The sequence below is a fragment of the Pieris brassicae genome, chromosome 6, assembly GCF_905147105.1.
Source record: "Pieris brassicae chromosome 6, ilPieBrab1.1, whole genome shotgun sequence".
Classification (NCBI taxonomy): Eukaryota; Metazoa; Arthropoda; class Insecta; order Lepidoptera; family Pieridae; genus Pieris; species Pieris brassicae.
Genome location: NC_059670.1, coordinates 9,364,064 through 9,607,353, shown reverse-complemented (window position 1 = coordinate 9,607,353; position 243,290 = coordinate 9,364,064). Strand labels below are relative to the sequence as shown.

At 33.7% G+C, this 243,290-nt stretch overlaps 21 protein-coding genes across 45 annotated transcripts; 9 read left to right on the top strand and 12 right to left on the bottom strand.

The window, feature by feature from the left end:
- Nucleotides 1-924: 924 nt before the first annotated feature.
- On the bottom strand, nucleotides 925-27,711 carry LOC123710585 (receptor-type guanylate cyclase Gyc76C-like). Of its 3 annotated transcripts, none has more exons than XM_045662596.1 (24): nucleotides 27,223-27,711; nucleotides 21,619-21,829; nucleotides 20,630-20,827; nucleotides 19,388-19,453; nucleotides 18,598-18,838; nucleotides 16,989-17,135; nucleotides 16,155-16,363; nucleotides 14,809-14,992; nucleotides 13,817-13,977; nucleotides 12,643-12,933; nucleotides 12,228-12,347; nucleotides 11,229-11,369; nucleotides 10,106-10,177; nucleotides 9,468-9,557; nucleotides 8,944-9,019; nucleotides 8,318-8,476; nucleotides 7,827-8,022; nucleotides 7,243-7,383; nucleotides 4,962-5,184; nucleotides 4,518-4,662; nucleotides 4,055-4,257; nucleotides 2,763-2,898; nucleotides 2,249-2,357; nucleotides 925-1,980 (listed from the first exon to the last, which is right to left on the bottom strand). In XM_045662596.1, exons 2-24 carry the CDS (start codon nucleotides 21,799-21,801, stop codon nucleotides 1,494-1,496), a joined length of 3,978 nt encoding a protein of 1,325 aa, XP_045518552.1. In that variant the 5' UTR covers nucleotides 21,802-21,829; nucleotides 27,223-27,711; the 3' UTR covers nucleotides 925-1,493. The 3 variants fall into 3 exon arrangements, with proteins under 3 accessions (XP_045518552.1, XP_045518553.1, XP_045518554.1); XM_045662597.1 differs by lacking the exon at nucleotides 27,223-27,711 and adding an exon at nucleotides 23,761-23,822; XM_045662598.1 differs by lacking the exon at nucleotides 2,249-2,357 and having other exon boundaries at nucleotides 1,839-1,980.
- A 1,450-nt stretch (nucleotides 27,712-29,161) lies between these two features.
- LOC123710981 (T-cell immunomodulatory protein) lies at nucleotides 29,162-31,454 on the top strand. The gene is made up of 2 exons (XM_045663335.1): nucleotides 29,162-30,875; nucleotides 30,950-31,454. Exons 1-2 carry the CDS (start codon nucleotides 29,528-29,530, stop codon nucleotides 31,378-31,380), a joined length of 1,779 nt encoding a protein of 592 aa, XP_045519291.1. The 5' UTR covers nucleotides 29,162-29,527; the 3' UTR covers nucleotides 31,381-31,454.
- A 128-nt stretch (nucleotides 31,455-31,582) lies between these two features.
- LOC123710982 (corepressor interacting with RBPJ 1) lies at nucleotides 31,583-33,249 on the bottom strand. The gene is made up of 5 exons (XM_045663336.1): nucleotides 33,019-33,249; nucleotides 32,747-32,841; nucleotides 32,369-32,619; nucleotides 31,971-32,226; nucleotides 31,583-31,699 (listed from the first exon to the last, which is right to left on the bottom strand). The coding sequence occupies exons 1-5, from the start codon at nucleotides 33,088-33,090 to the stop codon at nucleotides 31,630-31,632; spliced, it is 744 nt and encodes a 247-aa protein (XP_045519292.1). The 5' UTR covers nucleotides 33,091-33,249; the 3' UTR covers nucleotides 31,583-31,629.
- Nucleotides 33,250-34,101: 852 nt separating this feature from the next.
- On the top strand, nucleotides 34,102-36,435 carry LOC123711156 (MOB kinase activator-like 4). The gene is made up of 4 exons (XM_045663595.1): nucleotides 34,102-34,297; nucleotides 34,564-34,727; nucleotides 35,668-35,877; nucleotides 35,961-36,435. The coding sequence occupies exons 1-4, from the start codon at nucleotides 34,244-34,246 to the stop codon at nucleotides 36,205-36,207; spliced, it is 675 nt and encodes a 224-aa protein (XP_045519551.1). The 5' UTR covers nucleotides 34,102-34,243; the 3' UTR covers nucleotides 36,208-36,435.
- On the bottom strand, nucleotides 36,425-37,662 carry LOC123711157 (ribonuclease P protein subunit p25-like protein). 2 transcript variants are annotated; one of them, XM_045663597.1, is made up of 5 exons: nucleotides 37,462-37,662; nucleotides 37,257-37,357; nucleotides 36,986-37,170; nucleotides 36,801-36,920; nucleotides 36,425-36,563 (listed from the first exon to the last, which is right to left on the bottom strand). In XM_045663597.1, the coding sequence occupies exons 1-5, from the start codon at nucleotides 37,559-37,561 to the stop codon at nucleotides 36,431-36,433; spliced, it is 639 nt and encodes a 212-aa protein (XP_045519553.1). In that variant the 5' UTR covers nucleotides 37,562-37,662; the 3' UTR covers nucleotides 36,425-36,430. The 2 variants fall into 2 exon arrangements, with proteins under 2 accessions (XP_045519553.1, XP_045519554.1); XM_045663598.1 differs by having other exon boundaries at nucleotides 37,593-37,627.
- A 3,980-nt stretch (nucleotides 37,663-41,642) lies between these two features.
- LOC123710959 (integrin beta-1-A-like) lies at nucleotides 41,643-43,433 on the top strand. The gene is made up of 3 exons (XM_045663303.1): nucleotides 41,643-41,929; nucleotides 42,503-42,666; nucleotides 43,203-43,433. The coding sequence occupies exons 1-3, from the start codon at nucleotides 41,698-41,700 to the stop codon at nucleotides 43,347-43,349; spliced, it is 543 nt and encodes a 180-aa protein (XP_045519259.1). The 5' UTR covers nucleotides 41,643-41,697; the 3' UTR covers nucleotides 43,350-43,433.
- Nucleotides 43,434-48,887: 5,454 nt separating this feature from the next.
- Nucleotides 48,888-57,012, top strand: LOC123710866 (tyrosine decarboxylase). Its single transcript, XM_045663136.1, has 10 exons — nucleotides 48,888-49,256; nucleotides 50,381-50,432; nucleotides 50,634-50,704; nucleotides 51,135-51,371; nucleotides 54,615-55,154; nucleotides 55,224-55,413; nucleotides 55,745-55,809; nucleotides 55,920-56,134; nucleotides 56,442-56,522; nucleotides 56,854-57,012. The coding sequence occupies exons 1-10, from the start codon at nucleotides 48,942-48,944 to the stop codon at nucleotides 56,957-56,959; spliced, it is 1,872 nt and encodes a 623-aa protein (XP_045519092.1). The 5' UTR covers nucleotides 48,888-48,941; the 3' UTR covers nucleotides 56,960-57,012.
- Nucleotides 57,013-58,484: 1,472 nt separating this feature from the next.
- Nucleotides 58,485-61,082, bottom strand: LOC123710621 (methylosome protein 50-like). The gene is made up of 6 exons (XM_045662645.1): nucleotides 60,804-61,082; nucleotides 60,545-60,714; nucleotides 60,128-60,301; nucleotides 59,655-59,823; nucleotides 59,035-59,206; nucleotides 58,485-58,889 (listed from the first exon to the last, which is right to left on the bottom strand). The coding sequence occupies exons 1-6, from the start codon at nucleotides 60,913-60,915 to the stop codon at nucleotides 58,694-58,696; spliced, it is 993 nt and encodes a 330-aa protein (XP_045518601.1). The 5' UTR covers nucleotides 60,916-61,082; the 3' UTR covers nucleotides 58,485-58,693.
- On the top strand, nucleotides 61,064-65,056 carry LOC123710620 (probable cytosolic iron-sulfur protein assembly protein Ciao1). Of its 4 annotated transcripts, none has more exons than XM_045662643.1 (6): nucleotides 61,064-61,142; nucleotides 63,003-63,207; nucleotides 63,700-63,831; nucleotides 64,060-64,236; nucleotides 64,378-64,574; nucleotides 64,855-65,056. In XM_045662643.1, exons 2-6 carry the CDS (start codon nucleotides 63,014-63,016, stop codon nucleotides 65,037-65,039), a joined length of 885 nt encoding a protein of 294 aa, XP_045518599.1. In that variant the 5' UTR covers nucleotides 61,064-61,142; nucleotides 63,003-63,013; the 3' UTR covers nucleotides 65,040-65,056. The 4 variants fall into 4 exon arrangements, with proteins under 4 accessions (XP_045518599.1, XP_045518600.1, XP_045518598.1 ...); XM_045662642.1 differs by lacking the exon at nucleotides 61,064-61,142 and adding an exon at nucleotides 61,294-61,448; XM_045662644.1 differs by lacking the exons at nucleotides 61,064-61,142; nucleotides 64,060-64,236 and adding an exon at nucleotides 61,289-61,448.
- On the bottom strand, nucleotides 65,052-73,968 carry LOC123710619 (serine-rich adhesin for platelets-like). Of its 3 annotated transcripts, none has more exons than XM_045662639.1 (6): nucleotides 73,688-73,968; nucleotides 68,432-68,590; nucleotides 67,046-68,363; nucleotides 66,162-66,732; nucleotides 65,329-66,071; nucleotides 65,052-65,253 (listed from the first exon to the last, which is right to left on the bottom strand). In XM_045662639.1, the coding sequence occupies exons 2-6, from the start codon at nucleotides 68,549-68,551 to the stop codon at nucleotides 65,177-65,179; spliced, it is 2,829 nt and encodes a 942-aa protein (XP_045518595.1). In that variant the 5' UTR covers nucleotides 68,552-68,590; nucleotides 73,688-73,968; the 3' UTR covers nucleotides 65,052-65,176. The 3 variants fall into 3 exon arrangements, with proteins under 3 accessions (XP_045518595.1, XP_045518594.1, XP_045518593.1); XM_045662638.1 differs by having other exon boundaries at nucleotides 73,760-73,968; XM_045662637.1 differs by having other exon boundaries at nucleotides 73,782-73,968.
- A 1,959-nt stretch (nucleotides 73,969-75,927) lies between these two features.
- On the top strand, nucleotides 75,928-76,365 carry LOC123711395 (small integral membrane protein 4). Its single transcript, XM_045663966.1, has one exon. It carries the CDS (start codon nucleotides 76,147-76,149, stop codon nucleotides 76,363-76,365), a length of 219 nt encoding a protein of 72 aa, XP_045519922.1. The 5' UTR covers nucleotides 75,928-76,146.
- A 1-nt stretch (nucleotide 76,366) lies between these two features.
- Nucleotides 76,367-76,650, top strand: LOC123711396. The gene has a single exon (XM_045663967.1). The coding sequence runs from the start codon at nucleotides 76,367-76,369 to the stop codon at nucleotides 76,580-76,582; it is 216 nt and encodes a 71-aa protein (XP_045519923.1). The 3' UTR covers nucleotides 76,583-76,650.
- A 630-nt stretch (nucleotides 76,651-77,280) lies between these two features.
- LOC123711290 (atrial natriuretic peptide-converting enzyme) lies at nucleotides 77,281-96,045 on the bottom strand. The gene is made up of 12 exons (XM_045663801.1): nucleotides 95,635-96,045; nucleotides 87,473-87,659; nucleotides 85,942-86,149; nucleotides 81,711-81,864; nucleotides 81,272-81,529; nucleotides 80,643-80,826; nucleotides 79,887-80,102; nucleotides 79,521-79,716; nucleotides 78,893-79,068; nucleotides 78,641-78,819; nucleotides 78,066-78,431; nucleotides 77,281-77,780 (listed from the first exon to the last, which is right to left on the bottom strand). Exons 1-12 carry the CDS (start codon nucleotides 95,692-95,694, stop codon nucleotides 77,595-77,597), a joined length of 2,370 nt encoding a protein of 789 aa, XP_045519757.1. The 5' UTR covers nucleotides 95,695-96,045; the 3' UTR covers nucleotides 77,281-77,594.
- A 174-nt stretch (nucleotides 96,046-96,219) lies between these two features.
- LOC123711291 (phosphatase and actin regulator 4) lies at nucleotides 96,220-135,790 on the bottom strand. Of its 4 annotated transcripts, XM_045663804.1 has the most exons (14): nucleotides 135,493-135,790; nucleotides 132,989-133,081; nucleotides 125,525-125,692; nucleotides 124,465-124,563; nucleotides 121,976-122,152; nucleotides 107,797-107,904; nucleotides 106,253-106,441; nucleotides 104,922-105,132; nucleotides 104,689-104,721; nucleotides 102,949-103,140; nucleotides 100,386-100,513; nucleotides 99,997-100,136; nucleotides 99,634-99,770; nucleotides 96,220-98,177 (listed from the first exon to the last, which is right to left on the bottom strand). In XM_045663804.1, exons 1-14 carry the CDS (start codon nucleotides 135,584-135,586, stop codon nucleotides 98,162-98,164), a joined length of 1,785 nt encoding a protein of 594 aa, XP_045519760.1. In that variant the 5' UTR covers nucleotides 135,587-135,790; the 3' UTR covers nucleotides 96,220-98,161. The 4 variants fall into 4 exon arrangements, with proteins under 4 accessions (XP_045519760.1, XP_045519761.1, XP_045519758.1 ...); XM_045663805.1 differs by lacking the exons at nucleotides 132,989-133,081; nucleotides 135,493-135,790 and adding an exon at nucleotides 131,364-131,526 and having other exon boundaries at nucleotides 96,221-98,177; XM_045663802.1 differs by lacking the exons at nucleotides 132,989-133,081; nucleotides 135,493-135,790 and adding an exon at nucleotides 130,205-130,491 and having other exon boundaries at nucleotides 96,221-98,177.
- On the bottom strand, nucleotides 133,522-134,490 carry LOC123711292 (F-box only protein 7-like). The gene has a single exon (XM_045663806.1). It carries the CDS (start codon nucleotides 134,362-134,364, stop codon nucleotides 133,531-133,533), a length of 834 nt encoding a protein of 277 aa, XP_045519762.1. The 5' UTR covers nucleotides 134,365-134,490; the 3' UTR covers nucleotides 133,522-133,530.
- Nucleotides 135,791-136,235: 445 nt separating the features above from the next.
- On the top strand, nucleotides 136,236-140,988 carry LOC123710672 (ribosomal protein S6 kinase beta-2). Its single transcript, XM_045662734.1, has 10 exons — nucleotides 136,236-136,532; nucleotides 136,649-136,689; nucleotides 136,763-137,024; nucleotides 137,096-137,229; nucleotides 137,687-137,878; nucleotides 138,524-138,614; nucleotides 138,809-139,051; nucleotides 139,346-139,453; nucleotides 139,982-140,157; nucleotides 140,713-140,988. Coding segments are annotated over exons 1-10 (1,347 nt in total). The 5' UTR covers nucleotides 136,236-136,433; the 3' UTR covers nucleotides 140,714-140,988.
- A 28-nt stretch (nucleotides 140,989-141,016) lies between these two features.
- LOC123710673 lies at nucleotides 141,017-142,178 on the bottom strand. Its single transcript, XM_045662735.1, has 3 exons — nucleotides 141,892-142,178; nucleotides 141,542-141,744; nucleotides 141,017-141,430 (listed from the first exon to the last, which is right to left on the bottom strand). Exons 1-3 carry the CDS (start codon nucleotides 141,994-141,996, stop codon nucleotides 141,115-141,117), a joined length of 624 nt encoding a protein of 207 aa, XP_045518691.1. The 5' UTR covers nucleotides 141,997-142,178; the 3' UTR covers nucleotides 141,017-141,114.
- A 517-nt stretch (nucleotides 142,179-142,695) lies between these two features.
- LOC123710670 (MLX-interacting protein) lies at nucleotides 142,696-161,474 on the top strand. 8 transcript variants are annotated; one of them, XM_045662733.1, is made up of 17 exons: nucleotides 142,696-143,168; nucleotides 144,319-144,425; nucleotides 145,239-145,312; nucleotides 145,380-145,505; nucleotides 145,666-145,816; nucleotides 145,892-145,987; nucleotides 146,541-146,711; nucleotides 147,162-147,419; nucleotides 147,569-147,912; nucleotides 150,078-150,239; nucleotides 151,125-151,308; nucleotides 152,297-152,418; nucleotides 155,896-156,060; nucleotides 157,079-157,206; nucleotides 158,386-158,509; nucleotides 159,075-159,204; nucleotides 159,478-161,474. In XM_045662733.1, the coding sequence occupies exons 1-17, from the start codon at nucleotides 142,876-142,878 to the stop codon at nucleotides 159,591-159,593; spliced, it is 2,751 nt and encodes a 916-aa protein (XP_045518689.1). In that variant the 5' UTR covers nucleotides 142,696-142,875; the 3' UTR covers nucleotides 159,594-161,474. The 8 variants fall into 8 exon arrangements, with proteins under 8 accessions (XP_045518689.1, XP_045518682.1, XP_045518683.1 ...); XM_045662726.1 differs by having other exon boundaries at nucleotides 145,642-145,816; nucleotides 150,084-150,239; nucleotides 155,884-156,060; XM_045662727.1 differs by having other exon boundaries at nucleotides 145,642-145,816.
- Nucleotides 159,792-176,545, bottom strand: LOC123710669 (ATP-binding cassette sub-family C member Sur-like). 2 transcript variants are annotated; one of them, XM_045662723.1, is made up of 26 exons: nucleotides 176,266-176,545; nucleotides 173,301-173,437; nucleotides 172,720-173,095; nucleotides 171,896-172,123; nucleotides 171,328-171,657; nucleotides 170,927-171,127; nucleotides 170,261-170,561; nucleotides 169,797-169,978; nucleotides 169,426-169,702; nucleotides 169,056-169,161; nucleotides 168,603-168,754; nucleotides 168,276-168,520; nucleotides 167,823-168,038; nucleotides 167,454-167,599; nucleotides 167,037-167,153; nucleotides 166,834-166,904; nucleotides 166,160-166,269; nucleotides 165,280-165,435; nucleotides 164,817-165,038; nucleotides 164,529-164,686; nucleotides 164,261-164,456; nucleotides 163,954-164,173; nucleotides 163,719-163,843; nucleotides 163,301-163,592; nucleotides 162,099-162,304; nucleotides 159,792-161,850 (listed from the first exon to the last, which is right to left on the bottom strand). In XM_045662723.1, the coding sequence occupies exons 2-26, from the start codon at nucleotides 173,435-173,437 to the stop codon at nucleotides 161,704-161,706; spliced, it is 4,917 nt and encodes a 1,638-aa protein (XP_045518679.1). In that variant the 5' UTR covers nucleotides 176,266-176,545; the 3' UTR covers nucleotides 159,792-161,703. The 2 variants fall into 2 exon arrangements, with proteins under 2 accessions (XP_045518679.1, XP_045518680.1); XM_045662724.1 differs by lacking the exon at nucleotides 176,266-176,545 and having other exon boundaries at nucleotides 172,720-173,036; nucleotides 173,301-173,418.
- Nucleotides 176,546-177,954: 1,409 nt separating this feature from the next.
- On the bottom strand, nucleotides 177,955-191,642 carry LOC123711265 (cGMP-dependent protein kinase, isozyme 1-like). The gene is made up of 11 exons (XM_045663764.1): nucleotides 191,343-191,642; nucleotides 187,547-187,875; nucleotides 186,670-186,953; nucleotides 186,077-186,246; nucleotides 185,253-185,491; nucleotides 184,400-184,500; nucleotides 183,246-183,462; nucleotides 182,527-182,758; nucleotides 180,978-181,076; nucleotides 179,619-179,875; nucleotides 177,955-178,270 (listed from the first exon to the last, which is right to left on the bottom strand). The coding sequence occupies exons 1-11, from the start codon at nucleotides 191,442-191,444 to the stop codon at nucleotides 178,111-178,113; spliced, it is 2,190 nt and encodes a 729-aa protein (XP_045519720.1). The 5' UTR covers nucleotides 191,445-191,642; the 3' UTR covers nucleotides 177,955-178,110.
- Nucleotides 191,643-191,789: 147 nt separating this feature from the next.
- Nucleotides 191,790-241,800, bottom strand: LOC123711490 (RNA binding protein fox-1 homolog 3). Of its 6 annotated transcripts, none has more exons than XM_045664103.1 (14): nucleotides 241,516-241,800; nucleotides 228,440-228,484; nucleotides 203,306-203,545; nucleotides 202,519-202,788; nucleotides 202,389-202,442; nucleotides 200,030-200,122; nucleotides 199,370-199,424; nucleotides 198,639-198,659; nucleotides 197,878-197,980; nucleotides 196,959-197,019; nucleotides 196,527-196,547; nucleotides 195,499-195,671; nucleotides 195,065-195,128; nucleotides 191,790-194,957 (listed from the first exon to the last, which is right to left on the bottom strand). In XM_045664103.1, exons 1-14 carry the CDS (start codon nucleotides 241,525-241,527, stop codon nucleotides 194,913-194,915), a joined length of 1,257 nt encoding a protein of 418 aa, XP_045520059.1. In that variant the 5' UTR covers nucleotides 241,528-241,800; the 3' UTR covers nucleotides 191,790-194,912. The 6 variants fall into 6 exon arrangements, with proteins under 6 accessions (XP_045520059.1, XP_045520056.1, XP_045520060.1 ...); XM_045664100.1 differs by lacking the exon at nucleotides 197,878-197,980 and adding an exon at nucleotides 197,619-197,748; XM_045664104.1 differs by lacking the exon at nucleotides 196,527-196,547.
- Between the last annotated feature and the right edge of the window lie 1,490 nt (nucleotides 241,801-243,290).

Here is a 243,290-nt window from a genome sequence, read left to right as displayed (position 1 = left end):
ACTATGTATACAGTTCTAATAGACATTTAGCCCATTTGTAATAACGGTTAATATTAAATAATACTAGCAAGAAATACTTTCTTATTAACAATGAAATTTATTATATTATTCAAATATATTCTGAAAACTTGGCTACTAGTTCTAACGTGTAGACATAGATAATAAAGTGGTCATAGTAAAAGTAATCGTTACTAAAATCGATGATGCATTTATTGCCGTAATCTGTGGCCTGTGTCCATCTCATTATCTTTTTAATAAATGTTACCTTTTATGTTTGTGTATTTTTCAATTTAATTGAACAGTAATTAAGAATGAGTTATGATAAATGAGACAGCTTAGTTTTATTATAGTTTAAATAATTGTATTTTTTAAATACGGTCAACTACACAAACGTCAACATGTATATTAATTTCTTAAATAAATAGATAATTCAAACCTTTTTTTATACATGTGTCTTCACTACGATATCATGGAACATTACGATCTAGCCTAACTTAAGACTAATAAGTTACGATACGATAAGCTAATTCACTCCTGTGTGAATTATTATTTTACACAAGTGTATCATCTCACATTTCAGTTATATGGCAAACGGCGTAGATCAACATTGTTGACAATTTACTTTATACCTGAACCTTTTTTTTAATTTTGTTAATCATCAAATATATTTTGGATGAAAAACACCCGATTCAAATTCAGAACCACAAACATCTATCACGTAACTGTCATGAATTGTCATTGTCAAACAGTATTAAGTTACGGAGCCAATAAAAATGAATTAATGTGACTGACGTTTCTGTAATTGGCCATAGATTACGTATTCCCTAGTCAATATCTAGGCACAAATTTGTATGTACTTATATAATTTCAATCTGTTCAAAATGTTTCTTAGAAGATTGTGATGGCGTCAGTATTAAAACAATGTTCAATAGAAATTATTTAATAACATTAAACTCTTATTTCACAATTCACGGTAACATCGTTTTACTTACACATATTATTTACAACAGCATTTAATATACATATATTCCTAATATACATGGATATGTAAAAACCCAAGATCCACATTCGAAATATTACATACTCAAAAACCGATTCTACGTAACCTTTTTAATTAGTATAATATAGATATTAAATTATAAATAAATAAATTCGTTTAATAAATCACTATTTAAATTTGCATGTAGCATATAGCAAAACTTTGGTTTCATTTTGTATCTTGTGCATCTTGGGTTAACTTTATAGTAATGAGTGCTTCCAAATCCCAATAGCAGATTCCAATGTATTTTTTATGATCTTAAATTGGAAACGAAAGTACCTTTTATATCATAGATGTCTTTTTTATGAAAAATCGCATTCTAAAACGTGGTTAGAACAGTATTTGTTACCACAGTTGACATTTTTTTATATGGAAATAACATCGTAAACATGGCAACAAACACGGCACATAAATACACGTATAGGCCGTGAGTCTGGAAACACTATAAAGGAAATCAGACGGCCGACTCGCGATCAAGAAGCGGAGGAGCCCGACGCAGAGAAGAATTAGTACTGCGAGTGCCTCCGCTAAAGATCCCTAACAACCACGATCGAATCGCGAAACGCGGCATCTTCCCGCGTTCGCCTTTAACATCGACATTTTCGAGCGACCGCCATTTCTTATAGAACTCAATGTAATCCGAGTCCGGTACTTTACGACGCGGTCGTTCGCGGTTCGTGAGACTCGCTTTACGTAAGAGCGGGCTGTCTTCGGTCGTTCTAGCTTCATCTGTGATCGCGTTGCCGTTGAAAATCGGTCCGCAAATGGTAGCTATGGCAACGTCAGCGTCGAGCGAACGCGTCGTATTGTGTCTGCGCAAACAGGGCTTTTCGCGTTTCGCGAGCGCGTCGAGTGAACGTGCCGTACGTAGGGCGGTTTCGCATGCGCCTGAGCAGACATCGCCCTCGCACGCCGAGGACGCGATCGAACTCAGAGCATTTCTGAAATTAAAAAAATGCTATAAATAACATTGCTTTTTAATCATTTGTAATCCTGTATAAGTATTGGATTTCGTCCCTTTCTGTCAAATTGTATTTACGCTGTGATGAAAAGAGACATAAGTACTTTAGGACGGGACTGCTTTAATTTGTATTAATAACGTGGGACTTATTTAATAATCTTTATTTTAGTAAAATAAGCAGAATTTATGTAGGCACAAACTATAGAAATGTCATTAAAGCATTTGAAAAGTGATTGTTGTTTCTTTACCTGTGTCGTAGCGACGAATCCCTGTCGAAACGTGGCTTAGTCGTGTGCGCCGGCAAAGAGGCGCCACTGTGCAGTCTCTGCCTTACCCCGCGAGATTCGTTACGCAACTCTGTCACACCACACCACGCTATTAGCTCACACACACACACATCGTAGGTGGCCGTTTAATTAGTTTTGAAAATATAGAAAAGCTAAATAAGAAAATAATACGTCGTTCTCAATATTGACACTCGAGACTTAACGTTAAGTATGAATCTTGTCAAATACCTTTTTGACTTATAAGTTTAGGAATCGAAAATGTCAATCGAAGTTTTTAAAACCGACTTGAGGTACGACTTGGAATATGGCATACTTTCGTGTCTGAAACGAAGTCACTTTTGACATCTGCATAACTATGGAATCAGGTCAATAAAGGAACAATGTACAAAATAAACCCTGATAACAATAATCTAAAATAAAGAAGTTTCGAGAAAACATAAAAATACACAAAAAATAAAAAGGAAAAACACAATACCTGATATTGACGGGTGCCTGGAATCAGTGAGCCGTGGACTGCGACGTGGCCGACAAAACAGAGGCCGTTCCTCTCCCTCCACGGGCCGCTTTTGTATTGCCTTCTCTGACGCTCCTACTAGCCAGTAGGTTTGCAACTGAGAAAAACCACCATTAATAAAAATCTTATATTTTAATTTATTCATATGTTAAACATGCAAACAAAATAATTTTTCATAAATAATATGATATGACTGTATTATTTGTATTATATATATATATATATATATATATTATCTTATGGGACTATAGTCGACGCATTTTAAACTGAGTCGTCGGGAAATAAATGTCACTGACAGTAGGAATATGCACGCAATGCATCCCGTTATCATCAGACACATCACATTACGATCTATACAGTTTCTATATGATCACATCGATAGTATTGTCTTTTGTTAACATAACTTTTACACGTTAAAAGAAAACACTTTTTAACCGGATTGAAGCTATGTTTTATCATTATAAATTTATAATTATTTACATAATTTTAAACCTTTGAAATTGTCACCGTGACCACGCACACTGTAAAGCACACGAAACGTCGGAAAATTAAACAAAAAATTTAAAAATTATGTAAATAATTATAAGTTTATAATAATAATACATAGCTTCAATCCGGTTAAAAAGTGTTTTCTTTCAATGATTGCGTCAAATTAAAAACTTTTATTTTCAGATTGCGAAAAGTTATTCCTAATTATACTCAACATAATGTAGCATATCGATCGTACCTATCACCTTATCGATATGCACCTCTTCAATTATTACGCACATCACTAACCTCTCCATAAGACCTGTAAGTGCGAGCGAGACAGATAGATAAATATGATTTATGACCCGAAACCTCAGTTCATAATGCGTCAACTATACTAAACAATACAATAAATAGTAAACTTACCTAAGCGAGTTTTCGAACTCTCTATTGTCTTAGGTTAACGGAAGTACTAAGTGTTATAATGAAAACTACTTTGACGGATATAAACGTGAATTTATGTGCGTACTATTAATGACACGTACATAAAAAATTATCTCGATCAGAACTCGTTGCTATGGAAACGGTAATTTAATATTGCTTCAAAAAGATGCTCTTTAATCTTTGCAAAAATTCTGACTCGAGACCGTAGCTTCATTTTGGACGTATTATAATTAGTCTATAAGTTTTTGTTATTTAAACTAATAAAAAAATTATTAATACAAAATCATTAAAAAATATTTAAAAAAGGTTTATATACGTTTTTTAAGACAAATACCACTTACCACTCCTTTGCCCTTTATAGGAATAGATCCCCGTGGTTCAACGATGTATCCCCCAATCTTGTCAAGAGCCTGCTTGCACGAGGGCGATATGTGTATGCGCAGAGGCTCCCCGTTCGATTCCATGCGAGAAGCCGTGTTCACTGTATCCCCGAATAGGCAATATCGTGGCATGGTCAGACCTACTACTCCAGCCACTACTGCGCCTGTAATTAATTTTATATTCAGTATTTTTGTGTGAGTGAGCAAGTGATAAGGGAGTGTGCGAGTCAGTGAGTGAGTGAGTGAGTGAGTGAGTGAGTAAGTGAGTGAGTCAGTGAGAATAGTTTTTCTAACTTTTATGATAATGGTTATGAATTGTTTTAAGTAACATAGTGGGTTAGCAAGTTTTAAATTTTAAAATCTGAAGTTAATTGCCGTCCGTAAATGACATATAAACCCATTCACGTGCATCAAACCTGTTTACCTGTATGTATTCCTATTCGCAATTTAAGTATTTCGTTGGGCCGATGCGATATCTTGTGACTCTTGACGGCGTTAAGAAGCTCCAACGCCATAGAGGCGATCTCCCCGACGTGTCTATCGTCGTTCCTAATCGGCAGACCGGATACCTGAAAAAGTCAAAGTAACTTTTTAAAACTACCAAAAAATACGGCAATGATAGATGTCCTAAGGAAACCCTTTTCATTATATAATGAAAAGGGTTTCGCGCTATTTTTCACGAATCTTTTGTACCTATATGTAAATTGTATTTATTATTTTTCAACAGACTGCGACCCTCTTTTAAAACCAACTCGACTAACTAATCCTTGAAAAATATTGAAGTATATTTATATGTTTTTTTTTTAATTTGTCTATTACCAACTACCAGGATCAGAAATAATAATATTAGCAGAAAGACAATACTTACCACCATGTAGGCATCACCGATTGTCTCCACTTTGTAGACATCGTAGCCTCTGATAATCCTATCGAATACGGTGTACAAATCGTTTAGGAAATTGACGACTTGTAACGGAGTGCTCTCGGCAGACATAGACGTGAAGCCAACGATATCGCTGAAGTAAATCGTGACTGCGTCGAACGACTCGGGCTCCACCCCCTCACCCGTCGTGAGACGACGTGCGACTGACCTACGACAATTTACTTTATTATTCCAGAAAGTTTTGATATCTCCTTTTACTTCAATATGTCTAAAAACTATATAAATCAAAACTAGAAATACCACTAAAGATGAAAATGAAAAATCTTCAAGTACAAAAAAAATGCATCACATGCATCTTTACGGCAATAACACAAATGACCATATCGGGTTGTTATTAGAAAATCGCATTGGAAAACTAAGCTTATCCATGCTAAGGAAAAACAACCGTACTATAACCTAAACTCACCACATCCACGTACGCTACACTAGAATCAAAAGCATGCTGTCAAAATGTCTATAAAAACTAAAAACCAATACCGAAGCGGCAACCCCAAGCAACTGACAACATGTTAACTCCTACAGCACAAAACTAAATCACCAGTAGAGAGTTAATTACCTCAAGACATTTCACGACATTTCAAAATGGATTCAACCCCATCTGTAAAGAACACAAGTACAACAATGTGAATATTATGTTTCACAACACCGCTTTACATAAAGTCCGTTCCTATGGATCTAGAAAGATTAGTCTACAAGGCAAATAAGCTATGGTTATAGTATTGTCTTTTATTAACATAACTTTTACACGTTTAAAGAAAACACTTTTTTAACGGATTGAAGCTATGTATTATTTGTAATTATTTTACATAATTTTGAATTTACCCGATGTTTAGCGTGCTTTACAGCGTGCGTGGTCACGGTGACTGAAGACAAAAGGTGTTGAATGTCAAAAGTATCACAGCTGTAGAAAAAGTTGTGTTATCTGTATTTATTTCCCCGGAGTTGAAATCGACTAAAAGATGACGGGTTTTTGCAGAAATGACTAACGGTGTCCTCTATTTTCACGGGATTTTTAATTTAGGCCTAGACATAACACTTATTTCTAACAAAACACAGACACAGAAACACATAAAATAACAATAATAAAAAATAATAATAATACAGATAACAATTTTTTTTAAGAAAAAGGTTAAATTGTGTAATGCGTGTGTGCTGTGGTTGTAATTGGCCCTGGCTCAGGATTATGCGAAGGAGCAAAGTTGTTCCACAGCGCTTGTAATTTGGATATTATCTTTTGGATTCATCTTTTAGTCGATATCACCTCCGGGGAAATAAATACAGATAATACAACTTTCTCTACAGCTGTGATACTTTTTGACATTCAACACCTTTTGTCTTCAGTCACCGTGACCACGCACGCTGTAAAGCACTCGAAACGTCGGGAAAAATTCAAAATTATGTAAAATAATTACAAATTATTATGTTATTAATACATAGCTTGAATCCGTTATAAAAGTGTTTTCTTTAAACTGTGGTTATTTCGAAAGCCTGTGGACCAAATGTAAACCAGTACACGCGACCACGTGTGCGGCTTGTTGTATTTGCGTCTTCTGTACATCGTTCTTATTAGCTGTTACGGTGGACATGCATTGCAGTTGATTCGCTGGTTGTGGATATAACATTCATTTGTTACGGATGGCTTTGAATTGGCTAAATTTGCGCATTCGTAAAACTGTTTATTCAGCGATCTTTAGATTCAAAGACACGTACGTACGTACACACGTACTTGCCAAAATAGCGTGCACTTAAAACTGATCTCTGAGCCGTGAGCGATTATAGCAAACATTTTGTTCTGTAAAAAGCGCTTTGGCAAGCTGTCTTCTAGCTGTTACAATAACACTCTGTATAAATGTCCAATAATGAACCTACCTCCAAAACGTATAAAATTTCGCCTTCAGGTTTTAACCCACTTCATAAAAGGAGGTTATGAATTTGACAAATACCTGATATAGTATTTAAGAAATGAGAGAATAGATAGTGTTGGAGCAGATGTGCTAAATTTCGTTAATAATTTTAAAATTATCAGTATTTTACTTAGGTAAAAATCTTACTTTCATCAAAATCAGTTCAGTAATTTTTGAGATATGTATATAAAAACCGAAATGCAATATCGCCACCATATTCAAAGCCATATACATATTAAGCACTAAACATGTTATATATTAACATAATATACAAATACGTATGTACATAGCTTATGCCTTACTTTGGTAGCATTCTGTGAAGTAAATCTTCCGTCTTCTGCTTCTCTTCTATCAATAGCCTCGTTCTCTCATTGACTAGTTCTTCTAAATTATTCGCGTATTTCTCCATCATATCCATCATTTGGTCCATGATGTTTCTTGACCTGTAACGTTCGAGTAATTCATTAATACCATTAAGTTGGTGATCATAGAGTTGTACATGAAGTCCAGTCCTTCATATAAAAAAAAACAATCTACTAATTACATTATTCTGTCTCATTTTATCACTGCGAAAACAATTTGACAGAAAGAGACGAAAAAGCATTAAATGTATAATAAAGTTTAGGGAAAATCGGGAAGGAGACTCATCTGACGTCAAGTGATACCACCGCCCATGGACACTTACACTGCCTAGAAAGCTCGTAAGTGCGATGCCAGGTCTTTTTTGAATTACTCTTTCTTAAAGTTCGATAAGTCGAATTATTTGTCAAGTTCAAAAAAAAAATTGTTAAATAAGACATTACTGTTACAAAAACGTATACGTCGACTACGTATACGTGTTCCCATATTGTCAATATGATGGAAGCGCAGAGGCATTTGAACTTACTTGCCCGACTTGAGTTTCTTGAGCCTCGATCTAATAGTGGGGAAGTCAGGTCGTAAGGCTGGTTCTTCAGTCCAACAGTCCCGCATAACGCCCAACACAAAGTCCTCCACATCACCCTGTAATGTCCGCCAGTCGGGACGAAAAGGCTCCGACCCGTCTAAATTTTCTGGACCACGCTTTACTCGTTCCACGATCTCTATAAAACCAATACCCAGGTAACATTCCCATGTACTCCAAGACGATAAAACAAAACACAGTCGACAGTTATTGAAGATAGCCCATATCGGAAAAAATTCCAATTTCTACACATTAATTTCATATGAAACACGAAAAAGTACAGATTTGAAACTGCGTAAGATCGTAGTAGGATCTCTTCTTAATATCTTGAAACAATTATTATTTCGCTTGGAAACAAACCAACTTTTCAAATAAAGAAGCACATGCTATTACAAAAAAATCACTTTAAAATACTCGAATCGTATTGATAATACCTTTCGGTTCCAAAGAAGTAAATCCGAAAGGACCCCGACGTGCGATAATCTCGTACAAAATTATTCCAAACGCGTACACGTCTCCCTTCTGCGTCCCGCCCACATTACCGTTGGGATAATCCAACTGTCGCAACAATTCCGGAGACTTCCAGAGTAAACCTGTCGAAGAAGCCTTCTAAAGATGGTACCCGCGAATTTTTGCTAGTTCTATCCCTTATAACTTTTATAGTTTATCTACCGAGAGTGAGTTCTTTACACTTCATGGAGCTGTCACTATGTAACATATAATTAAGTAAAATATAATTTCAAAACTTCATAATAAACAATAGTATATTTCATTACAAGTGCGGAAAGCCTGTCATTGCAAAGAGGTCCGACAAACCGACAAAGGTTGACAGTCGGTACAAGTTGCAATGACGTTTCCGCACGTGTACTGAACAACTATTTTTAATACAATTGCAAAAAAATGAAGCAACTTTTTTTTTCTTAGGCAAAGGCAACTACATATACAGCCATTCAGTAGAATGAAACATAAACACTTCTATGATTATTTTAATGATTTGGGCCGCTTAATTCCGGAATACTAAGATTATAGAATCTTATCAAAGAGGAAAAATATGAAATACCTCTATAATATTGATGTTCTCCAATAAAATCGTTTTCAGCACTATTCCTTATCTCATGAAGTCCGAAATCAGTTACCTAGAAACAAAAGCGGAATTGGTTCTATACCAATTGCAACATTTCTATTAAAACATTATTAAAGTCATAACACTTTCTATGGCTTTGAAATTATCCCAATTCAAATATCAATAAATAAAATTCGGCCATTGTAAAATACACCTTAACCCAATTACATAAAGACGTTATTGCAATTTACAAGAATTTAGGATTTTCCCTTCAAGCCGCAATCTTTATATACACATTCTAAAGCAGGTTTTTTTTAAACTTACGAAACTGTGTCTCAAAGGTCATGCGAAATGGTTAAAATCTAAAGTGCAAAGCATAGTCATGAACTACTTTAACGTGATTCAAACTACCAATTTCCAAAAATATTATTTATAATATTTTTGTATCTTAGATAATATTTTGTAAAATATATTAATAAATATTGTTTATAATATTTTCAAAATAAAAGTATCAAAAATACCTGCAGCATCCATCTTGAGGTGACAACACAATTTGAAGATTTGAGATTTCCATGAAACATCAATGGCGACGTGTGGATAAAAATCATACCCTGAAAAAAACATATGCTTATCCAATATATACACAAACGTGCTTCACTACCTATTACCTGGAGTACCTGGAGAACAAATAAAAGCTACCATCCAAGGCATAAACCCTGATCTTCAACTTGACTATTTAAAATATGATCGTCTATACTGGCCTTAAACTTGACGGTCAAAACAAAACTATCCAAAGACTTTATTACATTACGCTATTATTCTTCGCATATTCGAACAAATATACAAGGGACCCCACCCATTAAAATATTCAAAAATATACAATAAAGGCCAAAAAATCCTTTTTAGAAAATTCCTTAAAACTTCCGAGCCTTCTGCCAATGTCCATGGGCGGCAGTATCACTTAACATCAGCTGAGCCTCCTGCCCGTGTGCGTCCTATTACTAAAAAACTTACATCTTTGAAACAGTTTTTCGTAATTATATAAAATACAATATTACGCCGTCTTTTATGTATATTTATTACCTAAGCAATGCATATAAATAGCGAGTTACTCAAACCGTGACTCAAGAACTTTAGAACAAAGAGAACATTTCCAAACCTTAATGAGATCATGCACCAATGACGATATGAACATCTTATCTAATTTGATATCCTCATTTTCTATTATATCCTGGAAAAAAGAAAAAAATATTTATATTCTACTAGTTATGTAACCTAAGAGAGCAAGCCTATTGGCTTCAGCGTGCGACTCTCATCTCTGAAATCGTAGGTTCAATCCTAGGCTGTACACCCGGGTTTTCTTCCTATGTGCGCATTTAACATTAGCTCGAACGGTGAAGCAAAACATCGTGAGGAAACCGGCTTGCCTTAGACCCAAAAAGTCGACGGCGTGAGTCAGGCACAGAAAACTGATCACCTACTTGCCTATTAGATTAACAAATCTTGAAACAGATACAGAAATATGAGGTCCAGACCTAAAAAAGTTGCAGCGCCATAGATTTATTATTTATGTAACCTTACATTAGTTATATATTTTAGTTATTGGAAGCGTAAACAAAATGCATCTGACAATTAAAGCCAAAATGAGCTCTTTAGTTTTTACCAAACTCATAAATTGTAATTTAACATTCTCGTTTCCGATAATGTCCAATAAGGTGTCACTAGATTTACGAACTCTGCAATAAGTCAAGTTAGTTTTTTGTTAATTCAGAGACAAAACTCCTAATGTTATCTTAGTTATAAGCTCATGTTTTAAACAATTAAAAAAAAGTGTTTTGTTTGAACATATCCATACAACAACCGCCACCGAAATTAATTCGCGGCAAACATTTTAAAATCAAATCTCATTTTGAACTGACCTAATAATTTATGAACTATATTAAAATAAACCGACCTATGTGTACTTAATCTTTGTGCCACTTATGATATGGAATCATTTTAAAAAGGAAGTTTTGCGTAATATAAAATAAGCCTAAAAAAAACACGACAGGAACAACGGGAATTAGCGACTTCGCACAGCGGTTATTACTTGATATGTATGAATATGTGTTTATATACTTCGTATGTTCACAAATTTCTCAGAAACTAAATTAAATTTGAACCATTTTACTTAAACATTTACAGTTCAAATGTCATCAGTTTTTGAGATTTATATCAGAATTTGATAATGATAGCATGATTTAATTAGTTTATTTGTTTTTAATTTGAATAATTTCACTTACATATAAGCTGCCCTTAGCGCAATAGTCCGTGAGCAGTAAGATGCGTAAGGGCTCAACGACCGCACCAATAAACGAATTAAGGTTGTCGTGTCTCAAATCGCGCAATAGGCGCATTTCTTTCATCACTTCGCGAGATATGTCCTGAAATAAAAAATGTGTGCGTGTACTAGTGTACACACGTAAGAAGTGAAACTTCTTTATGACCTTATTTTTCCAACAATGATCTACTATATGCAACTATACAGAAATTGGTTAAATAAAGTTAAATTAGTAAAGTTTAACGAAAGGCTTTTATCATCATAGACTTGAATACAAATAATACAATCATTTCATTTTAACTTTAACTAAGATTATTAGAGAATTTCATTAATTGTAATGGAATTATTACTATCATTGTTATCGTTATTATATATTTTTGTTATTAATGGGTTCGAATCTATTCGTATCAACCGTGTTTGGGACAAGATAAAAATGGCGTGTAACGGAAAAATGTGACGCGTAACGGAATAATGTGACGGTATATTTTTTTACAACGCCGATAAAGAAGTTTCACTTCAAAAGACGGCAGAGAGATGTGGTATATAATCTTTCTATCTTTGTCCATATGTGTATTAACTATGCATTTATACTGTATGATTTTGCATTAGCTGTCAAAATTTGTTGAAATGCAAAACTTTGCACCTGTTGTAAATAGTAAATCTGGGGCTTAAGTTACTCCTCCTACGTCCTCTAACGCCTAACGATTTGTATGAATATGGCCACGTGTCACGTGTGCGTGAGCCAGTGTCATTCTCAAACAAATTCGTTTGGCATTAATCGGTCACGCCTGTCGAAAAGTGATTACGTCTCAAGCCCCTTTAATAAATAGGTAAGCTCATACGTATAGGAAACTCCTGTCCGTTAAAGATTTCCTTTTAAAAAGAGATAGCTATATGTCAGAATTATATATATATATATTAATATTTTATTTTTATTCTGTATGTAAAAAAAAATATATACCTTTTTCTTTGAGAACTTAAGCTCTTTAATCCGAACAACGTTTCCCTTGTACTGGGCCGTGGGCGTGAATATTTGGGTACAGCATTTACTCTCTCCGGATATACCACTTGCCAAACTTAACTGAAATGAAAAAGTCAAAATTAAAAAAAAAAACAAAGTGCCATTGGACGCACTTTATAAAGCTAGGTTATCACTCTTCTGCGAGATTAAAGCGTTTGTTAATTAGCCAAGTATTTATAAAGAAGCCTTACTTCTAGAAGAAAAATAACTTAAAAATTAATCGTGTTGTCGTTAAAACTAGAACTAACTATTTGGATTATTATTTACTAAATTAAAATTAGGTTTAAGTTTTTACTAAAATGGATCTGCATTATGCAAATGGAATAAATTATTATTATTAACTACAACAACCTACCTTACTAGGCGACCAAACGAAGCCACTCCCTAAATATCCCCCAATCTCATGCGGATCTATCTTCCACAGGAGCCCCTCGATCTCCTGCTCGATCTTCCACTTGCGGTAAATGCTTATTGTCACCACGAGGGTACAAAATAGAGCCACCGCTAACGTCCCGGCGACGACTAGGGACGTGATTTGTGAATCGTCCTTAGGACATTTCTCGTTCAAGAACCCACAGGACGGCTCGTCCTCCGGTTTAACACTGTCCGGCCAGTCGATTGGGAATTTCGGATTTAGCTTGTATTCCTGTGAAATTAAGATTAATATTAACTTCTGGTATTCGAATACTGAAATTAATGAGTTTTGTTGTAATATTGATTTTTGGTCTGAGCCCGCATCGCGTGGAAGAGATCGCTTATTTATTTATTTATTAATTTAGGAAACAAAACAGACACATCTCTTAAAGTAAAAAACAAAAAATAAGACAAAAATAGTTAAGTAGACAATATAATATAAAATGTATAAATCAGGAGAACGACAAACATACTAGTAGCCATAGTAAAGAAGAAAGATACAAGGCTTAGGTCATTAATAGTTGTTTTAACGTATTCTTAAATAAAGCAGTAGAGGAGTGCGAAAAAAGATCCATATTAGTAGCAGAATCCAAAGTAGAACACATCCTGTGAAGAGGCTCGCAGTACCCAATGTTGGCTCTGGGAGTCGGCCGGCTTATAAGCAAAGAGGCCGCTTGATGCAATAAATTAGAATGTATCATTAGAATATAACAGTATTGTTAAGTGATACCGTCCATGGACACTCAATGCCAGAGGGCACGCGAATGCGTTGCCGGCTTTTTAAGAATTGGTACGCCCTCAAAGTCAAAGTCAAAACTTATATAGGTAACACAATGTGCACTTATGAACGTCAAAAAAAAAAGAAAAATACATAAATGCTTCTAATTTTTCATTTACTGCCAGTTCTCAAATTAAGGGCGTAGAACGAAAGAGAAGAACTGGCAATAAACTCTCCGCCACTCTTTTTAATCGCCAAGATTTTTTTTTGACCCTAAGTCGAATTAGTTCGGAAATACTTTACTTGGTACCTGGTTCCACAGAGTGATGATACACAGCATAGCTACTAGCTAGTTTTCATTAAAATCTAAATAAAAAAATGTACTTAAAATGCTTACAGGAAATTCCCTCGTACACTGTTGGAAGTGTCCCACTGGTATCATACTATGAGTGCAGTTGACCAAATTGTCGCTGGAGTTGATTGGCTTGAAGGCCAGAACTGAGAAGTTACCCTCGGAGTCGGCTCGTTCGTCCAGACGTATCGACATTCCAGATACACCTGTAAATCAAATTACTTAATTTATTGGATACCGTAATATAATAGAAATTCAAAATTAGATTTTTCTATGAAAACAAATATTAGACAGATATAATCAGCATTTCACGAAAAAAAGTACCGTCACTTTAACTAAAAACCTACCCTATAATAAATGTAAATAATAGAAATGGTCTCTTTCTGTCAAATGGACTGTTTATATAAGTGTTTCGTTTTAAAAGAAACTGTGTAGCGTTCTTTGAAATTCACATCACAATATTCAATCATTTATAAGACGCCTGGACAAATTAAGATTTTTTAGTGTTAAATAATTTTCGTTTATATATTCCAAGGTGTGTGGAGGTAGTCAAGAGAAGAAATCAGGTGAAAGTATGAATCTCAAATCGAAATAATATTTGCTCAGTAGAGAGCGTACGCAATACGTACGCGTACATAGCTGCAATTCGTTTTATTAACCGATCCTAAAAAGGTTATCAGTTTAACCTGTGTATGCCTGTATGATATTGGTATTTGATAATATTTGAGTATTTATTTAGATTCCTAAAACGTATGCTAAATTTCCTACGTTTGTCCACAAATATCTGGAGTCAAATTGACATGATCTCAATTCGATTTAAATCACCTATATTCGCCTAAGACCAAATTCATCAAAATATATAAATAATATTTACAATTGGATTCAGGATGATTTAGTTAAATGTATATGTCGCAGCAAAGTTGTTAAATGAGAGAGTTTAACTATTTAAAGGCATTTAACTACTTTACTGCGACATATACATTTCTAAGTAATTTTTTAAAATTAATTAAAACATCAGAAGAAATTCCAAAACTTACTTTTAAACGGCGTAATATCGATCATTTTCGAAACAATACGTGTCCCATTAGTGGCGATACTCATTAATCTCTTATGTGTGAGTGTTTCGTTCTTCTTAAACGTTTCCTCTTCAATCAAATTGTGCAACGCCGTCGCATACAACTTCACCGAGTCGTATAGATACGCCGCGTATATTGACACATACTGAAAAAAAATGCATCAAAAACGACTTCAGGTAGGTTATCCCTAAAAGGCAAGTAGGTGATCAGCCTGACACGCCCTCGGCTTTTATGTCTAAGGCATTCCTGACGCCTGTCTTAGACAGAAATATTTTAAAAAAACTTCTCGCTCGTACGCTGAAGGTAACGTATACGTATTATATATATTGCTTATATACAAACAAACAACTTTAACCAAAACTCAGTTGCAACTAACAACTCTTCAATGGATCCAGTACTTCTATATAAGAGTCTGTACATAGAGAAACGTCATAATGTACATTATAGTAGACTGCTTGTGAAATGCTTAATGAACTGATACGAATAAGAATTGCATTAGGGAGCGTTCAAGTATTACGTAACGAATTTTGGGTGTCCTCTTGTAAAACGTTACGATGCGGGTCGGGGATTAAATTACGCATTATTGTTAATATTATTTTACACTTTCCAGTACTTTACACCGCGTTATGGCAAGTTTTAGGTATAAAGAGTCAATGGGGGTAGTCACGAAACGTTTTACTATTGGATACAGAAATGTTACGGCACGTTTCATAGTTTCGTTTCAATCTCCAAAAATTGCGTGACGTCATACTTGAACGCTCCCTTAGTTAGTATAATTATCGCGGCCCTTTTTTGTGAGCCTCCTGTCCGTTTGACAAATCAAAGGCTCACCAGATATTAAGTGACACCGCCGTCAAAGAAACACAATGCTAGAAGGCTCGTTAGTGCGTTGCCTTTTTAGATTTAAAACGAAGGTCTCGAAGTCAAATTGGTTCGGAAATAGTAAAAAAATTACGCTCTCCAAAAAATGACTTAAAAAACGTCAAACTACGGGCTTTAACACCGGTCGAAACAATTGTTTCCGGCAGTATTGGAAAAATATATTTATATCAGTGGCGCCACAACCTTTTTAGGTCTGGGCCTCAGATTTCTGTTTATGTTACGTGATCATTTGTCAATCTAATAGGCCTTCGACATTTGGGTCTAAGATAAGCCGGTTTCCTCTCAATGTTATTCTTTACCGTTTGAGCGTTAAATGTACACATAGAAAGAAAGTCCATTGGTGCACAGCCGGGGATCGAACCTACGACCTCAGGGACGAGAGTCGCACGCTGGGAGGCAACACTCCTCTCGTACTAATAAAGTACCTTTATAAACTTTTTTTCAAAAACTGCCGGCAGAGGGAACTGAAAAGGCGCCTCCGTGTTATACACTTGAACTTTGCTCGTAAAGTTCTCATAACTCCGTTCGGGCTCAGACGAAACTACGACCAGAAGCGACTGTGCCCTCTTTCTAAATTCTGGGGTATTTTGACAAAAAGCCTCTGGGCCATGCCCGTGTCCGTGGTCTCCAGCCTCTGGAAAAGAAATATTTATGACAAAGAATCGAAAAGCGTTTGAAACGAATTCATTTTTTTATTATTTATTATAGTGCTTACGAGACCTACTTAAATGATGAATTTTCCTTAATTAGGAGATCACTTACTAAGGCTGTTAATATAAAATATAATATAAAAAAGCAAAATTTTAATATATATAAATTTAAATATACATATTCCATCACAAGTATTTAATTTATTAAACACCGAGACAGATTATATACCAAGCGTTAGTTCATACGAGTGGTAAATGTCTATATAGAAACAGACGTTTATTTATAAGTTCATAAAAAGTTTTTAAAATTTATATTGAAAAGAAAAACATTCGAACAGCGCTTGAAACTTGATTTAAATTTGTAATACGTTACATAATTAGTATTCCTTAACTATTTTAGATATTTGTTACTCATAAAATATAATACAAGTTATATGCATAATTAATAAAAATTACTACATTAATAATCCTTATATTATTATCAATTTCGTAATCCTACAACTAACAAATTATATATAACCAAAAAAGATTATACAAAACATATAGTCAAAGATGGACTACAAATACAAAAAAAGTTCAAATATTTACAAAAGAAAAGTTACAACTTACTCATTAAATATTTCAAAGAATCCTTTGCCGTGTACGTCATCATGTCAACAAATATAACCATGTACTCCCCCTTCACAAACAGTTGCAATGACTCCATAGCCGTCATCATGTCATTCAACCCACCCGGCGATCCGAGGAACACGTATACTGAAAATATACAGCAAAAAATATATTATTATTTAAAATAATTAACCGCTTCAAACCTGTGTTCCAGGCTCATTATGTTGGAATAACTGTATTTCAGGGACCTGGGGCTTCCCTCTAACAATTACTGTACGAAAATAAATTAATAACAGAGGTCGTGTTGGATGTAGTCGTGTTGGATGTACATTTAAAATTATTATAATACCCCTAAACAGATACATTTATCATGCCAAAACGAAGGATTCCAGTGGTTTATTAATACAATCTATTTAAAAATATCTAAAATCGCATGCATATTTTAAATATTAATTTTATTTCACTATGTGTTACAAATAGTTCTTAAGATCTAGAAAGGAAAAAAAAACTATTATACGTAATAAACAAAGTGCGTGCGTACAAAGTACACATGTCAGAAGTGAAACTTTTTTGTCAATAAATTATTACTAAGGTAAAAAGCCCCAATAGATGATCCTGTACCAGAATATGATCACTCCAGGTATTTGTATATCTATATTCACAGTGTTTACAAACTGTATGCGACAAAATTGCCATCTAAAGTTCTCAAATGCAGTCTCTTTCAATCTATCTCTCTCTCTCTCTCTTCTTCGACAAAAACGCTGCAGATCTTCGTGACGCTAACATCTCATGCACCTTAAGAAGTTTCAACTCAAAAAAGACATTCACGTATTCCTTGTGTCGTGGGCAGCTAGTCTTTTCCATTTTACATATTAACGGTACTTGACATAATTATTTAAACACTTACATTTTATAATTAAAACAAAGTTACACAATAAGAATATTTTCTGTTTCGCTCGAGAGAGGTTGAGATGTTGTTAGTGAATTTATAAAGTTTTAAATCATTAGTGAGTTTTTTAAGAAAGTGTTTATGTTTTTCGTTAGTACGTGTTTTTTTATAAAAAATAGTCACACTCGGTACAAACTTCAAAGATTTTTTTTAGTTTTAGCCAGACTAACACACAAATATATATTTTTTTTTTTATATAAAATAGGGGGCAAACGGGCAGGAGGCTCACCTGATGTTAAGTGATACCGCCGCCCATGACATGTGAGTAGTATGTGCACATCTATCTTAGGCCAATAAAAGACATAACTACTACCACCTCGTACTTTTAACGTGTCCCTTCTCTATTACCTTCTGGATTTGGTTCAGGTATGTACGACAAGGCCTACCCAACCCGACGTCACCATAAAACTTGATAGTTGTTAAGTGTTTGGTATATTTGAAATCCAGATTAAAAAACCTAATCTAGAATATTTGAGCGATTGAAATTATAATTTATAAAAGTAACTTAATATTAACGCCATTAAAAAGAACATTTCCAGTTCTCAAATCAGGGACGTAGAAAAAACAAGAAGTAGATATATAGAATCTGCGGAAAGCATTTTTTTACATATTTTTTTATGAAGGTCCAGAAAGCTAAATCCGACTAAGAATCTCGCTTACTTCTAGTCCTATTCTTGGTCTCCTGTATAAACTGGTACCAGAAACCTGGTGCACAACAGCTCATCTTCTCTTCACAGCATTTAAAGCCATCAATCACCGGTCTTTGATGGTTGACGGTCATATTATTCTTCTTGGCGTGGTTCTCCAGCGTCAGAGCCACAGTCACCCACGACTCCTCGTATAATATTGAGAACTTATTCCATCTGTAGTATCGTAACAGTGAAATAACCGATTTCGTTGCCTGTAATGTTTACGATGTTTTTTAACAAGTCCAGCAGTTACCTTACCAAAGACCAGAAACAAATTGCGCGTTAATACAGCAGATAATAACATCTTCAATATTTAAATAACAGTTATAAAAAGTATAACTCAAAACAATTTTAGCAAAAAGACAGTCTTATTGCACTCTAATTAAAATACTCTTTCGTCTCCTTCTATCACATTGTATTTATGCTGTAATGAAAAAAGACAGATGAGGTCTTCAATGGAATTCGAGAAGACTAATATAACTAAGCAACAAAACTACAGTAACAACAGTTTTGTATTCGATGTTATCGACATTTTTTTTTTCGATTTTTCAAAACGTTATTTAAAAAAAAAAGCAGCGTCTTGTTTTTAATCTCCCCGAAATTTGTGATGCGGGACCTTATTGTGTTCACATATTTGATTAATTATGTGTTTATATAACATTAAATATTTCTAATATTCATAGGCCAGCCATCTCGCGAGTTTTGTCTCTACGCTTTTGTTTCCAAAAGATCTGTTAACAATTATTAATTTTTTTACATACCTGTGCATCGGGGGGCTCCAACCTCGCGAAATTAGGCAATTTAGACGTTTGATAATCAGAACATTTCTGCAACAAATAATATATATTTAGACCAAAGACAGACTTGAATGTAAATAAATCAATAATTCTTGAAAATCTAAATCTTTATAAAATATGAAATATGTATACAGTGAAAGAAAACACATTTTTACCGGATTGAAGCTATGTATTATTATAAACTTATGATTATTTTACATAATTTAAAAAAAATCCGACGTATCGCGTGCTTTACAGCGTGCGTGGTCACCGTGAGTTAATATTAAAACAGCTTCAATCCGGTAAAAATGTGTTTTCTTTCAATGTGTAAAAGCTATGTTAATAAAAGACAATACTATATATATGCAAGTTACCATTAAAACACACTAAAAGAAAATTATTGCACCACATTAATATGCGTTCAATTACTACAATTTATAATGATTACAAATAAATTGCAATTATTACGCGAGCTTTCTTAAGGTTACAGCGCATAATTTTTTTATTATTTTTTTAAAATCCGGCTAAGTCTGTCCATGCAATGCATTCAAACCCTGGCTTTGCACCAATGGATTTTCTATGTGCACAATAAATAGTTGGTCATACAAAACATTGTAAAGAAACCGCCATGTCTTACACATTCACGTGTTGTTGCACAGCGTATGACCTACAGCGTCTAGGTCAAGAAAAATTAAGACTTCTAAGTCGTAAAAAATATTTCAGAAACAAACTGTTTATTGCTTTATGATATACAACATTCTTTGTTTGTTTTTCTGGTCGCATTCTGTCAAACGCCATAAGGTTAGATCAAAAAACTTAGCAAAAGCAAAAGCGCTATGCACTGAAAAAAAATTCAGGCTATTGTAACAAACGTCAGGATTACTTAATATGGTGGTTACGTAATAAAAAAACAATGGCGCAACAACCTTTTTAGGTCTGGGCCTCAGATTCTGTAACTGTTTCATGATCATATATTAATCGAATAGGCAAGTAGGTGATCAGCCTTCTGTGCCTGACACACGCCGTCGACTTTATGGGTCTAAGACAAGCAAAAATGATGGTTAAGTATTCTTAAATTTACAAATTTTCCGCGCTATTTTCTTAATTTTCTAACCCTTTATTGACAATAACAAACGCAACAAAAAGAGAATTAGCGAAATCGGTCCAGCCGTTCACGCGTGATGCCGTGACCAAGGGAAATAGGGTTTCATGTTTATATATACTAACATATGAGATCATCGGCAAGTTTTGGGACTGTGCAATAATAGCCTCTGTGTGACACCGGCCCTCTGGTCCAAAGAACGCGACAACCCCCGAACAGCTCATATCGGTCAGGAGCTTCGTCGCCGTCACCGTATCGCACTTGGTGTCGTTCCACACCAACGAGAGGTGCACGTCGGGTAACAGATCGGTACCGTTGTTAATCTGGAATTAAATTTGAAAATATATTGCCACCGTAAAGATACTCCACTTCTAACACAGACTTTTTGATTATATTGAAGACATCATCGTCAGAGTCCGGAAACTAATATAATTCGTGTCATTTTTATTCAGTATGGTTATTGGACCTATAATGGCGTAAGAGTGTTAGCAACATAACAAAAATAGTAATTTAGCACTGCAGCGACCTTAGACCCCTTACTTTGTAGCTTCCAATATCGATACCAATTCCAATAATGAGTTTTTGTCAAAGTTGCGGCATCAGCGCGGATATTGAGAGAACACTATCGTAATTGCATACAATAATGTCGAAATCGGTATCGCTATTGGAAGATTAAGGTCGTGCTTGTCTTAAAAACCCCAAAACGATACACCGATTTACACCAATCTATCCTCAGCTTGTCTCACTGAATTGCTGAGACCCATAATTGTTTTTACCCGGTGAGACTAAAGTCAGTTAAAAAGTAATGGTGCAGGTTACAATGTATTCTTTCCGCGCAGACTCAAATAGAAAAGCGGAATTTTGGTGTTTCGTCTTTAAATTAATGTGTAATTCTAAAAAAACTGATTCAATTCATAGAGTTTGTTATGTATAAAGTAATTATAAATGAAATAAAAACTATGTAGGATTTGTAAATTTGTTTTAATTAATTATATCGTGTGTGTGACAAAACAAAGTATTATTTTGCATTTCTATTTAGACTGTCCGAGTCTCTTTGTTTCTTAGAACAATTATAAATAAGCCAAGTCCGAATGGAATTTATTAAATTTACTACCTCTTCGAGAGCCATAGATAGGGCTCCAGAGATGGCGAGACCCTGTCTCGACCTGAGCTCGCCCTTAATCGAGGGCAGGTAACCAATGGTAATGTTGAACTTCTTGGGGATCTGTGCATCGACCGAAGACGCGGCCAGCAGGCCCAGCGCCGCGAGTACAAGGACCCGCGCGCCGCGCCACATGCCGCCGCCTTCACCTTGCCGCTATCACCTGAAAAGCAACATACATATATGTGACTAAACTATCACCAACTAAAAATTATAAATAAGATACATTTTATATTACAGCTGTCTTTTAAGGCGGGATATATCAATTACGTGCCAGTTTAAACGGGACATTAAGTCCATCCAATCAGATTTTAAAAAGCGCACCAAAACATCGATCCTGACCAACTCTGCATACGGACTCGCATGTCTACCATTTGACTACATTATATCACGTTTCGCAGATGCGATGAAAACTTTGAGCAGCTGATCGTGGTAACACAGAAGGAAAGATCACGTGGCTGTTCACCAACCAGATGGACCGATCAAGTGAAAGACACATTGGCCTCAAAACTATACACTGTCATACGAGAGGCGCTGGACAGAAATCCTATCCTAAGAAAATATTTCACCATTATAATCTCAACACATCCTTAGATTACTTTATTTAATTATATTTGTACATAAGTAGTGGTTTAAAATTTCATTTATTTACAATTACATTACAGGTTACCTTATTTTGTGAGGCACAGTTTCACCGTATAATTTTTAAAAGTTATAAAGAAACTGACATATTAACGAGTTTTCGCATCGAAATGTTAACGCCCCATCGGCGATCAAGATGGCTAAAATCTAAAAAACTTGATCGTTTCTTAAGGAATTCTAAACACGTTAGTAGTGAACAATTAACAAAAACATCATACGATGTGTATAATATAAGTTCTATTTTCGTAGATTAATAAAAGGGAAGTCTTCCTGCAGCTCGCTTTCCGCCCTCAAATGTAGGAATTACTTCCCTGCTGTCAAGTAAGTAATTGGCTCACAGCCGGAGACCGATTAAACCAATTGACATGACGTTATTTCGGCAAGAAAACGCTACTTCTAAGCTCATAATATGAAACGTATTTTCATCTTTATATATTTTGTTTCGTTACTGGTAAAATGGATAAAATATTTCTGTCATAGGTGAATAATGTTTCAACTACTATTTGCATTATTTTTTCCTTAAGTTATGAAAATTATTTGTGAATGTTATTCACGTAGGATTGGTTAATATTCACTCACAATATTACATCTAATACGTTCGTTCTTTAGACAGACCAAAGACACGAACGAGATTATATGAATCAGTAACACTAGAAAAGACTTCTCACGAAAATTGATGCTGTAACAAATATACATAAATAATTAGTGGAAATACGCGATTCATACAAAATGACTTTGTCGGGAGTTGCGTCAAACTGGATTTAAAAGAGCACAGCTGACGTCGCGACACATTGACGTCACAAAGAACGATGTCACGTGAGCAAAGAAGAAAGAATAGGTCCCAAAAGTTGTTTGTAGTCTGGTAGTCAAAACGTAGACTTATAACCATAGTATCCGACAGTTACACCCATCTCGCCTTGAGATAACGTGAGCGATAACGCTCAAGTTATTTTTAGACATTAATAAAAATGCAAAGATTAGGTAGGTACACAGGGCTACAAAAAAAAACATAATCTTTCAAATGTAATTTGTTACGTGTTGTTTTAGTTTCAATATGCATAATAATTTATAAAATATCGACCTAGAAAACAGAGTGCACAATGGAAGTTCAGGGTTCTGATTAATTACTTATAAAAAATTTCTTCCCATAGAGGTCTGACAATCTGAAAGACGAAGAAACTCTGGACAATACTACTATGATATATGACATCCTAAATTTAAAATTCCTTTGTCCTTCACGATTAAGGTTTAGGGGTGGATACCGGAAAAACATATTAAGATTATTATGCCTCATTGAGAATTTTTGACAATGCTCAATACGTTGTGGATTGAAACAGACAGTCCGGTGATACATGTTGCGCATGCCACGGCTAAAAAGGGGACTCGAGGGACAGTCATAAATAAAAAAAAACATCTGGCAATACGATAAAAAGCTATGAATTGTTAACGCACTTTGTATAAAGGTGAGATTGAAAAACTGCGAAATATAGATTTTCACTTTTGTTGGTGAATCGAGCACACACACATGCCAGCTTATCAAGGCAGAATGACGAAAAACATTGCGTACATATCTTCATATATAAACATTATGCTATAGTGTTAATCGGTGTAAAAACACTAACGACGAGGTAATATATCCAGAATACAGCCCTTATCAATACAATAGAATCTTTAGAAAGCTTATTTAATTTCAAGTTTTGAAAAGATTTTATGTAAACGATTTTGTAATCTACTTTCTCAATTCAGAGACAAGCTGAACTAAGACTATCTATTAGGTCAAAGAAATCTCTCAAATGGAAAGGACAAATTATCATAGATTTAGTTTCGTATTATTTACCAGACAAGCTAAAACATCTAACTCATGAAACCATCTCTTCTACAATTCTTTACTCGCATTAAATATTTGTAACCTCGACTTTGGGTACATATTTACTGAGCTATTAATAACACCAAATACATAAGCTAGCTGATTCAACGGTCACACTACTTAGTGAGCATACATTCCATGTTAGATATTCATGAATTAAATTTACATGTAAATCTTTAAAACCACTTACAAACGGGTGTTTTTGCAGATTGAAGATGCAACTGAATTGCCACATGACCGATTAGCACATGTATATAATTTTAACTTAAATTGGTTCTAGCAAAATCTAAATAAACCCGAATAAACATTTAGTAACAAGGAATATTCTGGTTATTTATTGTCCCTGGATTTATTTTTTTGTCCTTGGAACAAACAATCTGACTGGAGAATCAGATATTTTCGATCTTGTATTTAGAGTTGGTTTAGACAACTTTGTGAGTATTGTTCGATATTAAATTCCAACTACGTAAAGTGGATATAATCTCTAAGATGATAGAGAATGGGATTAGCGTATAATTGTGTAAAAAATTAAAAACAAACAATTAAAAAAAATAACAAACTTCGAAAAAGTGGTGATTCGAGAATGTGTCGCAGCAAAACATAATATATTGTATGTACCAAGAGAAATATAATATATTTTCTTTATTTATTAACACTTCGTTGCATCACAATATAAAAATTTAACATAATTAAATGAAAAGGACGGTAACCGGCGGCTTTATCGCTTTCGAGCGATCTCTTCCAGGCAACTACTGTGAGAAGAGAAAAAGGTATTAAATTAGATGTGGAAGGCCAGAAGTTCAAAAATATATATAATATAAAAGTACATAATATACCTGACTTAAACCCAAGGCCTCCAACCAAATACTGAATAAACAAAAAGTGTAAGGCACACATTCGTGGTAACACTACTGTGAACTGATTTTAAGCGACGAAAACAAATTTGTAATTCGATGTGAATATATTGTTTTTTATGTATGACGCATAACGCCGAGTGATCCGATTCTGGCAATACATTATTTATGAAAGCAGTAATAAAAAAGAATATTCTGTAAATTTCCTTTACTATTCTTATTTCTTAGGTTAAAAATTGTTTCTTCAAAGTAAATGTTAGTTCACGTAAGTTTCTTATTACACATATTTTCACAAATAAACTTTATTAATAGATTTAATTTAAGGTATGACCATTGGAACATCGGTTAGTCGGTCACGAGAAGCAACGTATACATTAGATAAGGTAATGATCATATCATTGCACATCTTAAATTTTAGTAGGGGAATGTTGATGTTGTAAGCGGAATAGTCCGTTATAATATCGATCACGGCGGGGCGATGTTTGTCCAGCCACTCCCCAACACACCCACCATACAAGATAATAAAAATCGACCACGCAGCTAACATACTACCACATGATTATGTAGACATCACTCAATGTAGATATATCTAAATTAGATTAAATTTTTGACAACTACTTTCTAAAATAGCATTAAAGCAAATAAAAATTTAAGGCATGAAATGGTACTATGTGAATTGTGTGGCTTGGCAATTAAAAAAAATGCTGGTGTAGATTTTAACAGTGCCCAACCCAAGAATATATAATCATAAAAGTAGATATATGCAATATAATATGTGCTTTCCAAATTTAGAATAAAATAATTGTCACATTTATTTCAGACCCTGCTATGTAGATAAGAAGTTAATAACAATTTTAGCATAAAAGATTTAAACTATCATTTTCAAATAAGTTTAAATAAACAAAATAATAGTTTAAATTTAAACATATTAAACTCATAAGAAGAGGTAGTTTCTCTGCGCCTCTATAAGTGTGTTTAATATTACTTTGATTTTTTAAAGACAGTTCTCAGTCTCAAATATCAAAGATGGTTGGCCAATATTAAGCTGTTGCATGAAATATCATCAGCCTAAATTTTCCACTGGATGACCATAAGTCTTATCAATTGAGAGTGGCAAAACACAATTATTATTTTTTTGAAATCTCGACAGTAGTGCATTGACAATTCATCTCATGCTGTTAGTTGAAGACTATGAGCTAAGATTGAACCGTCGTATATAGGAAATAACAATAATATTATGTATAATATGTATGCTATTTAAAGTACTAGTTAAACAGGATGTATTTTGATTTAGAATTATAATACTTAATGGAAGAGTTGTTACAGTAATTATTTAAGAAATATTCATTGATACAATTAAACATGAAATAACTGACCCTTCAGATTAACACAAACAATATTATATTAATAAGAACATATCTAATAATATTTCTATATGTTTGAAAATCATTATTTGCCTTTAAAATATGAACTTGCTTAAAATAATAGGTATGATTCTGCTACAGACATCACACTATCATGTTAATGAAACAAATTTATTATATACTTAAGTTAGTGTAATATTGGGATAATTCAGTATATGTATATAACTTAAATTATCAATATATAGAATTTACATTAAACAACAAGGACAAATAGAAAAAAGACCTTATGACTAATACTTTAATTCAAATATAAATTATGAAACCTTTTTAATTTGTTATAATTCATTCAGTCTTATTATTTATAATATATCAGTGATTGGTTTTGCACTGATTTAAAAGAAATTGTTTGTTTTATAAAGAAACTTCGTATGTTTCCTAAAGTTTTACCTAAAAGATATTACATAAAATAATATATTTTCAACTATGCATGGTGTGGTAAGTATACATAAAACATGTTTTTGCAGGTGACAGAAGACAAAGATTTGAAAGATTATAATAACTAACTACAGTAGAAAGTAAAAAACAGGTAAATGTTGATTTTTGACAATATTTTAAAAGAATATTGAACAAAATATACAAATTTGTACATTTTCAACTACTGTAATTTCTACATTACAAGCAAGCAATACTATTTGTAAGTATGTGTAATACATATTGTTTTTATTTTTTATTTAACAATATAAAATTTTTCTTATCTTCAACAAAGACTTTAAATCGTAATAAATTTAAGAAAAATCATAAAAATGTTAATTACAAGTAATTTACTTACCATAAAATAAATTAAGCTTCTTTGTATACTTTTATCTTTAGACAAACACTCAACTTTCATCACATCGTTGTTGAAACTTAAGAAAACACCAAGCTATAATCCAAAAGTTCATATAAAAACGGCGCAAATATTCGCAAGCATAATAATATGTTTACAAAGACATGGAGCTTCAATACTGCAGGCGATTCTAAAAATACTCCCAACACGATAAAACTGTATGAATGTGTTAAAACGTAAAGCAACACAACGACAAGAAGTTAATGTGAATCCGGATTATGGGCTCAACTCACTCGTTTCTTTGATACTTTTAAATAATATACTTTACAATCACTAGTAATAAATCAACCAAATGTTTTTAATACTCTCTACATCCACAAAGAAATCACAATTATCTCCATAAATCAAATTAAAAGATTTAATTTTACAATTTTCATGGACTACTCGCCACAACAATTTAGCACACAATTTCCTACACTATGTATCCATAGCCCATAGGTACACAATTCACAAATACAAAACCATTCTTTTATCTTTAATAGTACTCTTGACGTTTTATTTGACACTAGAAACAATGACTTCTGACTAAAGTGACAATGTCAAAGTGAACTAAAACCTAAGAACAAGACTTAAGTATAGAACTTGTAAAACAATAAGAGCGCACATCTCGTCTCTAAACGTTTATGCGAAATTGTAGGCGAACGAGACACCTAATTCACACACTGCTTTTTGCTTGGTGGTCGCACCTCTGACCTCAGACATCAAGTAAAAGAAAACTCATTTATGAAATTCAGATGCTTGTTGCTTTTAACCCATTTTAATACTAGCTAGTAAATTATATGGATATACATACAAGTCTGTTAACTCTGACATTATAAGGATAAGATGTATTTCACGAAACTTTGTTATTGTTTGCCAAAGTAAGTTAAGTAATGGAAATTTACGCAATAACCTTAAAATAATCATAGTTTGTTGTTATACTATGGAACTTAAGACTTCATGTGGTGCCTATGGTTCCTATGCCATACAAATGGAAAATAAAAAATAAAGAAACGATGATCTTTGTAAAAAATTACTTTAAGTAACATTTTTGTCGATAAAAAAACAAAAATTAATACTTTGATTTGACGGAATTAAATATTCATATTAAGATAGAGATCAATTGAAAATCGATTTAAACCGTACATGTCACTTAAAATTCCTTTTTGTAAACAATAGTGGAATATTGTACATATTGATAGTATAGAAAACATAAAAACAGTCAACTGCAAAATTTTGTAATGTAACAAATCAAGTTGTAAATGATATTACTTACTCTTTTAAGAAAATAATCTTAACTAAGGCATACATTATAATTATAATAAAACCTGAGAGAAAATTAAAATAAAATATCTTGTTTGTTTTATTTCCTTTATTCTATTTATATAGTCCGACTAACACATACCTACCCTTTTAATTAAATTAATTCAACACCCAAATGTTTGATAGCCATACAGCTTCTTTTTTACATTTGACAATGTTTTTCTGTCTTTAAGTATCAAAAAATAAAAAAGCACTTAACGCTATGCAAACGTATAAAAAACTGTTTTAATTTTTTATAACCGCTCGATATTTAATTTTTATCTATAAAAAATATCAAAAAATACAATACCAGCTCGAAAGTAAATTTGTGTAAAATTTGCCGACACGAACTGTCATACAAATTTGGTTTTCGACTTTCTTGCATACTGTTAAGGGTTAAGGCAACTTGACTAAGCCCCCAAAACTGCCTACGTAAAAAATAAAATAAAACGTGTCCAACATGATTTTATCTCATTTTTACGCACTAGGATGGCGTTAGAAAATAGAGAATCAACATAAACATATTTTTTCGTAACTTACTTTTTCAATGTGGTATCTATATTAAAAAAAGTTCTTATATATTATTATAATTACTTTGGTCTGTGTTAATGCTTAAAAATATGTACTGACATTTACATTTACTTTTTGGAGTATTTGTTACTAAAAACAAAGGTTTGCGATTGAACAGAATCATTTCGAATTTACAATTCACATATTTCGCCTAACGTTAACAATAAATAAGTATATAACCAAATGATCTGTGTGTCAAACCTATGTAAATGTTAATTAAAACACGGTCAAGTTTCTCTCTTTGTTCGAGAAGTGTCACTTAGATGTATATTAATTAAATTAAGACCAAACAATGCGATCGTAATATGTACAAAGTACCTAGTACATTTTCCTAAAATCCTGGTCCTTGAGGTAGGAGGAGGAATCCTGTAAGACGCGATTTAAGACAATAGCTTTTATGTCAAGCTTCAAATCGCATATTATAATGTATTTTGTATTATTAGCTTTTATATTTTATAAAGAAGTCGTTTCTATTAGTGACATGACGGAAAATTCATTTGGTAAAAGCAATGAAGGACTTATTGCTGCATTTGGTGACTTTAATTCAGATGAATTGACAGATGCATTTATTATAAATGGATCAAGTATTGAGGTGCTTCTAGCTCATGACAAGGAACCTTTTCTAAGACCATCTCTTAGTTGTGATTTTAGAAATGACACTATCACTAGTATAGTTCCAGGTGACTTTGATGGAGATGCATACATGGATATTTTATTTACTAAAGCAGTTCAAAATGAAACATCTTTACATGAAGTGCATATATTATGGGGTGGAATGCCAGACCTTAACTGTAGTAATGCTAATTTAATAAAAGCTGTAACTTTTGGCCAACCACTAGTACTTGATTATAATCGTGATATGATATTAGATCTTTTTGGTATGAATGCTCAAAAAGAAAGAGTTTTTTGGGTATTTGATAACTCAAGGTCTACACCTATGGAAATAATTATGGGCAATGATAAGTATAAGGAAATCAAATTGCCTCATTCACATTCATTTTTAGATGTAAATGATGATAATGCAGCTGATCTTTTAGTAACAACAAAATTGGATGTTGAAGTATGGTTAAATGAAGAACCAAGCGGTTTTAAATATAATAACAGTATTGAACTTCTTGTTGGTTTTGCAACAATCTATGGTCAAGCATTGTTTATTGATGTAGCTTTATCAGGTGAATTCTTTCTAGTTTTACCAGTGTGTTATGATCTTGGATGTATTAACAGCACAATCCTGATATATGATAATAAACAGTGGCATGATTTACAAGTTGACTTTAATGATGGGAAAGGAACTCTATGGCATTTTATACCACCAAGAGATGAGCCTTATTTAGATACAATAACCATGAGAAGTGGTGATTACAATATGGATGGATATCCTGACATTCTTATGACACTTAGTCCTACAAGTAACAATAATGAGACTAAAGTGTTTTTAATGCACAATGTAGCATGCAATTTACCAGGATGTAAATTTCATAGAACTTTTGAAGTTCAATGGGAAAAATTTGATTCTTTTGGAAATAATATTGTTATGGGAACTTTTTATGACTTCTACATGGATGGAGTGCTCGATGTAATTTATGTCCAAAAAAATATAACCACAGGAAAATACTTAATGAAAGCTTTTCGAAATGAATTGGAGTATGACACCAATTTTGTTAAAGTAATTGTAGTTACTGGCCTTAGTAATAAAAAAGTACCAACCATAAATGGCACTCTATACACCAGAAAGGTTACATTTGGTAATAACAATTTATTTTTTCTAATAGTAGTACTATTTATTTTTGTAAATGCTAAAAAAAATTTTTTCCTTCAGGAACTAATTTGCCCGGACCAAAAATTGGTTACAACACATGGTCTCAGGAAGGTACATATAGGACTGGAGTTTGTGCACAATTACCACAATCAGCATATTATGCACTGCAATTACCATATTCTATATTTGGCCTAGATCGTACTCCAAATTTTGTTGATACTTTAACTGTGGGACTCTCTGGTTACTCTAAAAGCTGGACTCAGATTATACCAAATTCCCAAATAGTTTTAATACCTGCTCCACCCAATGATCCCTCACAATGGAGAGCTCAGTTATTTGTTACACCAAGCAAAGTTATTCTTAAGAGTGTATTTGTTTTAACTGCTATAATTGTAGTAATTATTGGGTGTGTTTTATATTTGCATTGGAAGGAAAGAAATGATAGACAGGATATCATTGAAATTGATGATAAAACTTATGTTAAGTTATAAAGCTACCCTAATATAGTAAAATGTTTAAAAAAATATTGTGATATTCATACAAATATATTAATATAATATTATGAATTAGGACTGATTATAGTTTTATTGATTATTGTAGTATTTTAATTGAGGAAACAAAACTCATTCTAATATATAAATAACATACATATTATTATTTAAATCATATCTACATACATTAAAATACAACTGATATTAACAAGATATTTATGGGAGTAATGATCAATTTCTCATCTTGAATTAATGTTTAGACTTTTTCTTTTTGTCTTTATTCTTATCATCCTTGTTTCTTTCAAGTTTTTCCAATTTCCTGTGAAAAAAAATTAAAAATAAGCAAAGAAGCATCAACATTTGACCTAAGTGTGACTTTTCATATATTTTTAATGATGCTGTGCAAGAAGAAACCACAAGTAGTTTTGCTATGTGATTTCACTTTGTCCCCTTTTCTATTGTATAAGTGCTAAAACTTAGGTGGGGAAAAGAAAGATAATTAACTCTGGTGGTACCAATTCAGAAGCATAATACAAACTTAACCATTAATCTATGATATTGAAAGCTATTTATAGAATGTAATTACTTACTTTAACAATTTTTTCTTTTGCTTCTTAGTCAGTTGACTTATGAGATCGGTTTCAGTGAGGGTGGAAGATTCACCTTCCTCTACTTTGGTAGCAGCAAGTGGCAAGGCTCCAGGTTTCATGACCAATCCATTATCTCTCATTTGCTGCATTAATGTTGGGACATCTGGTTTTTCCTCTTCCTCTTGAGGAGTTGATGCCGAAGCTTGCAATGCTCTTGCTTCACTCATAGACAATGAATACATAGTACACTCTTTATCTAAAACAAAAGTATGGCACATAATACAAAAACACGCTCTATAACAAAGTATATAATATAATATTTTTCTGGCAAGCATTTCTAACAAAAAAACATTTTGATTGAGCTCAAAGAAACAGTCAAATTTAGTCAGAATCCAAACCTGTGTTAATATGTCCCCATTTATGGCACTTGATGCAGCGCACATTTCTGACAAGGATACCAAATGGTTGGTCTCGAATTTCATTATCGCCTTTGCAGTAGCTTTCTCTAGGAGCATTATATTTTCGTTGCCACTCAAACTTATATTCTGGTTCATTGTCTTCACGTTCCCGCTCTTTTTTCACCCCTGGAGGAGGCTCATACATAAAATTTAAGCTCAGTTTGTCTTTACTGTCCTTGCTCAGTAAGGCCCTGAAACAAAATTTCCGTACTTTATCTATTTATATTTTTTTATTAATATAAAGAAAATATGTATATATATATATTAATATATGGAACTTGTTAATTATTTTAAGCCAAAACTGTAAATGTATATTACTTATTTTCATGTAATTCTTGCTCTTTTTCATATTGAACCCGTAACTCCTCTTGTTTTTTCTTGTATGCATCAGTTTTTTGTTCAGCCATCCATACCTACAAAAATAATTTGGAAATTGTAAAACTGTGTTTATTCACTGCTCAATATTAATAATATATATTCATTACTCAAAATATTAATTCCTATATCATTCAACTATTTTAATTTTTTACACAATTATTCGTGATAGTTATTATTCAAATGTATAATATCTTGTATAACGCAAAACTCACTCTCTTTAAGTTGTCACGAGAGGCTGGATGGAAAAACTTTTTACACATATAGTTGTTGAATCCTTTCCCCATTTTGGAATTCTCAAGAACTTAACCAGATAGAAATATTTTTACGAACTTCTGTTCTATTTAAAACACTAATACAAACACTTCAAATGTATGAATTTGTATTTGGAAGTTAAAAATGTTTATATGACAATACAAACAAAATTAAGAACAAAATACAGATGAATACATTATGAGGATTGAGGTATTCAAATCATGTTTTAACACAGATTATCAGATTAACACAGAACACTGGGCAAAACGGCCAGTCAACTGCGAACTTTTAAATACCGTCATCCCTAATAAGCTACAGGCAGAGCATTCCACGATCGAATTACAGAGATAGTAGAGGAGGAATTGAAAGAATTGGATCTATTTGAAGGGAACAGAAGTGAGCACTTATGAGAGGAACAAAGTTATCCTTTAAATATATGTTTTGAGTTCGAAAAGTATGGAATACGGGAGAAATATCACAATTACGACACCAACGGATAGGCAGCCAGTTCAGTTTCTTACGGCATTCTAAAATGTGATCACAAATTCTGAAGACGTTTAAGGCAGAAAGTAGATTTAATTAATATCGCAATAGCATAGGTATATCGACGAAGTCTAAGATAGGATGCAAGATAGTATGTGCCGGCATAATTTTAGTAGGAAAATTGATTTTTATGATTTTGGCTTATGTGTTGATAGCCAAAATCATAAATTAGATTTAGTAACGGCCAACAGTTGTTGCTTGCGTCTAACTATAAATTGAAGCCGTCCCTCTAGAAGAAAATCTTGAACAAAACAATGGAAATCATCTATAGTGTGTGCGTTACGACACAGAAGAATTTTAATTTTATATTAGTTGATTATTAATATTTTGTAGTGTACATGCAAAATGTTATCAAATAAATAATTTTATTTATTACATCGTTTTCGTTCAGGGGCTGGTCTTAACAGGGCCTAACATTTTTTAAATTTAAGACTAGTGTCACCGTTTATTTTATATTTACATTGCTCTGCACTCATAAGTCATAGTAATCTGTGGTACGCTTTCCGCACCCTAGAATATTTGGTTCCGCATTTGTGAATATATGATCTTAAATAATTCTTATTGTTATATATATGTTTTGTACTTTAACAAAAACATTTCTTAATATTTTTAAATAACAATTATTAGTTCATTATCCAAACAATGGCGGATGGAACGCAAATACTGAGACGCAATCGTCCTGGCTCAAAAGCAAAGGTAGGTATTGCAAGTTATGTACAAAAAGTAGATGCACTACCAATATAAATATATAGATTGTAGGGTACAATTAAAAAGAAAATATTATAATGTCCAATTAATTACCTAATGTTTTTAGACATAATTGTAATGATAAATAAAAATAAAATGCCCTTTTTATTTCTTGCAAAAGAACAAAGTAAACTTAATACTGTTTACTACATATATATTTTTAAGAAAATAAATTACACAATTTCAATTGTAATGATAAATTGTTACTATTATAGGATTTCTGTCGGTGGCCAGACCAACCTTTTGAAGAAATGGATAACACACTAGCGGTTCAACAATTGATACAACAAACCATAAGACGAGATCCTTCAAATCTGGAAGCAATATTAAAAATGCCCGAGGCTCAGGAAGAGGGTGTTTGGAAGTATGAACATTTGAGGTAAGATATAACATCTAAAGTATACCATATTAGTATTGCTATCTTAACTATAGGATAAACATTTCCATATAAATTCAGTGATAATAAGTCAAATCAAATTAATTGTGGCTTCAAAAACTAATGCATAACACATCTAGCCAACATTGTCAAGGATAACAAATTAATAGCAATTATATGTATAGTTGTATCTTATTAAGAAAGCTTTTTATTCCTATCTTGAAAAAGGCTTGACATAAAATAAAACTATTTTATTATAATTATTGCAGTGATGTTTGAAAAAGAATGTATTCTTTAAAAAAATGTGTGTTAGCCTAAGCTTAATAACTTACTCACTAGTAAGGATAACAATTTAGTTATAAAATGCTATATTTTCATTAGTTTAATTTTATTGGCTTTTGCTATAACTGCTTAGAATTCACTGAACTGTAAGTTGTGTTTGTAGTTTATACTAAACTGCTGAGAAAAAGAAAAATTCTGATATATCTTATGTTGTCCAAAAGTCATCATTAGCCTACCAACTGAATATTCCAAACTCAAAATTTATCTGAAGTTTCTAGATTCTAGAGAAACAAGACAACAATCAGAATTATTCCTTTCTTATAAGCTTGTAATCTTCACAGTAAACAACATAATTATTCATACTAATTCTCATTTTTTTTAATATCACACCAACTGCAACAGGACTGGCATTTTTATTAAAAACTTTTTAAAATCCATAAAAGCTTAAGTAGTTGTGTAGTAAATAGAAAGTCTATTGTATTAACTGCCTCATACAATAATGTTTATGAACATTGTAGTGTATATTCATTGGAATATACTGCCTAGTAGTAATACTCTTCATGTTTACCCTATAAAACAATGTTTAAATCTCTAACATATGAATATGTGCAGTTGTAATAGAGACTTATTATCAATATTCTGTATGAGATTTTACTTTCAGACAATTCTGTATGGAGTTGAATGGTTTAACTGTCAGATTGCAAAGCGAGTGTAAGCCCAACACATGCACGCAGATGACAGCTACTGAGCAATGGATATTTCTTTGTGCTGCTCATAAAACACCAAAAGAGTGTCCTGCTATAGATTACACAAGGCACACACTTGATGGTGCAGCTTGTTTATTAAATAGCAATAAGTATTTTCCAAGCAGGTAAAATGTCTTTCAATAATAAATATCTTAAGAATCATATAATATAAAATTATCTTCATAATAATTAATTATTTTATTTGCAGAGTTAGCATTAGAGACTCGTCAGTTGGAAAACTAGGTTCAGTTTGCCGCAGGGTATACAGAATATTCTCACATGCTTATTTCCATCATCGTGCCATATTTGATGCTTTTGAAAAAGAAACACATCTCTGCAAAAGGTTTACATACTTTGTGACAAAATATTCTATTATCTCTAAGGAAATATTGATTTTGCCAAAACTTGATGATGAAGTACCAATTAATCAGCCAGTTGGGGAATCCGAAGCATAAGTTGATAGTTGGCTCCAATTTTCTTTATATAACTCTTATATACCTTAGTGAAATTCAACTTTTGTAAAAGTTATGAACAAGGTTCTTTAATCAATTAGAGTATTACTACTAGTATGAAATGTAACCATAGTCAAAGTAATGCAACAAAAGGCATTCTTAAGAAATAGATGGCTAAGAAAGATTAGAAAATGTTCATCTTTTTGGAAAAATAAAATTATTTCAATTAATTATCTGTAATTTTTGTTTTACTAATATTTGTCTTATGTTTAAAAGGTTTCTTAGGTTTTTGTGCCTGAGTCTGCTTGATAAAAGACTTGTTTGTTTCCCAAAATGTTTTTCCATGTAATGTCTGGTATCTAAAAAGTTTAAAATACATTTTGTTAAAAAAATATATAATATTAACAGATAAAAATAAGCTTTTTATTATAAAACTGGACTGGGTTAGTTGCATGCATTTTTATGGAAAATATGTATTTACTTATAACAATAGAATACATTTCGAATGTTATAAGTAAATATAATATTCATTCTTATTAAGCTGATGATGAATGTGTCACACAGGGTACTTTCTATCTTTAAAAAAGTCTGCTAACCCTAGTTGCTGGGTGTCTTCTATTTCTTGTGATGACAATAAAATATGGATTACAGGAATTTGCCTCTTCACAACAATTGTTTCTAAACCATCAAGTTTAGGCTCCCAATATTCCTCTACACTGAAAAGAAAAAATATAATAGTAAAGATTATTTTATTTATTTTGGATGTTATTTCAATTGGTACCTCTTAAATGTCAGCTTTGTTACTTGATATTTCAATGAAAATTTTCGTTTTAAGATTTCAGCACATGATATCACTTTAGAAATGGCTACCCCAGCCCCACTCCAAACAACAGTGGTAGTTGTTTTATCCTCTAAAATACCTGAGGCATGTGATAGTAAATTTGTCATTTTACTGCCTCCTTTTACCTAAAAAGTTCAGAATAAATTCAAAATATACTTAACATTAATTTAGTTATATGGTGCTTATTATTATAAAAATTAATTTAGTCTACCTGCATCCATAGGAAATCAACAGGAAGGTTTGTTATTGGTATTTTGTCCCTCTCCATTTGTTCTTCTACATTCTTCCCTTTGGAATAATTTTCCATTTTGGCTGAAATAGTAATAGTATAAGAAAACCTATGTGCTCTAACAAACTAACGAATATACTGTTATCTATAAGAGCCCGTGAATAAGTTATTTGTCATATATATTTACATTGAAATAAACTTAAAGCCAGTTGTGACTGATATATATGCCTAGAATTGCACCCGGAAATCTTTTTATGAAACTTTTGGCTGTTAGTAAAGTACAGCATTCACGAATGGAAATTGGAATGAAATAAGAACCTTAATCACAACGTAAATTATAAATCAAAGAAATGGTTTTATTTATTAAACGAACTGTCAGTTGAAAGAATTTTTAACAATGCACTTATAATTTTGATTATTCTAACACAAAGTGACAATCACAACCACATACGGTGTAGGAGCACTTGTATCATCTGTAATCATCAGAATCTGTGCTCCACCATAACCACCGAAGAGTCCGTTGACAATAATAATTATATTACCTCTTAACTAGAGAGCTGGCGAGCATTTAACTATTTACATATGATTTGCTCGTATTTTACAAAATTTTCTTAAAAAGTATATACTAAAAAAATTGCTTGTGCTGCGTCTGGGGTTAATAATCAATACCATTTAGCTATGACGTAGAAAATCTATAAATTCAGGTCTCTGCATTACCACAGGAAGTAGATGTAAGAATGAAAAAAAAATAGCTCTATTAAATCATTTGCTCGTAGCTGTAATTGACATTCATTTTATTAGAACCCCATGAATACAAAAAAAAAATATTGGCACACATTTTACTTACTGACATTTACAGACTGATTAACACTTACAGTTCGTTGGAATCCGCGAATCTGAGGAAAAGTGTTACTATGACTACTTAATGCTATTATTTATGTAAAGTATTTTTGTTTTAAATTTTTTCACGTAATTAAATTTGAATCAGTAGACATATCTATTCATCGGCAAAGAAGACAGAGGGTGTAGGCCGAGAGAAAAACCCGGCGTAAAAAACTCGGTTCTCTTTAAAAAAAGAAAATCATCAAACAACACTTATTTTAAAACAAATATCGCAAATTAAATCGCTTTGTGACGAAGTGGACTAACGAAAAATCTTTATATTCATTATTTTGCGTTTAATTTACGTTAAATTGATAATATAAATATTGTTAAATGTACTGTTACGTTTTTTAGTAAATTAAATCAAGATATCGGACAATAATCAAGTATTAGTGCACTATATTCAAGAAGCTGTAATTCTAAAAGTATGTGGTTATTACTATATAATACAGACTGGGCCACGGAGGCGTATGAATTTAAAAACGCTATAGCGTTGAAACGGCGAATGGGAGCGGATCGCGGCAGGGCGGGGATCTGTTGCTCGGTTCTTGGACATTTAGTATATAGTATTTCGGGTGAACAGCGTGCGTTCTGTGTAGAAAATTATTACAAAAATGGCGATTCGTGGGTTAGGATTCGACGTTTATTTCCTTCTTACTATGGATTGCATGACTTAAAACGGTGTCCGAGTGAAAGTTTGATTAGGGCGTGGTTCAGAAAGTTCGAGGCTACCGGTTCGACCCTTATTCAGAAAACTAAGGGACCCCAAAGTACAAAACGGTTAGAAGAAACCATAAACGAAGTTGGAGCTTCCGTTTCCCGCAGCTGTCAGAATTTCACGGGTACAATTGCGCGATCTGGTTTAAAAAAATGGCGCCACATGCCATACATTAAACGAGAGTTTGTCAGCCGTAAAGGAGATGTTTGCTGGAAAACTCATTTCGCGCCGAGGTGACACCCACCTAGGAGTCCGGATTTAACCCGACTAATCTTTTTTATGTGGGGATACATGAAAAGTAGAGTACAGCAATAATCCGACCACAATTTCTTAGCTGAAGGCAGGCCACGGAGAAATGGCCGTTATTCCGCGTGCCGTGTGCGAAGGAGTTTTCGGCAATTTGAAGTCAAGATACGAAGAGTGTTTGCAGTGCGATGGTGCACATCTAGATGATGTTATTTTTAAAAAGTAAATTTCCCAAATGTTAACTTTAATTTAAAAATAATATTTTTAGGTATTACTTTTGGTTCTTCTTTTATAAATTTGTCAAAATCGCAAAACTCCGAGGCCCACCTTGTATAACCTAAATCAAATAGTAGAAGCAATACACATCAAATCATTTTTATTTCAATGCAATTTGCCTAATTAAGTCCATTACGTCGCTTTCATGTCTTTTGTTATCTTTATTTTTCTTTAATCAGTGAAAAATATAGATATTTTCACCCTTTTACAGATTTAAAGTATAAAGTAAGTTGGTTATATGTTGAACATAGCATGTTTTTATATATTTTAAATAGATATCAAATAAAATATAATTTTCGTCTTCAAAATAATGTGACAGTTACGTAACAGGAATTCTAATATGACGTAATGGAAATGAAATGTAAAGGCATGTCTAAATGGCTAGAAGAAACGGTAGAAAAACATTTCTTGGCGTGCTTTAAATTTATTGTTTTACTTACAGAAGGTAAGCGCTAACACTTGTGCGTGGTGGCTTTTGGTTCTTTATATTTTTTTTTCTTGGAGAACCAAAATCTATCTATCGTTTCTTTATTTTTCTCAAAGTATTTTCATATATAATTATTTGATTTTCTTTAGTTTTGTTTTATAAATGAGAAACTTACCTAAATTCTGAGGCGTAGCGTTAGGTGTTGTCCCAGATAAGAGACTACGATATCGTCTTGTTTTTTTTACTACTTTGTTTATGGTCTCTCCAAAGTTGCCTTTTTTTGGTAAAAACGGCTCTGAGACACCCTTTACATACAGATATTTCTTCAATATTACCATAGATGTTCTTCACGACTAAAAACTGTCTAAAGATGAACCTGGTGTCTACAACGGCACTGACGAACTATGGAAAATTCCAACCGCAAACTTATACCTAAGTAACACTGAAAATGTTTAGAAAATGACGGCTTAAAAACGACTTAATGTAGAAAGATGCCAATACTTTTATTGTTTTTCGAAGTTATCTCTGTTTCTCTCTACGCATCGTCTCTTTCGATGGAACCACTGAGAAAAACAGTGGGCGCATTCTTACTTTAGGGTTTCTTCTATGGCATTTTAGTACGCTTTCACCGCATCTTCAGGGCTCGTAAAGCAAATACCTCGAATTTTATCATTAGTTCTTGGGAATAAATGAAAGTCGCAGGGCGCCAGGTCAGGACTGTATGGCGGATGACTCATTATCTCGAAACCTGCCATAGTCAAATATTCCACAGTCTATTTTGCGGAGTGCGCTGAAGCGTTGTCGTGGTGAAGGGGGATCCTGCTTCGAGGGCGCTGATGTCGATTTTTTTACAAGACAACAGGCAAACAGCGATTAACCTATCAGTTTGCAGTAACTGTCCTTCCATCTTCTAGCATAACTGTCGCGAAATTACCTTTCCGACCAAAGAATGGGGCAACAATCTCTTTTCTTGACTTCTTCCTTTCTTACCTACCTTAGTTGGCCGATCCTCGAAAGGAAACATCCACTGAGTCTTTTTTGGTTTCGGGTTCGTAGCAATATATCCAGCTTTCATCACCTGTGACGATGTCAAATACAGCATTTGAGTCACCGCCGTTGAACTTATATAACATTTGGCGAAACAATTCCATGCGAAGGTATTTCTGGTCGTCGGTTAAAGTACGGGGAATCCATCTGGTACAGAGCTTCCTGACGCCTAAATGTTCGTATAATATTTTTTTACTTAACTCATACCAATACCTAGGCTTGCCTGTATCTTCTGATAGGTCACTCTCTTCTCTTCCAATATCATGCGTCGCACAGCACTGATGTTATCTTCAGTAGTCGCCGTTACCTTACTCACACGGATCATCATTGAGATTGCTAAGTCCACGCTTAAGCTCGTTAAACCAATTGTAAATAGTGGCACAAGATGGGGCTTCATTAAGAAATGCTAATCGCAGCCTATGATAGGTTTGTTGTTGAGTAAGCCCACAATGAAATTCATAATAAATCATCGAGGGAAAATGTTCTCGCGTTAGGTTAATTTTCACGTGTAATAAGAGTTTTAGATTTGCCGCCAATGCACAAAAACAAATGACAAATGAATGCAATATACTACATTAGATTACCAGAGTTCTTAAAATTGAAATTCAAAAAATGTTTTCATTAGCAATGTTTCTAAACATTTTCAGTGTTACCCACGTAAAACAGCTAAGTAGGTACTTACTATCAATTATATATTTTTATAACTAGGCCCAATGTACATATGATCTAAATATTTACGTAAAGTTCAGTACAAAGGTTATCAGAGTAAATTACGCTATATGACATACTAAGTTATCTTGCGGAACCAGTGTTTTAGCAACTTCAAAATGAACATGCACTTTAGTTTGGTGTTTATGACTTTGTTAATTGTGTCAATAAATGCGTATAAAATAGCAAGCTTAGACGAGTCTTGGATATGTAGAATTAAAAAGACATGCGTGGACTGCTTACAGCTGGGACATTGTTCTTGGTGCCGCATAAAGAGCGTTTGTTTCTCTGAAAGAACAAACCCTGCGGAACAATTTTGTAATGAAACAGTGAGAACACATAATTATGAAAGTAAGTAATCCGTCGCAAAGAAGTTAAAGAACATAATTATGGAGTAGTATATAACAGCAGTATTGATAGATAGCTGAAAATGATTATATCACGCTTAGGCTGATTGGGTCGCATCTGGTGCAGCTAGTACATTAAAAACATTATATGTATTCAGATTAAAAACAAAGACAATGTAATAATAAAGCAATACTGTAGGCAATGTGTATTCAAGGAAACAACTATGTCGTGCGATTCGTGATTATTTGCCGTAAATAATCGAAAAAAAAATCTTGCATACCTTTATTAATAGGTTAAATTTGGAAATCGCACTCGAGGGCTGTCTGGTGTGGTAACGGTATTAAAATTTACTGTAAAACAGATTAATTTAGTTCCTTTGAATAAACGTTAAATGAAAATAAAAAAAATAAAAATGTTTATTGTGTCTCAAATTTTACATAAAATACATGAGTTGAGCCCCCTTAACTAGTCAGAGTCACTTGTGTTGGGGTAGATCAATGGAATTTATATAACTTGTCAATATTATAATATTTAACGATATTGCGTGTGTTTATAAAAGTATTCGCTATTTGACAGTGAGTTTATACGAAAATACAAGATGTGCTTGCGAAGATACAGAAATGGAAAATAACTGTCGTCCAGAAGGCATGACAGAGGGACCTGAATGCCATGCCAGAGGGAAATGCGTGTGCGGAAAATGTTTTTGCAATGCGAATCCCGATCCTGAGAATCCAAGCAAGGTAACTCTTTTCAAATAAAATAAAAATCTCGCACGTCAATTAAAAACAAAATGATTGATGGCATGCTGTAATTGTTGTCTTCACTTACATTATAGCAAGAGCAACACACAAACATAGTTGTACGGATCCTAAGTCAACAGGATGCTTTAATGCATGATACTATTTACCACTAACGCATAACAAAATAATAAATTATTAATGGTTAATTGCTTAAAATGCTCTGAATATAAATTCTTAAGAGAGTGCTCGCGTTGGGCTATACTTTCGGGCCGTAACTCCGAAGATTTACGTAATCGCCACGCTTATAAAACTAAGAAAGCCTGCGTACAATAGTAGATCATTGTAACACGTAGAGATGTTGATGACATAGAAAATTGATTTTATTTAATAATTAAGAAAATAGACGCAGAAATGTGTCTGCCATGTCTGGAGTGGCTACAGGTTGTGATACAATGTGTGAATACGTAGTTAGAACTTTAAACTTTCTAGATTTTTATAATATCACTGTAGAACTAATCGTTAATAATCAACTGCAGGTAATAATTGGTGATCATTGCGAATACGATAACTTCTCCTGTGATGGGCCAAAATGTAATGAGGGACCCTATTCCATAAATGAACTGCACATTTACGCGGAGGAAAACGCTGATGTCTCTGAAGTAGAGCAACCTCTAGAAGAGTAAAAATTATCATGATAATATACATATAGAATAGAAATAATATTGTGTATAATTTGTAGTTTAATAATTCATAAATAAATATAAATAATAGCATTTCTTTTTCTAAATTTATATTATTTTCAGCACAGCGGTCTTCCATAGTATAGACCAATTTACGCATCAATGTTGATACGTATTCGGAAAAATATTCTTATAAAGTAGGAATTAAAATTATGTCATTTAATTAACCTTATTAAAAAATGTACCTGCATAGTATTGTTATGGTTATGGTTTGTGGACTCAGTTTCCGCACTTAGACTCTCAATAGGTCCGTTGTGCGTAAAGTCCTGGCATACTAAGCCAGCCTAACTCCTTAGAAAAGCATAGAAGCTTCCTGGATACTCCGCAGGTTCACGGAGTGACCTCACTGTTCCAAGGAATTCTGCACGTTGTTTAGCCACAGCCTCGCATTCCAGGACTCCGTGGGTGACTGGTACCTCTCCGCTGAAACAGCCACTGTACAGGGGGCTTTCTGTCGCGCCTAGGACAAAAAGATGTTTGTTAAGGAGATACATGTATAGTAATAGATAAGTAATTGTAAAAAATCTTGGCAGACTTCGGTGGACAATCAGCAATTCAACTTTTCATTATTTATATTCTAACAGTTTTAATGCATGCTATATATGTTATATATTGCCCTCTCTAACTTAGTAAGAGCTAATAGTAGACTAATATAAATCGTGGAGTACTGAGTACGACTCCTGACGATACCTCAATTGTTCTATAAAACCGAATCTGATCACCTACTTTCTTTTCAATAAGAAAAAAATGTCTAACTATCTTATAAAAAAATATATATTTAAATCATATAAAAAGGTTATGAATGCGGCAAACAAGCCGCATCTCAATTAAGAAATTGATATGAGTCGGGCGTCTGTCGGAGATAGCTCATCGGTTTCGAGTACCGCCCGTTATGGTTCCGAGAAATTAGATTTCAACAAGCCCATTTTCTTTTCCAGAAGGTATTCATGTCATTATAAAGAGGGCGAACGGTTTATGAAAAATATTTCGAAATTAGAATATTATCAGGCAATATTTTGACTTTTAACCTTGAATTAGAGAAAGGAATAAATTTTTTGTTCGGTTTTGTTTATAGAGGAAGATCGAAAAGAAACAAAACAATAAAATGAACTGCATTGATCATGCATCGAATCAAACAGATATACTATAGAATATATAAAATAGCAAAAAAGATAGACAATAGTCGAATGGCTTTCGCACTTCCAAATCCAATCTGAATTTTACTCCTAAGTGAAATCGTATCTAAAAAATCTGTTGCATTCCGAAATAACCCTAAATATTGATATTGATACTTTCTACATCCGTAGCCCTGTCGTCGCAAGGAATTATGCAGTACAACAGTCAGAATTGTAGTTATGTTTTTAGCTTTTGTAAGCTTTGCGATTGTAGATTAATATTGAAAACCACTAAGCCTGTAAAGGACGTTTGTAAAGGTAATCTGTGTCAAGAATATTATATTAAGAACAAGAAATTCGTCTTTATAATCCTTGTGAAGGTAAGGCTTGAACGGGATTTTAGAGACCTTAAGTTTTCGCGGTGAAATTCACGTAGGGTATTTAAGCTTATTTAACAGACAACTTATAGTATTAGGAATAAAGGACAGAAATATTCGAACCTCAAGAGCTAGGAGACTATGCCCTCGTGATGAATATAAAATATACGAGTATTATTTACTCTAAAGGCTATTTATCGAGACATTAATCAGCATTGGCTATCATCATAAAGAGGAAATATTTATTTTTTAATGTATAATTTCATCGTAAATTGTTATTAAATTGATATTTCATGAAAAGTCTGTAAAATCACATCAGAATTTAAAAAAAAATGTTGTTAATTTATTCCTAATCTTAATATCTAGTCATTTCATACGTTTAAATATTTCTTATCGCATTATAAAAACTGACGCGCGAAAAAATACTAGAGACTTTTCCAGTAGAGGGCGCTGTTTGTTTAGCTTCCCCGTTACAAACATTTGGCGCCCTGTGTCCTGACAAGGACTTGGTTTGTGATTTTGAAGAATTTGACAGAAATCTTTCCAATTGAATTGCGTTAGGCTTGCTGGATGAATTTTATTGTCACACATAATTTTATTATATTATGAATAAAAATGAGATCTATATTTTTTTTATTTTTACGTAATGATATTGTCAAATACTTATTGTTTTTTGTTAATTTATTAAGTTTCATAGAGAACTTTATTTTCCTAAACAAGTTTCCTCAATATGGGTGGTAATGATAACGAATGTATTAAATTGTATTGCTATTATAAATAAAGGTGCGTGCCAAATTTCAGATGAATCTTGACTTGAATCAGTCCAATTGCACCATTTTCACGAAATTACACATCTGTCTCTTTCACCACATCAGAAAGAGACGAAGGGTCCGAGTTGGACCATTTGGATTTATCTGGCTAATAGATAGTTTTATATACCTTTTTAGTACATACCAATATGGAACATTTCGCTATGCTATACCTGAGGCTGTTCGGTTTTTCGGAATGAAAACTTTTTTATGTTTTTCTGTGAATTTTTCTCTATATAAACCTCAGAGTTCCAGTAATCAGTTTTTAATTAACAAATAAAACATAGGGGTCGATCGCAAAGGGCTGTATGTATTTTAATATGATGTATCAAAAAAAAATCTAATTAGGAAGAGGTTAATTACAAACACCGCGCCGTGACATGAGAATTTTATATATTAGATTGTAAAGGCAACGTTGTAAAGGGTAATCTCTGCATCTACTGAACCGATTTTCACAGAGATTTATAAATGAGTTCTATTAAGAAGTCATGGAGCTTGATAAGGGCTACAAACTTTTATATTATGTAAAAACAAGTCAATCGGTTTGTCAGTTTGCGATAAAACCAGAAACTTCACGGAATATATTGCAGTTCTCACTAATGATTTATAAGCAAGGTTTAGGTATGTATATTTTTTTTATAATTCAAGGTTTCGGTCACGGTTGCCCTCCGCTAGTGTTTAATATTATTCAGACAAGTTATACAGGAGTTAAGATATCTCAACTCGTGAGATATTACAGAAAACTTTATTAATAGATTAAACTTTTTAACTTAGGACGAAATTTAACTAGAGCTTAGTGCTATGAGTGATGTGAATGATTACTTGTTGGTGTTGTTATTCTTTAATGGAAACTCGCTTGGCCTTAAGGGTCTTTATAACTCAGCCCGGGCTGTTTTGGCGTAGCTCGGACCTGGGCTTGGACCGTCGAGGGGTGGTCAATCGGCTGAAGGGCAGGACGGGAGCTCACTTGAGTGAGCGAAGTCCGAAGTGATGATTATGATTACGTGAAGACGGTCACGGTCTTCTGTTTATATAGTAAAGGTGCGTCTACGGGGAGGGATGCCGGAGGTCGCTGGTGTCATTGTAACAATGCTCCATTAACGAAACACTATTATTCGTAAAGGCTTACCATCAAGTTGTTTACCTTTATGGGAGGTATCGGGATTCACATAAGATCATTGTTCGTTTTAAAAAGAACTGTCGTGACTTGGGTGGCTTCACTCACGCGTGAAATGTAGGCATAACAAATGTAACAGTAATGTGATCAACAGTAAGTTGAATTATTGGATAATTCGAAACGAAAGCGTGATACGACTTTCAAGCGAATGAGATGTCAATGAAGCCGGTCCCTTGATGTATATTGCACAATAGAGAGATCTCACATAATAATATGGCATTGGTATTCAGAGGCGGGGAAGAATGTGCGTTCCAGCGGGGCGACTACTTGGCGTTCTTCATCGACACCCCGAACACCCCGCACAATGCCACCCCTGTCTATATATGTTATTACTCAGTTTGTTTTATAAATTTTCCTTTATCACTGCCGGGGTAAATTAACAAGGAATTAACAATAAATTGTAGATATTGGGACAATATTATAATTTTGCTTACTTTATTTTGGTGATTGTAGATCTTATTTATTGTTGTAAATGTTATATGGGAGAAAATAAATAAATATTTTTTTTTAGAAAATCTCTAAAAAAATTCTTACATGTTGCAGCCTATGTAGGTCTTTTATTATGTTATGATTAACATTTTAATTTACGTTTGAGTATTCAGAAAATGTAATCTTAAAATAATTGCAAAATTTACTTACATTTCGCATCGTGACTGTTGATCTACAATTGTATTGCTTACGGATGTAAAAAAAAGTATAGAATTTTAAAATTAATTTTCTGAACCACGGAGGTGTAATTAACGATGAAACATAGTTGCATAGTCATTTAACCGACTCCAGAAAAGGAGTATCGGAGTATATAGTAGTATATAGTAAATTTAATATGTAATAAGTAATGTGTTTCGGATTTTTAGTTCAAAACTAAATTATATCCATATTCCAATTGAGGAAAGAGTGTTTTATCAAATGTATTTATAAGTATTTATTAGGAATTAATAATAATTTAAAATCTTACAGATACACATAATATATCCACATATTATATTTAAACGAAAAGACTTAGACAATTTTATTTATTATTTATTAATTTCTTTATACTTTGTTACCATAATATACATATTTATACAAACAAAAAACAAAAAGTAAGTAGGTTACTTAAGTTATTAGGCAACAGGCGGCCTTATCGCTAACAAGCGATTTCTTCCAGGCAACCCTGGGCGAATAAAAAAAGAAACACCTACAGAGGGTAAAGTACAAGAAGTGCATAAATAAATAACAAAAAAAAAATTCATTAGCCAAATACAAAGGCAAAACAGATTACATTGTTAAACAAAATACAAAAACAGAAAAATCTCAATTATCTACTTAAATAGATAAAAAAACAAAACTTAATCTGAAATTAAATAAATTTAAAACAGACAAACATACATACCTACAACATATAAACCAATTTCAAAAATATCACGTTCATACAGGAAACTAATACACATACCTTTTTCGAAGTAGATTAAAAAATTACAATTAGATAGATGTCTATGAAAAGGTACGACATTAGTAGGAAGAGTCGAGACTTGCATTTGTTTCTCATACTTAATATGTATTTTGTTTTTGTAAAATCTTTCAGCTTCACCGCTGTTGCAAGCTTTTTAATTTAAATAAAATTAAACCCCTAAAGGGTGAATGTAATTAAGAAATTAGGAATATTCATTAACGTTAGTGGTTTTCTATAATTGATTTTAAATGATAGCAAATAAAGTAGCAATAAATGTAGCCAATTCAGGAATCAGCTGCTTTAGTAGAACGTATGAATTAATTAGGAATCAATGTAAATATTTTAATTAAAAAAAAACTAAATAAATGAATACACATTTCCGCATTCATATAAAACGTTTAATAAATTCATTTGTTTATTTTAAACATCCCGCATGAATTTTAAATTTCAGCTATATTTTATTCTCTAGAATCGTCAGTGGTTGACCGCGCATTGTCGCCCCCGCGTCATATACTATAAGCTATATTAGATCCTTGAGAGCCGCGTAAAGTCTTCGAGTCAGTCACTAGACGCCGCGTCGGTTACACCACTACCTCTTCCGATATAACTGAAAGTACATAGAAAGATGGACACCGAAGAGTTCCGTGTTAGGGGCAAAGAGATGGTGGATTACATTTGCACGTACATGAGTACTTTAAGCTCGAGGCGAGTGTCTCCATCCGTCGAACCTGGCTACCTTCGCGCTGCGTTGCCCTCCGAGGCACCAGAGCATCCGGAGGACTGGGATGACGTTATGAAGGATGTAGAGAATAAGATAATGCCCGGTGTGACACATTGGCAGCATCCACAGTTTCACGCTTATTTTCCGGCGGGCAACGCTTATCCTTCTATTCTTGGTGATATGCTTTCTGCTGGTATAGGGTGTATCGGATTTTCATGGGTAAGTAATATCGATACCTTATGGCATGTATAATGTAAAATGCACAGACATAGTAGAATATATATATCGAATTAGGGGTTTTTGTGTGCTAGAATGATACTTCCATTCTATGGTATTATAATTATGAGACTTAACAAACTCCTTATTTAAAACAACACATTGTAGATGTCCTAGTTTCGAGTCCCAAATGTAATTAGTTACAGTTATATAGACTTTCGGAAGGAAGTTATCAGTTAGAAATTTGTACGAGAAGATTTGTGAATAGATTTTGAAACTAAATAATTGTAAAGAAATTTTAATGAAGTAAATTCAAAGGACGATAGTAAATGTATTTTACATATTAAATAAAAGTTTAAATTAAATAGATAACTTTCAGAACGTCAATTGAAATGTGTGCGAATATGCACAACTTATTGATTAGAATGTAATTATTTACAAGAAGGGCTGGGTATATTGATTATTGTTTATTTAGGTCATGTACAATTGAAATGTATATTTTTTATCAAGTAACAAAAGTATAGTCTAATAGTTACTGACTGCGACTTCGAGCTTATAAAATTTCTTTAAAAGCCTTTTCAGAAAACATTTTTTTTTGTTTCGATATTCACACGATAAAGGACATCAGCCGATTCGACTTAGGGTCCTAAAAGAAAAGAGTGTAACAATAACGGGCAACGCACTAACAAGCCAAGGTACCACTTAACATCAGGTCGAACCTCCTGGTCGTTTGCCCCCTGTTCTAAAAAAAACATCATTCAAGAATCTTGCTCTATGTTGATGAATCATTCAGGACAGATAAAACTACTGAACAGATGTATGTAGTATGATCTAGTATGATATGCGAGGTTTAAATGAAAATTGACTTGACTAAAAGTAATTTTGCTATACACGAAAACTGCGGTCGAAGTCTGGTTAGTTGTTGCAGTTTTTATTTTACGAAAAAATATATGAAATTTGAATCAATTTTATTCGGGGTTTGCTAGAAAACATCACATCCGATTTCTATATTCAATATACAGAATAAGAAATATTGTTGGCAGCGCTATAGATATACGTCTCGTAATAATTACGAATGGCTATAGACTCGATGTACCTAACAAAAGTGAATTTCAACGTTTTTTTAGGCTGCAAGTCCTGCTTGTACTGAATTGGAAATCATCATGTTGGATTGGATGGGTGAGTATTACGATTTAAAGACTTTTACTATTAATAAATAAAGGACATTAGTATTTCATAAAGGTTTATGATATTTATAATTCTCAGCACTAAGTCTAGAATATCTATTCGTAATGGAAGTTGAACTTTATTTCACTACCATAGTATTCTTCATTATAAATTCTAGGTTTATAACATAAAGTATAATTTTCTGTTCATTAGGAAAAGCTATTGGCTTGCCTCCGGCATTCTTAGCTCTTGAGGAGGGCAGCAAAGGTGGTGGTGTAATAGAGGCAAGTTAATTTCCTTTTACATTTTCATAAAAATTATTCGGTGTTTGTAATATTAAATATGAGATTGTTTTAATACACTCATTTGATTTTGTTTAATGATGTTTACGATGTTGTAAAACAACTTTATCGGTAAAATGATATATATACTCACGTACATTTAATAGTCTATAGTATGTTGTAGTATGTAGTGTACGCCTATGGAGTGTCTCCTAAAATATTAGAAAAATAATTTTATTCAACATCTCTAGTTACTTATTACTAAAATTACATTCGATAAAGGTCGCTACCTACAAATTTTGAAACAAAAGTTAACATGAATAATCAATATATTTCAATAAAATAACTAGTTTCGTTGCATTAATCCAACTCTAACGTCGCCCTGTCTTATAACTTGGAGTTTAAAATTGATTAATGAATTTAACCTCAACAGGGTTCAGCGAGTGAGAGTGTTCTAGTGTCAATGCTTGCCGCCCGCGCTGCGGCTATCAAGCGACTCAAGCACCAATTCCCAACGGTCGACGAGGGACTTCTGCTGTCCAAGCTAATAGCCTATTGTTCTAAAGAGGCCCATTCATGTGTCGAAAAGGCAGCTATGATTTGCTTTGTCAAGTTGCGGATTTTACAGCCCGACGATCATGGATCTTTGAGAGGCGAGACTTTGAAGGAGGTATTATTTTTCCATTAATATGCTGGTTCTAGTATTATAAGCTTAATGATTAATATGGCATATAACTCTGGCGAAACAGAATCTATAAAATATAATTAAATTAAAATGTTTGACCGACGCTGACGATTGAGGTTACGCCGTTTTCAAATCAAAAGATTTATTAACAAGTTCGGTTGTAAGATTGAAAATAATTTATAGATGTAGTTTACATATTTTTAAATTTTACATGTTGTCTGTGGTCTTTCAAGTGTTACCTATTGTCGATACAACTGTCAAACCACAATATAAAAATCAAATTAATCAGTCGATTTAGAACAAAATATATGAAGTGATGGAAAGTTGTGCAGGGGCAGTAAAGTATAATTATCTCGTACTATAATTTATCATTAAACTGCGATAATTAATTTATTAATTAATTAAAATTAAAATCTAGCCTTAGTACTTAGTAAGTGTTTATGTTTCGTTTGCAGTTAACTATTTAACATTCAGGTTAATGTCCCCAAACTTTTATCAACATTTAAATTTCGTGATCTAGATAACCCAGGCATCTCATGATTCCATTTGTCTCTCCGTTCCGAAGAACGCGTTTTGGTCAAAGCTCACCGATATCCAGATTAAGCATTCTGATAAACGAGCTAGCTCTGGACATCCATAGTTGCTCCCCTCACACTTTAAAATCGATTTTCGTTTAGTTTTGTCATTATTTTTATTATTCATTTATTACTTCGTTGCATTCCAATATAAAAATTGAACAAAATTAAAATAAAAGGAGGGCAACTGGCGGCCTTATCCTGTGAGAAAAGAAAACGTATTAAATTAGATAAAAATGAAAAAAGAAATGCATATACATATTACATATAGTTATTAAGACGAAACTAAACAGGAAAAAAAACAAACTACACAAAAAAAGGATACATGAAAATTAAAAATCCACATGAATTACGGTAATTTAAGATCAGTCTACGTCAGTTAGTTAAGAAAGTTACGGATACGATGTGGACAGGTAATGTTTGTACAGAAGAAATTCAAATAATAATTGTTTTGTTTAATATTTGTATTGTTCTTGCATAACATTATCTGCTCGTGTATGTCATGTTTGTCTATAAGTGCTTGACACATTAAAAAATTGATATTGTGGTTCTTTTAACAATGTCTTAGTGTGCCGAGCGTGAGCAAGCTTTTATCATTAGAAGACAAAAAGATGTTGCCTTCACCATAAATTACAATCTATTTAAATTACTTTAATTGTGTTTAGTTCTGCACAAGTACCTATCCTGTAGTTATTGGAGCTAGTGAGCTATTTGTTTACAATTGTATATTTTAACTTATTACAGTAAAAAAGCCTACGTTAATCACAGAATTTTTAATTGAAATAGATAGCGATTTACCAAGGAAGTCAGTAGGTCATAGCGAGCCGAATAATTGGTGGTAATTGAAAAGTTCCCGGCGTTTTCGCCGAGACATGGCCGCGCACTTAATGGCTGGTTTCAAATTCCTGAAATACTGAGGGTTAAGCCGACTTATTAATAAACACATTATCACAAAGACTATGTGTTTAGCCAATAGTATATATTAGATTATCTTGCCTTCTTGAAGTGTTTTGTTTTTTATCTTGTCATTAACTTTTTTGTTCTCGCAATTTAGGAATGAATACTAACTTTATTTTGCACTGATGACGAAGCGTATTTTAAGGCTAAAGTCAAATCGTATTATAAAAATGGTGTCATTATATAACGTTATGTTGTATTGTTCTCGAAGGCGAATAATAAAATAATAATTGAATTATATATTAATCGTATAATAGGATTAATTACATTAATAATAATAACCTTACCTAGTCCAGCCATAAGTTATAACAAATAAAAATGATTTTTTTTATTGAAATAAAAATATAATTTTATTAAAATTTATATATTCATATTTATTAAATAAAGTCTCAGAAAAAATGTCTATTCGAAATGGCCACGCTTGGCTTTTATACAGGCCTTTAACGTGTTAGACCACGTATCTATGGATTTACGCAGTTTACGGGAAATTTCAATAATGTTACGCACTGACAGAAGTTTTTACTTCTTTTTCACAAAAATTTAGTTTTGTGACTCCTTGATAGGACCCGCCCCAGCAAACCTTCTTTAGAACTGTGAGCGTACACTTTATCACTTACTTATATTAGTATTCTTTGATCGTGAAATTTTTTTCAACGGTAAAGAGGATATTTCTGTATTTCATCTGCGTATCGTGACAGAAGGCGATCTGATCGATCCACTTTCTTTAATTGTAAATATTGATTTAGGGCATGTCGTGTATATCGACGATAAGCACCGAGCTTGAGGTCTTGTTCTATAATACGCCACGGATTCCTAGCGGGAATTTTCATTTCTCGCGATAAGATTTTTGGCTTCCTAATGACGTTTCGACGAATTCTAGCTTGAACAGCATCAACAGACTTTGTAGTTCTAACAGCACGCGGCTGCCCCGATAATTCTGGTCTTCGACAGACGAAGTTGTTGTTTCTCTGTTCGTACTATACGATATACGAACTTACGGCTGATACCAAGCTTTTAAAGTGTCTAGAATGACCTACGGCTCCATACCCAAGGCGATCACTGCAATCCTATTTTCATTATCATCCCATTCCATTTATAAATAGAAAATTACAACAAATTTAAAAAGTTTGGTCCATGTGGCTCAAAACTTAGCGATTAAAAAGAGTGGCGGAAAGTTTTTTGCCAGTTCTACTTGCCCACTCGACAACCTTGACTTGCGAACTGGTAGTAAATGTAAATTTACAATTAATTTAACTTCTTTTCTGAAGATCACAAGTTTACTGGTTTACTTATATGAATAAAATTATGTTGAGTTTCAGTTTGAGTTACCAACATTTAACACTGGCGCATTCGCTGTATTGCGATACTTATTCGTTCAGCCAGGGAAGCATTAGCTCTGGGGTCACCGGTACTATCTACCAGGCGCCAACTTAAATATTTAGGAAACAAAATTGAAGTTCACGCTCAAAAAACGCGTATCACTTATAAAGTGTTTTGAGGTATAAAACGCGTTGAATAATCACAATTCAACTTACACTTACTAGTAATTAAATAATCATATCAATATTCTATAAGAAAAAAAGATGTTTGCTATCTTAGCCTACGAACTTTTCAGCCCACCTAATTTGAACGATTTTAATTGCAATGCTGTGTAAAAATGATTAATTAATAAATAATGTTTTTAATTTGACCTCAGTCAATGGAAGAAGACGAACAAGCCGGCTTAGTTCCATTCTTCGTCAGCACAACGTTGGGTACAACATCCGGCTGCTCATTTGACAAGCTTCCTGAAATCGGGCTCGTTGTTCGGAAATACCCATCGGTTTGGCTGCATGTTGATGCAGCGTACGCTGGAGGTGCCTTCCTCTGCCCTGAACATAAATATCACCTTGCGGGAGTGGAATACGCTGATTCATTTAATACGAACCCAAACAAATTTATGTTAACGAGCTTTGATTGCTCACTTCTGTGGGTCACCAACAGATACCTTTTAACATCGGCTCTGGTAGTAGATCCGCTATACCTGCAACATTGCTACGACCACACGGCTATCGATTACCGCCACTGGGGTGTTGCCCTTAGTAGGAGATTTAGATCCCTCAAATTGTGGTTTATGCTTAGAAGCTATGGTATCAGCGGCCTACAAAAGTACGTACGACGCCATTGCGAACTCGCAAAATACTTTGAAAATCTTGTCAAGAAAGACGAAAGATTTGAAGTCTGCAATGATGTGAAGGTAAACTAATAATTTCATACAAGATTAGGTTATAAAATTTCATATATTACATTTATTCGTGTATTACAGTTAGGTTTAGTCTGCTTCCGACTTATTTGTGGCCCGGATGAGACTCCGAAACAAAAAGATGACTTGAACAAGAAATTATTGACTAATATAAATGCATCTGGAAAAATCCATATGGTCCCTGCGTATGTTCAAGATAAATATGTGATCAGATTTTGTGTAGTCAGTCAACATGCCACTCGCGAGGATATAGGTATGTATTGTGAATTACGTGCCGTTATACTTATACTAAAGTAATTGATCGATATATTAGCAGAAGAACAATGTAAACCATTCTGCCCATCATATCTATATTTGAGAAATCAAACTCGACACTCATTGATTTTTGTCTTTTGCGTTATGGGAATCAATAAATCCATACTTACTTCATCCATAAATACTGCACCAGTACCTATCGGTCATCTGTTGTTACGCATCAATGTCATGCCAATGTCAAGAACGTAAAACGTTCCTGCCGTTTTACATCTTAAATCAAAAACAATTAATTAATCAGTCTTGTTTTGTTTCCTTATGTATTTCCTCAGAAACCGCATGGGATGTCATAACTGACTTTGCTACTGAACTACTGGAAGGACCGGACAAAGAAAGGGTAACCATATTTTTTTCTATAATACGGATTTATGCAAAATAATCTGTGTAGAATTTAATACAAAAATATCCGTAGTTATATAGTAGGTTAATATGTTTGATGTTTTATAGGATTTAAACGTCGAGCGCGCACGTCGCAATCGCGCTGCATTAGCACACAAGCGTTCCTTTTTCGTACGGATGGTTAGCGATCCGAAGATCTATAATCCTGCGATTAACAAAACACCACCTCCGGTGCCAACTACACCTTTAACTCCGCCCCCGATGGTTCCGATTACACCAGACACGCCATCTGAAGCAGAATCGGAGCTCGTGCCATCTACACCGTAAATATTATTACGTATTTCTTTAACACATTATAAGAAATTCATTGCTCACTTGTGTGGGTCAGTCAAGTACATAAATTATTCAGAAATATGTGTTTATATATATATTGAAATGCGTATTACATATTATAATAAATATTTTTTTAGAGGAATAAAACGCGTTAAATAATCGCAATTTAAAAAATATATAAGTACTTATTTAATTCTATCATGTATTTTTAAATTTATCGTTCCTATAAAACTGTATGTTGCCGAAGTTGTATTGATTCAAAACCCTAACTTGTATTGATTGAACTGATATTTATAGGAAGCAGTCATCCTGGATTAGTTGGCCTTTGGCATTCTTCTTCCAAAGCGTTGATCATGATGCTAACGACTTGCCCCTCAGGTGAGAACAATTATCAATTGTCAGTTAATTGTCCATTTGAATTCCATTTCCTTAAAACGACAGTCGGGTAAGTTCCGAAAACAAATGAATGAAAAATAATGCGATATGACTAATATAGGTACTCGTATTTCCTTAAATGTAAGTATAATCTTAATTCTATAAACAAAAGTGTTAACTATTTAAGTCATATTAAATTAACGCAGTAACAGTTACGGGTTTGACGGGTATTCAATTCCACATCTTCAAATTATATTTATTCAATCCTTATTTATTTAGACGAGGTCAAAAGTTTAATTTAACCTTAGCTAGTAAAATATATTTCCTTTATTAGATTCCGGCACTTGGACACGATGGTGCGTTTGAAGAGCCCTAACCACGGCCGTCGCGGATCCTCCCCCGGAGCTTCACCTGAACGCCGCGCCCACTCACCCCATTAACCCTACCGAAATTATGCATTCCCCACTTAACTAATACAATACTTCGAGCATTATTACTGTGTTTTAATTTAAAAAATATCTTTTACCTTTTTCATAAATTTGTTATCACTTAAATTATATATATGTATATAGTATTCAATTAATAATTATTAAACTGAGCTGGTGTTTCGCGGGCTTTGCAGCTTGAAAACACTCTTCATATGCAATTAAGCTTTTAGTGATAGTCAAAAACTATTAAAGCGAAAAATCGTATCAAAATCAAATTGACACTATCTTGTAGCGGCATTAGTGCCCACACATTGTTACCATCTATATATTCTTGAAGTGAATAACGATTTTTTATTGAAGTGAAACTTCTATATCCGCGTTGGGAAAACAATTACCGTTACATTTTTCGGTTACGCGACACATTATTCCGTTACGCGCCTACCACGGTTGATTCGAATGATAGTAATAATTCTATTATAATTAATGAAATTCTGTAATAATCTTAGTAATTAAGGAAAAATGAAATATGTAATTATATTATTTGTATTCAAGTCTATGATAATAAAAGCCTTTTGTTAAACTTTATTTAACTAATTTCTGTAAAGTTGCATATATTAGATCATTTTTTGAAATATAAGGTCACAAAGAAGTTTCACTTCTTACGTGTGTATACTAGTACACGCACACATTTTTAAGGGGTTACCTTGATGTAAGGTATACATTTCCCCATAAATGAGTGAGCAGTTTTATAAAGTCTGAAAGCTGGAAAATCAAGTCTATTACTTCTTTTGTTTAAATTGTGACAGTCACTGAGGTTTAAAATGTATTTATGTTTTTATAAACGTGCATAATATTTTGATACACAGGCAACTGTTAAAATACTAATTTCTTTAAATAATTCTCTTAGCGAGACACGCGGTTTATTTATATATAGCGCGTATTGCTCTTTTTTGTAATACAATAATATCTTGAATATCGGCCGCTGAGCCTCACAACAACATACCATAATTATGTCATAACACTATGGAAGTAACTGAAATATACAAGCCTCGCCGAATCAATATCAGTCAATAAGCTTATTTTATTTATCGCAAAAGCAGCGGAACTGGTCTTCGCGATAGGGATTACCCTCGCATATTAATGAAGCTTCCATTGCAAACGTCAATCTAGACTGATCCCTAAATATACAGTTACAGGAAATAATTCAATGTGTTGATTAAACACATCGATTCCTCATCAATGTTAATATTTCAAGTGACCTGTTTTACAAGTAATTATACGTAAACCAACACAACCCGGGAAAAGGCATTATTCACATCGTCAAAATTTACTATGTTTCGCAGAAGACAGCCAAAGCATCCTGGTTTTTTCCCCAGGCACCAAATATTTTCATAGACAGTCTAATCTAGAATAAATATTATAATTCCCTACACATATTTCGAAAAATAATTAAAATGTCGATTAATAGTGAACTATAACAGTAAAGGTGCAAATTACACAATTTTGAACGTAAAAATAAAACAAAATGTTTGGTGGGAAAATATTTTTCTTAAAGCTAATGCAAAAACAGAATTTTATTGAATAACACGTAGAAAACTTATTACTAAGAAAATTCGGATATACACCTATGTTTGCAATTGAATCAGGTGTTATTAGGAATTCAATACAGGAAAACATTGAAATTTTCTTTTATGCAGTTAAATCAACATAGTCAAATTTGTTTGAAAAAATCAAATGAAAATTTCATTAATTAACAATATGTTTTTTAAGTTCACCATCCCACCCTACAGTATGTAATGCATTAGGCTCTGATTCATCCCAAGCCAGACCCCTTATACAATCTTGATGCGCTTTACGTTCATACACAAGATTGAGTTTATCATCATCAGTATGAAACACTGAAAGTATTTGGTTATCACAGCAAACTGCGATGTTACTTGATCTGAAAAAGAGGAAGAGCATTTTCAACTTAATACATACAGCATAATACTTTAATAATTTAAATGAATTGACATACAGCAAAAAAAATAGTTACTTTAATTTTTAAACTTATAATTTTGTTTAAATATTTAATTATAGTTATTCACCTCGGATTAAAAGCAATTCTATGAATAGGTGCAGGAAATTCATGTAACTTTATTGCATGTTTAGAATCCCTTAGATCAATTAGAGAGAGTTGACCAGATTCATCTCCAAATATTAATTTATTTTCTTCGATCCATAGGAGACATCGAATGCCACAGTTGTTTTCGACAACATCTGAAATAATAGTTACAGGCTTAATATGGAAGAGATATATTATGTGGTGGCACTTTTTCACATTTCCTTATGTTTTAGTGTATTACCGATCGCTGTTGGCCTAGTAGGTTAAGCGTAAGACTCTCATACCTGAAGTCGGAGATTCGAACCCCAATAAACTGGTGATCTGCTTGTATATGGTCACGTGGTGAAGGAAAACATCGAAAAGACAAAAGTTCGGCATATCAGACACAAAAGCTTGATCACTTAGTTGGCTATTAGAGAAAACCAAATGATCTCGTAACCAAAACAGCAATCTGAGGTCCAAATTTAAAAGGTTGTAAAGCCATTTTCTTTATCATTGTATTTAAACTATTATTATACTAATTCATTTATTCGGTTTTTCTAGACTGTTAGAAGTTAAACATATGTTTACAATAGTCACACATACAAAGGGATATTTCCTTACCATAAACAGGCTTGTTTGTGTGTTCATCCCACAGTGAAATAAAGCCGTCTAGAGAACCAGTTACAAAATGTTTTTGAGACATTGGCTTCACTCCAATAGTATTAACTTGCATACTATGTGCTGAATTGTAGTTACGTAAACATATCATATTGTCCCGAATGTCCCATACCTATAATAATTAGTCATTAGTTTGAGTGTTTGTATTTTTGTACTTTTTCTATGCAATTCATATTGACTAAAAAAAATATGTAAAGAGGTTTGATATACACACTATATGAGAAGAATTATTTGTACCCTGATTTACATTTGATAGATATATAAATTTAATGTTTTTTTTTTAATACATTGATAAGCACTTTACTTAAAGCATAATACTCTCACAATGAATGGTCATACCACAAAAAAAAATACACAAAAACATACTTAGATCATGGTGTATTATTAAGTGGTTAAATAGGACAATAAATGATTACCTTCACATTACCGTCTCCACCAGCTGACACATACAGCCTGTCGGAATCAAGACATTCTATAACAAGTGCTGGGCCATCATGTTCTGCTACTGATAAGTCCTCTTTCCAAGTTGACCATGCATCTTCACTCTTCGACCAAATACTTATAGCACCTGTATCTTCACATAATATAACCTAAATATTAACATACTTTAAGTGAAATAAAACAAATAATAAATACAAACATATTAAATGATAGACTATTGTTAAGAATATGCACAAGGTAAATTTATATTAATATTGAAAAAAAAATGTTCCAAGATTGGATGCAAGGCTTAGGATTATTCCAACCAAATATCTTTAATTTAAACACTGCTCAATTGTGAAAATTTTAGCTATGAAAACTTGTTTGTTGTGTGGTATTGTTAAGACAATTACCTTGTCTGAACTTCCTGAAAAGCACCCATCAGCAGTTGTACTAGCCAAGTTTATATCACGCTTGAAATTCGTCTTTTGAAAATCACTTTCTTTGTCATTTGGTAAAATACAAGCACCTCCATTCCAATATCGACCCGTCAGTTCTGAACAACCTACTAATATATGTCCATCTGAAAATATAAGGAATATTAGACGTGATAAAGTATCACAATATCGTCTACAATTGTTACAACAATAGTTATAGTATTTTTAGCTTTACCTTTATGAACACGGACAAAATCCAAGTAAGCATGTGTGTATGTTCCAGAGGTTTCCATTCTATAAGTCTCGGCATTTAGATGAGGAGGAATAAGTCTATTACTTGGTTCCATCTTATAGTCGTTGCTAGGCTGTGTACAATAACTTGGCAAAATAAATTCCAAACACCGATACCTTGGAGGTTATTTTTCTTATCTTATTAAATATTTACAATATTATCTATTTATAGAGTACTCATCTAGTACCTGGACTACAAATAATCTGTAATATTTGTTGGAATAATATTCAGTTTGTTAGAAGTTTTCTGAAAGCGCAAATATTTGAAATATATATTTCAAAGGTAAGTTTGATTGGAATTTTCTAAACTCAAAATTTACGTTAATAATTTGTTGAAAGAATAGTAAGGAAGTTTACAGTTGTCAGATGTCAGTAAACGTCCATCTATAATTATATCAATCAGTCGGTATTTAATTAATTACTTGACCATGAAGTTTGAAGTTTAAAATAATATCTTTAAATACGAAATAAATATAATTTGACTTGTCACTTGACCATTGACTTATCAAGTTTTTGCAATTACAGCAATAGTTATTTAAGTTTATTAGTGAGCAATTAAATCGGTTCATCAATAAAATTATTACATTCGGTACGTATAGGAACAACGAGAATATATAATATTATATTCTAAATACATCCATTATGACTGATTATGGTTATAACCTCTTATTACCTTTTTATTTCTTTGGGTTAATATCATAGGGAATTATTATTGACTCATATAATTGTAAATTTTATTAGGACTAATATGGCTAAGTTAGAGTTACTACAATCTATAAATGCCCACAAGGGCATTGTGTGGAATGTCTCATGGCATCCAAATGGAAATATATTTGCCTCATGTGGAGAGGATAAAGTTATTAACTTATGGAGCAAGGAAAATCAAGGGTGGGCTGTGAAGACTATGTTAGTGGATGGTCACCAAAGGACTATAAGAGAAGTTGCGTGGTCTCCTTGTGGAAATTTTTTAGCATCTGCTAGTTTTGATGGCACTACAGCTATATGGGATAAAAAGAGTGGTGTGTATACCCAAAATATAAACTACTAATGTTGAAATGATTACAAGAGAATACTTTTGATAATAACATTGTTATCAGGTCAATTTGAATGCAATGCTACATTGGAGGGACATGAAAATGAAGTAAAAAGTGTAGCATGGTCACCTTCTGGGCAGTTGCTGGCTACCTGCGGTAGAGATAAATCAGTATGGGTCTGGGAAGTGGCTGGTGATGATGAGTATGTTTGTGAAGCAGTACTTAATGCTCACAATCAAGATGTGAAAAAAGTGTGTAGTTTATTCCGCTTCATACTCCATTATAGAGTATATATTACTAATGAAGGTCTTGTTATAGGTTGTATGGCACCCATCTCTTGAAGTATTGGCATCTGCTTCTTATGACAATACAGTCAAAATATATAAAGAGGATCAATTGGACAGTGACTGGAATTGTGTAGCAACTCTAGAGTCGCATGAGACTACTGTATGGAGTTTAACTTTTGATAAAACAGGAGAGAGATTAGCCACATGCAGTGCTGATAACACTGTCAAAATATGGAAGGAATATAAACCTAATAATGAGCTAGGTGTTAGTGTTTCTAAAGAGTCATCTTGGAAATGTATTTGTACATTATCTGGTTACCACACACGAACAATATATGATATAGCTTGGTGTCATCATTCTGGTCTAATAGCTACTGCAAGTGGTGATGATATTATCAGAATATTTAAAGAGGCTGAAGATTCCGATCAAGATGCACCAACATTTGATTTAATTTGTAAGAAATATGATGCACATTCCCAAGATGTTAACTGTGTCAAGTGGAATCCAACAGCTAACAATGAACTAGTGTCCTGCAGTGATGATGGACAAATTAAAATTTGGAAGTTTCTGGATGAATAACTAAAGTGATAGCATATATAATTAGTAAATAAGCATAATTAAACATATATATTTAATGCTGTATATTTTATTTGACTTTTTTTGTACAGAATAAAGTACTTATAGTTGTGGTATGGTTGTTTGTTGTCATTATGAGTTTTGTTTATATCTTGGGTATTATTCATTTAAGAACTACATTTGGTGCATTGTATAACAAAAATATTTAAAATTTAACCCCAAATTAAATATGTACATTGTTTCAGGGTAATATCTAATGTTTAAAATATCAAGATTTTCTTATAAAACACTGCAGTTACAAAAATATTGCACAATCGCAAAACTGACAAGTGGAAATATGTCCAACATAACTATACATCAAGTGTTAGCTACATTAGAAGAATTTGCACCAAAATCTCTTTCTGAAAGCTGGGACAATACTGGAGTACTAGTTGAACCATACACGCCACGGTTGGTAATTTTATTTGCCCACATTATGTGTATGTAACTGTATTCTAACAGTTCCTGTTTTTTACTGATTATGTTTTCTAAATGCAGATAATTTTAATACTTGAAGTTATGTTAAAAAGCTGCTAAAACCATAACAGCCATATATTACTTTTGTGGCAGCTGCAAATCCTGGTATTTCTGAACTGTTACATCTTAAGGATCTCCCTTTAAGCCGGGCAAGACAATTGTAAGCCTCCTAGTGTTCCAGGTATTGTCCATGGACACTTAACTTGAAGTAGCTTGCCTGATAGCCTCCTCACCCCCTTTTTTAAATATAACATCTAACAGGGACTATACATTTCGGGCTATTCTATAATCATTTTTATTTATAGGCAATTGTGTGTGGCTATAAATAAGGAGCAATTATTATTGTGTCACTAAAATCAGAACTAGTGATCATAAATGTTTTTAAATACTCTTGTAACATTGCGTAAGAAAGACTTATATTTTTAGAAATATTAAAAAGATCTTGTTAACAAATGATCTAACAGAAGATGTTGCTTTAGAAGCAGACAATCAAGACTGTGAAATGATTATATCATACCATCCTCCTATCTTTGCACCTATGAAATCTGTAAAGCAAAGGTAATACTATTTTCTTTATTTTGTGTATGTGTGTACTTTTATGATTTTTATTAACGAGTATATAGAAATGAAATTATAAAATATATAGTTTTGATACATGTTGTTGCAATGGAGCAACTGATAAAATTTGATAATCATGGTAAACGTAGTGCATGATCTCCATATCTCATCATTATGTATTTAATTGCAATTTAAAAAAACTTTATTAAAAATTATAGAATATTTCAGTGCTTGGAAAGAGCGTATAGTGTCGTTTTTACTAGAAAAACGAATTTTTCTATATTCACCACATACAAGTTGGGATGCCGTTCAGGGTGGAGTGAATGATTGGCTGGCCTCAGCATTTCCCGTTGGAAAGTCTGCACCTATTATACCGGGGGTAGACCCTAAAACAGGATCTGGAAGGTTTGATCCTTTGTGGTTTATTGACGAGCATCCCCGGAAAAAACCTGCGCTAAATATACCTGTCTAATACAAAGTTGTTGCTTTATCTGGGTTCTTCATTATTCATTTACATTTCGTATTGACTGGATGTATATTTTTCAGATTTTTGCGCTTAGAGAAAAGCATCTCTGTGTCAAATGCTGTAACGAGAGTAAAAGAACTCACCGGTCTTCAATATGTCAGGCTAGCTTTAGCCAGAAGTAAAGCGATGAATGAAGAAACCCTGCAAACAATTGCACTATGTGCTGGATCAGGAGCCTCAGTATTGAAAAATGTGTCAGCAGATTTATTCCTAACGGGTACTGAATAATTAATTTTAAATATAAAATTGACTGTATTAGAATTCTATAGTCTTGTCTATATTTACTTAATAATGATTTAGTGATATAGAAATATAATTATAAAATATGAAAATTAGTCAAAAGTTCTTCATAAAAAATCATCATTTTCTATAACTCTGATGTTGATTTAAAGCATCCATAGATGGCACCACCTTTATTTACGCACTATTTTTACTTTTACAGTCAATGGTAAATAATGTTATTTTAAAAACTTTATTAATTAAATAAATTATTTCAGGTGAAATGTTACACCATGATGTACTGGATGCCACCCAAAAGGGTATATCGGTTATATTAACCAACCACTCTGATTCTGAAAGGGGATTCTTAAAGGACTTTTCAACCTGCCTCCAAAATGAACTATCCAATAATGTCGAAGTTATTGTAAGTAAATGTGATAAAGATCCTTTAACAACAGTGTAAATAAAAGGACAGTACAGCATTATAATTTTATTTCCATTAGTATAGGCAAATAAGCTGGTTGTATTCTATGTTATGAGATCATTAATATTTTACATTAAATACAGTTAATTAATTCTTGATTCCATAATTCACCGTCATTATAATAACTGGCAAGTCTTTCGTGCATGCGTTTTCGTGTTAACCCCGGATAGCCAATGGTGATCAGGTGTTTGAACTGAAAGATACTTTTTAAATTAAATTTTGGTTTTCGTCGAAAAAGGCATGCACGTTACTTACATCGATTACTTACGGAAGCCAGATTTCCTAGATTTGACATTTTTATCAGTTGTAGGAAGATTTTGTATTGGTTCCTTTCTAAGGGAATCTGGACTCGGTTTGATTTTGCAAATGGAGGATACAGTTCCGTTTTTATCGTCATAGTTAATGACATATTTACTTTTTCTAGACTTAGATGAATTTCGTTCGGTGGCAGCAGGTTCCTTGGATTTTAATTTATCTGGGCTAGAATTGGTTTTAGCAGCTAACCTGGAAATATGGTCGCTTGGTCGCTTAGATTTGTCCTTTGTGAAAGCCTTTTCGGAATTGTGAATATGTCCATTTCTATGCACCTCCTCGTTTGTAACTCCAATGTAATTTTTTGTTTTTTGTTTAGTCTCAGTTGACCGATTATGAAACTTTGCACTTTGTGAGGTTTTGGATCTTTCCGCTTTGATGTCTTCATTGCGTGAAGTCGAAAGGTCAGGCGTGGTTAGTTTTTCTGTTCGTTTTGGTTTGCGATCATCGCTCTTCGTTTGTTTGTTTTTCGTGACCTCGTAATTTCGTGTAGTCGTGACATCAACATTATCAGAATTCAATTTCAATTTTGTTGGACTCTTTCTGCCTACCAAATAATGTTTTGATATATCTTTCTTAGCATTTATATTAACATACACAGTTTCTTCAGGCGTTTTATTAGCTGATTTATGTTTAGTATTTTGGTCTCCTTTATATTTATCCACACTTCCGCTTTGCTTCCGGTTCATACTGGTTGACCTATACATATATAAACATGATTTATGCTTAAAATTGAAATACCAACAGCAACAATAATTTAAGTTCATTTAAAATGTAAAGAATACTCACCGTTTTGGCGATGTTTCGCATATTTTGTTTCGTATTAAATGTGAATCTTTTCTCGGTGACTCTGACAAACTTCTACTCGATGAAGATGCGTTTACGTGTGAAGTCTTTAAACGTGCAGATCGAGTCGTTTTGGGAAAATCGCTATCTGCTTCTGATATGGGTTTTAGCAATTTATTTCGATTGTCCTCTGATACTTCTATGTATTTTGTTCTTGGCTTTGGTGTAGGAACTGGGCGATATTTAATATTAGAAATATTTTGATACTCAGGAGTATCATCTGACTCCGCTTCGCTATTGCAAACGCTGTTTGATATTTTTTGTACTAATTTGACTGAATGAAGAATTTCTTCTTGTAGGTTATCGAGTGTTTGTATTTCTTCGTTGTTTCTATTGCTTTGAATGCCGAAGAAGGTGAGATCGCTGTCCCGAAGTTGACGAGTTTTAAATTTACCATCAGTGGGAGCTAGTGAGGTAGGTTTGTATACATGTTCTTGATGGTTACTTGTACTCATTGATTTTATGGTTTCAGCAGTGTTTTTGCCACTTAATGACTGAACAAGTTTTTGAGGACCTGTTAAAGATCAACATGATATATTATATTACAAAGTAGCTGCGTTTGTTTCACTATTGTTGTTGATGAGTGTTATTGTTTAATTTAAGTAAAACCAAAGATTATTAACATAAAATTCACGAACATAAATCTTTTAGATTGGAATTTTATTTGCAGTAATTTGAAAGTCTCTACCAAGAAGAGCGGGGAAAAAATCGGCAGTAGCTCTTTCCTCCTAAAATGCCTTCCTTTGAATCCTTATTAATAGTTTATCAATTTATTCTATTCTATTTTTGTATTAAAGTAACAAAATATATTAACGAAAATTTCTTACCTATTCTTGGTGTCCTGAAATGATTATTGCTATACGTGTCTTCATCCGTAGCTCTATTATTATAAAACTTAGTCTGCTTCTGTTCCATTTCCAACTGCCTATTTATCAAAGTTACACCTGTCGGAAAAGGACTATTCTCTGTATACTTGTCTTCCGTTGAAGCCCCAAGTGCCATATTTTCTCCTAAAAGATATGGTCTGGGTTTCGGAATTCTGTTCTTAAGAATGCTTTTTGTAGCTGCTATATTCTCATCTAGATCATTACATTCCTGTTTATCTATACTAATGGGCACATCTCGAAAACTAGACTTTTCTCCAAAAAGTGTTATTGATTTGTCAACTTTACTTGTATATGGCGCAAAAACACTTTTCTTTCTCCGAAAGTCATTAGAAGGCGGTGGTTTCTCGTCAGTAGAAATTATGTTGACAGTTCCAGATTCCGCTGCAAAATGTAATTCCGTTTTACAAAAACCAACCTTTTTTGTCCTTTTATCATTATCGTCTGTAGTATACATTGAAGAAGAATCATCATTTTCAACTGTAACTGGCAATGTTATGGTAACCTTTCCTTTAGATTGTAGTGAAATTATATTGTTATCATCTGTTAAATATTGTTCGTGATGCTCTTTTAATGGACTTATTCGTGTTGGTTTAAATGTTTTTGTTGGTCTATTTTTCCACAGCCAGTCTTGAAATGATTCTTCAGGCAAATCAGATAGTCTCTCTTTACTAAGTAGCTTCGACGTATTTTCAAAGTGATGTGTATTGTTATCACTAACAATTTCTGTTGACTTACAAATCCCACTATCAGTAGAAGAATCCATAATATTTAATGTATCACTACTTTTGTTATTTAACGTTGTAGTGTCTTCGAAACTATAACTTTTACGTCTGTTATTCCATTCTTCACTGCCGTTTAGAAGAGATGTATATTTTAAAGTACTAAGACTTACAGGAGCGTCTAATAAAGGTGATACGCGATTATTTCTGACATGTATATTTTTGATACTATCTTCATTGCTTTCACTGTTACGAAAGCTTCTAGTGGTGTTTCTACTGCTATTTCTCGAGTCTAAATCAATTATACTGGCGTTATCGGTTGACGAAGATTCCTCACTGGGCATTCTAATTGAAGTTTTCCCAGTTGTGATTCTCCACTTGGACGGTTCAGATATTTCAATGTCATCAGGTTCAGTAACTTTATAATTTAATTTCTCATTGTCAACTTCAGGAGATGATTCTAACGGTAGTGACGATATTTCTAATGGTTTTGAGGGTAATGCCGGAGATTGTTCTGGAAGATATCCTGATGATATTACCTAAAACATATTGTTACTTATATAACATATTAGACATGTCAATGAATACATATAAATCAAATATTTACTCGTCTTGAAGAGTGCATCAAATAGGAAGAACTTGGTGCGCCAGGACCAGAGGAGGAATGGTACGCCGCTCTCATTACACGAACTTTAGCACCTGGGGCGCTAGCGTGCAACACTTCCATTGCGCGTGCGACTCGACGTGTCACACCGCCTTCAGTAACCTGCAAACACCACAGTATATTAAAAAAGCATAACAAATATATAAATAATAATAATCCAGTGGCGCTACACCCTTATATGGCCTATATGAGTGTAAGCCTCAGAATGTATCGATTTTCTTTGATCGTTTTTATTTGATAGAGGTGAACAGTCCTCTGTGTCTGACACATGTCAACGATTTTTGGCGTTGAGACATGCCCCTTTTTTCGAGATGTTTGCCTTTACCATAGGAGCAAGTGCTCATTTCTTGATGAGGGTCGAACACTAAAACTGCTATATAAATCCATAGTATATATATATATATATATATATGCCACTGGAAGATAACAAAGTCCGCAAGTTTATAAATTTCCTAAGAAATTACTTAGTCATATATACAAATAAACATATTATAGTATTCTTTTTTTTTATAAATTAGGCAGTGAAAAAACCCGATATGATTCAAAACGTTTTTCACCAAGTGACATTCTGATACCAACATTTAGTGCAAATTGCAAACATCTGTTTAAGTTTAACCATTAAAAGCTAATTATGACGTAAGCTAGTCTATGTCTAGTTAACTTTCTAGATTTGACCTTGTGGAGGTGATGTAAGGTATTAGTTATCTAAGTCGTGGGGACTTTAAATTCCAATTGAACTTTAGGAATTATATAAAAAAATATTTTGCGGAAGAGTGACTCACATTCAAAATAAAGTGTATTGTAGTCTTAATTCAGTAAATTTTAAAGAAAAGGCTCTCAGGACGTACCGCTTAGGCTATTTTAATGAATAAATTGCAAATACATTACTTTTTCTTTAAAAGGAAATACACGTAGCGACTTTATTATGTGAACAAGTTTGCAATATATAAGTAGAGATAATTCCAGAGAATTTGGTGAACACGTACACAGGATTCGTTATGTTCAATATGTCTAGAGAAATTAGTCTCCATCTCGCGTCGTATACATACGTCGTATATATTACGTACGTATCTTAGTAATGACACATTTTAAGGGTTATTAAGATAAGATTTTTTTTTTATAATGAACTTAAACTTATATTCCTGACTCCTGTTTCCATATCATACAATTACTTAAAAATTTATATTTCTAAGTCGAGAGAAACATTCTTCCGTTATAAAATTTCAGAAATAATTTCCAATTTATATGAAATTAGATCTTCGAAGTTGCTCTTTAGTACTTAAAAAATATAGCTTGTGTACTTTATAGGCAGAGTCAGTTAACGCATTGATTTCTAAAAAAGGGATTTATCTTACAAGATACAAGTTTCTTATCAGCAACTTTCGTTTACACGAAACCAATCAATCAACATCAAAAGTTTTATTTCAAATAGGCCTTTGCAGGCTCTTATGAAACGTCTAGTTGCACGGTTCCAAAAAGTGGGTCTCATGGAGAAGAACCGGCAAGAAACTCCATGGACACTCTTTTCAACAATGGTTTAGCTTACAAAGACTCGGTTACAATAGTAATAATGCAAGGTATACAGAGATAAACAGGTAAACAGGATAGAAACCAGTTTTATTAAGAAAGTAATACAATATTTATTATATAGTGAAAACTTTTGACATTTACGTGATCTTGTTATATTTACGAATGGCTTCAATATGAATCAAGGTGAGGTTGATATAGAATAACGTCACATGGTAATCGGTAAAGTTGATTTATCAACTGTCACAATTAGCAGGCATAGACAAAATCGGTAACGGTATAATCATGCGTTCAAATAAGTTTTCTTAACAAGGTGTGAAATAAATTATGGTAATATTGTGGGTGTGCGAGAAGTGGGGAGACATTACGAAAATAGTCGTTTAATGTCAGTGACACTGGCGCTAAATCTTTTATGTACATCAATCAAAATTATAATATAACTTAAGAGTTCCGTAAACTAATGATTTATTAATTAATAGATTTGACTATTTCTTTCCTTAGGCCAGCTTAGATATTATTTGGGTAAATAACAGTATTGACGAGGCACTGATGGAACATATATTCTCACCTGACTGTCAAAAGATTTTTTTTAAATTTTAATCATATTTACACTATAAAGCATTATATACAACAAAAGGTTATAATCAAAGTATGACACTAGTCTCTGAACAGGCAACAATGTGCTTGCCGTCTCACATCTACCCTAAGTAGAGTCATTTGGAATAACCAAGATAGAAAAAAAACCTTTGACGATTTTATTATAATTTTATATGTCACCGTCTCAAATCTACGAGGAGAATGTTTGATAAAATCTGAGAAACCCACGATTGTTTAATTTAAATAATCGAATCGGTTGAGGAATCGCCGGTTATTATAACTTTTTTTTTATGGAATCTTAAGGGCCTTTACAGCTCATCTCGGGTTGTTTTGGCTAGCGATTAATCGGATTCATGTGTATTTAGGAAAAGCTATTTAGTCGTACTATTTATACTGGGCAGTATTTAATTCGAATCATTATGGTAATGGAATGGAAATTCAACTCAATACATATTCTTAACTCAATAGTTGAAGTTTATGACGTATAACTAAAGTGTCTTGCTTCCGATTTCCAGCAAAACAATTTTTTCGAGTTTACATGGAAATCCTGAAGTTAATAATAGTAAAGAAAATCTTTATAATTTGCAGCCTATATTATTAAATTAAGTCTTATGTATTTCTTAGATGTGAAATTAGGAATACTTTAAAGTTGTCTTTATCTTCGCTCCACATGAGCTGCTTTAACCTCGCAGCGGCCTTAGCGCAGGATTTCCGGAGAGGCATCACAGAATAAACAATAGTAATATATAGTTAAGCACCTCAATTACGTACCAACTCGATAATAATTTTTCGATTCCTAATCAACAATTTTAAAAACTAACAAAAAATTATATTTGTGAGGCCACCAAAAAATTTTAACACAAATATATATAACATTTAATCACCAAGCTAGCCGCATTATTTAGTAATCATTTTAGAAACGAACATTTGTTTTGATATTAGTAATGTCAGTGGGTGCTTCACCGCGTTGAATTAACAAAAAACAGCCTACGCTTACTATACTTATCTAGACTTGTCCAATAAAATATATCTCGTATATTAATTATATCTAAAGAACGATACAACTTAACAACAAAATTGTATACCCAATTTTATAGCTGATCTTGTAAAAATATCTATTCTTAATGTAAGACACTGACGGCTGTTAACAATTAAATCAGAACAACAATTAGGAGGCTTTTGTTTGACAAACCGGTTAAAGAAAAGGCAGTAAATCCATTCCCCGTTGGCCTTAAAAAGTGTAAGAGAAACGCCGGCAACGCGTGCAAAAACTAAGGATATTCAGTTTTTGAGATTTATCAATATCAATGAGTGAATTACGAACGTGGGAAAATGTTTCTATATAGGAAATCAGTGGAACATCGTAATATGCTCAAGATGCTTTCTCTATATTATTACTTACCTAACTGTTAATCTAAGGTATATGATGTTTACAGTCCCGTAAGACACTATGTGTTACAAAGTCTGTATAGAAAGTAAACTAATATTAAACGATCTGAATATTTGGCACTGTTAAAGTATAGTTTGAAAAATATACGAACACTTGGTAATACCGTTATATTCTTGTCCTCCTGGCGAGAGGACCGAATGCTTGGAAAAATAAATTGGATAATTTCTTATCTATAATTTAGATTTTAAATTGTTTATGGCATTATGTTATTGCACAAAAATATAATTTAATATCAAAATCTTCGAACACCAGACTTTGATTCGTGAGGGCAAAACCTTGTATATTTAATATGAGAAAACGAAACCTTAAAATAACTTCTGCACATCTACTGACACTGGCATATACTTCTCCTGTAAGAAATATTTCGTATTTTGATTCGTATATGAAATTGTTAATAGGGATTTAGGAAGTGTACCAAAATATATTTATAGGATTAGACTCTGAAGTTCCAAGGTTATTTCAAACTGAACTGTGGTTTGCATGCGGTTGATTAAAACCAACACGGATTAAAATTACAATAAGGTTCAACAGAGTTAGGTTACATAGAGGTAAAATCAAATACTGTATCAGGTATTGTTTGAATTCTCCTAGCCAATGGGAGATTTTAATAATTTCTAACGGTAACATTTTGTGTTCATTAACCTGAAAAAAAATTCGTTTTCGATTGTTCCGCCTCAAATCAAAGGCTTCTTTAGAATTATAACCAACAATGTTAATGTAGTATTTTAAAGTTCAACATTATTTTTTCTATCGTTTAAGCTATATAAATATATATTAACTAGGTAATAAAACAATGAAATATACAAGTAGGTGGAGTTCCTAAAAGATAGCGACAGCCGACAAGGTTGTACCTACCTACTTAGTTTGCCCAGTTATTTGACCTTAGGCTTTGTACTTTTTAGTTTAAATTTTAATTTATAAAAGAGATACTCCTGCATTTAAGTTTTCACCTTTGACAAGATTTCACCTCACATTTTCAATAGATTATACGAAATTCGAACCATTAATATTTGGTATTAATCAATAGCCTCTGGATATGCTTAGGATCTACTCTTAGGCACTGAAGCAGACGTAATGGACAATAAAACAGGCAAACTTTTTAGATTACTCTACTGACTATTTTTATTTGACCTTTAGGTTCATTTATATGCAGACACCGCAGGCTTCAGCTAATATAATGTAAGTCAACAAGTTGTCGTTACACTGTTAGAATTTTTTAGGTCTTGTAAACACGTAGCTAATTGTAAATAGAATTACTAACATCTCAATGAACACAAAGAAATAACCGGTTAAATAAATACTGTAAGCATTGAACTTTATATTAACACAATGATTCATTTTTGTGTAATAAAAAATCGAACTTGCTCGGACGGTCACGTCATTCAGGTTTTGCACTTTATATGGAAAAGCAACTTTACGCTTTCGGCGATGACGATTGTATATATGTTAGGTTAGTTTACTAATTTTATCTATTTTAAGATTATATCTATAATACATAAATTAGAATAAACGATGCTATGAAAGAAATATTATACTAAGCGAGAAATCTTATACAAAAGTTTATTATAGATGTAAAATTGATTCAAATACATTCATACGTTATTCAAGCTTAATGTAGTACATACACTCCCACTATGGTATCCTGTCGTGTTATCCTAGTCGTCTTTTCAATGTTGTTGTAAAAGCTAGTAACTTACTAGTGTCGGTTGATGCCCTCACCTTCCCAAATTCAGCAGTCCCAGCCCACTGCCTTCGCCATTGATCTGCGACTTCCATTTCGAGTTTCGTATTTCGATCGTTGCAGCTACACAATATTACAGCATACGAATAAAACGTGCTTGCACGTTCACGTATGTTCTTTCCGCTCGCGCGAAGGAGACTAATGACCGTGTCGGCTACGCACACCGACAGCTTAAAAGCCACTAAGGTATCTTTATTTCCTTTCTTCAGTATAATATTGTTTTGGTAGTCATTCGATGTCAACGCCCACAAGCGTTTATACTACCTAGAAACAACATCCTACACACATCGCACCATGTTGCAACAAACCAAATGGTGGTGAATTTTACGATATTCTTTGTACACCTCGCGTCCTTCATTAAGTTATTAAACGCGTTTGAATCGGGTAAAAGACTATTTTCTTAGAAATAATAATATTTGCAAAAAGCTAAGGACTTAACAGGTAATAATTAATAACTCTGTGACATTAAATCTATTAAGCATGATAGTCATGATATCGAATGCTTTGAAATATTACACGTTGTCGCTTTAGGAAGCAATAAATGAAAATTAAGAACTGAAGTAGTCACATTGGAGCGAGTTTACAGTAGCAAAATTATGTATCCATATTCTTAATATGGAATTTAAAAAATATTTATTTATATATATGTAGTATTTTTTTTATTTTAACTTATTTAAATTGTATGTACAACACTTCATTGACTTAGGTCTGTAAGGATAAAGAGTATCGTTTTTTTAATAAATACATATATGTTTAGTTTAACTTATAGGTAGGTAGGACTTATTTGATGGTACACAAAACTTAGTTATTATACATAAGGTGCTTAACTTCAAAATAATAACATGGTGTGAATAACAAATATTTATTAAACATTAACTTTTATTAATTCCTTTAAGTTTTCGTGATTAATTGTGAACTTTTTACATACTAAGAAGTAATTCAAAATATTATAAGGTCTTAAGTACAAGCAGCTCATTGGTAACTATTCACATTCCATTTTCTCTAAGATAATTAATATACAAATTTATTATATGATTATTACAATTATTTTGTATATGCTTAATATTCAGAAATGTATCAGTGTTGTCTATTTTTCTCATATTTACTCCTTTTTCATAAATAACCAAAAATACATCTTGTTTTTTGTTAACATGGCAGAAGTTATAAAAGTGCCTTTGTTCTGAACCAAAATTTTTGCTAAGTCCATCTTTAAAATCTTTATAAAAAAGCTGCTGATTGTAATCACATAAACTTTCTATCTCAGACCATTCCTCTTCATCAACACCAAATAGGAGACCTACACTCTTTCCCTTAATCACACATACAGTATGTCCAAACTCATCTGATATCTTTAAGACAGCTGTTGTTGAACGCTTGTCTGGCTTGTAACAATTAATTTTTACTGACTCTATTGTATAGTCTAAAATGATTCCCCAAGCTTTAACTCCTATTTTTAAATGACCACTCTCTGTTATTCTTGTCGGGGAAAGGTTCTTCAAGAGCGAGATAAAGTTCTTTTTACAAGAAGCACTATTCATTTGATTTTTGTATTTTGCATTTAAATTATTCTTACATAAATAATAAGCGATATAAGACCTTAGTTTATATAATGAGGCCGACACTTGAATAGGAATAATAAACAAGCAGAAATACAAATTACAAACGTGAAACGATTTCAAAATTCAAATTACATTCAAAAACTTTTTAGTGTTTACACTTTACACCGACAAGAACTTTATCACAGTCCACAGATTAAGTAAATTTAAAGACCATAGTAATAGTATAGTAAACACTATACTGTTAATTTTTTTGGTAGGATGAGTACCTTTTATCTACCAAACAATTCGAATATACCTCCTCTGTAGGCCAAATCTTGCATCTAGGCATCCAATTTGGTATAAGTTATCTAATTGTATAATCTTGTATGAAGAATAAAGGTTGAAGTTTCCTGTTAATTTATACTAAGTATAAACTTGGGCCCTGTACCTGGACCCATTATTCAAATCCCACGTTACGGTAAATTAAATTATGTTATTTATAGTCTATAGAGTCTGGCTGTCTCTCACAGTCCACACTCCACAGACTAACTGGAGGAAATAAATAAATAATGATCACAGAGAAGCTACGTATATATGAGAACCTAACTAAAGTCTAAACTTCGAGAACGTAACTACCTAAAGAATAACAAAATAAAATAAATGTATATTAATTATATAGCTACCTACAAAACCAATTACTTAAAGTAACCTAAAAAATAATATTGACTGTCACTGAATTTACAATTTACTGCTGGTTTAAAGCAGCAACTATTGAGATTTGGGTGTGATGTAATGTAAAGCTAAAATGCGAATAGGTTGGATTTATAAACTCGTAAATCATTTCCCTGGAAAGAAAACTTTAGGCTTATACAGGTTCCTGCCAATATTTTTTGTGTTTGGAGGTGCTTTGGAATTTTCTATGATTAACTGGAAAGTTGGAGACATAAATTTCTATAATACATTTAAAAGGCGACAGGCTAAAACTATTGTTGAGGAGAAAATCGAAAAATATTCGGTGCAATAAGATGCCTGCGGGTGTCACTTGGGGTCAGTATATTTCTTTTACATTAGCAGCAATGCTATCCATGCTAGCAGGATCACAAGTAGTTCATAACCACTATAAACCTTTGGTGGATTTACATATTTACATAAACAAAGAATTAGAAAATCTTCCAGCAAATGTTCAAGAAAAAATTAGGTCTGAGTTGAAGGAAGAAGGTGTATTAAAAGGAAAGAAATGAAGATATTATAGTACAGTATAATAGCAATATTGTAGATATGCTATTGTAAATAAATATTTATATGATTATTTATGTATTTTTATTTAATAAACATTTTATATTGAATTAGAATATTTTCATTGGAATCTTGAGAATTAGGATAATCAGTTATACATATATCATTTTAATAATAGGTCTGTCTTAAAGCCTTTGACCTAAAAATTAAATTAAACTAAAAATTAACTGAGTTTGTTTGACACACAGCTATGATCATGTTTCATCTATCAAGAATAATGATTAATGAAGCAACTACCAAAATGTGAGGCCAGAACTATTAAGTATATTACCCATTACATTATATATCACAAATAAAATTAATTAGATTTTTTGGGAGATATTCTACTGTACACTTTTATTAAATGATACCATTTCAATATATGGCAATGGTAGGTAATTTATAATTATTAAGATATACAACACAAATAAACAAGTAAACAAGTTTTTATTTTTTAAATTTGGTAAAAAATATTTACACTTTTAATTAAATTGCTATGATACACCTTATCAATTGAGGTGAATTTTTCAATTGTTTTGTATCTCTAAATATGTAATTTTAAGATATAAAATTCCAAACTATGGAAAAATTCACCTTTTTTAAACAAGTCAATACTTAATATTCTAACAAAAGATAATTTTAAATTTAATATTTATATCATGGCTTCATGGTTTTAATACTCAATTTTATCAATATTACAAATTATAACAACCTTATACATAATTTAATGGATATTGCAAAAACTAATCTAAGACTTCTATGTCAGTATTATAAAGATTATTAAATAACAACTAGAAAAATGTATAATTTACAATTATTTAAGTTAATTTATTCTTTTTCACTCATTGTACATATGTATTTTTGATTTGATATGATTTAAAAACTATTTTAATTTATATTATTATCATAAATTATGATTTTGAAATTTCTTTATCTTTCCTAAAGCAGTCTTAATCACAAGTAAATTCGGGTAATTGGTCACCTGGAAGAGTTTAATATAGTCTTCTGAATCCAATCAACATGTGATGTAACAGCATCATAAATCCTGGGTCTTCCTAAACCAATTTTCGAGCAGGCAATTCGCCAACTACTCACACCTAACAGCGACCAATGTTTAGATTTCTCATCAAAACACATCATTGAACTTCCGGCATACTCCTCTTCCTGTAATTAAAGTATTGTAAATATTTTGGCACGAGTATACATACGTATTGATACAATAGAAAATACAGTTTTCTGTGTCAAAACATTTAATACGCTTATTCATCTATTAAGTGATCAGTTGTTAAAAAAAATTTGACGTTTCGCGTACTTTACAGTTTTTATGGCAGTCCAAGTAATTGTATAATATTGCTAATTAAACGCCTTTATTAACGGTATATCGTTATTATCTTCTAGTATATTCGGTATTCGTTACTATATATCTTTTTTTATATAAAAATTACTCACATCGCAATCATCTTGATCATACAGCGGCTCGGCACAAATTCCATTTCCAGTAGTTATGCTAACATTTTCGCAATAATTCATAGAAGTTGTTACAACATGCACTCTTTGTAATTGGTCTCTATTTCTTGTCCAACCGAGAGTGTTACAAACACTTTGATTGTGGGCATGGAAACCGTTTTCGGGTAAACAAGCTGGTCTGACGAAGTCAGTCATTTCGACAGGTTCTTCTAGTCGAACCAACGCCAGCATACTGCCTTCGACTGGTGAACGAATCATTCCAACAATTCGTCGTTCTTGTTGCCATGGTGTCGTGCTCTGAATGCGAACAGTTCCTAATCTTGCTGTCCACTCGGCCTTTGGTTGTCCCTGAAATTATCTTTTATTATTTCAAATGTAAAGGTTAGCGTCAAGACAAGTAGCTGATAATTGTATTTTTTTAGCAATGGAAATTAAAAAGAATCAGCGGAAACACATATTGTTTTCCGCCAAATATCTCAGTGACATTTCTGTTCTAATAAACATTTTCGTTCGTAAAAAAGTAGATGTCGGTTCTCTTACTTGAATTTAAAACTGACCTGAAAACAAGATGCAGTAGTAATAAGCCATGATGAATGTACAAGAACAGCATCACAGGCGTGAACGTGGGACCGGAGTAGTGCGGCATGCCACGGCCAGTCGCCAGGACGCGCTGATCTTGATAAACCCTCAACTCCTTTAATTGCATTTAATCCCCGCGCTGATGGTACACCACATTCTAAAAAACACGCGTATGAATTATATTTTGTTCAAAATGTACTTTGTTTAAATACAATTTTGTTTTTACTCACCTAATTGGTCACAGACAATTTTTATGACTTTTCTCTCTGGACACTCAGATTTGATAAATGAAATTTCAGCGGCAGCAGGGTTGACAATTTCCACGTATTCCGGTTTGTAATTATTTTTCTGATCGTCTTCAGAATCCCCTTCGGCATCAGGGACAGCTTCTGCAGCAATTGCTGATCTGATGAAAATAAGTTGGTGATTATTTACCCTTCCACTGTATTCGTATATATATGTATATATCGACCTGTTAAAGGTCGACAACGCACTCGCGAGCCCTCTGGCATAGAGTGTGTCCATGGGCCATGGTATTACTTTACATCAGATGAGCCACCCTTCCTCCCTCCCTCCCTGTTTGCCCCCTGTTCTATAAAAAAATATATATTTTTCGTCGTTTAAGGTTATTTCGTAACTAAGTACTGTGAGTAGTTTAGATGGTTAAGTATTTAGCATTTTCAATACTTTAGGATGTATATGGGTTTAGTTTTTAAGACAAAAGTTTATAATGTTTTTTTTAAATTACTGGCTGAACTAATACAGCCATTGTCAGCCTTCGCAGAGCTTCTAAAGTAAAGTGTAGTTAATTTTGTTGTCAGTGCTTGACCTACAGGCTCATCTAATTATGTTACTTACTTGTAAGTAAGGGCAGTGCATAGTGATGTTGCGACGCTCATTAGGGCTTTTTTGTCATTCTCATACGGCGTAGCACAGATCTTTCCGAAACGTCCCCTTTCTGCCCACACGGCGTATCCAACCCGAGTTCTTACCGCTCCCATTGTTGTCTCGCCGTTCTCCCTTTTCCAAGACGCTAATGATCGAGATACCCACACTACAAAAATCGAGGCGATTAGGATTTGAAAATTTAATGATTGGTAAAAAATGTCACGTAAAACTAGCTGGGCTGGGAATTTGGGTGCGAAATGTGTTGTATGTATCGCTGGGGTACAAACGTATTCATAAACACAAAGTTCTATTTTAATATTAGTAAAAGGTCCTTACAACATCCAGTTTCATCGCTTCCGTCAGCGCAATCGGGTGTACCATCGCAGCGCAAATGTGGCGGTAGGCATCTAGCGTTGAGCGCACATCGAATGCTGTCGGTAGCGGCGGCTGCGCAGTGAGAACAACTGCGTTCGTCGGCAGCATCCGTGCAATCTGGTATTCCGTCGCACGCACGTCTTGATAAAGCAAGCCGCTGCAGACCGCCGCGACAATCTAATTATAAACAAAAACGTACAATACTTGTATATATTGTTGATAAAGCATTACTTTATCAAAATATCATATTTCTGTAAAAAGGTACATGGACTAAAATTTGTCTAGTCTAGCCAGAAGGCTCTAACGAAGACATTTCTTTTACATTAAATCGAAAGAAGACGCTATTAATAAATAAGTATTACGTCATGTAATCATTTATAATCGCCATTAACTCTATTTCAGATTTAGACCGGTTAGATAAAGCTTTGATGATTCCGATCACGCTAAGTAAAATTGAGAAATTCACTTTGAAAAACATATGACCCGACTAATTATAGGCCGGTAAGTCTGTCATGTAATTCTTTACATATACGTATTTATATTAAGAATTGATTACATACATAAATTAAGGCCAACAACGCATTTGCGAACCTTCTGAAATTGTGAGTGTCATTGGGCGGGAAATCAGATATCACTTAACATCTGGTGAGCCTCCTGCCCGTTTGCCGGTTTATATAACAATAAAAAAATATCAATATGAATTCGGCAACAACATACCTGGTTCTGGCGCGCACGAACCCGGCCCGTGGTAATCAGGAAAGCGAGAACAGTCAAAATGTGGTCGCAAACGGTCGGGAAGTCGTTCTCCGCATCCCGCGTGGAAAGCTCGACAATATGCGCGACACGGGTAGACTAAGTGTCTCTCCTCACATCGAGGCTGTAGCATTTGGCACACAAAGTCCTGATAACATTTCATAAACTTTATATATACACGTAGAAAATTAAATAAAAATTTGGTGAGTATTGCAGTATTTACAACATATTCAAGTTAACTGTCTATGGGCGCAGTTGTGAGTTACCTTTTATGACCGAATCGAAAGCTAGTTTCCTCTCCTATTTTATCACAAAAATTGTATATCCTATTGTAATTGTTAGCCTATTGCCCTATTTTAGCATGAATACGTAATAAAGATTTTCATTATATTTATTTCGTTTATTAGAGATTTTCATTATATTTAACGTTTCTTGTTATAACAAGAAACGTTTCCCTTCATTACTTCGCTATTGAATACATTACATATTCCCATTTTCAAATAATAAAGTGCATTTGAAGCAGAAGTATAGTTGGAGTATTTAAAATACGAAATAGTTTTGTATATAAATGTAAATAAGTATTTTTATCTAACCTGCGCAAGATACGAACACTCCGCATCTAATAGTTCCCTGAATGCAACGAGGTCACGCAACAAGACGTCCTTGGACGCGTGACCGACTAGATTTGGATAGGTTGTTATGTTGTATGGTAAATGCGAGCAAAGTGATAACGCCAATTGTGAACACTCTCGCAACTCCTCTTCCACTACTAATAAGATCTCAGTTGTTGCCGCCTCGGTTGTTGTGGTTTCACTTTCTTTGAGCGCTTCGGATGATATCACCGAGCTTTCCTAGAAATAATAGAAATTTTAGATTATAATTTATGGTTCTGTGTCAATACCTAATTTTACTCCGTCAACTTTAGTAAAAGTAACACACTCATTAATGCCAACGTTCTCACTAATGTTATTTTGATTGATGTCTTGCATATTATATACACAACAATTTATAGAAAATAGTCAAGTTACCTACTTCAATATGTAATGTATCAGGTACAGCACCCAGGCCAGTGAAGTAAGGTGTAAGTAGAGCTTGTGCCATAACGTCGATGACCGCAGGTGTACTAACCGCTGTAAAAATCGGCTCAAATGACACCTCAAAGTGGACTCGAGTTCCTTCATCTGCACTAAAGTTAAAAACAAATTTATTTTAATTAGTTGCACTATATCACACATAATAAATATCTAGTAACAAAAAAAGTGAAAATGTAACTATTGTAAGGAGTACAATAAACAACTCTCTATATAACAATCATTCCTCCAACTTAAATTTTGTTCCCTTTGAAATAGAGACCCTTGGGTTCGAGAGCACAGACGCTAATTCAAAACTTTAAGTTGGCGCCTGGTAAAAAGTATCGGTGACCCCAGAGCTGGTGCTTTCCTCGCTCAACGAATAAGTATCGCAATACAGCGAGCAAATGCTGCCAGCGTTAAAGATACATTGCCACAGGTACCAAACTTTTTAATTTTCTTTTTATTATTACTGTGATTACTATGTAAAAAAAATATTGTATATTTGATTGTTATGTTTAGGTTTTAATAAACGTATATATTGTACGTTATTATTAAGTGAATGTAACTTGAAGTGAATAATATTATTATGTTTTTTTAATCGTTTTATATATTTCAATGTTTTAATGTAAAAACAACACCAACATTACGAGTTGGTGGATGGCAAGCGTCATCATTTTTTTACCCTTAAGATGCCGATTTCCTTCTTTCACAATAATATTACGATATATAGAAGAAAAGCACAGTTGGGGCACAAACGCACTACCGTAAATGTACACAACTCGTATTAGCAGTATCTCGTAGTTGAGTTCCTAGCCAGCTCGTCTCGCCCGTTCTACGTCCTTAATTTAGGAACTAACTTGTAAATTTAGATCTTTCAATTTTGAACATTTGATAAGTATACATACCAATAAGAATTGAGGAAAATTATTTGATCTATTATTTTCGGAAAACGAAACAGGCGCAGGCAGATAACACGATAGACGGATGATATCAAATAGGTGAAATGTAGATTCGCACCGCTGAAGAACGCCGAGAAAGAAGGTTGGAAAAATTTAGAGAAGACCTTGTCGAAGAACAAGCCGTAAGCTGCTTAGAGTTAGAGGCTATTATATTACTTTAGGAATATTTCCTTTATACTTAGCATGTAAGTTAAACAGTATTAAAGGCTTATTTTAAATACGAGTACTCCATTTATAGATTTAACACCTCAAGTAGTATGGATAAGACATAATATTCATTGTATGCATGTGAATATATGTGTTATTATTCTAAGAGATATGGCAACTAGTATGACACATTGAATTATTGATCGAGTCGAGAAAGTTTAATGCGTATTTCTAAGCTCTGTACTTTCTATGCAATTCGTGTTTAAGCCGCATTCAAGGTTAGCCCTTTCTTTCGGTGGCCTGATTCACTGATTGCGGAATTGTACGTGAAGAATACTAAAAACGAGCTAAATTTTTAAGTAGAACGTGTGCTCGTATTTTAAGTAAAACAAAACGAAAATAATATCCGGTTTTTAAATAACTATGCCGTTTATAACAATAGGCACATATTTTCACGTAGGTACCTTATTATTGTGAATACAAAATTTTGAAATGGCTAAGCGTTGAATTGATCTTGATAGATTGAAGATGTGTCAGATCTTGAACTGACAAACTTTATCATTTATACCCGAATATGTCGCAGATAAAAGATATTCTCTAAAATGAAATACAGCTTTAATCGTTAAAGTAAGAAAACATTTTGATACACATAAATAGATATCTAGTACAGAGGAAGGTCGCAGACTGTATTTAATCAAAATTCTAGGCAACTTATACTTAGCACAGAAGTTTATATTTTACAATAGAATTATGTATTTTTTTTATTGTAACTGTACTTGAAGGAGACTTTCTAAAAATAATCATTTTGCTTATGCAATCTGTGTCAAAAAACAATTCAAAACTTATTTAGTTTCAATTACGTAAAATCAGTAGCAGATAGGTAATTTGTATCTGAGCTTTTTGAAGCATATAATAAAAATTATTGATTACAGATTCCATTTTCGTAATGTCGTAAATCATATCTGATCTTAAGATCAAACGAGATCAATATAGCATTCATGTATTCGGTACTTAATGGCCCTGCAACACGCTCCATCTCAATTCGTGAAAGCTGACTTTCTCTAATTTAAATTACATGTACGTACGTGCGATACTTGCGCATGATTTATTTTACTGAGGTCATATTTCCTAAAACACATGGAACTCTATGAGCTAATAGAAATTTTGATTTTACTAATGGCCACGTTCATTAGCTGATGAAAGTCGTTTTAAGGTTATTCCTACATAAAGTAAATCCGAGAACTTTCCGATACTAAAAATAAGCCTTGTTAGAGATATGTAGCCTAGTTTTGTACCACTAATGGCGGTTTAGTTACCTACCAATTATTTAATATATCAACCAGAATAGGTAAGAAAATTGTTTAGGTGAATTTTGTACCAGAGTGTTGCCATTTTTGTCACACATACATAATCTACAGTGCATATGAATAACGGTTTAACATGCGGCATGTTTACGACGCCTACTAACCTTCTAAGTGTTTCATTTACTTCGTATGGCCAAACAGCTTCAATTATTTGTTTTACATTAATAATTATTATTACAAACTATAAATACTATCGGAGAAGCTTTTTATACTAAAATAACGCCTTCCCTGAAACGCGTAAGGCAAGAGAGTTAATGTTTATTCCAAATATTGCACATTTCAAAAACTTCAAAATACTTATCAACTATTTCAGTAATAGTGAGACGAATTGCATTTTAATGCATTTCCGTTATGCATCATTCCTCCATTGAATCAGCACGCGCCAGGAATACTAGAACGACGTTAAGGTGTTGAAACACAGATTACTATTATAAATGTAATGTGTTTAATGTCGTCTAAGTTCCACTCGTATATAAATCAGTAATTAATTCATTATAATTAACTATAAAATATTTTATGTATATTATCCATAATTCTGTGAACATTGAATATGTTTATTTTATTTTATTGTTTACAGACTCTCCAATTACTAGAGTTAAACCTTTAACTTGACTGTAGCTAAATTTGTGTATTTTAACTGCACATTAAAAAAACTAGTATTGTATTTCTACGATATCTAGCGCCCGATTATATATTTAGTTCGTGGCGAACAAAAAGCAGAAATATGTAACATTATGCCTTTGTATAATTCAAACTTAAATGACATTGATTCCGCAAAGTTATTTACCGTCGTGACTTATTGTCTGCTATTATGGCTCGTTACAAATTGCAAAACAATATATTTCTTAATTATATGTTATCCTGATATAGTGATGGACTCTATGGGCCTAAATATATATTAATAATTCGTTGTAATATAGCTTTAAGCGTGTTGTATGTTGAAATGTTATAAACCTTGAATTTATTGACTGCATATTGAAATATGTAATATTTATCGGTAAGATCAAGGAAAAGACATGACGTCAGTAACGGGAATTCTTTTCTTCTTTTTCACATTCATAATTATCGTATGCGGTAAGGCATAATTAGTGTTTGCGAGCTGGTACACCCTACGGCAAGATGAATTTTCTTTGTATAATATTGAAAGTAGTTTACCGTGACCATGAATCCACGCAGTCCGCTTAAAGTTATATCATACAAACTTGTTGGTAATATTCAGTTAGTTCCTAGTTAAGCTTTTAAGCTTATTATATTGTGCTGCTTTTAAAATTAAAACACAACTAATCACTAAGCCTTCTTCCCTTGCTTAAGATTTTATTATAGAAAAAAATATTTCCTTGAAAAACAATTTACAGTGACAGTAGATCTTTCTTTCTATTCTTCTATAATATTTTTTTACGAGGCAGTTATAATCATCCCTACGTATACGAATAAGTCAAGACAATAATTACTTTCATGTTATTTCATTAGCCGAGGATATTATGATTGATTGCTGTACTAATTCAGACAAACAAATATAAATATAATGATTTAAATCTAGTTTATTATCGATTATTTTTATTTTTTAATTTCTCTTTTATCATTGTAATGTTTCCCTTTAAATGTCGTGTACACTTTTCATTGCTGCATATGCATATATTATATTTTATATATGTCGTGTGTCCTCTGTATGTGTTTTGTTAGTATGCCTTTTTAAATAAATACGACAATTTAAACTCACTTATCTAACGCCAATATGTCCGCACCCACAAAGCATGATCGTAGCTCAGACCGGCTGTACACATCAGCTAATAGTTGCTGTAACTCTGATTCTCGAGTGCTATTGTCAGCTAAATTCAACGATAAATCCTCTTTTGAACTCCAGGAAGATACTATAAATGATCCCTTGAACGTTTGTCGGTTCAAAGGGTCTCCAAAAAGGTACATATCTGAAATAAAATACTCAAAATATTAACTTATTCATATACCTCAAACTATATGTTAATTCCTTATATTTGTTACTCTGAAAATGAATAGAGATTTGACTACACTTATGAATAAAAACGTCAATTGTCAAAATGTTGTGTAAGTGTGCGCGAGTTGCGAGTTGCGAGTGCGAGTTAGATAGATATATGTATAAACCAATTTTCTAAACATCGACATCGAAATTAATTTGTATTTTGGCTAAAATGCTTTAAGATGGAAGCAAAATTTATCTTAAATCAGCGAAACTAGGCCATTTTAGTAACAAAACCCGTTTTTATTATAATGATTGAATAGGTTCATCGAACAAAGTATATCGATTCACTTGTTGTGGCGAATGCAAGGCCGATCGCTTGGCCTTTTCCTGCAGTGACGGGCGTAACTTAAATGTCGTACGGTCTGAGAAAATACTGAACTATCTCACTGATTTGGAGATAAGAATATAGTTCCAAATATATGAACAAATAACTTTTTTAAACGAGTAATTGTCTCATTTATTCAAGGATTCAAGGATTTTTTAAAGCTAAGGAACAAAAACATAAAATTAGTTCGTGTAGTTGCCATATGCTCAGACATTAATAACCTAAACATTATTCGATCTGCCGAATTGTTTGTCTCTGTCTATCAAATTGGGTTCACACTGTGATAAAAAGAGAGATTCTTCATTTATAATAGTGCCGTTAAATTTAGTTATGATTAAGGGGGTAAATCTATGATTTAAGTAGGTACTAAATTGACTCAAAATTATTACTTTTAATAGCTTAATAAAGAATTCTATTAATATTACAAAGAACGGTGCAACGCAGCTACGAAATTGAATGCTGGATTACTGATTTATGCATTATAAAAATCATTAATTTCCAAGTACATCTAAGGTAAAGTGATATTTACTATGCCTTAAGTAACTGTTTATTATTAAACTCTGAGTACGGATGTTAAATGATGTCTGCTGTTCTAATTACGTCTTTTAATATTGAATGATTGATTTTTATCACTTCGGAGTAGAGGCTAGGAGGGGTTCAAGTGCATAGGCGCTAGTTGAAGGTTTAAGTTGGCGCCTGGTGTATAGAACCAGCGACCCTAGAGCTAGTACTTACTAGCTTACTAGGGAAGTCCCTCGCTCAACGAATAAGTATCGCAATACAGTGAGAAAATGCTGCCAGAGGGACTAAACTTTTAAAAATATTGTTTTAATTTTCTATCAATGTAGCTTAAGAATATTGTAAATACTGTATATTTGTGTGTTGGAAATAATGATGAATATAACTATCATATTGAATGATACATACGGCCGAGGTAGACGGCGACAGCGGCGAGTAACAATAACACAAGTAGGGCAGCGATGGCCGCACAGCATCCTCTGCAAGGCCGGCTCAATTTGCGACGAGTGAACCTAATATCACTACTAACAGACATCGTGGATTCTGGCCGGTGCCTACATCGCCGTTGGCCATTCCGTGACCACCCATAACCGAGCTGAAATAGAAAGTGAAAATTATTCTTAGAAAACGTACATAAAAGGTCTAATGTAATGCATTTTTTAATTTAACTTATGTATTAATAATCGTAAGTGAATAAAAACAGTTTTCAGTATCATGAGTGATGTTGAGAAACGTCGGGACAGATCTTTATTTTTAATCAATAATTGTAAAGCTTGTAATGATTGTGGAAAGTAATTTCTCAAGAAATAATTCAACTAAGTATATATACTTTTCACTCTCATTCAACGATCCGTCATAAAATTGTTATTTTATTAATAAAAACTCGTTTTGTAAGGAGGTTTTAGGGTACAACTTTCACAATAAGGGGTTTGACTCATTTACTACTAAAATATTAGAATCGGAAATCGTGTTCTTATTTTAAACAAGTTTTGGTGTGTTTAAGTTTAAACATGTTTGACATTGGATAGCCTACAATAATTTACAGGTTCTTTTACAGTCGTTGATGCCTTTTATACAGATAACTAATTAAAAGACACGCAAACAAGACATCATGATGACATATAAACATTAAATCACATGTACAAACATTGCCTTAATTACGGGATAATCATACACAGGTATACGTAAAAATCAACCTTAAACTTAAAAAGTACGGACTTTTATGATAATTAAATTACTCTCTTATTGTACCTACAAACAACGAATTAATAAGACCTATTTAAAAAACATTTGTAGTCTGGATGACGTCTTGGTTATATGGACTAACACGAATAGGCCTTGGTACAATTGTTAATTGGGATAAATATCCAACAATACCGCAGTGTCTCTAAATTAGGCACCGAAATACAGTTCGAATTCTGTACCACCCTCATACCTATATATAGCTATACCTGCTATACGGATCTATTTCGCAAGAAAAAAAGTGTCTAAAAGGGACACTTAATAGGTAGCCTTATTATTTCGAAAACAAAATAAAAATATTATGTTCACAAGATTGCAACTAAAGCAGTTACGAGTGTTACTTAACATAATACGTAAGAAATGTAACTAATGACACAGTTAAATATTTCACGACGTTAATTAAGAGCGTAATTTTGTAATTTAATCTAATAAAGTATGAAATTTAATCTAATAATTTAAAAATTAGGTACCTATGATACTTTATTACATTACGATCTTTTGGAAATATATCCATTGAATCGACATAGATTTATGTGGTCATCATAATATATAATATACATCAGAATGTTTTCATTACATATATTCGAAACTCTTTTAATATAAAAGCAGATTAATTGCCATTTGCAAATGGTAGGTGCTGAAATTGGTTCTGTTGCGGCAACATAGCCTATAGGCCAACATGCCGCATTTGTTTTAATTTAACCAAATAAGTATTGATTGTAAACATATTATTTATCATAATAAACAAGCAAATATATATTTTGAAAGCGCAATAATTGTTTAATTATAAAAACACTACTCCACAATATTGAGTTAGATGTAGTGGCGCTACAAACTTTTAGAGTTTGGTTTCAGATCTGTTTCGTGTTCATTTGTTTTTTCTAATAAGCAAGAAGGTCATCAGCCTTCTGTGCCTAGCGACATCGACTTTTGTACCTAAGATATGCCAGTTTACTCACGACGTTTTCCTTCACTGTACGAATCGAGTTTAATGAACTTGAGAACACAAATCTATAGTAGATTTGTGCTCTACGTATTTAATTAGTTTAGTAACTGTTTAATTTTGAAGAAGGTAATCTAAGAATGCTAACCGTTAAATGCTTTGTTGAGATTCTAAGAAACAAAATAAAATCGATGGTATGAAAATAGAATTGATTCGTGCGTCGCGCTTATTTACCGTAAGTCGACTTTTATCGAGTTCTCCGTAGCGAATAATGCGAATGCCCTCACTTTCAACCGCAAGAAATTCGTTACACCTGTATTATTTGACTGAAGACACAAATTTGTAACATGACCTCATTTGAGTTTAAAAATTGAAAGCGACTGTATAGTTTAACGAATATTGAAAAGATCTTTCTTGTGAGTGGTCAATCCTTATATGATTTCTTTGATGCCTTACATGGCATTGTTTAATAGTTTCACTGGCATTATTGGAAGAGATACATGTATATATGGAATGTTATGTAAGTAGTCATCAAAATTATTACGAACAATCAAGATTTATGCAAATTTCCAATATTCGAAAAAGTATGAATCTACTACTTGCTACGTTCAATTACAAACCTAAGATCTTTATCTTAGTAAGAGTCAGTAGAATGACTTAAATAAGTAGTAACTAAAAAATATTACTTGAAAACAACTGCAATAAACTATTTTTAAGTCAGCTTAAAGTTTCAAACATGGCCATAGACAACTCCTCAGAATTTAGATTATGTCGGAGAAAAACAAGGTTGTACCCGTAAGTGTGCATTAGGTACATTGTATCTGTCACAAAACCTTAGGTAGACTAGCATATTTATCGTACAATGATCGTTAATTATTTCGATATTATATAATCACAAACTATATGTATGTTTTTCAGATTCGAGACTTAGGTCTATTGACTAGAGTATGTCTTAAACCATTATGCTTTTGACATACGGGAGTCATAGTTCCCGCTAAGTCTCTTAGCATGCATCATCATCATCATACAGCTCCTTGTGGGCTTTAGCCTCCTAAAGTATCCATCTCCTAAAGTTGCCATCGTAACTATTTAGTGCTTCTGGCATCCCACTTCGAATTTGGACCTATTGTTTTGAGATCCTTGACAACTCCTTCCCATCAACGCACCCTCGACATTAGCAAATATGTGTCGCAGCCAACTAGCTTAATTAGGTATACATAGCATAAACTTTTAAAGTATCCTCAAGTATTCGTAGGCACATTCGCTGCGATTCTGATAGCAACACGCATAGAATTCTGATACGTTTAGTTTAGTAAAGAACGCGTATAATATAAACAACACGAACGACACTTATTGCTTCCAGTTACTCCCTAATATGCTCACTGAAATATCACGAAAAATAGTGTCTTAAAATACGTATTTGATTTAGTTTAAATGTTTAATTTGATACACATAATAACGAACAAATAAAGTCACTCTTTAAAATAAAAAACCTTATTTGGCTGACTTGATGTGTTTTAATTAAAAGCTAGATATAGACATTGAACGTTGTGAAAGTATACATTTCTGCTATTCTTACTTAATCCATTGTTAGACTGCCGGCTTTTTATAAATACATAGCTGTAGATGTATAAAAATTTTCTTATTTCCGTTTTATTTACGTGTTCGATGCTGGTTTTATATCGATGTCTCGATTTTAAAACCGCAGAGACTTGATTTTTTGATTTTGTCACCGTATTACAGAAGGTTAGTCTAGAGGTTATCTTTATTTATGTTCGTTTCTGGGGGATAAAATGCATTTGGAACACATTGCTTGAGCTTGCTTGACATTTCTTAGTTCCATAATCAACTTAAACTCATTTTAAATAAATATTGCTTCAGTTCATATGCATTTTTTTACATTAAAATTAAAATTTTGCCGCAAACTTTGTGGAACCAGCTGCCCACTGAAGTGTACCCGCACCAATTTGACTAACGATCCTTCTAGATAGACTGTATCAATTCTTCGAATGCCGGCAACGTACTTGCGAGCCTTCTGGTAGTTGACGGTATCACTTGAAATCAAATGGGCCTCTTGGCCATTATGTAGAAACTAATTAACTGTGAAAATACTTTAACTTATACATGCCATATGCAAATGTGATACATTTTACGATCTTTTATAATTATCTAAGCAAGCGATTGTTTCATTTTACTAACTCATGGATCATGTCATGCGATAAGTCAACGTATGTAATGCAATTATTGTATTCTTATAAATACAGATTATCGAGAAGGGTTCACGAGAGCACGTTGACCTCATATAGGTTACGTAAAGTATAACTAATGAATTTAAAGAACGTGTTTCATCTTACGGAGTTATCTGATGAACATACAGGAATGGACACTTGGGTTCATCTGTTTTTGGCCGCCATCATTAGCCCCATAATCTATCGAAACCTAAAAAACACGACAACTGCGACACGATTTTGCACTCTTAAAATGTCTCTAGGACTGTCATGTATATACATATATACATACATACATATATATATATATATATATATATGAAGATTTCAAACATGGTCATAGACAACTCCTCAGAATTTAGATTATGTCGGAGAAAATCAAGATTGTACCCGTAAGTGTGCATTAGGTACATTGTATCAGTCACAAAACCTTAGGTAGACTAGCACATTCATCGTAGAATGATCGTTATTTGATGAAGATACTCTCGCTAAATACGCTTTATTTAATTTTAAAAAAATTAAGTAAAACATGTTTAAAATAAATTGAAAAATCTATTCTTAGTCTCGTTTAGATTACGACACTTTCTCATTATATTTATTTTCACGATTCAGATTGGCCGAGTTTTGTGATCCATTGCCGCCGAGGTAATAATTCTTCAATGAATGAGATCGTAACAAGATATCAATCGCGGTTCTTGACCAATAATTTTGTAATACAAATTGCGATTCACATTTTAATACTGACTATATTGGGTATCGGGTCGAGTTGCGGACAAGGCTCCGCTATCAGTACAAACCGGCTTAATAATTTAATAATAAAGAATAATAATAATGGTGACATTCTCCACCATCTCTTTTTGAGTACCAGAGTACCAGATTTCTCCCCAAGTCAGATTTATTCATTCTTTTCCCTCTTAAAACTTAAAAAAAAAATATTACACCTTACCTGCCTACCTATTAATTTTTTTTTATATAAGTGTATAAAATGCTTCAAATCACTTAGAATATATATGTTTTGATATGTGTCGTAGAGTCATTTGATTATTGAAAGAATGCAAGAACTGTGAGAACACTTAATAGTTTAATATATAGCTACTGACGAGTAGTATGAATTGCGCCATTTTATTATAAATTGCGCTAAACATGTTTTGTGATGTGCAAGAATATTGGACCGTGAACTTTATTTACCTTGAAGAGATTGTGCTTTGAAATTAAAGTAGGTATTATGGTTCGAAAATTTACAAAAAGTTCTTACATTTATATTGCTTTTTCCCCTGTCAGTTTTGTTGAAGTTTAATAGTTGGCCTAGTACTTTCAGCCTGCGCAACAGCCTAGTACTTTTAGCTTTTAACACTCACTCGTACGGCAAAGGAAAACATCGTGAGGAAACCAGCATGCCTGATGACATATAAAGTTGACGGCGTGGATCAGACACCGAAAGGCTAGTAGCCTATCAGAAAAATAAATAATCACGATACAGCTGTCTGTAAATTTGAGACTTTAAAAGGTTTACGCGCCACTGGCTTTTCCCTGTCACTCTGTAGTTAGATATTTATTTAAGGCAATCAATACAGAAACACTCTCAGACAAAAAATGCACTGTCTACACAATATACAGAGGAAAATTACAAAAGCAGAATCAAACAGTTATACATATAAACAGTGGTATTCTTTATCTAATCAAAGTTTATAGTACGTTAATGAATAAAACTAATGAAGTAATATCGTGCATTAGGTATAGTGCTAAATAGTCCAGTGTCATTACGTGCGTAGAAGTCGATTTTGTTTTTTTCTAATAAAAATAAATTCGCGAACGACGCAAAAACTGGCTTGTGCAGAGACTAATACCGAAACAGCAAAAATATAATTATTTTTATCCATCTTTAATTTTTTTAGTTTAAATGAATTTAAACTCTTATTGATTCACTTAAGACAAAAGTAAATAAGTCCGAGTCCGTTGTGGTCAGTGGCAACTCGTCGACCCGGATCGAAATCACGGCTGCGTGGACATGGCCGTTAACATCTACTGACACACTTACCTATGTGATTTACCGAATTAGCGGGAAATCGAACAAGTACACTTTATTACCAGCGGGCACGCCACGTTTTATGCAGCGACCAAGCGACGCAAAAATTCTGTATAAGAATCTTTACACCCTTACATAGTCCATACGTTTGCACGCCTAGGGTACGTGTGTAAAAACATCTTGGATTTTAACATACGGGACATAGTTTCTGCTAAGGGTAAGATTCTGAATCTCATCCTGATAGAGATTCATATACACCGGGTCGTTTTCCGAGTTAAGTACGATGGTTCTTGTACTTTCACGCTTTTCATACGAATTAGAGTGGACTAGAAAACAGTAATGCATTTATTTATTTCTCTTTATAGACCGAAGAGTTCAAAGACAGTTGTGAGTCAGCTACACTAAAAAAAATTGTATAGATTCCATGTATTTCGTATCAATTTTATAGAACCTCGTACTTCTAATTAATACTCTTTGTTTAAAGTAAAGTGTGTGTAAAGCTTTGTCTTCCCATTCCAAATTCGAAGTCTAAGCGTAGGATTAAATGAAGAGCTTCGTAAGACAATTTATTGTTTAAATTGTACAAAACATTGATGGCTGTATTAGACCTTTATTTAGATTGTTAAGGTCATGTATATAAGGACTTATAAACTGGTATTTTGTGGATAAATTGTTTCAATTAAATTCGCCGAAATCGTTTTTTGTTTGCTATATTACCCGAAGGCGTCTGTTTTGTTAAACGATATTGTTTTTATAGTGGTCGGGAAACCAAACTTTATCAATATAATAATTGAACGCCATTTTAGTATATTGTGAAGTCGGTTAAAGGGATTTTTAATGATTTTATCTTTATGAATAATTTAGTAACCATGTTGTTCTTAGTATTTTTCTACATATATATTTATAATTTGAAAAAATACAGATTTCAAATTTCATAAGAGCACATAAAATGGGACTTATTAATTTATGGGAATTAGAATAAAACTTTGACTCAGTGTATTACGTGTACTGTTTAATGTTTAGTTTCGTTTCATACTAAACTCCTAAGCATAGATTTACCCTTATTAACACAACCAGCTAGTAGGTACATATATTAAATATTTTCTAAACTGAGAGCTATACATCAATACGTGTTCTATCTGTATAATTTACTATTGATAAACAATTAGTCATATCAAAACAGTACGACTATTCATAATACCTAACATAATTATTACGCGGTAAAATTTTACTCGCTATTTGACGTATGTTTAAAAATTCTCAATAATGTTCCTTACGATTTTGAATATCTATTTAATTTCCTCACTCTGCAAGGATTAACTGTTGCGTTTAAATTATAAAAGGAAATTTTAATGATTAAATCAGAATAGAATATATTTAAATCGTATATAAACTCAAATTATAATCGTTAGGCGGGCTGTTGTGTCCGCTACACATCTTGACATTACATATATTAGTATCGTACCGTTTTCTTTTTAGAAATGTATATATTTAAAGTATACATATCTATAGTACTTTAAGTTATGTACATATATAGATATAGAATGAGTGAGAGGCTGTATTTACTAGTGCAAGGACTGGCTCAAGTAGGTTCGAGTTTTAAGTTTCCTGCTCACGAAAGAATGCGCCATACTATCTTATCTTGGAAATGTAACAAAAACAAAGGTTGCATATATAAGTGCGATAAACTTTTAACAATCCCTATACAAGTCATTAACTTTACTTATTTTTTGGTAGTATAAATAATTCTCCTATAAAAAAATGCTATAACAAGTAATTTTAAATAGAAATAAAATATGACGCGGGCAGCCTTATCGCTACTAAACGATCTCTTGTAGGCAACTCGAATGTTATGCTTAAATTCATGTTTTTTACGTAATAATTTTCATTGCAACAAGGAAAAATAATCACCTCATTTTTATATCTTGTTCTTATTTGTTTAAAATGATCGAAAACCAAATCGAGTTTTTACATTAAATTTCCGCATTGGCGTCAGTCGCGTTGCAAAACGAGTTTCAAAGGTTTTTACATCAAATCGATTGGCAACATATTTTTCCTAACAAAAACAGGAGAAAGTGCTAGACACCCCATAGAAAGCTTCGCGACACAATCTCATAACAATAGAACTCACTTCTGACTCCCATGTGTCTTTCACGCGGGGCTTGCTCTTCATATTACCAGAAAACGTCATTTCACTCACAGAGATCACAAGCACTTTATAAACCCGCTAAATGTAAACATTGTCGCGCATAACGCAACAGATGCGACGTGAGTCTCCGCCCGGTGCTTTGTGCGAACTCCCGCGCCGTATTGGGTACGCACTACAGTTAACTTTCTCTCTAGTTAGCGCCATAACTCGTACGCCATCGAAAGTCCTCACAACCTCAACGGGTCACAGCCTCCATTAATATTCCATTACTTTTATAGATCTCAATATCTACTAAATAAATCTTGTAAAAGTTAATTACCATAATTTAGCTAGGGATTTTATTTATACAAAATAATTTTAAAAATAGATTTTCAGAAATTTTTTTTATTGGCGTAACTTTACATTTATCTTACCTAAATAAAAATATTTTACAATCTATATTTTAGATGTAAAAAAGGGCGAATATGTATTGACAGTTTAACGAGTATTGGAATCGTAATAAAATACAATCGAGTATAAAATTTAATGTATAATTGTAGTATTTACAAACTTATTGTTATATAAAACAAATTTTATGGCTATCATTATACATAACTAATTATTACAATATGTCAATAATAATTTATACAATGTAAAAATAAAAGCAGTACATTACTGTGGTACTCAACTTCAAACTTGCGATATAAGAGGAAATAAGGAGATTCCATAATGTACATCGTTTACTCTATACATATAGAAATACAATGTTTATCGATAAAATTGAATTCTACATGATTCTGTCCATATGTACAAGATGTTACGATTTCTGTGTTAAAACTAAAACCGATAAAATAATGGTAATTGACAGCACCATGATTTAAAATAACATTTAGAATAATAACTATAATTCATCACATTGTATGGTAACACACAAATGCGAAATGTGAAAGATGCATGCAATTGCGACCTATGAAGCTTAAATCTTTGGAGATTTTCTTAATATCGATAAACACCTACGTTATTGCGTTTAACAAAAACGTTTAGAAAAATAAGTCGTCATTTTGGCGTCCACATTATCCTAAATGGAATGGCGTCTTAACCATAAACTGCTGTAAAGTCGACTACCTTATCATACGTACGAAACGATTTATCGATACAAACAATTTTATTGATTAATTACTTATGTATTTTATACTTTATAAAAATATGTGCTCAAAATTTAACCACGTTTATACTTCGGAAGCTTCACTAATAAAAAAGGGTTTAAACAAATTATTGCTGAAAATGATTACTCTTTTAATTAGCTACGTTTAAGTTAAACAATTATCTTAGTTCGTTCAACGTTTGAATTACCTAGATTAAACCTACGCTAGAACGACAGATTGTTCCCGCCGAAGTTTCTAGTTGCAAGCCGGAGATAAAACTGCGAAGTGATAAACGAGCGACATTTTTTCCAATGAAATGAATGTTAAAGATTGAATTTTGCAGTGTTTCCATACCGCTATGTATTTCAAATATAACGTCAAGTCGCTTAGCAATTGTGCCGGCTTTACAAAAACCGCTTACCAAAGAACGCTTCTCTTTAAACACATGTTAATATTTTATTTGTTATAAACTCGATTTACACCAAGAAAATTTTCTATATAATACGGCTGTCAAATACGTTTTCTATAGAAAAGTCAGCGAGTCGATGCTCTCATACAGCCCTATTTATTAAAAAGCAAATACGATTGGTTCGAATATATGATCCGGTTAAGTTTCTGTAATCTGTTTGGCCGTAAATAATACGTATTTTTATTACAATACTTAATTTCCAAACCACATAAGTTTGAGAAATAGTATGTTCGTCTTATTGTCCGCTCGTTCATCATATTTCCGCAATTCCAGCATTGAGCAAACGATACATACGAGAAAACATTTTTGCAGTTATAATGCAATTAAAGTCTTAATTTTGAGGGACCTACAATTTTAATATCATAGAAATATACAATTGAGTCAGATTAATTTAACCCGCCACGCCACAGTCGAAGGATCGCGACAGTACGGCGAACACAAAGGCAAAGCAACAAAATTGTGACCAATAAAACTAGCTAAACTATGGCTAAACGAAAATCACATTTCATTCGATGGACCACACCCACATCGCGAGCTTCAAAAACTCAATCTCTCAAACAGTATCACTAACCTTGCGCGAAGGTCGAAGAATGTATAGGTACTTATATGCCAACTAAAAAATTAAAATAAATTGTACTGTAACTATAGGCACAGATAACAGAAGTGCCGGCGTTAAACTGATCGCAATTAAAATTATGTCGTAAGCATAAAGATGTCCTTGGGGCTCGCTATCCGTGACTATAGATCGAAGAACTCGCACACGACGTACAAACGATTTAGAATTATCAACACTTTACCGTCGTGGGGTAATTATTGCGAACCTTCCCGAAGGAAGTCAATATAAATACATTAGAATCACAGGTAAGTGTTAACCGCGACTCGTGTCGCCTCTCGTCGCACAGGTAAGGCACAGCCGTCATGGTCTATGGAACCTGCAACAAATTAATCAGTGTAAAACGCTTGAATAGATTCGAACGTACGGGAACGTATACGTGCGGATATATAAATATGATCGTCCATGTTTTACGTATACATTCAACGTGTACGAACGTATACACATAAAAATAAAATACTTAAATTCTTACCCCTTGATAAATAGGTTACTCGTAGTTTTAATGGTTAAGGTATGATAATAAATCTGCCAAAGAAAATTAACTTTGACAGGGTAATTTTTTATTCAATGTAGCTTCAAAGTTCAAAGATTATTATATAGGTACAATTTTTTTCGTCGGACTACCACTTATTTGGAGATGTTGGATATTTGGTTCTTCCACTGTGGAAGATGGTAAGTATTCGAACAAAAGTAAATAAAGATCATAAAGGTATATTTCAGTGATAATTTAAAGTGTAAAGAAGAAAGAATTTTATATACTTTACTAGCTGCCCCGCGAACTTCGTTTCTCCTTAATGTGGTTTTAGTTAGCCTTAATACCGTGACACGAAAGAATAATTTCACTGTATTATCGTCACTATAATTTGAATTAATATAATTATTTAATTGAAATAATTGAATTTCACGGTATTTCGTTTACTACAAAATAAATTCCTCAATAACACGTGGTAATCATGATATTGAATTGTAGCTTATATGACACGTTTGTCGGTTTACCATAGCAGTGCCATCTCTTGATTACTTACTCAATCCAGTCGAAAAGTATCGACATCTGTTAGAATCTTTTGGATTAAACAGATAATTGTGACTGTCAATTAATTATAGACAAATAATTTGCAATCTAATAAAATTGCGACTATAATGAAAGATCTAAACTATCCTATCTCTTGGTTGGACCGGACTGCTCACGGTGTGCCAATTTAATTTAAAATCGGTTAAGTAGTTTAGAAGAGTCCATCGCGGATAAACATCGTGACAGGAGATTTATATATATTAAGATTTATTTGGTAATTTAATTATAAACTATTACTAGTTGTGTTTGTTATGTACTAGCTTTTAGCGATAGTTTCGAATTCATACGTCTTAAGTTAGATTGAATATTAGATTATCAAAATTTATTGACTATGAAGGAACAAAAAACAAAATTTATATTTTTTCTTATGAGACCTGTATACCCACCCTGAACGTATATCCGGACCGTTATCCGTGCACAACCAAGAATCGTACAACATACACATACACAAATGTAATACATATATAATTATCGCTGTAGAGAACTACTTAAATATTATAATTTGACGATGCAATGAAACCCATTTAAGATTTCATATTGACTCAGTCAAAAACGTGTCATATGGCATATGCGTACTAAGCTCGTTGTACGTTATACGTATGTATGTACGTACCTACCTAATGTAACGTATTAAGCGTATCAAGAGAGTTTAATGGCCTAAATGTATATATATTAAATAAACATAATGAAACGTCCAAAATACCTAGTGAGATGTTTGCTCTCCTCGTGCACGGCCATCTCCGAACTCTTGAACTCGTTGAGCTCCCTCCGGATGGCGGCTTTGTCGCGGGGAGTCAGCCGCGTCCACGGCTTGTCCGCGCGACGGTCGTAGTCGTGCGCCTGCGCACAAATTCAAACGTTACAAAAATAGTCCAACAGCGTACATACTTTTAAAAGTTGTGTTGCGTTTCCCAGTTTGTAAATAATTAATTTAGAAGCCGTCTATACTTTTAATGAAATAAAATTATATAATTTTATTATATATATTGGCTTGGATACTATGTATATGAGTCGTATAAAGTCCACAGCTAGTCAATGTCATGTCACCAAATCTAAAAATACATACTTGAGTGACTTCAATGTAGTCGCTGAATCGAATAATTTTCTTCTCCTTAAGCTCATCAACCGTGGGACGAAAGCTGAGCTTACGTAGAAGATATCTTTTCTTCTCTTCTTTCTGTTTCTTCTCTTCAGCTGGCGATTGACCTGAAATTAATTAAAGAGTCGTTTATTATATTATATTTCAAATTAATTAAAATTAAACCCGTTAAAGAAGAAAAATTAACATTTGCGTTTCCTGTAGATAAAATTTAATGACAGTAGTGTCATTACACTGTCGCGGTGTCAGTTGTCTGGGACCTAACATAATAAAGGTGAAGTGATAACAGGGAATATATAGTTACCTCGTAATGTGCTATTTGCTATGGCTTTGATATCAAGAAAAAAGGAGCTTACTTTTAAGGATGTTTCTCTCGACCAGTTCCTCAGCAGTGGGCCGCATGGACAGTCGTCGAATCAGCCGAGCACCAATCGCTTCCCACGATTCCTGACGCTCGTGCTCACTCTGCACCACCAGTATGTTTCTGCGCAAGAGTTTATCACAACTAAGTCATAACTTCCACCAACCAAGATTCATTATTGTTGCCACCACAGGTCAGTACTTGAATTATTATTTTAAAAGTATCACTTTCAATCACAAAATCACTTTATCAACAACCGTGAGTCATTTTATCAACCATTTTATCTTGAAAAAATATCTGACGTAACCCCCCCTGTGCAGATGGCATAACAAACGCGTCCCACTTGCCTACGTACACTGGCGACTGGCCTATAAAATTGCCAAAGCCCACCGAGGCCGAAAACATGTTAATAATGTCCGATTAACACAAACTTTGGCCCAGGCCCAAAACCCGAAACCTAGACTTGTAAATTAATTAACCACGTAATTGAACGTGGAACTACGGTCGCCCATCAGTCGTCGCGTCAAAATCCAGTTTTTATCATAATATCACTTGCATAATAGACAACATTGTCAGTGCCAAGAACGTACGGAAGTAGGAAACAAAACGTACTCACGCTGCAAACAAAAATAAATATCCCAGGGAACTGTTCAGTCATTCTCTAGGTATTGGTCAAGGCTATCATAACTATTAATTCTAGGATATTTGTGCTATATTCTCTCTATATTTTAAATATCCTCTTTTCATAGAAGTCTTCTCTCTTAAAACGACTTTTTTATATAAAAACAACCGGGCCATGGTTCCATGGACGCTCTGAATGCCAGAGGGCTCGCGAGTGCGATGCCATCCTTTTGGTAATTGGTTTGCTAATTTAAAAATAATTGAAAGTCACTAAAGCAGTATCATTTTATAGTAAAAAAATATTATATGCATTTCTTGAATACATATATCCAAGATTTATTATTTATTTGATTTAATATTTATATTTATTTTCGAGTGATTTAGAGTAGTCTTAATCAGCGTGAGACTGAAGGTTTTTGTCAGTAGTTTTCACCTAAACCTAAACATCTAAACATACTTGTCACTCACACCTTTGCCACTTTGTCTTTGTTTTAACACACAATCTATTTTCATTACCATCTAAAACTACGTGTCGTCGTCATAAACATATGACCCTACCCTACCAGACCATAAAAAAACTATGTTTCAAATAATTTAAAACTATATAAATGTTCACACTCTTGCCAACGTATTTGAGCTTGTTGGCAGCATTTAATCTCCACTCTGAATTTTACTTATATTTATACTTGCTAATTGTGAGAATTTGATGTTACCATCTAAACAGCAACGTTGGGATTAATTCATTCTAAGTTTTCTCATTTTCATACGACGATATTACTATATGAAATAAAAAAATCTCTATCGTTCAGTAATGACATTCGTATTTAGGAAATCGTAACAGCTGTACAATGTAACTGTATATTATATTAAAAGTAAAGATTATTTATTTAATAGAGACTGTAAGTAGTGTCATTGGACACTATCTTATGTTAAATATCCTTTTTAGTTAAATATGTTAGTTTTAAATTACTTCTTAATCTTAAGTTAAGCTAGATCGTAATGTTAAATTGTGTCTTTGTGCAGATTTTTATTTTATTTTACCCCCCTCCCCTCTAACACTGTAAACACATATTATATACTACCTATTGGGTGCTGGTTTAGTGCTAAATTATACATAGTACATAAAGCAAGTCTTCATAAACTTCTTTGCCCTTGTCAACCCAGTAACGTGCTATTTTTATCCCATAATAATTTCAAACAAGTTTTAATGAACATCGCAGGTTTAATTAAAAGCTGGAACTTTAATCGTATTAAAAACTTAAAGCTCGTTTATTTCGAAGTACATTCAAAAGCTTCTATAGCAATTTAACGTATCAAAGTAAATAAAGTTAAGTGGCAATTAGCAAATCGATTTCAGTCGCCTAGAACATTGAACTTTTTGATACAAAGAATATTAAAATACATGAAAACATACGCTGTGTAAAAGGTATGAATAAAATATTCAATGTCTATTTTTTTCCTTTGTGTGTCAGTTTTTTGTGTATAACACAGTTATTGTCTCTTGAATACCGGAGTATCGTTTTATCATGTGTAAACACCGAAGGCTTCACACCTGCTATTCTATATACGTGCATGGGTTGATATAAAATATATATTACACCACCCCTTTTACTATAAGCAAAACTAAGATAAATTCTACTATTGTCTTTGGTTTTCGCAAGAATATATGATCTAAAGTATATAACCGTTACAGAATTTTGAATTTTGTAGTTCGTGAATTGAATTGTGTAGTTTTGTAATTCAGAATTTTGAAGTTTGAATACTTTGACAAGCTTGTTATAACATTAGCTGGCAACACATAATTTTAACATTTAATCATGTGATTTAAAAACATATTTGTTACGTGTAAGAATACAATTCGCTGTTCAATTTTTATATATTTGCTAAAAATTCGGAATATTTATACTATTGTAGGTTTTCGTAGACAAAATAAATACCTGTTAATGAGTTCCTGTCGATCGGGGCGCAAAGCCAACTTGATATTGAGACTTTCCTTCCTCGCGAGCTTCGCAGCGACGCGTTCCGAATCGCTCGAATAATCATCGCGATGTTCACCTTCCCATTGGACTGGACGAGCGTTCTCCTTATTTTCTAAAGTGTTGGCTAGACGTATCGGCCGACTGTTTGTGCTAATAAAACAGAATATTCTATTAGTTTTTGTAAAAAAAAAATATTAAATGATAAACACTTAATACTTAACTAATATAAAATACAGAAAGTGAATGTGATGATAACACCTTTTATTATTTAAATGGGTAATGTTAAATTTCTAACTAAAATACTTAATTTCCTCTATCGGGTCAAAATAATATCTCCTGCGGCCACGTAGGCCATAGAGCACACCAAAGAAAAGAGACTGGGAAAAGCATTTATTATAAATATTTTGTAGTTATCTTCGGGTCTTTTGTAGGTATCTATTAATACTAACTAGATAACGTTATACGATAGAATACGTTAATGTGACAAAACATTCGTACTTAAGACGCGTATTTAATAACGATTTTAATCACTAGGCTCCAGTCATTGAGATGGCTTGAATAGCGTTCTAGGGTGGTTTAATTACAGGAAGATATTTAATATAAATTTGTTTCAAGAGAGAAATTTATACAAGAAATCAGTACCATTTAAATCGGTAAAGAAACTGCGGAAACTTTCTCGGTGTTGCTGCCTTTTCGCCTCTTTTTATTAAACATTACAATGACAGCATTTTTATTGCAAAATAAGTAGAGCGCGTCAAAGCATCGTTGGGACGTTTTTCTTAAAGAAATACTTGAAATTAATATTTTTCAAGTGTAGATCTTATATATTTTTGGACACGCTTTTATATATTTAATTTTTCATTATAAAACTACTTTTATCATTTTTTGTCACTAGCAACAAGAATATATTGCTTTTGATATTACATTTAAAATCTTAAGTTCTGTACAAATCTAAATAGAAAATTTACTGCTCGTAGCAGCTACGACACGTAAACCCTACCCTAATTGAATTACAACGCAATTAAGATCTAAAATTTTCTAACATGTTTTTGAATAAATTAAAGTAATATTGAATGGTAGATTACAGAGTAAAGAGGAAAGTTAATATCTATGGCTTCAGACGTCCATGCACAAGACTAATGTCTTCTACTGAAACTCAAACACCTAAAGCGTACTGCTCTGTGGCATGCAGTGTCGAAGTTTGTGTTGTTTTTATGTACTATAGATGTAGTAAGAACATATTTCGATATCCTATAACTGTATTATATTTATCATATAAATAATAAATAATCTGTTCAAAGACTATATGTACATAAAATGTTTGTTTAAGAAAGTTTGATGCGTGAACATTTTAAGTTCAAAATAAAATTTTGATCATGAATATCCATATTTATTATTTACACCACAACAACGAAATGCGAGAAACATCAAAAATTAGATTACCTAAAACTAATATTATTAACAAAACTCAAATGGCAATTAATAATTAGTATTAGTATATTTTAGACACAATGTAAAAGCGTGCATTGCACGATGCAAAAGCGTAGCCGTTGGGAGGCCGTTACATGTGTGAGTGCGCGCATCTATACGCGTGTGTGCGTATGAGTGCGTGGTGTGAGTATTGAAGTGTGCCTGTATGTGGGTTGTGGGTGAGTGTGATTGAATGACTCGACAACACTGATAACGGGAGACTATTACCATATGCGGATCCTTGTTTTCGGCGGCGGCCGTCTGTGCGCCAAGTGATGTAATAAAACGTATAATTAAACAACCAATCATTTCATCATAAAAAAATTGCAAAAATGAAATAATCCATCACGGGCGGTTTAAATTTGTGACTACATGAAGTTCTTAAATCCCTGTATACAAAAACTATTTATCAATCTACTTAACTGTACTGAATATTTAAATTTAGTTAAAGTTATACTGACTTGAATGTGGCATGATGGTGATCCTGTCGCTGTGCTAGCGGTGTTGTGATGGGCGTGGGATTGGGTGACGCGTTAGGGGCTGGTCGCTTCTTTAGAGCCGATTTGAGTGGAACCGCGTTGAATATTGGCTCCTTCGGTGGGATTTCCTCAATTCGGGACATGTCTATTGGAGTTTCCACGTCATCATCGTCTTGGTCGTCTTCATCTTCAGCTAGGTGAAACATTTATTAGAAATGTGTCAGATATATAATATTACATTTTAAATAGATATCAGAAAATTTATTATGATTTAAACAAATTGCATAAAACTTTTGTGTACAGGTCTGAAGTCACTTTAGGTTTACTTACTGCCTTGTTACATTTATAATAAAAAATGGAGTTACAACCGTTTTAGGTCTGTGCCTCAGATATCTGTATCTTTTTCATGATCATTTGTTAATCGAATAGGCAAGAAGGTGAAGGTGAGCCTTCTGTGCTTCACGCACGCCGTCGACTTTTTGGGTCTGAGGCAAGCCGGTTTCATTACGACGTTTTCCTTCACCATTCGAGCTAATGTTAAATGCGCACATAAAACGAAAATCCTTTGGTGCACAGCCGAGGATCGAACCTACGACCTCAAGGATGAGAGTCGCACGTTGAAGCCACTAGGCCAACACTGCTCTTGTTACATTTATACTTATGTATTTTTGAATGAAATACATACAACTAGTGTAATCAAAAAGCTATTATCTTTAAAGATAAATCTATGTACAATAAATATTGTATTCTATACGATGCGACGTCAATGAGTATGATATCCCAGAATTTCAAGTAATATAAAATTACAAAGTCAAAAATTACAATTAACCCCAAAAATACATAACGATGTAACGATTAATTTTCTTCCGAATTCTTTATATTATAAAAACCCTCATATGTTTAGCAATTTATATGCAAATACTCAAGCAACCTTTTTAATATGTAAATTCATTATTAATACCATTTTACAGACAATTTGTATCATTTAATAATGCCACTGAATCAGTGCATCGAGCGTTAAATTATTTACAAAAACTGGAGCACTGGAAGGCCTTATTATACCTAGAGGAAAAAAAATGTTTTTTTTTTGGGTTCCTGGCTATTGGACACAATCAGTGATACATACTCAAAAACAAATTCCTTTAACACCATTGAAGTTACTACATTACGTTTGTAAATTAAAAGCTCACTAAAAGCTTTAATAAGTTAAACATTGTTTTAACATATTTGTGGCCCCTTTACTATTTATTTATATAAGCCTTATAGTACGTTTATAAATAGGGGTGCTGATGTTCAAGCTAAAAGCTACTTACAATCAGATAAAGGATGCGGCAAAGGATGCTGGTGATGATGCCGTGTTGGGCTTGGCGAGCTGAACATGGGCGGAGGCGGAATGGGTCCTATTTCAGATAGCGCGATGGGCGGCTCCGGCAATTCCGAAAGCATAAGTTGCTCCTCGGAACTGCCGTCCGTTCCATCGCTTCCACCACCATACCCACCCCCTGGAATAATAAAGTTCGCGCTGAAAAATGTCGGCTTAGAAAGCTTCCGTGGTGGATCCAAAACTTTTCATTGTCGTGTTGATCACGTTCTAGCGCTTCCATTGCCAATCAAGGACAAAAAAATCCGGGAATACAAAAGCACTTAGCATAGAATAGTATACCTTAGACATGTACAGTGTAATTTAAATAATTATGTGATATATACCTATAAATCTTTAATAATAGCACAAAAGATCAAGCAATCAGTCGTATACGGATCGTAAAATTGACGAATTAGAACCGGCCAAGCATTTCATGAAGTAATCAATGTTACGATTGAGTGGCGACATCTATAAACATAAACTGGATCATTGTATAAGCAATCAAGTACAGCTAGCGAAGCTGGCAGACTGTTTTCCCAAAAGCGTACATGATAATGTAAAATCCGTAAATAACGCGCACAAACCTCAATTAGGCAGGCAATGAAGATTCGTTACCTCTGACATAAAACTATGAACCAAACTTACAAATACGTCCCATTAGGGCTTGGAATAAAAAGGTAGTATGTATATTATAATTATATTGTTTGGCATATTATGTAAATTAATAAATCAAAAGGATTTTCGCAGACACCGCAAGCGTGCTACAAGCGTATAACGTGACACGTGTATAATAGTGGGAGTCAACGATGACACTGGTTCTAGTAAAGCAAGGTCACAGCGCACGATTGCGAGAAATATTTCGCGAAAGAATATAATCACATAATTAAACAACATTGACAGTGAATCCCCAAACAATAATAGAACATTCGAGGGAATTTGCTAAGAGACCTTGGAGCCGCGCCAGGATTCCTCAGTGACTATAAACCTTATTTAAGATTCACGTTAATAACCCTTAATTTATCTCTTCAGGAAATGGAATGACCTTTTTATATACCTCAGTATGGCTATACTTTCTCGATCTTTTAAAAATACAAGTAAAAATCACGAATTTATTATAGCCACGGTAAAATATACACACTACAGAAAATCTGCAATATGACTGGTTCGAATATAGAACTATGTTATATGGGTAAAGTTATAATACACGATAAAGATACTGTGATAGCTATTTAGTATTTTTGTTTGTCTATTACCCTGTTGGTATGTTGGCGACATGCTAGTATTGAACCTAGGGCCGGATTATTAGCCTAAAATGGTAGAAAATACTTGCGGTGCCTATGTGAACAAACAAATATCTCGTGTGTCTACAAAGTACACTTTAAACCGAGTTTTTCCCCTAATTATTGGCATAAATAAAAGATTATGTATTCTCTATTTAAAGTGTACTTAGCTTAGGTATGCGATGATAATCATATCTTAAGTAGCTTGACTCACCGTCTCCTTGATAACATATCCGCCTCGGAAGCTTGCCGGCCGACAACGAGTTCGGCCTCTCGGGTCTCACTAGCTCACCTCCATTTTCCAATTTGTCTTTCTTTGGTTCTGTAAAGATATTAATCATTCATCAGTCATTGCCGTATAAATAGCCCTCCAAGGTCCCATTAATAAGGTAAACTGTTTCGATTCACAAATATCGTAAGTTTTTGTATATAACAGCTAAATGAAACAAATATATCATTTGTGCGTTCCAATTATGGTGTTAGACGAAGAATTTACCACGAATTTACAAGAATTAGACACATTCCTGCATTCTATTAATCATTTGATACTAGTAGTCTTTAAAAATGATTAACTTAGAAATACGTTTTGCCGTAAACTGAATAGGATTACTTTGCAAGACCCGACTCGTATTGTTTTAATACAAATCTATTTTGGACTAAATGTGCAATATGCTGTATTTGGCACGAGCTGTATTTGTATTAACACTTGTTCCTTTCGTAATTTCGACTTGCAGCTAATTGCACCATTCAAAACTAATACAGCGAATACGCTTTCACATACATTTTAATAGTTCAAAGTAAAAAAAGAACACATTTGGTCTTCTTCATACACGATTTTATATGAAGTTATGCGCCTAGTTATAGACCAGCTTAAAATGGTAACATTTACATTAGGCATACATTTTTAACACACATGCATCCGTGCCTATCTTAGAAGATAAGAGGAAAAATTCTCTTCACTTTGACATACCTATTAGAGAATTATTTGACATTAATACACACAAACAGAACTTAGGGAAATTTGTCTGTATTTAATTTTCTATAGACAAACAGGTCATCAATCATCTACGCTTTAGACTAAGATTTACAGTCGAGACTTAGCGCGAATTTTGACTCTAATAGGTCGACATCCATTACGTTTTAAACATACAAGTCACTAAGACACAGCAATAAATGTTATTTATTTATTTGATTTCGTTTCGTTGCATACAGAAATATAATTGACATAATTAAATTATATGTAGGGCAACTGGTGGCCATACCGCTTTCGAACTAGCTCTTCCAGGCAAACACTGTGAGAATTTTTTTTTAGTTAAGCTGCAAAAATAGATAAGATATATAGTTATTTAGACAAAACAAATCAATTAAAACATATGTTAACAGTGATCAGGACATTATTGAAAAAATCGACACATAAGGAAAAGTGCACATGAATCACGATCATTTTACATCAGTTTCCCATCACAAGTGTTTGTACAGTAGTAGTTATAGACCATTAACCAACGCTGGCCAAGTGTGGGTTGTTAAGTGCACGTCGTCAAACTATACCATAACGTAAACCCTCCATACAAGTGTTAATTGAGAATAAAAAGAAAAATTCATTGTCGTACAACATTCTTATTCCCATTATACCAGTGTTTTCCATTAAGTCTCGTAATATGTCCTTTAGCCTTTCTAAATGAAATAAAAAAATAATTTCACTCAAGAAACTTAAAACGTAGATTTTAGATCACTAGGAAATTAACGAAACACAGTAAGTTAATTTTCAAAACATAATGAACTGAAATTCAAATTCCAAATAATTTTAATAAGATTTTTTTATATTAATTTAATTTTGTGAGATTTTAAAAGTTCCAAATTGGTCAGCTTCAGTATTAAGTCCTCACGTTGAGTTCAGCTGAATTAGATCGGCCCCCTTAACAATCAAATTGTTGAGAATTCAACTGGACTAGAACGTATATCAGTTTCAAACAACCAAACTTTACGTATGGTGTATAAAAACGCCTAACGTCATGATTCTCGTACGCTGAGAAGAAATCTAAGAATAGACTATAGTCAAATGACGGGTTCTGTTGTAACACGCGACTCATTCATCGCTGGCGCCGACACACAACGGCCTTGATAGCTTGGAATATTATAAATAACTATTGCATCCTGACTCGGGTACAGCTGCCTCTACCCTATAAGCGAGGGAAATAATCGATATTATAATACATTTTTGTTTTTCAAAACAATTCAACCGGTTTGAAGGATATAGCCAAAATGTATGAATGCGTCGTTTACAGTTCAACAACGCGATTAAATAAATGAAACTGCGCATGACACTGCTGGTGTCAATTTCTGTATGATAATTGAATTAAATTAAAAATATAATATATATAATTAAAAATATTATACTAAATACGTTATAACATTTGTTGTCCCCTTGCCACTAAACCGAATCTCTCTAACTAACTAACTCGGTCTAACTCGGCATCCATAACAGTTTATCTGCATACAAACATTTAGTCATTATGAATCATTTTAACGCAATCCTCACAAACTTTATGCCTCAAATGTAAATTGAAGTATTACAGTCCGTGTAGCAATAGCAAAATATCGACTAATTCAATTTTCGCCGCTGTTGCTACAAATTTCGAAACTCTTACAATAGAATTTATTAGCGCAAAATCGCCTTTTATCATCACGCGATTGTCGATATTAACTTAAATCACCTTCAGTGTTCATTGCAGATCTAATATAAAAGGTCAGCTGCGAATACATTCTAAGGTCATTGGTACGAATGTTCTAAACATTATAATTAACTCGGAAATGCGTCCGTTTGTAGTTGCAACGGACCTTTTTTTAGACTTCGTAGATAAGAACAAATTCGTGTGAGATTAACACCCCACTTTAACCGCAAGTATTTTTAATATCTAAATGTATTTGATTTTCATTGAAATATTAAAAGAATTCGCTTTTTGGATGGTCCCCTAGTTCACTGGACCGATCAGGTAGAGGCTCTAACCGGTCTTACCGTCACCCAGACGCAGAGGCTTGCCAAAGACAAAGGAGAAGGAAGGAGGAAGTTGTGCGGCGCCACTAACCCAACCTTCAGAAATTAAGAGTGAGAAGAGACGATCAAAAGTAAAATCGATTCAGTTTGATTCGTCGTTATAATCAACTGTCACAATTAATTTTAGAATTCGCGTACTAAGTTTGCACAGTCACGATTCAACTGTCAAAACAGTCTTAAATAAATATTTTTCATGAAACTCGCGTTAGGAAATAGTAAATATTTCGCAAACAGTCAACCAATTCTTGCGTAGTTACGTGTCATTGAGAGAGAGAAAGGGAGGGACGAGTTAGATCCAATTTCGATCGATACGGCCGCCCTTGGCCAAGCTACCCTGAGCCGAGGACATCGTTCTGCAGCATTATGTAACTCCAAGATCTAAGACGAGAAATGCACTCTGCAGATAAATGTTATGACCTTCAGACAAATTGTCTGACAAGACGTTTTCGTGTCCAATATGATTACAATTCAGCAAAATGTATACGGTTGTTATCCATCTGTTTTCAAAGAGAGATCTTTTATTATTAGGATACCAAAGGTATTTACTCAGAAGTTAAACGTAAGATAATGAATTTATTCCATATTTCAAATCGAATATTTAGCAGTTGTATACTTTTTATCAGATTTTTTAATATACATACATATGTAGAAATTTGTGATATTTTAACTAGATAATGCGTTATAATAAAACTTGTATAAATACCTTTTTTCTATTGTTAGTGTCGTTTTTTCTACTAACGTAGAATAAGGCGAAAGATAAAATTTAAAAGAAGACGTTTATTTGATCAATTCAAAAACTACGAACACGAATTTAATAAAGTTATCTAGTTATTAATTTTATAACAACACATTTGAAACAGGTGCAAAGGTACGCAAAACTAATTATGGACTTGACTAATGATTATAAATTTCAAACTACATAAATATAACTTGAGAAATCTCGGCGTTATAGAAGGGAAGGAAATGGCGGTATACAAAATAATTCCATAAAAATATTCCGGTAATATTTGTTTATTATTGGAAGGCACAGATCGTCTTGCCATATATGGAAATATATTTCTATAGAAAAAATATTAGTCCAACAGATCTAACCGTTAAAAAACAAATAACATTACACGGCCATCAGATTCCATAAAAGCGTAAAGTTCTTTCTATGTTAGTAGGCTGTCGCTGCCGACAAGGACAAGTGGAGATAGGGTGGAATTTGCCCGGGGACTCACTAAAATTATTATTTTCGTTCTTCGTAACAACGAAATTACTTCATAAAAAATATATATCGAACTATACGAATAGAAATATCATAAAATTATTTCACAAGGCTAGCTTCACACAGGTGTCATTAAGATTTTTTTAATGTAACGATACGGGTAAAACATATACAAAAATATGTACACAACATATTATATACCGTTGTATCGTTGGTAATGAGCTTTCTTACAATATCTTAAAACAGAAGTGGCAATGGGCGGGGCACATAGCAAGATACACAGATAAAAGGTGGAATTAAAAGACAACTGTATGGAAAGGACCAAGGGGAAGAAGAAGAGGGCGCCCCTTTAAAAGGTGGACAGAAGAAATGGAAGCAGTAACAGGAAGCGAATGGTAAAAGAATGCCACGGAGAGAGTCAGTTGGAAAAAGCTGGAAGCCTTTACCCGCGAAGGGGTTCCAATCGACGGTACTGAATTTACCAACATAACATGTATGTTTGTGTACCAACGTAACACGATAAATAAAATAATGTAAAAAAATTAAGTTGTATCTTTTTTGTCATGATTTGAAATTAAACGGGCTTTATTATTATTATTAATGAACTTTCTATAATATACAAAATCCTCCTATCATCATGTTGATTTTGCCGTGGGGCTGTCATGCAATGCATACGCACAGCTGATCATTTCTGCTGATAAATAAGATTTAATTTCTCTTTTAACATCCGCACAATTAAGTAATAAAGGTTGTAAACTTTACAACGATTTACTTTGATGCCACCAAACTATTTAACTTTCAATTAGTATATTATGTTTGATAAAATAATCATAAAATACAATGGAACAGGAAATGCAAACATTAATATCAATAAATCACTCAGAAGGCCGCATCTCGTGATGTAATTGCCGAAATATGCCAATGGCACGAGAAATTGTTACTCCTCATCCAAAATTACAAACAATGTCAAGATTACTATTGCCCAGACACAATAACCTAGAAATATGACCTAACATTCCAATCTTTAGTTTTCTCCAATGTATAGAAAATATTCTGGGATAATATTAGAGTCAGGAGGTACGTACGGGACTCTCAAATTTTTCATACAGAATGTAATATGGAACATATGGTTGAAAAGCGAATATTCATATTATTACGTATGTCCCTGGGTGACATTCGGCGACATGTGCTAGCCATAATAGTCTTCTTTAGAAATCTGTGAACTTTTTTCTGAATTTGTTCGCCCTTACCAAACTAGTATTTGTGACTGTACAAGAAAAAGAAATTTTTCTCTTGAAATAAAGCCGTAATTCTATTTGTGTAACAGTTTGAAATCCACAGCCATTTCAGAAATAAAAACATAATATTTCCAATTAAACAGCCGAAAGACGATGTACCTACTAATCGACGTGTGGTCTTAGAAAGTATTTGCTTATTTCTTTCAAAAACACTTAGAAACTATACGTTACGTACGTTTGGAAATAATATTAATATGTAATTACCAACAAATAAGTTCATATCTATACAAATGTTATAAAATGATTTGTGTTTATACTAACGAATCAAAAGTACTGAACCGATTTCAAGAATTCAAGAGTGCTACATTATCTCCGAGTAACATAAGTTTAACGAACGAGTTTAACGAAGCCGGGATCGGCCGCTATGTTTAGAAGCATATTTTTTTTACTGAGGTTTATAATTGAAAATATCCCTATATGAATAAAATATATATTGATAATTTTATTTTATTATTTTCTAAAAGATACGTATCGAACTTTATACATCCCTTTACTAAACCTCTTTAGAAACATTAGTTTCAATATTACCTTCGACTTTAATCTTTTAATTCTGTGATATTTTATCCCAAAGTTACTTGATAACAGGAATATCAAATTTTAATAGACATAACTAGGTCGAGAGCGTCCTCGTGGATTTTATCCAACATTAAGAACGCTGTGACGAGGTAGTGCGTGGGCAGGATCCAGCGATTACCGTAATTTTTCACGACTCCCGCTTTCAGTGTCAATATAAATTTTGTTCGCCTATAAAAGTAAATTTGTATGTAGGCTAACAATTTAATTTAATGAATAAAATTAAAACCGGACCATTCAGAATATAAATAATATGAACAAGTTTGTTCTTTTCTATATATTATACGCTACAACCTTTTTAGGTCTGTATATGTTTCGTGATAATTTCTATTAGACGAGTAGATGTTTCGGTCGGACAGATCTTTGACTTTTTGGGTCTAATGCATACCGGTTTCCTCACGATATTTTCGTTCACCATATGAGCGAGTGTTAAATGCGCACATAGAAAGTCTATTGATGAACAGCCGGTGATCGAACCTACAACCCAAGGTGTGAGTAGCACGCTGAAGCCACTAGGCCAACACTGCTCTTTTCTAAAGAATGAAATTCCACAAAAATTAGCTGTAAAATGCCAGCATACTAAAAAAGAAACTTATCGTTTACTTAAAAGCTTTAAAATTATTCTAAAGGATTTTCAATGGTTCATTCACACATATATATTAACATGGTTTAGTTATGTATGCTCTCATTATTCGTAAATATACAGCCGCAAAGACGTTTACATAATTGTATTGTTAATACTTTAATATAACACACGTAAAATCGTATTAGAACAAATTTATTCGAATGCGTCGTCAAAACTATATATATATATATATTATAAGGTTAGCAATAGTTGATAGTTTTCACTTCAAAGCGCGAGAAATATATAAATTGCGAGTATAATGAGGAAGGAATAAGAGAAATGCTGGCTATTGTTTGAAGCAGCATTAATATTGTGCTTTTAAATACGCATATAACAATACGGAGATCAGATATAGTATTGTGTTGACAACAAAGGGCGTTAATAGAGCGTTCGTATCGAGAGCACAGGCGGAAGCAATACCGGGTCAAGGACGCAGTGGCCGCCACTGCATAGTTTCCCTGAATAAATTCGCTTAGCTATGTCCTTTGTCGAAACCGTTCAAATATGCTCTCAAAATGAACTAATAAGCTGTATGTGCCTAAAATATTTGAATTTAACATTGGAAGCATAATAAATTCTTTTTTTAAACACTTGTCGTCGGCGTTTATTGAGCCGTTAGAATGTCATAGATATACGCCACACCTCAATCGCAAATAGTTTTACGAGGTCATTCGTGCATATTTAACCACCAAAAAGTCAACATTACGCATTATAAATTAATTGTGTTAACCTGATTGCGGCTTTAGGTTGAAAATGACTGCATCGGCTGTAATATTTTAAAAGCTTTAAATATTAAATGACGTGAGATGCTGTGAATAAACGCTCACGAAATTATAATGTTAAAGTTATGAGGATTGATAGATGAGATGATATATATTTCCTAATATTAAAGGTGTAATATTTGTATTACTGTCGATAACGGTGAACAAAAATATTTATGTAAAATCGATAGATTTTTATATACATTTTTTATAGTCCATATAATTAATTTAATGTATATAATTATTTATATTATTTATTTTGTATGTAAGTCCATCCAGAATTCAGATGTAAGGAGATAATATAAATTGATAAGAAGAAACGAGATAAGCAAGAATAAAACAATTACAAAACTTTTTAAATAAAGCAACACTATGAAAATGATGTTAATGTCCTTTTTTAATTATATGAAGAGAGAACTTGTTGAGGACGAAATTTATTCATAACTTTAAATACAAAACATTCACAGAAATAAAAATCAGAAAAAACAGTGATGTAAATAAATGTGAAACATATTTACAATTAAATTTCTAGTTTCATAAGAATGCGAGAAGTGGTGATAAGGCAGGCAGGTGCAAATGGATGACGGTGATGATGGGTACCGTTGGTGCGCGCGAAGAGCGTGAGGTTAGAGGAGTGCCTGGGCACGGGGGACTTGCGGCGCACGTAGTAGTGGTCGTTTCGCTGCGGCGGCGGCGGAGGAACGAAGGGCGGAGGCGGCGGCAAGCGCGAGGGCCTTCGCCTCGCGCCGCCCGCGAAGGCATCCATCGCGGCGAGCGTGCCGACGTCGCTCATGCTCGCGGCTCGCTAACAGTTGGAAGACTGCGGCCGGATCGTTACCCCCGCCCGCCCTAGCACGGCTCCGCGCGCGCTCTTCGATCGACGCGCGCCGCCCGCCGCCCGCCCTGCGCGCTCTAGTCGCCCACGCGTTGCCGAGCTTTGTTTTGAATTTTTAATTTATCGCCATTCATCTCTTGTGTTAACGCGAAGCAAAAAAACTAACACCGCTATGCTTATCAAAGTTCACTGAACTACACCTATTCATTCCGACTTTGTTCCACTTTCAATACCACCACAGTGAATCCATCTTTTTAAAATGTACACTGATTTTTACTTTTCGGTTTTCGTTTTCTCAAGAAAATAATTATATAAAATCTCTTTGCATACAGATATATATAAAAACAGAAGACGTATCCTTTATGTATTACAACTGAATCTAATCCTGATTTTATTGGGCTTAGATTCAGTTATAATACATAAAGGATACACACGAAATGTATACAATAGTATATTTAACTATACATTTTTCTGTCCAGCAGAATAAAGGTTTGAAGCTAAAATGCTTAAAATTATAACTATTAAACTTTTTGTTTTCAAAAACAAAAGACGACCAAAACAGCATTGTATATATCAGTATTGAGTCAGCGATGAGCGAACATAATCTCTGTAATCTCTATATGGGTACCAGTATAAGATCAATGACCCGGATTTCGTCCTTGAGAAACTTTGTAGGATATTCACGGAGCGTCGCGGTGCGCTCGACATGGAGACTAAATTATTACCCGTTATGCCTCCTTCAGCGTTATCTTATTGTTTGAATGTACCTCGAATCGTCTCTTAAAATATGTATGTTATTTAGAATATGTTGGTACTTTTATGATTTATATAGCATACAAATAAAATGTAGGTTGAGTCAAAACGATTTCATTGTAAATTTATGTTCTCATAAAAAACTATTATAAATTACGATGAACTGTAGACTTTAACTCTATAAATTAATAAAAGTATACCTTGTTATGAATTACTTTTGATTAAGACGTGTAATAAATATAGCCCTACAGTAATGAAACCAAGGTTAATCTGTTTACTAATTGTATACAAATTATTCTACCAAATACGAGAAATTAAAATAGAGATGCAATAATATCTAGGATAGGATAAAGTCTAGCTAACTATTTCAAATTACACAACTCAAAAAGAATAGTTATTTTACGTATGTCTGAAAATTTCTAATAACGTATTAATGACAAATCTACTTAAACATATGGTAATAGAGCACTACAATTATTTCTAGTTCATGTGCTTGAAATTACGTCATTAATCTCACTGTACTTTCCACTTATAATGTGCAAGTAGACTAATACGCGTCATCATCCCACGCTTATTGTAATACAGTCTACACCCACATCTGAAGCCGCATGACGTCAGGTGATGATCAATTTTAATATTCGAGTCATATTCAACTTGCAAACTGCAGAAAGTGTGTGCAGAAAATTATGCTTTATTCCACACACTACATATAATTTGAATATTCAAAGACAAGCCTTTGAAGGTTGCATATGTTTTTTTTATATCTTACGATTGTATTTGTATACACAGTGTTCAATTTGCATCACAAAATATCGTAATACTTTTATTATTCAAAATTTCATATAGGGCTGTATCTTGAACAACTGGAGTTTTAAACATAGCTATAAGTACGATAAGAATTATTTCATTTTCTTAACTTACAAAGTAATAATAAAAATAAGTAAAAGTTATTAATAAGAAAATTAAAACAAATCTAAAAAGTTTTGTCCCTTTAACGCTTGCAGCATTTCCTCCCTCTATTGCGATACTTATTCTTTCAGCCAGGTAAGCACCAGCTCTGGGGTCACTGGTACTATCGCGCCAGGCGCCAACTTAAAACTTTAATTAGCGCCTGTGCCCTTGAACCCCACGACCCAAAAGTCTCTACTACAAAGGGAACAAAATCCAAGTTGGAGAAAAGAATATTTGTGCCGTTTATTATATAAATTGCTAATTAAAAAACGAAATTTCAACGTCTAATTTAAATATGAATGATAATCAAATATTCAAAAAGATTTGTAAACGTCGACCATAAAATCTAAACTAACATCGAATAAAAACATTCCTTCTTATATTAACGGTACCGTTCAAATGGGCTTTATGCACCTATTTGGTATAATTTAATACAATTTTCATCAGGTATTGTGTTGTAATGTGAGAGTGACGCAGACAATAGCTGAACAGAAAGTCTTAGATACGATCAATTACTACGTGAAAGTGCGTTTGTATCATTTTTAGCGCTGCGCGCAGTTGTTTTTTATATTCCAGTTTAAAGATTAGATAAATTGCACTTAACGTGGCATTCTAAAGTTATAACAGCAACGTTCGCTTATAATTATAAGTCAAAGCTATGATCACCGCTTCGGGTCATGGCTGGCAGGCACTTATTATAGCTGAAAATGCAATTGCTTGTTATAAACTAAGTGGTGCGTTCTCTGGGCACTTTGGGTTTAAATCAAGCCTGGTGGAGGTATGCGGGTGACATGCATATTACCTCTGAGGCATGCACAGCCCATGATGTAGCCCATCATGGAACGAGCGGGCGGGCGCGGAGGAGGCGGCGGCCGCCGGCCGCGCGGCCCCGTTCGCGAACACAGCCCACTGTTTACGGTACCATCCGTGGTTCACCGCTACCGATAGCCAACACTTAAACTAACTATGACCACTGAGTAAAGTATCTGTAACTAGCATATTACTTAAATTGAACATCCCTAGCAATGCTGTTTAACTTGCAGGCTGTAATCACAAAATTTTACTCCTATGAATGATTGTACGGCAAATTGTGAAGTAAGTCGTCTTACACAACGTCCCATTGACAATTGACAATAGTGATTTTAGGTGTAGCTTAATAGAATTGCCAGAATTGGTGATGTATAACTAGAGACATTGGAGCTCATTGTCGGTGCAGCGGCCGCGATCGCGTGAGACCGGTGCGGATCGATATCGCCCGCAAACTTCGCGCCTAACGACCTGCTTTCAATAATATACGCCTTTTGTCTTAATATTTAAATTCCTAAATACCTCCCAAATACAGCAATTCAACGAATATGTTAATGCTCTTCGCCACAAAGCAACCGATACTAAATTTTTATACGTAGTTTCAAAAGCACCACACGGAAGACTACAATACCAATCGACAAAAAGCTCGAGTATTGCTTAATTAGGGTCAACAACCTCTAGGGATACGTATTGTACGTCTCATAAGGGGCAATCGAATGGTCGATGCGTGTTTTTGATCGAGTGAGGTTAGGGCAGTGGAATAGCCGCGGGCTGGCGGAGAGCGGGCGGGCGCGGGCGCGGGCGGGCCAGCACTGAGGCGCGCGCCTGTCCGCCGCCGACACCCCGTTCCCCCCTCATGGCTTAAGGCAAGTCCACACTGCAACCCCTTACACCTGTCAAACCATATGACCCGTTTGCAAATCGACAATATTCGACGGCGGAAAGTGTCTAAAGCCATGGACCTACGTGACATTTAACAGACTTTGCTAGTTAGAAGAAATTTGGGAGTTACGAGCCAAAACCTGTAAAAGAATTATGCATTATGATTCTAGCAGTGAACACAAAGCTTTAACCTGAAACTGAAACGAATCAATGCTGATACTAATCTTCTCCCTAAGACGACCCAGTAATGAGCAATCTACTAATCAATCTTATTAAAGCGACTCTTTGTTATATAACAAAGAGCCGTTTTATCGACTATCATGTCTCACTTTGCGTTTGTAAAAGAAGCTATCTTCTATTATAAGCCAGGCCCGCTATAGCATAGCCATGGGGCTGGCATATGATTCATACTTTATCGACATAGTCTTCTCTGCCTTTCATAGCGAAACTGAAACATTGATTAAACGAAAACAAGTAAGCCGCAATAAATGTAAACTTTTATTGAAAAAACCTAGACGCAATTAAAATATGTAAACATACAACAGCAGTACTTTGATAAATATTTTATAGGTTTCAGCATTGCGGCTGTGACAGGTGGAGGTCAACGATCCCGGCTCGTCCTGCCAGGAAGCCACTAATCCTCGGCACACGCTTTTCTGTTTAACATGACTTTTTACTATAAAATATATATTTGTTTATAATTGAATACAGCTAACAAGCAAATCATATCGAAAAGTATAGAAATAGATCAGTGCAAACTGAGACATACCAACTAAATTACAAATAAGCAATACCAAATACAAATTATAGAATATAATTTTTATGGTCTCTAAATTTTTTAGAGTTATCTTGTGACGCAATTCGACACATTAAAAACATCTACACAAAAAAATGAATGTAGATTGCAATGCTGTCTAGCTGGCCTGGCTCCGATTTTCGTAAATACTTCGTTTAGGGCACAACTGTAGTCAAAATAGATTCAAAGAGCATAGTATCAAAAAATGAACTAAAACAACGACCCCCTAATCTGTATTTAGACTCTAGTACAAAACTTCTGAAATTACGTGATTGCACAGCAATATACGCCTAATTAACGACTACATAAAGATCGAGGTCCTTTAGGAGGATCTTTACAAAGACTAAAGTCACTGAAAACGTATTAAAGAAAATTATGTGTAGAGTGCAAAACATCTTATATTTTCCAATATCTATTGGAAACCACACTTGGTTATGAATCAAATCTCATTGAACTCAATATGTAGCCACTCGTTCGCTTTAGTTTAATAACTAACAGAAAAGCTGGATTTAAAAACAGTTAGATATACGCAATCTTCGTCATCGTCCATTGCGCCATGAATAAGTTCTAGTATCTGAGCACTGCAGACGGAATTTATTCAATTGTACGAACAAAATTGACGGTAAATCCTCCATAATCCTGAATATAAAAGTATCGTGTATGGGAAACTCTTATGATATAAAACTTAAACTTCAAACCTACCACCAGTACACATTTCTTCTTTAGTTTTTCTATATCATAAAGACACCCACAATGCGAAAAGGCTCTCAAGTTCGTTGCAGGGCTAATATTCATAAACCGTACTAAAAACTCTTACCAATACATAAAAACTAAAACAAAAATTTCACTCTCTTTGTTGTGAAAATCAGCTGAGTAAATTTGTTCGGGTGCAATAATAGTTATTTTTCACTATGGGGTATAACTTTAAGATACTAAAAATATATTTACTCTGACGTTAAAGCATAAATAACCATATCAATCAATGTCTGTCTGAGTCTCAGAACTAGTGCGCTACATTCTTATCGATTACCATTGTCGGCGCTAATGAGTTGCATTCTCTTATCAAAATGTATTAAGTTATATAACATTTATGTACTATATAATGTGTTATTAACATGATAATACAGATAAAATAAATAAGTTAGAACATACACTGAAACTAATAATGAATACTATATACGTCTTGACAAGTCAATAACCCTAAGAATTGCCAAATCTAATTCGTTTGACATACGCAAGTCATACTTAACGCTAAGCATCGTCTCTGACCAGCCGACCTGCCGACGGGTCTGATGGGACGTCAAGATAGAAAAGGTAGCTGGAAAAATGATGTCCGCAAAAAATTAAATAGGATGGGAAAAGATTGAGGATTCCTTATCGGGATAACAACAGGAGCCGCATCTTAGAGTAGTAAAAACCTATACATATATCTATTTTTGTATAATGTATGTCAATAAGATGTGGATCAAAAAAGGCCTATTATTATAATTATCGTCTCTGAATTATACCCAGACTCATATGAGTGTCTATATAGACCAGTTACACACAACTGGGATATCATCCCAGATGCTAGTCAAGTTATACCAGAAAAGCATGGAGTAAACTATAAGTCCATCTTATTTAAAACTTGTCACCCGTCTTTTGCGTACATTGAAAACAGCGTTTTTTTTATAATTCATTATATTTTAATTAATTAAATTTCCTTGTTAACTTTCACTTTGACACTTTTAAGACTGTTATACAGCGGAACCAGGACTGGCTGATCAGCGCTGGTAAATCTTAGGGCTTGCCTGCAAGGTGGCTAGTTTCCATTACATGTAGTGTATGTTTATTATATTTAAAAAACTTACCTATGATATTATTATTCTGATGGTGGTGGTGGGCAGCCGCCGCCGCTGCAACAGCTGCTGCTAGAGCCGCTTGCTGCTGTGCGACGTGCGACGCGAGTTGTGCTTGCAGAGCAGCGTGCATGCTTGTTATCGTCGGACCCTTCTCGCTAGCTCTATTATCTGTGTATTCTTCTTCATCTAAAGAAAAAAAAATACTTTAAAATAGCGATAGCGTAATTCCAATAAGTTTGTAAGTGTATTCGTAAGCCGCTTTAAAATAAAAAATAAATTTAAGATAAATATTATGTTTAACGTATAAAAACGTTGTTTTTTCTCTCGTTTTGTGGTAATGTTTTCCGTTTCGTTTGTTGTATTAATTGTATTTTTTTAACTGTGTAATGTGGCCCTTGAGGCAAAAGGTTAAACCGCTTAGTGATTTTTGGTGTTTTACGCTTTTAGTTTATATATAATATATTTTTTAATTTATTTGAGTATGATTATTATACTTTAAAAAATGCTGTAAATTATGCGCAATTTGCAGCCTAAATGCCATACATATATGATTATTAACGAATGCGTCATAATTTCAGTACGTCACCACTCACACTCTACTTTTATTGCCTTATTTTAATAATTTGTACATTCCATGAAACTATAAGAAACAGACTACATATGGTAACTCTTTCATTCAACAAATCAGTAAACGTTATTTCCTCTGAAATAGAACTGACAATATGCATAACTAATTATATGTACTCCAGTTAAGTTCGGTGATCTTGCGCAAGTGAAATAGAAAGCATAAATCACATGTCCAACATAACACCACCGTCATCAGTCTTACGCAATTGTGTATGCAATTAACTGGGGACCATGGATATATTGCCCATTGCATTTGTTACTTTACGGCTTCAGGGTTGACATGGCGTATTAACCCACAAGACCTGGGTTTGTTCATTACGTTATAGGACTTTAATCTTTTATTTAAAAACCTCAATGGAAATTGGTCAGCTAATAATAAATGATTTTCTAAACAAAAGAAACCTGCACTTTTATTCGATAACAATTTTGTTATACTTGAAAATCATTTAGATCTAAATTAAATCTACAAAATGTTTTGCATTCGTTTAATAAATATTTCATCGGTTTAGATATTATAATTATAAATATTTTATTCAACAATTCGTGAAAATATCTGATTGTGTTTTGGTTATTTTACCGCTTGTATTGGATATAATGGAATTGTGTGAAAACGACAAAAACAAAATAGAGTGTGAAACGTTTGAGGATGCCTTCTCTCGGACGGGCATCTTAGAATTATTACATTGTATATATCTTTCTTTTTGTATATATGTAAATAAAACGTATAAAAAAATCAATGACTCTACAACCTTTTTAGTTCTGGGCCTCAGATTCTGTATCTGTTTCATGATCATTTGTTAATCGAAGAGGCAAGTAGGTGATCAGCCTTCTATGCCTGACACACGCCTTCGACTTTTTGGGTCTAAGGCGAGCCGGTTTCCTCACGATGTTTTCCTTCACCGTTCGAGCTAATGTTAAATGCGCGCATCGAAAGAAAATCCATTGGTGCACAGCCGGGAATAGAACCTACGAACTCAGGGATGAAAGTCGCATGCTGAAGCCACTAGGCCAATACTTCTCATATATGTAAATAAGATGTGGATTAATAAAGCCTTATTATTATTATTGAGATGAAAAATTGTCATTTTCTCTTAACTACATCTGGATATATTAAAACATTAAATAGAAAACTTTTGTACGTTAATTCCCTAAATGATAGCATATTTTGTTCTTAATAGTTACAGACGAGGGGTAGCTAATAGCATCATTATTCAACTCGAGTTCTCCACATCCAAGTAATTAGCGCAAATGGCTTAGCTGAACTTGGTTTTTTCCATTTGCCTTTAAAATGAAAAATTATTTTACCTATTCACTGTCCAAAGACCGTAGTCATTTTGAGGCATACCCAAACGCCATTCCCACGCCCATCTATAGAACTTTTTATAATAGTTGCATTTTTTAAGTAGAAATGTTTCATTTTTACTAGGCAGACATGATCTTGTCATCTCTTATCATGGAGGGACGTAAGATAACAAGCCTCCCTAACATATGCCCGTCTGCTCTTCTCTTAAATAGTTCAAGAATGGGTTTACTGATTTCTATATAAAAATGTCGTCAACAGATTATTATAACGATTAGTCTAATTTGGACTCAGTTTCCAACCTTAGACGTACATTTGGTCCGTTGAACGATTTTACATACCGTCAGCGAAATGTAGTGAAACGTTTGCGATTCTGAAAATCAGCGCTGTACAAACTTAGGTGTGTCGGCAAGGCTTCACCTTTTGCCCTACTATAACATTACTTATTAAAGAGATTTTTCTTTTGTCCTATTGTTATTTTTACACTGAAGATAAAAAACATTAACCCATTCTAGTATGGAGGAAATACAGAGCTTGTTTAATACAATCGTGAATTAGAAAGAGTACTGACCGCCTTCGGGTACGGGCGTGACTGGACTTTCTGGTAGAAGAATTCCTTTCTGGACTAACTCTTCTCTATTGGCTCGGACGGATATCTTCCTTTCTAAAGCTGAAACATAGAAAGAATTATACTTACTAGAAGAAATACCACACACAAGACATAGGTTTCATTAACTACTCCAGCGATGAAAGCAAGCAACGTAATGAACGTGTTACACCCAAAACTCCATGTCTATGAAATAAAAATTATCAAAGAAACAGATGTGGGCACATGTAGGGTAGCGCTAATGATTGTTCTGCTTCAACTACCTTTATATCATGTTTGTTAATTACAAATATTTGACCATATATATCTAAAGGCTGCATTTTATGTTTGTAACAATATCTAGGGTAGATCTTGGTCACATCAGAATTATACAAGTGTTTGAATAAGAGCTGGCGATGAAAAGCTTTCCTAGAAGTATTTAATAGAATACATAACAATTGCTCATCGCACTATTAAATAGATCAATATAGTTGGAAGTCAGATTGCGCCCCCAAAAATAGCCATATATTCCTCGGCCATGTAGCCATGTATCCAGACTTAATACATTAGCTCCAAAAAATTTGTAGAACTCAGGACAAAAGATATTGCTCAACCTTCTAAAAATTACCAGTCAGTCACACACTTCACGCAATTGATTCCATTCATTGACCAAGAATGAGTACTTAATAATGCAAGATGTCTCCGGATATCCCTTCAAACCCGCATCAATAAATCGTAATGTAAGAGAGTATAAGCTAGGAAAAATACCACACAACTTTTGATACAAATAACATTTTGTTTTAGGTCTAACTGTTCAGAATATTTCAGACAATTTTCGCTCCAAATCTTTCGTTTTATTACAACGAAAGTGTATTTGAGTCTGTAATATAATATTCATGTTAGCAATATGCTTGGAAAATGTCTCGTTTCCAGGTGAATTCTAATATACCACAGAGGAGACCATAAATACGAATTTATACAATTAAATTGAATAGAAAGTCCATCGTCAGACTGACCTTATAGAAAACAGCATCAAACAACTTACTTCTAGAGGCAGCTTCGAATTTTTCTGATTTCTTTTTCCGTTTCCACTTCCATGGCTTAAAAAGTCTACCGAATGCTGAGAATTTCGACTTGGTCCGCTCCGCGGGTGGCGTGCGCGCACCGGAACCCAGGCTATTTGTTCGAACCGCTGTACCATTTTGTTTTTTGGCTGATAACAAAATAAAATCAATATAAATTAATAGATAACAAATGAAAGTCCCTGAAATTAAAACTTACTTATGTATTATTAATAGACATATTCGGTTATACACACATAGATAAAAAATTTGCGGTCTGATTCATAAACGAACTAGAATATACTGTTACGCTCATTTATTTTCAAAGTCATACGAGAGTGATAAGGACAAAGCATTTAAGAGATGTTCGTGTATTAAGTACATGTTAAATTTAATCAGTGAGACAGTTCTGCGGTTATAATTTATTCTGGAATGATCTTTAATATCTTCTAATTCATCGAACACCACTACCAGGTATCCTGTGAATAAATAAGTGTCAACAACAGAGACAGGTAGACCGAGCAATTCCGGAACATATTTATTAGGGTAGGTGCAACCCCATTAAACACGCTTATGGGGTGTCTACCTGCTGCTTTACGAACATACCAAGGTGATAAACAAGATGACCATGATGATTTTAAAATTTTATCTAAAATTTTAGACCTTTTTATAATGAGAAGTTATTTTTATTTGGTTAACTCTGCGCTGACTGCAACCTATCACGATTTTGTATCAAAAACCTTAGCCTATACAAGATTTATTCATTCATTTGATCAATGACTTTGTTTTGCGTTGACATATACTACATATATATTGTTACGTACACGCCCCTTCACTCTGCACAGGGGTTATGTGAGCTAAAACGCCCATGTCCATGAATAATATCTACGTCATCCATAGCGCACATTGACATAATCAATGGAGCCATTAGACCGTTCCTATTATACAGAATGTCCGCATCACAATACCGTCGAGAACAAAGTAGGTACATCGTATGTGATGACATTAGCTGAAAGGCACGCTTATCAGAAGCGCACAAATCGGTAAAAAGCCTTGACCGAAGAGATCTATAATCTTATCAGATAACGTTCTAAGTCCTAAATTCTCTCATTACAATATTATCGCTAGTTAAAACTACGATATTAAAAATGTACTTACTCCAAGAGACTCCAGTCTTCTTGCGCTCTTTTAAAGTAATCCAAATTAAGTATTACTGAGCTAATATTATTAATAATCGTAATTATTTTTTACTTTCGTAAACGTTTGATCCTTTTTGTTTACATTATATATCTTTGGCTATATCTTTATGATTGTTTTGTGTTGAAACTAATTTATGTTAACTATAGGATAACGAAAGAAAGAAACAATTAGGTTCTCTTTCGTATGTCTGCCTAGTGTTAACGCTGTGATCCAATGTTTTTATCCAAGTTAAAACGGTGTAATGAAACGAAGGCGGTAATAATAAGCTGAATTGTTTTGTTAAGCACGCTTATTGCATGAACAGGTTCGGAACTACATATAAATTATTTTATTTCCAATACGTTTACGACGGCATCGTTTACAACAACATACCAGTTATATTGACCAAAATCAGAGGTACCGGCGGAATTCTATAGTATAAGATAATTAATAACAACGTCATCGGCTGTTACGACCAAACTATAAGTAGTCTCTACGATGCCGTTATAGATTTTGACTGTAGTTTCCTTTTTAGTTAGACCTTTCCAAAATAACTAATACAGTCGAATTCCTGAGGATAAAATTGCAGGAAAATTGCCTATATTCAATAAACGTACCAACCTCTAATAGTTAAATTGTCACGTTTATTAACACGAGAGTGATAAGGATAAAACATAAACTAGGTTTACGTGTAATAAGGAGTGGGTAAAACACATAGTTTTAAAACAATAACTTATTTCATATAGCAATCATAATATCAAATCGATGTGGCAGTCGCTGACCACATTTGCTGCAAAACACGTAACGTACAGTTATGTGGTTTTTTAAACTAATTTTAACATAATAGTTTTATTTTTACTAATTTAGTTATAAGTACTAAAACAACGTGTATGCATAAAATTAATGTATTATTTATTTATTACCACTTCGTTGCATTACAATATAAAAATTGAATATAATTAATGGCGGCCTCATCGCTTTCGAGCAATCTCTTCCAGGCAACGACTATACAAGAAAATATCACACATACACATCAATTATTACATTAATTTAGAACAAAATAAGAAATAATAACAAAAACTAAACAGAAACTTAAACCTCATCAAGAGCGAGATTTGTACAATAGCCAACAATTCTACCTAAAATACCAAATTAAAGTGGACATTAGAACTATAATTTCACTTTTAATCTAAGAATATCCCATAGCTTTCTTATTTAGCCAAGTATGGTTATACAAGCTTTCCAGTCTAGGTCGCATAAAACTTAATACTTTATGGCGTAAACTTAGTTGTTTTAATAGAAACATATTAACAGAAACGCGTCTTGCTTTTAGCCATAATTTGGCTTGTCACATCCTCAGTACAAGTAAAATATGGTTCTTAACTATTTTTTTTTTATAGAACAGGGAGCAAACGAGTAGGAGGCTCACCCGGTGTCAAGTGATCTCTCGGCGGTACTCTCAATGCTAGAGGGCTCGCGAGTGCGTTGCCGGACTTTTAAGAATTGGAATAGTCTTTTCTTTTATTGGACTTTTGAAGAATTGGACCCAAAGTCGAATTGGTTTGGAAATACTTCAGTGGGCAGGCTACATAGGGGCAAAAAGTGCCTTAAAACGCTTAGTTTTGGAACGACGGACGTCGAGGTGATCCGGTTGGAATTTCGTATTCTGCCTCGACGTTCGATGATGAAACTCAGCTGCGAGCATTAATCCGAACAACTCCTCTTAACACACTCCATGGTAAATGCGCTAGAAGATGCAGAGTGATCCTACATCACGACTCAACGCCAAATCAAGCCGCTCATCAACGATTCAAATCAAGTGGAAGGGGCACGAGCCGATTTCCTCACCCTACGACTGTTGGTACACAAGTTATTCGAAAGCACGACCTCAGCAATAACAGCCGCACGCTTAACGCACCAGACCAAAACCGCTTTCAGTGCATAGTTACGGTCTTATATTCTACTCAAATAGTGCTTTGCCCTCATCACGTCTTAATAGTTTAAAGGTTTTTAAATTGTTTTCTCTCCGTTTTTAGAATTTTAGAATCAATAAATAACTATATGCCAGTGTATACCAAATCGAGATATACTAGCAAACACGATTTTTCATATTTTAATTATTATACTACTTCGTTTTAATATACCTTTAAAGTTAAATTATCAAAGCATACATTTGTCAAACTTACAAAAAACTAGAGATTGAAGTCTAGAGATGTAGGACTTAAAGAAGGAATTTTTACTTCATGGTCCATCTATATAGCGCACTCGTCACAACCAGTTCAGAACTTTCGTTAGGGGTAAAACAGACTATTTCCTTTTAGAACGTACAATTACTACTAACAGATTACTATTTGATTTTATCAAGGGATATATAAAGAAAGGTTAAAAACTGACCAAAGTCTAGTCTTTTCTTTACATTCGGACCTAACTTCCATATAGCATTCCCCAATAATATTGAGCATTCAAAGACACATCAGCGCTCAGGATAAAGAACTACATCGAGACAGGTGCCTGCGCATGTATAAAAATCTATTCTAGATAAGCTTGAGTTACGGTTTTTCCACTTTGTATTAATTGGGATATAATAATTATGAGGTTAATTAAATGTTAATTTGAGATACCATTTATGACAAATATATAATAGGTATGGGCTGTACCGCAGAAGATTAACAGTGTATGTTATGTGTCCAATGTAGAGAAAATATATCACAGTCTGTTTTATTGTTCAACGCAGGGTTTGACATGCAATTTTTCCCTCGAACCTTTCCGTACGAGCGAGTAGTATTTGGGCGTTACAGTTAAAATCTATCGATGTATAATAGCGCGTTTAAAGATACGAACGACATATGCTTCACTAGTGGTCAACACTGACTGCTTAATGTTTTTCCTGGTATAGGAATGTATATGTAATACAAACCGTGTTTTTCCATTTAAAGCCCGTATGATAATTTTATTTCGTCTATTACGCTTAACCTTAAGCCGCAAAGGCAATTTCGAAGATACCTAGGACCCAGGTAACGTTTTGCTGACATTAAGGCAGAAATCACCTACGCAGTTAATTATATATTATCAATTATCTATGATATCACGTCATATCTCTATTTATGGCATGTGCGGTACACGCTGTTAGCAAACTAACCTGTAATTAATGTTCCTACATTGCTATAAAAACTCGCAAATATGTATAATGTCAATGAATGATTTTAATCCAATCTGAGTGAAACATTTCTCACTTAGCAAATATCTGACAGAACCCTCAACTAATAAGGTATTACGGTACGTTACGATGAAGACGGCATAATATACGATTGAAAATCAAATTCGAATGTAACAGTGAACCTCTAAACACAATTCGGTAATAAATGCTTGATACGTTACAACTCTACAAGCTTGTGTCTGGTTACAACAGCGATCGGGCGCAGTTATTACAATTGATCGCTTCATATTAATTAAAGATGAGAATTTACGCTTAAATAAATACACACCAGCGACAGCCGCCACCTCTTTCGCTCCAACATGTAAGAAATCCGTTAAAGACAACGAGCTTGCAATCAGCTGCCGGCGCTCTTGAAAATCAAGATGGTCGAGGCTATTTGTCCTTGTCCCGCGCACCGTCTGAACGGTCGCGCTCAACGACATGTCAACTACACTTATCCATGTCGTCCTCACAATATCATACGTAATTGGTGTTAGAAAAAAAACACTACACTGATGATCACAATAACACGCGCGTGCACGTATCGTTGATTGTACCTGCGGCGCGAGGGACGCTCCACGGCGTACTGGCGCGGGCCGAGACGGGCCGCGAACAGGGTGGGGGCCCGCCTGCCTTTGTCGCCCTTGCATGATGCACTCAACTAGCTCAACCATAGCCGAGCATATCAATACTGATAACATATTTGTCATTCCAAAACATCTTGTTTCAAGTTTTCAACGTTAGAGAAAATATGCGATAACACAAAAAACGAAGCCCCACGTAGAATCTTTAAAAGGACGAAAGATATAGAGAAAACGTAAGTATAAATATACCTCTGTAAGGAAAACGTTATGTAAATACTGCACGTAGTCTTGAGTAAGTATTTTATCTAGATTTATTAGTATGCAAGGCACATAGACTACAATAGGCATAAACAATGACAAAGGTGTGGAATGCATTGGGGAATAAATGCACCGTGCGTATAAAGTATTCAAGAACGAAGCTATACCGCAAAAGCCCCTTCAAGGGTCTCGTTTAAACAAGTGCAGTCATCTATATACAACTATAGCTTTTCTACTTAGCAATACCAAGTATATTGTATTCATGAAGTTTTATTTTGAGAAAGGCAAAAAGTTGTAAATAATAAATCACATTCTTATCATACGTTGTTTCAATTACAATTAATAATGCGGCTGTTCTAGGAAACCGTTTGTTCAAAATTCGAAATCATATACATATATTACCTACATCGCCGAATATGTTCATATATAATTTTAATTGTTTATCATTTATATCCGCGTGCACCTCATACATAGCATATATAGGATAACGTATCCCTACAACAGAATTTACACGGTATAAATTTAATGGAACAAAATTAAATAGCTAATCAACCAAATTTTCGACTTGTTTGTTTTTCGCATAACATTTGAACAAATAGAACTTACTAGATATTTCCTCCTCTATATTTCCACTTTCACTACGAGTGTCGTCATCTATCGGTCTGTGTCGCGAGTTACGGCTTCTCAAAAAAAGGTCCATTTTGAGTCCAGGACACATAAGGGAACATGGCTATAAATTCGCCATTACAACATTTCAGTGTAATTTAAACAAAAATTGAATTACAACTAAGACATTGAACGATATAAGACCGCTAAGATTAGATAGCTCTGATAACGTTATATTTTATCAAATTATTCCTATACCATTGGCGTAGCATGTATTAAAATAATCAAACACACATTTGAATTTAATAAAAAAATTAAAATATTAGATCCTATTCAACTTCGTTAACCATAACTTCATTTATTGAATTTTACATTAAACATATTCGCTATATTAACTTTAACGGTTAATTTTAAGGTGAAGATTCGCAATATAGGAGGGCCTTATACGTATAATCAGGGTTGATGGATCATAGTGAAGGCGATGATGTGGACTCGACCAGACTAACGTGCATTTAATATTATTAGAATACCTTTTGTCCTAGAAAATAAGCGAACCATATTTTCAAGCCCAAGCTTATTAGGCGTGTAATACACGCGACCGACCGTAAACTATTTATTATATAAAAAATGTACCTAAGTAATTATTTACTAAAACATTATTGTTTAAATAACGTAAAGTGGGATCTGAATTTACGGAAACTTATTTAGTCTTAAAAATCTAATTGTCCACTTCAAACTGCTACCAAACATTTGGTAAATAAAGAAATACATTAATTAACACTTGTCTTCGCGGCTCTACTACAGAGCTTGGTGATATAAACTGGATTTCAATTCGTATAACAAACTAAAACTATTCAAACAGCAGAAAATCCTTAGATCGTTTTAACATTTAACAGAACATTTTAATCCTTTTGATTTCAAGAGATTTATGTTAGTACATTATGTATATTATTGATATTCACAAATATAATAAAAATAATAACGATAAGATAAATTATATAATTACTTGTTATTAGGAAACGGTTAGGGTCATAATAAAATAATAACATTTTATGACGATACATTTTTGCACCTAACATTAACTAGAGGATAGGTAAAGTAAGGACCGGATAAGTTTGCGCCTTGTGTCATGAAATAAGCGTTTCTCACCTCTGGTGTATATGGGGAAGTCGCCTTCAGACCTACTATGAGTGAGCATGGGACCATAGCCACGCCAAGGCGGTCTATCACGCGTCACCCGCGAGCCCTCCACGGTTCTGCTCACCTCCAGCCCATTTATATTTAATAACGGCCAAGGGCCTTACAGTAATTAACACAAACGATAACTTTGGTTAACAGTGAGATGATGGCGCCATAGAGGCAAGGACACGAATGGAAGCTGCGCGGCGCATCTTACTCGCGCATCCCTCGCCTGTCTAACCCTCCCGGTTAAACGCAATGTTGGTATAATGAACGATAGGATGTGTTGGTAATAAATATTATAGATTTAAAATATAGATAAAGTAAAAGTCAAAATAATAAATTAGTTATTTATAATAAATTAGGACAAATCTCAATGGTCTAGGTTAACCTAGATTTTTAAAAATCCTGAAATATATTTTATAGATTATTTGAGTATAACTTACTTAGTTCACCATTTGTTGTTGAAGAGTCGAATGGAATTGATAAATGGCGCCCTCCTTTGCCAATTTGTGGCAACACAATTTTTTCTCCTTCCCCTAGGAAAGAAAAATAGATTAAACTATGTTCCTGTTAGTATTGTCTTTTGTTAACATAGCTTTTACACATTTAATGAAAACACTTTTTTATGGATTGAAGCTATGTTCCTGTTTCAGCTAGTTTGTTTACCAATTCTTGCAAATATAATGCAAAATATTTATACAGATTATGATACACAGTGAACATATTTAATTTAAACCTAAAGATGATCTGAATTTCTACAAACAACTGCAGGTAAAGGTAGTTTAAAAGTTCTTTATCTATATAAAATTTTAATATGCTATGTAAAAAATATTAATTTTCAATGTGTGAGGTGTCAATTTATAAAAAATGGCAGATATATAAAACTATAATAATCATATATATATACAAACTATTTATAGTATAACTATAAAAAAGATGAATTTATAATTCAATCAATAAACAAAACATACTTTATAATATTTATTTATAATATATTCCACAAAGGGTTATCAATATATGAAATCATATCTGAAATATCCATGTAATCATGTATTGTTCCAGTTAATTGAGGTAAATTTTTCTTCTCCAATTCAGCAAGATATGTTTCTTTATAAACCATTTTCCAGTCAGTTCTATCATTCTGAACAACAACTTGAAAGTCTCTTTTATAAAGTGCATGCCACAAAGTTTCATCGTCTAAGATTACTTTCAATCTTCTACATGTTTTGGATACATTTAGAATATCTTCAATACTCAAAAGCATTATTAAGCTAAAGAATATATCATCTGGAAGACCAACCAAACTAGCGCTGGGATATCCACAGTAACTTAAAATTGTACATTTTACCGGGGAAACAATTTGATTTTTAAATGCAGTGGATAAATGTTTTAAATCCCTGAATATCATTGGAATTGTGGAGGCCTTAGGTGCTACAACATAACGACTTGTTGGTAGGCAAACTGAATACATTTCTTGATTATCATTATTTATGGCTGTATTCACAATTATGGCAGACCCTATTGGGCTCATTATTATGTCAACGGTCATATCATCTAGACCACATAATAGAAATGTTTCTTTGTAAAATCCTGTTTTTCTCTGTGACTGAATAATTTTGGTGATATGTTTGGCATGGTCAATATAATCAGTTACATTGTTAGTTGTTACAAACCCATTCTCCAACATAAGAAAAAGAATCAATACAATAAAAATATCGTTTTGCATTAAGTCATTACCATCAGAGTGTAACTGCTTAATCACATTGTTAAGATTAGTAGGTATCTTTTCAGTTGTACTCTCTTCAAGAGGAAAATTCATTTTTTACCATAATTTTCAAACACTGGATATGGAAAAATACTTTTACAACTTTGTAAAAAAAAAATGCTCCTTAAATGTAACACTGAAGATGTATATGATTTTATTATGTAAATAAAAACAGTTCATACTTAAATGCCAACATAATAATGTAAAATATGCCATGTCAAGTGACAGTATTTCCTTTGACATATCAATCCTTGTATGTCACAACTGACATGTGAAGTGATAATCAAAGTATACTGCCATCTTGATGTTTTGTTGGGTTATAATCTTATAATAAATATTATAGAATATTAAATGTATAATGTTATGAAAACTGTATAAAAATATTGTAATTATTACAATTCAAGGAAATTCATCCTCAATTTATATGTTATAGTTAATTTACTTGATCTCTATAATGATAATATTTATATTAAATTGCTCACAAAACATGTTCTTGTAATTCTGTAATTAGTTTTGTAAACCATATATTTTTTCTTCATAAATCAATAATGTACTATACAAAACTACTACCAAAATGTGTATACATTTGGAATAAGACAATCCTATCTGACACATAATATATAATCATATTCTCTATGCAGGTTGACTCGACAGTGTCATTCTCTAAGGACTTGCCAAAATTAGTCAGGAAAAACAGAATCTATATATATAATATATTTATGCTGAATGGATTGAATGTACAATTTTAATTGTTTCAGAGCATATCAACAGTAAAACAACCCCAATGCTCAATTCATGAATTGCTTAGGCAATCATACACATCAGTTTTGTATCATATATAAGAGTTTTGCTAAAGCTTTAGTAAATTCAACATAGCAAAACAAACCACAGTAAAATCGTTATCTAAATATGACTCATCTTTGTTTAGAATATTTGTGTTAATATTAATTCAGTTCAGAATGTGCTACTGTTTTCTGTGTTAGAACTATTCTGATTTGCATTTCATTATAAAATAAATGTATGGTATGTGTAATGTAGTGAAAATTTTTCTGTATAAGAAACTATTTAGAAAAAATATAAATATATTTTGATTTTGTTTACTAATTTATTCCCGTAGTTAGGTTATAGGACTGATAAGGATTGAATAAACTCGTATGAATTTTAAAGAATGTCACATATTACCTTTCAAAACAGCTGCAGTGCCTTGTTTCTTGTTACTTTTTAAAGACCCATCCAAGTTATGAGTAACAGAAGTTTTGTCGTTGTCACTAGCCATTGAAAGGTTTCATTGGGCGTTCATTAGGTTTATTTATCAAGTACAACCATAACTGACTCAATAAATGTTTTTGATATTCACGAAACACTTTTTATTTTAAATTCAAATGCATTACGCGTATACGGTTTACAAACTACAAAGTTAAAAAAGTAGCAAAGGTTTTTTTTGTAAATAGACTGTTGCGACGATTTATCTGACAACGGACATCGCAGATTGAAAACAATGTTTACTTCAGTCAGCAGTGTTTTGTCATAAGGTTATAGTCACTGTCAATTTTAAAAACAATATTGATAACTCACCGCAGATAAAGTTCCAATAGAAGTACTATCCTCATGAATTTAGGGGTATGGTAAGGTATATTTATTTAGTTAGACTTATATGGATATGGAAATCAAACAAATATATTAAGATAATTTATTAACATTAACTTTATTTAATTAACACTGACTAATTTGCTACCAACATATATCTTATTGTGGACTTTATTACTATTACCTACCTAAGCCTGTGACAATCAGGTTTGGGAAACCTGAGAGATACTTGTTTTTATTATTTATTTACTTATAGAGCATAAAATCTTATAATATATTGTCAATGGGCACAATTTAAGTCGTGAAGGATTGTTCTACTCTGTGGTAGTTGATAGTTAATGTTTGATCTTTCAAACTTCTAGTTTTTACGAAATTAATACCAGCATAGCTATTTTATTCGATTACTGATAAATGAAAATTTTATTTAACTAAGCCAATATAATCACGAGACAATACTCTGTGTTTTTCTAATTAGCTTGCGTTATATTTTTGTTTTGTGTTAAAATATTGTTTTCTTCTGATGTGATAATATTGAGATGTCATCTTATATGGCAGGTGTTTTTGATTTAGATTTAGATGTGGATACGGTTACAGTCGCTGATTCTGATGAAGATGATATTATAGATGTTGATGAGGCATGTATAAGTGGCTTCTTTTTATCTTAATCCATTATGGCATTTTTATAACCTCTTTCTTACACTTTCAAGCAATGCACCGTTGTTAAACTTAATAAAAATATGTTTTTATACAGGTTGACTATGATCCTGAACTACACGTTAACAATATTGTTGAGTAAGTATATTAAAATAGATATTATCATTTTAGTAGAGGAGTGATTAAAAAAATAAATTGTTTGATTTTATAGGGCCGAAGGGTCTGAAACAATTCAACTATCTGAGGATAATGTAAACCCTGGTCTGTGCAAACGTCTTGGTCCTCAAGACTTTGAGTTGCGTAAAGTTTTAGGCAAAGGTGGATATGGAAAAGTGTTTCAAGTGCGTAAAATCACTGGGACTGATGCTGGTGCCCATTTTGCTATGAAAGTTCTAAAAAAAGCTTCAATAGTACGTAACCAAAAAGATACTGCTCACACTAAAGCTGAGAGAAATATATTAGAAGCAGTAAAGGTTAGACATACTTGTTTTACATTGAATATAAATGCTGTAACCTATGCTTATAATATATTGTTTATTTTCAGCATCCCTTTATAGTTGAATTAGTTTATGCTTTTCAAACTGGTGGTAAATTATATTTAATTCTAGAATATTTAAGTGGCGGAGAGTTATTTATGCATCTTGAAAGAGAAGGTATATTTTTAGAAGACACTGCTTGGTAAGTTAACAATTATTTATCCTTATTTAATTTTATTTTGGTAGGTGGTACGATGAGGTAGGTACTTCGACAATGTATTGTACATATGTAGTATTATTATGAAATTGTATAGAAATAATTAATCATTAACCTGGAAAATATGTAGTAATTACAATTGACGAATTAAATAATATGTATTAAACAACTTCCTTTTGATGACAATAACTGAACATATTATTTATTATGTTACAAAATCCCCTATATCAATAAACTTAATTTGCTCAATAAAGAAATAACTCCCGTAGTTATACAAAATAAATTCAGATATCTCTTCTACTGAACAACCATGAACTAATAGGCTTACTTAAGTTTTATCATATGTTAGATCCTCAGATACAGAAGACAATATTGAAAAATATTCTTCTAAGAACTCATATTATTTGATCTTTTAACTATTTTGCTTTACATTTGATTTCAGCTTCTATTTGTCTGAGATAATTCTAGCCTTGGAACATTTACATAGTTTAGGCATAATTTATCGTGATTTAAAACCAGAGAATGTTCTCTTAGATGCGCAAGGCCATGTAAAACTTACAGATTTTGGATTATGTAAGGAACACATTCAAGAAGGTATTGTTACACATACATTTTGTGGAACCATTGAATATATGTAAGTATAACTTATATCTTTAATAATATAACAGACTACATCTATAATAAATTAAATAGGCTGCTTAACATCTACCCGCTTACCGTCTACAATCTAAAAATATGACTAAAGGCCTGGCTCATGAACATACCCTACGCAGAGTTAGAGCTTCTTCTGAGGCCTAGTATGTAGTTACAGACTTCATTCATTCACTCACTGACTCACTCACACACTCCCTTATGCACTCAAGCATGTTGATAACAGTTAAAAATCAATAACAAAAAAAAACTATTATAAAAGAGCTGGAGGAGAGAGGGAACCCTGACACAGGTATTTTTTACTTAAAAGGGTTCCCAAATCTTACATATTGTAATGCAATTGTACTTAAAATGAATAAACACATATTTTATTATTTATTTATTAGAATTTATTGTAGTTTTGCCTTTAATAATAATGATTTATTTCAATTTATATATTAAAAGGAATTCTCAGATGTTATTTTTATTATCATAGATAGTATACATAAGTAGATGATGCCCTTGGGTATATCTGTATACAATTAGGATAAAGAGTGGCCTTTTTATTATCCAAGGTTCCATGTATCCTCTAACATCTGTCCAAGAAAACAAAAACATAAATAAAAGAGATTTTTCTTAAATATTTTAGGGCTCCTGAGATATTGACAAGGAGTGGTCATGGAAAAGCTGTGGATTGGTGGAGTCTAGGTGCTTTAATGTATGATATGTTAATTGGACAAGTAAGTTAAAGAAACATGCATACTAATGATTATATAACACCTATGGTTGATATTCCTTGTATTGTGTTAAACATTTAAATCATTAAGTAGCACAGCATATTGCATGCATGAGATTAGAATTTCTATTACCTAAGTATGTCTCTAACCGAGGTATGAAGACAGCTATATTAGCAATTAAAATAATGATTTTACAGCCACCGTTTACTGGAGATAATCGTACAAAGACAATAGAAAAAATCCTTAAAGGTAAACTTATATTGCCCGCCTACCTCACACAAGACGCTCGCGAATTGATTCGACGTCTCATGAAACGTTCCGAGACTCAGCGCTTAGGAGCTGCTGGGGCTGCCGCGGTGCGTGGACATGCTTTCTTCAAACATGTTCACTGGGACGATGTATTCGCTCGTAGATTAGAGCCTCCTATCAAGCCTAAATTGGTATGTTCAATTTTATGATTTCACCAATTCCTGATTACAGCAGTTTACTTAGGAATAAATGGCTTGTTTACAATATGGTAAGCTGCTTTCAAACAATAAACTTCTATTTGTGAAACTAGATAATTTATATACATCACTAAACATCTCATAAAACATAAAATCATAAGAGAAATATTTTTTCAATAAATATTGTATCATAAATATTGCGGCAATTAATCTAAAATTCAAGCTGAGCGTGAGTTAATTACCAAACAATGTTTAGACTTAAGAAGTTTAAATCTTCTTTCTTTTCAGACAAGTGAAGATGATGTATCTCAATTTGACACAAGATTTACTCTCCAGACTCCTATTGATTCGCCAGATGAATCTACACTCAGTGAAAGCGCCAATCTAATGTTTCAGGTAACTTAAAAACACGACATTTTATTTTGCCCAAAACAAATATATAAGTTCTTTCATGTCCTAACAAATAAGTAATTGATATTGTAAATAACATTTGTTGTCGTCATCACTATCATAGTGTTTTCTGTATATACGGAAATTATATTTAAGGAATTTAAATATATCATCATTAATGGTAATCTCTTGTATTTTCCTGCTTGTTAATTACTTCTAAATAATACTAAATAGCTTATGTAACTCTAGTTTTTTTTTTAATTATTTACTAATAATAGTATATATATAATAGTGCTTTACCAATTTCATTTGATGTTATTGTAATTTGTTATTTATTGTTAATTTAGGAAAAATATAATACAAATTAAAAGAGCCACCAAGCATATTTATGTTATGTCCACAGTTATACAGAATGGTTATATAGAAAGTCCTAGTGCTCCAGGTAGTCTGTTTACAGATTCAATATCCAAACTAGACACTCTTGATACACATGTCATTAGATCTCTGTGAATTCTATAAAATTCCAATTTACAGGGATTCACATATGTTGCACCATCAGTAATGGATGAAATCCACAAGCCTCGCGTAATCAATGCTCGCTCGCCGCGGCGCCCTAGACCTCACCACCATACTGCCTTCACTATTCCACCGGCTTCCCACTCACACGCTCAACCTGAAGATCTTATGGATGTACAAGGTTTACCTATATAGTAAGTTTGATTTGTGCTTAAGTAACCATGATGGTAAATAATTTAGAATTGAAGTCAATATTATATTATCCTATTTTGATTAAATACAATTTTATCATGTCATCAAATACCTAATTATAAAAAGGTGTGTGGTCTATTCCAAAAGATGTTAATGTCACAAGGGATTATTATGTGCCTCTCAAATGATTTATTTATAATACATTTTTCTGCAATGTGAAGAACTAAATAAAAGTGAAAATCCTATAAATATTAGGTAAATGTTAAAGAAACTAAAATGAATATTTAATTGTTTATCTTTTTCTATATTTTCTTTGATTATATCATGTACAATATGTCCATAGTAAAGCCACTAACAGTGACAGATATACAATAGTTTAAATATCTAGTTTGCACTGAAATATTTTAGAAAAAACAATAGATACTTGATTTAGGTAAGTGTAAATATTGGCAATTTGAAATAATTTACTATCACAACCTAATCAAGTGAACAGAAATAGAAGTGTAACCCTCGAAATAGGAAACAAATTATTTATTAAACTAAACAATTTTTTACAGGCCTAGAATAATTCACATAGCTGACCATTTTATACTAAGAATCAATTGAACTACAAATGCTGCCGATGTATTATGTCCGTAACATAAATGGTACTGTTTTATACTATTATTATAAATTATTAATGTACATTTTATACAAGTTACCGATTAGTTTAATGTTTGGTAGGACTTATTCTCATATTATGTATTAAAATGTTCTTACCTGAATATGAATATAATATGACAGAGTAAAAATATAATTAACAATATTATACCTTGTTACCAGGCTTCATAAATTGAATTAAAAAGGTCATTTTTATTTTGTACATTGTTGTTTTATTTAATAATCATCTGAAATTTACAAACAAACCAAATTTTAAGAAACAATTAAGTATGAAATTTAATTAAATGGAAATATATTATTTAAACAATTAATTGTATATCTAAACAATTATCACACATTAGATAAATATGGCTTTGGTCTCCTTCAGAAATTATTGAAAACTGGGTATCACATTCAGAAGTATGTTTGTCCATTGACTTAAAAATATTACTTTTGATTTCTGTTAGAGACGTCATTTGGGTCCTTATCTCCATACTGCAAATGTCACATTTAAGCAGCCCGTTGTAAAGTTTAAAGTTATTTTTCTGGCAAATTGGGCAAATAACATGATCTTCAACTTGATATGAAGACCAATCAATATTGTCCATTTGTGACTTTTCATATTCTTCATTCAACCTATAAAATATAACAAATAGTAATTGTAATAAATATATTCTCCTACTATATAATTGTACTTATATACAATATATTCGATAGATTATAAACTTATTAATAGCCTAAACAAACCATTTAAGCTCTTCTTGAATTAGTTCATTTTTTATTTCATCTAATAGTTCATTCTCTTCTTCGTTTAAAGATAATGTTTCAGTAAAATTAAAGGTCTTTTTATATAACTCATTTAATGTGCATTGAAGTTCATTCTCTACATTGGATTCTCTAAACCTGTTTAACAGCATATCTCTACAGTGCTGAATCTTGATCTTGTAATCCTTAAAGAAATTTTGTTTTAATTAGTGATCTCTGTAGCAAAATGCCTATATCCAGTCATTTTAGAAATCTAGTAGTAGTCACATAATATATATCTAGAACTACTGCTATAAAATGAAGGTAAAATAAAACTCAGTGAAATAATATACCTTCCGCATTTTTTCTTTTAATTCTACTGGTGAATGGCAATGCTTGTACTTCATGTTCTTGTAAGAAGTAGACATTGCTGGAGATGAGGGTTGGAGTGACTGCATCTTTTCACTCGAATAGTCTTTAATTTATTTATTTTAATAAATATTATCGTGTTAATAATTAGAAAATGTCGAATTTTTTAACACGAACAATTCTTTGTAAACCTTGGCGCTACTCTATCAAAGATAAACATTTTAAAAACATTGAAGTAAAAGTCTAAATGGAATTAAAAAATCCTAATGTCAAATGTTATTTGACGTGACGTGAGTAAGTTACATCTACAGGGTACTTGACAGCACAGAGTTTTAGTTTTCACAAATCGAACGTAATCAAGACACTGCGCTATTTTAGCGACAAACGAAGGATTTTTTTCTAAAGCCACTCTAGTATATATGTAGTAAGTTCAAATAATATAAAATAATGTTTGTCACGTTGATTTAAGTAGGTGGAGCTGTAGTTCTTTTTCGATACCTCAAATCAGATCACTAAGTCTGGGAAGAATTATGAATGTTATTGTTTTCGAGTTGGAGTTGAAGGTTTTGATGTTTCCCCTTACTTTAGATCTTAGCTAGCTTCTTATTTTAGACATCTAGCGGCGTAGTTGTAAACTAATTAATTTTCTTTTTGTTTACGTTATTAGACAGTTTTTCTCATTGGATTCAGCGTATTCAGTCAGTAGTTTTTTGTTTAGTAGTAGTAGTGTGTGTATTCTATGGTTGGCTCCGCTGTCAAAGATGTATAACCTTTCAAAACATTACCTGCCTGACGTTAGACACCAGTCAATTCTCCGATGTCAGGCATGTGGAAAAAAACAATGTGAGTGATAGTGATAAGTGAAAATATGGATATGGATAAGCCCAAAAGCTGACCCCTGAAGTAATTTTATATTTATTTTATAAGTAATTGATGAAAACTATCACGTACGTAACGGCACTAGCAACATGACTCATGTGGAAAAACAACAATCGAGGCAAGGGAAAGAGGCAATACATTCTGGCCACTTTATGGTGTCGCATTTTGAAGCTGAAGAGCAGGATGATTATGACGATCTAGCAGTTCCTGTTCCAGACGAGGAGCAGACTACACCGAAGGAATCTGTTGTAGCAACGTACACAGTTCCTGTAACTACTGAAACATTCCATCTGACAGATAAAGAAGAAAGTATACAACATCAACAACTTTCTATAGAGATATCTCTTACTAAACTTTTTAAATGTATGACACTAGCCTACAGGTAATATTTTAATATTTTAAAAGTAATGTTTAGTACTGAAAAACTAAATAATGTTTCTTAGTTATTTTCCAATATATGGCTTTAGATATACTTTGTAGCTATATCTTTATAAAAACAAAAGGTCATGTTTAGGTTGAATGTATATGTTAATAGTGTGTTTTCCAATTAACTCTATAACTTGAAGGGTACATAATAACCTTAGAGATACAGATAATAAACTAAACTCTTATGATACTTATTAATAAAATAAGGAAACATTCTTTCTGATTGGTTTTGGTGTGCAAAGATAAGAAAAGGTCATCAGAGTCCTCACCAAAGACACAGGTCATTTGAAGTGATAAGTCTGTCTGTAAATAGGGAATTTATAAATATCGCGAAAGCTATGATGGTTTAATATCATATCAAAAAAGTTATACCTATAGAGTTCTAGCTAATGTAATATGTACATACACTTTTCCATAATAATGAATTTAGCACATATGGCAAGAATATCTCTCAATGATATTATGCAATATTATACTTAATTTCATTTACAAGTACTTGTTAGTTATAACTGTAACAGTCTAAACAAATAACAGAAAATTAATTATTCTTTAATTCTTATATGCTTGTGATGATATAAATTTTATAATTTCCAAGAAGAATTAAAAAGACATAATTTATCTCTTAATGGTGGTTTGTTTAATTCATTTGCATCAAATTTTAAAAGAAGTCAAATTATAAAATGAAATTTCATAGAACTTATATAATCATTTTATTTTTATATATCTAAATTTTGGACTAGTTTTAAGACATAAAATAATATGATTATAGACTTCAAGTGTTAGAGACAGATAAGAAACATCCAGGCGCTCTTATCAAACAGTTATTTAAAATAAGCTTAAGATCCTTTTGATAATAAGGAAGATAAGATACTCTACCATCAGCCATTGTCGCGGCAGCTACAGTGTAAACCAGCTGTAGATTTGTGTCTTGGTTTTCTTTATAATTCTTGAACATGTTGTTTTTAATATTTACCATTTTGAAAATGTTTTCTATATCAAAGACTTCTACCATGTCTGATAAATTTGTGTGTTCACTTATCAATATAAAAAAGTGTTTAAGTTGAGAATGGTAAGTGCTTTACTTAATGTTTAATTAATTATTTTAGACAAAAGCTAACATCACCCAAATGGAATCGTTTTAAAGGTATAAAACTTCGCTGGAAGGACAAAATAAGGTTAAATAACGTTATATGGAGGTGTTGGCATATGCAGTGTAAGTTATTTTATTATTATTTGTAAACAAATGAAATAACTAATATAATCATAATTACTGAATATTATAATATAAGGTCTAAATAAAATGTCTAAGTAGGCCATTAATCAGTTCCACATAAGGTTTGTCATATGCCAATTGTTGAAGTAATCTAGGTAGTTGTAGTTAACGTCATATAGCCACTTAGTTTTTATTTACCATTGAATGGGATTTCAATTAATTGCCTCATATGAGAACCAGTTAATAATAATTAATAAGGGAACTATTTTCAATGGAACAAAGCTAATAAACAATGTAAATGTGTAGTGAATAATATGAATTTCATGTAATTCTACAATTTAATAAATAACTAAAACTAGATATATTGATTGCTATATTACTAAAGGTCATTTACCTTTGATAAACTGATTCTACATTGCACACAGGGCTATGTTTTTTGATACTGGAAAAGACTTGTTTGAGCCTTAATGCAATAGAAATGGTAACAACTCCTTATCAGTTCGTGCTTACGTTACGAATGGCTTTCAGAGATAAATTGACTGTAAGCAAGAACGCATATCTAACATTTAAAATTATCCTCAATTTAAAAATGTTTTATAAGAATAAAAATCTGTTACAACTAAGCTTTAGAATTTTAGATACAAGTTGATAAATACAAACGCAACAAAAAGGTCTAAGGTAATATATCAATTATCGCTTATAATTAGCTAGATGTTAGAACAATGGTATAAGTAGGGTTTTTATTTTTACTAATATTTTAAATAATATATGAGTATCGAGTGCCCAGGTGTTATATAAGATTTTTTTTTTCAGTTATAAAAAAACAGAATACTTTGGTCTGTCAGTTTGCGTCTCCTTTGGACGTAGACACACACGTTAAACCGGAAGTAAGTTTCGATACATTTAATATGTTTTGAGTGAGTTACGTGAATAAATAAATAATTTATTTTTCAGACAACAATTTTAGAAGGAAAGTATTGGAAACGAAGAGCTGAAGCCGTAATAGCAGAATATAAAAAATGGCGCATGTTTCATATAATGAGGCTCCTTGGAAAGGGGGACACCTCTGTCCAGGATACAGTGAGTTGTACAACAAATTACCATCGACCAATATTTTAGAATGTTATCAAGCACTCTCTGACACGTGTCAGAAAAGTTTTATACCTACCTTCAAGAGTTGTTATAAATTATTATGATTGCGAAACATTTTTTTCAGATGTTTCAACTGTCCGGTTTTCAGATGTCGGATATGGACACGGTGGAGTCCCAGTGCAGCGACCTCGCGGGAAATATGCTGACCGACGAGGATTATCTTAATTTCATGAGCGACACACTATTTTCCACAATTACCAGTCACCAACCATTCGCTTTCCCCGATTGCCGGGAAATTGGTATTTACCGTGCCTAGTAGTCAGTCTCTTTATTTCCACTTTGAGCATGGATACATGTGTTGGTTTTAATTTTAGCTAGGGGTGCAAGCTTAGCTGACTTCATACAACCTAGCTTAGGTCCTTTGCAGCCTAATCTTGATGATTTTATGGACACATTGGAACCCCTTCACGGTAATTTCTCATATGATATTTGTTTATTTCATTATTCTACAGCGAACATACATTGTATAAAGATATAGCCAGAGATGGACTACAATTATACGGAAAGGTTCAAACATCGATAAAGATTATTTAATACATTTTATATATTTATACGTTCTAAAACATAAAAATAAAATAAATAAATGTATAACATTATCCAAGAAAATATGACATCACTAATTTTACATCAATTATACTAGAAAATAAGCAAGCTAGCAAGGGAAAAAATTCAACAAGCAATCACAGAATAAAAAATTAAAGATAAAAAATAATTTAACTAAGTAACGCCTAATTCGCTTGTGTTGTGTGATAATGTGTAAGTGAACATATTTGTGTGAGCTGTGCACTAGCTTCTATATAGTATAAACTAGCTACGTACGTGTTAATTCGGTTCTTACAGGTAGATATCTAACAGTATTATCTCATTTACTTACTATAAAAAGTTTTTATATAATTTTGGCGATTATTTATATATATTATATTTACTATTACTATTATTTATTTATAATACGTATTCCCAAAGATCTTCTAACGTCGACATCTCGCCTACCCTCCGTTCCCGAAGAAACGACGATACCCACCGAAGATACCATGTACAGGAGTGGAATGTCTGTTGATTCGTATTCAACCCAAAATTACATTGGAAGTCACGCAACCCCAGCAACAATGCCCACGAGTCAAATGACCATTCATGGTAATTATTTGATTTCAGTTTCATTTTTATTAAAAAGAACTATTTGTCTATGCCTACCTACTTGTAACGTTTTTATTTTTTAATTCGGTGATATTATTTTCTATCCAACCAATATAAAATTAAAATATGATACGTTTTTTTAGGTATGTGCCATAGATATATGTATCTGTTTCATGATTATTTGTCAATCTAATAGGCAGGTAGCATCAACCTCCTATGCCGGACACACGCCGTCAACTTTTTGTATCTAAGGCAAGCCGGTTTCTTAACGATGTCTTCACCGTTCGAGCGAATGTTAAATACACATATAGAAAGAAAGTCCATTGATGCACACCCGGGGATCGAACCTGCGATCAGGCATGAGAGTCGCGCTCCTCGTTTACCACCATTTAATAAAAACAATTGTTATTTTTATACAAAAACATATTTTATATTCGACGTATATTTTAGGAACCAGCAACAATTCTCATATAATGCCCTTGGAACAGACTAAAAGTGAGCCGATACAAATGTACAATGGACGGTTATATCCTGAACCAGAAATTCAGAATAACATTCTCAACAACCAAATTATGCCAACATTTACCGCATACGACCAAACGGCCACTGAACAAATTAACAATATTTATCCAAAAACACGGCTGCAGTACGTTAATGCACCGAACAAAGTTATCCCTCAACAAGATAGCTACCCTAAGTACAATGAAGGTATGTTTTTTACTTCCCCGTTTAATACCACTAACTTATAATAACGATTAGAATTGTTCAAACATTGTATGTTAGTGTATAATTTTTACTTCAATTTTTTATATTTTTGATGAATGAATGAATGAATATATTCTGCCTGGCTTCCCTAGCTCTTTCACCATCACAAACGGCTCCCGAAACGGTGTCCTTACTCCAGCAACCAGGGCCTAATGTAAAATACGCCTCGACCGTGGTCATCCAAGGCCGGGGCTATAGAGAGAAGCCTAGAACTCGTATGGGGCATTACTCAAGTCCGAATCCACAGTATCAGAATTATTCGCCGCCAGTGCAGGCCCACGTGCCCCAGAATTTTGATACCCGACCAGTTCGTCAGAGCTCGCCGCAAATGCAATACATGCAGCTGAGCCCCACGGAGTATAAGAAGAGTACGCCGGTGAATTCGCGGTCTTTCAAGCTACCTTCGCCTCCTCTAGCGCCTACGACCTCAGCACAGGTGAGAAAATGATCCTTAACATAATGTAAGATAATATTGCGGTTGACATATACAGTGTACACTCCATGTAATGTCCCTCGAAGTAACGACGAACTGCCTCAAGCGTCGAAATCAATTTCGCTTTGGTTGGCTTAGCTTGTCTTCCATACAATTATACCCTCTATATAGCATTACACCCAATCTAAATAACCACAACAATTGAGTAAGAAAGTACTGTTTAATTTGCTAAAATTATTAAAAACTGCGCAGCTATGTACGTTCTTTTGTCGCTTTGTTATTCTAGCCCGCAATAAACTTGACTGTCGGCATCATGTATAAGGACTTTATAATAAATAAGTTCTTTTGTTTACAAATGGGGATTGTTTGCACGTGTAGACGGTTGTTGACCATGACTAATAAGTAGGAGTCATGGATCTACACGTGTTTCTTTTTTCCATTTAACGGCAACTCTCTATAACGTCATAAAATGCACAGTCTCTTCAGTGTCGTTATATAAAATTTTATAGAGAAAACCAATTAACTAATTCATAATACAAAATTTAGGGTTATATGTTAATGAGGGATTCCTGATTTCTTAATGTGTCTACATATTTTATGTCCTTTACCTCCTACATTTATTTATTTATTTACACTTCGTTACACTACAAAATAAGAATAAAAATTAACATAATTAAATCAAAAGGAGGGCAACTGGCGGCCTTATCGCTTACGAGCGATCTCTTTCAGGCAACCACTGTGAGTAAAGAAAAAAGAAATGTATTAAGTAAGATAGGTAAGTAGTGCAAAAATACATGTATTACATGTATTTTTGCACAGTTATTAAAACTAAACAGGAATAAAATATTAAAGATACATTAAAGATAGAAAGTAAAAAGACACATAAATCACGATTTAGTCCATGTATGACAAGGTTGGCCTAGTGGCTTCAGCATGCGACTCTCATTACTAAGGCCGTAAGTTTGAGCCCCGGCTGTGCACCAATGGACTTTCTTTCCTTTCGTTCTTTAACATTCGCGAATTTTATTCGAACGGTGAAGGAAAACATCGCGAGGAAACCGGCTTGCAGACCGACCCAAAAAGTCAACGGTTTACGTCAGGCACAGAAGGCTCCTACTTGCATATGAGATTACCAACAGAAATCTGAGGCCCAGACCTAAAAAGTTTGTAGCGCCATTGATTTCTTTTGTATTTTATGTACGACAAGGCCTACCCAACTCGATTTTATCCTACTTGTTAACCGCTTTTCATTTATCCTTTTGACATGGCCAAATCACCGAAGTATTCCCTTTCATATTCTTGTCATTACGTCCTCTTTTAATCTACATCTGTCCGCCATTGCTCCGACTTATTCAATTATATGTCGGAGCAATGGCGGAGTAAGTGTCAGCTGCCACTGCTTCAATATAAATAATAAACACTATGTAGTCTATCAAATAGTCGTGATTTTTTAGATCTATTAATATTGGCAATTATAATGAACCATATAACTGTTCTGAACTAATTTGACATTGATGTTATTAAATTATAATGAAAATGGCAGCCGATACCAGCGCCAGCGTATATAGTAATATGTAAATATAATAGCGACTTTGTATTATTGTAAGAGACGCAAGAATTTTAACCATGACCTCAATATATACCTAATCAATAATCTAAATTGTTGCTATGGGCCCGATAAGGTTGTCATATCTGTGTCTGTTTTAAGAAAAAATAAATAAGTTTGTGTTTTCTTATAATTGAAATCTCCTAGCTGTTTGTTACTTTTGATGTTTACATCTAAAATGGTATAGGAGATAAAATTATTTATCGATTTGCATAATAAATATGCAAATATATTCAAGTATTCCGGTTTGTTAATTTTGCCTAAAGGCCTCAGCAACTGGTTACGTTAAAAATAACTTATACATTTTTATGAATCGTTAGCCTTGTTGCGCAACCAGCCCTGAGGTCCCGAGTTCGATTCCCGTTTTGCGTCAAAAATATCTCTATTGAGGGCCAAAAATCGCCTCGATCAGTCTGTATTGTCTTTTGTTAACATAGCTTTTACACATTGAAAGAAAACACATTTTAACCGGTTTGAAACTATGTATTATTATAAACTATCATTTAACTATATATAGAAACCAAATTATATTGCCTCTGCATCTAAAATAATGTCATGCCAGGTACAGGTGACGCCCGGAGCCAGTGTCGTGAGTACGACGAATATTCGGAGCAAGGAGCAGTTCCGGTCTCATAGCTTGCCCCTAGGATCACAGCTGAGTCCAGATTGGGTCGTAAGTGGACCCTCCACAGCTCACGATGCGCCAGCCCCACATAATGCTCGGGTAATCTATTTAAGATATTTGGAATTGTAATTTTCCGTTTATTGAATTTGTTATCATGTTTTAACTTTACGACCATGGGTCGTTTGATTACATTAATGCGATCTCCGAGGTCACTTGTCGCGATTAATTTTAGGTTGTAGGTTTAAAAAAACCCCGAACGAACGAACCCCGTTGCCCCGTTAAACGTGACGAAATTTTAACAAAGTTAAAGTATAAACGTGTAATAACCTCTGTCAACATGTGTTTACGAGATTTTGATGATTTCTTATCATACACAAGACAATGGAGGTATATTAACGTTCAAATATACTATATGTTGTTTATCGCAAGAATTATTAATAGATAAAAGCAAGCTTAGGTATATGGTCTACTATTTTATCAAGATTTATATAATGCTAAACGAATAGAATTGCAATAAATTTAGTTTGTCGAATTTGATTGATTTACTGCTGTCAAAATTAATTTCATGATAAAGCTGTTTTGTTTTTCTTAATATGTATGCGATTTATCTTAAAACGATATATAACGCGGCTATAATCATAATGAGCAGCAATGGCTTAGTAGCTTCAGTGTGCGACTCTCATCCCTGAGGTCTTAAGTTCGATCCCCGTCTGTGCACCAATGGACTTACTTTCAATTTAACATGTGCTCGAACGGTGAAGGAGAACATCGTGAGGAAACAGGCTTGCCTTAGACCCAAAAAGTCGACGGCGTGTGTCAGGCACAGGAGGCTGATCACCTACTTGCCTATTAGATTAACAAATGATCATGAAACAGATACAGAAATCTGAGGCCCAGACCTAAAAAGGTTGTAACACCACTGATGTTTCTATTCATTATATACTTAGCTTCACTTCAAAACTTTACGACATAACTATTTTATAGGCTCGCGAGCCGAATCAGAGCGCAATTCGCTATCGCTCCCGTTCGACGTCAAGCACCGCAGGAGCGGAGAGCGGAGCGGGTACAAGCGGGCCGCGTAGGCCTCCGCCGCTTACAAGTGTGGCCTCCGAACCAACGCTGCCTCAAGCTAGCGTAATGTTGGCGCAGCTGCTTTCAGCACAGCACTGTACGTTTATAATCTTATATATGCTATCAGCAGCTTACTCTGTACTTCCAATAGTGACAGTGAAACCGATTTCAATGTTTTTGTATCAGTTTCACATAGTTCTCTTAATATCCGTAGTGTTGATGTTGCAACCTTGTGATGGCGCGGAACTAAAACTCTTTGGAATCGGAATTGTATTCGTTATCGTCATTGTTACTTACAGATTACAGAGCCCTTACTCTGTAAATTTAATAGCAATTACGATTTTAATATTGAGGGTTTATGGCGACATCACCACTATGAATATTGTGAGAAATATATCGAAGTTGCATACAAATTCGTCGGTATCAAAATCGGAATTACAGAATACAGGCGCTGTTACTATGGAATAATTTAAGCATGTCTACCCTCTTATAAAACTAAATTGTTTTGACTGAAACGCTCATCTTTTTCTATTTGTAAATTAAAGCAAGAGAGACGCGACTGAGGGCTTTAGTAAATATGTGTATTTTTTTCATCCGACTTAAAAAAAATTAGGTTATCAGATTGCCCCCTGTGTGTGATACTGTTAGAATTCGATAATGTTAAAGTATAAGATTGATTCGTCTTTCAAATTTTGTGTACAATCTTTGTGCAGGAATTTCCCGGAAAATAGAAGTTCTAGTAGACCGTCCAAATTTAGTCAAAATTGATTCAATTGTTATTGAGATATATCATTTGTGGAGAGAAGTTACTATAGGTAACTAATGTTCACAGGCATTTGGTTTAATTTATATAAATTATTTTAATTTATTATGAAGGTAGACACCAAACCTTTGTATAAGTTTACTTCCTTTAAACATAGTATAATAGCGTTAAAAACGCTGATTAAGCGTATATGGTTCTATTCAGGTGTATTTTTGGATAAAAGTTTCAGTAATATCGTGGGTTCGATTCCCAGTGGAAAGGTAATTGTACATACAAACCAAACATCCATCAACCAAAAATCCAATAACGAATGTATGTTCAGCTCAAAGCCTCTACAAGCTGAATACCAGCGCTGAGGAAGGCCTAAATTCGGATCCAATGCAGTCCCCAATTTTAAGAGGACAACCATCGCCTATAGAGAGTGACATAATGTCGCCACATCATGTAAGTAGAACTATAGTTAATTGCTTACACTTATTTTAAAGTGACTGTGTGAAGGCAATTGAAAAATAATTAGGGTATATGTATAAAACATGGCTTTTAAAAGCGTTTTGGAGTTACAAGTAGTAAATAATCACTAATTTATCAAACTTAAAAATAGTAATCTTTGTTCGTCAGCCACGTGACACAACTGTCATATTGTTACGAGCTAGGGGATCGGATAGAAAATGCCGTAGATTTCTTCAAGGCTTTATTTCTTGATAAATAAATGAGGAACTTATGAACACAAATTATTCGCAGAAATTTACTTATTACACACAAAAACGTCACCAATTACTTAATTATGTACACAGTACTTTATCGCTTCGGTGTTTATCTCTTGATATCGCATTCAAAAGTAAATCTAAAACTGGTCGCGTTTCGGCTCGCTTATGTATCCCTGGGAATAATCTTAAACAATATTCCAGAACTGTCTAGGTGGGATTGCTACTGAGTAGCGATTGCACAATTCTAGAACGTCCGTACTCTTTGTCTCTTTCCCACATTGCTCCGTCCGTGTCGTACGGCGTTCTAGAGTGCTCAGTCTAGCTTCGAGAAGGTTTCGATATTCCCTCTCTCTCACGTATCATTTCGTCCTTGTCCCACACCTAAAACGGATCTCTTGAAAACTGCACTACTCGACTACACATGTTGTGAAACTGCCTGAAAAGATGTTTCATCCTCCTGAAAACTAGGGTAACATTATGCAAATTACAATTTTCAAATGTGTGATTGACCCTCGTCTGAAACGGTCAGAAATCACATTTCAGCCTGCTGAAAAGTTTTATAACTAGTGGAAAATTCCAGAATCCTGCTACAGGGACCAAACTGTTTAAATTTGTTTTAATTGTAATTTTATTTATTTATATGATTACTATGTAGGTTAAGAAAATTGTATATACTGTACGTAGTTGGTCTCAAAGTTCTGTTCCAGCACATTATTTTTGAATTTCAAGCGTGATTTTATAAAAACAATATTGCATTCTATTTTTGAATGTTTGACTATTGTTTTATAACAAAAAACAATCACTTTTACGTAGTAGTTACGTACGTTACGTAGTTTTTCACGATGGAGTAGGCATGGAAAGAAAACCAAATAGCTGTGATTGCGTTGCACCGCTGTCTGTATGCATATTCGACCGATATTTCAGCATTAAAAAGCGACTTATATGATTTTGTTTCGTTATTATAAACAACTAATATTACAGTGCTTTTACGGGCTTCAAGGACGCTACTTGGTTTTCTATAATATATTTTACAGCACCGGCGCTGTTTGATAATATTTGTTAGCTTAGGTTTTAAATGAATTTTATTTTGATTACCATAGCGTAGTATTTATTATTCTTTTACTATAAACTTTTACTTACCATATATGTTCTCTAAATGATCCTAATCCTTGGGATTGATTTGCTCCAGATCAAACAATTTGTATGACCCAAAACTTAGCGCTTTAAAAGCATGGCGGAAAGTTACTTGCCAGTTCTTCTTGCCCGCTCTAAGCCCTTGACTTGCGAACTGGTAGTAAATGTAAATTTACATTTAATTTAACTTCTTTTCTGAGGATTATAAGTGTACTTGTTTACCTATACGAATAAAGTTAGTTTGAGTTTGAAGAGGCTTTGGGACCTTTCCCCCCTGTAACTTACAATATTGATACGTACGTATCCCAATCTCAGAGTATCCGCCCGATTACAACGTTCGAAAACGTACTGAATTTGTATTTTTTTAAATAATAATTCGTTCGAATTGGTGTCGCTATAAGAAGTTACGTAGTCGCTGTAGTCTGGTCACCCACATGGAGTTTTCTAGGGAATATTAAAATTTATTAAAAAATAATTGTGTTATGTAAAATAACGTAACCTATAAATTTCATTATCGATCAATTGTTTCTTGTTGTTACATAAGTCTCTAAACGAAATTAAGTGTTTGTTTCCATGAGGGATTTATTTCCTGTAAAATAAATGATAAGACGCGGTGTTATCTCTACGTTTATTAAGGCCGAAAATCTTTAAATATAGAATATAAGTACAAAAAAGGCCTACATAATCAGTTTATCTCAGCGATATACCTTTTTTATATACCACGCTCAGGACTTGTGCAAAAATTATCGCGTTCTAGGCAAACAACTTCTATTAAATACGCTGACACGACTGACATGTGATTTAACTAAAGATGGCGTTTATTAAACATTCTTAAATTTTAGTATTAAATTTATTTGTTATAAAATGTAGCCGTAGTACACATATGTAACCAAAATACATGCGAGTTTCGAGTAACCCCCCATATTCATGTTCAACCGTTATCTGTCTCTTTTCATCATATCATAAACTTAATTAACAGAAAGAGACATACCACTTTAGCTGTATGTGTTTCAGTGTCATAATTGCTTGCCTATAATCTATCAAAACCAGCTACTTAAGATTGTAAAATCGTATAAAAGGCCTATGTTATCAGCTGTTATGTCTAATCGTTGAATACGTTATTCCTGTCACGCTCTGGAGTTGTGCGAAACTTGTCTCCGACACTAGACTTTGGTCTTTTCTTATCGCGCGTTATCAGTACACGTATTTGACGCTAAAACAAAAATCTTGTAATCTGTCTGTAACCTATATAAGTTTTATTATTTTTGCTATAATAAATGTCGGGTGTATGAGAACTGGCAGTAAATGTATAATTACGTAATTATACATTTACTGCCAGTTCTCAAATCAAGGGCGTAGATCGGAAGAGAAGAACTGGAGAAGAATTAACTCTCCGCCACTCTTTTTAATCGCCATTTTTTTTTTGTATTACACAACGTTTGTTAGCTGCAATCATTACACCATGTTCCACGTGACATCTCAAGCGATTATTAGTTAGTTAATGGTAAATAAATAAAAATTTGTCCCCTATCAGCTGTAGGTGAAATAGTAGCACGCACTTATATCCTCGTAGGAACAATACGGAAGTACATAGTCGAAGTAACTAACATCCCTCGTCATATTTTACGGGGAGAGACAGCCGCACATATATATATACCCTTATGTAAAATAATTATATTATAAATAATGCAATTTACCCGAAGGCGTAGAATGGCGTCGACAAAGACAAATACCTCAAATGTTACCCAGTTAGGAAAATTCACTTGTCGTTTTTAGTATTTTCATTACTTATTATTTATGTTTCCCGCCGTCTTCCCTGAACTTCCACAAATATTTCAAGATAATATAAGTCCATCCATTCTCGAGTTTTAGTCTTTCGTCTAACAAATGAACAGCAATTAATTTTTATATTTTTCCATTATTTATTATTAACACTAATCAGCTAGTCTTTTGACGAAGATATGTTTTGTATTTCGCCATTCTTTACCATTCTACCCCGGCCTTCCACAATTCACATGTAAACCTAAGTAGTAAGAAACGTAATAATAACAGTTATAAATCATGACAGTCGCGTGCGCAGTCCCTTTCTCCAGGCGGATCGCCCGGTTCGCCACGCGCGGGTTCCCCACGTGAACCGCGGCGTACGCATTTGCACGCGGAACAAAAACGTCGGTATAACATCAAGAATGGCTTTGATACCCTCCAGGCGCTCATACCTCACCTCAACACGAACCCAGCTGCTAAGGTAAGCATATTTTAAAGTCTTGAGTTTTAGTCATGGTTTAAGAACTGGTATTTCGAGGAAATATAGATAATAACTAAATTGGGACGTGTATCTCGCTCGTTTAATATTAAGTTTCTCATGTAAATAAAATATAATTTTGTAATTAGAAATAAAGTTCTTTAAACATAAACATAACTTGTATGTAGATATAGTGAAATAAATAAAGTAAAATACATATATATTTTTATGAATGTATTTTAAAGCAAAAGAGCAATCTGTTTAATATAAAGATAATATTCTCGATCTTCCAAGGCTTACGTAGTATATAAATAGAATATTGATTTTTATAAAAGAATAGACAAAAATATCAATGGCAAACCGATTTTATCTGTTTCACCGGTAAATGATTATGTATTAATACATAAAAGATTTCTCAAATTCATGACACTTATGAAATATTATTTTCTAAACGCCCAAATCATTGCTTTCTTAAATATGCATTTTTTTAACACTCCAAATTTGAAGCTGCCGGTCGATTATTTCCAATTCTACTTCCTTCAAGAAAACAATATACTAATTCATTAAACGACCTTTTGGCACTGCGAGTGATCATGGGTTTAACATCAGAATCCGGAAAATATTACACAACTAGCGGACCCGACAGATGTTGTCCTGTCTTAACTGTGAATATTGATTTCGAATTGGTGTAATTAACTAAAAATGGTTATATGATATACAACATTCCGTGTTTGTTTTTATGACGCGTATATAAATAGTTTTGTTGGTATTCCGACATGGGGACAGGCGACATATAACTGGCCATGTGAAAATCATGGATTGTCAAGATTTTTGCCACAAACAATTAGCGACCATAATTATTTTATATTTATTTTTTTCATAAGAATATTCACCTGACAATAACAAACGCAACAAAAAAAGAATTAGCGAAATCGGTCCAGCCGTTCACGCGTGATGCCGTGACCAAGGGAAATAGGGTTTCATGTTTATATATACATAGATTACGAATACAATTTTTCAGATAAGTAAAGCGGCTATGCTGCAAAAAGGGGCCGAGTACATTAAACAATTGAAAGCGGAGAGGAATCAAATTAAAGAAGAAATGGAGAATTTAAGGCAGCAAATTGACTGCTTAAACAATTCCATATCGTAAGTATTACCAATTAAAATTGGTTAAACTAAAAGAGCCATTCAATGTCACGGTCAAGATCATGTAAAACGACCTGTTTTTCGATCGACTCGAACTATACTGCTCAGGGATTATTAACATTCTAATAGGGATTTTTTTTAATCGGCCCATTACTAAGACGTCATAAATTAGAATTTAAGTCAAAGTCAAAAATCATTTATTCATATAGGTAACACAATGTACACTTATATACATTAAATGCTTCTAATTTTACATTTACTGTCAGTTATCATCAAATCAACGGCGTAGAACAGAAGAGAAGAATTGGCAATAAACTCTCCGCCACTTTTTAATTAAGTTTTTTTTTTGTATTACACAACGTTTGTAAGGAGCTGCAACCATCACACCATTTTCCACTTACTGACAAAAATAACATACACGAATTCAAGTACGACCAGTCACCACAAGTAGCACCCGTTCACGAGTATCACGCATGGTCAGCCATCGGCCTTCTTGCCATATTTTAGGGAGAGAGACAACCCGACGCATGGACGCTGCCACAATAAATATATAATATATTTAAATAAATAACTGTTCTTGAATATGATCATGCTACATCTTACGGAAATTGATTCTGAGGAAGTTAGGAATTAATAAGGATCGGATAATAATCACATTTCATTCAAATACAATAGTTATAATCGAGAAAATACTTTGGCAAATATATATTTTTTATTTTGTTACTTGCTGAAAAAAACAATTTAATAAAAATTCTGCCTTAAGCTTTTTTTTGTTGTTACTGCTATCGTTCAATTGATTAATGGATTAATGGTTTTAAATTAAAAACGCAAATTATATGGCCAATAAATACATAAAAAAATTAGTGATCAAATCGTATATTTTATTGTTACTAAGGAAAAATCATTAATAAAACATCTGTTCTATGTACGTGGTTACGGCGCTAGAACTTCTAGATCTTCTGTCTAGGCCTTCATCATTTATTTTCCTAATTAGTCTAATAGGTGATCAGCCGTCAGTGTCACACATAGATTTTTGATATAAGGCACGTCGGTTTCCTCACGATGTATTCCTTCATATTATGTTATTCGATCACACGACCGATGCGCACGCGCAATTGACTAACACTGCAAGATTAATTTAAGTTCAACGTTACACCACCTGCGTACATTGTATTTTAGAAACTGCCATTCGCTGCTACCAGCGACGGGAGCGCCGGTGTCTCGAGGCCGCGCTAGTCGTCTCCGGGAGATGTTCGCCGCTCATGTCGCAGCCAGAACCATGCATAATTGGAAGTATTGGCTGGTATCCTTTTCATATAAGCACGGGAAGATTTAAAATGTATGAACTGAGTTAGTCGTAAGAATTTTTAAATTTGGTCCCGTAGGTCTAACGAAACAAACAAAATCGAATTGATAACTTCCATCTTCGGTTTTTTTTGGACTCGATTTGAAAGAAGAAAGAAAAATCTTGATTATACATAATATAAAAGGACGTTTGGTTTGAGAAAGTGCACAAGGCCTCACTAGGATTCCGTGTGGGTCTTCCATTTGAAATATTAACGGTACTTGACATAATAATTTCTGAATAACACTCTCAATTAATTGAACTACTAATTCACGAAACTGAGCAGCTGAAATTATTTAGATTTTTGCGACATTATTCTGTATTTTAGTGGGTTCAACCAAAATTTTCATCATAATATCGACGCGTCGCGTTCGCGATACGTAACGATTCTGTTTGTGCATCATAAATAGAAATAGCCATAAAAGAGACCTTAACAATATGATTAGTTAGTCGTTTCTGAGATAGGTGTTATCTGTTATCAATTTTATTCTTCTATCTATGATGTCCTGAGCTAGTAAAACAGTTTAGCGTGGTGAGCGCAGCCCTAGTGGAGTCCTTCAGCGCGTGCGTTTCGTGCAGCAGTCGGGCAGACCTCGTACGGACAACTCTACTTTGGGCGGAGCAGCATTGCTCACTTGTTGAGATGAGGCCAGGTATTGATTTATTTCTACTCAATTATTAATTCATGTGAAAATTATGATTTAATTACTGCCAGTTCTCAAAGTCAAGTTTTCTTCAATATTTTTAGTTGTTATTGATTATATATACAAAAATTACGAGAAGAATTTGGTATGAACAGTTAAAAAAAACAAATTGTAATTTTAGAAATGTATATATACCTATTAACTTTGTTATGGATGAGCTGGAAAGGGTTCAGTGTAATGCATATCTCCTTATAATTAATAAATACATTTTTTTATTTACAGCGGTACTGAACTCGCTGCGTGTTTTATGTACGACCACGGATATCCTTTCGAGTCCCGAGCGATTGGCAGAGGAGGCGCGGGCGGCCGCCGCCGCCGTCAAGAAAGAACCGACCTAAATCTGACGTCACCAGAACGCCCACTTATAACCCTTGTACGTTTACGTACATGTGAATATTACAGATTTTTGCTGCAGAAAAATTGTTCCCGCGAAATTTAAAAACACTGTATAGCGGTTTTAAAGTTAAAATCGGGAAAAAATTATGAGCGGCTTAATTTTTAATAACATCGCGTTTTTAAGATTTTCTTAAGTGGTCTCAGATTGCGTGTGTTGTACATGTCTTGAAGTTGACCCTTTATGAAGCCATAATGTAAAATGTATCTATCTATACATTATGATAACTTGACGATTCAATATGTAGCCTTTGGGGAAAATATTTGCGTATAGAAAACTACATCAGTCATCTGTCATTTCATCACAGAGTAAACACAATTTGGCAAGTGTCAAAGTTTAAATATTTGACAGATTTAGTTTTCAGAATTTGTCGTTGAGTTAAACACAGACGTAAAACGTTATAAATAAAATGACATGAAAAAATAATTCAACAAATTGACAGCGTCTGGTGATTATTCAATACAAATTGTTTGATTTTAAATGCTCTAAGAGCCTGAAATATGATGTTGAAAATATTTGTCCAATTGGCTAGGCATTGTCTTTCAACCCATGCTCCATTTACCAAGTTACGTGCGGTGATTGTCTATGGCTCATTTTGCTAACTGCTTGTTATGAAATACTCAAAGGGTCTAAATTATGGCATCTATAAAAGGGTGTTCGGCTACTAATCTTGAGTTAATGTGCAATTATTGGTGTTCACATGGTTTTTTGATTAATTCGATGCACAAAATTATGGGAATTTTATTAATATTGACATGGAATAATTCTAGGTTACGTAACATAAACATGCAAAATACAATCCAAGTGATTTTGAGGTTCAATTTAGATTGTCACGGTATTGATTGAAAACGAATTCGAGATAAAAACGGTTTCGTCTTCCACGAAATTATTTAATTATTAAGAATTCCTGTAGCTTACATGTGTCGCTGCCAACTAGATTAATAAGCCGTTCAATTAACAGCTTGGCCTTTTAACTAAACAGCTCCGTTTAACTAGCGGCCTGAAAGAAAAAGTGGCGTTTGTAACGTTTAATAAACTGCCTGGCTAATGCTCAGGCCATTCGTACGATAGAGTGACTGTGTGGCAGAAATAAAAAAGATGAAACATCTGATATAAAAATGTCTTTAAAAATTAAATTGCTGGAATCAGTCACACTAGAATTGTCACTACACACTTACATTGTACTTGTTGTTTTTCATTAGAGTTTGGACCACCATCAAGTTTGAGAGTAGCAGAAAGTGGAACTAAATTTCAATGAACAGCCAACAAACTAGGCAAGTAATGAAACGTCATCGATCCGCTATTTGATCAACTGGCTGAATATCTTTCAGGCCGCTAATTAAACGGCGCTATTTAGTTAAAAGGCTAGGCTGTTAATTGAACGTCTTACTAAGCTAGTTCGCTGCGACAGGGAATCTGTACTATTGCCATAAACGTCATTATGGCATAGACAATGTTATAACACACCCTCTTGCAAAGTTCGCGACAGTGTAAATTGAACTTAAATGCCAAGTGCCTTAGGTGTCGTCGAAACCAAAGATTAAACGTAACCATCCCCGTCCCGTGAATACCAATCTAGAGTTAAGTGAAACAGAGAATTTATTACATGTCGAGATTTAACTAGAATATTTAATATTACGGCGTAGGTAAGCGAATATTTTTATATGACTACACAAATATTTTTTTAATGTAAATCGGTGCCAACGTATGTTGTAAGTTGTTATGTAGTGATAAATGTTGTATGTTGACTGGTACGCGCGGAGTGCGCTCAACGTCAGCTAATTGAGTTTATATTGTTGTCTAAAATACAATGGAATGAAAGCTTTGTTTTATTTATTTTAATTGTACAAATCATAATTCAGTCTTCAACGTGACAAACTCATTCATAAAAATGCTTTAAAACATTCATCATTCATCGCAAACATGAATGCAGTCTGAGTTTTATGAATAAGGATGGAATAAAAATACTAAAAGTACGAATATTTCACAAGAAATATTTTTAACAAAAAGCACCTTTGGGGTATTATCTTCAGCTTGTAAAACTACTTATTTGGTTATATGAGGTGGGCGGGAGTTGTCAGCATACATGAAAGTCGACTCGACGGATCGGACAATAAACTGTTGATGTTTCCTTGTTCTGCTAAGCGGCCCTTGTCAAGAATTACGCAGGTGTCGTAATCACGAACTGATGATAACCGGTGCTAAAATAATAATGATATCATTAGTAATCTAGTTTCATTTATATACGTTTTACAAGTTTCAGATATCATTTCCTCTATTTCGTGATAGTATGTAAATAAATAGACTGGACATTAAGTAAATAAAATATTATGAATTAGGTAGAAAATTCATCCTACAATTTAAATAACACCCCCATTGTAATTTAAATTACAACACCGAACCATGGGATTAGGTTTTTTAATTTAAATTCAATTTAGAAAGTACATACCGCTACTGTGATGATAGTAGTATGTGGTGCGAGTTTTGCAAGAGCGCGGAGCAACGCACGTTGAGCGGACGCGTCGAGCGCCGCGGCTGGCTCGTCCAGTAACAAAGCGGCAGCTGGTCGAGCGTGTAAAGCAGCTCGCGCTGCACATACACGCCCAACGCGTCCACCCCCAGACCAACCGTTATTGCGATTGCTTACTATGCACTCTAAAAAGAAATATATCTATACAGAATAAATTCACGGTGTAGATGTAATTTGTATAATTTAATTAATTGGTCTGTTTGATTTGCATATTTTTAACTTATCAATGCTAATGCAAAATTAGGTAAGTTTCCGAGTTACTAAATGCAGTGATAAAATTAGGTTCGACCGGGCTTTTATATATTGTTACGAGCTAGGGGATCGGATAGAAAATGCCGTAGATTTCTTCAAAGGTTTATTTCTTAATAAATCAATGAGGAATTTATGGGCATAAATTAATTGCAGAAATGCACTAATAGCACACAAAAACACAGTCACTAATTACTTCACTTATGCACACTTCACACAGTACTTTATCACTTATATTCACTTTATCGCTTCGGTGTTTCGCTCTTGTTATCGCATTCAAAACGAAGTGCCTAGTCGCGTTTCGGCTCGCTTATATATCCCTGGGAATAATTCTAAACAATATTCGAGAACTTTCTAGGCGGGCTTGCTACTGAGTAGCGATTGCACAATTCTAGAACGTTCGCACTCTTTGTCTCTTTCGCACGTTGCTCCGTCCTTGTCGTACGGCGTTCTAGAGTGCTCGTCTAGTTTCGAGAAAGTTCTGATCTTCTCTCTCTCTCTCTCTCGTATCATTTCGTCCTTGTCTCACACCTAGAAAGTTCGGTCTAGAATATTCCTTCATCAAAGGGGGTATAACTAGGCCTGAAAACGCCTGAAAACGGGTCTCCTGAAAACTGCACCACTCGACTACACATGTTCTGAAACTGACTGAAAAAATGTTTCAGCTTCCTGAAAACTAGGGTAACATTATGGAAATTACAATTAACTAATATGTGATTGAGCCTCTCCTGAAACGGTCAGAAATCATATTTCAGCCTGCTGAAAAGTTCTCTAACTAGTGGAAAAATCTAGAAACATTGTAGTCGACCCGTCTTCGTAACAATATGTAACGAGTGGTAATTAATAAATAAAAGTGTTTTTTATCAACTCACCTAGCCCGGCAGATTGGGCCGTAACAAAATCATACAGTCCAACAGCTTTTAAACACTGCCATATTTCTTCATCTGTGTGGACGGCAAGTGGGTCTAGATTTTCCCTCAGTGTCCCTGAGAACATTATATTTTCCTGTGGTAATACCACGATACGATGACGCAAAGGTTTCAATGGGACCCGAGTGATATCTTGGCCGTCAATAAGTATTCGACCGCTTTGTATTTCCGTAGCACCAGCGCATGTTAGCAACAGAGTTGATTTACCGCTGCCACTACGACCGCACACGGCGACCTGAAAAAGTATGTAGGCATAAAATCTTATTACTTACTAACTTTAAATATTGTTGTATTGTCGTTTTATTTATAATTTGTTTAGCGACATGTTAAATGATCAATGTTCCTAATCAATGACAAATACCTTCTGTCCAGGCTCAACAATGAAATTAACATCCTTGAGAATAATTGGAGCATCCGGTTGATGCTGTACATTGACATCTTGGAACTCAATTCTCCCACTTCGTTGCCATCCAACGGGTATAGGATCTGTTTGCAACACAATATTACTATTTTTTTTTAGTAAATATTGAAAACATAGGTACTTAGTGACTTAAAACGTTAACATTAACAAAGAATATAATCTTTGATGTACTAACAGTCGTCTCTGTAATCTTCTTTAGGCACATTAGTATCGGAGAGGATTCTTTCTAGGGATGCTAGTTGCAGGTGAAGATCTGCGCGGCACTTAGCAAGATGAGCAAGGTACACAGGCAATAATAGAGCATAGGTGCCAGCTAAACCGGCTACTGACCCCGAGCTTTCACTATACAATGCAACTGATAATGCTGTGAACACTGTACACACTCCAACAAGATCCTAAAAAAATAAATTTCTATAAACAATAATGTCTTATATTGATGAATTATATTAAAGTGAGGACTATAGTACAGTATAAATACTTACCAACCCAAGTCCAAGCCAACGGTTAGAGGCATTTATTAGTAGCAGAGCATTATGATTATCGTCTACTCTCTTTTGAAATACGTCGCGGAGACGAGCTTGTAACTGCCCTGCTCTTACTGTGACCGCACCCGCGCTTGTCTGCGCTGTCAGCGACACCACACTAGCCGCGCTACTTGCTTCAATACGCTGAAGTTCGCTACACAATCAAAAGCAAGTAAATAAATATATAGTTTTAAATTCAACCACTACCATATATCATATTACTTACCTCGCATTTTTTAAATAAATTGATTGTAACGCGAAATAGAAGAAAGCAGCCGGTAGTAAAACAATCAACGTCCACGGAGATAGAATAATATTAACAAGAAAAGCTGCTCCACATAAGAGAGTTAATTGCACCCATCGGCTTATTGCCGTTGGTAATTTCTGAAAATAAAATATTTGTTTTATATAATTCACTTCTTAAGCATAACCTTTGGTTTACCTAAACCTAGCAATTCATACTCAACGATTGTTAAAAATATTAAAAAAAATCATTAAAACATAACTAGCTAACCTTATCAATAATAGTTATATCAGCAGAAAAACGATGAACATAAGCGCCTTGTGGTGTGGCGTGGTGATGATACAAAGGTGTATGGAGAGTGGTTGCTAGCAGTTTCTCGTGTACGAGTCTTCTCGCTGCCGCGCCCGCACAAGCGCACGCTGCTTGAGCTAGACCGCCCGCAGTCGCACCACACGCGCACCAACCAGCGTATGTTCGTACCATCTCCCACATCTACGTAAAATTGAATGTTAGACTATTATATCACTTAATTTATGAAATTTTAAAGAAATATTGGGATTTGGAATTCACGTTTAGAACTGTTCTTTCTGTTCTCACATCAGTATGGGCGGATTTTCTTAAGGTAGTAATATTGAGTGAAGTTTATCAACTTATTATTGATAATGATGATTGTTGATCTTCTAAATAAGTAAAGGACTTCTGTTTTCATTTCATGCTATAATCACATATTAACCTGTTGACGGGTGAGGTTCTGTCGTGTGTTCTGGTCAGCGAGATGGGACAGCCAGCAGTCAGCGGCGACCACTAGACCCTGCGCCGCCGCTGCTGTTAGGCAAAACATGACTCCCCACCACCCACAGCTCTTTAAGTATTCCTTCCATACCGACCACTGTAATGAAATCCACTGATTATAGCTTCCGTGAAGCTTAATGAATATATAAATTTATCGGATTTCAATCCTAAATTTCCCGAGACAACAAAGTTTTGATAGCATAGCAACTTCGGTTGTCACTCAATTGACAGTAAAATATCTGTACGGGTTCTGGGTCAGTGTAATATATTTTACATATTTGTTCATATATGTATATGTAAGTATAATAAAAGATAAATACTAATAAATTACGAGGGAAACATTAATTTAATGACAATGCTTAAGATGGTGGCTTGGATTCTCGCGATTCTCAAATTCATCTAAGTAACTAGATGAACTAGAACCGCGGCGCTTATAAAACAAATCAATCCTTTATTCCAGGATCTCAAGCAGGCATTGAGAGTAAGCTCCTTGGATCGAGCACATTCAACGCCAATAAAATACATATATAAATTACAATATAACTTTTGGTGTGTATTTTACAGTTCTGAATAACGCCAGTTATAATTTACATAAAACTTTGATGCGTAGAATATCAAATGGAATCATAACGTCTTGTGACTAGGGATGTCTACCTATTTAAATTTAATGACGTGGAATAAGTGATACTTGTATCTTATGTTCCATAATAAACATATTTTATTTTTATCAGTTACATCCATTTAATGTTTATGAAAAACATGCGTTCATAACATTCATGCGTTCTTGATAATTAAAAAAATATTTGCACAGTCTGGCTCACCTCGTTTCGAAGTGGGTCATCTCGAGCTACCGGAGTGTCGCATATGCCCACATTTTCTGCACCATTTGAGGTCAACGATGTAAATGTAGATTCCAATGTCACATCTTGATCTAAATTAATTAAATTATCAGGCTATATAATACTTCATTATCAGTTTTTTGGATAACCACAAATTTACTTTTCATACTCCATTGAATAGGCTATCTCGTTCTTACACCTCAATTACTAACATTATTGAAAATGTTGATATATTTTACCAACAATTAAGCTCTTAATGAGGTTTAAGTTTAGTTTTAGTTTATTTTTGCTGTTTGCTTGTGTTTAATTTTTTCCTTGAAACTTTAGAGTTCTTATATATACGTAATTGTTGTGTATAATGTGTAGCCTAGATACATGTTGCTTTAGGACTTAATAAATAAATTAAACAAGATGACATAGTCCTCCAATGGAGTAGACATGATTATTCGTCTATTTCTTCTATATATAATGTATATACGTTGTTTTTTAAAAGCTTTGGAGCTTCAAAAGCGAAACGAAAATTACTTTACCTAAAAAAAAACAATATAAATTAGTACCTTAATCTGAGTTTTTAATTTGGATACATAGAATTAATGAAAAAAAAACGAAATGTGAATTAGTGCTACAAACGTATTAAATTACTTAAAAATTATTGCCTTTAGATCCGACTTCCACGTTGGCGTCCGAATCAGAGCTGATGAAGCGACGCAATGTTCTTGGAGTCCATCTAACGAAAAATAAGTAAAAAGTAAATATAACTGCACATAATTTTTAATCTCGAATTTAAAAGATACTATGAAAACTGATTGCTTATAAGTTGCGTATTGACGCCATAAATTGATTTAGAGTCCATATTTACCGTGTCAGGGTGTTGGTAGCCCGTGGACGCAATAATCTGCGCAAGAGACTTGCATCTCTTTGCAGCGTATCACTAGAAGCGTCAGCACTTACGGTGCGACGAACTTCACGTCGTAACCTGGATTTTTAAACATTATCACTTATACAAATACTTATTATTCCTCAGAAATCTACACACTACAAAAATTTAAATTATATCATTGTAATCCTCATATTATATGTTTATTTATTAAGGTAAAAATAATCTATTTTTTTGTTAGTACATTGTATCAACATTTCAATTTCATTCTTCACAAAGCATTGTTATTATCTAGTCGGCTTGAATTAATACGGAACCATCACGTATTACATATTAATCGGATACATTTAACGTCTTAAAAGCTAGATCTAGATGTACTGGTAGAACCATTTAGTTTACTTATGATCCTGAACAGTGGCTGGAGGCGATGAGAATTGCCTAGATAACGCAGAACGGCTGCGTCTTGATGTCTTTCTCCAAGTCCCCGCGCCACACGTCCATACCTCAGCTAAGAGATGCGCTCCAGTGGCTTCAGATACTCCTATCTGAAAATAAAAAATGTAGATAAGATAATTGGTTAAATAGTTATTATATTGTTACTTAAAATAATTAAAAGTTGCAGACTCAAAACTGCTTGCTTCTAAAGGCTGTCTTGTTAGATATGTTGGTTTTTATTTTGGTATAATAGTTAAAAATAATATATTTTCGACTTGACTTGAAGGTAAATAAAAAAGGCATCTTAATTAATTGTTTTATTTAAACACTTACAATGTTGTCTTCTGAGATGCTTCTCTGGTTTTTAATTTTAGATAGTTCATGAAGGAGATGAGAGCGCTCTTGGGCTGTGCCACCAGGAGGACCAGCCCCGCATCTTGCTGCAGACGCGCGAGCCTCCCCAGCTAATGACCACCATTCGCCAAGCGTACCCTCACACAGTCCTGGACGACCTACTCCACTCACTCGGCCCCCGTCCATCACTATCACCTTATCGAGACAAGGTATCATTTATTGATAATCAATGCTTAAAACTAATAAGAAAAATTAAAATATGAATTCTGATAAAGAAGAGAAAAGTGTTCACGACTGTTCACGATACCATTTGTTTATCCAAAATTGCCAATTGACCCACCTATGCAATTTTTTTAAACTTATATTTTAAAAAATACAATATTTATATTTGTGATACTTTGGTCTACATCTACTTTCAATAAAAGGTATTACCGAATCTGCATAATGAAGCAGTTCCAATCTACTCGTAGCAAGAAGTATAGTGCGGCCCGATCTTGCAGCTGGCAACAATGCACGGGCTACTACTTGTCTCGCTAAAGGTACGTCCAAAGCACTTAATGGTTCATCAAAGGCAAGCAGACGAGCCCCGGAGTATAAAGCTCGAGCAATGCATACACGCACGCGTTGCCCACCAGATAGAGGAATGCCGTAACTACCTAATATCGTTTTATCACCATCTGAGGAGGATAAAAACTAATGTATAGATGCTCCATTGTGAGGTTAGAGAATTCAAATAAACAGCAATTGATTTTATCTTACCCGGAAGGAGTTGCAAGTCTGGACGAAGACCAACAGCTCGCACAACGCGTAAATACCTTGTGGCACACCAGGCACTCCCCATAAGAATGTTGTCTCGAATTGACCAATCCAGAAGCCATGGTGGTTGACCAGAATACCATGTGGAGATGTGCCTAAAAATTAATGTATATTGCATATATAATAAGAATAAGTAAATGATATTCTAATTTATCGGAAATCAAAAATAATTTAAATGTTCCGAAAAACATTAAACAAAAATATGTCCGTCCCATGCCTAAGGTATAAACTTTAATTTATTGCATACTTTATTCCTCAATTTTTATACATACATTGAGAATTAATATGTACAGGATATGGTAAAACTACTTTACACGTCTATTAAATAAAACATTTAGTCAACAGGTTTCATGATAAATAATTCACAAAGAAATCAGTTAGTAAACAGTATCTTACCCGTTAGTATCCACGTGTCCATGTTCTAGTTGCATTTCACCAAGAACTGCAGAGAGCAGCGATGATTTCCCAGAATTAGATGATCCGATCACCATTATTAGTTTACCTGTAATTTGATTAAGCCGAAATTATACCTTCCGTGAATTTTTCAAATGTGTGCCAAGTTTTGACAGAAACTGATTTTCCTAGCCCTAAACGAAACCAATAAATTGGAAACATTTATAACTTTACTATTTATTTATTTGTGATGCATCCTGCTGACCTTCATTTAAGAAACTTACTTACTAAGAAACTTCATAAATATCAATAAGTAAAATTACATGATGCTTATAGCTAATTTAATGATCCAAACCTATAATTAATTCAATACCTGAAGGTAGGTCCAAATCTTCAATTTCTAAACAAGTATTCTCCTTCGTTCCCCAAGAAAACGCTGCACTTCTAAATCTCATCAGATAATCAGAATGATCGCAATCAGCATTATTTTCCATGTTTTCAAATTGAGATTCATTTATTTGCGATTGAGGATTATTTTGAGTGAACTGTTCATCGTTGAACTCGTAATTTTTACTTATATCTTCATTACTATCATTGCAATTCTGCGATTCCGGTAAATCCAGAAAATCTTGGATTCTCTGGGTGCTGACCTGAAATTTTAGGTTGCTTTTATTTACTGGTAGTGTCTCGTTAAAGGAAGTAACAGTAGTGGGTTTAAATGTTTATATATGAGAAGCTACTTACCATTGCTTGAATGATCATCAGCACTGTGACAGGTAAAATCAGCAACGGAATCGTTAATTGGTTGAACAAGACAAGCCCAGCAAATACATTTACTGTTGTCAATTCACTGCTTTTATTAAGCCAATATTGTGCAACAAATGTAATTACAGTAATGAATACTGAAGAAAATTGGGTTGTGAATGCTGAAAATACAAGTGAAGCTTTATATGTAAATAAGTGCAGTTAATTAAGTTTATTTGTGTGTAATTTAAAGAATATTGTTTCTATATAACGGCTTAGATACGTTACAATGTAATTTTCTATTATATCTTTGTTTAGTTTTGTAGTGGCTTCGAAAGACATGGAGTAGGCCTTTGACAAAGTTAGTCAAACCGACAAGTTTTTGATGTCACTGACTCAACCGAGTCCTTAATTTAAGTTGTTGTAATGAACAAAAGCTTTTTTTATATTACACGGTAACTTACTTAAAAATCCCCAGTATATAGAATCCTTATTAAGATGTTTTAGTTCAACTTCCCTCAGCTGCAAAATCTTTTCGTTAAACAAATCCTCCCAGACAAACAACTTAATGACATTGATTCCCTTCAATATCTCTGCCATTTTCGACACTCTGTGGTCGGTGCACTTTGAAATAATTCGGGAATTGTCTGAAATTCTTTTGCCAATGTAGAATTGTAGCGGCGTTATGAGTAGAACGCTGGTGGCTGCTCCAATTATCGCACTGATTCCCAACTTAATGTACAACAGGTATAATATAACTGTTACCTTAAAAATAAATGTTATAGGTAAGGACCGTATTTATTACTAATTATAAACTGTTGAGGGAATTAATTTAAAAAATAAGTTAGGAACTATGAAAGCTACGATCCCAATTGACAGGTTGCTCTTCCTTAAGTTACCCAGTTCATTCGATCACGCACTTAGGTTCAATGCATTAGATTGGAAGCCCTGAAGTCGTCCCAGAAAACAAGAACTAAATGTTTAGATTTATACACCAAAACGCTTATCACTTAAAATAAAAAGTTATCAATGAAGTGTCAACGTACTGCGTGACTGCGAAACAATATGGGTTGGCTAAAGCGAAATGCTCTTGTAGGTCTAAAAGTAAGAGGCGATTTAGGAAAATATACCTTTAGAGGTATAGCCCAGGAGTAATGACAAATCCAAACACAAGACATAATGTTGTAAGTGTCCTGAGAGACCAAATTCATGAGCATTCCCGTCTGAGAAGCTTCTTCTTTTGGCATATGTAAAAGTGGAGATTGTTCGTCTTCCTTGTCTTCGTGAGTAGACCAAGATGCCAGACGTGTACACTTGTCAAACACCATATTCTATAAAATATTTAGAAATATGTATTTTACAATATAATTGTATCTATGTGAAAGAAATGTAATGTTTTATTGCTTCCAAAAATTATGTTTTTAAATAAAGAAAAGTGACTGTTTATTATTTTACAATAATAATTTTAATGTTTTATTTTCTACGTGATTGTGTAGTTCTATGTGGAATATAATATATTAAAGTAATTCACCTGTAAGGAAGTTTTCAACCTACTCCCCTCCACAGTAACCAAATGTGTAGAGTTTTGCGACAAAAGAGCTTGTACTACGAGTGCTAATGTCACAATCATCAACATTGCATAGCCATTGTTCAAGAATTCGTCAACAGTTACATCCGTACTTTCGTAACTCGTCATTAAAGGCTTCTCTATAAACTGTATTATGATCCCCAGGCCCAGAGGTGGTATCACACCAATAACGTCACCAAACATTTTCAAAACTCCTGCAATATAGAAATTTGGCCAGACACTCGCGGCGTGGCATTTCCATAGACTCGGTCTGTCTTGTTTGTGTTTCGATGCCTGCAATACGAATTATATCTTTAATATTATATATAATTTAGTAAAATTTTCAGTATGAGTTTTCCTATGTTCGTGTATGACGCACGATACAATTTCAACAGTTTTAACAAGTATCTGATATCAAGAGACGATTTTAAAATTATTTATTAACGTTTTTGTAAAATGTTTGTGCTGATAACCAAAACTACTTTAAGATCCGGTTAATATACAAATCTACTTTTATAACGGAACAACTTACCTTCTGGTCGTAATATGTGTCTTTAAACTTTTGAAAACACGTTTTAGATTTTTCTCTCTCGGGAAGAAATCCGAGATCGTCACCTTCGAGAGGTTCCTCACATCCTTTGTATAAAATTGAATTGAGCCAGAAAAACGTGATTTTCCCATAAAAATGTGTTTCATTGTGTTTGTAAACAATTTTATATGGATCGGTAGATTTCTGAATTGAATAATTTCGTTTTACTACCTACAAGTGAAAACACCTTTAGTACATAAAACATTTGAGTAAGAACAATGTGTGTTTTAGGATAATAGATTCATCATCGTGTATGTTACGTTATAAATACTAAATAGGTATAAGTATAATGTGTGCAATTAAATTTTTTTTACCTTCTTGTTTGTATAGAGCGGAAATAGCTAGTAAATTCAAATACAATAAAAGCGTGTGGACAATCATAATGGCGCGACGCCAGACTTGAAGCGTGTCTCCACGTCCGTCGTCTGGCGTCTCCCTCTGAGTAATATTGAGGTTAACATCCTAAACCGATGTCCTATGAAGCATATAATACGAGACTAGTATGGATTGAAGAACTTTCTATGGAAAACCCTATTATCAACTAAGAGGCATTCCAATTAAAACACTGTTTTACATTCGAATTAACTAGGTATATATATATAGTTAATAAGTCTTTAAAAATTGTCGCTTTCATACAACTAATTAGCTTGTTATTAGGTCACCACCCATTGTACAGGAAAAGCTACTTAACTTAATCATAGCAGTAAATAGAGCATTATAATATAAACATAATAAAAAGTGTAATAATATTTACTTTCGCTTCTTACCTCGTCATAAAAGCATAAACAGTCAACAAAAGTCATAATCATCGTGAGAAATAGACTGAAAGATTGAAAGTACACTTCGATGTGTGTCACAAAGTTGTCCTTTTTCATCTTTTCGAAAAGTACCGCCGCCGAACAAACAGTTGCGAGAAACCAGTAGATGCCTAGATAGAGTGTTGGGGCGGCAGATCGGCGTTTCCATAATGAAACGTGGAGGGCTGCTGCTGCCAGCCACGAGAGCGGTGCCATTAGAGATGCCACCAGGTGTACTGTAGCAGCTGGCCGGAGGGAAGCGGAGGCCGCTGAGCAGCACCACACCACTGCGAGGACCAAACTTGTGATGCCTCGGGTATTTTGTAATCGCCAACGTTTTCTTATACTGAACATATATTTTATGTGAGTAAAATCAGATTGTTATTTATTAAATACCTACTACTCCAACTGAGTAGTTCAGAGTTATTATGCGATCTTTCAATCATGAAGCGAATAAATAAATCGTTCTATGTTGATGAAACGGAAAATCATATGTTTAGTGAAGCTAACACGTCCTAATATAATAAAATAATCGAAGTTTGAATAGTTACCATTGAGGTCGTCGGTTGACGCAGCAGCAGACGAGTGCGGCAGATATTGCAGAACAGTAGAGATTTAGAGAATGCAGCGCAGCGGACAGCGCATATGCCTGGCACATGCCGTCGCCACGACCGCATACCGCCTCCATCTTTGGATTTATTACTTTTATTACACATTTATTTTAACTTATTATTATTATATTTTCTTTTAGCGGAGTAGTATTAATATATTATTTTTGATCTAAATAGAAATTATATTAGATTTAAAAAATATAATGTAATAAATATCGCGGAGTCGCTTTAAATAAACACAAATGATAATCTTCAATTCTGACCCACTGTTAAATCGTGTTATTCTTCAATATAATTAATTTAATTTGAATTAATATATAATATTAAAATATTTTATACTATAGTTAGTACTAACTATAGATGAGTAAAGTAAAAATTACGAAGTAAGAATGAGATTTTCAAAGGACACAATTTGTAATACCACACAATTATTAGGAGAAAACGAAAAACAAATGCAATCAAATCGATCGTTCAAATCGATCAAATTCGTGAGTTACCACATGTTTTAAACGTTAACAAATCATCACAAACGATTGCCTATAAATATTACTAGGAGAAAACATGTGTTTCAAGATTACACTTTGAAAACCGTTCGTACCTTGAACAGAAACGAGAATGCATGTTGCGAGTGCGAGATGCATATCAAGCTGTGACGTATGTAGGTGATCTCTACAACATCCTGTACATATTGAGAATGCATAACAGGCCGACATTTAGTTTCGCTGTAAACCTACTGATAGTGGTTTTACTAGTGGTCCAAGGCTCTTCACGAACTCATTGTCATTATTACATGTATATATATTTATTTATATAAAATGGGAGCTGCTATTTAAATTCTCAAAATACATGTACAAGGAGAAGATTTACATAACGCATCTAACTACGGCCAGAATTTATAAATTGTCAAACTAGTTTAAATTTATTTTAATACAAAATTGCAATAATAAATGAGTACTAAAATTTACAGTGGAGAAATAAACATACAAGTGACAAAACTTAAAATTAAATATAAGCTATATAATATAGCTTTGTTTGAGTATCCTCAAAAATGCCACATTCGGGTCTCTGTTTAATATTTTCCTTATAGACGAGTTAGCGTCGGTGCGTAACTTGACCAGATATGGCGTGAAAATTCACGCATTGTTTTGTAAAAATTAACCAAATTGTCTCATGTGTATGGCTGAATTATATGTTTACATGAGACACATACTGTTTAATACAATCACTATATCAATAAGGAAAGGTACCATAACAATGGGTATTGACGAAAAACTTAGTCTTATAGCCGAAAACCATAAACTAATAGATGCAGTGAAAGCCTTTCAAACGCGCGTGCAAAACATAAAAAGAGAAGCAAGAAAGAAGAATGTTAACAAATGAAATAAATGGGATCATTGGGAGATTAGTAACCTAAGGAGTCTTGGCAAGAAAATTGGAAACACAAAAGACTAATACCGATTAAAACATAATAAAAACTACCCTTCAAATTTATATGCAACGGTAGACTATTCTAAAGATGTAAGTTTGAAAAGAAAGCATCTAAAGCAGAAAGAACAGGAACAAATAAGTGGATAAATCCCCTCCATAAAGTATAAGCTAGCAAAGGAGAAGGGATCGATGGACTAAAAGAAAGTGCTCACAATTCAAATCACCATCTGAAAATAAACAGCAACACTGCTATGGCTTCTTAGAAAATAAATAAAACCTTTTAGCATATCAGAGCAAATTGTAGAATCCAGTGACTAAAAAAGAAAACAAAACAAAGCATACCAGAAAACAGAGAAAATACTATATCAACAATTATCACGTTACGAAAATACTCGCCAATCCGGCAGGTCCCTGTGGGGAAAGCGACTACCACCCTCCATTTTATAACGAAGAATAGGTCAATAATAAAAATAAAAAACTCGCTCCACGTCAAAGCAATTAAAACTATGCACTTTAAAATCCAAATAAAGACAATTCGATCTGAAGAATGCATTGATAAAAAATAAGAGATGGAAAAATATAGAGGTGGCTTTTAAAACCACCTCCATACAAAAAAAGGAATTCATTTAATTAATAAATGTTGTAACTGACATTTTTGTATAGATTCATGAATAAAGCTCTAATTATTATTATTATTACATTTGTAAATGCCAAGCGAAAATGACAAAATTTGAATTGTACACTATAAAAGTCAAATTACATGACGCAATACCATATTTATAAATAATAATATTAATTCATAATAAGGAAAAGGCCAAAACTATAACCTTGCTGAAATTAATACGTTCGTAAATTGTGCGATTTATTTTTTTAGATTACACTTTATTAATTACGATGCACGACATATCACAATTTTAATAAATCTATTTAGCGATACTGAATTCTAACGTAATTCTGCGTCTGCTTTACTTATAAAGCTAATATGTGCCTAGAAATTAGATTAAATTAAGGTATCGAGAATCGAACCCTATCCAGGCCGGAAGGCTTTTTACCGCACAATAGTATAAAAACATAGACTAGACATAAGTACTGTTTATAAACCACTATAGAGAGTGCAACTAATGCGAAACCGGGACGAGTTTTTAGTTAATTAAGTTTGTTGTATACCATATACGAAGCACTTCATTCACACTTTCATACAACAATGAGATCTTTCAATGGGTGAAACTGTGTGACCTAGCCAATTCATAAAGACAATAAAAAATTCGTGCTATTTATAAAATTTATTAAACGTCAACAAAAAAAAGCAATTGTTTTTATTAAAGTGACATTGCTATCGAATAGAAAATGCCTGCTTTCTCTGTACTACTCACACACGTCTTTTACTAAAACAAATACAATTTAACCAGCTGTTTTATTAAAAAGATAAATAAAAAATAAACAAAACATTTTAAAATAAAAACGTTTAGAAACTCACCGTAATTAATTCAAAAATATTTTTCGAAGCAATCCGTTTGTAATTCACTGTGCGTTATTGTGTTTGAATATAATCGTCCATTGTATTTGCATTGTTATATTTTAAATTGTATAATTAAACGACGCGGCGTGGAATCGTCGACTCGTACCACAAACTCACGGCGAACTAAACGTGAAAATGTCGACTGCTACTTACAACTAGTTTCAACCACAATCTTTATTATTGGAGTAAGATTTTATTTTATTTAAATAACCGTTTGTTGACGGTTACTCCCGCGGCCTCGCCGGGGCCGACTGCACTGCCTTAGTTCACTGTAGTTGTGACCTAGGGTTGTATGTTCAAGGATATATTTTCATAGTTTATTAATCATAAAATTATTAGAAAATAGATTGTCCACGCAATCAACTACGTGAACGTTTACGACACATGGAATCGAAAGAAAAGCTAATTGATATCTGAAACATACTTGATTTTACATTTATGGGAAATAGGTCAAATAACTTTTATTTAGTATTAAAGATATAAGATGAAGGTCCATGTCCTTTTTTGGTCTTGATACACAAATACCTAGCGAGTATTAATGGCCTTTGGCTAGCCCTAACATACTTGCACTTGCACAAGCGCATGAACTGTGTAGTCTTTACTTCATCTGTTATGCACTTTCTTGTTCAATAAAACTGAGATTTTTATGAAATAGTTTTTTGAATTAGTGTTAGTGCACGCTAAAGAGTGGTAAGTGGAAGAAAATAGTACACAAGAACAAAGTCTTCCGCTTCCGACTGTAAGTAGTGTTATAGGACACTTTCTTATTTTCGATATCCAATAAAAATGGTCTTAAATGCTTTGGCTAGATCATAATGTTAATAAATGATGTCTTTGAGCAGAGACAATTTATATTTAAAAAATATTTAGAGCAATGGCTTACCTTACTGACTGGCAAAGAGTCCTATATTTTAGTCAGATAGACAAATGCAAATGTAATACTGATGAAATAATGTGTATATGCGACGTAGTGTCATTGTTTAGTAATCAATAAATCAGGGCCTTGATATTTTTGATTATATAATTATAAAATCCGTTAAATATTGAGAGGAAAATATGTGACAATGTTGTATTATATATCATATAAAACCCTCATGACTTTTTTGTATTATTCAAAAGTTTCCCTTTCTAGCCGAAGCTCATCGATATCCAGATTGAGCATTTTGGAAAGCGGGCTAGCTCTGGATATGCATAGGTGCTCTCCTCATATTTTGAAATCGATTTTGACGTAGTTTAATTTTTTGGTCTAATTTTATTCTATTTCTTGTTAGGTGCTTGACGCATTAAAAACTGTATTTTATTTTTCATGTACCAATCTTTTACGAAGCGTTTATAAATAAAGAAAGGGTATTTTACTTAAAATTACCACATTCAAATACCGTAGAGTATTTTTAAATTAAAAACCAACTTAACGTAATAGTGATTAGGCAGTGAGGACCAGAAAAAGCTCCGGTAGTCGCTTTTCAATTGTTTCCCACATCGCTTTGTATTGTACCATTCATGACCTTTTAATTTATAGCTTGATACGACCAATCATATTGAAACAGCGAATATAACTGTGATTAATCTTAAGTGCCACACGCAATAAAAATTAGCTGCAATTGTTGTATAAAAATATATTTAAGAATAGTTCGATATTTTATAAATTTTACATATATTTTATTTAGTCCCATTTTAGTATTATCAGATAAACACTAAATATATTTAGTAAAAGTTACATCCGTACACTATACACTTCTTAAAACTGATATAATTATATTAAATTAAAAGCCTTAGATATATTAGTAGACACATATAAAACACTTAAAAATCAATATCCCATCCCGAAGTCTCGTCCGGGGGTAATTTATCTTTAGGATATTTCTCGAAGTTGGATAAATCTAAATCGTTGGTAACTGGCTGTATTAAGGGTGCCTTCAGTTTTCCATCTTTCAATCCTTCCCAGTCGAATCCAAGGAACCACCTAAAAAATAAAAAATATTAGCTTACGACTACATTTGATAATGTATTACGTTAATATCCGATATTTTATTCATAACTACGCCTATTGATAATTAATTTTCAAAAGAGAATATAAAAACATTATTTTTAACATATATTGGCAATTGCTACTAATATTATTAAGAGGAAAGATTTGTATATTTGTAAAGAATGAACTGAAAAAGTTCTGGACCGAATCAAATAATTTGCTCGCTATTATAATGCTATATTGTAAGTGATTAAATTCCATAGGCTATCATAAAAGTAAACCCCTTATTCAAAAGAACTAAATCTCGTAAGTTCTCTTACGTCTCTTTCTGTCAAATTAAATGATGAAATGAGACAGATGAGTACTTGATACACAATTAAACTGATATACTTCTTATGAATAAGATAGTTAATGTCAAGTAAGATGGGCTAGTATATAATAGTCTCGAAACAAATACATTTTCTTGATTATTTAGTGACAACCTTCCTTAAAACAACACGTTACAGTTTTTTGTTTGTATGACGCCATACATCCGATTTGAATTTCGAATACTAACTGGGATCATGATTCACGCATATAATCTGCGTTGGGAATTTCCAATATGTGTAAACGTTAAGTCAAGTTAATTGGTGCATGGTCATTTCATTCATAGTTGATGGTATAATATTATTGACACAATTTCTTTAACCTACATCTTTATTTATACTTTTTTCCGCCTCCATGAATAGCGCAGGCTATAGATATAAAATCTGGCAATTAAATGATTCGGGAGTGGCATCAAAGGTATTAACAACAAAATTATTAGGGAACTGATGCAAAAAAATTAATGTCTCATGTTCCACGGGGTTGATGGGTTTGTTTATATATATATATATTATTATCACTTCGTTACACTACAATATAAAAAATGAACATAATTAAATCAAAAGGAGGGCAACTGGCGGCCTTATCGCTTTCGAGCGATCTCTTCCAGGCAACCACTGTGAATAAAGATAAAATAAAAATGTATTAAATTACATAAGAGTAGTGCAAACATATACTTACAATAAAAATGTAAGTTATTTGTATAAGTCAAACGTCACAGGAACAAGTTGATCTTATATATTCCAAATAAGGAAACAAAGTTTCATTAAAATAGTTCAGTCTTTAAAATACGGGTATTGGCTTATTTCTTCTTTTCAGTAATGTTGTCAGATATTGTCTTTTGAATTATTTTTCATAATGCCTTTTACACTACACTACTAGTGTTTAGTAAGCCCGCGAAAACGTAATTTTAAATTAATAATTGTATGTTAAATTTGTATATAAAACCAAAATAAACCAAAACTAAATTTTAACTTACTTATGGTTTTTAACATCAATTATTCCATTCTTCAAATATCCCAATCGTTCTGCGGGTACAGCACGACACAGCTTGCGTATGAGCATTTGAGCAGACTTGGGCACTCGAGGGTGGAATGCTACTGCATCGATACCACGTAATATCAGGGTGTATGTTTTCATGTGATCACCACCGGCAGCTCGGAAGGGTGGCTTGCCAACCAACAGCTCGTGGATGAAGACTCCTAACGCCCAGCAGTCCACTGCGCGGTCATGACCCTAATAGGAAAACTATGTTAGTAGTTATAATAGTGTATTCGAAAAACATGATTACTACCAGTTAAATTAAAATTAAAGGAAAATAAACTTTATAAAATTGAATTATTTTCAACGTGAATCTCGAAAATTCAAAAACGCGAAACCAACAAAGAATTATCTAGACATGATGTTTTTATTTTATTTATACAACCCCTAGGCTAATATATGCCTATCAGGCACACGATCAAGCTGATCTGTCGCCAAGAAGCTAGAAATTGTCAAATCTCTCCTTCCGTAAAAAGGGACGTTTTTGCTTAAAAGGCTTGACTTCTCCCGCCTGGCCAGAGCGCCAACTAGGCCTGGGATAAATAACTGTTGCCTTAAAAGAGCCACCAATTATAAAAAAAGTATATCAGTTAATTTTAATAGTTTGAATTGCATTGCTGATAACTAATATAGGTTTCTACCTATTCAGATATATTTGTCCGGAAACAAAAGAATACTATTGTTTGTGAAGTCCAAATTCAGTAAGACCTCTTCGATTGATTCTTTTAAATGCAAGAGTGACAAAATTATTAAATACCACGATGCAACAATGGTTCTACAAAATTTTATTGTTTTAAATTGTTTAATTGGTGTATGTCAGCGGCAAATTAAGCGTAGCACAAGAACAAGTGAATACTTCGGTAATGGGTTGACTAGAAACTGATAACAAATACTAAAAAAAATAAGTTAAAAAACGTTTTTGAAAAATAACACGAAAGTGATATGAAAAACATTTAAGTATAAATAAATGGAAATACATTATAGTACAATGTGTGGAAATGGAAACGGAACAAGTCGAAGTTTACAAGTATATTCTAGCAAGCAGAGGAAGAATTAGCTGTAGGTAAAACCCTGAGAGGTATAAGTAATTAAAAAAATACAGTAGACAAGTCATAAGTATTGAATTACAATATGTGAAGGCTATTAAAGGTATAACATGACATCTTATGTTTCAGAATAAATGTGTTTGAAAGCCCTAGTCTCCAATTTGCCCTTGATGGGCATTTATCTTCTAACATGTAAGTACATTTCAACAGGAATCGAACCTAGCCTTAGCATTATATGAATTACACAGTACCTTATTTAAGACAATTTCAGGTGCAACGTATTCTGGGGTGCCTGCAAATGTCCACGTCTTACTGTTTGATGACAAACGCTTAGCAAATCCAAAATCGACCTGAAATTTATCATCGTTATTAATTATGGGAGTTACAAGGAATGGCCCCTGTATTCATAGGGTTAAGGATAAACTATGGTAGGTTTCAAAGGTGTTACAAAAAATACTACGTGTTACAATATATATTTTGTGTATTTCTTATTAATGATCAGTGGTTATTGAACATGGTGTTATTACCTTTTTATTTACATAATATGTGTGGGTGTTCTAGTTTTCCAATTATTAGATCATCAATTTGTATTCATATTTTATGACCTACTTACTTAATTTTGTAAATTTTGCGTAAATAACATTGTTAATACTCAAGATCTTATTTCTGTTTATATTCCCACACTTAAATACTACGTAGGTAAAACACTTGAAAACCGTGTCAAACACCAGTACATTTCAATGTGAAAACAATTATATGTATGTAAACTATACAGTTATACAAACACTACATATGGGAGTGTTAAATAAATTTGTATACAATTGTATAACATCCTGAAGTTAGAAATATATAAAAATAACTCCAATGAGTTAGACATTGGTTGGCCCCTAAAGGACGATAACCTATGTGTTTATAAATATAAATTATCTAGGATATGCCATTATTTTTTGATAAAGATTAAAACAATATCAGCCTTGCAACTTATCTCATCAGTATTCAAGGCAGCTTCAGATCTAATGCTCATATTATTTATATTATACATTCAACTAAAATGTTTCAATAGGTGAATTCTGAAGAACACATTCTAACTATACCACTTATGGCGTTATTACGTTTTTATTGCATTGTATTGCTCTGTATGCAATACAAACAAATGTAACGTTTTATCACCCTGTGATCATGTGATTAACTCACAGATTTTATAAGGTTTTTCATTCTTTAACCTTATGTGATTATCCACACGTTATAGTCTCAAAGCTCAACTCTTTATACGTGAAACTCATAATAACGCATAGAAAAGCATCGGTGTTTTCAGTCTATGAGCTTGAGTTAACATTTATATTACAATGAAAAAATTACATAATTAATTGTGTCTTACATAGAAGGTGGGCACCTATAGATTGCTGTAAGCTAATTAGATATGTTTTCTAAAAGACACAACAAAGTTCAGAAATGCAGTTACTTCTAGTAAAAGACTGAATTGGAAATTCACAGGACACATTATGAGAGAAGATAAATGAACGTATAAGTGACGGAATCGCTTCCTCGCTATGGCAAAACAAAACGAAGAAGACAAATAAAAAGATGGGAGATGATATAAGTAGAGCAGCTGACCCTATGTGGCTACGTAAAGCTAGACACCGAGAACCTCGAGGCCTATGTCCAAGGACAAGCTATACAATAGAAATTAACCGGCTTACCGATTAGTTATTAGTCTATATAGTACTTCAAACTTTTATCCACTAGGATAAGTATTTTACAGCAATAACGGTTATTATTATTATCTAGATATGTACGTACCAGTTTAATATAGCCCTTCCTATCTAACATTAAATTTTCAGGCTTAAGGTCTCTATAAATTATATCTTTCGAGTGCAGATACTGAAAGGCCTCCACCACACAAGCCGCCATAAACCGTGCAATGTTCTCGGGGAAGTACCGTTGCTTTTGTAGTATAGTCCACACGTCGCCACCCAACACAGGCTCCATTAGGAAATAAATGTATTTGTTATCTTTGAATGTTCGATATAACCTGTAAATATAGTGGAAGAAGTGTTTCATCGAAGAGATATTTGTTATTATATGTTTCGACTTCACTTTTAGTTCGAAATTTGAAAATTTAAAGACTTAGTACTCTCAAAAGTTTTCAATAAGTTTAATGTTTTTAATATTAGAATAAAGTAGAAACAGAGCAGTTAGTAGGAGCAGTGTTGACCTAGTGGCTTCAGCGTGCGACTCACATCCATGAGGTCGTAGGTTAGATCCCCGGCTGTGCACCTATAGATTTTATTTCTATGTGCCCATAACATTAGCTCGAACGGTGAAGGAAAACATCGTGAGGAGAACGGCTTGCCTTACACCCAAAAAGTCGACGGTGCGCGTCAGGCACAGAAGGCTGATCACCTACTTGCCTATATGATTAAAAAATGATCATGAAAAAGATACAGAAATCTGAGGCCCAGACCTAAAAAGGTTGTAGCGCCATAGATTTTTTTTTAAAGTAGAAACAATCCACTTACCGACAAATAAATCTGCTGTTACACAACATCATGATATTTTTCTCATTGAACGCATGTTCTTGCTGTTGCTGTTGAACCATATCGATTTTCTTTAGGCATTTGAGGGCAAAGGTTTTCGACGTATCTTTCTTGTACTGTACTAATTCCACTCGACCGAAACCACCCACTCCCATCGTTCCCACAATATCCAAGTCTTTTAATTCAATGTATTCATATTCTGAAAATATAAAAAAAGATTAAAATATACCATATTTTTTAAACCTCTTTGCGAAAATTAAATGTATTAAATATACAAAACTGTTTTTATTGCTATTAAGTGTAACAATATAACAATGTATACATATCTATGTATACATTGTTATATTTGCGTTTCATCTGAAAAAAGTTTCCAACTGCCTGTGAGTGGTTTCTTTGTTTATTTAGGAAAAATTACAAAATAGAAAACACGTTTTCAAAAAATTATGGATCAATTATGGTTTATAGTATTGTCTTTGGTTATCATAGCTTTTACTCATTGAAAGAAAACAATTTTTTAATCGGATTAAAGCTATTTTTTTTATTATAAACTTACAATTATTTACATACTTTTAAATTTAAATTTTACGCGTGCGTGGCCACGGTGTGAAGCTGAAGACAAAAGGTGTTGAATGATGTGATACTTTTGACATAATTATAAGTTTATAATAATACAAATAGCTTTAATCCGGTAAAAAAATTGTTTTCTTTCAATAATGGTTTAATCGTTTATTCTAGGAATCGCGTAAACCTGCGAAGGGGGTACCTACTTAAATAGTTACTAACGTATGTATCTAATATGAATCATAAGTACTTAATAAAATGTTTGTATTTTTTAATAAATCATTATACTTATTAGCGTTCATTTTAGTGAAATAAAATGCTTTTTATTTCTTATTATATTTATTTTGTAATAGCTTAATATATATTATAATTTGCTTTTTATTTTATCTATATTTATTTTGTAATAATAGCTTAATATCTTGCAATGCAACTTTTTTCATTCAGATATCATTCGTAAAAGCCGCTATCAACGTATGATTGTTTGTGAGTCAAAGCGGTACTAATTAGCCTAGCACTTAGTAATCTTATCTTTGAAGTTCAAAGAAATTCCCGGAAAAGATTAAATGCAAAATTACCACTCTTTACTTCCGAAGTCTTCTTTTGTTGTGATGGTCTAGGCACAGCGTGTCTAACGTTTTTGAGTGCTTGCAAATTTCCTAATAAATCCGTAAATGGTCTGAAATAATATTTATTTATTTATTCATATAGGAAACAAAACAGATACATCTCTAAAAGTATAAAACAAAAAAAAAAATTAACATAAAATTAACACATTGGATAAATCCACAAAAAATTTCACTGATAAATTTATATAGGTAACATTAATTGTCTGTTATACAGTATACTTTGCATCAATCTTAGTGCTTATATTGGTGCTTTGTTGCTTGATTGATTAAGCTACAAGTGAGTCCTGTACTCCTAGTACATTTTATATAGGATTTATGTAGACAGTCTTACGTTTCAAGCTAGACAAAGCTATCAAAACATGTCTTGAAATCTCAAATTCTAAATATGTTTTGATATTGTTTGTCTTAATAGCCAATTTCTTTGTCTGACGTGTACTGGCGATGTTTGGGTAGACTTAATTGAATTTAAATAATTAAAAGTAATTTAAATGACTTAGAACGCATTCCTCACGACAGTTCCTTCACACGTATTTAATTCGTTATTAAACGCAAACGTAAAAATACCGTTTGACTTGAGGTCTGAACCTACGACTTAACGGTTGGGAAGCGCATGAACAACCCACTAACCACTTTAAGTGTCAAATAAAATGCATAGATGCACGACGTCAGCTGAAGACCATTTATTAATTTCAATTATTATACTTATATATATGCTGTTGCGGATGAAATGATTCATACAATGCCTACTACTCCTATTGTTGAACCAAAGTATGAATTCTATAAATTGTTAATGATATAGTACCCGCGTTCTAATGTCAAACATTCGACTCCTGGAGCCAAAGCAGTCACAGTAGCAAGCCGTCGATCTTCATGCAGCAAAGCCTGTTCGCCGAAGTATTCTCCACGTTTGAGGAGACCCACTCGTCTTTCGCCACCATCACCATCCCGCTTCGTCACCACTACTGTACCACCTCTGATGATGTAGAACTTATCACCCTTATCACCTTGACGCACCACCGGCGTACCGGAAGCAAAGAATTCCTGTAAGTTTGATAAATTGAATTAATAATTTGCAGTTTTGTGACTATTGTATTTTTAGGGCCCTAATTTTTTATCCTCCAATAGAGATAGATATCGCCAGAAATCTTGATCCCTATAATATACACAACATCAGCATCTTCTTTGTGATGGATATTGGGAGTACTCCACGGAGTTTGCATGCATAAACGCCGGGATGGTTTTAATTTTCATTCATAAATACTTTGATTTTTACGGAAACAAGAACGGGATTAACAATTCCTTAGCAAACCCAGGTTTGTAAAGTATTTGTATACCAACAAATGTGTAGATTTACTAGGTATACATCGTATGGTATCTGCGAATTAATTTCGAAAGATTTGTAGGTATTCGTTTTTGTAATCTCTTTAGTGTTTAATTTTCGCTTCACTGAGCGCTGCTAAAGTCATTAAAATTCAAGAAACTGTTATTTTACGTTTTCATGCAATCATTTTTCAATTATCATTATTTGTGTCCTTACTTATTGCGTCATACAATTTGTTACGCGTAAATAAAAAAAATATATTGATTATTTGTACGGTACATTCCCATAGATAAAAGTATCCTTACCCTCTTTAAAAAGTCAGCAATTTTTGCAAGATCAATTGGATGAATTCCTTGCAAGAGAGGGACAGAGGATAAGAACCGCATGTTGTCTTCCTGCTCTTGACGTCCACTTCGAACCATTATTTTTTGGAAAACACGCCTTTCCAGAGTCCATACTTTTGCTTCTGTTATACCTGAATTTTATATTTGAATTAAAATATATGAGTTTAATTTTTATAGACATTGAATTTAAAACCAAAGAAAAAACATACCAAGTATAAAACAAATAATAACGATACACACATCCTTTTTAGACAAAAGTTTAAAAATTACCAAGAAAAATTAGTATTGACGGATTATATTAACTCTTTTTAAATATAATCATTTAAAAAAACAAAATCTTTATTCGATCCATTCACGTTTATTAAGGCCAAAATTGAATTATCGTGCGTTATATTTTACAATTTAAATTTGGCCTCATCGTTTGATCTACGTCCATCCCAGTAATGGATGAAGGACGTGTTCGTTTGATGTTTATTTGTTTGGGTCCTTGAAAACAAATATTTACATTACAATTACAATTCAAAGTTAGAAGTAAATATAAATATAACGCTTACACCGTATTGACGCGAAACGCTTTGCTTTATACAATATGGCCAGTTCGCCGAACGCTTCTCCAGGTCCAAAATTCTTCACCACTTGACCACCTTTCAACACCTCAAACTGTCCATATGCAGACACATATAAATGACTGCCACTTTCTCCCTCTCGTATCATGAGACTCCCAGCGGGGAATTCCTGAGGGCTCATGGCCTCCACAACGGCTCCCAGTCTATCTTCGTCCATTATATTTTTTAAGAAATCATTCGCCATTAAAGCCTTTTTTATTTGTTCGATTGATCTGAAAATTAAATTTCGGTGATACAAGGTATTTTACCTACTGCTAAAGTTTTATGGTTACATTTATACAAACCACAGCTATTTTCTAATGTAACATATTATGATTTTATTATATTATTCTGTAAACTAAATGAAAAAAATAAATACTCTTCGGAATATCGAATTTCAAATGATAAAAACGTATGCTGGCCGAGTGGCTCCAGGTTACGACTCTCATCCCTGTGGTCGTAGCTTCGATCCCCGGCTGCGCACAAATGGACTTTCTTTCTATGTGCTCATTTAACTCGAACGATGAGTGAAAACATCCTGAGGAAACCAGCTGACCCAAAAGCCAACGGTGTCAGGGACAGGGAGCTAATCCTACTCCTGTAAATCTGAGACCTATAAAGCTTGTAGCGCTACTCATTTTTTCTAATGTTTTATATGTAGGGCACGTTGGGCCTAGTTATGTCCTAAGTAGTATGTTATTTCATATGTAGCTTATCCCAGTTACGTTGACATGATAAATTATAAAAAGAAACCACGCATTCGTTAGTTATACAACTAAAAAGTAGTATTTTAAAATACTTTAGCTTATCATGTTGAAGCACTTACTCATCGTCTTTAGCATATTTTTCATATTGAAGATCTGTCAGGGATCTGGAGTTATCGAGCGGTGCATGAGGAGCGATCACCCCACGCTTCCTCCTCATACGTCTTTCGGGATTGCTTTGAACGATTTCAGATATTGTTTTGCGTCCAGAGTTTGTTTTTTGGTCCTCCGATCCACTGTCAGAGTCCCTCGATTGGCTCTCTCTGTATTTTTCGCTTTGTACACTAATGTAGCTGGAATTTTTACTCGAACCAACATCAGGAACTGCCAGGTTGTTTTTATAAATTTCCGGGTTACCATTTTGCGTGTCTTCAGAGGACTCTGGTAGAACCTTCGATTACAATAACATACGTTAGATGTAAATAAAAAAAGTAGCAATTATCCTAGAATGTTCTGTGTAATAAATATTACAATTATTGCTAGGCTTACAATACCATAACATACTAGATAAATGCATTAGTTCCGAGAAGTAATTTACTTTTATACTTTGCCTTAATGTGAAACTAGGACTATTTTTAGTATGAAATATGTTTTTTTTAATTGGTTTATGATAATCCTTGGGAAATGTGAAACAAAATCGAATAGTGAATAGGCTATCTCGCTCGTAAGAGCGTAAGTTGTAAAACTTAATTACTAACATTAATGAAAATATTGATATATATAGAAGTTTTTGCCAGTCCATATTGAATGGAACAGACTCCACGGAACTATCACTTAATTGTTATGGTCGCCTCAGAGCATATTTACAGAGATACCTGTATCAGGGGTTGTGAGTTGTGGCATCAAGCGAGTCTGATAACTTTTACGTTTTTGTAAGCAACATTTTTACCTATGTTACCCGGGGTTATTTAACCGTGTTATCTGGCCAATAAATACATTATTATTAGAGGATTTATCAACTCGTCCCATACTAATATTAATTTAAATATTAATAAATTGCTAATTATTGCTGATTATAATAATACCTACTTAATACTAATGAGACTGAAGGATTTAAAAAAAATCTCTATTTATAATATTATAGACAAGCATAAAAATATCGTTGAATGAAACCAATTGTATGAGTATTGTATGAGTTACACGTAAACGCGAGTCTGAGCCTACTTTGAAAACAGGCCATCAAGCTATTTAAAACACGTAATTTGTATGCGATAAACGTTCAGTGACAGACATCAAACACAAAATTCCATTTAATACTAATATGTATAAGTGAGCATTCTATAGTATATTTCTTAAACAATAATGATTAAAAGATTTCATCATTAATAATTTTTTTTTGTGATGGAACAGTTATGAACAGATATGTAGAATTATACAGAGGTAAAAGGCTCGCAGTTGCTTTGTCGGCCTTTTAGAAATTCTTATGAATTTCTTTAAGGTTTTAAATTTAAATTAAAAAACTGAAACTTGCAGCAATTTCACAATCTTTCACGTCGGGTCATTTTATTTTTTTATGTAATTTACATTGTCGAATGAGAGGCGGTTTTTTGCTTTTATTATCTACACATTGGACAACTAGAAATACCACTTTACGATTACAATCGATACATCATTCCTTATTCACTCGTATAGTCACGACTTTACTATATAGACCTAATCATTTAATAATATGTTTATTTTAGAGCAAAAAAGGTTGTAAGTATACTATATACTTAGTCTGGCAGTAAATACTGTTACAATTGAAAAGTAACAGAATTTAATTTGGAATCTGTAATTTTTATATAATTGTACATTGTGTTTTCTCATTTTGGCGGCATTACATTGTACAATATTAAAATGAGGTGTGGTGATAAAGAGAACCGAATCGCTGTGATTGCATTACACAAAGTAGGTATGGAGCCAAATGCAATTTTTAAAACTCTCCATACGCTTGGTATTAGTAAAATGTTGGTGTACCGGGCTATTAATAGGTACAACGAGACCTGTGTTTGTGACAGAAAAAGATCTGGCCGTCAACGTAGTGTTCGTACGAAAAAGGTGGTCAAAGCAGTAAGGAAATGAATTCGAAGAAATCCTGTCCGAAAGCAAAAGATTTTATCTCGGGAGATGAAGATAACACTCACAACCATGTCGCGTTTTTTTAAAAATGACTTAGGACTTGTAGCCTATAAGAGGCGTACTACTCATTTTTTAACTGATAATTTATAAAAGAATAGGGTGGTAAAACGGAAACAACTACTGAAGCGGTGCACAAAGGGAAGTCACAGATTTTTTTTGTTTACGGATGAGAAAATGTTTTAACAAACAATGTGACCGTATATTAGTAGACCGTAGCTTCGGTCGGTCGACGCCGACGGTCTACTTAGAGCCGACAGAGTGCAACGTGGGCACTATCCGACTTCAGTGATGGTTTGGTGGGGTATTAGCTATCAAGGAGTGGCTAAGCCATACTTTTATGAAAAAGGTATCAAAACATCGGCACAAGTGTATCAAGATACCATTCTTGAAAAGGTAGTAAACCCCCTTAACAACACCATGTTGAATAACTGAGAATGGTTCTTCGGTCTAAGCAGTCTTGGTTGGAAACGAACGTTTCAGACTTCATGAGACCTGAAGACTGGCCCTCTTCTAGTCTCGATCTTAATCCGCTGAATTATGATTTATCGTCTGTTTTAGAGAGTACGGCTTGTTTTAAATACCATGATAATTTGGAGTTGAATTCCCTAACACAATCCGTAAGATTGGCAGTAAAGAATTTTCCCTTCGATAGAATGCGTGCTTCTTGTGATATCTGGCCTCAAGGTTTAAAGGACTGTATTGCATCCAATGGAGAGCACTTCGATAAAGATTTTGTATTTTAAACTGTTTTATATTTATGTATTTAACTACTAGTACACACTACTGTAAGTAATAAATGTTATTTGCAATATATTTTTTTTACTTTGTTTCGTATTTATGGCTAGGTATATTTACATTTTTGTCCCGTTACACCCCAATTCACAAATAGCATTTCTAAAGAATACATAAAAACTATTAGTTAAGCATATGCTATAAGATATACGTATACTATATTGCGGCGTAGGTGGTAATCCAGAACGTGCTAGATTTTCCCAATCTTACTAAGATTGGGCGTGAGCTTGTCTAATATAAAAGTAAGCAGTGGAACCGATACAGAATCGCGGGGCTTATTGGTCGTTACAGTCAACGTTGTGAAATATGAAGCGAATTTCCATAATTTAAAGTTTATAAAGTGACCCAAATTTGGCATTTATTTATTTCGCACTTCTATAGATTACTCAAATAAAAAAACAATTATGTATAAGTACTAAAGTTATAGCCAAAGATCAAACATTTCATCAAGAGAAGACATCTATACGATACATTAAATACGTTAACCAAGTACACCTAATTCGGGTGAATATATATATATATATATATATATATATATATTGTATAAGTCAGGTTATGCATGTGATACAGGTTAATTAGGGTCGTGGATACTCTTAATACTCCTTTTAAGCATATTCCGAGATAGCGTCGGTATTTAAAACATAAATATCATCTTTTCTCTTATTCTAGACAGACTATGTCGCGGTCATTGTCATTACGATTTCTCAATAAGCCCTCTATAATCATTAATTAAAATTAAATTAGCTGTGATTTCGAGTATTATCGAAGCTATCAAGATTACAAATGATAATTTTGATTTTATTCCTTTCAATTAGCCTCACATACATACATTATATTTAATTAACACATTAAATTGACCTGGTTCAAAGCCTTGATATGTATGCTAATAACAATCTAATAATGTTATAGATGCACGTAAGACGTTGTAAAGGCAAAATAAAATCTCACATAGAATGTTTCCCGTCGCCCAGCATTTCGTCTCTCAGCCACAGCAGTCGTCAGGTCGAACCTGTTTCTAGAAGACCACCGAAACGGTGGACACAGCACCATTATATTGCCCACGATTTATAACTCAAAACATTTCCTCACAAACACGTTATCACACAAGGTGCACCAACTTTACTGTGCGATTCTTTATCGCTTGCTAGATTATCTGTCATTCCGATTGTTTTAATTATTTAGTTCTAAAGGTGATTAGTTTATTATCAAGGAAACTTGCAATCTTATCACTACACTATCATTGCCCAATCACTGCTATTCAGAAAAGCATTTCAATAATTCTTGAGCGTGGCCGATTCTGATTTACCACGCCACGCCACCGTTTCATTCAATCAACCTCACCTTTGCCGAGAAACATATTTCGTAACGGTCAGGAAATGTATAAGAAAAACACAATTCATACTATAATATTTATTAATAACGTAAATGAGTACACAACGCCAAAGGCTTTAAATGGTTCATTTCATTCGATTTTTCATTTGGAAAAAATATATAACTATACATTTAAGAAAATCAGCTCTGCCATCTATTGCCACACTGAAAATCCGTATCACAAATCGCATATTCGCTGTGCACTAGACTCGTTATGTCCATCGGCCGGTACCAAAGTGCATGATCGTATGAAAAGTGCCAAACGGAAGACATGTAACGCGGGTTAACCAAGTTTATTCAAGTTCTAAAACTTTAAATTTTTAACATTATACAAACATACAGACATGGAAATTGAGCATAGTAGTTATATCTAAATACTGGTCAAATATGCGTTGCGACAAGCGCGCGCCAAAAACGGACGGGAATCTGTCCTAATTACGGCATATTCAACCATTTCCCAAAACGTAAAACATTTCAGCCGTCATAAAATAAGAGTATTGTGATAAAAATAATTAAAACAGGTCGAAATCGGCTTACATTTTCAGGAAAATTGATTTGAATCGCTATCGGTAGCCGCAATGTACGCTACCGATTTCAGTACAGGTCAAGGTCAGACGGGTGAATGCTGGCCGGATCTTTGTTAACTCAACAAATAGGGCAGTACACTGCTGTACGTTTCAATGCAGAAATAAGGACAGATCACGCGCCACCTACAATAAACGATGAACTAAACTCATAGACATGCCGTAATAAAACTTGGTGCATTTATTTAAAATGAAGTGGCGGCACGTCTACGACTTTAATGACGTAGGCGTTAGCCCAGCTACGATCTGATCTACGCTAATGCTGATTATTCAGTCACGAGCCGGACGCTGTGTCCGAATAGGCCGATGACTGAAATCAGCGCAATATGAAACAGCGACGAGTGCAATTGACAAACGAGTGTTACTTATTAACTCACTACTTCAACAATATAAATCCGACGGTACAAATTGTATGCACAACACTAGGCGTCCGCGCAGCCATAACATTATTTACAATTCTGTTGCGCAGTGCCAGACTGACACGACGCAACAGAACCGCTGATATGATAGTATTATGCACGAAATAACAATTAATGCCTAATAGACGAAAAGCGGAGGTGCACAGCGCGATGGAAAATTGATAATTCAACATTTTAGAGAAAGAAACCGTTACAAAATACAGTTATCACTTACCTAAACGATTATTATATAATACATTGATTTTGACATTTCTTTTTCAAAATCTTATCGTAGCACACTAACCATTTTGTCAGATATGTCGTGTAAATTCAGATTTTTCTCCATGTAACAAATACGATTACATAAATATTATGACGAAATTGATTTAAAAATATAATACAAAAATCAGCGACACAGAGAGCATTCGAGTAAACGGGACGAGTCGTGAGTATCTTAACGGTCAACTGCATCAAAATCCATCCCAAATACTTCATAAAAACGTTAATTAATTCTTTGTGACTCCACAAAAATACCGAAATTAAACAACTAGAAAGCGATCAAGGATTGAATCACATGTACTTATGTTCTGTACTTAGATGTAAAAATTTGCATAAAAATCATATAAATCTTAAATTAGACCCTTAATATAATACATTCACGCATGAGTATTTAGCGATAAAGCACAAAAATATTGTTCAAAGCTGCAACATGACTACGTATCCTACGATTACCTAAAACATAAAGCCCGTGGCACTACAAGGTGAGTGAAATTATAATTAAGAAAATATGACACGAAAAGGCTTACGTAATAATAGCTTCTAAAAATAACTTATATTGAATTCAAACTCAGAAACGAAATACGGTTCTCTTAGCTATCACATGAAATCAAGAAGAGCACCATTATGTCTATATAATTGTGCGCAAAGACTAGAACTTCTTAGAAAACGTAGAAGGATATGGAGGATGACTCCGTTAACTTTGATCGCTTGAACCGCGAGAACTGAGTTCAAAAACTACATCAAAATGTTAATCACTTACAACAACCAAACGAGACGAATCTTTCAATATCTGTGCAAATACATGGAATCGCTACCGAACGACGTAAACGTATGTAAGGAAAAATTGAATTTTAACTAAGCTTTTGGAAATATAGCGAAAGATTATTAACTACTGTGGATTAAATTAACATGCAAAAGCTCCGAAATTCGTATGAATCGATGGGCATTTGTGCTTTGGTATAAACGTTGAGCGAATCATACAAATACATTACAATTCTAGGTTATCTAATTACGAAGTCTAACGGTTGGACCCGTACGAAAGTTAAAACGGAGGTTATTGTAAAGTCCTCGAGAAAATCAAACCGCAATTACAAGGAGAAATCTCAATGATATGTAAGAACTCCAAAGAGTAATTCTTCTTAAAAACTACATTTAAAGCATTACTGCCTACAACTGTTACACTAGGCAATACAACTAGCGATCAATGAACAATTTCTACGTAAAGGGCGAAAGGAATCTTATTAGCTCGAAACGCTCATCCAAAAGGAAGCCAGTCCTGGAAACATTTGTGTATAATCTGCACCTAGTTGTTCGTATATTCTATAACAACCGAATGATGGCACTGGTTCGCACCAGAGTGATACCGTAAGCCCGGTATGTTCACCATGGACAATACGAATTGTATTGTACGAGTACAAAAATAAATTGTAATTCTAAAGGGAGTTGAATCAGATTCGAAAGCTAAAATTTTGTTCCAAGTAAAATTAAATGTTTTTAAAATGTGGGTATTTACAAATTCTCTATGATATGCAAGTGCAAAGCTCACTAAATATTTTTACAAGTAAAACTATTGTCCATATGTAACAACTACGCTAGGAATACCTAACTAACAATACGTTTAAATGTAACGCGTGCTGATCCGTCAGTTTCCTCGAACGATGCTCGCACTTTTTTCAAAAATATTAACAATATAATTAACTATTTCAATGAGAAATTTATGACTTTGGTATTTATGAGTTCTAGCCCCGTCGAGCTATACGCAGTACTACTGCTTACCCTATCATAATTTTGTACGTGTATAAAGAGAGTTCATTGTCATGTTACGTAAAGATGACCGAAGTACTAAGAATATTCGAGATATAAAATCGCTAAGTTGTTCCACTGGCTTAGTATGGCGCGAATCTGTTGTACCCGCTTCTGTACACTGCAGTCTGTGGAAAAAATCACACGTTTTTATTGAAGAAAATTTTCAAATGTCGAATGAAAATGAGTTTGATATTTTATATGAAATTACACAGATTAGTAAAAAAATAATTACCCCATATCCTGTAACTGGCCCAATGCTATGCCCTAAATATGGGTCTGCGTACTCCCTTCCATATCTGTAAAGAGATATATTAATATAAATAAGTTTGTTTACTTTTATTAATTAGAATAAGGAATAGTTACAATAAATGAAATTTACATCCATTATAAGGAGGAATAAATACTCTAAATGAATTCTACATTAATTATAAGTAGGAATAGTTACAATAAATGAAATTTACATTCCTTAGAAGAAATATTAGTTACACTAAATGAATTCTACATTCATTACAAGAAACAATAGTTACACTAAATTAATTATACATTAATTATAAGAAGGAATAGTTACAATAAATGAAATTTACATTAATTAGAAGGAGCAATAAATACACTAAACTTACTTACTCAATATAATGTAATTACAGAAATATACATAGTAACACTTACGTGGCAGCAAGAGGAGTGAGTGCCGCCTGTGCGGGTGCTGCACTAACAGCGGCGGCGGCCGCTGCCCGAGCTGCTGCGCCATAGTTAGCGGCCGCTGCTGCTGCTGCAGCGTGCTGAGCACTCGTTAGTGGCGACTTTAACAATGGAGCTGCTGCTGCGGCTGCCGCAGCCGCCTGTAAATTATAGCAAATTTATTTTTACTTTCATTATATATGGATGTGGGATGACAACAAATTCGGTTGACCTAACTAAATAGATGTAAATGTTAATTCATGTTCCAAATTTATTTAACTAAAACACGATGGAATATATAACTAGTCTGTAACATTTTACAGGCGGCAATGTTTCTTGGGAATTTGAATGCTGAATCAAAATTGTCACCATTGGCAGCCCAATCAAACACGATAGTACATAATAGTTACGTTGTTAAATTAAATATAAATAACCTTGTACATAAATAATGAAAAAATTAATAAACCTGTGGCAAAAACAATGAGCCCACAAAGGCACATTTATAAGACATAACTAATGAATATTTAAATAGGTCGATGAATCTTACCAAAGTGATAACTTCCATGAGGTCTTTGTTCGATAAACAAAACTGGAAAGCAATAAACGCATCGAACTAAAACGAGCAAAATGATGGACTATGAAAAATTTAATTACACATGCAAATTCGAATTTCTGCACACCGTTACTATACAGAAGGCGTAAATGAAATCATGCTTGTCCGTATCGACTGCACAGAATATACTAAGTGTTAGTGGTATGAGGGTGATAATTTGTGGGCTCAATGTTCTACACGTCGCATGATGTACATTGAGATAAAAACAGCTCGAACTAGAACTAAATCACCCACTACGAACAGAAGCGATCGCGGATTCTGTTATCACAAACACAGTGCAACCAGTTACGGTGAATCGTCTCGACAAAGGAGCAACCAAAATCCCAGCACTCAATCCACAATCAAACTGTACTAGCGTGGACACAAATCAGAAAGCAATACAATTAGACGGAGCCCGGATTACCTCCACTGCGGGTTTCACCGCCTGCAACAACACACCCATTTTCACGAACCGATACGGTTATTTTATTACAATGGGATATCAATATTTCAGCCGTGATTTAAGATTTGATGTATTTCTGAATTAGTTATTGATTGTGCAATTGTTGCGCTATGATCGCATCGTTTGTTAAGCAATATGTGTGTGTGTTAGTCTGTATATTAAGGCTTACAGTTATTCAAGTGTAAAAATCCTATGTTATTTACAGACAGTTGGAAAGTCTTGGTGGAGAACATATCCAACGCAGTTGAGTGACGCTGCCAGAGGCGTCATTAAACTAAACGATATTTCGATTACTGTGCCGACATTTGTTGTACCCTTATAAGAAACGTCTTTATAAATACATAATTAAATTACCAAGAGTTTAACCATACATATAAAATTAAGAAATATTACCTGTAATCTGTAGTTGGAGTCTGCGGTCGCTGCTGCAGCTAAGAACGGGTCATAATACACGCTGCGAATAAAACAAATCGTGTTAGCTTCCATACAATTATCTATTAACTCAATATACATTTAACTAAAGCAATATGTATAGGTACTCATAATGCTATATTTATCCTACTAACATACAGCTAAGATTCTATATACATACTATTATTGCTACAAATACTGCGGAAAAGAAATATATAAGGATGTAAATGCTTAAAGAACTTCGAAGCTACTCTAACAAAGCAACGTCTACTTTTTACATGTTAAAGTTTAGTAACAGATAGCGATGCTGTTAATGAGACATTAGTTGTTAAACTCATACCGAAAGTAAAAGTAAAATAGATGAAAGGGTCTCGTGATTAAAATAATCGGTAAGGATAATATGCTGGAGTATGGACGTGTAGATGATGGTTTCGTCTGCGAAAAGTTAAAGAAATAATAAATTTAGAAAAAACATGGAATAAAATAATTCCAAGTTAAAATAATATAATTTTGTGTTTACAATTCAGTCAAAGGATGTTAAAGGATGGGAATTTAACATAATTTAATGAAAAGTAACTCGAATTGTTGTAAGCATTAAAGGATCGATGAGTTAAGAAAGTGAAGTGCGGGGTGAGTACTCACTGTGCATATGCGTGCAACGGCGAGGCGTAGGCGCTAGCGGCGCGGGGCAGCATGGGTTGGAAGGATTGCGCGTGCGCTGTCGGGCGAGGGGAACCTCTCATGACGACCGCGCCGCGCAACGCCGACTGGGCTACATGCAACACACATAGGGCTACTACAGGGAAAAGCGAGCGCTTTTTGAGAGGGGGAAAAGCGCGCGCTTCCTAAACGGTATAGAGTCATGCGGGTGCCGTGCCGTGCTGTGCGGGGTGTGGGTTACCTGCGTCGCTGAGCGGCGCGCGGGGCCAGCACGAGCGGCGGCGCGGGCGTGGCGGCCGGCGCCGCGCCCAGCCACGGCCAAGTCACGCCGGAAACCCGCAGCCCTGCGCACACACCGCGCCTCTACACACTGACCTAACTAGTTCGGGGTGGCCGCCCCACTTATACCTTCCTTTACCCGCTCTTTCTGTCGTCGCTTCTATCAGTAACACCTCCCTGGAGTTAAACAACTCCATGGTCTTTTTGGTATTCATCTCAAAAGATAAACCGCGTATTTATAAACTAGGCCACCCCCCCCTTAAGACAACTATGTTGCCGAAATGAACTCACGCACTCAATCCTCAAATAGATGCTGGTGTTCTAATGATTGTGATTTACGGGACCTACATACCTATAGATCAGGATCGAACATGACAGTCACACGTAACTAACACATCACCTTCTATTGTCTATGACTATGGATTAGAACTATAAAAATTGTCATAGACGTCAGTGTTCAGGCCAGGCTACATTACACGATTTCAATCACGAAAATAATTTCAATGCTCACCACCGTGCGATCGATTAACACATTCCTACTTTCTGATCTAAATAAGCATGGCCGTTAAGACAGATGCCGATGTGACAACAATTTATCGAGCAATACGTAAGACTATCCCACCACATATAAGTAAAAAGTACATGCTCGAATGAATGTTATAAAAGATGTAATCGCGGAAGCTTTCATCGTTCAGTATAGTTTGTATAATGATCGTTTCTCACCTTCCGGCCACTGGACACACACTGGAACAAAAACATTGAATTATCCACACACGCTTAACACAAAGAAGTCTCTAGAATGCTCTACAAGTGACATAGTGCACTGAAATTATCGTATAAATGTCGCGTTATAAAAATTATTTTACAGTTAACTAACAAGCCGACTATTGCTTTCTTCGATAAGAAATCAGGCAGGTGACATTGGAGTTAGCTTTTCATGAGTGTCCAAGATATGTATCGTTTGTATGACATTAGAAAACTCCACAAGACAAACTTTCCCGTATTAAAGTACCTTTAAAACGTAAAATTCAGCTTGTTTCGTAGAAAGGTAAGTGCTGCTCTTAATGGATATGTTACATAACAGAGACATATTCTGATATTCATCAGTTTCAGGATTTGAATATTTCACTAATAGAGCATGCCGATAGGAATTCTTATACGAAGACTGAATGTTATCTGTCAAGAAAATCGACGTTAAAGGCCACCTCCAATGTCGAAGGAGTATCTATGAGCATTCATCTAAGCATTCCCACAAAGGATCTAACACGTAGAGAGTTCGACACATAAAGGACAACACCGATTGCACAATGCCTGCACTCTCACCCAGAGTGGGATAGGATCCATTTCTAGCCAGTATGTCTGAATGGGGTTGAAAATTGCCAAGATGCATTACACATTTTTACTCAATAATCGTGGGAATTTAGATCATAATTATCGTTTGACTATGTTCTTACCGTTTGGCACTGCTGGAGGTTTCTTTGTCTGCACTCGGGCGGTGGCATTATTTACCTGATTTGGGAAGTAAACAATATGTAAAAATATATTCGCGGCGGGTGACAGAAATGTAAACAAAAACAAGCCTGATTAAATAAAGGCAAATTCTAAATCAGGTCTTTTAATCAACTGGGATTCGAACCCAGGAAACAAATTCTTTATCAAAAATAAACTCGTTAACTTCAAATTACTTAAAACATGACAGTGTATCACAAAGTTGTACTATGGCAGTCAATGGATGAACTAATTAAAAAACACAAAGGACAGCTCTCGTAGTACAGTGAAACAGAAGAAGGAAGTAGATGAAAATAAAGTAGCGATAAAGAGTGTAATTCAGTAATTCTTACCTCGCCAACATTGAGACGTTCTTTCTACACTCTGTGACTCTCATTCGATCGGCATTTTAAATGACCGTCTAGAGAGTAAAGGGACAAAATAAATAAGGTTTGTTTACGGATTAGACAAGTCGGCGGCATACTTAGTGCTAAAATGCACTAGCATGGCATAACTACAGAGCAGACGAGCGCAGGTTGCGGTGGGCTGTGGGCGTGGTAGGAGTGGGATGTTAAGTTACGAGTGCTACGGATGGTAAACATTGGTAATCATTGAATCATGCACACCTCTATCTTTCTGCCCTCAACCACGGTGCCGTGTAGACGCTCTCGTGCTCGCTCCGCATCACCACTATTTGCGAATGTTACAAAACCGAATCCCTGCATGCAAGACAGACAAAACATGCATTAAAAACAGCGTCGCTCAAAAAACAACGTGCAACAAAAAATAACATAATATATGCGTTGCATATTCGTTTATCGAGTTATATTAATTGTTAAAGTTATATTTTCGATTACGTTGATAGTTTGAGCGGTAAGTATCTAGCTGAATGGGTACACATAAGCGTTCGGATTACATTACATTGATACATTAAGTAATTGGGCCTCGAGAGAAACGTTTATAGCTCAGAAATTATTCTTTGGGATAATTTAATTTTCCGTATTATGTGAAATGATAGCTGCAATTTGTTCTAATGTCGCTCATGCGGGAAACTAAAGAAAACTAGTTTGGCTAAGCAAAACATACTTTTATGAATGCAATTCGCATTGTTATGGATTACATCACCCTTTGCTTTACTTAGTTTATTTCGTAATGTTATGTACACGCATTAAACTCATTATAAATATAGTGCGGAGTTGTACAGTGCTCAGTTCTCTAATGATATATAATTTTACAAAATACTATAAAAGCGACAGTATACATTTTAAGCCAGTATTTTATAGGATAACTTTGAACTTAAATATAATATTTATATTCGTGCTAAGAAAACTTGTAATTTCATAACATGGTGACAACCCATAGATACAAAAAGCAGCTAGCATAGTACACAAAACAGTGGAAAGTAGACGAGTTGTGAATGTGGCAAGTTGCGTACATAACGCTTACACCTATAAAGCATGACAGCTCTATTATTATAAAGTACCATTCTGGGTGCAACAAATTGTACATCAATAATTGGGCAGAGAGAAAGAGAATTTAAAGGAAGGAAGAAACGTGTATTTTAAAGCGAGGGCGCTCAGGACGTGACTACATTTGCCTCAGCCGAGGTGCGCAACGGAACAGCGGCGACGACAAACAACCCGTCACACGAGAAAATCTAATATCGAGACAAAGCTAGACTAAGTGATGCACCAAAGTTACTTCTAATACTTCATTGACAAAAAATTTTAGAGTCAGCGAAGTAAACATGCCCAAAACTAATGAATTATGTTCCCGGTTAGGAAAAGCGCATGACTGAGAAAAACTAGTAATTAAACAAAATAGACAGAAATACATAACCGTTCTAGACACTGTATTAAAATACAATTCCGAATGCCTCACCATCCAAACTACACGCGGTAGAAGTGAAAACAAACATACATCTACACGTTGAACTAATGTTTAATAAATTTCCATAAGAAAACACACAAAAAACGGTGCAGTTTGGATGATACGTTCGATTAGTGATGAATAATAGAGCTGTCGTCAGAATGATTTAGAATATCAGCTGTTTAGTGACGATGCATCATTCTCTACATATCCAATGTGAGGCATTGAAGAGAAATAACTGGGGGCTATTATCAAAAGAGTAAATCGGGGGTTCGGTCACCAAACTGACACAAGAAAAGCGGTAACACGACAAAGCGTTATCAGTCAAATAATTACTTCACAAATCTTTGGACCGTATTCGAAAAGACATTTAGTTGTTTTTTGAGTTTCTCGCAATAATCAGAAATACAATTTGCGGTTATCAGCTACTTTGGTGAAATCGTTTTCATGGATACTTTGATGGATTTTCATATGAAAAGGATTTCACCGCCGTCGCAACCAAGAGACGTTAAAATTATATTTATCATGTAAATTGCAGTTATAGAAATGATTATTATTATGTCAATTTACAATGCAATTAGAGATACTGCACCAAACATTAAAACCAGAAATGCTGTGAGAAGGATATAATTTAAGATTAATGTTTAGCCCATTTGCCTCAAGACTAAGCGAGGATAGCTTATCATTACAATGCTTTATTCAAAAACTGGTTTGGGCAGTAGTTATTATAGTCATTGTTATTAAATATATTGAACAATTTAAGATAACAATAACTACAAATAAAATCAATTTGAAGCTACAGGAATACGTTAGTTAAAGGATTTTAAATAGAAAATTTGCAATTGTCAAAACATATTCCTGTAACTATATACTTCAGAACCAATTTGTACACTATTTAAGAAAATAAATCACAGAGGCTAATAGATAGACACATTTCCTCCTAACCATGGAATCTGATAAGTTTATCCCAATTAATATTCGTAATGAACAATTAAAAATATTGGTTCTGAAGTTTGAAACAATATAATTATTTTTAAAAAGCGGCTACGTTGGAATCCATACGAAATGGATTGCAATGAGCCACTCGACGTATCGTTGATTATCACAGGTTCTTACCTTTGAGCCGCGTTCGTTGAAGATAATTTCTACATCAAGTATTGTGCCATATTGCTGGAATATAAAGTATACATTTAAAATTTCTAGATTAATTAAAAAAAACACATGCAGTGCAAAGAACAAGAATTACCCCAAACATGTTTCTGAGGTCCGGATCTCTGAATCGGAACGGGATGTTGGACACGTGAAGACGCTTCGGTTGTGACGCTTGCGAGACGGGGACTAAGGTCTTCTCGGTGGAGGAAGTGGTTGTAGTGGCGTTAGCAGCGACCGCGGCGCTGACAGCCGCTGCTGCCGCGTGCGCTGCAGCCGCTTGTTGTGCTACTGCCACCGCAGCTTGCTGTGCTACGACCGCTGCTACACTGACTGGCTTTTCATCGGACGACTCATTTTCGCTTTGCTGAAATCATCAAAATGTATTTCTTTAGGCCACTGAATTTCATCTGATATTAATATACGTAGTACTGTGAACTTTGGCACGGTTTTTTTATATAACGTGTCAAACGGGCAAGAAGACCATCTGATGTGATCCTATAGACGCTCACATTGCCAGAGAGCTCAAAAGTGTGTTACCAGCTGTTTAGGAATTGGTAAGCTCTTTTCTTTAAGACCCTAAGTCGACTTAGTTCGGAAATACATCTGGGCAGCTGGTTCCACATTGTGGTGGTGCGCGGCAAAGACTAACTTAAAAAATGCATGGGGCAGACATTGTTTTATTAATAAGGTTCAATTTAAAATTTAGGAATATCGTTCTGCCGGGAATATAAGCCATGTCTTCTGAGGTAAATGCTATTGGACAAGCCAAGTGTGACCTGAGCCATTGTGCGGCATACATTTATTTTGAATATGTCATGTAACCCATTATAATCGCGAGTACAGAAATAAATTAATAGAGTTCATTCAACTGTGAAACGTACTGTACTGGTGTTGTGACTTTCTGTTGAGTTCTGGGTAACGTGTGTTTGCTGAGGGGGCGGTGAAAAGTTGCCTGGTGGGAGTGGTGCTGGAGGCTGACCCTCGCTTTTGACTATGGAGGGCTGTGTGGCTGCATCCGCTTTCACACCAGCCAGATCCCCATTGGCCGCGAACTGTGCTGCAGCTGCCGCAGCCGCCGCCGCCGCAGGGAACGGGGCCGCCATGCCCGTTCCCACCATGTGCTGGAAAGTTAAAATGCCATGTCAATATACTACTTTTTAAACACGTTTTTGAGTTAAATATAGCTTTGTATTCCACAAATTTTAATAGAAAAAAGGAAACTGTGAATTGTAACCAGCAGTTACGTCAAATTAAAGCTATTTGTTTATTAAACCAACGACCTCACGATCCACGGTTAACAGCATAATTATTTAACATATCAAGGGCTCTGTCTAAATATTTTAGGAGCGAGGAAAAGAAAGTAAGTGTTTATTACTTTTGGTTATTGACATTTTCGTTAGACCACAGTTGCAGTAGTATTTACTACCAAACCAACCGGAAAAACTATAATCCTTTTCGAATTTCACACATTAAACAGTATTTTTTTAGTATTAGATTAAGTAATCAATGGAACAATTCCACTTCAAAAAAACGTTGTTCGTCGTCGTCGTCGGGTCGTTCAAAAACTGCGTACCTATAAGGCAACGCAGTCACGAGCCCTCTGGCATGAAAGTGTCCAAAGGATGACATCACTTAACATCAGGTGAGCATCTGGTCTATTTATTTATAATCTGGCTGAGTTCACAAGAGTGGTTTTATTGATTATGTAGATATGTTTTTACCATTTGTCATTTTAACTAGTAAAACATAATATACATACAGTGGTTTAGAAACTTCGTTTTTTTTTATTTCGTTATTATTTATAAACGCTTGCCAACGCTCGGCACACGGAAACATTGGTATATAATGGAAAAAATACAAGATTTAATGTGACAAGAATCTCGACGGGAGCGACTGTGGTTATCCAGACCTAACTCGTTAATCAGAATGCTCCATCTGGACATCGCAGAGCTTTGGCCCGTTCCCGTCCTTGCCGAAAGCGTTCTTATGAAAAGAGGGATAAATGGTATGACGGGATGCTTAGACTGGAATAAAAATATAGTTTAGGTAATCAACACTAGTCCCATCTTAAACGCAAACGATATATCCAATAACTTTCTACGATTATATATACCGTAAAGATTGAATGTGGAAATAATCAAATTAAAAAAGGCTTGCAAAACTTCGTTCATACATATAATCACAGCACCAAGATTTCCGTACATTTAACATGGAACGATGAATGTTTTAGATCCGAATTACTATATTTCCATACTATTGTAATATTATTTGATTGGGGACGACGTGTTTTAATTCGCCGTTAATGCAGGTGATGTTTAAAAGCGAATTTTCCACTTCAGGGACGCGGCCTATACTAATTCTGTCGTAATAAATTTAGCTACTTATAGCTGACGTTTCTGGGGTACGAATCGAATTATTGACACCAAGTGCTCGTGCCAAAACTCGAAACGGCAGACACGTAGCTCGTTAGATATGTTGATAGGTTTTAATTACGATCTTTTGTGTCATAAAGATATATTCAGATACGATTCTAGATTATTTCGTTGTGTGTTTTTTGGTCTGTTGGATAGTTTGTTTGACTGTAAATTATGAAGCTTCATCACCTGAGTAGGGAAAATATATGACGTTGCAATTTTTTGAAATATAATAATTTCCTTAAGAACACTTTATTTTGATTCCTGAAAGCTGTCGGTGTAAGACCGGCTATTTGATAAATAAATAGTACGATAAATCGTATTATTCTGTATAATTTCGCTTCATGAAGTAAAAACATCCATAATTAAAACTTTTGATTTGTATACGTCAGTCACCTGACACAAAACGGTCAGAATTAGTCAAATCTATCTAGTAAAATGCTTATAAATAATGTCTTCCGTCTGTCTAATCTCGAAACTCCCTCGAAGTTAATTCGTCAGGAATGTTGCGATCGGAATAAATAAAAATATTATTATATTTATTTATTTATTCAGAAAAAATACATAGTATCCATAAACCTATACGATAATCTAAAAAGACAGTTAAATATTATAAAATATGTATTATTCAATACATAGGCAACAAAATATGGCTAATGTCAACATACTCTGAGAACGCAAGATGTCAAAAGTGTAGAATTCTGTAAGCTCAAAGTTAATGGGGATCAGTGCAACAGACTGGTTCTTATCTTGTCTTGTCTTTGGTATCGCCAACAACCTTATCGCCGGCGCTCATATCCCCTAGATACAAAAAGCCCGAGTTCTTGGAGCCACCACCACCCCCATACAAAATGTGTATTTGTGTAATTCAACACTAATCGCAGTATAATGATTAACATAACAAACTTGTCCTTTTGTGTTGACCAGTATGATACGTCAAAGATCATGCGACGCCATCTTGCTTTGAGAACGTTTTGGCGGGTAATTCAAATTATCAATGTTTAATTTGTATTTAAAGCCAAACAGAATTGAAAATAACAATTTGCATAGATTTTATAGTTACTAATGTGAATTCGAAATGTTTTTTTAATATTGTAAAATGCTTTGCAGCGATAGTTCGTGTGGGACATTTGTCACACTGGCCTATAGTGTTCTAGAATACAGTATACACTTACATACACGTGTATTACATATGTGTGTAAACTCGTTTAACCCCCATGGTGATCGTGTAAGATTTAGCATTAGAAAATTATATGAATATGTTAAAGTACGATGTGGTTGAGTGATATAAAAAAGATTGTTGTTTAACAGTTGCAGAATACATACTGTCAGAGAATAGCTAAAATGTTTATGACTCGAAATCTAAACGTTCAGTACAACTCAGAGTACCGATTGTTGCAAAACCAATTGTCCTTTTCTTCAGTTCGAATAACCAATATTAAAGCAAGAGATAATGAATGTACTAGAATTTTCGTGAATAATATAGGGAAATTGCATACGACAGAGTACTCCAATAATAATACTCTAATACTTCCAATAGCTATCCTCATCATAAGAAGAATCATACCGCGCGATCCTAAGGCAACATCAGCATTACGGATATTGAGAGAACTACATCGAAAGTAAGTATACCAGCTCCTTCCGCTTGACCGTATTCAACGAACAGCTTCGAATCGTCAACGACCAGTCACTTTCCGTGCAACTTGATCCCTTGGCTTTGCGTAGAGATGTGGAGTCTCTCTGCATTTTCTACCGCATTTACCATGGAGAGTGTTCAGAGGAGTGGTTGGGTCTAATACCTGCAGCTGAGTTTTATTACGCCAAAAACGTCATTAATCTTTAGTAATCGAATCCAGGCCCTCGAGGCTAATAGAAAACGTTTTCAGCGACATTTCAAAAAAATAACTCACAATGGAATTACTGCCTAAAATATTCAAAGAAATAAAACTGATTGAAAGAAAGGTTTCGTAATCAGTTACAACTTTGATTATAACACATTTTGGTTTTTGTTATAAATACCAGAACTTTAAGAAAAGAACGAAAAATTACCGATTATTTTCTAAGTAAAATCGTAAAACAATATTATAAAGAGAAATGGCCAAGGTTAAGAAAATAATGTTCAAACGAAACTTCAACAAAAGTACTTATTACTCACGCTCCCTTTTATTAAATTTTCGTTCAAATTAAATTCTTGACGCCCACCGTCTCAAATCTATCAACCTTTTATGATTAAGGGAGTTTAGTGGCTTTATTCAATCCTTAGGAAGTTCATTAAGTTTAACGATTATAATACGAACGTCTAGTCGTTACTGGAAACTGCTTGTTTAACTCAGTCGGTAACTAATCAGTTATTCCGAGTTGTATATATAATATATATATGTATATAGATCAAAAATGTACTGGCCTTTTTGGTACTTTCCACTACCTCGTTCCCTATATTTTTTAATTAATTAAAAAAATATAATTCGCGGTTTTCCAGAGTTGTAGGTTAAGACTGTGGCTACATTTGGAAGTAAAGGGCCACAGAGGTCCCAATAGAATGTGAAAGCTAGGGAGTCACCTTATGCGTTAGAACTGGATGCACCCTGTGGTTTAGAGGGCTTAAATTTTGACAATTAGCTAACGTATAAATTGTATGAATTGTTCTGCAATAACTGTTAATAACTTGTCATACTTGTGTTAGAAGTGCTGACATACGACCAACGCTTTCGTGTCAGCCACACACACCTCATACAGGTAGTTAATTGTCACTCAATTATCTACCTGTCTTGTTCAGAGGACTCTCAATCGGATAAATATATCGAGATTAATACGTCCTTAAACACCGTAATAATTGCATTCTTGCTTTTATAATATCAAGCTTTAAAAGGCTGGGCTAGTGGGGTCTGTTTCGTCGTGTGTCGTTTGAATCTCGGACAATGCATTTGATGTGTTTAACACGGTAATTGATTCCCGGCCAATGCATTTTCGATGTGTCTTTAGCTGAATTATGTTATTAAATAACTCACTTCCGGATTTCAAAAAGAGATTAATTGACAAGCACAGAAGGCTTGACAAATCGAGTGTACTGGATGCAGCTCCTTACAAACGTTGTGTAATACAAAAAGAAACTTGGCGAATAAAAAGAGTGGCGGAGAGTTTATTGCCAGTTCTTCTCTTCCGTTCTACGCCCTTGATTTGAGAACTGACAGTTAATGTAAAATTAGAGGCATTTAATGTATATTTCTTTTTTTGACGATCATAAGTGTACATTGAGTTACCTTTATGAATAAATAATTCTTTGACTTTGACTTATCAACGATGCCATCAGAAACCAAACCTCATACATGGTTGTAAGTTACCTCTTCACACCTCGGGCCCAGTGAGAAGATTGAAAAGGACAAAACCATTTGAATTAGTGAGTCAGTGTGCGTTACTCTTAAGTGCTAAACAGTGCTAAGTGAATAATAGAACACAAGAACAGAGTGTCTTCCCTTTCATAGAGACTGTAATATTATTGTACATTTATGTTTCTAAAAAGTATCCTTATTAGTAAATTAGGTTAGGCTTAAATTACTTATTAGTCTTCCGTTAGGCTAGATAATGTTCCAGGATGTCTCAGTAAAGACACATTACTTTAAATAATGGGGTTGAATTTAATGAAATTGTCATTGACAATGCAGCAGGAGCAGTGTTGGCTAGTGGCTTCAGCGTGCGACTCTCATCCCTGAGGTCGTAGGTTCGATCCCCGGCTGTGCACCAATGGATTTTCTTTCTATGTGCGCATTTAACATTAGCTCGAACGCTGAAGCAAAACAACGTGAGGAAACCGGCTTGCCTTAGACCCAAAAAGTTGACGGCGTGCGTCAGGCACAGGAGGCTGATCACCTACTTGCCTATTCAATTTACAAACGATCATGAAACAGATACAGAAATCTGAGGCCCAGAACTAAAAGGTTGTAGGGCCATTGATTTATTTTATACATTGACAAATTGTATCCACTTGGTATAAATTTCAATTGCATTTATTCAATGCAATAGTTCTATGAGTGCGCAGTAGCGAGGAAACGAGAAAATTAGGAAGTGGTTATTGGTCGCAATTGCGTTGACTACTTCTGACCGCGATCCACCACGGTTAATTTGCACCGTGTCAACTCTAACAAGTTATAAAGCGACAAAGATTTTCAGAAGTATTTGTTTATCAAAGAATTCGGTATGTAGGTGTCAACTGTTATTTTCTATGCTACTTGAAAGAGAAAGTTTTTAATTTAATAACTATATTTGCTAACTATAAGCTCGCATGGATAATAACAGATGGACAAACAGAGTAACAAAGAAGGGGCCACCAAAGACAGGAGAGGTCGCCCCTCTTGCGAGCGACGAGCTTAATTAAGCTGGTGGGGAAAATAGGGAGACAAATGCTCAAGATAGATGGATGTCCTTGAAAAAAGAACCTGTATAAAATTTTCACTTTTATACGCACATTTAGGTGTAAGAGGTCTCGTTTCAAGAAGTCTTTTAAAACCCCTATAATAGACCCTATTTGAGGCAATAATTTTACGTAAAATCCTTACAATGCCAGGCAATATTACAAAAACATCAAAATGAATACATTTTTCATGAATAGCGTAATTTCGTAGTTATTGTACGTCGCACAATGGTTTTGAATGAATAGGCGTCATGAGGTTTATTTTGAAGGTCCTCTTCCTTCTAAAAGGACAATAAAGCAGGACTGATACAAAATAATATTTATCCTTATTTTGATACAAATTTTGTAGACAGATCGAAGCCTTTACGATGTATAAAGCATGTTCTTAGGTGGGATTCAGAGTTTCGACGTGCGAATTTTGATTTTAATATATTTTTGACATGCAGGAGACATACTCCCCTAAGTCTCGACTCTAAATCTTGCTTTAGAAGTCTTCTAGTTAAGTTTTGATTCCTAAAACTTATTATCTTAATTTTTTTTTAAATCAGGTCCTTTTAACTGTATGTTACGCTCTTCAAATAGTTGTTTATTGGAAATTCCAACCCACAGCTCATCCTTCATAGGCAAGTCATTTAGAATCTCCGCTATTAAGTCGTGGAATAGGCTGCCCGACTCCATATCATCTTTTAAAACTCTTCTGCATAAACATTTCTTAACCTTATTCCATCCTGATCAATCGTGACTTGTGTTAATCTTGTTTTCCCTTTTTTGGATTATTTTAAATTAAAGTTCTATATTTTTTGTATATAGCCTTTGGTTATGCACTACTGTACTCATCATTTTCTTTTTTTTTAGTTTTTCTCATACTAGGGTTGTCTGCCGCCCGTTGCATCCCTTATAATTTCTTTATGTATTTTTTTAATGCAACGAAGTGTAAATAATTAAAATCGCTAACGCCTAAGGCTATAAGGCTTTTTTAAGGAAATATCAAAAAGTTTAGTCGACATCACAGGGCACCGAAGAGCTGCCAGTTACCTTGGACAAAGAATTAGTGTAGCTATTTAAAGGGTATGCCCTGCCAGTATCATCGGAACCTTGCCTAAAGGGACTCCTTTTAATAATACCTTTTAGTTATTTTATTTTAAGGTTAGTTATTGTTTTTTATACCTGTATCTTATATTCCATAATAAATATGTTTAATAACAATAAAATCCCTTCATGTGCCTTAACATGAAAATACGTTTTTAAGCTGGTAACTGTCGAACGACTTTAGGGTCTTACAAAATAGCCTTTGTGTCGACGACCGTCTTTGCAAATCAAAAGCCGTGAAATGTAGTTTATGTGCCAACATAGATCGATTATGTTACTATGTATAGGATTATGTGACCCAGGAAGTGAGCCTATCCAAGCAATTTTCCTTCACAACAGATAATATATCTTCTACATCAATAAATATGAAATACTTTACTTCCGAGATTTTATATAGGTGAAGTAGGGATTTTTTTAGATTGAACTCTACTTTTTGTGTATAATATAAATATATTTATTTAGAAGAGGATTATACAGAGACCTTACTACATGTTTTGGCATGACTCTGTGGTTACGAAAACTACCATAGTCACAGCGGACGCCTATAACAACTCTCAGGCACACACTCAAATACAGTCTTATTATACGCAAACACACCCTTTTACAAACTCGTACTTTTTCTTTAAACATTCACCATGTAATATTTGTAATCTAGGTTCCCATTGTGGGATAAAATTTTGACACAACCATATTTCTGACAAGAATAAAGTTTTTTTTAAACAGTTTTAGGTCCTCGATAGACTTTCTAGATTTAGGTTAAGTGGTATTTCTCATGCTCTTCTAAGTAAGTCCACCTCCACACTAGACCTTCAACGCATCAGGGTATGGACCATACACTTGTCCGGTATCAAAAAAGGGCTTAACAAAGATTACATTGTAAATACCTTACAATAAAGACCCTATAAACGAAGTATATATTAATATAATTTTATAGGTGCATGCTCCTCAACGTTATGAGGTCGTAAATGTTATGTACTCCTGTACATAGGGCCACATTATTAGATTCATGAATGCTTAGTAACTAGTTCATGTTTGTATAAAGTTTTGTTAGCGTTCGTAATCTCTAACTCAGACACTAACCGTAGCCGTAATTTAAAACTTCAATCAGTAAACAAGGCATGCAAATATCTATAGAAATTGTAAACCAAATAAAATTATTGACTGTAGCTATTTTAATTCTAAACCGCGAATGAAAACATTGCTTTTGTTGGCTCACAGAATTCTACGTCTATGAAAAATGATCAGTGCAACAGACACAAAAATGTGGCTATACTATTAGGTTGAATGGGGGTTAAAATTCACCTCGTTCCTCTAAAATTAGTGTACAATCTCTAACGCAATTTTAAAACACACGAAGTGAAGAGTTGCGCCTACCGCAGAACTGAGTGCTCTCAGGTTTTGAATCATAAGTGTCCACCACAATGCTTAGCCCGCGCTACATTTCCACGTAAATAAATACGAAAGCTATTGACATATATTATACTATCATCCTTGACCGCTCATACATAATGCGGTTAATTTGAGTTTAGCACAAGGGACCTAGACACTCCAAAGATCGCATCCGCTATAGATACGAGCTTTTTGTCTACCATAAAAACAATTATAAAAACTAGTCGAAGGTACTATAATGTTCACTCACTGGGAACTCTCATCTTATGTTAGATAACGTACATCTGCTATTAATGTTAAGTCAAAGCTTTTATTTTTTTCCAGTGTTTTGCAAAGCGTAGATTAAAGTTATATTGAAAACTTAGCTTCGTCAAAATAGATTATAATTAGCTTTAGGCTTTGAGGGTTCAATATTTGGGTTTAAATTCCGAATATCTTTTAGATTAAATTGACCGCGACTCATCGTCACGCTCGGGTAGATGGGTAAAACAAACATTATCCGAAGGTGAAGGTCGAATTACAATAAATTTAGTATTAATATACATATATTGTCAAACTTATTCTTCTTATCTTCAAGAGTGTACCGGCTCTTGACAGAGCGGTCCTCATCGCTATGCATCAGCATCTTATTAGAGATCATCCTGCTGCACTCATTGAGTGAACCTGCTACAGCTGACTTGGTCTGGTCAGTCCAACGCCTATGTGACTTTCACCTTCCCTTGGACGACAAGGCGTTCTATAGACTGATCACCACGCCGAGATTCGTGTGCGAAGAATGTGAATGTGAAAAATGCGAGATTGTACTGTTGAGAACAGACGAGTGTATGAAACTCGGTCAACGAAACCCCAAAGCATTCTCCTCTAGAACCACATTTTCAGAGCGTCTAGCTTCTGCCTTTCCACATCTCGCAAGGTCCACGTTTTAGCCACACTATATGGGGAATATAAGTGCCTGCACGAGCCTGGTTTCGTGGGATTTGTTTCTCCATATTTTCTGCATATTGTCCATCGCCGTTCTTGTGATGCCCATACGGCGTTTGACCTAATCGATGCATCCGCCATTACTTGAAATCTGAGCCCCAAGATAAATATATTGAATGCTACAACAACAGTCGCCTCAACTAAAAAAACAGACTAAATATTTATCTGTCTCTGAATATTTACGCTACGCAAAAATAGGTCACTAACTTATGGATCAAAACATCTAAACTTAAATTTATAATTATGTGATGGGGTACAGCCATTTATGAAGTTGAACTATCATTATAAGCAATTATCTCTTGGCGTCAATGTGCGTGTGAGAACTTGAAAGTTTGTTCAGGCATCCAAAGCAGCATTCAAAGTCACAAAACACCATATACTTACAAAGAACAAAAGTAATTACATACTTTTGTAAGAGTTTTTGCGGCGTGATTGAAAGTTCTACTATTTTCGTATAAGTTTTTATTATATTTGGCGCGAACTTATACACGTCTTATTTAGTTTTTTTCTATTGACATTTCAGTAATTGTGTTAGTACTAACAGATAACTGATATATTAAATACTGTATAACGCGAACGTTCTAGTAAATTCCTATTCTGGTTTCAAAAGTCAAGATGCCCCTCGATGAAAATCTATTTATTCCGCTCTATTATTAGTGTTAAGTTGCCTACCACGGCGTTGATCGTGTGGCGTACTTTTCTCGTCGGCTCACATAGAGGTTGGGAGTAAACAAGCTGACTTTTTTACGACGCTTCTGTATTTCGTCGTACATTCAACCGGGCATGTTTAGTCTCAGTATTTCACCAAACACGTAATCTATAAACATACCGCCCGAAGGTAGAATTCTCAGAATCTCAAAGAAAGAGGTATTTTATTAAGCTCTGGGATAAAAAATATTCTTGGAATCTCTTTGTATAAAGCTCGGAAGTAACTTTTGATCTCAGATTGGGTCAACTATTGTAGAAGTATGTAAAAGAACAAGATATGTGTCTAAAAATTTGAAAGTTGTGTACTTTTCGTATATTATGATGATGTTATACTGTTGGTGAATACAAAATTAATTTTTGAATATATGACCTTAACTATATAGGTTGTATGTTCGTTATGGCAATCCAACTTCTTGATACAACAGGAACAAGACTTGTGAGCTCACAAACTTAGTGTAAGGTCAAGTGGGGTATCTCGGACTTATAAACTTTATGACTGTTAATGAACATTACCTTATAATCCATAATTATTGTTTAAAAAATATATCACACACTTAAACAAAACCATAAGGCACATGTGAGTCACTAACCACGACTATTGAAATTGATATTATTATCCTAAAATATTTCAAATATTATTTATAATCATAAGTCCTTATTCATATAACTCAGATACACATTGTATTGTGTAAATAATTGTAGTATTGAACCATTTTTAATGGTTGGATCTTACAAGTCTCGACTCAGTATTTCCGTCCCGCTCCCAAAAGACACACATCTGTTTTAGATATAAATAATTTTGTTATGTTAAAAGTTTTCAGGTAAATACAGAATCATTCATCCGTAGATTGATTAACTAGCAGACACTTAGGTGTTTAAAGCGTAATTGAACATTTTCGACAGTTATTTTTCAAAATGTTTTTAACGTTTCTGTTCCTATTTTAACCAGTGAAAGAATAGTGTTTTGTTGCCCATCAGCTGCCATTATAATTATATTAAAGTCAATTAAACGCAATTGAAATGAACGAGGCAAGCATGTGTGATGGGGTACATGATTCGTCATGCGGTCGGGATGTCTAATTGCTATTACAAATGGACCTAATTTTGTCACCAGATTAAATCTTAAGTACTGTTATATCTAGTGTTATAGTCAACTAGTACCGGCTCTTATTAGGTAGTTACTAAAGCCTGACTCGATATGTTTTATCAAGACCAGAAAACATTTAGATTAAGCCCTTCAGATTTTAATATTAAAATAGATTTTTTTTACAAAATTCTCCATCCGTATCACCTCGACGTCCGTCGTTCCACAACTACACGTTTCGTTTTTGCCACACCCACTGAGATATTTTCGAACCAATTCGACTTAGGGTTATTCGAGAAAAGAGGTTACCAATTCTTAAAAAGCCGGCAACGCACTTGAAAGCCTTCTGGCAATGTGAATGTCCTTACTATACATCACTTAACATCAGATGAGCAACCTGCCCGTTTGCCTCCATAAGAAAAGGAATATACATTTAATAACATAGATTTTAGAGTTTTATTTCATCAACAAATACATATAACGTTAACAAATTCTTTTTTAATTAATTTCTAGAACTTTCGAAACTTAAATGCTGAAAAGAAATAGCACCGATGAAAAGCTTAACACCAATACATACCGCAATAATTTTAGTTCAGGGGTTCCATTGTGTAAAATTTGAGTTGTAGCCACTTGCCACAAACGTCATCTTACGAGATATCGAACACAAACTCGACCTACTAGACAACTATAGGGGTCAATATGGGTGACAATATATACGATAAGCGCAATATAACAGAAATCTGTGTGTAATAAAACCTCGCTCAAACTTTGTCGTACAACGCCCTCGACTTGAGATCGTTCATCAAAATTACGCAAATACATACTTTGAAAGCATTTTTGGACTGTTTTAACCCTTATAAATGGCAACGTTGTATTGCTTTAGTGTACACTGTCTACCTTAACATGAAGAGGCGACGTTAATAGTACGTTAAAAAGAGTAGCGGAGAGTTTATTGCCAGTTCTTCTCTTACGTTCTACGCCCTTGATTTGAGAACTGGCAGTAAATGTAAAATTAGAAGCATTTATTGTATGTTATGTAATGTGTTGTTGACGTTCATAAGTGTACATTGTGTTACCTATATGAATAAATGATTTTTGACTTTGACTTTAGTAATAATGCAGTGGTGCTGATCCTAAATAGGTCTTTGCCTCAGATGGCGTCCGCTTCTTTGATATTTATTTCATAGACAGTCTTCTGTCTAATGTTTAACGAACATTATTTATCATTTAAAAAAATATTTTTATTTACATGAGAAACTTAATATGTGTATATACGAACGAGATACTCGTCGCCAACAGCTGTCCCAATTTTAGTCTACAAGGCTCATTCGGTTATGTCTCTTTAATGCTCTTTTGAATTGGTTAGGCGCGCTAATATTACGAATTTTAGACGGTAATTGGTTAAATAATTGCACACCCTCGTACTTAATAGACTTCTTTAAATAATTTGTACGCGGCTTTGACAAGACGAGCAAGCTCGCTCGACGAGTATTGCCTGTAGTAGTGTTAAATTTTTTTGAATGAAACTTAAGATATATGTGTTATAAACATACACTTGTTGCATCATCGTCTGTCTGACACGTGTCGTCGATTTTTCGGGTCTTATATCCGGTTTACGTGTTTTCCTTCACCGTACGAGCGGGCACATAGACAGAAAGTCCATTGGTTCACAGCCTTTACATTTAAATAATCTTGCTAGAGTGGCTATGGTATATGTTATGTTATGAAGGCCGAATTAAAGCATTGTTATCGTTACCAGCAATCTGCGTATGGCTCTCAACCCTAAGGTCATGCAAGTCCCTCATCCGAAGGCTGGGCCAACAATTCTTCTTTCTTTATACGCAATTTAGATTTGATGTGAACGGTTAAAAACCCGCATTTTTGGAACTAAGAATTGATGAGGTCTACTTAAAGTATTACGATAAACAGATGGCACCCGAGGCTTGTTACTGGATTATATATAAGGAAAAGGATCAAAGAAAATTATTCTAATAGCGCATTCAATGGATAATATTTAAAGTTTTAATATTCAACAGTTTGCAGCATGCTACGTGACCGAGGGGGATTTATACTTTAAACAGGCGACCGTGCTCCGTGCTTCCTCCGTTTGTGGTAAGATCCGTCACGCATATGAATGGCGGATTATAGACTAAGGCCAAACCAAATTGCCAATGACAGGAAGATTAATAATCTGTGGTATATACCCCTTTCTTCGTATAGTCACAGTTCTATAGTTTTGTAGAACTGTTATAGTTTTTATTCTATAAAAACTCTAGTCAATTTTTATTTACTTTTGATAACACTACTCTTAATTGAATTTCAATGTTATAAGTATTACAACAAGATATTCTTTTGTACATTTGTTTGAAGAAAAGTTAAGTGATTTATGCCTGCAAACTTACAAAATCAATTTTGTTTTAAAACATATTTTCGAAGAGGCACAGACCAAGTATTTACGTTATAGGGTTAAAGGGTCAAAATTAAAGTAGAATTTGAATTAATAATAATACAGTGGCGCTACAACCTTGTACAACAACTTGTGTTACTTGGTGTCAAATATTTTCTATTAATGAGCAAGAATATCGTCGTCAATTGTTGGTTCTACAACATTTGTCGTTTCCTTCGCCGGACGAACTACTGTTAATAACACAATCTATTACTACCAAGCTAATCCGTAGGCATAGATTGAAAAACTAGGGCGATAATGATGTTGAGGTGATTGTACTGGAAGTGGGAGGCTCTTGTGAACCACGATTGCCGAAATCAAGTTAAGTGATGTATTATGCATTTAAAACAGTGTTGACCTAGTGGTTTCAGCGTGCGACTCTCATCCTTGAGGTCGTAGGTTCGATCCCCAGCTTTGCACCAATGGACTTTCTTTTTATGTGCGCATTTAACATTCGCTCGAACGGTGAAGGCAAACATCGTGAGGTAACCGGCTTGCCTTAGAAAGCCGACACAGAAGGCTGATCACCTTCTTGTCTATTTGATTAACAAAGGATCATGAAACAAATACAGAAGTCTGAGGCCCAGACCTAAAAACGTTGTAGCGCCATAAATTATTATTATTATTATTACGCATTTATACAAATCAAATTATTTTCAATAGAATAGAATTTTTAAAGCGTTCAAGCACAGTTTCGGATAAATGGTTGTGTAATTAACAGATACACATATTAAACTAAGACATATTGACAGTTCCATTTACTGTGTCAATATTAGCTAATTCGATAACACATTGAATATCGTATACTAATAAAGTGATAAATGAGTTCTAATATGTTAAAATACTTTCAAATAGTTAATAACGCTACTATGGGTATTTTAACATCGCTATACAGCAAGCGGCAACGCACTCGCCAGCCCTCTGGCATTAAGTGTCCATGGGCAACGGTACCACTTCAACATCAGGTGAGCCTACTGCGCGTGTGCCCCTGTTCCATAAAGAAAAAGGATTGTGATTCCTGTGGTTCAAAGCCGGCTGTCAATCGTATTCCTATGCGCATGTAACATTTGAGCGTAAAAAGAAAACATCATGCCGTAGAAATTTCAACGCTATATGCCAGTTAGTAAAACAAACAAATAATAGAGAAATCTCAAAAGTAGCGCTAGTGTCCCTTCTGCTGGAATAATTTTATATATTTTAAGAATAAATTTAACCTTAATGGGCAATAATTCAGTGTCAATAATTCATAACGCATAAATATAAAAACCTATTTATAATATATATATTGGATGACTTGAAATTATCTTTTAGAGTCTATATATATATATGATGTGTAACCCAGTGTTAAATCGTGATAGCTAAGTGGGTTGCGTGAAGTGTTCTCGGATATAAATGAAATAGCTTCCTTCCGGCCGCGTCCGCTTGTTCGAGTTTCACACAGCGTATATTAAAATTTCAGCCGGCCGGAGAGAAACTTTGAAATTTTTATAAGAAAAGGATAGTGATTCCTTTAATCTGAATTCACTTGTTATGGACGGGCATTGGTATTGATTTTCCCAATATCGGTTTGAGGTCTCGCCCACGGATAATTTAATAACATTTTGTGAAGAATTTTTACTATGTACAGACATATTTTAGGTTTTAGTTCGTTTTCAAATATTGCGGGTGGTATTAAAAATGTATCGTAAACTTTAATGCAATTATATATTGCTTGACATTTACGGATTTTAGATCTAAATTGGTACAGTGATATTTTTTTAAAATAATTGACAACAATTACACTGCGGCAATTGTATTTAAATTAACACATACTTGTTAAACGCAAGCATAATTGTTGTTAAATCTTTTTATTTAATTAAGAAAAAAAAGACAAAACAAATCGTGCAAATCTAAGTAAAATCTTTGAGGTACTACTGTGCAAAACATATTTGATAAAAATCCTTTATAAAGATTCATTTATACATACATTCAGTTAAGATCATTAATATTTAGCACACGGGAAGGTTATGTATGCAAATGTATACAACGAAGCTCATCACAATGACGCGCCCTGTACCACAATCAACATTTACGGCTTATGCTACAACGCGATATAAAGAAAATGTCCATGAACATGAATGAGAATTTACATTTTTTTACGTGATCATATACACAGTTTTAAATGAATTTCCAATTAAAATCTCGGTTGTTTTTGTGAATGTTATTCTATATTAAAATAAATTAATATTGATATATTGTAATTCACCCTTGTATTTATTATAAGAATACCTTTAGTCTATTTATTTTAGGCAACGTCCATTACGTTACAAAATAAATATTCGCCGAGATTCGAATGTGGTGAAACCAATTAACCGTTTAGTCTCGTAAATCACTCCAGACACATTTACGGGTTTCAATTTTAATTTATAAAACAGTAGGTTTAGCTTTAATCAACAAAAGTATTGTTTTAACAGGAACAAAGTTACTGCGTTAATGATAAAACCGACCTACAATTATTTATAAGAATTGGATATAGCGCCAATGGGCTTAGTGTTAGGTGACGAATGGGACAAATAGTTAATAGATCGGGTGGTGGCAGTTTAACTCTGGCCGCTTTCCAACCTTTGATGTTAGAAACGTTTGTTAAGAAAATTCATTAGTATTTATGGAATCTATGTCCGCAGAACCTAGAATTCTAAAGTGTAAATTCAAAAAAAGAACAAAACCAAATACCTGTCTAAATACCTCGTTTTAGAAGTCTTACATCATCTTATTGGTTATTATATATTCGTCTAATGTAAAAAAGGCTAATAAATTTAAATGGTTTTACTTTTTCGTGATATCTCAAATGTCAGATGATATATATTTCACGTTTACCATTTAGAGGTTTATTTTTTCACTTAACGATATCATATGCCCTTGCTACCTTCAACGTGCCAAATCTACTTGAGTCGACTGGTATGGCAAGAGAACGGATCGTATGAGTTTGATTCCATGGAAGATGGACCGGGTGCTGGTATGCAACCTGGCTTGTGAAGCGGCTGAAAAACCCAAAGCATGCAAATACAGGGATTTACGCTCCAAATACGATTTTGTCCCATTCGGCGTCGAGACCCTTGGACGGTGGGTTCCTAGCGCTATAAGCTTTTTAAGGAAGTAGCAAAAAGGTTAGTCGATATCACAGGAGACCGAAGAGCTGGCAGCTACCTTGTACAAATAATTAGCTAGATATTCAAAGAGGAACGCTGCCAGTTTCTTCGGAACCTTGCCTAAAGGGACTCCTTTTAAAAATATATTTTGAGGTTAGTTATTGTTTTTTGTTGCATTAATTAATGTTAGCTGTAGGATTTCTTTATATACGTAGGTTACAAATAAGTAAGATATAACTAGGTCTGTTTAATTGTGGCAGTTATTCACCCAATGTACCTAGGTTTGATTACACGGTAACACAAATTTATGTATACAAGTGTAAGGAGGAACTGTGACCATAGAACGCCTTGTCGTCCAGGGGAAGGTGGAAGGTATAGACCGCGCGGAAGGTCACCTACGCGTTGCCACTGCCACTGACCAGATCTAGTCTGCCGTAGGAGGTTCACTCAATGAGTGCAGCATGATGATCTCTAATAGGCAACGATGGCGAAACGAGAAGCGCATCACATCTGCCCTTTCCAATACCACTAGAGTGTACCGGATAAGAAGAAGAAGTGTAAGGAAACTGACCTTAGAAATGACGAATATGTCTGCTATTAATTTATAAAACTAAAGCTAATTATTATATTTCAACGTGTATAAATAGTGAAAAGTCTTTTGCTTTAACATTACTTTATAAAATCTACAATAACAATTGAAAGCCACACATAACTACCGTAATCTACGGTTCTAAGTAGAATAAATTGTCACAATAGTCATTTTTATACACATAAAGAATTCCTTCTACTCCTACGCGTCAGTGAATGCAATTCTACAATTTTTAAAGTCACATTCGCAATGCCCACTGCAGACTGCATTGAATGTACTTGTCATTAACACACTGCGTACGTTGGTATCTAGTATAAAGCAAAAAAGTTTTTTATAAAATAAAGCGCTGTTTTAAATGTTTCTAGAATCACCTTCCATTACACATTACTTAATACTCCTAAGGAATTGTGATTAGTTTTGAAAGCACTGTGTTTTTATAACGCGGGCCATTCGATTATAACTTTCGACATATATAGAACATATAAATAATTCAACTGTTTAACTATATCTTGACATTAGCTGATTTGACTTGGCTGATTGTGGTTAAATAAAAAAGACGGGATCCCGTATTGATGTTAATCTAGAACAGTTGCCCAACCTCTTTTGTGTCAACCTCTCAAAAACGAAAAATTTTATGCCCCTATTGAACATACATAACTTTTAATTTCATCATTTTTTATCGTTCCCTTCTTCGACATTGTTAACGACGTAAGTAAAACATATAATAAAAAACTTAAATCCTAATTCCAAAGAATCTTCGAATAAAGAGCGGACCGTATCTGCCTCCTTCTGGTTTCTTCTATCTATGTTTACCATAGTCATTTTGTATTATTTTGATTTGACCTTTTAAAAGAGTACCGAGTGTTTTTTAAAATAAAAAATAAATCAATGGCGATACAACCTTTTTAGGTCTGGGCCTCAGATTTCTGTATCTGTTTCATGAGCATTTGTTAATCGAATAGGCAAGTAGGTGATCGGCCTCTTGTGCCTGACGCACGCCGTAAACTTTTTGGGTCTAAGGCAAGCCGGTTTCATCACGATGTTTTCCTTCACCGTTCGAGATAATGTTAAATGCGCACATAGAAAGAAAATCCATTGGTGCACAGCCGGGGATCAAACCTACGACTTCGGCGTGCGTCTCTCATCCCTGAGATGAGAGACGCACGCTGAAGCCACTAGGCCAACACTGCTCGTACCGAGCGTTTTTTACTCCGGATTTTTCTCTCGGCCTACACCGCCTATTTTGTCTTCCGATAAGTAGGGATGTTTACCGATGCAATTTTAATGACGTGAAATAAGTGATACGTGTATCTTATAGTCCATAATAAGCATATTTATTTTATTTTATAGTTGGGCGTGGGCTCCCCGTTGGGAAACACAGAAAACACAAGTTCAAACATTTTCAAAATATCATACGTGTATATACTACGATGCTGACATGACAATTAGTACATGTGTGACATAATTTATATTAATATAATAAAACAGAACATAATTAGCCTTTATGTTAATAACGAACCGTATTCAATGAAAATAATTAACAATAAATTCAAATCATTTGCGTAATGTTGAATTTTAGGCGAAAGGCGAATAATTACATAGACCACATTTACACAGCTAATTAATAACCAATATTTTATTATATTTTAAGGGTAAAAAAGCCAAATCATATACTAACGGAAAGTAATTAGGAATATCAAAGGTTAAAGTTAATTTATCTGAAGTTGCACTGGAGGTTTGTGCCGTGTTATGGGTCGCCGCCCTCGTTAATTAAGTCTTTCATACGTCCCCTATTCGCATTTATTTTTATATCCGTAAGTTATATACTCTTGTTTTTAATAAATAATATACAGGGCTTATATTAAAATGTGATGTAGACACAATAAAGGAGAAGTTATAGTAGGAGAAGCCGGGTTCGATCGCCCACCGTTGGTCTGAAATTTAAACAATTATGGGCCTCAAAATCCCTAATGCCTTGAAAGCTGATGTTAGTCGTGTGAAAGCAGCAAGTTGACGTATAGATTAGGGCTTCTCAAGAAAGTAACGACCTTCAGTAATGAAGACTACGAAAAAGAAGTTATATTTTAAATATTACCAGCGACACGACCCGTAAACCATAAAAATACATACACCCCTCTCACTGTATTGGAGAAAACCGCATGATAATCTAAGCAGTAGTATTCGAGTAGTTGCTTTTAAGATTTGGTGCGCTCTTTTCTTGACGGATCCTAAGTCGAATTGGTTCGGAAATACTTGAGTGGAGCTGGTTTCACATAGGTGGTGCGCAGCAAAAACTGCCTTGAATAACACTCAGTTCTGGAACGACGGTCGTCGAGATACCTCGTATTCTGCATTGAGGTTCGATGATGAAACTCAGCTGCCGGTATTAGTCCGAACGACTCCTCTGAATCCTCCATGGTAAATGCGGTAAATAAAAATAAAATAATTATCAATACTTATATTATGCCATGTCGATTTGTGTTGTAATTGTTCAAATTACATATTACGCGTTATGTACACACTTAGTAATTGTACCTATGACAAGAAACTTCCGAACTTACAGTACCTATAATATAAATTCTTTTTTTACAATTTTCAGCTCAATATACAATATTTTTGTATGACCGTGGCTGCAATTAGTCAATAGTGCGAATAACCTAAAAACAAAAGTTGAAAAAAGGTCAGCTTCAATGCAATTCAAATCAAGATTTACTTACTGGTAACACATAAAAAAAAAGTTGCCTTTACTCGAGTACACATAGTTACACTAAGTTCATGTCAGATATGTTTTTCCACCTCCGACGGAGTGAAGGCCTCCTCCAAATTCTTCCCCACTGGTAACACATATCAATATTTAAAGAAATGAAGATCTTAATTTACATTTATTATCAGTTCCCAAAACAGAGGACGAGAAGAACTGGCAAGTAACTCTTCACCACTGTTTTTTATCGCCATGTTTTGGTTTTACAAGAAAATTGTGATTGCAACAAACCAGATATATTTAAGGAGTTATGAGAGGTGTATGTCAACATACACGTAATAAAATACAAACAGATGAAAATATTGTTTTACAATGAACAATTTGTACAGTACGTGCACAGAATTTTACGATTTTTCACATTGGATTGCAAAGAATTCATACATTTTAGCGTATTCCAACTCTTTTCTCACGTGAAATATTTCCGACATCTCTTCGATGAAAAGTCAGCTGCAAGCATCGAAATTTTCAAAAATTACGATCTTTTATCACTATTTGAGAAACTATTTCCGGGAGTAGAAAAATATGAATGTGTCTTTACAGCATGAAATAAGAATTTCTATTCTACAAAAAATATACGTTTATTTGTGATTGGCATTGTAAGAGATATATAATGTTATTTAAAAAGGAAACAATTGCCTATCTGGATCACCCCTTTTGCGGGACGGGAGACTGGGGGAGCTATGTTTGAACATACATGTTGAATAGCTAACTTTTTTTTTTAAGTCGATTAATTATACATTATATTATAATAAAAGGTTAAGGTTTTAAGAAATATTTTCTTTTTTGGGTTGTTTGGTTCAAAGGGTTTCAAATAAATTGTAGATGTAGTGTCGTATTGTTTAGTAATACTTAAGAATAAAATAAATAAATCAATGGCACTACAACCTTTTTAGGTCTGGACCTCAGATTTCTGTATCTGTTTCATGATCAGTTGTTAATCGAATAGGCAGGTAGGTGATCGGCCTCCTGTGCCTGACGCACGCCGTCAACTTTTTGGGTAAGCCGGTTTTATCACGATGTTTTCCTTCACCGTTCGAGATAATGTTAAATGCGCACATAGAAAAAAACCATTGGTGCACAGCCGGGGATCGAACCTACGACCTCAGGGATGAGAGGCGCACGCTGAAGCCACTAGGCCAACATTGCTCGTGAAAATACTTAAGAATATCGCATGTCAAATAATTTTCACCATATTCCTCAGCGTTTATTAGCTCCTATATCTGCATACGATACTGTCACGCTAAGGAATTTCTTTACCTGTTCATTGTAATTAAATCATTTGAAAGTGTAATCATTATGGTAATTTTCAATTACAGGAAACTGAATATACTTTTCTTTACAATACCTAATTATTGAATTAAAAAATATGAGTTTGATTATAACACAGTAATCTATCTCGCGATAGCGAAAGATGTTTTTGCAAGAATATTGTAACTACGGTGAAACACAAACGAATAACGTCATGAAAGTTTTGCTTGGATGGTCTCTTAACTGTCGATTCGATCGGAAAAAATAGAAGATCATCTCTCATCCCGAATCTCTTACTTAACGCAATATAAGAGAAGAAACCAGAATACTCGCAGGTTGTAGTTTAAAACAAATGGCTTAAGTAGTATATTATTTCTACCCTTCACTCATTAATAGTAATACTGGAACGTATTCTTTGACATCAGCAAAGCATTCGATTGCGTCAACTATAGAATTTTCTTTCAATAATCCGATCGTATAATAAGCTTCACAATACTTCATAGTTAACTACCAGTATCTAGTATTGTGAAGTTACCTACTAGTAAAGTTTTTGACATTTGATTAATTTCACTTTAGTTTAATTCGTGCTACCAATGTTTCCATATTTGCTTCACGCTTAACAACGTTTCTATCGTGCGAGACATATGAGCGATTGGCGCTATCGGGGTCAAACGTTTTTGCGAAACTCATGGTGTCAGTGGGCCGCTGTACCAGTACCGACTAAGGCTTAGAACAAGTTCTCGTAATTATTGATAATTGTCTCATGTGAAACCTAGATTTTCTATTAACAGTACAGTTTTCTGTGTACTTTCTATAATCTTATGATATCTAGTAATCGTAAGCTTCACAACGATAGTAAGTAACGATAGTAATCCTCTGAAAGATTACAAGACAGTACATTAGTATAAACAGTATTTTTACAAAAATACTTTTATAATTTCCGAACATTGTCCGAACGGTGTCTTTAAAAGATTTGTAATAATTCTTTAAATACTTTATCACACTATGTGTTCGTCCAAATTTCCTTATACCCCAAAACTGCTCTTATTGCCCGCTCTTTCTCTACACTTAAGAAATTAAAACTAGAATCTTATTTTTTTTTAATTGATAATTTTATCTCAATAACTTAATTCTTCAAATCCAGTCATCTAAATTTATTCAAAGCGCATGCGATATCCTCTATAACGTATCTCCTTTATCTGTGTAACTAAGCTAAATTAGTCTACATTATAGTTCAATCAAAGCTGTTATCCTGTCAACGAAACCCTACCTTCGGGAATATCGATTTTATTTGGGCTTGATTAACTCGAACGTTGTCGACGTGCTAATAATATCACGACTCTGGCATCGTTCCAGGAGAGGCCTTAATGGTACTTCGATCGTAATTTTCAAAGGTTACTCTTACCAAAATTTAACACACGTCCGACATATCATTAATTTCGTCTAATATTGGCAGATACTTTTAATTTACTGAAGAAATTATACGCGACACAAACGACTACTACTTATTTTTAGTTGATTAGAGATGCCTAAATTACTAATTAGACTTTAATGCGACTAGACTGATGTCAATGATGTCTTAATCAAGAGACAACATTAAAATAACTTATAGATTCGACGAAATTCCAACGAAAATGAAGGATGGAAAAATATCGTACAAATATTTTGATAGTTATCTAATCTTGATACGTTGTTAAAGACTGCCTCCTGCCGCGGTTGAAACTACAAAGACAATTCTTTCTTTCAAAGACAAATATATACTGGGCAAATATTTCTGGTAAATGGGTTTACCGTACTAGATTTTTAAATTATTATTCACTATAAATACTTGTTTGGTCAGTATATGACTGCAGGACATATACTTTTATTTACAAATACTAGTTATTGTAAAATAAAAACTCATTAAACATATCAATATTAACAAATATTGATCTAAGCAAAGATTACCGCTTCCATAATTGTATCATTAGTATTGTATAGTTGAAACACAAAACTGTTTCTCAGAACTTTAAGATGAGGTTATTGAGATCTCAATAGTATTTTAACGATTATGTTTACCAGGAAGTATGGAAAACTGAATAATGTAGGATCTTATTTTTTTTATTATTATTTAAAAGTATTGTGTACACAATACACATCCTATTAATGTGCGTGTGGTGCTTGATGATTATTCTGTCGCCGAGTTATTTTAAAAGTTATCTAAAATATTAATTGAAATCTGAAATGAAAATTAAATATTTCGAACCAGAGATAAAAAGACTAAAATACAATAACTGCATCTTCATCTATCAAAGTAGCGTGATTTACGAATATATGGCTAACATATGGGCTACAATAGTCACCTTGGCGAACACCCCCATTAGGTATGGAAACTATTCATGTGAGCTGGCGTCATGTTCTTCACACCAATACCGCGCTTAAAGCATATACATACATTATGTATGTTTACGATACCAGAATAGGAGTTCGATCGCATGTTGTAATAAATCAATTAAGTATACATTGTATGTACGTCATTTGTATCCGTTAATAGGGCAGATATTTCTGCGTCTTCTTTTATCAGCCTACTATAATGAACGCAGTGTTTAACTAAAGCTTTATAGGCGCGACTGTCAATGAATTTTACATGTGACCAATGAATATCTGGTCGTATCTAAATTGGTACGTTTAAGCGCCAAAAGTCATGGACACTACTTATTTATTTTATTAAACAGATTTGTTGTTTAATAGAAACTAGTGCAGTTGATGCCACAGGCACGGTTTCTTCTATCGTTATAACTTAAAAAGGTTAATATGTTTAAATGTCTTTACAAAATTTTGCTAATTAATCCGCTGAAAGAAACAGATATCAAATAAAAAAGTGCTTTTATAGAAACCATGTTCTTGCGCTGCTTGCTTTGAATTTGAATTTCGTTTTTACTTAATTAAATATATCTGTGTAAACAAACGCTAGTTAAAGTTGCCATTGTCTATGAATATGTATTCTATTTAGGCGAGTTGCATGTTGCATGTTGCAAATGCTAAAATATTTCAATAAAAAATCCTCGTTAGCCTAAAGTTAATAGATAGATGGCGAGCCTTCTGGCAAAGACCACGGGCAGCGACATCAGATTAACCTCCGGCCCGTTTGCCCATCGCAGTATTAAAAAAATAGATTGGAAATACTCGCGGTAACTGGAGACATTGTTATCACTGTCTCATAGAAATCGACTCGTTAGTCTACGCATACGGAAACAGAACCTAACAAAACAAACGCTTTCTATAGGTAAACCCTTTTATGTAAGTTTTACGAAAATGTTATCCTTTACTCGGCGGCGCGTAAATTACTTTTTAATTAATAACTTCAGAACGGAACAAGCCGTCCGGAAAGTTAAACAACGGATCATAACAGATTATCTTAGATACATTAATTATCGTTTATATAAATATTCTTTACCGTTTAGCAATTATTCTCCTATTGGCCAGTTTAAGTGTTCGTGATACCGAATTTTGTTTGGGGAGAAAAACTTTGATTAATCCTTATGCAAGTTACATAACTAAATCAATGTTTTTGTACTCTTTTTACCTAAAAAATGGTCAAACAAAACATCGGTACAAAATTGTATACGCCGTGCCGTATGTGGGTAGTTCGATTTTACAACTACCGTCATACTATTAACGTTAATTTGAATATAAGAATCTATAAGATCAAAATTTTCATTTCCTACGAAATACATTAATTGTAACAAAAAAAACTTATATTATCATGCTTAAAAAAGAGAAATAAATACCAGTAAGGTCGGTGTTCCTGTATCGAGTACATTGCCGTTACTCACCTGTAATAAAAAAAAACAGACTTAGACATTAAAAATTCGTTATGTAGGGAAAGGGAACCGTTTCTACAATTTGAGGTTATTGCCGGGCTGAATTACGCTTTTTGTTATATTGACAACTGTTCCACAGTAATATGAAAATATATTTTTTGTGAATAAATAAAGTTACGGCAAATAGGAATTATTTAGTTCCCAGCACTGCCACGGCGGTTCTCTTTCCTCTATAAAATCAAAGATTCCAGTTATAAATAGTCCTTTATACAAAATAAAACTAACAGAAAGTGCGGTCAACAGTTCTCTTGTGACCGTTTTTGATAAGATTTTGTGTTAAGGTCAGGTTTACAAGTGACCGAGTCGGACAATACAAGATCTGTCCCCACGTTTTCGTAAATCGTTAAAGGAAAATAAAATTCAGCGGCCGATATTTTTGTTAACCTATATATCAGTTTATTGATATTTGAGTGATGCGAGGAGTGTGTATATATTAACTCAAACCAATAAACTACGTATTCCTATTCTACTAAAAACCTTCATAAAAATAGAATCATGCAACAATTGAAGCATGTTGTTTTACGTATAAAAAATCACTCAGAATCATCACTAATCAAAATACACCCCAATCATTAAAAACTACCACATAATGGTACATTTAAAATAGCTGCATAACGAATAGTAGCTCTTCGTTGACTTTGGTACATCAACGTCGCGACATCTGAAGCTGGCAAAGGCTCAAAAATTTTTCATGTGCCAGCTTCAGTCGCGCTCCGGTCCACTATAGAAAAGCAATCTATTCTATACTGTATACAAGTAGAATTTTGCATGTATAAAAGATTTTTAACATGTCTCATCAATGTTACGATACCGACCCTTTATTAACATGATGGTAGAACGTCTTCCTAAATAATAATCCTCCTCTGACGGGTCTTTTGATTTTAAAAAGCTATAATGGAAAACAAAAACAAAAAACTATTTTTTTTTAATATAAGTTTAACATTATCTTAACTAATTGATAATTTACAATTTGTTTGTTATTCTGTTAACAAATAACGTCTTATTATATATATTATAATAATACAATTGACTATCTAAGATGGACACTGGATCAACGCATATGAAAAACTAAGTCTGACTTTCATGATTTATAACCAAAACAGTAATAAATAGAAAGTCTGACTTAGTGCAGAGCTTACAAAATCAGATACGCATAACAGACACACAAGTTTTTATTTAAAAAATAACGATGTATGTTAATTCATTAATATGTAATGAATATAATAATAATTAAGCCTTATCTATTCCTTGAATAATTTACAAATTATATACACCCATAAAATATATGTATATTTTTTTTCAAAGACCTCTTATTGAGTATAGGATCCTCCAATTGGCTCCATATCTCTGTTTTGATCATTTTTCTCCCAATCCTCTCCACCAACTTTCTTAAGCTCGTCAGTATAATTAATAAGTACGAATATTTATATAGGTATATCTAAAGGTTTATTTAAATCGATAAATTTATATTGAACCGCATTGTACTTTGTATAAGAAAGTAAATTGCAAAGTGAAAGTCCCAAAATCCCTCGGGCACATTTCACCATTTCACTAGAAATGTTCATTACGACTAATCGCAAAACCTATTTCAAATATCGAAAACTTCGATACCTAACCAAATAATTACAAATTTACGACATGCATTTAGCTTCTGCAATCGAACAATGTCATTACTACACTCGTGACAGTTTTCGTATTTTTGATTAAATTTGTATAACCCATATGAATTTGAGATCAAATCTTTACATTGTGTTGGTCACGAATTCGTCAATAAATTTCTGCGGTCTGAGTATTTTGGCGTATCCTATTGGGGTGTGGCTTTTACCCTCACAAGCGCAAATGACCTGATTAGATGAAAAATGGTCGTATTTTTTTTTGCAAGTAAACAGTGAAGAATTCCAAATTAGAATTTAAAACCCCCGTAATTGTAACACTTGTGGTCCAATAAAACACCATTGCTCTTAAAATAGTTCATAAAACAAATTTAACTAAACTTGTATCACTAACAAAATTCATATATAGCCCAGTTGCAATTTAAAATTTAAATATATGTACGAGTTCCTAATGATTTATGCGAATATTCGAACAGGTAGAACGCAGATGCACAAAGCTCTTGAAAGATACATTAATATAATACGTAATTCAGTTTAACCTACATACATACAAGTGGGAGCAATAATACTTATGCCTAACTACTAGAACTAAAGATAAGGTTTCAGGCTCTAGGAGAATACACTTTGTATGGAAATTATATGTCAATGGATATTGCAATGAGGCGATTGTCCAGAAATAAAACTTTCTCATATATTCTTAAGACGACCTTTTAAATATATATTAAATGTACGATATACGATACGAATATACGATAAATGTTTATGTGTATAACCCACCGTTGTCTAGCTTTTAAGTACGATATTTTTTTGAACATGTGAAGGCTAGGAAATACGGCCTACGGGAGCCCATTTCGCGGCTCACTAGTTCGGAAGTGTTTGACTATACATCTTTTGAGAGGAAACCAAATGACAGTGTGGATGTTAAGTCTATATCTCCGTTTAGATAATTTGGCTAGTAGCTAGTGCCGTTCCACGAGAGAACGGTGATAGTCTAGTCTACACTGAAGCCTACGTCTCTCATCCCTGATTTCATAGGTTCGAAGCCATACTGCATCAATGGACTTTCTATCTATGTACGCTATTAACAAAGCATCGAGAAGCAATCCGCATGTCAGACTCAAAAATATATGGCGTGTGAATGTGTTAGGCACTGAAAGCTGATCTCTTACTTGGCTATTAGAAAAAATATCACGAAACAGATACACAAATCTGAGGTCCGGACCTAAAAGTTTGTAGTGCTTATTTATTTGGCAATTTATACTTAGTGTTCTATATGTGTAAAATATGTTTCTTATGGTCTAATTGTCAGATATTTCATTCTGACAATCATACCATCTCGTCCTAGCTCAATCAACCATCAATTTATCGCCATAAAAGCATAATTAACGATAATATACATAATTAAAACATTTATTTAGTAGTGCGCATCGAATTTCACTAGCGTAATGGTCGTTGCTTCGAAGTAATAGGACATGTGTATTCTTCGACGCTAAAGTGTTGGTTCTGCCTAAGTATGTGCGCAATCTACCGTGAAGGCAAACATCACCTAATTGTCTATGAAGGAGGTCTGAGGGCAAGACCCATATTGCAACAGGATTAGGGTGTCGCTCGTGGTTGAGTCACGTGCCCGTATAAGGAAGCCCTGACTCTTTCGAAACCGTTCTTTAACTACGGGCTCGTCTTCGTCTATTCTTCAGTCCAGGGTCCAATATGTTTCTAGTGCATTCTTCTTTGAGTATAAATATATCTTTCATTTGTATGTGATTGAACTAAATGAATGTTTTGCTATAATTAACCATGTTCTGAATATCTCAAGAGAAGAAATGTGTCTACTGCATTTCTATTTAAGTACATACAAATAGATTTTAAAATTTTGATTGAACTAAATGCTTTAGTAATAACTTAACATATTTTCTAACTGTAAAGTCTAAAAGCGACTTTATAAAATACATACAGGTGCCTAAATTTCTAAAATACAATTAGTATTGTAGAAATGTAAAAAAATGTTTTATTTGTTTGTTATTAATTTCATATATTTGGCATATATATCTGTTTAAAATAAAATATACGGTACATATACTGTATATGCTGAAAAAATATATAAGGGACGCTGCAACCGTCTTACCACCATATTCCCACTAAAAGTACAAGCGCGAAAACGGACTAGCTTATGAGTAGCAACTAACTCGTGTTATGAAGATGTAAACCGTGACCACGCACGCTGTAAAGCACGCGAAACGTCGGAAAAATTTAAATTTAAAATGTAATAAATGTATGTAATGTAATGTAAATAATTATAAGTTTATGATAATAATACATAGCTTCAACCCGTTTATGTGTAAAAGCTATGTTAACAAAAGACAATACTATATGAAAAGAAATCAGTTGCGCCACAACCTTTTAAGGATTCAGATTTCTGTATATGTTTCATGATAATTTGTCAAATTAATAGGCAAGTAGGTGATACACACCGTTTAGGCTCTAAGGCAAACCGGTTTCCTTGCAATGTTTTCCTTCACCGTTCCAGCGAATGTTAAACGCGTACATAGAAAGAAAGTCCACCAGGGTACACTGTTCAGATCATAATGAGTCGTTATAATAATCGTAAATGTTTTTATTAATTCACATTTTTATAAGCTAAGAATAGACCGAGATGAATGATATAAAATTTGTTTGTGTAGCCCGAACCTCTTTTGTACGATTGTCTGTCATTTATTGCAAGTTATCAGCAGTCTTTATCTATCTGAAGAAATTCCTTCCAAATGAATGCGAAACTGAACACATGTCAGCACTAAGTAATCCGATGTTGGCGGAGTCTTTAAGAAGTGTTTCATAGAAGCGACAGTGGGAATAATTGAAATGAAAATTAAGTCCATGACCTCCGTGTGCTACGTGCCTTAACAACAGCGCTATTGAGATGAACTTTACTATTCTATATTGTTAAAGATTGTTTTATTAATTTGCATCATTCGGAATTTCCTATTGTAACTTTACTTTCACGCTGAGACTACCCTGTGAATTGCCATCGGTATGCGCTTGCGCAGGTAACAGGTATTTAATATTTACCAACTGGTTCGCCTTCAAACTACATGCAATATGTTACCCAAAATGGCTATGGGTTGTACTTATAATTGTTTCATTGTTCTTTAAAATATTTTTTTGTTATTAAGGCTATTAATATTAATGTAGATTCATAATAACATAATTCGACTGGACTACCTGCTAAATATACAAGAAATGTATTATTATATTATATATCCCAAAGAGTTACATTTTTAAATTTAAATTCTATTTTTAAAAACACTATTTTTTTGAAGATCTTATGATTTGTTTACAAGTATAAACAGATAAGAACTAATCACAGATAAACGCTAATATTCGTGATTTATCAAATTGAAGAGCTGAAAAATTAAAAAAGGTTACTACATGTCGAGTGTTTATTGTTCTATTTTTGAATTTGATGGTTTGATTTGTTTTAAGAAGAGAAACATTACATTAGTATAGATAAAAGGGCAACTAGGAGTTATCTCGACGTATAAGATTATGTTTAATCGAGTGACATATTATAATTGTATAATAAATAATATTCGTTCCATACCCGTGCTGCTTTTGTAAATTTTAGACATTTTACTCAACTCAAATTACGTACTAATATTTTAGCCCTAACTACTTAACACTAAGTCAAATATCAATTATAATAATAATTCAAATGCTACAAAAATTGTTTTCGAAACAAAGTTTATACTGACATTATAAAGCCAAGAGATTTAATATTAACTGTCACAGATAACATAATAACTGTCTCATTGTAACATGATTTCAGGTTTAACATATTATATTATGGCCCTAACGTTAATTAATCGTTTTAGAAGCAGGTAATAGTAACCTTCAGACTCTTTGAAGGTCACGGGAATTACAGAAGTATTTTTGATTAAAATACTTTAATATTATTTAGAAATGGCATTGATTCATGTAGCGTTGGCATAGTGGCTTGACTGTGTGATCCCTAACTTTGAGGTCGTGCGTTCGCATCAAGGGACTTCTATGGGCACATTGAACACTTTCTCCGACTATGAATCACCCAAGTAAGGGTTATAGCTCCCCTGGGTTTTTCTAAGGGTTCATGTACTGAATCGTTATTCCGCATGATAGAAATAAATAAATCATTGACTTTAAAACATTAATTATTCTCAATCAGTTGATAGCGTGACCTCGTTATCTGCCCGTAAACAAGAATCACAATGTCCTTATGTATCGAGAATAACTTAACATAGGAAGAATTTATTGAATCAGAATACAATAACTGCGCAATAAATTTTTTAATTAGTAACTTTTCGGTGTTGTTACAATGTTTGTATTATCTTAATTGTCTCTCTGGGTCGGTAACTCACATCTATGTATCGTGGTCTGGTGTATGGTAACAGATTAAAAATCAAAAACAAAAATAAATATATAAAATGAAAGATATTTTAAGGAATGTATAATTAAGTTTGTTATGGAAGAGCTGGGAAAACTGACACAGGTATTATTTACTTAAAAGGGTTCCAAAATCTTACACATTGTAATGCATGTAATTTATGTACTGATAATTAATAAACACATTCTTTTTATTTTTTTTATAGTCAAATCTGGCACGAATAATTTACCTCCATCAATTTCGGCTTATTTAACAAAGGTGTATAATTTTGAGGAATTAATTAATGATATAAGAATAATCCACACGCCCTAGGCCTTAGATTCGATTCGATGTATCCGTTCCATTGATAATTTATATTACATAGACAAGTAGATTAGCTCTGTCTGACAAACGTCATCGATTTTTGGATTCGAAACATGCCGGTTCCCTCACGATATTTCCTTCACCGTACGAGCGAGTGTCAAATGCGAACAAAGATAGGCCATGAATGCACAGCCGGGCAGGGAACCTAGGACCCCAAGGACGGGAGTCGCAGACGCAAGCCAAAGCCCAACACTGCTTTAAATGACATACTTGTGTTATTAATATATATACAGCACTGCTGATTGCCTCTCGCTTACAATTGCTGAAAAGCACTAAAAACGAGTTATGATAACTAATAAATTTTCGTCTATATCCGTTTATTTTGTTATTTCAGTTTTATTAAACGCTGCGATGCCGTTTCTTAATTTAAGCGATTATAATAAGTAACAAAATAGTTGTAGTACATTTAACTCGCTATATGACAATTGGACGTAAGCCAATTTGCCAAAAGTTTTCCACCAAAGAATCAACAATTAGGACAAGATTGACTTAATTTATTCACAACACTTGGTGGAATGTACGGTGTGTTTAATGGAGCAGGCTTCAGCCACCAACGTGGCCTATTATTTATTACTAATTTAACCTATGTACGGGACACATGTAATTCCCCCGAAAAATCAACGGCGTGTGTCAGGCACCGAAAGTTGATCTCCTAATTGTCTATTATAAACAAATGATCAGGAAACAGATACAGATATCAGAGGCAGGCAGAGTGTATTAAAATCTGAAAAATAAATATAGTTAATTTACAAATTTTACAACTAGGTTTTTGTGTTTAATTGTTTCGACACAAACCATTCCACTTTAGTATATTTTTATTAATTTGAGAAAAGTCGACGTCTCATCATCTAGATAAGCAGCTTTCAACATATATTTAAGGGAGATACGTGATGTAAAGGCGTAAAAAGAGGACATAGTGACAAGGATACGAAAGGGAATACTTAAGTGGCTTAGACATGAGGAAGGTATGTATGAGAAGAAGCTTACGAGTAGTAAATACAACGTGAATGGTTAGAGTGAGCCTTGTGTACATACATGTACCAAATCCAAAACGAACTAGAAAACGAACAAGTCAAAAGTAAATAGTGAATGACATGAAAGTGTATGGAGCGAGAGGGGTATGTACTACTTTCGGGAAAAAGGCGTGACTATAAGCTAAAACCGTCTTCGAAGTGTCTATGGAACTGTTTAAAAGTAAATATATATAATATATTTTAGGCCATCCCGCAAAAAACGTGCAATTAAAATCCTTTGTGTTGTCAACGTCAAGACAGACAAATGAATCGCTACACCAATACACTACGAAAACACAAAGAAAGCACTCATTTCGCCATTGTACATTACGCGAAATCAGGGTTTTGTTAGGGACTCTTTCATATTACGCGGTATTACAATTCCGTAGAAGTTTTGCAAAGTTTACATTATAGGCCTACAAATCATAATAGATAGTATCAGCGGTATGGTATATCTGGCGCGAATCATTTTCCTTCATCAATTTTGGCCCTGTGCTTCCTACAACGTACTTACGTTACTTCTTCTTACGTACAATCTTGTGCATAATTTTGAGGACAAGACTTTGACTTCATCAGTCCAGTTCCTTGGCGAACTTTCGTTCGTTTGCCTTCCGTGTTGCCAATCACGTTGCTTCTCTAGGTTCTCACAATTTGCATTGTGCATCCAAAGTATGCACCATATTAAAATCAACATACAGTCAAACTACCCACATATAAAATCACAAAATGCATAAAAATTACGCCAGCTGATTTGGATTTCTATTCTGCCTTACTACTTAAATATATTGGCTAGATCTTACCTAACCTTACAGACACAGCACGCTTATAACCCTCAGCCACACTCTAAAATACATAGTGTATTATACGCGTACACACCCATTGACATATTGATACAATTGTTTTAAACATATACTATCTACACGGAAAAAAATGTAATGTAGTCACAACACAGGGGCTCCCAGTGTGACAAAATTGATCTGACTAACGTTAGATCAATTTTGTCACAACCATATTTCTGTTATGAATAAAGTTTTATTTTTTATTATATTGAGAAGTCATAGAGTACAGGAGTGGCGCTGAGACCCTCGCCAAAATATATTGAATTTTGGCATACGGGAATATCTATGGGTAGAAAAAACAATATGTTTTAAGTGACCCATATGTCATAAACGTATAGGATTTTTATATACGGGAATCATATGTCTGTTAATATCACCCTTAGATATTCACTCTTCATGACCGTCACAAATAATACCTAAAGGAACAATTTAAGCAGAATTGCGTTCTAATAATATCGTAAAAGAAACTTTGTTCAGAAAAAAAATGTGACGCGACGAATGCCGTTATACATTACAATCGTGGAATAGATAGTTAAGGGAATATAGAAAATGCGTTCCGCAAGTATGGCTTAAACAATTATACTTCATATTTTGCAATTTATAACAAAAATCATTCCATATCATAATTTGTTTGCGAATCAATTATAGACAATGTGACCTATTTATGAATAAATACAAAAATAAATTATTTTAATTTATTACAAATATCTCTCACGTTTACACAGCAATCGCATAATTTATTCATAATGCTGATGGATGGCACCCGCATATGAAATCTTTACATTTCGCAATAACAAGAAATATCAACCAAGCCCTTACCATATATTAGCACTTTATCTAGACAATTTAGTAATTTAAGCTATCATGACGAACGTTATACAGATGGACTGATCCAAAAGGAAGGGCAGACCATAAGAGAAATGGGCCGACGGCATCAAACGGGACGATGGAATAAAATAAAATGGGGTGGAAATTTTTGGAGAAGGCCTTCTCCCTGACAGGGGCCGCATCTTATAGTAGTAAAATGTATGTCAATAGGATGTGGAAAGGATAATTATAAGCTATTATAAAATACTTTAAAAAATATTTTAAGTGTTTAATTTTATTATTTTTCGATACAAATATATTTATAGCAAAATAGCACAAATACTCCCAAAAAAATAACTAATCACTGACTAAAGTACATCTGTTTTTTAACCTCCACCAAAAATCAATTTCGCAGAAAGACATGATGAATACTTGGGTTTTAGTATACTAAGCACCAATGTTCTATTAAAAACAACAAAACGATAAACAAAAGAGAGTTTGCCGAAATATTGGAATCCGGTGAAATTTGCCTACCTGAGTCTATCGGTTCAGCGCAGGTAGCCCGACAGAAACGAACAGAAATTACGAACAAAGGGTAAATAAATCTTATTATCTTCTTGTTCACCTTGAAACGAGTTCCCATAATCAACCCTCCGATACTTTTATTTTAAAACTTAAAATGTTACTCGACTGACTGCTTTTTATAAAACCATTAACGTTCCAAACAAAACCTAGTTCAAGTTTTCGCTATCTTTTATCTTAAAGATGTCTACTTTTTATTAGACTCTTCAAGGCCATAGTCAGCGAAAGGTCGTGTATCAAAAGGCCACAATAAAACGTTCAATATTGTATAGTAGTTTGGAAGATGCGCGTAAAACATAACGATAAAGGCCTGAAAGTTAGTTACCGTTATTAGTTGCGAAGAAATGTTTATGGATTTTATTGACAATAAAAGTACAAGCGCGAAAACGGACTAGGTTACGACTCGGGTCCAACTCATTGTGTTTTGAAGATGTAAAATATAAAAAGAAATCGCGCTACAACCTTTTAGGCCTGGGCCTCAGATTTATATGTTTCGTAATCATTTGTCAAACTATTAGGCAAGTAGGTGATGCACGCCGTCAACTATTTTGACTCTAAGGCAAACCGGTTTCCTTGCAATGTTGTCACCGTTCCAGCGAATAAAATGCGCGCATAGAAAGAAAGTCCATTGGTACACAGCCGGGGATCGAACCTACGACCTCAGGGATGAGAGTCGCACGCTGAAGCCACTGGGCCGACACTACTCTATAAAAAAAGGGATACTCTTCTTTAATAAAACCCAGAGGCTCTTTTATCTCTGCCATTTAATAAATTTAAGAAATGTATTAAAGAAAAGCTGTGTAAAAAGGCTTACTACAAAGTTAACGATCTAGTCGATAAAAGGGCCTAGGACTAGTGCTAGAAAGGCTACGTCTAATTAATTTTCGATATTTCTTTTACAATAAGTGTTATTTGATTATTTGCTATTTTAAGAGTACCGAGACTTTTACGCCGGCTTTTTCTCTCGGCCTACACCCTCTGTCTTATTTGCCGATGAGTAGGGATGTCTACCTATTCAAATTTAATGACATGGAATAAGTGATACCTGTATCATATGTTCCATAATAAACTTATTTTTTTCAAATACGTAAGTTTTTTTTTTAAATTGTTAACAATACTTGTTTAACGTTCACCGGTACTAATTTCATGAAATTTATTTTCAAAGTACTTATTTTAACAACAATGCGGAGTTAGTTTGTCGCAAAGTAGTACCCATTTCCCGTTTATTCTCGATTTCCTTTATCCTATTTCAGGTAGAAGGGAATAGTTGAGCACATCCGCCATACGCTTTAACTACCAAACACATTTTACAGTTCCATAAATCATACTTCACTTCCTTTATATTATATTCTATGGTTTGAAATTGAAATCATAATTTATATTTATAAATATAATTTATTTCATTACCTTATTAATAATGTTTATTCACAAAGATTACATTATAAATCGGGTTAAAGCGTGATGACAGACGTTTTTTTATCAAAATATAATTCACCTTCAAAATATAATTGTCAGATGGGTAAGTCGAACTTCACAACTGTCAAGACAATGAGCGTTCAATACATCATAGACTCGACTTTATACACGTAGAATTAATGGGAATACAACTCTATTAATTTTTTCATAGATGGCAAAAGAAACAGGAGTCACTTGATGTTAGTGAAACTGCCCATGGACACTGATAGAATGCTCGCTCGCCTGTGCGTTGTCGGCTTTACATTCCGTTCTTACTTAATATAGATTTAACCTTACCTAGCTACCTAATTCTATTTAAATCTTATAACTTTGGAATCAGACATTAAAAATATTTTAACAGTATGTTTTAACCTCTTTGTAATTTAATTAATATATTGTAATTTCGGGTTTATAAAGTCAAATTTTTGAAATTAAAATTTGTATATTAATTACATTCCCAAATGTCTTCAAAGAAAAACAATTGACAAAGCTTAAGTAATTAACTTTTAGTATACGAAACATAAATAAGACATATATATATAATATAAGATACAAGATATTTTTTCTGACATCTTTAGTCCACAAAGCCTAACTAAGCGTATGAGTTCAGAGATCTGGTTCAACGTATCTGTTTGTAAACTTGTAACGTATATACAACCGAAATACATAATATATATATATATCTATATCGATATATTATATCAATGACGGGTTCATTTAATTTATTTAAATGTGTATAAATAGGTGTTAAATAAAAAAATTAGGTAGGGTAAACCACTTAACCGTTTGAGTAAATCAATTATTGAGTATTCGCAATTATAAAAAAATAAAAACCGTTTCCATATGTAAAAAAATGGCTTAATTAAGTCACTGAATAAAAGTGTGTAAATATCAATTTAAACAATCAATTTTACGTTATAATAATATATAAACAGACTTCCATACATACATAATTTAACAATTACTGATGCTAAACTTAAAATGAACGTACGAATATTTAACCATCACATTTAAGGATATTTCAACTGAATTTCATGACACATTCTGTATTACTCAAACCAGTAATAACAAATGAATCCTAAAAATATAGAATCCCGCCCAATTTATTACTTTGAATACAACTTAAGCAGAAAATTTATAACAATATCTACTATGCACAACAAAAACGCTTTATATTATCTACCTTTCTCTTTCTTACATACGTGAAATACCTACTTCTTGAAAGGGACAACAACAATGGGTTCATTCACAAATCAGAATAATTCAATGTCACAACAATAGATCGTACTTACAAAAAAACTCTTGTTTTGTCTATGTTTTTTATGATCAATTTAAATGAACTTTCCTTGTAGCACAGAGAAACATTATTCACACGTTCCCTAATCCCTACTCCCCAACTCTAATATACCTACGTAGTAAATGCATTATATCTTGAGTAGCTATAAATAAGTGTTATTAGGTTTTGTATTTTTTTTTATGGAATTTGTGCAGCATGTGTATATATTTCTTCTGTTATACCAGTATTGTTTGTTCGCGATTGTTTTTAAAAAATACAAAATCACGCCTCTTACTTAATAATATCAACCAATTCTGCTAACCTATCTGGTTCTGCAGACAACTTCACGCATTTAAAGACAATAGACCCTGTAGGTACCTACTCTAGATTTAAAATCTAGTCCTACGTATATGAATTATAAATAACAAACCGATATAGGTAAAAAAATATTTTGATATGCATTTATCACTGGTATGTTAATTTAAAGGCATTCATAGCTCAGCGTCTCATTGTGTATAAACGCCAAACGAGATCTAAGAATACTTCCTTCTTAGCAAGTTTTCTAAATTTAAAAATAATGCATTACTGGTGTTTGAGGTAATAAAACACTTCACTTACAGGATAGTACATCCCCTGCGGCGGCAAAAAAAAGGCCCCTGAACCCCACAGCTTGCCGTTTGTATAACTTTATCTTGCACAAAAATACACTCCACGTACGCCTTGGTATGGGCGTTTGCTTCACAACACTGAACTTACGAATTCGAATAAATCATGAGTATTCTTTTGACAATAAGATTAATAATAGAAATGTAATACGGACTTAAAATTTAAGGTTATGTACTGGGTAGATATAGCGTTGAGAGACACGCTATAGCACTGAAAGCGGTTAACGTCGATGTGCAACAACGGTGAACGGACTACGAAACGGAGGGCGGAGGGGCACGCGTGGCGAACGGCGACTCAACAAACATGTATGAATCGCCGCTTGTGTGAGCGAGATGGAAAAGTTACGTCAAAGATCGACTATACGACCGAAAGAACTATATACAGCTGTCCTTGTTCGACTTATTCAACAGAGTCAACATTCTTCAATATCATCGTTAAATTTCGGTCGACCAGCTGCAGCTTCAATTTGAAGCTGTACCTGCTCATTGTTTAAATTCACTGTTTTATTGTTCAGTGTACACTAAATCTATTTATCATTGCGTACTTTGTAATAATATTACACGGTTGTGATTTTTTTTAAATATTTTAGTGCAGCCGAATATATTATTTCAATATCTACAAGCAACGTTTTTGTTATTATTTAATGATTCATTACCTCCTTGCACTGAAATAATGTGTAATTACTCTCTTCAGTTGTTTGTACCGGCTAATTAGTTTTAATCGTACCAACAACATAAAAAGTAATAATAATAATTGCCTATTTAGCAATGAATGAAAGAGAAGTTATAATATTATTGAAAACTCCGTACGTCCTTGTCTTGGTGCCGAGGAGTTTCACGTTCGGATCAATGAATAGTTCCCGGGCTCTGTGGACCCAGCATCACAATGGAACAAATAATATTATGTTCACTAAAATTGATACAAGAATGTATAAAAAGGAAATCAAGATATTCTCTCATGTCTTTCTCTTGCCTGACATATACGTAAAAAATATTGTAACTAAACAAAAAGGAGGAAACTTATTAACTTTTAAATCGCACATAATAATTAATTTCGGAATAGTTTATAATATCTAACATAAAATCATACAAATTTAAAAAATAAACTATTACTACGAATTATCGCAAGATAATATTATTTGGGAGGGATGAAATACGTATATTAGAAATTATTTTACATTAATAATAAAATGCTTTCATACTATTTGTAGAGCGTAATTAATTCTTATGTAGATCATTTATTTTATATGTTTATTACAATGCTTTTACACGGTTAATTTTAATAACATCACCGAATGATTACTAGGAGTCTTATACAACATTTGTTACTGCTATCGCCTAGCGCCATCTATACTAAAATATGCTTGCAGTTTGCAAGGTGCTAGGAGCAACCCACGTGTAGAAATAATTTGTCAAAAGTTCACTAGATGACTCTTATTTATATTATACGTGAAATATAAATACAATTGTAAACTCGAAGTCTATGAACATTTATTGAATGGGATTTAACCAACAAAATAGATGTAAAATATTTAAGTCGAATAAAAATATTTACATTTTTTACGTCCTTCAGTAAGTAGTAAAATTTCTAACATCCTCAATAAAAATTACCAGAACCTTAACTTATTATAAATATTTTCTATTTTATAAAATAGTTCTATAGACCGTATTACTTCTGTATATTTCAAACTTCGAAATTATTGCGAAGAAATAATATTAAGAAGAAGA

Excerpts from the sequence above, each read along its gene's own strand:
- LOC123710585 (XM_045662596.1), bottom strand. The coding sequence starts at position 21,801 with ATGTGGCGCGGCGCGCGGGTCCTTGTACTCGCGGCGCTGGGCCTGCTG. Across the intron at positions 10,178-11,228 it reads GCGCTAAGGGCAGCTTATAT|GATATAATAGAAAATGAGGA; the intron begins GTAAGTGAAATT and ends TCTTTTTTCCAG. Across the intron at positions 2,358-2,762 it reads CAGGCACCCGTCAATATCAG|AGTTGCGTAACGAATCTCGC; the intron begins GTATTGTGTTTT and ends GTGGTGTGACAG.
- LOC123710981 (XM_045663335.1), top strand. The coding sequence starts at position 29,528 with ATGTCAAGCTTCAAATCGCATATTATAATGTATTTTGTATTATTAGCT. Across the intron at positions 30,876-30,949 it reads CACCAGAAAGGTTACATTTG|GAACTAATTTGCCCGGACCA; the intron begins GTAATAACAATT and ends TTTTTCCTTCAG.
- LOC123710982 (XM_045663336.1), bottom strand. The coding sequence starts at position 33,090 with ATGGGGAAAGGATTCAACAACTATATGTGTAAAAAGTTTTTCCATCCA. Across the intron at positions 32,842-33,018 it reads CTCGTGACAACTTAAAGAGA|GTATGGATGGCTGAACAAAA; the intron begins GTGAGTTTTGCG and ends TTATTTTTGTAG. Across the intron at positions 32,620-32,746 it reads CAAGAATTACATGAAAATAA|GGCCTTACTGAGCAAGGACA; the intron begins GTAATATACATT and ends ATTTTGTTTCAG.
- LOC123711156 (XM_045663595.1), top strand. The coding sequence starts at position 34,244 with ATGGCGGATGGAACGCAAATACTGAGACGCAATCGTCCTGGCTCAAAA. Across the intron at positions 34,298-34,563 it reads GTCCTGGCTCAAAAGCAAAG|GATTTCTGTCGGTGGCCAGA; the intron begins GTAGGTATTGCA and ends TTACTATTATAG. Across the intron at positions 34,728-35,667 it reads TGGAAGTATGAACATTTGAG|ACAATTCTGTATGGAGTTGA; the intron begins GTAAGATATAAC and ends TTTTACTTTCAG.
- LOC123711157 (XM_045663597.1), bottom strand. The coding sequence starts at position 37,561 with ATGCTGTACTTTACTAACAGCCAAAAGTTTCATAAAAAGATTTCCGGG. Across the intron at positions 37,171-37,256 it reads TTGATTTCCTATGGATGCAG|GTAAAAGGAGGCAGTAAAAT; the intron begins GTAGACTAAATT and ends TGAACTTTTTAG. Across the intron at positions 36,564-36,800 it reads GAAGACACCCAGCAACTAGG|ATACCAGACATTACATGGAA; the intron begins GTTAGCAGACTT and ends TAAACTTTTTAG.
- LOC123710959 (XM_045663303.1), top strand. The coding sequence starts at position 41,698 with ATGAACATGCACTTTAGTTTGGTGTTTATGACTTTGTTAATTGTGTCA. Across the intron at positions 41,930-42,502 it reads GAGAACACATAATTATGAAA|TGAGTTTATACGAAAATACA; the intron begins GTAAGTAATCCG and ends GCTATTTGACAG. Across the intron at positions 42,667-43,202 it reads ATCCTGAGAATCCAAGCAAG|GTAATAATTGGTGATCATTG; the intron begins GTAACTCTTTTC and ends AATCAACTGCAG.
- LOC123710866 (XM_045663136.1), top strand. The coding sequence starts at position 48,942 with ATGGACACCGAAGAGTTCCGTGTTAGGGGCAAAGAGATGGTGGATTAC. Across the intron at positions 51,372-54,614 it reads GAGGCGAGACTTTGAAGGAG|TCAATGGAAGAAGACGAACA; the intron begins GTATTATTTTTC and ends ATTTGACCTCAG. Across the intron at positions 55,810-55,919 it reads AAGGACCGGACAAAGAAAGG|GATTTAAACGTCGAGCGCGC; the intron begins GTAACCATATTT and ends GATGTTTTATAG.
- LOC123710621 (XM_045662645.1), bottom strand. The coding sequence starts at position 60,915 with ATGGAACCAAGTAATAGACTTATTCCTCCTCATCTAAATGCCGAGACT. Across the intron at positions 60,302-60,544 it reads TTTCAGGAAGTTCAGACAAG|GTTATATTATGTGAAGATAC; the intron begins GTAATTGTCTTA and ends GTTAATATTTAG. Across the intron at positions 59,207-59,654 it reads CACAAACAAGCCTGTTTATG|ATGTTGTCGAAAACAACTGT; the intron begins GTAAGGAAATAT and ends CTATTATTTCAG.
- LOC123710620 (XM_045662641.1), top strand. The coding sequence starts at position 61,608 with ATGGCTAAGTTAGAGTTACTACAATCTATAAATGCCCACAAGGGCATT. Across the intron at positions 61,879-61,956 it reads TATATGGGATAAAAAGAGTG|GTCAATTTGAATGCAATGCT; the intron begins GTGTGTATACCC and ends CATTGTTATCAG. Across the intron at positions 62,145-62,211 it reads ACAATCAAGATGTGAAAAAA|GTTGTATGGCACCCATCTCT; the intron begins GTGTGTAGTTTA and ends GTCTTGTTATAG.
- LOC123710619 (XM_045662637.1), bottom strand. The coding sequence starts at position 73,838 with ATGGAAGTCGCAGATCAATGGCGAAGGCAGTGGGCTGGGACTGCTGAA. Across the intron at positions 66,072-66,161 it reads TGCGAAACATCGCCAAAACG|GTCAACCAGTATGAACCGGA; the intron begins GTGAGTATTCTT and ends ATATATGTATAG. Across the intron at positions 65,254-65,328 it reads ATCTAGGAAATCTGGCTTCC|TTCAAACACCTGATCACCAT; the intron begins GTAAGTAATCGA and ends AGTATCTTTCAG.
- LOC123711395 (XM_045663966.1), top strand. The coding sequence starts at position 76,147 with ATGCGAATAGGTTGGATTTATAAACTCGTAAATCATTTCCCTGGAAAG.
- LOC123711396 (XM_045663967.1), top strand. The coding sequence starts at position 76,367 with ATGCCTGCGGGTGTCACTTGGGGTCAGTATATTTCTTTTACATTAGCA.
- LOC123711290 (XM_045663801.1), bottom strand. The coding sequence starts at position 95,694 with ATGACGTTTTCTGGTAATATGAAGAGCAAGCCCCGCGTGAAAGACACA. Across the intron at positions 79,717-79,886 it reads AAGCGATGAAACTGGATGTT|TGTGGGTATCTCGATCATTA; the intron begins GTAAGGACCTTT and ends CGATTTTTGTAG. Across the intron at positions 79,069-79,520 it reads TGCACTGCCCTTACTTACAA|ATCAGCAATTGCTGCAGAAG; the intron begins GTAAGTAACATA and ends TATTTTCATCAG.
- LOC123711292 (XM_045663806.1), bottom strand. The coding sequence starts at position 134,364 with ATGAATTTTCCTCTTGAAGAGAGTACAACTGAAAAGATACCTACTAAT.
- LOC123711291 (XM_045663804.1), bottom strand. The coding sequence starts at position 135,586 with ATGGCTAGTGACAACGACAAAACTTCTGTTACTCATAACTTGGATGGG. Across the intron at positions 100,137-100,385 it reads CGAGAGAAACATCCTTAAAA|GTCAATCGCCAGCTGAAGAG; the intron begins GTAAGCTCCTTT and ends AATTAATTTCAG. Across the intron at positions 99,771-99,996 it reads ACTACATTGAAGTCACTCAA|GCGCACGACTACGACCGTCG; the intron begins GTATGTATTTTT and ends ATTTGTGCGCAG.
- LOC123710672 (XM_045662734.1), top strand. The coding sequence starts at position 136,434 with ATGTCATCTTATATGGCAGGTGTTTTTGATTTAGATTTAGATGTGGAT. Across the intron at positions 137,879-138,523 it reads TGTGGAACCATTGAATATAT|GGCTCCTGAGATATTGACAA; the intron begins GTAAGTATAACT and ends TAAATATTTTAG. Across the intron at positions 138,615-138,808 it reads ATGATATGTTAATTGGACAA|CCACCGTTTACTGGAGATAA; the intron begins GTAAGTTAAAGA and ends ATGATTTTACAG.
- LOC123710673 (XM_045662735.1), bottom strand. The coding sequence starts at position 141,996 with ATGCAGTCACTCCAACCCTCATCTCCAGCAATGTCTACTTCTTACAAG. Across the intron at positions 141,745-141,891 it reads TAAAAGAAAAAATGCGGAAG|GATTACAAGATCAAGATTCA; the intron begins GTATATTATTTC and ends AATTTCTTTAAG. Across the intron at positions 141,431-141,541 it reads ATTCAAGAAGAGCTTAAATG|GTTGAATGAAGAATATGAAA; the intron begins GTTTGTTTAGGC and ends TATATTTTATAG.
- LOC123710670 (XM_045662725.1), top strand. The coding sequence starts at position 142,876 with ATGACTCATGTGGAAAAACAACAATCGAGGCAAGGGAAAGAGGCAATA. Across the intron at positions 145,988-146,540 it reads CACATTGGAACCCCTTCACG|ATCTTCTAACGTCGACATCT; the intron begins GTAATTTCTCAT and ends GTATTCCCAAAG. Across the intron at positions 158,510-159,074 it reads ATAATTGGAAGTATTGGCTG|TTTAGCGTGGTGAGCGCAGC; the intron begins GTATCCTTTTCA and ends CTAGTAAAACAG.
- LOC123710669 (XM_045662723.1), bottom strand. The coding sequence starts at position 173,437 with ATGGAGGCGGTATGCGGTCGTGGCGACGGCATGTGCCAGGCATATGCG. Across the intron at positions 171,658-171,895 it reads ACACATATTACGACCAGAAG|GCATCGAAACACAAACAAGA; the intron begins GTAAGTTGTTCC and ends TTCGTATTGCAG. Across the intron at positions 169,979-170,260 it reads TATATACTGGGGATTTTTAA|CATTCACAACCCAATTTTCT; the intron begins GTAAGTTACCGT and ends TTGTATTTTCAG.
- LOC123711265 (XM_045663764.1), bottom strand. The coding sequence starts at position 191,444 with ATGGTGCTGTGTCCACCGTTTCGGTGGTCTTCTAGAAACAGGTTCGAC. Across the intron at positions 183,463-184,399 it reads GACTTCGGAAGTAAAGAGTG|AATATGAATACATTGAATTA; the intron begins GTAATTTTGCAT and ends TTATATTTTCAG. Across the intron at positions 179,876-180,977 it reads CTGAAATTGTCTTAAATAAG|GGTCATGACCGCGCAGTGGA; the intron begins GTACTGTGTAAT and ends TTTTCCTATTAG.
- LOC123711490 (XM_045664100.1), bottom strand. Across the intron at positions 197,749-198,638 it reads GTGTGTCCAGTGGCCGGAAG|CCCAGTCGGCGTTGCGCGGC; the intron begins GTGAGAAACGAT and ends TGTTGCATGTAG. Across the intron at positions 197,020-197,618 it reads CCGTTGCACGCATATGCACA|CGTGTATTATGACCCGTTCT; the intron begins GTGAGTACTCAC and ends TTTTATTCGCAG.